Source organism: Aythya fuligula, chromosome 3 (genome assembly GCF_009819795.1).
Source record: "Aythya fuligula isolate bAytFul2 chromosome 3, bAytFul2.pri, whole genome shotgun sequence".
NCBI lineage: Eukaryota > Metazoa > Chordata > Aves > Anseriformes > Anatidae > Aythya > Aythya fuligula.
Window position 1 is genome coordinate 31,982,963 of NC_045561.1, and position 260,925 is coordinate 32,243,887.

The following is a 260,925-nucleotide window of genomic DNA, read 5'->3' on the forward strand; positions in this document are numbered from 1 at the left end:
CCCCAGGAAAACCGAAACCCATGGATTACCAACTAGGCAGAGGAGTAAAAACATGAGTTTTTAGCAAGTTTGCTTTATATGCAAGTTGCCATGATTTTCTGTGAGTAGGTACAGGAGATGGGAGTTAAGTCCTTGTAAAAAGCAGAGGGCTGTGCAGGTGGCCTTAGCCTCCCTGGTTTTGTGTAGAGTTACACATATGGAAGATGTCCCACACGTGACCTTGGGGAGCTGACAAAGAGGAACTTGTTGCCTTGGCAGAACAAATAAGCCACAGATGGAAGAACAAGTAGATAACGTCTGTCTTGACAAGAAAGCATAAAAGAGGACAAGACAGAATTAAGCCAGTGTTGAAGGTCCTTAGACTCTAAATGACTGATAAGGGAGAATAATTAAACAGGAAAGGGTAGAGAGTTGGGAACTATAAAATAATCAAACATGCTAGCTGACAGCAATCACTATAATTAATTACTTCTGCCCCAGAACAAGGGTTTTAATTTTCTGCTTTCATTTAGTCTGTTCCAATCTCCACCCTAACATTATTTTTATATGTTACACTTTTCTGTGAATATAGCAGCTGGCAAATATAACAGATGTAACTTCTATATGAAGTCGAAGAATTCTCTTACAGCTGCACAGACCAAATATTAATGCTCAGAATATCTTTAGAGAAACATAACTTTAAAAGGGTTTAATTTGTAGGAAGAAATAGAAATTTGAGATTGATGCATGCCTGCAGTCCCCCATGTGCTATAATCCAGCCTCAGATGATAGCACCGGGGTGGCAGCCAGGCCATAGCAGCATTCTTTGCAGGGAACCTGTAAATTCAGCAGCAGCTGGACTCTTCCTGTGAATTGCAAGGAAAGTTGTAGGTACAGTTTTCCATGGCCTTATAATGGATTCCCTACACAGAATGGAAGAGATCTGCGATGTCTGACCCCCTGGAATTTTTCTTCACTCCCCCTTGCCATCAGCATAAGTACTGAGATAGATGAAAGGTGTTGGAAAATAAATCCCAGCCTGTCCTCTCAGCTGCATCTATCAGGGCACTTTCAACACCATTTGGAAGATTTCATTTTAACTGACCTTCAGGCATGAATTTATTTTTGTGCTCTGGGTATTTTTAAGATGAGCCCGGAGGAACTCCAAAATATCTCCCTGATGAGAGTGGAAGAGGACGCATGCTGTTGCTGTTACCAATAGTGCTGAAGGGGCTGGAAAGTCCCGGTGTGCAGTTTTCAGCTTGAAGAGCTTTCTAAATGTGGAAGGCCTGAGCCCGTAAGTAGTCTTTGTTGCCAAAAGACTGACAGGGGACGAAAGAGATTTGTGCTTGGCATTTAGAAATCTTCCCTGTCCGGCTTTACCCAGCTGACTTCACAGAGGGGAGACAGCAGTGAGAGCCACTGTATGAGCTCTACTTGGGTAGAGTGGGGAGGCAGGGGAAGCTGCTCTGCACCTCTCTGCAGTGTTTCCTGGTGGCAGCATGTGGCTGGCCACCCATGCCACGCATTGAAAGGAGACGCAGGCCCATGAGTGCTGCATCTCTTCCGACAGCCTCTTCCCAGCAGGATTAGGCTTGGAGCAATTGCATAAGGGAGGACTACGAGACTGAATAGTCTCAAGATACTCTCCAAGTCTGACTAGTCTCAAGCTACTAAGCAGAATAAACGTACCCAAGACGCCCTTTTGGCTTATTTCTTGCAGGGCAGCAGGCAAGGAAACTGAATTAGTTTTGTACTTCAGGGACAAAGAATTGAAATGATGTTTGTCTACTGGGTAGGATCGCAGGGGGTTAAGCTTCCTTGGAGAAAGAGCAGAAGAAGAAGGAAGAAAAACTTAGCCTGCTGGGTAAAGAGGTAACTGGTAGTGGCTACAGCTTAATTACAGTGTCTGTGTATCTAATTTACTTTTCCTCCTTTTCTTTTTTTCTGAAATGTTTTTGGAGTAATCACTGCTGCTACTTGTAAACAACCATTTTATAAGGTGTGAAATTCCTATAGTGCTGTGTTTATCATGATTCACGACCTTACGCCCCAGGGGAAGGGTGTAGTCAGCTTGGCATAAGTGGTCCTGTGCCAGATGCAGGGTGGTTCACATTCAGAAATGTTATTTACAGGGATGCAAGAGGGGGGTGGGGGAAATCTGAGGATCGAGGTCCCAGATAGCCTGGAATGTGCAGGATCGGATATCTGCCTTGGAGCATTTACCCCTTAATTCATGTTTCTCAGGATGCCGGACTCTTACAGCTCATTTCTCTTCTCAATGAACATGTGCCTACATATAGCTATTTCCATTCCAGTCACAGCCCTCTTTTATGTCACTAACGACCTCGTCACATTTGACTGGTTTATTTTTACCTGATGACCAAAGCAGTGGAGGAACATGGAATATGCAGTATACAAATTCTGAAAATCAGCTTAAATGCATGCGATATCACATGGTTTCAAAAATAGCGAAGGGACTTTGCTAACATAATGATGCCTAGATGCCACAGGGTCTCCCTGGTGATGGTTCTGGTGTTAATTAGCCATTTACAGACTGAGATGATCGATTAGGGAACATATCAGTGAAATGCACCACAGCTACTAAAATTAGAAAAGAATGAATGTCAAATAGCTACAGAACGGCTTGATGAATGATTTGTAAACATTGAAGAGAAGTATGTATTTATTGTCTAAGAATCAATAATTGTCTGGGATTGGAAAGACCCAGAGTTAAAAGCTATCCAAACATCCCCATTAAATACAAATGTAATTGGAGAAATACCAGTCAGGTATTTCTTTAGGTGATGTTGGTTGCCGCTTCCAATATCAGCGTTTCTCCTAGCGCCAGTCTGATGCTCTGTAACGTTTCGTGTTCAGTTGTTTTTCTAGTCACACCAAGCTGGGGTGGACAGAAATGAAAATCGGATATTAAGAAGTTGTGACAAAACACACAAAGCAAGTCCCGTGGCAGGGGAGTAAGCTGAAAGTGGTTCTGATGTCACAGAGCTGAGGGAAGGAGGTAGAAAATTGAATTGACTTTTAAGGTGCAAAGAGAAAGATTATGGGAAATTTGAGAAAGGGACGGGAAGAAAAAGGAGAAGGATTTAAAACCAGAGAAGGGGAAAACATTATTGAAGTGGGGCTTCGGAAGGGTAAAGAAAATATTATTCTACAGAAATGTTGATCTGGCTACAGCTAGGAAGTATTTTCTTGTCATCCTGCTAACCAGGAACAAACCAGACAAGGGATGAACTTAAGGAACTCAATTTGATCCATACCTGTGTGACTGCAGCCCTTGACAACTTCGTTGCAAAGATGGGATGAAGAGGTAAGAAAGGAGAAAGTGCCTCCTGAGAGGCATGGGGGGATGAATTAATCTCTCAAGCAATTACTGTCCTGAGCAGTGGATCTGTCCATGAGCAGTGGATCTCTGTCCATGGCAGTGCTCCTATTTTGTGTTGGATTGCTGCTGCCTTCACCCTTCTGTGATTTTTGAGGATTTTAAGACAGCACCAGGGTTGAGGTGAACGTTGGATGTTTTTTTTTCCAAGCTTGTAGCTTGTTTCTTGATGCTGACCTAACAAAGATAAACCCATATAAAGCCACACCAGCAGGCCTGTGGGGAAGAAAGCCAATACCTTACTTTTTCAGCCGGACAATACTGGGGAACCCAAAAGTTTCAATTCCTTGACCATGGCCAATGTCTCTAAGATATTTTTGTGAACACTGGTGCACCATGTAGTGCAGAAGATTTCCGGGGTGTTGAGTGGTTTGTTTTTTATTTTTCTTAGGGTGTGTACGTGTGTGAAAACCAGAACTTGATGGGCGGATTATTATTACAGTTTTGTAATTTGCTTCAGTGTTTCAAGAGTGCCTGCTGTAAAGAATATAGAGAGACTTTTGTGACTAAATTTCCTCTTCTTCCTAATGGAGTAAGAATTCTAATAAGCCCAGCAGCATACACAACCCATGATTGAAAATGAAATCATTAATGACTTTTTGCCTCAATTTTGTGGTGACCAGCTATAAGACATCAAAATAGACTTGTTTTGTTTCCGCTGTATTCTCAGCACTGGCTCTCTAATAATAAATCTGTTTTCAGATGTTCAGCATGCAGAATGACAGCAGAAAAATTAGAAACTGCTGAAAACAAAATTCTGAGTAGCTTGATTTTTGGCATATTTTTCCTGTATGTTCTGCTCAAGATTTACCTGTTAAAAATCCAGTGTGGCTTTTTGGCTAAGTAGGCAAGCAGATTAAATTGTTCCTTCTTTGTTACTCTCAGTAGACTTGTGTCACGGTGTGGTTGTGCAAACATTCTCTCAGCTCGTGTTGTATGCTTCACAGGTCACTATTTTATTCATCTTCCTATTTACAGCAATGAGACTGTTTCTCAGAGAGTTAGGTACACAATTTATAGTTTAATAAAAAAAAGGCACTTAGTAAAAATAAAAAATAAAAAATCCAGACTTGTACATGCCTACAGTACAGCGCGTTCCTTCAAAAAGCATGGAATAGCCATTTCGTTAAACAAGTAATTTTGTGGCAGCAGAACTAATGAAGCCTGGTTTCCTATGGTTTTTTGTCTCATGGGTGATTGACTTTCGCTATCTAAGAGGATGTGAGCCCCAGGCAAAGCTTTTCCCATCATTGGGGTGTTTATATAAGGGTTTTCTCCCATGAGGCTTCTCTCATATCATGAACTCACAACTGCAAGTTTTCTCAGAGCCAGGGCTCTGATAGCATCTCTGCCCGTCTGTCTGTTTTCAGGGGGGTTTCAGCTATCTTTCACAATTCTACTGGTGTTAAAAAGTGGGTTGGAAATACCATTAAGAAATCATTGGAATTAATACGCAGGTGAACATACAAAGAATATCCACATAGGTTCCAGCTCTATAGGCAACTACTGACAATAACTAGGGCATTTTGGGGGTGCAGTACTGCAGTGAGTATCAGGGATTTTCCAGTTTGCCAAAGATGGGAATATTCTGCATTCGTGGAAGACCTGGTTCAAACACTTCCCTTAAGAGAAGCTAGATTTGATGGTGTGTTTCCCCATTTTCAATGTTACGTGCACCTAACAGCAGGTGGGCAAGATGTCTCCAAAATGGTGTTTGTCTCCTTTTCTTTTGATGAATCCATGAGACTGCTGCCATCAGTTGTGGTTAACTATGCTGTTTAATCCAGGTTGCATAGATTTGCACTTTAGAACACAAGATTTACATTTCAGCCCTACTATAAAAGCCTGCACTGCTAAATATTCAGCCTCTTTTTTATTTTTTTTAATTTTTTATTTTTATTTTGCACCGTTGCACACTCATGTATAATTGTGTAGGAAAATATCCAATTGAATACGAAGTATCCACTACTGTTTTCAGAAGAATGCTGTTCTTTGCAGTCCATTGTAACAACTTCTAGCACTTTGTGTATGTATTTGGATTGTTAAGGTGAAGTTGTAAAGAGATAGTCCTAGCACAGCCAGCATATAGCAATGCCTATATTAAAATCAGTGAAGTAAAACTCCAGCGTGTATCCTTTGATGCTCTGCCTCAGTGATGCAATACGAATGTACGTTTTAACAGTGCTTTTATAGTCCTTGAACTCTTGGCTATATTGAAATACAATTTTTCATCCTTGATGTTTTTGGAACATGTTGAGAGCATAATATCCATGTTTTTCATAGATCCCAGGGAGACCTCCCTCTAGCTTTTCTTTTGCCCGCTCACAGCAAACCCAGCCTTGTTTGGGTGCTGGGGAACTCTTGTGAATCATTCATCAGTGAGGTCAGAAGTGGGGATTGAGCTAGCTGTCTGTATTTTAATTAAATGAGAAACTCAGCATTCTCATTGGATTCTTACTTTTGGACCTTATTTCTTCCTAGAGCCTGAACTGCTGGAAATTTCCTGATTTTTCTTTCTTTTTTTTTTTTTTTTTTTAAATGACCTGTGTTTTTGTGGGTGGATCCACAGCAATTTTAAGAGCTGCTGGGGATGTAAGCTAAAAATCATGTCTGGTACTTCTCAGTCATCCATTTCTAAAGGCTTCAAAGAAGTATCATTAGCTCCATTTCATATGTGGGGAAACTGAGGCCCAGATGATTGAAGTGACTTGCTCCAGACCACCCAGCAAGCTAGAAAGAGGACTACAACTAGGAGCTCTGGCTTGGAAGTTGTGACAAATCCATTCAGAGACACCCTGCAGCCAGAGGAGACACATCGCATGCTAGCAGTGAACAGCAGAGATTTTAACCTTGAGAAACAACAGTTATTTAACTTCTGTAGTTCAGACAACAAACTGAGTGTCTAAAGAGCAGAAAGACCTGGTGATCTGAACCTTCTCACTTTCGGACGGCTTGCACCACTGAGCTGGCAATGAGAAGTTTGTGTCTCTGCATGAACTAGAGAGGAGGGGGTATGCCTCCATGGCTGAGTCAGTCTTCCCATGATTTCCTCTCTCAACAAAAAATAAAATAAAATAAAAAATATATTTTTAAAAAAAGAAAATCTTTGGGTACCAAATGAGATTCTGTTTTCTCCTGTATTCAGCTGTGATGGTAGCTGGATACTCAGGCTCCCATGAGAGAATTATCTTTCCTTTCTTTGTGTGCAGACACCCCATATTTCTTTAGATACCATCTGTTTTACTAGATGAGACATCTGATGTTTAATCAGAATACAAACAATCTTATTTTGTGCATGTGTGTCACAGTAGGAACCTGGCAGGACAGAACAAACTTTGAACCTCTGTTCTGGACTGCCCAAGTAGGCAGAAGTGGAGAAATACTTGTACTACCCTTCACAGTCTAGAATAAAAGCTTTTCAGCAGCCAGAGTTTGAACACATCTGATGTTTTCCTTGTTTCTCTTACAGGCTTCTTCAGATAGAGAGGGAAGCAAGCAGCAGGATAAGAGATTTGCTATGTAATCTTCTGCAAATGATGGGCAGAAACAGGCAGAAGCAGCAGTGGGGAAAGATGGGAAAATGTAGGCAGAGGAACTCAGTTCTGAAATATTTTGAAATGATCTTATTTTGCTTATGCCCTCCAGGATCTCGGTGGTACCCGTTTCATAGCACAGTCACAGCACAGGAACTGAGGGGTGAACTCCAAGCAAACAGTAAAGAAGGGGGAGATGTGGTTACATCTGTTTTAAAGGAGAGCAGTATAAACATTTCACTGAAATTTTCTTATTAGATTTTCATAACAGCAGTGAAAAGTAAGCTTGTCTAAGGACAACAACAAGCCCAACAAGAGCTTCTGCTTTAAAACAATCCCATATTCCTAAAGTTGTGTGCTAATGTTTTTGTAAGCCATCTACTGTGTGTGTGCATTTTTTCCCCCCACTAACAGCCCACACTGCAGGCTGAGATCAAGACGAGGTTTTCATTTAATTCAGAACTCTGGAATTCAGCCCACTGGAACTGGTATCTTTTGAAGCTCTAATAATTAACATGCCTGCATTCCTTAAACTGCATCACTCACCAGAATGTGCTTTCTGCAGAGCTGAATGAGGGTGAGGACGTCGTCTGGCCAGTGGGAAGAAAAGGATGGTGGCCCTTTCTGGAAGGATTCCTGCTGTGTTTGGACAGGTTGTCAGGGAGAGGATTCACCTGAGCCAGGGGTGGCCAGCAGATTTTTGGCCCCTTTGCACATATGGGAGGTTTGTAGGATGTGGATCAGTCTCTTTTTTGTTTTGTTTTTTGAACTCAGATGAGAAGCACACTCTTTCCCACCCTGCATCTCAGCTGTAGAGATGCTCTGGTTCTTTGTTAGACCAATTTGGAAGGAGATACAAGAGAAATCGGTTGATCTTTAAAACAAACAAAAAAAAACAATTATGATATGGTGGGAGGATACGACCTCTTCCAGCCCCCTTCCTCTCTCATATGAAAGGAGGGCAGTGAGGCTCTAGCAGTGGCTCAAAGACTGTCTTCTCTGAATCAGCTCCCAGATAAGTGGAAATGAGTTGGAAGTGGCAAAGGGGAATAATGTTTTCACCCATGGTATGGCTTGAAATAAGTACCTAAGATCCTCTTCTGAAGCGCCAGTGAATCCACTTGGCCTGTCAATATGACCCAGTCCTTGCTGACTTCCATTCATGTGTGAAGGTCTCTGGGTCTCTGATGTGACCATGATGCAAAGTTTGTCTCATTTGGAATTTTCTCAGGTTATGGTCTCGGGAAGTTTATTAAATCTATTCCCTGTATCAAGGAAGGATCGATTAAACCAACATCATGCCTCATAATGGTCTGTCTGCCCCGTTCTGAAATGCCACCTCTAATGACCCCTCCAGAAAAAACTATCCAGTTCTTTTTTTTTTTTCTCCTTATTTGTTAGAAGACTTCTCCAATTTCTTGTGCTGCAGTTCAGGCATATTACTTCTCATGCTGTCCACGCTGGACCTGGAAAACAGTTTGTTCCTTTCCCTTTTGCAGTGTTACACAGTGTTATCAAGTCTCCTCTCAATCCTTTTCTCTAAACAACTCCAGTTTATTCAATCTTTCCTTCTACGTCAGGTTTTCTGGACCTCTGATGAGTTTCCATAGCTCTCCTCAGGGCTATCTCCATTTGGCTCCATCTGTGAAGTGCAGTGTCCAAATGGGGCAGAGTATTTCAGCTGAGCTCTTTCCCATGCTGAGAAAGAAGCATCATCTAGCCTTTCTATATGTTTCACAGTCCTACCAGTGGCTGCTATTCCAGCACTTAGGCCAACAGCTATTCCTCAATTTAGGGGTAAATCAGAGATCTCTAGCCATTAGCCAAAGCAAAGCAGGTACTCAGACACTGCGTTTCAGCACACCCCTGGCTCTGGGTGGACTGGTGGCTAAATCCACAGAGGGCTCTTATTTAGCTCCCTTTCTTCTTTCTTTCCTCCCTGCACAGAAAGGGTGACAAGGTGTGGCTTGCCAAGGCAGACTGCCAACAACTAAAATTTCCTATACAGCTGTAGAAATAAAGAACTCTTGAGCATGCCTGGTCCCTACCACACCCTTTCCCTGGCTCTGCCTTGCCCTTTCTCGCTGAAGTACCCTTCTCTGCTGCCTACACATGCAGGGAGGCACACGGGGTTGCAGGGTACAAACCCTGCCTCTTCTTATGCTTTTTTTTTTTCTTTTTTTTCTTTTAGGTGAACAGATTCTGCAGTATCAGGTGTATGGCACGTATCATGCTGCATGGCTGGGGCCTGTCTCCGTGGTATCCTGGGCTTTTTCTAGTATTTGAGGGAGAGAAAGCGTCTGGGTTGGTTGTTCTTACTTCAGTCTCAGTTAATAGTAAAGGTGCCCCTTACATTCAGAAGGGCTGTGAGGTGCGTCCTTATTCGGACCCAAAGCTTGAGCCTGGCTTTTCTGCCCATTTTTATTTTAGCAGAGATCTGATGGTTTATTTCACTGATGTCCCTGGCAGAAGAAGGGAACAGGCAGTCCTGAAAACTACTTCAAAAGCATTAATAGTTAGATTGGGACCACGTCTCAAGCTGTGGGTGCAAGGGCACTCAATCTTTGGAGATGCTCAGCTTCCTGGAGGTCAGCAGAAGTAAAAGTCTCCAAGCTTTTCTTACCACCCTCTGGGATAAGAACCAACTGAAATCACTGAGTGACTGCCCTGGCTGCCTGCTTGTATTAAAACCAGTTGTATGAAACTGACCCATGGAGTAGAAGAAATGAAGAATTTAGTCTGAAAAGGGGTGGAGATTCATTGCATTTTGATGTGTATTTGGGGAGACTGAGCACAATCAGAAGTGATTATTTTTTTTTGTTACTGATGTTTTTATCACCCAGCACAATTGTGTATGTTGGGGAATAAGAATAATTTAATTCTAATCCAAAGCCAAATAAATGTTGCAGAATAAGAATAATTTAATTCTAATCCAAAGCCAAGCCAAATCTAATGGAGCAGGCGTTCCTAGCCGTGTGGAGAAAGGCAAGGTGTTTTTTCTTCTTACAGTAGGAAAAGTGCATTTTTTCCAGCCTTTTGTAACTCAAGAAACAGCTGGATGTATTTACACTCAAACTTTTCAATACAATCTACCTTTCAGATGAGAATAAGCAAGACAAAATTAAAGAAAATGTTTAGACAGCAGACAGAGGAAATGTTGGGGTTCACAACCATGTCTGAAGCTATTCTTGACAGGCCGTGGTTTCTGAAAATAGGATAAACTGAGAAAATGATTCAATATGATTAATACTCTGTATTATGAGAGATTGATGTTCGGTCATCAGGATTGTCTCCCTACAAACAGAGAGTAGAGAAAAGGTATTATGGTGTAGAGCAAAGAGTTTGGTTAAATTATTATATATATATATATATATATATTTTTTTTTTGCGTTCAAACTGTCACATGTTTATTTACTACAAAACATTAATTTAAAAGATGAAATTTCTTAGCAATAAGCCCCAGCCCTGCTCAAAATCACAAAGGCTGTGGCTTGGCTATACGTGCAGATGTGATGCCAGAGAGAGCCACTCTTATGCCATCTTCGCTACGAAAAAACACAGGAAGTGGTCGAATGGGTGATTTTATGAAGCGGTGACTGTCTATGCTATCAATGCTATCAGAGGCTTTAGTTACATAGCAATTGCTTGCAAATATCTGGTGATTGATGATGTAAATGTGCCATGATTTACTCTTGCTATGGGCTTCATTTAGGTACCTGCTGTCTGTCTGTGGCACCATGCACGATGTCTTTGAAAAGCAGCTTTTGTAACTGGTCTTGGCTTTAATGAAAACCAGAATCCTTTCAGGAATTGAACAATAAATTTGTTAAGCGTTTGTTTTTCTAGCTGAACTTCTAGTGACAAAATATTTAAGGCATAATATAGTACAATTGGTTTTCATCAGAGAGAGAAGATGTATGAGGTAAGGGTGTAAAGAGTACCTAATTATATCTACAAAGTTGTATTACGCAAGTAACCAATTTAAAAAAGTATATATTGGGAGATCTTTCAGTCAAAACAAATGTATTGTTTGAAGTGTTTAGTGAGTGTAAGAATCTGACTTTCCTGCTGTTGTTTTTTAAATATCTGTGGCTTGAACTTGATTTTCTAAGTTTCCATTGAGCTGTCCAAATTGGTTAGCTATTACAGCCATATTTTAAACTTTATTTTCAATTTCTCTTGCAGTCTATCTAGTATTTATCAGTTCCAGGAAAAATCTTGACATAAAGGCTGGGTCATTTTTCAATTTAATATTTTTTTTAGTGGGTTTTTCTTCCTCATAGATACAGCATTATTCTTTATTTTTTAGCTTACATCTGAGGTCTTCACTTACAATAAAAAGAGGGCAGAAACATGGCTCTGGATTTCATTCTGCCAGAACTCCGTAACAAGGTAATAAAATAAGACAAATACTGTAGTGTTGAAATTGCTGCATGAGATTTTATGGATTGCATGATAGCTGCCCAACACTTCTTAGGAAGGAGGGCTGGAGACTAGTTGCAGAACCTGCTCGCAGGACGTGGCATCCTTGCTTGAGGTATCTGGCTAAGGAGGAGGGCTCCAGGTCTTCCCCTTCATCAGTCCCCTGTGGGGACTGGTAACAGCAGCACTGGCTTTTTGGAGGCAGAGGCCATCTTTTGCATGGAATTAGCCTGCAGCCTGGATGGCACACACAGGCAGCTGCTTGGTGTGAGGTGGGTTGGGACTACAGAGATGTTTTTCTATTAAATTATAACAGTCACCTATCAATCACTGCATAGAAAATAGTTTTGTATGGAGTGAGATTCCTGAGCTCCAGTATTAGATGGCTTTCTGTCTTACAGGTAGATCTTGTCTGGTCTAGAGTGCAGATGCCTGCCAGACCTCTTCCCAGAGCTGGGATACCCACAGTGTTGCATTTGTTGATGTCAAACACTGCCACCCTTTCTTCAGTGGAGCAGTAATAGAAAATTGTCCTCAGTTTAGTTTAACAAGCTTGTTGGAATTTTATGTATTTGACACCTCTGCTCCTCTTAAAATTCAACTGCAATAGGCCATGTGCTCAGAAGTTAGTAGGGGAAGACACGTTGTGATTACACATCTTCAATATCTTAAGGAGCTAGGACAAGAATAATAATGATATTAGTTTTTTGAATAAAATATCGAGTCACATAAAGATGTTATTGAATGCAAACTCTACAGGTTTGGCAGGATCCCATTTGGAAAATGAATTATACATTATCGGAGTTAGCTGGAAAGCAAATTGTCTGCAGATTCCTTAGTAGGACAGAGCTCAATTTTCTGCTCTTCCCCCATATGAAAGACAAGTGATGAGGGAAAAAAAAATATGCATTAACTTACTTAGATTGTAGGAAGTCAAAGGGGAAATGAGCTCTGATGTTTTATTTGCTTTCAACATTATGTAACAGAATAGGTCTAATGTCAGACAGCCATGTCACAGAGAGCTGATTTGTATTCACTATTTGTAAAGTTAACTAAACACATTTTTGAGTTTAACTTGAGGATTCTACTTCTTCAAACATGAGGTAACCCTTAGTGATGCCTGCAGAGGTGTTTAGCACATGCTCTACTAGAAGTATCTGATTGCTAGGGTGAGGACCCTCATTTTCTTTGGAAAAAGATACGGGTTTTTCAGGATAAAATGCAAGTTAAGCAATTAAGAAAAAAAAACTTCATAGTATCTTACAATGAATGCATAAAAACAGGCTTACATCTGAAATAGGTAAAGTATTTAGTAATGTAAGCAGATCTTTTGGGAAAGATTATGTGGTTTTTGATTATTTTTTCAAAAAATCAGGAAAATAAAAAGTAAATCAAACACACACACACACACAAAAAGGAATGCTTCCAAAATGGTAAAATAAATTACAACAGTATATCAGATAACTTTTCGAAATGTATTAATGCCACTATGATCAGAGAACTGATTTTAAAGCAAGGAGGAATTATTAACATCAATCTCTTTCAGTTTTTGTTAGAGCACAAAGCATAGAATTTTGCCCTGCACTTTTTGCTTTGTGCCCAGAGCATTTGTGTTAGGTGTGAAAAACATTGGTATTGACACAGACTTGAAGGCATGGAGACTTTAAGGCATCCTTCCATAAGCTGTTGTAACTGTTTTATTTCCTCACAATAGAAATTTGTGTGCTTTACTGTTTGAGCTTGTCTAATTTCATCTTCCAGACGTGGGATCCTGTTATGTCATTATGCAAGGCATTAAAGCATCTGGTTTTTACAATGTGAACGCCAGTGCCTGCGCTGAGACAGGTACGTCTGCTCACTCGGATGAGGATAACGCTGTGTATGTCATGTCTCTTGAATGCATGAAGGCTTTTCCCAAAGTTAGAGAATCCCATCAAGAATGGATGCACTGGTTCAACTGTGTCATTCCAGAACCAAGAGCAGAGGCCAAGTATTGGTCTGGTTATTTCTGTCACCAGAAGCATGATCTGTCATTTCACTGAGGTCATGAAGATAATTAACTTGACTGTCTCTTCTATATCATTTTGAAAAATGCACTTGATATTTGTCATCTCCTTTCTATAGCATACAGAATCAGCATAAATATGAAAGCTTAAGTAAGCGATGTATTTTGATGAATGTTCACCACTGAGAAAGAGAGAAGGAAAAGGCAGAAAACTATTTAAGAAATTATGGTGACATTTTGATTTTTAAAGTTTAGGATAAGTATATTGGAATAAGTGAATGGTCTTCAGACACTACAATTAAAGGTTTGGGGCACGCAGAACTTACTAATATTTTCCTTGTGAAGCCTGCAATTGGTAGGTCTCAAGTACTGTCCCCTTTTAGTTCATACTATTTATGCTATAAACAGGAATATATGGTACTTTCAGATCAGTTTAAAAAAAAAAAAAAAAAAAAAGCAGATTCTGCCCTCCTAAAGGCATAGTTTCAGAGACGTTAAGTTTCTCTGAACATTAATGATGACAAACAAGCAATGTTTGCGGGATACTGATGTCTTCTGTGTTAAGGCTAGTTTCTTTTGCAAACTCTGAATCATATTATATACAGAAAGAGAAAATATTGAAGTTCTCAAAAGACAGAATATTCGATTTACATGCATCCTTTAGTCTCAACTCACTTCCTTCAAGCTCCAAAGAAGTGTCTGTATTCCTGCTTCTTTGCCTTAGATACTCTCATGAAAAGCAGTTAAACTTTACAAAACAGTTCCTGTATTTGTTTGGATTTTTCATGGATGCATTGCCTCATTTAATTTGCTCCTTGAAAATAATTTGGGAAAATATTTACAGTATAATTTGGATAAAAATATTTGTAACAGGAAAGATAGATGGCTGGGTCTGAAGGAGAAGCATTCCTGTCTGGTAACACATGTGGGATATTACCGTGTACTCAAAGCTTCAGGCTCAACCCCACAAATGGCATAAATGCTCAAGTTAGGTGCTTGGTAGCCTGGAAATACCAAAACAGAGCCCCAGAGCCCTCACTTTGCTGCCTCCCAGTCTTAAACCCATAAAGTCCCTCCTTGCTTGAGGTGCCAGGGCTTCTATTCTACAACTCCAGTTGCAACCTCAGCATGTTTCTGGCAATGCTTTGGGTGGTTCTGCAGTCCTCAGATGGACTTAAGCTCAATTAGTTAAATACATATACACACCTTTATGTGTGTATGTATATATGCATATGTCTAAGAATGAACCTACAAATGTTCTTTAGTGTGGATGTGGAGACCAGAACTCTTTCTTCCCAAATGAATGCCCTGATTGCTGCATGAGAGTAAGTTCTGTCCCAGACTTACTGTATGTGACTTGGCTTTCCTCAGGCTGAGGAAGAAACTGAGCTCACATCTGACCTCCTTGGCCAGGAGTTCCCAGCAGGAGCATGGCAGGAGGCACAGCATGGGCACTTGCATCCATGCTGGGCCTGTTTCTTTAGGTTCATGGTTAAAAACCTCTCTGGGAGCAAGAGGATGCATTGGGACACATGTCTCTGAAGAAGCTAGACCAGGTCATGCCAGGCTCGATAGTTCTCCTGACACACTTGTCCCACAGGGCAGCTCCAAATCACTGCCCAGGCCTCAGCAGCAGGTTCTCAGGACTCATTGGCTGGGATGTCCCACTGCCCTGTCTATAACATGAGGTGGTGGGCAGCAGCACTTCCTGCTTCCTTCATGCAATGAGAGCTCCTAATTTCTAAAAAGGGAGGAGCAAATTGTGCAGCATCAGCATTTGAAAGTATTTAGGGGGGAAGTGTAGTGAAAAATAGGGAAATTGTAGTGTTGTTGCATGCATGGGTTAATCTGCTTGTTTGTTTTCAATTCCTTAATCAGAAAAGAACATTTTAAAGTTGTTTATTGTTTCCAAGGCCACATTTTGTCTGGTTTTCATTGCAAGTTTGGAGAACTTCAGGTGGCAAGGTTTTCATCACACCCATGTGGACTGAAGTCAGAGTGGTTTTGTCTTCTGCAAGGTGAGTTATCACACACAGTGTAATGTAGTGGGTGATAGAAATGGGCCTGTTTACTTGGAGATCATGGCTTTGTGAGTGTGTCTGCAATGTCACACATCTGGTGTTTGTCTCTGCAATCAATTTTTCCTAGTTTTGGTCTAGCAAGTCTCCTGATAGCTATGGTAACCCCCTAATATCTGAAGCAGAGAAACAGGTAGGGTTTTCCAGTTCGCTAGAGCGGTCTCCTCTTGCCCATCTTACTGCTTCTTTTGTTGCTCCTTTAGCACAACTGCATTCATGCCAGAACAAAGTAAGAAAGCATTGAAATTTCCTAGTGCAGGCAGAGACCCACACAAAATGATTAAACTGGATTTGTCCAAGCTTTTGCCATTTCATTCTTTCTCAGATGTTTTGTAGGGAAGTTGTGCTCTGACAAACTATTGTGTTGTTTTTGTTTGTTTGCTTTTTAAGCATTAGATGTTTTATAAAGTTCATTTTGATGCTCCAGTGACTACACAGATTGCTACTATCCGTTAGTAATTGCCTGAAGGATTAGGACTAGCATTTAAAATAATGTAACTGGCATGTCTTTTTGATTATTACAGAACTGCCACATGAAGTATTATTTGGCGGCAATTTTATGATGTGCCCAAGTGGAAGAAAATGCCTATTTTATTAAAAAAGAATGCACCCAAGGACAGTGCAATGGGACCCTGATACAAATGTTTCACAATAGGACACATTCTCATGAAGTGATTTAGTGTCTCAGATGGGATTTAACTCCCAGAGAGAATTCCAGAATTGTCACTTACTGACACTGGTTTATTTTCAGTGGAGAATGCTGGCTTCTCAGAAAAGGAGGAGGGGAGGGAAGAACCATCTCATTTGTTTTATCCCTGTGTTTGATGGGTCAGGGCAAAGTTATCTGGGGGCAATTCTGCTACATTCCTTGTCAGATACTCATTCCTCAAGCGCTGAGCAGGGAATTTTATTGCTTTCACTTGGAGCAGTTAAAAATAATAAATTGTATTTGAGAATAGGAGATATATTTTATGTCTCTTGTAAAATTTGCCCTCAAAGATCTTCATTACCTGTGCAAATGCACCAGCAATCTTGTTAGCATTTAACAAACAGGAAACACGGAGAAAAAAAAAAAAAAGTTTAAAATAAATCTTTTGTGTAGTATTCCAAAGCAAATTTTAAATCTTTTTTTCCTGCTTTGCATAGGCCTAAACCAATTTCCTAGTCAGAAAATATGCTGCTTCCATTGACAGTTCTGATTACGGTGTAACTACAACTACTGAACTGTCCTGTTTGAGCTGAGTTGTCATTGCTGCATTTTGGAAAACTGAATTTGTAAGCCTGACAAGGACTGAGTGGGACTACTTGTCTACAGTAAGCACGTGTTAGCAGGGGACATAAAGCTAAATAACTCCATGAATTTTAACTGAGGCGGAATGTATATTGTGTAAGTAATAGGCAGAACACTTGTTGGAGAGCTATATTCATAAATGGGAGCTATATGAGCTCTAATTAACAAAAGGGAAAAAGCCATTTTCAGAGCTATTTTCCCATAGGAGGATTTTTTTAATGATAAAACATGTGTTATGAGTACTGTTCTTATATGTAGATGTGTCCATATATGCACATACATGGGTATAGTGCAAACTGATCCCTTTCTTCTGTTTTTAAGACGTGCCTGAGAAAAATCCAAGTTCTAATGTATAAAATATTCACAAAAATACAATGGCGAGTATTTTGTTCGCTAGCAATGGTTCTCTGTTCACTTCTCGATCAGAAATCCAACATAGAGTTAAAACGTACTTCAAAATTTTTCAGTATTTATCATGTTTTCTGAGAAGCTGTCAATGCATAATGCTCAGAAAAATCAGAGATTACATAAGTTTGCTTTCCTGCATGACAGAAAAGTCTTTTCAGGTGGATGGTCTGTTACGTCTCAGAGACCCTCAAGATTGGCAGTATCTATTTTACTGTCTTGTGTATGCCTTACTGGCACCTGGAACAATCCATTCCTTTCTTTTCAACAAATTCATGCTTAACTTTAAACATAACATGATTGTGTTTGACTTCTCTGTAGGTTCCTTACGTAGAAGGGAAGAGAGAGAGACCTGTACATCTCTGCCTTGATCCTGGAGGGTGTTTCACTTGGGCAGCTTAAAGATGCTGGGAACTCCAGTGTACAGACAGTAGGTTTTATTGATTTTGGGTTTTGGAGTAGGCAAATTTTGCTGCTCTCCAACTGCTTACATTGCATACATATTAAGCTGATTCTAGAAGGCCTATAACTTGCTCTAACAGAGTTATTGTAAGTATTGCCAATTCTGGCACTTTGTCACCTTGTACAATTTACAAAATTACAAAAAAAAAGAAAAAAGTTTTTTGTTTGTTTAAATTATGAAAGAACATTTTAATGATAAATTTTACTGTCTAACACTCCATATATGCCATTTGGGTATATGAGTTCCTTGAATGTGAGCATATACTTGAGGACTCTGATTACTCAGGAGCTGAATTGCCACAAATAGTGACTGATGCTCTCCTTTCACTGGAAATGGAATGTGACAGGACCAGTTCAATGTATATTTTGATGCAGAGCAATTGATGGACTGGAACAACTTAGTCAAGTCACAAGTAACTGCTGAGCTTGAAGGAGCAGAACAAAACAAAAGTATTTGGGAGATGCACTTCTCTGAAGAAAACACTCTGTAGTGTGTCTGTATTTAGGCAATTTCTTCTTCCTTTCCTCTTACCCTCCAGAAGGTGGTTCTGTGATAACTGAGGCATCTATTTTCTTTGTTGTCTGCTGCCTCTGCAGAGCCTTCTGAGCATCCATATCAGGCAGGTATATCTGTGTCAAGTCACAAAATGCAAGGGAGTTTAATTAGGACATGCTAAAAGTCTTAGCAGATGCCAAGCACAGACATACTCAGAATTACCAACACCTTTATTTTTATCTGACTCAGTTTGTTTTCAAGCTTGAACATGTGTGTACACCAAGATTAGAACTATTTGCATGCCAGGTTTCAGAGTTCAGTTATTTTGGGGTTAACTCCATCAAAAAAAAAAAAAAGTCTATGGCATTTGATCAGGAGATGAAGGGGGGAGGTGATTTTATTTATGGAAGAAATAAAAATTATTTTTCTATCAAATTAGTTAAAGAAAAGGCAAAACTATGCATGGAGATCAAGCACAGGAGAATCCAACTTCTGAGAGAAAGTATTCTGTCTACATTTTCTCACTTCTCCAAAGGTAAACACTAATCTTATTTCTGGGTCCATGAGTGCTGGTCCTTACAGCCATGTATGTGAGCTCTGCTGCATAATGCTGCATAAGGAAGCAGTTCAAAGGAAGTCATAGTCAAATGCACTTTGCTTTTTTTTTTTTTCTTAATACCCCATGCTTTTACAGCAAGACTTTTCCATTTCTCAACTAGATTGAAGTGCATTAGAAAAGTTTGGTTGGATATTTGATCCATACATGCAGGGTTCTTAAGGGGCATATTTGACATTACCTTGCAATTAACATCTGCTTGTGGGTTGTATGTGTGCATGTAAGAACAGGCCTTGCCATACAACTAATAACTCGCCTGATAAAACTACTGATGCCATAATCCAGGTTTATGAAGTCCGATGGGAATTAATTCTCCTTAGTGCCAGTCTCGAATTTCATAGAATCATGAAATGGTTTGGTTTGGAAAGGACCATGAAGACCATCTGGTTCCAACCCTCTTGCCTTGGGAAGGGATCCACTAGACCAAGTTGCTCAAAGCCCCATCCAGCCCAGCCTTGAACACTTCCAGGGATGGGGCATCCAGAATTTATAGCACTTCTGTGTGCAAAAGTCAGAAACAGGCAGGAACCTTCTCTGAATTCAGAGAAGTAATAAAACCACTGTCTGTGTCTGCTACTGCATTAACCAGACTGCAGTTACAGCCAAGCCCCTGTATCTTCCCCTTGGTTGGAAAGGGTCTCAGTTTATATTTGACTATTAATAACGGTGGTCCAGATGTGGCTCAGGAAATCCCTAAACTGCTGATTGTCATAAACAGGGAGGATGTTTGGGGGTGGAAGTATCACACTAATTCACACACTCTGTTCTTATATTCTTTTCCAAAGAGCCTGCCCTTATCTGCTGTTAAAGGCAGGATATTGGGCTAGATGGATCTTTGGTCTGACGCAGGACAGCAGTTCCCATGTATGTGGGGGACAGGGTGGGGGTGGCTGTGAACCCCCATCTCCCAGGGTCTGAGGATCCCAAACATGACTTTCACCTTCTGCTAAAGCATTTTGGCTGTAGTGCTTCCTCTGCCATCCGTTTTCTCAAATCCTCTTTCAGCAGTAGTGCAGCACCGGGAGGGAGAGTTGGTCCCCTTTGCAAGGGCTGTGTATTTCTGTGTGTTTATTTGTTTATTTTGGCTTGGATGGAGAGGTTTTGTTTTGTTTTGTTTTTCTTCAAGAACAGGGAATTCAGAAAAGTGACATAATTTTTAATCCTTGACAGTTTATGGGGTTTGAAAGAGATTCTGGATAACACAGAGCAATTAAGATGCCATTTTAATAGTTCTTTCAAGTGAAATCAAGTGAGTAATTAAATAAAATTGAATGAGGACCATGTCAGGCCACCCACAATCTTTCATATCCGCTACAAATAGATGAATAAGTCAGGGTGGGGGGCAAATGTTGTGTGGCTAAGTGGCCCTGTTTATGTATTACTCAGTGACTCTAGGAATGAGGTTTTCAGCTGAAAGATTTGATTTCTTTTTACAGTGTTTCCCAGCGAGAACATGCAAGTTTGGCTATTGCTATTCAAGCAGTACTAACTTTTCTATCTTTTAAAATTCTATAAAGTGGTGTTAATGTCATTATTTTGTATAGACTCTCTATGGTAGAAGTCACAGAATATAACCAAGATTTTTAACATTAAACACTGAATTTGAATTTCTGCTGCCTTGTTATGCACATGATTATGTATAGATGCGTGTTGAAAGCTCTGCTTTAGAACACAGGCATGGGGTATGGTATTATGAGTGCTTTTTATTCATTTTACAGAGAGAAAAGAAAGCAAAGTGCAGATAAAAGAAAAACAGGTGCTGTTGAGACTTCCAGTATGGTAACTAAGTAGGTATCGATGAAAAACAATATCTCTGTTATTTATCAGTTCATTTATTAGGGAAAATAAATCTTTTTTCTTTGAGCTTTTCCACTCCAGTGTGTTAAAATTTGTGCCAGGATTTCTCACTATAATTAGAAGTACTAGCTGGGAAATGTATTTCTGAAGTGTATTCTGAGTACTGGAGCTAGGATGACCAACCTTGTCTTAGATCTACGCAAAATTTTGGTAAAATATAGACTGAAAAATATTCCATTTGAAATTAAAACTGAGTTATATGTGGACATTTACGAACAGCTTTGAAAACCTAACTTTTATCTTTACTTTTCCTGAAATTTCACCTCCTGCTAAAGCATTACTTTTCCTGAACATGAGGCAGTGGTTCAATACAACAGACAAAATAATCTTATTGTGTTTTGCATCCAGATGCACAGAAAAACTCATATTGTTCCTTAAGAATTTCCTCTGTGGGATACCTTCTGGGCTCAGCAGCTCACAGAGTGGGTATCTGGTAGCACTTGCTGCTCACCCCACATGAACTTGTTTTACTTATACCTTGTCCATTTCTCAATGTGTTGCAGTCAGCTGATTGTGACTCGGTGCCTGTAGGAGCTACCCTAATACATACTTGCATTTTTCTTCCTCTCCTAAAAGATGATTCCTTGTTTTTCACTGCGAATATCTGGGACACTGCAGGCCCCCTCTGGTGGTCGGAACATCAGTACATTTCCACAGGCTTTCATTCAAAAGTCTGTTCTGCTGAGGGGCCAAAACGTGTGCTTTACACTTTGAAGTCATATGACCATAGTTAGATCATTTTTCTAAGAAAACCATTGGGATGAGCCAAAACCAGAGGAGAAATATGTGTAGGAGAGGTGTTCCAGTGTGTGTCAGGTCCCAGGAATGTGGCTGGTGACACTGTCAGGTCCACACAGAGCAGCTGCAAAACTCATGATGCTGATTCTTACTGGCTGGCTATCCTGAGGGTACAGGGACAGTGCTCGGGGTGCCAGGACCAAGCCTGCTGCTGGAGGCAGGGCAGAGCATTAGGGAGAACTAGGAAACAAAGTCTGGCTGCTCAGACAACACGTCTGCCTAATGGCACAGGCTGCTCTTTCTCCAGTCGCTGGAAACCACAGGGATGTTGGGTATGGCATACTGAGGTATAAAAAGCATGTAGAGGTTGACTTACTGTTTTTTATGGCTTCCTTCTAATTTGGTGTAGTTGGGTTCATGACAACAAAATCAGTAGGACTCTCACTCAGAGGATTATGCTATACAACTGTAATTGTAAGACAAAGACTCCCCTAAATATTTTTTCTTTTCCTCTGTTTGCGTGTGAAAAAGGCGGCATTTCCCTTTGCTGTTGTGAGGATGTTTGTTGTCCTCTCTGGCAAGTTACTGCGTCTGACATCCTGGATGTTGAGATGGTTTCTAAAATTGCTGAGAAATCCAAACAGCATCTAGAAATCATTACGGCACCTTCATAAGCAAGCATGAGTGATGTCAGCAGGAAAACAATCTAGATGGCTATCCAAAATCTGTTTTACAACCACTAGCTAGGGCTTCCCCTTCCCTTTTGAATTTGTCTGATTCTCACACATTGCACAAGCTACACTGGAATTTCTTAGGCTGTCCCCTAAGCCCTGAACTTGACTTTTTGTCTGCTGTCTCCCAGCAGCAACACATACCATCCACCACTCAGAGGATGAAAGAGGCCTGTCAACGCAACAGCTGACCGAGAAAATGAGTAATTTGCCAATGTGTTTATTTGCTGAGGGGTACTCGATCAATTCTATCAATGGTAACAAAGAGAATTTTATAGTAATGTACAATAATTCTGCTATTTTAAAACCTCACTAGCCACAATAATGGCTGATGAAGCTCTCATCATTGTTATGTGATTCTTATTAGCCTGTTATTAAGGAAGCTGAGAGATGTTTCCTAAAAATACATTTAATGTGTAAGATTTTGTAAATGCGTTGGTTTCCCAGAAATCTCTCCTTTTCTTCATCTCCCAGCAGCAATTCTGCATACCTGTGGACTGCAAAAAATGGCTCCGTGACATAATACACTTCAAAGTTTCAAACTCTGCTAGCAAGGGTCATCGTGGCCAAAGGCATCTGAAAGCTTTTTTTTCCTGCACTAAGTCTGAAGACCCTGCACAATTTGCTGGTGATGTACTCTCTTGGCAGCTCCTCACCACCTGGTGAGAAGGTAAGCTGCCAGAGTAGCTGGACTGCTTTACAGTCTAATTAATTTTGTGAATTACTGTGGCATATATAGATACTTTCAAAGTAGGAACTTTTGAATTGAGTATGAGCATTTTTACTAGTTCTTTTCAATATAGACCAAGAAAAAGAGAATTTTGGATGAGATTTCTTAGCTATTCAACTTCAGTCATTCACCATGTGAATAAGCAATACTTGCGTATGGGTTTGCTGCAGAGGAGAATGGGCTTGAGGGGGAAGAAGAGGAGTTTATAGTTGCCTCAGGAGCTTTTTTTTCCAAAGTGTCAAAGACTGGGTTACATTCAAAAAAGAGTTTGTTGACCTTAAGAGACTAGGATATTTTTCATAAGCAATCTTCGACATCTTTTTCCTTTGCTGAGTTGAACAGATATCAAAGTTCTGTTAGGCACATGCCAGTCTCTGAATGTGTCAAACCTGAAACTTGTTTTTTTCTGAACTAAACAGCCTGAATTTGTGGCGCTTCTCTTTTAGAACATTTATTTTCCAGGTGGCTAACCAGCAGTGCTAGAGCTACACAAGATGCAAGGAGCTAAGGTACAATCCCATGCCAGGACCATGTTATGTGGACTGTGTTGACCCAGCTGCTCATGGGTGAGCATGGTTATGGAAGAAAGTGAGTCAGCGGCCTCTCTCCTGTCGCAGCCTTGCCTCATCCCACACACAGTGAGCAGTGGGCCTCCTGAGGGACCAATGCCTTCTAATGATCATTCCTGACACATCCATTTCCTTGCTTTTGGTCAAACAAAGATTTTTGTACAGGGCTTATAGGATAAGGAAGATTAACACCTCTGTGTGTTAATCAGTGTGGTTTTCCTCTGAACATTTTATGATTTGTCAGCATCCTTTCTGAACTGCAGGCACTAGGCTGGGACAGTACGTTAGCAGTAATTGTTCAGGATTCACGCAGACATATGATAGCCATCCTACCTGATATACCCTTGAGTATACGCTTAGTGTGTCCAAGAGCAGCATTGTCTCATTTAGCAGTGTTTCTCACTGGGAGCTCTCCTTGACTTTTCAAGGACCTAAAGCTCATGAAAGAGAAGCCTGTTTTTTTCCTAACTGCAGTTAATGATGAAGGGAAACACAATTACACTGAGGTCTTTTTTACTGTTCTTTTTCCTGGGGACCAGCTTCATTCCTGTGCCCCAGATACAAAGACCTTAGGTATGAATTGTTAAATGGCTGAAAGGACCTATTCTCTCTCTTTGTTCAGGCAATACACAGCATATGTCAGCAAAGAATTGAAAGAATTTTGGTATGGGCATGCATTCCTCTGACCGGGTGCTTGCATGCAAGAAAATTTATAGAATTATAATAGTAAGAGCTAATATTTTGCTACTATCCTTGGCGCAAAATACCAATTAAAGTTGAGTGAGACTCCCCTGTTCATCCTGCTGTTGATACGAAGAGCAGCTCCAAAATGCTATTCTAGAAAAAGATAAAATGCTAAGAAAAATACAGTATGTAAGCAAGTTATGGACAGGTGTGTCATATATCTAAACTGCTGTGTGGGCCCCAAATTACTTTGACAGTACTTTCCTGTAGCAGGATTTGGCTAAGATCTTCCATCCTTCTTCCTCATTGCCACTGCTGGCATCTCCCCAGGCTCCTGCCAGATAAATCCAGCCCCAAACAGCAGCCTGAACACAAGAGGCTGATAAAGACATCGGGTCATAAATTAGGGACAGATGCAACTAAATGAGGAATTTTGCAGACACTTGGGTGGTGCTGGGGAAGAGGAGATAGAGGCAAACAGGAATTTTCAGTAGGAAAAGCCCAGTTTATCTGCAAGATCAGCTGAGGACAGAAAAGGAAAATGAGTTCATAGATCTAAATTAAACAAGCTAGGATCTGGGCCACAATGTAAGGATGCTCCTTCATAACAGCAATAAAATGGAGGCAAAAAAGCACGCACAGGCTTCATTTCTTCATTACAAACTTCGTAACACTCCGTACTTGGCAAGCTCCTGATTCACCCTGTGTGCCAGAGGATTTTCCTGGCTAAAGCAGTCCCTTGGCAGATGCTCCCCCACCTCAGTCCCAGAGATACCATCTCCCAAACAGCCTGTGTGGCTAAGGGGAGGCTCACTATATTATCATTATGGTATCCTGAAAAATATAGACGGGGTCAGTGGTTAGAGAAAAAATTTTGAACATCACCACACTCGCAGAAAGAGTGCTTTAATGTGTGAGGTTACTCCGAGTCAGATTTTCACTTAGACTGAGGTTAAGGAACAGGCTTACCTCAAAGCATCGATCTGTGGTACAAAGATAGGAAAACAAACCCCACTACTAAAACCACATTTGGTAAGCATCCTCTCCAGGGTCTCCATGGGCTCTCAAGGCTGCAGGCTAGTGCATACTGCCCATCCAAGCTGTGGGGTGCACCGACTGGCACTCTACAGACATCCTGTTATATGCAAAACTAGGAAGTAGGCAGAGCCACTCCCTCAGTAAGGACCGCTTTTTCCAACCAGAATGGCAGGACTGCTGTCTTCCTGCCTATCTGTCCCGTTTCTCAGGGCACTGGATTCTAACACAGTGCTAAGGGTATTATGTCATGTCTTCACCCTTCCTCCTGCCCCCTTCCCACCCCGAAGGTCACTTGGTTAATATGTCTATTGTATGCTTTAATTAGTACATTCCTGGCTGCAGGCTACCTTCTCCTCTTCCTGTCCTCTTCAAAACACAGCAGTTTATACAGTATATATTATTTTTTAAACGTTAATTGTGCAAAGACCTTTTAGGAATTGTAATGTTTAGTTTGTTATGACCTTTGCACAAGATCTGCACATGACATATACACTGCAAATGCTAGCTTACGGTGGCAGGCTGCCAAAGCTCCCTAGCATCTTATCACCTCTTTGCCCACTTCCAATTTGTTAGATTTCTGGGGAACCCTGCCACATACATAATATAAATATATACAAATGTGGCAAAACTCTATTCGTATCTGTTCCTTAACACCTATCCTGTGGTGTGCCAAGCTCAGGACTAAAAGGTTGACTTTGACTGGTGTCTAAAGGAAGCCTACAGTTGTGGCACAGCAGAGTCTGAGAATAAGGACTAGCCCAGTGAGCTGGAGGAGAGATTTCTTTTTCCTGGGAGGGCTGCTGAAGAGGGGTATGTGTACCAGAGGGAGGCAAGAAGTGCCTCTGGTGATTTTCTGCTGTTATAAACTCTGGTCTCAGAGTTTATAACACACAGGTGGGTGCCAGCTTCAGCGAGCCTGCTGACCAAGATCACTCTGCTTCAGTTATAGCACCCATGAAGAACTGAAAGACCAATGACTTATCCCTAGCCTCAGTTGGAGAGAGACAGGGAGGATCTTATCCATGAGGTGAGTAACTGTTGAGAGGCATTAATGATAAAGTAATCGTGACAACCACATAATTTCACAATGTCAACCTACGCATGCAGTGACAGAGGCAGATCTCGGAGGAGGGTAACCTCTGGCAGGGGAAAAAAGGAAAAGCAACAGTGAGCAGCTGGGAGGGTGCCCAGGAGCTTCAGTCTCTGACCCAGTTCAGCTGCGGATTCAGCAACACATCCAAGCAATGTCTCATTAACAGCTTTATAAATTTGTGCAATATCTGGGTGTTGTCTAAAGGTTTCCCTTGAGCACACCCACGTAATCTGAGCCTCAGCCAGTACGGCTATAGAATCTACAGGAAAAACTAACAATGCTTCTTTTTAAGAAACAGATATCAGCATCTGAAATAAGTCACTGTGCTTGACTTAGCCAAACCAAATTCCTCATGTCTAGAGTTTTGTCTATCTAATGATAGCAGGATTAGACACAATATGCATGAATATACTGCACGACTGTGCAAAACCAAATAGTGCCACAAAGATAATTGTGGTTTAATTAATACAGTCTGCTGCTCCATGCTCCACCAAGTTTTTGATTATTTGTCCATCTTTAAATTTTCAACAAAGCATTCCTGCACAGTCGGATGCCTTCAGGAAAAAAAAAAGAAAAAAAAAATGTATCTTGCTTTCCATTTTGGAAGTTTGACTTGTTTTCAAGCCATTTTATTCAATAAAATATTTTTTTTTTTGGTTTATTAACAACACATCTGTCATCTCCATTTTTAAAAAAACTTTTTGACATTCTAAATTTCTGTGAATTTCATTGGTGAATATGAAATATTTTTACATACAACATAAAAAAAATAAAGCAATTTGGAAAAGATGTTTTTGTTAAGGATATAAAGATGTTGCCGAAATACTAAGTTTATTTGTTAACTTTGTTCAATGATTTCAATTTCATGTCTCAAACTCCACATTTTAAAAATATGTCTCTCAACTTAAAGGTGGTGCATTTTGCCCACTCACCGCAGTTTACAATAAACTGTTTTCATGGTTATTTGGTGCAAAAGACTGAAAATAAAAACATATTGTTCTGAGCATTGTGGACAACTTTTCCAGACGGGGAAAACAGAGGTTTTTATGACTTAAGAAAGCAGAGTTCCCAGAGGGCTGGTCTGCTTTTCTTCCACTTTTCCCTTTAGGATTTTCTGAAAACGTTTCACTTACTTTTGACTCTGGAGTACATTTATAGGCTCTTATTTTTAGGGTTTTGTGTGTACCTCCCGTGTGCACGTTTCCAGCCCTGCCTTCTGCCTGCTTTCCCATGCTGACAGAGGTATCACAGCACTCTTGTTTATGTATGCTCACTCAAATATGACTGAAGATTTAAAGAGGTGGAGGTGCCTGTTTCTGTGTTGTTGGAATTTTTTGTTCTTCCCACATGCTGCTAGGCAGAAATTTGCTCTCTGCCTACAGTGGGATAGGCTGTGTCCTGTATATTCTATAGCTGTGCAGACTGAGGCTCAGATTGTGTGGGTGTGTTTAGGGAAAACCTTTAGACAGTCTCCAGGAGGAGCCTTGGTAAGGTGAGGAGCCCTCAGAGGGGCCTGCTCCTGCCCAGGGCATCCCCTTGTGCAGCAGGCGGATGGGCAGTGAAGCTGGGCTGTGACCCCCAGCTTCCTCCCCGCACACCATGTTTCTGTCCTGGCCTGTGCCCGTGTGGAGAAGAGGTCAGAAGCTTTGTGGAAACGGAAACCTCTCTGCCCGTCAGCTCCCAGGGGTATCCTCCAGCCAGCAGCCCGTGCCCTCCCTTCACTTCCCAAAGCAAAAGCAGAAGCAGCACAGCGAGGTCTGAGAGGGTGAAACATGCCTTTGTCCACTCCCTTATTATCCTGAACAGCTGGGTTGGAGCCACACAAACCCCATGGCCACAAACGGCAATATTAACTTTAAAAAGAAAATCCTATTTTTGAGTGGCCGTGCCAGCTGCTCAACAAGCCGAGCTTTCCAGCAACTCCAAATTTCTTTGTAAACAGGGAATCGTAACAAAATAGGGAACAAGAATCGAAGACTGAGATTTAAACTGGGGGTCGCCAAAATTACCTTATCAGTTGTACCTAAATTAATAATCTAATTTTGAAAAGAAATTAGAACCTAAGCAGCTGCTGGTGGCTTTCTTGAAGCTGTTTTAGAAATAGTCAGATTATGGGTTTCTGAGTATTTGCATGCAGATGCTATTAAAAAATAATAATAATAAAAATAGCCTATTCTTAGGATATACTTTTGTTCATTGTTGATTCTTTGACCTAGCAATCCAACTAGTAAGTATACAAATACTTTAAAACTTAAACCACATAAGAAGTATATTGTACTCAACAGAGGGGGACCCAGTTTACGTTTCTTGTTCAGCACAAGCCGTGAAAAGATTAGTTGCTGAGTAACTTCCCAATATTTCGTGTTCTTTTAAGCTGGTAAGCTTCGCTGTCAAACTAAACTCTTTTAATATTTGATGTCTTCTCAAAAGTGATTTTGTGTGATTTCTCTGAAGTAATAGGTTATTTAAACCTTAATTCCATGTTATTTAAACGTTTTGTTAAGCCTAAAGCTTGGTTATTTAACTGATAAATCTGTTAGTCTGCTTAAAATAATTCTCAAACATTAAAGCTTTGTTAGTAGCTTAATTCAAGAGCATTTTCTACACCTCTGTAGAGGAAATTAATACATTTTTAGCTACAGTTGCAAGGTGTTAGGAATTATGGTGGATGTACAGTCTCCAGAACTGGGTTTTTCAAATACAAAGTCCTGCATCAGCATAGCAGTTATTATTAATCCATGGGTGATGTGCCAGGAGACTTGCAGTTACATTGATATACCTGACACCCACTTGGGAAAAGCCCCGAACTTTGCTAAGATGGAAAGAAAATTCTCCCACCAAAAGCAGGGAGCACGTACAAACTGGCCATGGATAACTGGAGGCTGGAAATTAGAAGCGTGTGTCTAAGCATCGGAGCACTGAAATTCAATGGCAGCCTTACAAAGAAGTGATGGGGTGAACACTCTCCATTCTGTGAAGATGTGACATTTGCTGTCAATGCAATGATGGGGTTGCTCGTAAGAGTGGACTACTGAGCCATCTAACCCTGGGATCTGTCTTTGCAGTCTGTTCTCATGCAATGGCAGGAGCTTGGGCTCCTGTTCTGTTAAGCTTTCACTTACTCAAGCACAATAATCAGGAGAACTGCGCTATAAATCTGTGACTCTTTGCAGTGCAGGGCAGGAAGGTGGACAGCTGTTGAAAAACGTTAAGATTGCTGAACTCAGGCACACAAAATTCAGGCCCTTAAAGGAGGGAATTCCAAGCTGAAATCTGCCTGCACACCTTTAATTGACATTTTGCCTGGTGCAGGTGCACAGTGCACCTCATTTACGTTCCAGCTCCCCAGATTCACAGGACATTTAAGCAATGCCTAAGTTTTTTTGCTGAACCAAAATGAAGTGGAGAGTTTCCCCCCTCTACTTTTTCCCTGAATGCCTTTTTGCTCACCATCCTGTATGTTTCAGCAGCTCATACCCTGCTTCTTGTACAGCCTCCCTCTCCTCTCCACCTTTCCCCAGATGCAGCATCCAAACCTTTCCAAGGCCACCTGTCTCCCTTCTATTTTTTTTCTGCTTATCTTTTTAACCTGCAGCAGGTGTGCTGTGCCCCAAGACCCAGTGGGGCTGTGGCAGGAGGGTGCAGCCTGGCACCTGCTGAGCCCCATGTGCGAAGCACGACCGGCTGTACCTGTGGGATGTGTGGGAACCCTGCAGCCCTACAACTGGCTGCACGCTTGAAGTCCAATGTGGCTAATTAAGCCCTTTTCCAGCACACCAGAGGAGAAAAACAAGTAATATCCGCCAGCCTTTTGCCACCCAACCTGCAGCACGCGTTAGCAAGTCCAGCGTCGGCTTCACTTTCCTTGGCTTTTCCCCTGTGTGAAACGGGCGCAGCTGGGTCAGCATGTTGTAGTCTATAAAGGAAAAGCATTGCATAGGTGTGAGTATTATTAGCTGCTTAATAGAACTAGACAGCATTAAAAACAAACTTGAGGCAGACAGTGTGCCATGGCAGTGTCCATTTAAACTCAGCTGTAGTTATTGCTGAGAACTACTGGAGTGCAGGGAACACATAGTTGCTGTGGCATTCCCATAACTGTCAGGGCTTTCTCTCTAGCAGAGTCAAACAACAGATACCACTCTGTGGCCACAAAGATTGATTTGGTGCTCACATTTTTCAGTGTTTTGCCAAAAAAAAAAAAAAAAGATTTGGAACAGCTGAGTTGCCTTCTCCTCATCTTACAGCCCAGTAGAGAAATTTCCTGATAGACTGCTATGTCCTCTCATGCTGTGGGAGCTTTGTGGTCAGTGCAATTGCTCCACACAGGACCTTTTCATCCGTCTAGGTGACAAGGTCAGTTTTGGTCACCAGGAAAGCAGAAGGATGATTTCCTGTCAACTGATGAGCTCAGAATAAACACATCACCAAACCCATTCTGCCTTTACCAGCTCACAGAAGAGTGGCCATTTGCAGAGGGGGCTGGACTGTGGTCCCTGCAGTGATATGGGGCGTTGTGTGGTGATGCGAAAACCTGCGGGACTAAACTGGGAAAAACTTTAATGTTTTCTAAGTGAAATTCTGTGGGCTGAGGGAGCAAACAGCAGAGTGTGCAGTTATACAGCCATCCATGGTGCAGCTACGTCCAGTGCAGGGAGCTGTCTTTTAACAGGGAACATTTCCCCACCCCCCACCTTCCATTGTTACCTTTTGATACAGTCCCCCAACCCATTTTCCTGTGATTGTGTAACATCTCATAAAAGAAAGTGCTTGTTTGGCTTGGTGGTTCATAACAATGAAACTGGTTTATGCAACTTTTATTTTCTAGAGATTTTTCCTAGAGAGCCTTTGTTTGTTTGTGTTTTAGTGTTCCACCTGCAGCTTCGGCATCCACGGGCTACAGCTGCCTTCCAACTGAATTTCAGAGTTTCAGTCCCAAGTGCCATTGGGTAGGTTGTGCCTATGCTTTAATTTGAAGGTTTTTGTTGTTATTATTTTTTTAATACAGTATTATAGGTAATAGCTATATTCAGAAATAATATGCTGAATGCTTTTTCTACACTACCTAGAGAGGTAATGTTGTACCAAAAAAGCTGTACTGATTTTTCCTAAAGGAACTTGGAAACAAAACAGTATGGCCATTGTATTTCAAACATTAGGGCAATTGTTTAGTACATGTGGTGCAATCCTAAATTTCTATGTCAGAACATGGTGCCAACTCTGAGTCTCCGTGAATTATGGTACTGTAGGCATGCACATGTTTAAACAAGTGCTTTCCTATCTTCAGGTTATATAGTCGTATTTATGTATATGGTTTGGAAAAGCCAGACAATGCTCTAATGCGATAAAAGGGAACCTAAAACATATGCTCAATTTTCACACCATTGTACTTTTAAAACAAAGCAAAATCTATTGTGGGGCTTGGGTTTTTTGCTAAGTACATCGGCATTTGTTATGTATAAATACTAATAATGTTTATTCTTGTATATCATAAGAACCTTGAAGTAGAAAAAAAGAGACCTAGTAAAACAAATACAGATAAACAAAGAATAATTCATTGCCTGAAGTTAAAAGTATTTTGTGTCATAGCTTGTCTTACTACAGTATACTCATAAACCTGTGACTCTAAACATCTTTAAATTACAGGTTTAGGCAGCCAAAATATTAGTGTAACTGGTTTTGGATTCAACAGGCTACCTAGTGGCTTAACCTACTACTGAAGGTCAGGGGAATATAACTCATCCCCCACAACAGCTAGACATCACCAGCTATGCTTCTGGAGGTGTCCTGGAAAATGAAACTGTGAAAACATTCCAAGAGCTTCAGTGGGATTATTGTCTATGACAAGATCCTCTTTGACAATAGACAGACCTTGGTGCATGTAATACCCGATAAAAATCCAAGCTCCCCCTCGGGACCACTCTGCTTGTTGTGCACAGTGTTTCAAATGGATTTATAATATGCGGAATCAGCACCATCGGTGACTAAAACTAGCTCACAGCTTCTCACCCATATTCTCAGTTTAAGCATTCATTATTCTTTTAAACGTCTTATTTTCTTACTTTTAAAAAAAGTTTTCCCACGTGGCATAATACCTAGCCCTGGAAGATGCTACTCATTGTGCTGTATTTCTCTTTATGGACAAAACAGGATATCCTCTGAGATGCTATTTCTGATTTTTTTAGTCAGGAAAGTAAAAATCTATTTTCCTATAATATTTATTGGTCTTATTGGAATTACTGTATGGAAACAATGGCTGTATAGAATACTTACGACACTGTGCAAGATTAATTGATTGCAGAATCAGCGGTATGCTCAAAGAGCATTAGCTTTTCTCAAGATAAGAATATTATCACAAATTAGAAGAGGACTGTAACAGGCAGTGCTGGCCCTTGAAACCAAGCCCCACGTCCACCCCCACACCACTGCTGATTTCAGTCTAAGCCTTATGTGCTAAAGAGCTGCGGAGGATGATCACATGTGAACAACATAATTCCCTAATGCATGTGTGATCAGATAGTATAAGAAAAGAGCATCTCCCCGGCTGGAAAACATTTGGACTGGTGGCTGCTTTAGAAATAATCTATACGAGAAACCTAAAAGGTAAGCATGTTGTTTTGATTAGAGAGCCAGACCTAGGAAAACAGCAAGAGGAAAGCTAAGGCTTCATGGGAAAGTGAATAAAGAAAACTGCAGAAGGAAAGGAGGCGAAAAGTTTGGTTTGTAACTGAAGAGGGCTTTTGTTCTTGTTAGTATTAGAGGTTAGTATTCTTTTCAGCTATAAAGAATAATTTGGGTTATGCTGATCTTACATCGCTGAGACAGGGAGCTGGACAGATTCTGGAGAAGAGAAGTGTGTGACTCATGGAAAGAGTAACTAGTGAAGAACTTGCTCGACTTGAACTCTTGCTTATAGGGATTTTATTTACCCCTGGGGAAGGGTGAAATTTTCCAGTTTGGCATAGAGCTAAACTACTTTACCAGTGAGAGAGGACTCAAAAGCCTCCTTTGCTGAAAAGATAAGCTTTCATGTTACACGATAAAGGCTAACATGTAATGAAGATTATTGCACAGCAAGAGAGGAAAAGATTCCTTAAATCATGTTTCTTTTAACTGTCAAAACTAGCTAATGGAGTATTCAACATAAATGTTTTATTTAAACACAAACCATTACACATTTATTTACAGCAGCAGACACTCTTACCAAACAATTAAGAAAAATGCTCCCTGCTTTGAGGAACTGAGAATATCTAATAGCTCCTTCAAGAATATGATGCCTGTATTCTTTTCCACAAAAACGTGGGGAATTCAGTTGAAACTCTCTTTTATTTTTATTCCTAATGTTACCAGACAGGTGGACTATTATTCACAACACTTAAGGGCACTTTTTCCACTTTTACTGTGGAAACATTTGGAAAGAGCTAAATTCCAGAAAATTACTTGCTAAAGAGGTTTAGTTTATATGCAAATTCAACCTCAGCTAATCTGTACAAACATGTTTTAATAGAAAGGAAAAAAAAAAAAAAAGCAAAAAACATTTCCCAAAGGTGCTGATCAGAGCTCTTTAAAGCAGTCTAAAACATGCATAAATTAAGTGAAACTCCCCAGTTTCTCCAGAACAGGGCAGAACTTAAGCCTCAGGCACTGCCTGCTTTGGGGATCACAGAGAGAGAGAGAGAGAGATGACATGAGATTTGGATGCGGATTTGAAACAAACACTTTGAATAAATGAGTTATGGATATGGAGCTGCATTTTTTTTTTTTTTATAAACCCTACCTCAAAATATGGGGAAATATTTAAACTGCTATTGTGAATCTTTTGTTTGGAGTAACTATTTGTATAGCTTTGTAATAAGACTTTGTTCAATCTAATTGTCTTGTAAAATCACCTCGATCCTCTCTGCAATATAAACAAATCTTGAGTTCTTTCAGAAGAAAAAGCAACAACAATACTCAATTTAAAAAATGATATAACAGGTCATTGAAATTCAGTTTGTCAGCCCTATTTAGTTGAAATCTATTATAGTGACCTTAAATAATGAAACGCTGAAAACTTCAGTATTTGATGAACTGAACTGCAGAGAATCACAAGAGATTCTTGCAGACCTTGAGAATGTTATGTAGCATAGCAAGCAAAACTGGCAAATGCTCAAAAAAAAAAACCACCAGTGTTATTGCCAGTCGATGCTAAGGATTTACGTATGGTCTTTGTCCAGGTTCTCTCAACTAGTGAGGATTTCTCTCAGTTTAAATAGTTGGCAATGATAATTTCTAATGTTGATAATTGCAGTTAATTGCAGTTGCCTTTAAATCAACTCTGTTTGAAAAAAAATCCTCCAAGGTACCTTGCTGGGAATCATCAAACTTGTCATCCTGGAGAGGAATCCTAATCCTTGTCAGTCATGGGTACAGCCTTACAGAAAATGAGAGACAACACAGGTGAACTCAGCTTAGGAGTATAGGAATTGCTTGATCTCAGGTCAGAGATAGCCGTCGATGTGCTTTGAATAGGAATAGAGAAGAAGCATTTGTACAGAGGTAGATCATGTGTGTTGTTTGTTTTTTTCTTCCAATTCCATCTTTTCAGTTCAAGACTGTACATAATCTGATAGGTAAAAACTGTGGTCCTTGAAAATCCTTGACTAAAATTCAACATGATTAAAATGAGAAAAAGGGGCTACATGATCCGATACCACTTACTGCAAATGCCTGCTTTCCTGGATGACCCTATGCTGGAGAGAGAGTAGTTTGCCTCTTTACAGTCCAAGTACATGTGATTCAAACACAAATCTAACTCACAGCCAGACCTTGTAGCACTGAGGCACGTAATCAAGTTATTTCCAGATAGGAATACAGATGTGAGCAGTGAAGAGACTGTGCAGGCTGTTCCGAACTGCTGCATGTGATGTTAGATTGCCTGCATATTCCAGTGAATCAGCCCACAGACGTGTACCAGGAGTGCCTGCTTTTGCGTGCAAAAGGCTTCTAAAGAGATCTTCAGCACGCCTCCGTGGAGACATTGCCTATGCAGGACCCCCCGGGATAAGTGAGTGAGGGCATGAATGAGGGAAAGAGCAAAAGGCTGCCCCTCAGGTGGGCTCCCTTTGGCGACGAGGAGCTGCGGTTGTGTGACTCACTGGCTGGCTGTCACGGGAATGTCCGAGAGCAGGACGATGTCACGGGCACACTGCGGGTGGACCACAAGCCGAGCACTGTTCAGATTCATCTGCTACTGCTTTAGGGAATCATGGTAAATTACAACAGCGAGCTTAAAACAACTTGGCAATTATAGGGGCTTATTTTACACAGCTGTTAAGGGAGAATACAAATTAGCATTTTCATAAGCATCCTTTGTTTTGGCTCTGTGTCCTCAGCCCAACAGACTCACAAAACTGCCTCTAACCTGAGGAATGGAAAAAGGATCTCGTGACATGACAGACTCTGAGGCAGGGTAAAGCCATTGCGTGAAGTACTCTACTTCACGAGCAGGTTTCAATCCAAAGATGAGCAAAATCAGTAGGAAGTCTTTCAATTGACTGCAGCTCACTGAGATTGAAGCCTTTGGAGAAAAATGGTGTATCTATGTGCTTATGTAGCTACTCCAACCATTTGTGGGGCTGTGCACATGATTTAGGATCATAGCCCCCCTTGCTGAGAACCACTAGGCAGGTCCTTCCCCTATTCTCCTCCTGGTGTCCCAGGAAGACCACTCTGGGCCAGGGCTTCTTACTGCTGTCCCTGTGCAAAGGGACCACAGCATCATCTGAGTGACTGCTTGGTGAGCTTTGCCTTCTCTGAGAGAAAAGCCCTTGCTTAGGAATGTAGCATGAGGTACGATAAGGACAGCTCAAGTCACTGCCTTACTCTCACCTCCCCATGCCTCTGTTTTGCTCAGGATCCTGCAGGCTGTTTGGGACAGGTACAGTCCAGCTGCTCCAAAGGAGCTTGAAGTAGTCATTCACATCACCTTGATTTGCCTTGTTGCAAGCCATGTTTTAATTATCTGGTGTGGCCAGCCCTTGTCAGGCCCCTTTTTGGCTAAGCCCCTTTGTAACAAGGCCAGAATCTTCTCTAAATACAGCCAAGGCTCTGTGCCGGTCTGGCTTGCCTCTCTACACTACTTCTATGTTAAAACCAGCCTAGCTCCAGCTGTGCCTGGCATTTGTGTTTGAGCCCAGGTGTTTAGCCTCTTTTCGGGGTTTGCTTCATCCCTTCTGGCATGCCTTAGCTCTCCTGGTTGCTTCTGGTCCTTAAGCTCCCTGCAGCCCACACCAAGAAGCCTTTCCTACTATTACCCTGCAGGTCTACTTTCCTGAAACAGGTTTCCATCCCACTCAAAATGTGCACAAGCCTTGCCTGTTTCCACCTGAGGCTGTTGTTAAGCACGATGACACAGCTCAGCATGGACTCAGAGGGTAACTGAGGGTGGAGGGGACCCTTGGAGGTCCTCTGCTCCAACCTCCTGCTGAGAGCAGGGTCAGCGTCCAAGCATCCTGATGCAAAACTCAGACACGCTGCAGACTGACATTAAACACCTCTGGAGAAAAAGTGATGGAAATGAAAGCCCAGCATTTTTCTCCCTAGCTACATTAAATAAAAAAAAAAAAAAAAGCTTGTAATTTTCATTTCACCACCTTCCACCACAAACCTTGAAAGAGCAGCAGACAGAGGACCTATACACATACTCCCTGCCTCTAACATTGGTGTGGCTGGGAGCTGTTCCAAATTCATCATTAAAAGTTGTATCCTGGCTTTTTTTTTTTTTTTTTAATCCAAAGAGAATCTGCTGCTCTATGTGCCCAGCTGGTCTTTGAACAATTGTTTACCCTGACAGTCAAGCTCAGATACTAGTTGCTAGCACAGCAGTCTGAGCAGGGCTGGCATCTCTCTGTGGAGAGCAAGGCAGCAGCAGATGAGGTCCCAGGCTGCTGGGGGGAACAGAATAGGGGGACACCAAGCACAGGCAAGGGGGTAAAATGTTACCTCCTGGGTTATTAAGTGGCTGCTGTGTGGTGTTCCCATGAGCTATGGCTCCCCTTTCCATAGTCTCACATCACTTTTGTGTACTTCTCTTCCACTTACGCCAATGGTCTTGTCTGCCTGGATTACAAATAATTACAAAATCTTTAAGACGTTCTTCGAAGTTAATTCAAGTCAGGAAGGATTTTATTTTGCACAGATGCTTTTTCCTTCAGCTTTCCTACGTCCGAGCAGCACACAGTGCAGCAGTGAAAAGTCAGGATCCTCTGCTGAAGTTTATTTTCGTAGAGGTTAGTATTCTTGGCATATGACATAGCCATGCTGTGAGAGTTTTCAAATATTACTTGTAATATTTACTTTGCTTTTGTGAAGAATGTGTTAGTTTAAACATGTCTTCTCCTAAGGTAAAGTGAAATAATTAAATGTATTTTTTTTTTCATTTTTGTGCTCCTTTCCACCTAATTTCCTCTGTAGTTTATTTATTTTCAGTGTACATGGCATCATACGAAAAAATAAGTGATGGCAAAGGAATAGTATAATAAAAAGTTCAATAGATATTGTAATTGTTTTGCAGACAAGAGATATGTATTTCCTTGAGGGGGAGAATAATTGCAATGGCATATCATGGAGATTTTCATATCATAAAACAATCTTGTATTTCTAAATCAGTTATTTTATGTATGTGAGGATAACTGTGAAACTGGCAGATACCTTAGTAGAGGTTTCTGCTGGTTCAGGAAAATGGAATTCAAGACAATGCAAATCTACACAACTACTTTTACTATGACAATTATGTTAGCAACCTGAAAAGCAGACAAATTCTTTTTGCCTTTAACATTTTGTATGGCAGTCATCAGTAGTAACAAACTGGCATTAGATATTCGCCAAAATGGATCTAGCTTTCATTGTGATTTAATGAAAAAGAAAAATCAAAAAATCTCTTATGGCAATCTCTCTTGGTAGTTCAATGGGGAAAGATATGGAGAAAGATAATCACTACCTTGACTGTCATTAGTCTGTCTCCTTTTCCCACCCAGACTGGTAGCTCTGGACTATGTGCGTGCTACTCTGACTGCTTCCGACACCCAATGCGACACAGAACCCATGTTGTTCCGAGATGTGAATTCAAATAGAGAGCAAGCTGTAAGTCTCCACATAAAAGCTCGTCTGCTTCAGGAACCCATGATTCCGAATCAGGAAAGCCAGTACCATTTATCTGCTGGCATGTTTGTACAGCACCTAATGCTACAGAGCTGTAATCGCAGTGGCAGAAACGATTCACTGGGGGAGGAAAACTTCTTTCTGAGGAGGAGATGGGGAAAGTGCTACAAAAATGCACTCATGGTAGCATGGTGAAGCAAGTGGGAAGTGTAAGGGATTTTACCTAAGGTAATGTAGTGTGAGTTGCACTGAGACATGCAAAAGTTGATCGTTACAGATTCTCAGGTCACAAAGGAGGGCCACCAGCAGCAATGGCTTCAGCAAAGCCAAGCTACTCCTTTCCAAGCCTCACGCATTACTCCAGACTGAGTTCCTTGGAAGTGAACGTCAGCATCTACATGAATAGAGCACGCCGGACTTGTCTTTTTGTGCAACATGACAAATGATATTTACATGGTGGTAGCACTCAGGAACTGCAGAGGCCTCAGGATATTAGTTGCTAACCATGGGGTAATTACAGTTTCTGCCTGAAGGAACAAACAGCAGTCATGGTTAGAAGCTACAGTTCTGTACAAAATATGCTATGAAGAAATTATATTAACATTGGCGTGTTACTTTGCAAATCTACTTCATCTATGTATCTGGAGTCACATGTGCTTTATTTTAGCGACATAATAAAGGTCAATTACTTTTTTCCCCTACTCTGATGACAGTGAGACTAAGCCATTCTTGCTAGTCCTGTAGCCTGACACAGGAGGCATTGCTGACGGTTCAGCTCACTGCCTGGCCAATATTGGCATTGGGACACAGGAAGACACTGTGACACTGCCACATACAGAAGGCTGGGTGATTGGCCAACCCAATGTGTTAATGCAGCCAAACCGGGTCCCTAACACCCACACCCTCCAGAAGTGTGTGGGTGAAATAAAGTTAGAAAAAAAAAGTGGCCAAAACCAGACAAACAGACAAGAAAAGCATAGATTTCCTTGTTAGAGGAAAAAATAGAAGACAGAGTTAGATCTGCCACATAAATTTGTGAGGAATGTTTGACCTTAACCAATTAATCTCAGCTAATACTTAACATTTTTTCAAGAATGTGTTTGAACCTAGATCATTTTGTGGAAGGCATCCACCTTTGTGGATATATTTCCCTTGAGGTCCCTTACCATTTGCTGTACAGTAGCCAGTAATACACCACACTTGTCCCCTGTTTGACATGACTTAAAACCCACATTTCTTAAAAGCAACTGGCCCCTGCTGTGGAATGATGCAGTTTTTGCCCTCTGTACAACAAACCCAGCCACACAAGTAGTTGTGATCTCATTCCAGAAAACTTCCGAAGGACAGTGGCCTTGTGCAGAGCAGCAATCCTGAGCACCACATCAGCTTCTTGCTGCTTTCTCAGTCCTCACTCCACCTCTCGGGTTGCAAGGTATTTTTTGTTTCCTAAACACTGTAAAAATATTTAGCATATTTAAGTTTGACAATAATCAGCCTTCAGAAGACTGAACAGTTCAGTTGCTGAGAATGTCTTCCAAGTGATTAATGATTCTGTGATTCTAAGTTAAAAAAAAGCAGATGTATACATTTGCTAAGAGAAGAGTCAATGATCTCAACAGTTAATTTCTTAGTTATTTTCAAACTGCTTTCAGGCTTTATCTCAGTTTTTCTTTGGAACCACTGAAGTTTTAGTTCTAGTGTAACCCTCTGGGGATGTACAAGCCCCCAGCACTGGTGCCATTTTAACACTGGGTTTCAGTTCAGAGCGCTGCAGGAACAGAGGCAAAAGCCTTTACTGTCAATGTGGCTCCTTTACCCTGTGACTATAGAAAGCTCCAACTCATCTATTTAAAACATCTACTTATTTCTGAGCAGTTTTAAATAGATGCGAACTAAGGAGGAAGGGACTGCTGGCTCTTGCCTGGAATCCCGTCAATGTGGAAGCCTTCTGCTCCCCGTGCTGGTGGTGTGGCCCTGCCAGGAGCATTTAAGAGTGAAATCTCATCACTTTGGAGCTGGGGTCAGCGTCCTCAGAGCTCTGGAAAGGAGCAGAGGAGGGCCTGGGGAGGGAGATCTGACTTCCATGCTGCTGCGTTTGCGAGCTGTAAGGTTCTTTTGGGGAAGAACCTGGACATGTGAGCTCCTGAGTGTTTTAAAAGATGGAATCTTCAGGGTGTTTTATGAACTTTTAAGTTATACCGCTAAAGGGTGACATCAGTTAGGACACAGCGGAGACAAACACAGGCTGCTGTGCTCATGCATCAGCTCCAGGTGTAGGCTTTGGGTCTGCGTTTTGCTCCTCAGGCACGCGTCCCGCTCCACAAACACAGAGCCCCTGCTGCTGCCGGGCTCTGTGCCGAGATCTCCCCTCGCAGGGTTAGCGGGACGCGCTCGCCTTTAACCCCTGCCAGCACTTCCATGCCTTCTCCCCCACGAAGCCGAGCGCGAAAACCCCAAAAAGGGGTCTCGGGGGCCTCGCCCCCACACCTGCCGCCGGCGGCCATTTGGGGCCCCCCGCCGCTGGCGTAGCGCGGCCGCGGCGCCAACGCAACAGGTAGGGCGGCCCCGCTACGCCGCCTGCGTAGCGCCCGCACGGGCGGCGCCCCCCGCCCCGTTACCTGGCGCCGGCCCCCGCCCTGACGTCACGGCGGCTCCGCATTGGCTGCGCGGGGCCGGGGCCGGGGCCGGGGCCGGGGCCGCGGCGCCCCCTCCCCTCCCTTTCCCTCCCCTCCCCTCTCTCCTCCTCCCCCCCCCGGCAGCGCTCTCCCTCTCGCAGAAACTCTTAAAAAGCGTTTTTTCAGCCCGGGCCGGCTCCGAGAGCGCTCCCTGCTCGCTCCTACAGCCCCCTCCCGGCCCCACGGATATCTGCTCGACCCCCACCCTCCATCAATCCCCCCCCCTTCTTCCTCCTCCTCCTCCTTCTCCTCCTCCTCCTCTCTTCCCCCCGGCGATGCTCCGCTGCCCGGCGGGGCAGGCAGGGCGCTGAGCTCCGCCAGCGGCTCGGGGGGCGGGAGGGGGCAGCCCCGGCTGCGGGCTGGGGGCAGCGGCAGGAGGGCGGCTCTTCTACCCCCCCCCTCCTTCCCTTCCCTTCCCCTCCTTCCCCTCACCCCCTCGGGCTGCGGGGATCCGCGCAGCGGGGGGCTCGGAGCTCGTCGCCAGTGCAGAGAGAGAGAAAGAGAGAGAAGGGGAAAAAAAAAATAATAATAAAAATTAAAAAAATGGCTCGGCTCGGCTGGGGCTTCCTCCTGTGCGCCTGGGCGCTCTGCTCGCCGGCGCTCGGCGCTCCGGAGAAGGGCAGGCTGCGGAGGATCGCCTACGTGCTGCACCCCGGCCAGGCGGGCTCATCGGGCAGCCGGCACCAGCGCCCGGCCCTGCTGGGGGGCCGGCAGCAGCAGCAGCAGCAGCAGCAGCGCTCGTTTAACCTCCAGCTCCACGCCCGGTACGGCGGCGGCACCGGCAGCCTGGAGCGCAGCCGGCGGATGAGCAAGCCGCCCGTCCCGCTGCGCCTCAGCCCCGCCGGCCCTCATGGCCCCCACAGCCCCGCCGCCTCCTTCGCCAAGCCGGCCCGCTTCGGGCCGCGGCACAAAGCTCCGCCGAGCCCCCAGGCCAACAGCAGCAGCAGCAGTGCCGGCCTGCCGCTCCGCAACAAGCACCAGCTGCCGGGGTAAGGCGCTCCCCGTCGCCCTCAGCCCCCGTGCCCGTCCCTCGGGGGGCTCGCCCCTGGTGCTTTGCATCCCGCCCGCCCTCTCCCGGGGCTGGGGCTGAGGGGGGAGCCCCCGCGGACCCTCTCTCCGCTGTGCTCTCCCCGCAGGGTGAACGTGTGCGGGGGGCAGTGCTGCCACGGCTGGAGCAAGGCCACGGGCTCCCAGAGGTGCATCAAACGTGAGTAGCTTGCGATGCTCTTCCTCGGCGGCGAGCAGGGCGCTGCTCCCAAATCCCCGCTGGCTCAGCCTCTGCTGGGGGTGGGCAGCACCTCTCCTTGGCTCAAAAGGAGAAGGAGCTCGGCAGAAGGGAGTGTTTGTGAGGGAGGGGGGGAAGCCCCGAGGTGATGCTTTGGAAGGAGTTTGTGTCGAGCAGGGATGTAGCAGGGTGAATAACCCGCTGGAGAAGCCAAGGTGGGGAGCGGGGAGCTGCCATGTGCATGCGCTGCCCCATTGCATGTAGTGTCTGGGCTGCCTGCGGTTCCTGAAGCGATGAACAAGGCAAAGGAGATGATGGGCTTGCTCCCGTACGGGAGCGTGCTGCTACTGGGATGTCTCGAAACGCAACACGTGTCCATAAAACAGCCCTGCGTGGTTAGCGCTGTCATAACCAGGTTGTGCTTTCTGATGCAGAACTGGAAGGATCTCGGCTAATTTGGGCAGGGTTCAGGGCTGACTGCAAAGGGCTGAACTGGAGTTATGTTGCCATGAGGTTAGGGAAGAGCTGGAGGAGGCAGGAATGGCATCCCCCTTCAGGAAGCCCTGTTAGGTGTCAGCGAGATCCTGCAGGTCTTGGCACACTACTGTAGTTTGGCAGGACAAACCTCCGTCCCTGAGAGAGCTAAGTGTTTTCAAGATGCAAACCGTGTTTGGGGGCTTTTACAGGGGGTTTTGTCCCTGTGTGGGATTTTTCACAATAGGGAGCAATAACATTTGTAATCCTCAGAAAGGTTAAGTACCTTTGACCTGCCTGGAGCTGTTGCTGGGGGCTTTATTACAGTAGGCTGTTAAAGACAAAACTGCACAATTTCCGTGACCAACCTAAATACGTATTTAAGGTAGTCCTCAAAATTTACATTTTCAGTTTGAAGTAAATGCTGCCCTGTTAGGCTAGCCACCTCTCTTTTGCTTAATACACTTGACAAGTGCTAGAATGATTTCCGTCAGCTTACATTGCTTGGGACGTTGCTTTGAGGCTAGCTGCAGAGCTTACTGAACACCTACATTGGCTGAAAGACTAACAAAATCGGAAGAAAACAATGTAACTTTGGGATGTTCAAAGTCAAAAAGCTATTTAAACTACAATGCTATTGTAAATCAATTTTATTATTATTTTTTTTTTCTATCTTGAGTAAAAAAACAAATCTCCTGTCTTGGCTTTGACTCAATCTGTCTTCCAGTAACTTTTCTTTCTAGATAATTTCAATGCATCCTTTTAAACTTTTGCTTACAAATTAAGTAGTTTTCTTTGCTTTCTCTTGTTTAAGTTCCATGTTTTCAACTTCCCCCCATTGTTATCCAGCTGTTCTTTCTGCCTTCCTTCTTTATTCATTTCTATTTTTAGGTTCTTCAATAAGGACTAAGGCAATTGGATTTTTGTGGGATAGCTCATTTAAATCCATCAGTAACTATGGGAATTGAAGTAATTCAAGGAATAGGGCAGCAGATAAAGAGTTAAAAGAAAGCTGGGGGGATTTTCTGTTTGACCTTTGTTTCTCATATTGTGTCTCTGCTATTGGGCCCTCCTTTGCATTAAATACTTTTGCTGCCTGCTCTGATGCCTCCCAGCAGTGGTAAAACACACTTGGCTTGAATCTTCTTGGTTTTACCCCTCTTTTGGCAAGCCAAGGGAAGCACTAAATGGCCTGAAATTGTCTGTTTTGTAACTTAGGAAAACCATGAGATAGCACTGACTTGATTTAGCTGTGGAAGATTAGTCTCCCAGTCATAAAAGCCAGATACCTCCTTTTCTTGAACCTCCCGATGTTTCGTTCGGGAGAACAAAAACCCTATAACTGAGCAAATGTTAACCCCTTTGTCTCCTATGAAAATGCGTTGTTTTTTTTTATTTTTCGAAGTCTGATAGCAAACTGTCAGTTTCTGAGGAGATTGTTCCAGTTGTGGATTAATTGTGCCACAAATGCAGGCACACCTGAGCTGACTTCATGCAGAGTCAGTTTGGATCTGTCAGGGTTTATTAGCTCAGGCTCAGTATCGGTTTAATAAGCTATTTGGCCTCTAGGGCCACCTTATATTCTTTCGCATGGTGCAAAGCCTGAGCTAATAAACCCCAGACCCGTACTGGCTCTTTCCAGGGCCAGCCTCCATTTGTCTGCATCAGGCTTCCAGCCCCAGAGTGCTGAGAGCCAGCTCTGATCACGGGGCTTATTAGCTCAGGTGTGATCCCAGACGGCAGCAAGCACTGCGTGTTTCTGCTCTGCTGCACCTGTGTCAGTAAGCCTGCCTGTAACCCACGGAAATAGGGGGCGGACTGAAGAGGCATGGTCTTGCAGTCCAGGTGTCGTTCGTTTTCTCCACTCCCTTCCTCTTGCTGGAGGTGTTTGCTGGGGCTGTTTCCCCAAGCACGGAGCTGGGGCTGTGGCTGCTGTTCCCTTGGGACTCCTGTCCCAGGCTGGTGGCCACCTGGCTGCTTATAGTGGCAGCCGTATTGTGTTCCCCAGTCCTGGTATGGGAGATATTTCTGTGCAGGTCACAGGGCAGCATGGAGGAGAAACATGGACTTTTCAGGTTCTTTTTGAACTTGTAGTTTGAAGCTGAACTGTCTCCTGTGTTGACAGTCCTCATGTTGAAGTCTTGTGGTTTGTCCTCAGAAGGTGAGCTGTGTTCCCATTAGCAACCTGGTGAGAGTGCCTGCCATACCCAACTCTAGGCACATAGATTTTCTCCACTCTGTGCTTAATATTACAGTTTTACATTGTAAAGATTTATCCTGGGAACTTTTTCAAACTTGGTGTGACTTTGCTTGTGAAGAACTGCGTAATTCTAACTACAAACATAAAATCATAAAGCTCAGTCTTCAGAGTATTCAGAATTGCTTTACGCTGGGAAAATGACTTCAAGCCTTCCAAGAAGACCTTTTTGAAATGTTCAGAACATCCACCTTTGGGTAAAGATGAAGGTGGCAAAAATTCAGTCATGGCAATCAACACTTTGGAAGGTTTTAGTCATGTGAAAGGGTTTATGACTGATTGTCTTACAGCTGTAGTTATTGGAGGTTATGATCTGTGTAAGAGCAATAATAAGATACCACCAAGGCTGGAGATGCTGTGTTTTGTTAATACTTGTTGCATTACTAGAGCATTATACAGACATTAATCAGCTCTCCAACGTGGCTGTAAGGCAAGTAAAACCTAGAGTGTGGGTTCTAAATTATTTATTTCTTTTGGAGAAATTGAACCATAGGTTAAATGTGGCCTTGGACAAGTTATAACAACTGACTGGAAGACCTAAGCTGGAAATTAGGAGTTCCTGTCTCTCAACTGCATGTTTATCCTTTTCAAACCTCTTGTCTCCTATCTACTTGCTCCTAGATTTGTATTGGTTAATATTACTTGCTACAAAATATGCTCTTCTGTTTGTCTTTTTCTTAATGATTACAAAGGATTGTATTTCATGTTGGGAAGTCAAGAAAGAAATTGTCTATTTTATGCAGGACCCGATACCTCCAAAGAAGTTTTAACTGGACTGCCCCTTGTTGTAGTAGTAGACACCTTCTGAGGTCTGTAATGTTTTGTCTGGAGTATTAATGTGAAGTGTTTGTGAGCGTTCTCAATGTAATGGCACTGCCTGGAGGAGTTCTAACTTCTGCTAAAATAATGGTGCAAATTAACAAATGTTAGTGGGAAGGAAAGAGCTGGATGTTAAAGGAATGCTGAAATGTGTGAGCTCCTGTGCAGAGGAGTAAGGAAGGCTCATATCGGTGAGAAAGTGGGCTTGGCAGGGTTATGTTCAGTGTGAAGCTCATATAGGGAGAGGAATGACTGACTGCAGAGATGCAGAATCCATGTGTATCATCCTTGTCAATTAAGAAAGGAAAAAGGCTGCCATCTTTGTTAGCTGAGAGGGTTGTGTGGGGCATGCATGTGTTCTATGGATGGGCATGTGGTGAAGATTTGGGAGCTGGAGCCGGGCTAGGTTCTCTGACTGGGGCCGTGGGGTTCTTTCCTTTCCTTGTTGTGTGCCCAGACACTGTGCTAAGGTCATCAGAAAATAAGCCAAACGATCTGTTGTCTCTTTATTATTAAAAGATGATTTTGTTTATTCTCTATTCTTCTGGAAGACTTCCTGACTGAATGTTAAGTAAATGTATATAAGCAAGATATGTAGATAAGCAAGGCCTGATTTCTTTTTTGGAATAAGAAAATATACAACAATAGAGTCTCCCTTCTGCAGGAGACCAGAAAGCTGTGCCAATACTCGCTCTGAGGAAGGTCCCTTTGTTCACTTCCCAAATCTGCATGGCCTCTGCTGTGTACTGCTGTTCAGCTGTCCCGTCCCTAAAGCTTCAGAGCTATGCTTTGGGAGTTCACAAGCGACAGCTCCATCCCTCCATCAGGGTGAGGGCACATTGGCTTAGCCGCTGCTTCCAGAGGTCAGTTGTGTGGGGCCTGGCTGCAGTATGCATGAGGCCGCTTCCAGCTTGTGCTCCTGACTGTTCTTGTGGGACCTGAGGGAAAGGTTGCATGCTTAGGTCTTGTTCTGACCTAGGGCTTTGATCCACACCTGGGAACTTAGAAGCATACATGGGTCCCACACAGTTTAGAGGTAAAGCTGTGTGCCACTCAGTATTTTCATATTGGTGGCTGAGAATCTGCTGTCTTCAGCTCAGCTCTGAGAAGTGGTGGTATTCAGGAGAGCTGTACGTCTGATGACTGCAATGAGTACTTCAAATGCTTGCAGCTGTGTTTCTTGGAGGTTTTCTGGTCATAAATGGTTCCCAAGGCTTGTTCCTAATCAGTGTTGTGGCTTTGAGTTTTACCAAGTTCTGTTAATTTACATTATGTATACAAAGCCCAACTACAACGTACTCTTCCCAAATGTTTCTTCTTCACATTTGGAGATCATCATCTCAGTAAAAACAGTATCAATCTCCTTCAAGTTATGTCTAAAGTTATGTCAAAATTGAATGTTTGAATTTCAGAGAGACATAACTTCTGTGACCTCATGTGACTCACTTATGCATTAGTCTCTTATAATTTATTCTTCGATGTTGCTTTAAAAGACCCTGAAATTGAAAAAATGAAAGCCATTACTTGAGTAGCTGATTTTTTGCCTGTGCTGTGGCTACTACTATAATATGTAAATAAAACTTTTAGTTTTTGTGTAAGAGGAATAGCCTGGCTTGCGTAGCGAGTCAGCCCTCAGTGACAGTTCCACATCACTTCATTGTCACTTACTGTCCTTGGGAAGGAGGAAAGAAAGGGAGGTTCCGGATTCCTGCCATCGCTGGCCTTGTCTACGTGAGTGAGCAGCGTGGACTAATTAATGCGAGCAGATCTACAGGCTGGAACCCTTGCTTTTGATGACCCGAGGCCCATGGTATACCCGCTTCTGGATTTAGTATTTATTTTGAAGTAGGTGTAGTCTGTTCTCACGGCGTGAGTGCCGCTGTGAGGCTGAATTCCATAAGGTGCATTCTTGAAGCATTCACTCTTTTGATGTAGCTGTTTAGATATTTTTTGTCCAAGTATATTTTGTCAGGATCTAAGATACACATAGTGCCTGTGCCTTAAGAAGGCCCCACAATGTGAGTAAAACCTCAGCAAGTGTGACTGATCGGACTTGCCTCAAGAGAGGATCCTGGTGCAAGCTAAAGCCTGGTGCAGGCATGGGGCTCCCAGCCACATGCAGGAGTAGGAGAAACCCACCTACCATTTTCTACGTGACCCAGGTGTTATTTTACTGGGAGCAAAGGAGGTTATGATGATATTATGGCCTCTATCTACTTTATACAAGTACTATGTGTGTGTAGATTAAAAGGAAACCAAACCCACAACAAAAAATGCACAGAAAAAAGAGCCTTCAAAGACATTTCTGTAGGGTTTGTGCTGCCGTACTGGAGCAGACAACAGATTTGTTGACACAAACTGCTACAGCCAGCCATCAAAGAAGCAGAACATACGGTACAGCTGTAGTAAATGTGCTGATGACAAAAAGTCTTAAATGCTTTCTCTGTTAAGATATTATCAGAGGGAGCCCAGAAAACTGGTTGTGTTTCTGTTTTCCCCTCTTTCCCCCTTCAGATTTGTCAGCTGTGTTTACCTTCAGTGTGCCTGTAGTTTGGAAGCGGTGCAGAAAGCTGTGTGGGCTCTGGGTGAGCGCTCTGGTGGACACAGTGATGCTGCGGTGCTCTCCTGGCTTTGCTCAAAGCAGGGACAGCATCAGTGCTGGCAACCAAGTGATCCTTATTGTACTCACCTCACCCTCGTGTGGCACAGCCTGGAGCTGTTCCTGCCTTCAACAGCTGTGCCTCTTTTGTCCCATTTCCCAGACAGTGGCACTCGTGCTGTAGGGCTGCTCTTCCTGGCAGCAGCGTGCATCCTCCTGGGTGTCCCTCCTCTCCCATGCAGGTGGGAGCACAGCGAAACCTGTGGGATCAGCAAGCCTCCTGGACTTCAGAAAAGAGTGAATACAGCAAGCTGTAGGGTTCTGCACTCCATCAGGTCTTGGAAAGAGGTTGGGTGCAGCATCCCTCTTCCCTTCACAGGCTCCACTGTGAAGTGCTGCATCTTAGAGACTGATCCTGCCTCAAAACAGGCGCAGATCCCCTAGGAGTTAGGAGGTTGGTGGAGAAGGGTGCAGCTTACCCTCAGCTGACTCCTTGTTCAGATATCGCCTTGCCCACTGTTAGCAGACTGTGGGTGGTTAGCAGACTGCGTGGGTGTCTCTCCACGTTTGTCACTGCACACAGGAGAACAAGGATTTGGAGTTATCAAGTTGAGGTACTTATTTAAATACAGAGCTAATAGTAGTTCTGCTCAGCTGTGCTCTCTTTGTGAAAAGCAGTAATCCCTGTATCAACCCAGGGTTCTGGAGAGCTGCCCCCTGATAGAGGGGCATTGTTTTGTCCTTTATTAAGACTTTTTTTTCCCCATAATTTAAGTCAATTATTTTATTATCTCTAGATGGCAGTTTAGACCTGGATTTCTGAAGAAGCTCAACTACACAGTGAAATTGTATTGAGAATTGGTTCGGTTTACAAAAAAACTTCATTGTTCTTAACATCTTAATTACTCTGTGATGATTAATAGTCTTTTTCTCTGGTATTTCTTTTCTGTAACACTTCAGTTGTCTGAATCCTGCATCCAGTTAGAATTTTTCAATTGTTTTTTTATTGAGTTTCTGTTGGTTCATTTGAATTCCTGTGTATTTTGTACAAAGTATTTTGTAACGAATTGAATAAACAGCGTAATGAGGGAGAGGTTAAAACAATTAAAAGGATTGCGAACTGGAGCATTAACCACTCCAGCAGGCAAGAACAGCATCTAACATGTAAATTTTCTGGTTTCCCTAGCTTAGTCCACTCTGTAGTGAATTATCCTTTGCTGTTGTTGATACAGAAATTAAAGAATATATAGTATATAGCATGTGAGAAATTAAATTTTGTGCTGTCAGAATATGTATAATTCCAATCTCAAAATATTAAATATTTAAAATGATCTCCTAGATTTTTCAGTCTAACGTAATTTATAATGTATAAACCCCAGTAAACACGATGAAAATGCCAAGTACCAACTAGCAGAATGTGTTCTTATGATCAATAAAATGTGCCCTTTTTCAAAGGCCTAGCTCCAGCAATATTTGAGTATAGTTGCCATAAATTTCTGATGTATTGTAGCATTTAAAGGTCATTGTATGAAGATATATAGAAAGTAGTAGCATGATGACCACATAACATACTAGGAGAGAAACTTGATTTTTTTTTTTTTTAAAAAGCACTATGTATGCCAGAGGTGTTGTTTTTTGTTTCCCTCCTTTCACGGAGTTCATGTTTATGTAGTCATCCATGTCAATATAGGAATGCTTCAGATGTTTGAAGTGGACCAGTGAAGAATTCCTATGTGATGCATGCTTTTATTTGAAGTATATTTAGGGAAAGAATTTCTCTAAGACCATGTAGTTATGATAAGAACAAAGTTCCTGTGTAGGAAGACACAGATGGTCATAATGTTTCCTCCATTACTCATGTAGAGGTCGTGCAGGCTTTTTGAAGTTAAATAATCAGCAGAAATGGCATTAAGTAAATTTAACTTTTCATAGGATGCTCTCACAACGTGGTTGTCTCACCCTTGGTCACAAGTGCCTCTCTCTCTGTCCTCCATGACTATGTAGACGTGTTAAATGTACTTCAGCTAAAATTCAGCTGTTGAAAAGTGTTTGAAGAGAGATACTCAGATGCAGAAGTAGATCCCTGGAAAAGCACAAGATGGTGAGCACCAAATGTTCCTTCAGTTAGCTTTTGGGTTTCTAGTCTCCAGTGTTGCATCCTCAATCCTGAGTTTTGCAATGCTTACAAAGACTTAAGACTCAATGTGGTATCCAGAATAAAAGCCTACAAGTATGTGGTGAGCTAATCAGTAGGGCGACCAACAGGAAACCATTACAAACTTTGCCCTTCTCCAGGATGTCGGCACCATATTCAGATTTCTCTGAGGGAGCCAGGGAAATGCCTCTTCACATTCAGAACCCCCAGCTCGTAGCCTCTCAGGAGAGACGGGGCCCTTCCCTGCCTTTCTTTTGGTATCAGTAGGGGGGTCATCGCTCTGTCTTTCAACACAGCGGGAGCTGGAGGTGCCTTTGTACCGTGAATTTTTATTTAGGATGCTCACTCAACCAAGATGTACTTAAGTTTGGGTTTCTTGTGTGCTTGAGGAATAGTAATCTTGAATTAATGAAATGAGACGGTATTTGCTATGCCTTTAACAGCCTATTCCTATGTTGAACGTAACCAGAAAGGATTAGTAATATGTCATGGGCGGCATGGACCATGATGCATACAGAACCAGTGTTTGCAGCAATTTAAGCTGTTGGAAATTGATGCTTAAATATGTGTGGTTAAGAAGGGGAGGAAAAACAACAACCATACATTAAAATTTACATTCAAACAGAGAGGAAGGATCTACTGGATGGGCTCACTAAATGTGCAACACTGTTCATTGTAGTGTAAACATTGTATGAAATTATTAGATACACAGGAATGACCATGACAAATGTTTGTGGTCATTTAAGTACAAATCAACAGCACTTGCTTGAAAAAGGAGATCCTTAGAGGTGGAGCTGAGGCAAAAAGGTTAGATCTGCAGGAAGACTTTGGGACCATTTAAATTGTTATTGCGAGTTTCTCATTAGAAAGTACTCTTCTCTAAATTTAGTTCTCCAAATGATTAATTCTCCCAAAATTCTTATTCTTTAATTCTTGCAAATGAAGAAGATAACTAAATTGTTGTGAAATCCAAGTGATGAACATCTACATGGGAAGGCTTAATGATCTTAATCTGAGAACTGTCAGGAATTCAATATAAAAGTTTCTTCACAGCAAATGACTTGTACCTTTGTTTTGATTATCTAGAAAGGTATGAAAAAGTCTTGGATAAAATATTAGAACATACTGAAGTTTTTATACTTACTGATTTAGTATACAAAATTTTGCTTAATTTATTAAGTTTTAGAACATTCCATAGCAACATATTTTCAAGGTGTTATAAACCTCACGTTTTAGGACTTGGTCCTGCAAATATTTATGTGTTTTTAACCAAAATGACCTGAATGCATGCCCTGAAAAGTGCATACGTGTAAATCAGTACAAAATACTACATGCAGATGTGTTGGAAAGGTCTTCCAAATTTGAAGCCTCAGGGTAGTACTGTTGTTTTATGCTCGTTTTTCTCAAAGAATGCCTTAAATACGGCCATACCAGGCCTGATAGGTGCTCCTGTAGCCCAGTATGCTGTCTGTGATGGCAGCAAGCAGTAGTTCATTAGGGAAAAATGCATCAGTATTTTGGGATAATTTCACTGAAAAATGTGAGATTCAGTGTCTGGTGATTCAGGAATTTCAAAGTGATTCTAGTGATCCTAGTACCCCGGGTTAATTGCCCCCTCTCTGCCACGTGGGCCACGTTGAACCTGTGGCTAGCTGTGTCTGCATGGTGCTCTCAAGACAGAAGAGACGATGTTCACCTTTTTTGCTGTTACTTATGAGTTTGGAGCCTTTTTCCATACTTCGTTTTCTGTACCGAAGAGCTCTGGGGAACCTTGGCATGGCTCACACAAAAAAGCTGTTTCCCACCTTTGATCATCCCAGTTGCCCTTCCAACAACCTTTCCTGGGTTCTCCTGCCAGGAAATCCTTTTCAAGATGAAAGCACCAGAATGGTATGCAGCAGCCCAGGTAGGGGGAGCTATGGGTACGTGTGTACAAAGGGGCCTTATAGTGCAGTTCTATGTTGTTACTCCTGACTCCTTATCCAACAATTCTTAATGCTTGTGTTTTTTTTCATTGTGTCTGAGCAATGAGCTGATGTTTTTATGGAGCTACTGACAACGGTTCATTTGAGAGTGGTAGTGGTCTGCTTGAAGATCAGCAATTTAACAATTTAATGTGAAGTTAGGATTGCTTTTCCCCAGTGTGTTCACATTTATCTACACTGAATGTTATTTGCAATTTTACCGCCTAATTGCTTGAGGTGTAAAGTCTGCAGTTTTACACAGTTCATCTGCATCCTTATTGACTCAAACAGCTTGCTACCTGAAAAAACTCAATACAGCTCATAACTTAGGCTTGGTTTGTATTTGCATAGCACTCTGTGTTGAGGAAGAGCTGGAACGCTTTGGCCCCATCAGGGATGGACAAGCCACAGGGATGGGCAATTCTGAAATGGCCTCTGAGACTTCACATCTCTAACTCAAGTTTGGCTGTTGTAGCAACTCTGAGAACAAATGAAATGCAATGGTGTATCAAAGACAATAATGAAATGCAATGATGGATAAAAGCTTTGTTCAGAGAACAATCATAGCTCATAATAAAACCATCCATGGGGGAGCAGGATGAGTAGACTGCAACTCCGAGAGAGAACTGAGCAATCTGAAATGGGCTGGTTAAGCAACAGCAGCCTGTTAGTCACTGTTGATTGTGGTGTGCGTGACTCAGTCACGTTATGAAGGGATTTAGAACAGGGTGTCTCTGCAGGTATGAATTCCCCTTAAAAAAAAAAAAAAAAAGTCCTTGATGCGTATCTAAAAGGTGTTGTTACATGCATAAGAGTATATGCGATGTTGGACGTGTGCTGCTCTTCTGAAATGCTCTCGATCATTTTCTCTTTATCAGAAAAGATCCCTATGCAAGTCTCTTCTAGAAGTGCCATAGGGGTAACTTAAAGTAATCATTTCACTGTTGCACTGTTAACTTCACTGCTGTTTTTGCCAGGAACTTTTGGTTAGTGCTGTTTCCATCTGAAAAAGAAGGCAGAACTCCATAACTACACTCTGTGGAGAGTCGCTTGCTGATCCATGGATGTGTTCCTGTGGTGCAGCAGTTGCTGCCATGTAACCACACAATGAGAAGTCTGTTGTCCATGACCATACCATGGCAGGCAGGTGGGGCTTGCCACACTGGGAGAAGAAAAAGCAAGAATAACAAGCAGGCATTTATTAATTCTGCTGCGTATGGGTCAAACTTCCTTTATTTTTAGTAGGTACAAATTGCATGGCCTTAAAACTTCCCCCCCCCAAAAAAAACAAAACAAACAAAAAAGCAACCCTAAGAAGCCTTTTGTTCCTTCACCAAGTTACACCTATGGGAGGTGAGGCGAGGTTAGTTATGTTGCCTGTGGCCAGCTTCCTTGGCACAAGAAGTTGTGGCTGCTGAAACTAACAGGCTTAAAAAGCAGATCAGTGAATTCCTGGCAGAAAATTCTGTTGAGGGCTATTAAACACAAAAACAGTGCTCTTGCTCAGAAATTGCTGAGCCTCTCACCGAAGGCTGTAATTGTAGAAGCTTTTATTGCTTCTCACCCAGTTCTTATACCCATCCTTAAGTAGCCACCTTTACCATGGGGGAAAGAGATGAAGTACATCTTTGATCTGACTCAGTAAGGCCAGTCTCATTGCTTGCATCTTGCCAAGCTTCATTTTTGAACTTGTAGTTGTGACCACAGCATCAAGCCTTTCATCAAGCCTCATCAAAACTTTTTAACAGGGGTGTACAAGCCCATTTTTCAGTTTCAAGCCTAATTCTTCCATATTCCAGCTTTTGGAAGCTTCGCTTTATGGAAAATAATGGTGTTTTGAGTTGGATGTGCCATTATTGTTGTCTTCAAACAAAATAATTAGGTCATGCATTTGGCACATTACAGCTGTCTTGAATGTTTTTAAAAATAAACTGCTGTATTGTATCAATTAAATGTTCATTTTAATTCTTTCCTAAAATGTGATCCTCTTCTTGATTTTGTGATCTTCTGTTATACAATGTTCATGAAGAACTTTGATCAAAGGGTCAATTGTTGTGAAGAGCGAATGAATCGGTTTTCCAACCTGCTGTCACAGATCACATCGTTTGAGACAAACTGAGTCTAACATATTTTCTGGACCTGCTGATGCTTGTTTTGTTGCAATGCCAGATGTTAGAGTAATGCAGTTCGTCCTGCAGAGCCTTGTATGCTTTATATATCTAAATAAGAGAAACTTTGCTTATGTTGCTGTCAGTGAAGTAAAACTGAGTCTGCTTAATATTTTTTTTAAATTAAAAAGTAATTCCAAAACAGGTTCTACTTTCAGCTGCATAGTTTTAAACTCATTGCAACCTTTTTTTGTTCAAAGTGAACAATTAGGTTCACTTTGTAAGTGATTAAGAAGTTTTGTTAGGCTTCTGCAGCATAACTTTGGTTCCTAACCACAGTTTAAAAAAAAAAAAAAAAAAGCCCAACATTTTTCTCAGAAATGTCTTTTATGCAGTTATGAATTTTTATTTCACATGTTTTGAGAATTAGGAGATAACAGACTGGTTATTTTGTTCCACTGACACTGTCCATCGCAGACAGACTTGCAAGCTTCATCACACGTTTAATTTCAAGAAACTTGTTGAGAAGCCTGTAGGCTTTATGGATGCATGTCCATAAATCTCAAGAAATATGCTTTCAATATGAACTTTTTTCATGTTGTAAAAATTGGATTTTAAAACTAATTTTTGCAGAAACCTTTCTTTCTTTCTAAAGCACTACAGACTGTGCTCAAGCTGTTTCCCTGTGATCTCTACGCTATGCTTACAGGTGACCAGGGTGATGGGGTCACAGTTCTGGTATCAGAGTTCCTCCAAAGCCTCTTATCGTAGTGCTGTCCTCAATGAGGAATAATTCTTTATGAACACATCTCTGAGATTTGTATTACCTGGTTATTTCTGTTTGAAGATACCTATCTGTATTGTCACTATCTGGTAGCGTATTTCCCTCCAGACTGAGGAAGAGAAAGTCACATCAAAAACCTGGCAGATGAAATGACCTAAAATGTGGTGCAGGTTGTTGTTTTCACTGTACAGCTGTCAGATTTAGCAGCCTGTTTTCAGTGTTTTGCACTGCAGTAGAGAAAACAGTTGCTTTGCTAATGCAGCTATTTTCATATTACATGGAGCAGGAGATGCCACGTTTTTGTTTCCTTTTTGTCTAGGCACCAGGAGTAGCAGAGACCTGTTAGCCAGCAGCAAGATCTTGTGTGCTTTGTTCCAGTGATGAACATTTTTTTTCCTTTCAGAGCAATCCTGAAAGGGGACCTCATGCATAGTTGTGGAGGTGTGTTGGAGTGGCCTGGTTGGCCTTTAGTCATATGTAACTAGAAATACAGGTGTTCCCTTCAAAGAGCCACATTAAAAAGGGTTTTGAAGCGGTCCTGCTGAATGTCTGCTTTCTTTTTCCGTGTGTAAAAAGAAATCTTTCAAAGGGTCTTGTGTTCTTAGATCTTTGGTTATCCTGAAGTGTTTACTTTTAACACTTACCAGTATAAGGGATAAGGGAAATCCAAGGGGTGTCCAAGGATGTGTTCAGCAGTTGTGTGGTTCCAAGCCCTGGAAAGGTTGCGCTCTGGCTTCCCTAGCTTCTGTGGCTTTCTGGTGCATCGCGATGCTAGTTTGCTTTTTTTTGTTTGTTTGTTTATTTTTATTTTTTTCCCCAGGTTTTTCAGTAGTTAGCACTACTATAGTAGTTGTGGATCTTGAAAAATTCCCTTTTGCTCCACTTCTTTGGTCAGTGAAACTTCATTAGAATGGTCAGTGAAACTTCATTAGAATTTAAGGTCTCAGTCTGTTTTCCAAAGATATGATCCGTTTCAGTCATTTGTGAATTTTTACTGCTTGTAGCAAAATCTAGGTCTTGAAGGCAAGATGCAAGGAAGAGTTTGTGTATCATAACATATGCTTGTTGTAAATTCCTTCTCACGTTTACAGTGAAAATTTTCAGCCTTCTGGCAGTAAAAGGCAATACATGCTCTCCAAATAATCAGAAATATAAATAAGCAAATGACCACTTCTTGTTCCCAGGGAGATGTGCAATATGTAATCCAGCTAGTTCAGTCAAGTAGCATTCAAGAGGAGATAAATTGCTGACCAGCACATGGAAGGGAGTTTACGTGTGAGAAGCACATGGTGTAAATGAAGTTGTGTGTATGTAACTCTAGTGCCCTGTGCACAGATGGTATACATGATACATCTGTACCAGCTGATATTATCAGCTGACAAGTTGCACCAAGCTAACACAGTTCCACCCTAGCAAGTTTTTTTCAAATGTGTGCTTGTATGTTTGCTTTATATTTGTATATAAATGCATGTATAAAAACTTGATTGAAGTGCCAAGTGCTCCAGTTTGAATTTATTTGGAACAGGGCTGTGTACTTTTTTTCTAAATTACTTTGAAATTGGATATTCCTGAGTATGGTATAGTATCGTATGTTATGGCTTATGATACGGTGTTACCTATTTTAGTAAAACCTTTACCTTTTGATCTGGCATATTGTTTTGTCTATGTAAAAAGATCTGTAACAACATTAGAGGTATGCTCTGTTTGAAGGGGCAAAATGTGTTGCTCAGCAATGTATCTTCTTGGGAAAGCTTCATTGTATAGCATCTCTAAGACAAATGAAAAAATAATTTTGATATTTTAATTCAAATTGTATTTTGCTATTAAATTTAATCCTCTTGATAAGAAGATACTGTTTTTGCTATCTTAGTGTTTAACATTCTCCAAATATAATAGCATTATAAGATGAAACATCCAAAATAAATCCTGAAATGAGGCACATACCTTTGCAGTGTTATGTATACATATGATCAGCAGCTGCTTTTGCTTTTTTCATTTTGTCTGTAAGGTTTGCTTCTCAATAATTCTTGCTCATTCAGAATGGAACTGATCCTGTTTTAACTAGATCTAGGAGATGGCCGTTGCGAGGAGGCTAATTATTCAGACTCCCTCTGTAGCCAGTGGATAGAGCAACACAAACAGAGTGTAACTAATCCTGTGTGAAGCTGGGTATCTAGAAGTGAATTGTCTTTTGAAGAAACTTATCGCTCTGCACTGGCGGTACAAAAGAGCATACAGCAGCTAGTGCAAGATAATCACAAACACCTGTCTCTCGCAGCCCCTAGGTATAGCTATGTCTTTGCAGGATCAGTTTGTGTGTCTGCTTTTTCTTTTTCCTGCTTTTTTTTTTTTTTTCTTGTTATTATGGTGGTAATTTCAGAGGGAATTGCATCTTGGCTTTAGAGGGGGAAGGGTTGAATCGTTTCATGCCTCTGCAACATTTTGGTCATCTCTGATGTGACCGTAATGATTCATTCTAGGTGCATATAAGGGATCTGTGATTTTAAATAGTAGCAGAATGAATCCAATCTTGGATCTGCAGTAAACTTGTATAATCTGCCTATTTTTGTTTTCATCAGTATGCATTTTGGTTGTCATAGTATAGGGAGGGAGCATGCAGGGAAAGAGTACAGAAGACTAACAGATTTTAAAGAGTTCTGTATTTCTTGGTCTTAACTTGCACATTTCCAATTTATTTTTTTTTAACTCACCAACATTTTACTTTACTAAACTGTTCAAATGTTGTGCATGTATTATGTAGGAGAGCAGTAAAAGCCGTTCCAACTTACAAACTTTTTTGTGGAGCTTAGCAATGTTAATATTACTTCAATTAATGCTAACAATTAACACTTTTTTTTTTAATTGTGGGGTGGGCTTGCATTTCCTGTCATCCTTTTTCACAGGTACTTTTTAAAATGTCTTTTTGTAGCTAACTGTGCACCACCATGCCAAAATGGAGGGATGTGCCTGCGACCTCAGCTTTGTGTGTGCAAGCCAGGAACAAAAGGCAATTCCTGTGAGGACACGGTCATGCAAGACACATCTTCCACTGAAGGCCGGAACCCTGTTGCTCCCCCATGGCCCATTCCCCAGCAGGCTGCCCAGCAGACCTTTTCTCGAAAGGTGCAGGTCCCACCAAAGGTTGGCCCTATGACTCAGATGGCTTTCACCATCAAGCAGAAGCCTCCTGTTGGATTACCTCAGCAAATGCAACCACAGTAAGTGCTTTGTTTTTATTTTTGCTCTTCAAGAAGTCCAATATATTGGATTTATAAAATGTTGTTCCTTGCAAATGTTTTCATATAGTCACACTTGGAATCTTTCACTGATTTTTAAAGAACGTTTTATTTTAACTCGAAGACTTCTAAGTGGCTCCTTGTGAGCCAGATCTTCTCACCAGAATAGAATATCCCTTAATATCATTCCGTCATTTTTTTCCTTAGAATAAAAGTGCTATATTAATTTCACAGGAGTTATTCTTAATTTATGCTGCTGACTTATTGAGTTTAATCAACAACAAATTCCCAACACTGCATCCAACACTACATAAATGGGGAGAGTAAGATTTTGTGCGTGTGTTCTGGTTTCTCCTTTCTGCTATCAATATACTTGTGTCCCCTCCTCCCCCTTTTTTTCCTAGTAACGTTTTTAGTTTTATTACAATGGATGCTTCTGTTTGCTTGCGTTTGAGGTTTAGGACTGCAGCTGCCTGTCATAGGTAGCAAAGAAACACCCCTGTTGTTGGAGAGTTTTTCCTCTGCCTCCAGGCTTCAATGTTACTTTCATTAGTTGAAATACTTCAAATTAATCTGAAATTTCTCTAACTATAATGTTGCTTATTTTAATGTGTCTGACCATAACTTGTTCCAGGGTTGCACATAATGTGGTGGGGTGCACAGAAGCCTGGCGATCAAATTGAGTGGGCAGTTTTAAGGTGTCTGCAGCTGCTGCTGTACTTCCAGATTCAGGTGAAGTCAGGCAAAAAGTGTTGCCCTCTGAAGATGTCACTTTTGGATAGCTGTAATAAGGATATAGTCCATCTTCTAGCCTCAAGAGCAAGATTATTGAGACTGGGAGATAAACTGTTATTTCCCTTGCCCAGAATTATAAAAAGTGAAGCCAGAAGGGCAATGTGGGATTATACCAGACTGCACCTAAGTAGTTACACGTTCCTGGTAACAAAGTACATCTTGCCATACCTCTCCAAGTTGCTTCTGAGAATAGAAGTCACTGGGCACTGCCAGTGATACCTGGTGCTTTCTGGTTACCTCTATTGGGTTCCTTCCTCCAAAACACTTCTGATTCCTTCTAGTGGTGTCCTAGTTTGTCTAACTGTGAGGTCATAAGTAAAAACAGGTTCATGCATCTTGTGTAATAGGAAGAGGAACTTAAATATTTAGATTTCTGTTGGAGTTCTTAACCCCAAGCCAACAGGTTCCTTGAGAAATGTAGAAGATGAAGCAGAATGGGCTTTAAGAACAAATACACTTAAAGTCTTGAAGGACAGAGGAATTGCCACACAGTTTTTAGTATTTTGCAGTACTCTGAGCCCACAGTGAGCAGGGTTATTAGGATTAATATGAAAGGGAAATTACCAGTAAAATAACCAGATTTCTCTGCTCCCTCCCTACAGGCCAGCAGGACTACTAATCCTCAGTACCTGGCTTCTGTGCTTAGCCCCACAAAGTGTGATAGAGCGAATCATTACAGTGAGGCCAGGCAATTCCTATCTCTTCAGTTCTGATTCCTGTGGAGTATACTGTATGTCTTTCTGCCTCTTTCTTCCTTCCTCCACACAAAAGCATTCTCAAGGAGTTCTTCTTCCTATTGCAAGAAACGTTAGTTTTCCAAATTGGGTAGTAAAACTTTTTTAAGAAAAGGCTGTTCTTGCTTGGGGAAAAAAATAAATCTGTGCTTTCACCCACTCAGACTGTGCTTAGAAGGAAGGGGCTTGTGGATGGTTCCAGGGAATACTTGTTTGTTTTCCATTATTCCTGGAAAAGATGAGTTCATGGCTAAAGGGTTTGCTTCATAAGAAAAAAGACAATAAGCTGATATATTTCCATGCTACTGTGGGTTGCCAGGCTTTGATGCTCGAAGTGTTTCTAAAGGGTACTTGCAAGGGTGCCATGCTTTACCAAAGTTCATTTCTGATTGCATGAGACAATGTCCCGTATGTAGAGGAACTGACTTCAGACTGAAAAAGTCACATTGTCTACTATCCCAAGAGCCTCTGCATGCTTCCGCAAGCACTGCAAACCCAGGTGGGCTTTGTTAATATGACCCTTCTTAGCCTAAGGATTTTCTTCTAGATTTAAAGAGGCTTTTTAAGGGAAATGGGATTGTTAGTCTTTTGAAATCACATGAAGATAAATCACTTTCAGACAGCTCAATAATAGAGTGGGAGAAAGGGTAACTGAGTCTTTGTAATCATGAGAAATCCAGCTTACAGCCTTAGCAAGAGCCAGACACAGGAGCCAGGGGATGGAGAGAAAATGAGCTGTTTGACAAACCTAAGTGGTTGTATAAAACAAGAAAAAGAAGAAGGTGCATGTTTAGATGTAACTATTGAAATGAGTGCTAGCAGTAGTTCTCAATGACTACCAGGGCAATTTACAGGGCTAAAGGATTCTTGTGAGATCAGGGCTATACTATTCGTGCAGAGCAAACAGGCTAGCTCCTGTTTCAGTTCCTCCTTTGAATGTCTTGTAATCTCTGTTGTGTAAGGCTGCTCAAATCTTGTAGGAATAACTTTTTCCTGTTCCCACTCTTATAAATGTAGGAAAGGCTATGGCAGGAATGGAATTATCTACTGTTGGTGCAGTTCACGTGCTAATACAGGTGCTGCTGTTATGCTGAACTGTCAAGGACTGGTGAGAGCCAGTGCAGGACCCAACCTAGAACACCAAAATAAGCTCCTATGAGAAGCTTGTCTCTACAGTGATTCTGTTTTGCCATCCTCCATTAACTTTTATGTTTTGTTTATGAATGCAACTTTCCTGACTTCAGTCACTGAGATGTGTTCTTACGTGTTTTCGTGGGATCATGGTAGCAATGATATTTAGGGAAGTAGGAAGTTTATTTATTTCTTCCCAGAGATCTCTTTTTGAAGAACAGAGCACTAAACAGAAGGAAACCTGGAGAGGGATTCATTTCCTGGAATACCTTGGATTTAGAACACACGGACACTGTCATAGCCCGGAGCTGGGGATGGATGTTGTCAGGTACAAGGTCTCATCTTGGAAGAATGTTAGCAAAAGATGTAGATGGCTGTAATTGAAAACAAGTGGTGTCTTGGAAAAAAAAATCTGCTTCTTATTGGAACCTGGTGGTAATTCTGATCTCAGTAACAGATGTGCTTTCTGGTCCTGACTTGCTGTGATAGCTCTCCAGGAACTCCAAGTGTTCCCTTCACATCTCATTCTCTCACATGTTGGCAACAGCATAGCACCAACAGCTTGATTTTCTGCATTTACCAGCTGTGGGAGTAGAAAATAATGCTTTTTGTTCTTCTTTTGAAGTAAGCTTTCCATTACAGTTTTGAAAATGGTCACCAGAAAGTATAGCATCAACCAACCAAAGCTCAGTAATACGCTTAAATGTCACAGCAGCACACCTTCAGGCAATAGCAGCAGCTTTCAGGAGGCAATTGTCGATGAAATATGAAAGTTTGCTTTTGTACTGGGCAAAGCGAAGCTCATCAAAGGAGGAGAGGTGGATTCACAGCCTTTAGGTGGCAGAATTGGGATTACCAGTGTGTCTAATGCACCTTTCAATGCTTCCTAGGAGGTCCCCTCCAAAACTGTGTTCTTGGTCATGTTTTTACAGGCAAGCAGATCACTTGTTAATTTCAGTGAATCTAATCAACCTGTATTATTTTTTTTTCCTTCTCTTCAACAATGTACTATTTTCTTCCGATAGTTCCTTAATTCTTAGTAATTGAAAAGGGATAAATGTGAGATTAGTGTGAATTTAGATTTAAAAAAAAAAAAAACACAAACAAAACTGAGAGGAGAATTGGCCATGCTGTTGTGACCCTACTAAAATCAATGCAGCAATGAACAAATGCAGCTCGTGCAGTCTGCTGGACTCGCCTCGCTGTGTCTGTGTCTTTCTTAATTTTAGTATCCTTCTTAATTTCTTTAATTTTGAAGCTGGATATAGTACTTGAGATGCAGTCTCAAAAACACCAAATAGAAGGGAATAACAAGTCCCTTGACCTGCTGGCTATGCTGTTGCCATAACAGCCCAATATATGCTTGGTCATCTTTGCTTCAGGGGTATGCTAATGACTTGTGTTGGGCTTGTCAAACAGCACCTCAGATCCTTTTCTTTGGGGCTGCTTTTCAGTCATTTCAACACTAAGCCTGTGCTTTTGCACATGGTTGATACATTTCAGATACAGGAGTTTGTGTTTGCTTTTGAGTTTGCAAGTCCATTAATTTCTCCAACCTGTCAAAATCCTTCTGCCCTCTGGTATAACAGCCAACTCCTCCACACTGGAGTTGTCTGCATGCTTGCTGAGACTATTAATTTCCCCTAGACAAGGGGGGGAAAGAAAAGTTGAACAATATCAGTCCCAGTATTGATCTTCTCAGGAAAGTACCTAGTTACTCACTTAACCTCCTGCAAGCTGGACTTCATATGACTGATTACCATCTGTTTAGCCAGGCAGTTTTTTTTTTTTTACCTGCTTTATATTCCAGTTATCCTTGTTTCACCAATTTTTCTCCAAGAAAAAATAGTTAGAAAGTAAAACTATATATATGTATATATAAAATAAAATAAAAATCTACCATCTAACAGGAGACTGTCAAAACCCTTGCTAAAGTCTGGCTTAAAAACATCCATCACACTTCTTTCATGCACTGAGCTAGCCATCTCATCGTAGAAGTCAAAAAAAATAAAAAAATAACCCAGCAACTTTAAGCTAAAAATAGAAAGTCTGTGATGGCTTCTTAACTTCTGAAAGTTGTATTTCAGTTGTTTTTATTCTCTGTTGGTGACCCTGTTTCCCTTCAAAGCCAAGAACTTGTATGATACCCTGCCTTCTTTCTTCAGAAGAGACCATCTCTTCTCAGGGAACACGGGGAGTTGCGAGGAACTAAACTGTAATTCCAATGCTGATACCTTGGAAAATCTTTTTTTTTTTTTTTTTTTCCTTCTAGGCAAGATATTCTATATGAATATTCTTAAATCTGCTTTTTTTTTTTTTTTCCTTGGTGTAACTCGGGTTTTAATCAGTGTACTTAGGCACATGCATGTGTGTGTGTACTTAGGACTGATACACCTGAGTGCATACTTGAGGATATTGAGTGTGTATAGAAGGGCCTGAACAGATCCTTGGTTAAGAGTGAGCCAAGACTATGCTGTTTTAGGTGCAATTGCAGACTTCTACCTTTGCCTTCAGAGCCAGGCTACTAGGTTCTGCGCTCCTACAGCCCAGTCCTCTAGGATTTATTCTAAGAAAAGTATCTAAATGCTGAGATAGGATCAGCACCACGTGCTTTGCAACGTCGGGGAACTTCTGCTTCTCAGGCTTCAAAATTTAACTCCAGTGGTCGGAGGTGAGGTTTGTCCATCAGTTCCTGAGCCCTGTAAGCCGCATTGATTTTGAGAGTTGTTGTACCCTTCCTTCCCATGAGTTGAATGCACTCAACAAGGTGGCCTTCACTTTTAAATTAGCTTGTTGCTGAGTTACTATCTTCAAGTGCTACTGGAACATGTTCACATTAATGTTCACAACAGCAAAATACAGACATAACAATGTAGGCATGCTCTGTGTGTGTAGAAATCATTGCCTCTGCTTTTGGAACAGCTTTTCCAGGAAGACCATTATTTCTAAAACTATACTGATGCTTTCAGTTTAGCTGAAAACAGTAATATAAACCACCAATTCAAACATTAGTGTTTTTCAACATCTTTTCCCTAGCTGAAAAACCATGCACCTGGCCATTCAGTGTCTGCATGAAGATGCATAATAAGTGGATTTAATGAGGAGTTAAATGCTATTTGTTGCTGTGTTGCAAACTGGTGTGTGATTCTTCAGTGTGGCTTTTCCACTTCGTAATTTTTGAAATTGTGCTGCTATTATTATTTTCCATTTATTGAGGAAGTATTTCAAAAGGTGTTGGCAAACAATATTTGGTTTAATGCTTAATAGTCCCTAAAATTGTTGGAGTACTAATATATGCAGAATTTCACTTTTTTCCCGGTAGCTTGCTGGGACTAAGGTGCTTGTTTTTTAATGCATAGCATGACAGCACATTTTCAGTTCCAATAAGGAGGGTTTACTTTGTTAAATTTCAGGTTGGGATAACACTTTTGTTGTTCCAAGACAAAAGTCTTCCCAAGCATTCAAAACACCTGCTTTAAAAAAGAGTTGCTCCATTAGCAACAGTTTGTGATACCAAAACAACTCTTCAATAAATGTTATACTTGCAGGATGCTTTTTAACTTATTCAGGTAGAAGAAATGAGACGTTTTTTCCTAAAAGCAAACTGCTGCACAATGACAGTGATATAGGACATGGATGAACTAAAATCTTTATTTCAACTAGCTGTCTCACTTGGAGCATATAAGAATAATAATCTAATGGGAATCATTTTCATGTCATTTTCATTCCCTTCTCTACACAGCTGTAGGACTAGATCTCAGGAGACTGATTTGGAAAACCAATGCCTATTGTTAAAATACATCTGTACCTTTAACATCCAAAGAAAGAAAACCAAATTGAGAACAGGGTTTCTTGCTGGTCTCAGATATGATTTAACAATATTCTGTGTTGAGAAAAATGACTTTTTCTTTAGTGTTAAAATAATCAATGAACCAGGAATGTTTTCCTCTGTTTTAGGGATATTAGAGGAAAGGCTTAGTATGTTTGTAGATGTCTGCCTTTGTTCTTTGCATCAGCAATTTTGCTTAATATTTTATCTTCAGCCCTTCAAAAAATAAGCTGCAGGTATCATCTGTTATTCTTTTTTTTTTTTTTTTTTTTGGGGGGGGGTCTTGGGTATTAGTATAACTTCTGTTGTTGTCTAAACACTTAATCTGTATTGAGGATTCATTCTTAATAACCTTATTAAATAGATAACAAAGACACAAGGAACCCCTCTTCAGGGGGTTTACTTAATCTTAGCATTTTGCTTATGTAGCAGATAACTAGATGGTTCAAGAATCTTTATTCAGAGAATGGTGTGGGCTGGCCTTAGACAAAGACAGACATATTTTCAGGATTGGGCCTGTTTGATTAATGACAAATGCCTCATTGATTTCTCATCTATGAATAGTTTGCTTGGCTCATGACTTAGGATCCCCAAGAGATATATACTTCATCTCTAATAAACTCACTCTCTTCTTCAGTGCTAGGTCTGAATATTTTTCTTCACTGTGAGCCATGCATTTTCCTACTGAAAAGCAGTTTCTATTTTACCTAAGCTCCAAGAAGGTTTGGTATGCTTCGTTGGGTTAGAAACTGGCTGGATAGCCGGGCCCAAAGAGTCGTGGTGAATGGAGTCAAGTCCAGTTGGAGGCCAGTCACTAGTGGCGTCCCCCAGGGCTCGGTGCTGGGGCCGGTCCTCTTTAATATCTTCATTGATGATCTGGACGAGGGCACTGAGTGCACCCTCAGTAAGTTTGCAGATGACACCAAGCTAGGTGCGTGTATTGATCTGCTTGAGGGTAGGAAGGCTCTGCAGGAGGATCTGGATAGGCTGCACCGATGGGCTGAGGTCAACTGCATGAAGTTCAACAAGGCCAAGTGCAGGGTCCTGCACCTGGGGCGCAATAACCCCAAGCAGAGCTACAGGCTGGGAGATGAGTGGTTGGAGAGCTGCCAGGCAGAGAAGGACCTGGGAGTGATGGTGGATAGTCGGCTGAATATGAGCCAGCAGTGTGCTCAGGTGGCCAAGAAGGCCAACGGCATCCTGGCTTGTATCACGAACGGTGTGACCAGCAGGGCTAGGGAGCTGATCGTCCCCCTGTACTCAGCTCTGGTGAGGCCGCACCTCGAGTACTGTGTTCAGTTTTGGGCCCCTCGCTACAAGAAGGACATGGAGGTGCTTGAGCGGGTGCAGAGAAGGGCGGCGAAGCTGGTGAGGGGCCTGGAGAACAAGTCCTACGAGGAGCGGCTGAGGGAGCTGGGCTTGTTCAGCCTGGAGAAGAGGAGGCTCAGGGGTAACCTTATCGCTCTCTACAGGTACCTCAAAGGAGGCTGTAGCGAGGTGGGGGTTGGTCTGTTCTCCCATGTGCCTGGTGACAGGACGAGGGGGAATGGGCTTAAGTTGAGCCAGGGGAGTTTTAGGTTAGATGTTAGGAAGAACTTCTTCACTGAAAGGGTTGTGAGGCATTGGAACAGGCTGCCCAGGGAAGTGGTGGAGTCACCATCCCTGGAAGTCTTCAAAAGACGTTTAGATGTAGAGCTTAGGGATACGGTTTAGTGGGGACTGTTAGCGTTAGGTCAGAGATTGGACTTGATGATCTTGAGGTCTTTTCCAACCTAGAAATTCTGTGATTCTGTGAAATTCCTCTCAGGAATCCAAAGCTGTTGGGTTCAGTTCAGTGTGTAATCAGTTGTTAATGTGACCACTGCCACGGAGGTTTATTACTCATGTTGTCTTATGTTGAATTTTGAAGGTTACTGCTCATCAGTATATGATAAGAGATTTTTTTTGTGTGTGACTGTATTCAGGACATGAATGCAGACTACGAGGAAAGCTAGGCAGTTGGAGAAAGTGGAATTTTCTCTTACTGTTACTGTTCAAACATTGGATTTTACCAGCCAGTATTCTGCTGGAGGGAGGTCTGCAGTAAATCCTTGTTGATTGCCCACTCTAGCAAATTTTCCCTGAATTATCTCATAGGGTTTTAATGAGAAAGGTGTTGGAGTACCGGAGGGTAGACTGGTGGTTAATTTGAAGTGTCTTGTCCACATCACTATATGTGAAGACGTGATTTCTAGTGTGCTCAGAAGTTCTGTAAGCAATTGAATTGCAACTGCTTGACTTTAAGTAGCTGCCTACATTAAGCAGAGGACCTATTGCTATTCAGAAAACACCATTCTCCTAAAATACTAATGCAAATGACTGCAGGCCAGTAGTTCACCAAAGCATTGCAATTACTTAAGAGAATTTCCCTGCTTGTGAACAAAATGAGACCCACTTCTTCAGTTAATACATTGAGCTTGCAGGTTGAAGGAAATACTTTGAATAAAGCAGTCTTCGTTACAGCCCTCTTCTCCTACTGCTGCAATCTATAGCTAAAATAAATTTCCTCTATAGGAGTCTACAGAAAAAATATTTTCTTACAAGTTTTGTCTGTTGTAATATATATTTTTCCTATTTGAAGTATGCTCTAAACAGAAAACCTACTGTCCAGCAGAGGACAGTGTTCATTAGAGCCCATACCACCACAGAATGATATTAAAAGGAATTCTCTTTCAGGTTGGGTGCTATGATAAAAGATGCTTTAGACTTTTAAAGGATTTCATAAACAGCTTAAAAACAGTTCAAACAAAATCCTTCGGGTGTTTTGTGTTTTCTGTTATTAAAGAGATGAAGGAAGATGGAATGCTGTACATATTGTGTCAGAAATGAGTTTCAAAAGCAAAGTCTGTTAAAAGGAAGGATAGACAATACTAGTACATACTATTATGTTGTTGGGCAGTAGGTGGCAAGCTTTGCTTTTCCTTCTACTTGGAGTTTATTTTCGTGTTGCGGAATGCCAGAATTTTGAGAAGGGTGGTTTGAATTCACTGGAATATGTCATTTATTGGCAGCACATTTTTTGAACCATCTATGTTGTTCATTGTGTATAATTGTCTTTCTACTGAATGCTCAAGTGAATCCTCTTTTCTTCAAATGGCAGATGGACACAAATCAATACGTGAGCTCTATTGTATTCTCTTATGGCTTCAGTAGAAAGATTACTAATACCAAAATTAAAAACAAATGAGACGCGGTCACAGTCAACCCCAAATTATTTGCTTTGAATGCTTCTCCTGTTCTACTTTTATTGCAGAACACATTGCAGCTAGAGAGGACACCTTCTTTTAAAGAAAGGAGTTCCCCAAAGGGGGCTTATACTTCTATTTCTGTGAGTAATAACTGAGAAGGAAAATGAAAAGAAAACTTAATTTGCCTTTTTCCTGGTGTGTGCTGTCTGTCCCCCCTCCGTGAATTGCTGGGCTGGTGCAGCTGTCCTCAGCCTGCACTGCTAATGTGTGGGGTTAGGCTTGGGGGCAGTAAAGCAACAGCAAAGCGGCTGGCTAAAACTGAGGGTGTGCAGAAGAGGAAACGCTCAATGCTTCTCCTTAGGTACTTTCTGTTGTGGGTTGCTGTTAATATCACATCTCTGCTCAGACTTCTTGCCTAGAGCCTGACATCCCATGGATTAGCAGCCAGCTGTCTGTACCAAGGATATGGGGGCACAGCACCTTTCCTATTGTGTAGCTTCTCACAGCTGTTGTCCAGCTAAGACATCCCATGCTGCTCTCCAGAAAAGATCTTTACCTGTTAGACAAGTTAATTATCAATGAATTTTCCCACTGTGGATGAGTTGGAGTTCTTAGTGCTTTGCTATTGAAGTTTTTTAAAAGTTTATTCTGGATTAAAAAAAAAAAAAAAAGTGATATCCCTCTCATTCTTCTTCTATATTTGCTGCACATAATCATTCTTCTAAGAAAAATCATCTGTCTTGGATCTTCTTGATATCAAACTTAAACACAGTAATATAGATGGTTAATTATGTCACGCTAGAAATTACAAAACAGTAGTTTACGTTTTTTCTTAATATGTCAGGCATTCCGCACAGGGATCTCCTTATGTAAACAGAGGCTCTGTATGAGTTTACACTTTCACTGAGAGGCTTTGTGTCCTCATGTGTTCTGATGAAGATCAGAAGCATTTGAGGAGTAGTAAGGTGGAGCTGAGCAGTTAGATGAAGGCATAATTGATTTTATTTGCCACAGCAGGCCTAGGCATACGGCAAGCATCTCTGGCATCAACCAAAGTTGAAACAAAGTCTTCTGAGACCATTCTGATACTGCAGCTATTTTCACTTCTGTAGTCTTTGGCAGTGCTATTGATGTATGTGTGCTAGAACAAAAACTGGTTCAAAGGTAGTTACTCATCTCTTTCCACTGCCAGGCACTGAGTCAGCCCTCAAGAGCACCTCCATTCATCATTCTAGGGGAATGCAGTCATCGGGCTGCAGGAGCTGAAGTCACTGTTTAGCTGGGATAGCTGGTTACCACCAGGACTGGGATCATTTGTGTTGGCAGAGAGCATGGAGATGATTTTGTGATGACGGTGATATCAGTCTGAGTCCTGGTGTCTTTTTTGAGCTGCATTGGCATGGATTTCAATGCTCCTGGCTACAAGGAGTGAGAATGCTTATGAAGGTAACTTTGCAATTTCCTATCATGATCTTGAGACCTTTTTGGCTTTCTCACCACTGCAGCATAAAGACACGGGGTCTCTTTTTCAGCTTCCTGAATTAGAGAACATTACTCCAGTGAAGTAGATTCTCTGTGTGCTTCAGCTAATTGCCTTTAGTGGTTTTAGGCCTGGGGTGAGTCTGTAAGCTGGTGGGTAATTTGTAGTTATCTGTGTTGGACTGAGTATTCCTGCGGCCAGTTAGACTGTAACGGACCAAGGTCTGAAGCAGAGTAGTGGACCGTAACCTTCCCTAAGTGTTGTGTGAAAGGTAAACAGATGTGAATTTGCTAGACTAGCCATTTGATAGGTTTGCTGAGCTCACAGTGGTAGGAGAGTGCAAACTGTTTTGAGGGAAGCCTTCGGGTGTTTTGGTGGACAAAGTCCAGCCTGTTGCTCTGGCTTGTTTACAAGATCTTTTAGATCTGAACACTTATGATTTTTACCACACCTTTATCCTTTTGAAAATTCCTTCAAGGATATCTTCTTGTTTTTCTGGTGAATAGAGGCCAACATACTGTTGAAAGGTCACTCACTGCATGTGTAGAGTACATCATGTGGCCAGATGCTTTCTAGTTCCAGTCCATCAAAAGGAGTCTCTGCTGAACTCAACAACATATGTAAGCTTTCAGACAGAAAAATTTCAATCTCTGTCCACCAGAAAAACAAACATCTTGGAAGGGATTTTGAAAGGATCAAGTATCACCACCACCACACAAGACATTAATGAGTTTGAGTTGCATGGTCATACAGTTTGGATTATTACTGATCTTGAGATGGTGCAGCCTATTGGTGAGGGAACACATTGTTTTATCCAGACTTGAGCAATCATCTAGTGATGTGAAGGTCTTACAAACAGGTGTTAGAGGATGTTCAATGTTTTCATTGCAATCTTTAACAGGAAAAGAGTTCTCAGAAAGAGAATCTCATTTTGATGCAGAAGCTTAAATTATAGGGGGTGAGTGGGATCCCAAACCAGCCTTAATCTGGAGGTTTATCTGTAGTAGGAGGTTAATGTGTGTAATGGTAATAGCTAGTTGGTTTATGGCTTCACGTGGCTTCATGCCACCACCTGCCTGAGGAGAACTTCGGTGCAAAAAATGGCTGGTCAGTCCTGCTGTAATATCGAGGAAATTGTTGAATGGCTCTTGAGCTCTCCTCTACTGATACTGACTTCAGTGGGATGGAAGGATCAACTGAATGAGTTAAGGGGCATCCTCCAGCCCCTGCCTTGTTGTTCAGCCATGTTTCAGCTGAGTTAGGAAGCCAACAGAGTCAGTCTTCATTACAATAAGAGAGAAAACAGCTTGAGTCAAGATTGGTATCCATCTTGAAGAGCTCACTGTGTTTGATTTGCCTCTTCAGGCATTGTGCATGGGTTGTGACAAACAGTGTTTAAAAACATGTCCCACACCAACAGTAAGGCTAATAAAACCCTGTCAAATGCTTTTTTATAGAGTGGACGAAAGTTACTGTATTCAAAGTATATACAATAGAGAACTATTGGCTTCTGTTGTGCCTTAGTACAGCATTAGTAGATGGGTAGAATTTGGTTTAAATTTGAGAAGTTTGGGGTGAAAATTTTCAGGTTTAATGACCTCTTGGTTTTGATTGACTGTTCCATGACCAGCTCTGTACTGTGATTTGAATTGGATTGTGAGAATCCCTCATAAAGAAAGGCATAGGAACCTTTCTAAGCTTCTCTATGATGAATACAGATGGGAAGAATTGAGATTTTCTTCTCTGGCCTTTTCTCCGAATGTTCCTTTAATACATAGTTTATTGGGTTGAAAGACTTTTGGGCAGGCTTTCAGCTCATTGATTTTTTTTTTTTTTTTAATTAGCTTCAATTTTATATTCATTCTTCTTTTTTGAAACTCTGAACTGCTGTAGTGAATCTTTTGCCTTTTGTTCCCCCTTCAGCAATGTTAACTGTAAGCAAATTTTGCTCACTCTTGCAGCATCCCTTCATTGGTAACATTTGAATTGGATTCTATACACAAATTTGGCTAAACCAAGGTTTTGTTCTCTTCTGGGTTCCTGACTAGATGATCCATGAAGATGTTAATTCCATCTAAAAAAACAGTTTTTGTGCTTTTGCTTGGCTGTAACTGGAATTTCATATTATCGCTTCCTGTCTTTATAGCTTCAGTGATATGATAGCTGTTGCTGCCTTATGAAGACTGTATTAGCAGCTGCTTGCTGTGTTTCCTCCATGGGAAACTACAGTCTACAGAAATTCTCCGTTAGTGATGGATGTTTTTAATTTGCTGACCTATTCTGGGAGGCTACTCCTGGATAGGTAACATCAGTCTTACAGCTTCCACTGATTTTTCCCAAACCCCCTATTTGTTTTCCTAGGTAGTGATACTTCCTTCCTAATATGCCTATATAATGCTGGTCAGTCTTGACCACTCACTGTCTTGAACTTGTGCTGTTTCATGCAGAAGCATCGGTAATAATGGTTTGGTTGCCTGCTCTATACCTGTTTAAAACATACTGCTTGTTCTAACTCTTTTTCACTGTTACCTGTTTGACTGTTACCAACTTTTGCTTTCTTCTTTGACTACACTGACTTCATTAAAAGTACGACTGTTCACAGCTGTATACTTTCCCATTCTTCAATTTAAAAATTCCACTATAATATTCTTAGACTACGATAAGCCGTCAACCTATTAAATGTGAAATTAAGTCTGTCTCTTCTGGAGAGCTTCCTCCATTCCCATTCCTGACAAATATTGTTCATGTTTACGCCACTTAGAGCCACACAGTGAAACAAACAGTCTACATCTATGGCTCCTTAGTTTTTCATTCTGTTAGCAAAAAGTTTCAAACTTTAGGGCATAAGACACATACGTAAGACAAATTTGTTGCCTTTGTAATAATCTTCAGTGATTAAGTATCCAGAATCCCTATAAGTACTTCTAGAGTGTGACAGATCTGGGAAGTAAAAAGTTTAATTACCTACCTTTCTCTGTATGGGTTTTATACTGGGAGAGCTCTTTCCTTAGACTACTTTAATGTTTTATAGCCTGTACATGCTTCTGAAAAAAGTATCAATCAGAGGTACAAACTGTACAACTGATGAATTATCTTAATGACCTCTTTGATATGGATTCTGTTCTGGATTCTGTGTGGTGGGTGAGGGTGGTTGTAGAATTGATGCTACTGGCAAATTAATTATTACTGTGAGGCTCAGCATGTGTGCACTTCTTAACTTAAATTGTGATAATCTATTACTGCAGCAAAAGCTCAAGTGTCTCTCTTGCTTCCTGCACTAGAACCTTGAAGCTCTAAAGTGGAGGACAACTGCTGATCACAGTCCCAGCTGTGCCTCCTTATTGCTTTGAACAGCTTTTGCTTTTTGTTATCATATAATGCCTGTTTGGGAATTCCAGCTGTTGCACACATGCAGGTCCTTAACAAGGAGTCAGTCTCCCCTCATCTCCTCTTTCACTGTTCCAGAGGCTTTTTGCTGCAGGAAATGTTTTGCATCCTGAAATGTTTTTCTTCTGTTGTACACTGGAGGGCTGTATCTATCATTTTTTTTGATGGACTATTTAGAAATCCAGCAAATTGATAGATTGGATTGCCTTTTGATGTGCTTCTGGAAGTAAGATTGGAAAGATATGTAACCACACAGAGACTGAAGAGAAGGAGTTTGTATAAGGAAAAAGGTGTATAAACTTAGTATTTTTTCCTATTCATTGCCGAGTTTTGCTATTATTAAAAAAGCAAAGAGGAGGAACAGCTAATTCTGTGTGCAGTGTCCCTGTAAGGAGATTAAGGAGATCATCTGAGGCTGATTCCAGAGTAGTCAGTCTGTCATTGCTTTCTGTAATAGCTTATCTTTTGAGGAGTGGCATTTTACCCCCTTTTTTACTTCTCAGTGGAGAAGGGAGATGCACATTTTATTTATTTGTGTGGTTGTTTTGTTGGGGAGCAGGTTTTCTTTCTTGCTGCTTAGGTGATTAAATGCTGTGTCCAGTTCTGGAGCCCCCAGCACAAGAAGGATGTGGAGCTGTTAGAGCAAATCCAGAGGAGGGTGACCAAGATGATCAAGGGGCTGGAGCACCTCTCCTGCAAAGAAAGGCTGAGAGAGCTGGGGCTGTTCAGCCTACAGAAGAGAAGGCTGTGGGGTGACCTCATTGCAACATTTCAGTACTTAAAGGCATTTTGTAAAAAAAAAAAGATGGAGAGCAACTCTTTACTCAATCAGATAATGACAGGATGAGGGGGAATGGTTTTAAACTAAAAGTGGGGAGATCTAGATTAGAGGTTAGGAGGAAATTTTTCACTCAGAGGGTGGTGAGGCACTGGGACAGGTTGCCCAGAGAAGCTGTGGATTCTTCATCCTCGTGAGGTTAGATGAGGCCCTGAACAACCTCATCTAGTAGCTGGCATCCCTGCCTATGGCAGGGGGGTTAGAACTAGATGGTCTGTGAGGACCCTTCCAACCCAAACCATTCCATGACCAAGGTCTTGCAGGAAGATGATGTGTGCACTTGTTCATAATTTTCCTGACATTTCACTGTCAAGAAGTTACCAACGCTTCTTTGGAGAACCGTTTCAGGTGGACATTGCTGTTTTTTCTTGAGTGCTATGGTATTAGAGTGCTTTGAATAACTAACCTGTGGCTGCAAGTGTAGTCTTCCACCCCAGATCTGGGCCCACTGTTACAAATGCAGTTATCCCCGCAATGCTTGTGTGTTTTATGGCACAGCTCCTTTTGGAGATGTCATAGGGGTTAATCTTCAGGCTTCTGGATTCTTCTCTGGGACATGAAATGAACCAGGGTAACTATATAAATACTATCTAGCTTCTCTAAGAAGCTCTTTAACTTTACCTAAAGGTAAGATGCAGCTTGGCCTTAGATGTATGATCAGAGACCTAGAGTTCCTTTAGCTTTCACAACACCCAGGTTGCTCTGTACATGGTAAAGCCACCACCAGGATGTTGCTCTATTACCCTTCTCTGTAACTTGAACTGCACCTTCTTTTTTGTACGAGGTGCATTGTTTATTCATACTGGGATGAGGTGATGCAGCTGCTGTCTACTTAACTAGTATTTATTTATATTGTGTTGTCACTGGTGAAAATGGAAGAAGTTACTTATAAAAATGACCCTGGGGAGATCTGCTGACTAATTGTTGCTCATCTTCTCTCTTGCTTCGTGAAGTCTGTTCCTCTATTGGAGCTCTTCTTTCACTCTAACTTCTTTCTGTATTTGGCCTGTGTTATCCTTGCACTGTAATTTCTGTGTATTTCTAAAGCGTTTCACATGGCAAGACTGAAATCCTGTTTGGGTTATCTAAGGGTTATGCTATATTCAGTAGTAATCTAAAAAAGGTAAATGTTAAAATATAAGCAAACAACAGATAATATACTGCTTTTCTTTTTAAAAAGTTTAGAACAGCAGCCACTGTTAATCATCGTACTTGCTTGTAAATGCTTTCAAGTAGCTTTTTCTTAGAACACCTATTTTAGTTATTCATAGTAAACAAGGTTGTTCTAAGAAATGATCAAGCTTACAATTGTTTAAAGAGTAGCTATGGAAACTAGCTGATGATTCCCAATTTAAAAAGCATTCTTCGCTTTCATTGGCTAAGCTCCCTTCTTGAAAATGGTATGCTTCATGTGCACTCTGCAACATTTTAAATTAATTTAATTTTCTTTATATGGGCAAAATATTCATCCTTATAAAGATTACGTTAGAGTTTTAAAGCATATAGCTGCTGTGGGTTTTTTTGTTTCTTTTAATTTCAGGTATGCAATCAAAAATAATCTTTTTTTCTTTTCCAAGCTGGAAATGCTAAAATCCACTCCTTTTCAAGTTTGGCAAAAGAAAGTTTCCTTCTTGAAACAAGACCAAGTTTGCCAAGTTTTGGCTTGAGTCTTTTAAACTGAAGGATTTTCTTGAGCAACTGTTACAAAACCTGTCCTGAATGCTCTAAGAGTTGTGAACCTGGGCTTTGAGGTGCAGAGCTTAGTAGGCATAATATTCAGCTTATTAGACTACACTGCAGACAGTGCATCTCTACAGCAAATGATTACACACTGCCCTTTTATTTAGATTATGGCCACTTAAATATACTTGAATAGTCTGTCATTTTCTCTTAAAAAAAAAAAAAAAAAAAAAAAAAGATGGGGGAAGCTATCCAGTCAAAAAGAATGAAACCAAAGAGGCAATAAAAGCTGGTGATTGCCACATATTTCTGTTCAGTCTTTGGTGGCTGCACTGTTGTAGATACAAAATTCTGTGGGAACGCTTGTGAAGTGTTTCTCTTCCCACAAGTACAGTTCAAAGTCAAAGTTCCTTTTTGATGCTGAAAGGGATATGTTCTAAGTCTACATAATAGATGTCAAGTTGCTTGAGATATTGAACTCGGTGTGGCTTTATGAAGTTTGTGTCTCTTGATAATATACATAAAGTTCTGAAGTACCAGTGACTCATTTCGGAAGTAGTTCATATTCTGATTAAATGTCCTCCCAGTACATTGAGTACCATACAGACGTAGTAATCGAAAATATTTTGAAACTTTTCTATCTGTATAGAATACCCTGTCCATGTGTTTTTTTTTAATTTTTAGCTTCTTAAAATGATATTTAGCTTCTTGCTATAGAGTGCTTATTTTTAGAGGTTTTTAGCATGCTTGGCACAAGCTTTCAGAACTACTTTCAGCTGTATGTTTAAACACATGCAGTTGGTTATAGGGAGCCATAGCTGGTTTTGACCTTGTTTTTGTGCCTCAGGTATTGGTATAAAACTATTAGTTTGAGTTACGTTGAGTATTACTGTGATGTTATGTTGAAAATATATCATTTTAATTGTTGAAGTCGTTACATAGAGTTGAATTCTATAATACTCTTTTCTTCAAGTGTCAGTTCCTGGCTTTTCTATTCCTTCCTGCTTTTCTTTTTCCTGCTTTACTGGGGAAAAAACAAACCAATTTAAATCAACTGTAGTTGTCTGTACAGTCTATTTGTTATCATCTTTGTCTAAATTAATTTAGAGAGCAGGCTTGAGTTAAATAAAATCAGAGTTTGCAGGCAAACTTAAAGTCAGTTTGCTACAAAAAGTCTTCATAGAAGCTACAGTTGAGAAATCAAGGGATCAGTAGTCAGGAAAAATAGTTGTGGCTAAAAGCTCAGCCTGAACTTTTTTTTTTGAATGTTGTTTTAAAAATGTTTTTTTTTTATTATTATGCATTATTTTACAATTAATAATAAAGCACTTAAAACTGTGGCGCTACAAAGTTTCATGCAGCACACTGTAGAATGGAGAGCTGTGGGCTGTCACACAGTAAGATGCAGAGCAATGCAAAAAATTTTAAAGTTATTCTTTAAAATCTGAATATTCTTAAGATCCAACTGATTCATTTTCATTGTAGTAGGAAATTGGGCTTCTGAAATTGGGTAAGCTTTTCATGTACTTGTGGATTTTTGTCTTCGGTTTTATGAGGGAAGAGACTTGCTATAGTTTTTTACTCAACAAAGTGCCGAAGTATGCTTCTGCTGCATTGAAAGCTATGCTGAACTGGAAAAAAAGCTGCTCTTTAAGAACAGCAGTGTGTGGAAGGTGATATTTTGGTGTAAGTAGATTGCTTTAAATATGGAAAAAAAGCCTTTATACTGTAACAGTTTCTATCTACCTCTATGCAGAAGTGAGGAAAAAGCTTTTTATAAGCTAAGAAGCAGCAAGGCTGTAAGGATTATAAAAGGCCTGCCTGTCTGTTCTGCTCATAGCCATCCTTGGCCCATCATGAAAATATGCAGTGGCTCCTTTGTATGTTATTTTTCCTTTTTTTTTTTTTTTTCCTCCCAGTCTTGTCTCCCTCTCCCCATTTGTTCAGTTGTGAAGTTAGTATTGGCAATAGAGCCTCATCCTCTGCTCACTAACACTCACTACTGTCAGTTCAGCTGCCTCTCATCTTCCTGCCTAGCCTGATGTAAGCTCATGCTCATGGTGTTCCCCCCTGTCCTAGTATTGTTTCTCTCAGTGAACTGAGGTTTTGTTATCTTTTCAGAATTCTTTTGCATTCAAAGCAGATGTGTTGGTGCTCATTGTTCTGTTCTGTGAAGCCAAACCAGCTGCTCACTGAAGATACTCAGAGAATTGTAGATGCCCCATCCCTGGAGCTGTTCAAGGCCAGGCTGGATGTGGCTTTGGCCAACCTGATCTAGTGGGTGGCATCCCTGCCCATGTCAGGGGGGTTGGAATGAGATGATCTTTAAGGCCCCTTCCAACCTGAGCCATTCTATGATGCAGACATCTTGCAGGCCCTTGGTTGCAAGCACATGGCAGTCCGGGAGCTGCTCTGATGTGGCTGGCTGACAAAATTGCAGACCCAGGGCCTGCACGATGTCCATATATCCCAGATGTTCAGTCTGGTATTTGTGGGTGCTGTGCTATTCAACACCTTTCTCAAGGCTTCTCCTTCTCTCAAAGATGCAAATGAGTAAGGAAAGGAAAAAAGTACAGAGCCTCCTTCACAACTACATAAATCTCAGTTAGAAAGCTCCACACACAGACCAGGTATATATTGAATCTCAGAGTTTTGTAGGCCCTTCTTTAGAAGACCAGAGATGATTGTCTGTGGTGTGTTACAAACTAGCTGTGAGGAAAGTATTAGTTGGCCTTCAAGGAAATAGCAGCAGGAAGGAAAATCCATGTCCATTGTCCTTCTCTTCTGTTTCTTCCCAGTGATAATGACTTTTGGAGACAGATATGAGAGCTGCATGCTGGAGAAGCCAAACCTAGCAGTATTATGCAAGGATTCAGCTGATGTGGTCTATCACATGATGGCTCTATCCCAGCATGAGAAAAAATGAGTGATTGTAACACAAATGTAACATTTTCTGCAATTGGAGGCACGGGTTGAGATAGAGGATTTTCTGTGTTTACAGTGTCGCTGATCTGTGCTTCTCTCTGGTATAACGGTGGTTTCTTGCCTAAGCTCAGTGGCAAAAGGCAATGAGTGTTAAGCTTTCATGTATTTCTTGAAGTTGAACTTATTATTTTTCCACAGTGTCATGCTTCATGTCATGTATATGATATACATACTGGTGGGGGTGGGAGTAAGTGTGTGTATATATGTGTGTATGTTACCCTTAGGAGCCAAGGCTGCCCATTGTTTCACAGTAGAAATTTGCTGGCTGAAACAGAAGAGAAGTTGATTGCTGGACTAGTCCAACTTTACACATCTGCTTGGAAGGCAGGCTACAGATTTAGAAAATCCCTATGGATGATTCAGCAATTTTCCCTATCAGAACGGGAACCTATCTCAAGATGGAAGGCTGCCTGACCAGCAGGTACCAAGGAGAGATTGTAGGACTTCTGCATCCTCTAGTTAGCTGGAAGGGGTCAGATCCAGGGTCTTGCATCACTCAGACCTTTTCTCTATGTAGTGCAGAATGGAAGGTCCACCATGTACTCTTTCCTGGTTCCATTGTACATGATCTGGTGTGCTTGAGCCTAGGTCAGCAGCAAAGGGCTGAGGCATTTAAGTTACAGAATCACAGAATTGCCTAGGTTGGAAGAGACCTCAAGATCATCGAGTCCAACCTCTGACCTAACGCTAACAGTCCCCACTAAACCATATCCCTAAGCTCTACATCTAAACGTCTTTTGAAGACTTCCAGGGATGGTGACTCCACCACTTCCCTGGGCAGCCTGTTCCAATGCCTAACAACCCTTTCAGTAAAGAAGTTCTTCCTAACATCTAACCTAAAACTCCCCTGGCGCAACTTTAGCCCATTCCCCCTTGTCCTGTCACCAGGCACATGGGAGAACAGGCCAACCCCCACCTCGCTACAGCCTCCTTTGAGGTACCTGTAGAGAGCGATAAGGTTACCCCTGAGCCTCCTCTTCTCCAGGCTGAACAAGCCCAGCTCCCTCAGCCGCTCCTCGTAGGACTTGTTCTCCAGGCCCCTCACCAGCTTCGTCGCCCTTCTCTGCACCCGCTCAAGCACCTCGACGTCCTTCTTGTAGTGAGGGGCCCAAAACTGAACACAGTAAGTTAAGCACAAAGCAGCATTGAAAGAATTGGAGATGAGCAGTACCTTCTCCATCTTTTACCTTTCTTTCAAAAGTAGTACATTAAGCCCTGGTGTTCCACATTGCTATTCCTTTTCATTATTAAATGGTGTGTAAAGGTAGGTACCCACACTGTTTGTTGTTGGAGTTTCTAAAAATACCTTTGAGCAGTGAAAACTGCCAAAGGACTCTAAAAGTATTGAGAAATACCAGGCAGCTACAGGAGTGTTTCAGTGCTGGAAACAGGAAGAATGTGTTCTGCATCATCTTGATTCAAGGTGGCTAAGTGACCTAGAAACATAACTGTGAATCTGACAACACCTTGTATCCACAACTTTTTGAAATCTTTGTTTTACTAAGGTAAATTGTGATTTGCTTCATGTAGAACCAAAGGACTGCAGAGTTTCTACAGGCTGTTTGGAAGTGGTGCTAGGCACAAGCCTCAGGAAGGTCTGTTTGGCAGGAGTGCCAGTTTCCAAAAGTTCAGTGGAACAAGTTCTTCAGGGCTGCTGAAGATGTGTAATTCACAAACCAGCTGACACTACAGAATTAGATGTGATTCATGGTTTTCAACACACATGCTTTTATCAGAGTGGTCCTGAGGTGGTGCAGATTTAACCTGCTTCTATTTCTACCATGACAAATTATCTCAGCAGATTGTTTGCTGATGTATATTTTCTAGTATGTGTATGAGGTCATTTGATTTGGTTGTGCTTCAACGTATATTAACCAATACAAAAACCAGATCATTTACAGTATTTGTGTAGTTGTTTACAATATTTGTGTAGCTTCTGACAGTAGGTTGTCAGTGTCAATTGTCTGATTTGAAAATGTGTATGTATCAAGGATGTTTTTTTAGTTGTGTATAACTTTCTTTTAACATTAAAGCAACAGCAGTTTGGAATCTTGTTTTTAAATTTCCAAAAATTCTACAATAGGACTCATCCTTGTAAATGGAAATTCTGTGCTTAGATTTTATTTTTAGTTAAGCTAACAAATCCAGATACACCAGATGCTAGTTAAAAATGATACTCAAAACTGATGAGGTTGTAATTTGAATTGCACTTCTGAATTGCTTCACAACAATTTCCATAAATATTTTTTTTTTTTTTTTCCCCAGGAAATACGAGAGTATAGACAGTATGCCATAACCCCCTTTGAAAAAAAATGTATTGGGTAGTTTTAAGTATTTTTTAATTTAGTTTCACACTTCTAGATTACAGTGGATCTGTAGCAACTTTTATCGAACTCATACATATACATATGGATGGTATTGTTTAATTAACGTATTTATCTTTTAATTGTGCATGTAATTCTCTAACTAAATAGTATTTTTTTTTCCAGATACAGTCTGCTTTTTTTGGTTTGCTGAGCAGTCACTGGGTGTTTAAAGATAATTTAAATTAGTTTAATGTATTTAGGAGTTCAAGCATGTATTTCTTTGAAGTTATTAATGAGGAAAGGGAAAAAGAACTCTAGCAGACATTTCAATACTGAAGCACATAAATTAAAAGAATGTGAAGAGAAACTGCTAAACTGAGCCCCAAGGAAGTAATTTCAAACACCTTATAACCTGCCTTTTTATAGTTTAGACTTGTTGGAATGACAGTATTTAGCTTATATTTAAAAAAAGAAAAAAAATGCAATAGAGGGGGAAAAAAAGTTTAAGTACCATGAAATGTGGTTTGCCTTATGTCTCTGTATAAAATAACCTGTAAGTCAAATTTAAGCGCCCCAAAATGTATGCAGAAATAAGGCCTGGGAGCCAAAATTAAGGACTGGGATGGGATTGGAAAGAAGGCATGGACAACAACTGCAGATTTGCAAAAATTCACACTGAAAAATATTTCTTATAACTTGTAGTTCTAGGGAAAGCAAAATTTTAAATGTAGAGAAAAAGAAGCAAAGTGAATTTTTGAGGAGAAATCGGAGACATCCTTAAAAACCAGAGGAATGCCTCACAGACTTCAAATTTACCTACTGCAAATAGGAAAACAAGCTATTCCTAGACCTCTGGAATGCAGTCTGGGCTTTTGGTCACAGTATTATTTTTTTTTAAGTAGGCAAAGTGGTTTGGAATAGAAGATCAAGTTCTTCCAGACACTGTTGGTTCAGCCGTATGTCAGAAATTCTTCATAGCTGCTTTCTTGCAAGCTGAAGTGAACTGTAGCTGGGCTTCTTTTTACAATAAGGAATTAGATCATTTTCACATGCTTTGTCCGTGTTGATCATGGGCTGAAGTGAGGGATACAGTGTTAAGTTTGTTTGCATTTCACTGCATTCCAGGGTGACAAATGTGAGTTTCAGGGACTAAAACAAGGAACCAAGAGGAATCTCTACTTCTCATTTGAAGACTGGCTAAAGGCAGCTAAACGTAGCATCTACAGGTTTGAAGTCTAAAGATGCAAAGTTGTGTTTGACAACTAGCAAAGTCCTGGGATGAAATCACAGCCAGCAATGAAGTAAATGAATTTCGCTGTTGACTTTAGTGGAATCAGGGTTTTATACGAGTGTCTGGGCAACAGATCATATTAAAACCAGTTTAACTGTTTCATATTCCTTTACATGTGTATAGACCACTGTACATTGTCAAAATCTTTCACTGTTAAATACTTTGCAACATCGTACTGGGTTGTGATGTAGGTCATTATTTTACAGATACAGAAGTGGAGATGAGAAAAAATGCATACCTGTTCTAACCTTTTTATCCTAGCTTCTCTGTTTCTGGCGTAAACTGCATTTCACAGGTAGTCAGATGGCTATTAACTTAACTGTCTCATATCTCAATTTTTTCATCACTGATCTCAGCGCACAAGATAAGCTTACCATCTGCCAAATTATTTTAGAAATAAGACCAATGCATGATTATTTTGTTAATTGTAACATTAATTGGATTCACGACCAGTGTAACAGTGAGTCACTGTTCAGTTGAAATCTATGGTCAACTTTAGCCGTATAATTTTTGCTGAAAATCATGAGCCTTTCTCAGAAATATTGCTGTCTTTGTATTATTTGGTTTTGCTTTCTGAAACAAATCTAACACTGTTCTTGAGCAGTTTTTTGTACTATAAAATTAAGCAAGTATATGAGAAAAAGTCTATATTTAAATATTGTTTTCATTTTTTTATTGCTGTATGAAATGTAGTGATCTATATACATGCTGAGTTAATGTTGATGTATTAAATTTTTTTCTTCCTTTATTATCTGAAGTTAAAAGGCATATATTGTGACTTTCCTGGTTCTGGAATGCAAATCCAATAGAAATAGTCTTTAAGTGTTGCTCCTGCTAAACCTTAAAGTAAGTAGCGATGTCGGTAAAATCAGCAATATCTGGTCTTCATTATTAAATAAGCTGATAATAGATATCTGATAGATTTGGTAGATATTTTGGTGGATTTTAATTATTTGGTTTGGTATTTCTAGTAGAAAAATCAGCATGCCTTATTTATACTTCTTAATCTGTTGTCAAAGTTCTTTGTCAAGATTCTTTCTGCAGAGGAATTTTCCAGGTCATGACAGTGAATAAATCTTTATTAGTTCCTGTAGCTTTAGTCGGATAGCGCTGCTTTGGTTGGTTTAGCTCTGCTAAAGTGACCTTTCTATATCAGGGATCATGTACCAACACAAACATGATTAAAACTACCTCTTATTTGTTGTTTAAAGACACAATACCATGCAGTATCAAGCACAATTTCCCCAAATGTTATTCATCTGAAAATCCATGATAATGAAAACAGTTATACTGCATAACACACATGCACTTCTACCAACCAAAATTATATGACAATGTCAAGAAATAACTAAAATTCATTAAAAACTTTTGGAAATTGCTGTCATCTTGTCTTGTGTGAGTTTACCACCTTGATTGCTTAGAACATATATTTGTGTGATTTTTGTACTCAAACTATTTGTAGATGTGTCACAAATTTTTGGAAGCTATGTATCCCTAGAGTTAGACTTCCCAGCAAGTGTAACTGCTTGCTGTTGTCTCTCCTTTCCCTGGTTCTTACTCTAAATAGAAACATTCCATTTTTGTGATGAGTTTAAACAAAGGATAATCTTTGTTACTCAATTTTGTGGTATAAAAAAAATACACGGTCTGAGTTGTTTATCTAGTTCAGCTAAGAAAGTAGCTGTACATTTTGAAAGTTTAGATGTTAAAAATGTTCTTGGCCTAATATAAACATTACTTTTACCTCCAAAGCTTTTCATCACTTATTTTTTCACCATCACGACATACACTTTTTTTTTTTTTCCTCCTTCCTCTCTGGACTTCCCAGATGTGGCTAGCAGCATGCTGTTGTTGCATCACTTGACTTGAGGTGGCCACTCTGGAGAACTTGTACAAAGATTTTGATTCTGCTCTTCCCCCTCCTTCCTTCTCCCCGCCGTCGGCCTCTCCATCTTTAGGATTGCTAAATTCTGTGGCATAATTTAGTAAGAGCAGTCCCTGGGGAACTGCAGGGAGTGTATCCTCTGGCCAGTACAGTCTGTCAGAGCTTCTTGCTGCTGATATAATATGCCAAAAAGAGCTTCTGCTGAGAAATACACATACTGAAGCTGGAGTCTGGATTTAATCTTGAAATTTTCTAAGCTTGCCTGCCATAAAGTACTATGCATTTTTTTACTCTTTTTTTTTTTTTTCTTGTCAATTTAGAAAGCCTTCAGTAAATGTGGTTCAGATGGTTGTCGCACAATAACATCTCACTGTTCAAACACACAAAGGCAGAGTTTATTCTCATATAATGAGCACATCGTGCTTTCTGTGTATAACACTTGGGAAAAGTCAGTGTCTTACTACATCTGCTAGTAGTTGCATACATCTGAAGTCAATGTGCCTTACAGAGGGATAAAATGCTCTGACTTGCACATTTGTTGGCACATCCTTACAAGAAGAAAATTAAGGGTTATTTACATTGTTTATTATTTAGGAAACTCATTTCCTTAAGCATCAGAATTTGTGTTTTCTGCCATCTTTTCATAATAAAATTCTAGCTGTGCTCATCATCCATTTATATTTGTTTCGTCCTCAGAAGCAATTGTGATCTGTATCTTGTGATAATTCTTCCCACAAGCTGTGCAGAATGTCAATGCGATTCCTTTTTAGTCTTGTTTATTGCATTTTATTTGGAATTGAGGCTTATTTTACATCTTTATCATACCTTCTCTGAGGAATTTTATCTGTAACTGAACAGTCAGAGTCTGGCTTTCCTCTGCATGGGTTCTTCACTGCCTTTGTTTTAACTTTATTGGTATAGATGCCTTTGAAGTCCTTCCTTGTTATTTTCTCCCAACCCTTTATATATAGTAATATTTTGAGTTTTATCTTTTCATCCATTTTTGTACACTGGAAACTTTCACCACACTGATGCTGGAGACTCTTGGTTGGCTGCAGTCAATGTAAGTGTCAGTAAAGCACATGACAAGTTCTCATCGCTTCTGATGACTGTGTTTCTGATTTTCTTGATTAGTGCTCAATTTCATCTACAGTCCAGGTACCCAGACTGAGTTCTCCTCTGTCCCTGTTTAATAACTAGTAATTGCCTTGTCTTTTGTGCATTTTTCTATTTGTACATAAGTCTAATTTCTAAACAGGTAATAAACTTAAAAAGTATTTTCTGACTTTTTCTGAGAAGCTGTGTTCTCACCTGTGAGATCATATTTCTGAAATAGTTTCCTTAACATAAGCTGTAGTGACAAAACTTTGATAGCACATCTGTATCTACACAAAATCCTTATGGTAGAGTTACTTGCTCATTGCATTATTTTTTTCATAATCGTGACTCAAACTATCAGAATCTCAAGGGTAGACAGTTTTTTCTTTATTGGCGTATTTACTTTTTAGTTGTTGCATTCCTATATGACAGACTTCTGCTTAATTCAGACAAGGCCATAAGCATATTCTCAGAATCAATTTCTTTTGCTTAAATGAATGTTATATGTAAGACCAAATTAGAATTGAAGATTTTCTGAAGTACTGTAACAAAACTTCATATACTTCTCAATGACTTATTTAACTGAAATGGGGTGATACCAAACAGTGTATGTGGTGGTAGACTTCAAAAGGGCATACCATAATGTATACCCAAGAAAAAAATGTGCATCTGTTCTGTTCCATCTTTTTGCTCATTTTAAGCTTGCAACACTGTTTTATAATTTGGAGTTTCTTACTAGCCTCTTGTAAGATAAGTCTTTTAAGTCTTTTCAGATTTCAAGTAAATTATATCAACCGACTGAGCTCTTTGTCTGCTGTTTTGTTTAATATGCTAAAGAATTTGAGTAGATTAGCGATGCATGGTTTTTCTTTGCAGCAGCTGTGCTCATTTGCCTTTATCGTGTAACATCCATCGTGGGAGTTTACATTTCTATTTTTAATTGTCATTTCAGCATACTTTTCAAATATTGAAGTCTATCTGATGGGTGGGTAGATTAGAAATTGTCGCTAATTAATGCATCTTTCTCAGTAAATTTTGTTATTATCTATAATGTCAGCATAACATTCAATAACGTGCCACTAGCCTATGATAAAAGCAATTTTCCAATAGAAAATGAAATGTGGATTAGGGAAAAGAGATCATACATTCATTTAACTGAAGATTGTGTATTGAACTTGCAGCAAAGAAGCTCTCGATCTGCTTAAGGAGGTTTGCCATTAACTACTGAATTTCATGTTGAATCACTATTGCAACATAGCATTGAAGGTTACATTTTTAATGCAGATATTTGTGCAAATGCAAATCAGTACAAATCTTTTAAAATCTCAATTAATAATGAGCTTGATACCCTCCCTGACTTAAAAACTTATGTGAATGTAGTATCATCAAATTTAGTGCCCCGGGGGAAGTAAGTAAATAAATCAGCCAGAACAAGTCAGCAAGACACCTAGGCGGTGTTTTTTTCCTTTTTTTTTTTTTTTTTTTTTTTTTTTTTTTTTGTCTCCTTGGATTTTGCTGGTAAGAGATGCCTGGCAGGATGAATATATATGTATGGCTGAGAACCTGTATAAAATCATTTGGATATTGAATTACTTCATACGGAATCATGAAGAGTTTCATTGGTTAAATGTTTATGAATGTATGCATAAGATGAATCATTTGTAGCTTCTAGTTTACAATTTTGGTACATGAAGAGTGAAGTTCACAAATTGTTAGTGTGAGGCCATGTACTCACATCTATTTCTTGTTTATTTTTGTATCATAACTGATTTTTCTGAAGTTCGCACGTAGTTACCTCATGCATTGATTTCCTTTGAGGATAGTTAATACTCTGTGAAGATTTTGTAGATTTTCTAGAGTTGTATCTTGATGACACTTTGGGAAGAAGGTAGACCAAACTTCCCGTGCTCATTCTGATGAAAAAAATCTAGTAGGCAAACTTTTTTTCCTCCAATGATAAAATTAACATCTGTATAATTTAATGGCTTTTCAGGAGGATTGTTCTCCAAGTTTAGTATTTGCTTTTGTTATATGAGAACCGTTACCTGCTGTTGCATAACCTGTTTGCAAGAACAGTAGCTTCCATTGTGTTGTGTGAATATGCATATTTATTTTTATTTTGTATATGAATATTCAACCAACATTTATTTTGCTTTAAGCCCTTTTTCTGATTTTTGACACTTAGGAAACAAATCATTGCTTATGATTCTGGAAAACTCAGTATACTACCTTTGTTTAGAAACATGGAGGAATGTTTGTAAATCTACATGTTTCCGTTTATCATGTGTGCAGAAGATGTAATGGAGCAATGAAGTCATAATTTCCTAGCTTAGTTTGGAAACAGTTCATAAAGCTTTCGTTTGGCTATTATGCCAGTTCATGCTAACAAAAGTTTCTAACCTATGAGCAATTCAGGTGAGTCTCCAAATACAGAGATAGCTTTATTAGTCAACACTTAAGAGTAGGTAATCCCTGCAAGAGTCTTCAACAAGGATTTGACTGCTGAAGTTGTGTTTAACTAAGTTGAGCAAAGCTTGTAGTTACGGATGAAAATTCATGTTTTACAATGTTTGTGTGGGAATTTTTAAGTAATTGCGATTCCATGCTTACCTCTCTTTAAGTCTTGGTGTAGGTGAAGTGTCTTTATTAATCTGTAGTAAAATTTGTAGTATCGTTGTGGTCAAGTAAAATCTAGTATGTGATGTAAATAACACCTTAGCCTATTTAGTTGAGGGGGGGAGCATCCAACCAACCAGAAACTAAATAACTTGAAGATGTTATTTGAAAACAAGTTACACATATCCAAACAACGATCTCTGCAAACTTTAGCCTGGGGAGAATATTATTACAAAGACATAAAGCTAAGGCAGGTTTATAATGAAAATGCAAATGTAACCCAAGTTACTCTTGGACACGTAGTTTTCAGTGACAGCTTTTCAATGCTCAACCTATATTTTATTGACAAGATTTTGATTATACATTAGAAACAAATTTTTGTACATAAAATCAACTTTTGCAGAATCTTTGAGATGGTGAGAAGAAAAAAAAAAAGCTTGAACACTTCCTCTCTTTCATCTTTTGTGACTGGTAGTACATAGTGAAATAGGCCACACTTGATTAATGTTGGGTATGATAATGTAAAGGGCTTTGAAGAAATCCCATATGTTCATCATCAACTGGGAAGTTAAACTTTTTCTTGTATATTTAAAAAAAAAAAAAAAAAAAGGAAAAATCAGACAAGAAACCTAAGGAGGAAACAGCTGGCAAAGGTCAGGCTGAACTAGCAACTGAATTTTAATAATTTACGGGGCAGGGGGGATTTTGTTTTATTTTCATGCCTTTTAAACTGTCCTGTATATTTTCTTTATCTCATAATTTTAGAAAAATGCTAGGTTTTCTTCTCCATTTGGCTGTTCATTCTGAATTTGAGAAGAGGTAGAGAAGAAGCAATTTCTAGGTTTGTATAAAAACAGCATGCTAGCAATTCAGATATTTTTATTTTATTTTTTTTTTTTAAGCATTGCTAGCTAGGAGCCAAGAAAGGAGCATCAGACTTACAGTAAATAAAATGAAGAAAGCAGCCTGAGACAGGCTTGTCTTATTTAGTCTAGACAGTACTTTTCATGCCAAACGTTGCTGGTCTCATTTCTGCTTGCCAGAGTTACTCTGATACATAGCATTCCTGGTCTGCTTGTATCAAGCAAGAGAGCTTTCTTTTTGTATGATGGCTAGTTGTAAAAGTTTGTTCTCCTTTTGCAGTGCTGTTATTAGCGTCTTTAATTTTGTTTGTTAAAAATGTGATTAGACATTTATCTTCCTCTTGTATACTTCAGCTATGGAAAGTTTTTGTTGAGTTTATTGAAGTTAAAGTCAGTTTGGACTATCAAATTACAAACTGCTGGATAGTTTAGTGACGTAAGCCTATGTAATACGAAAATCTTGTTTAGTTTTGGCTGTTTCATGCAAAATACAAAGATTGGAGCTAACCATTGTATCTTCTTAATCTGTGTGACAGAGGGAATATTAGTACTACTTCAGTATTTTGTATTGCAATGACCAGGGGCTCAACTCAGTTGTGTAGTATTCAAGTGTGCAGTAAGCAACATGGTAAAGCTGGGAAGCATTAAAATACATTTGCTTGTGGTGGTGGTTGTTGTTAATAGATGAGAGCTATTTCTCACTTAACGTTAAGTGTAGTAGCTGTAAGTCGATGAGTATGCCTTTCATTTCTCTGTTTTAAATTATGAAAGTCTAGTGAGGAGTGGCTGTGACCTACTTTGAATATCCTCTTGTTGGTTGTAGCAATGTAGAACCACCTATTGCTGGTGGCCTTGAACCTGGAGTAGTTGTTTATTTCCTTTATTGTTTAAATCCTTCTATTGTGCTACTTTTTCTTTAATTTGGGGTATTCAAACAATGGCACAGTCAGTGCCTGGCATTCCTACTTGCTGAGCATAGCAGCAGGCTTGGATTTTGCTTTGGACCATGGGTTCCTGGTGCAGCAGATGAGCATGGATATGGTGCCTGGGCCCCCACACAAAGACAGAAGCCCTGTGAGGGGAGGGGCCCAGGCCGAGCTCCAGAATTTGTCAGAGGCTACCCATTGGGAAAGGGGAAGAAGCGTTTGTACTTGAGGCTGGGAGGAGGGTTATTTGGCAAGCTGGCACCAACAGTGATGGCATCAAATGCTTCTTCAGAGTGTTGTAGTAGAGCTGCGAATACCTTTTCTGTAATAGGTCTTGGGGTGATGTTTGTTACCCAACTAGGCCTAAAATGTTTCCTTGTGGCATCTTACATTTATATTAATCTTTTTCAGTGTTAACATTACTCGCCTTCTCTCTGAACCAACAAATCTCTCCTCTGTCTTCTGAGGTCAGAGTTGGAAGGGATAGTTCTGAAGACTTCTTTTACAGGGTGTGTGTGTGTGTGTGTATATATATATATGTGTGTGTGTGTGTGTATATATATATATATATATATATACACACACACACAAGGAACAAAATGCTCTCATTGTGTTACTGAGCCCACCAGAAATCATACTGTCTTACTTAGAAGTTCTGCAACACTGAAGGTTCCCCTCTGTGCTGGTCTAAGAAGAAAACTGGGTTGTCCACTAGCATCTGTACCCAAGCCATTAATACTAGAACCATGTGCTTGCTCTCATATGGCTCCCATGATGTAGTTGAAAAATTGTGTCCTTGATTCTAGGGGAAGATGCAGCATCACAGTTAGGTATGCAATGTCCTTTTCATTGTAAACTAACATCTTTAGGAACTAGGTCATGTTGAGAAGAATTTGAATACCAAAAGAGCAGTCAGAACACAGGGATCTCATATATACTTTGATGTTTGACCCCATCAATCTTCTACTGGAATTGCACTCAAGCAAAACTAGTTGAGCTGGTCAGATGGCTGGCAAAAACATGCTGCCAGTTAGCTTGAATCTATACTAATAGCAGATACCTAAGACTGAGTTGTTTTTAAACATGTGGAGTACTTTTATGCATACCTAAAGTCAAGATCCTTGCTAGTTATACACCAAGAAGATCAAAATTGATAGAAAATGTTCAAGAGTCTAGACAACCCTTAACTTAGGTGCAAACTTGGCTTCATCTTCTGCTTTTCAGTTTTATGCTGCAAACTGTTGTAAGCATGCACCTTAATATATGAGTAGGGGATTTACTCCTTGCTGAAACTAAGAGTACCAACTCACACATGAGACAAAGGCATTTCCTTTAAAGAACAAGAATTTCTGGAGCAGGGATTACAGCTTTCCAATGTACTTCTAAGTAAACTACTCTTTTGCAGAGCAAAGCATACTCTTCTACTGCCTTAGTATTAATTAGTTAATAATTAATATAAAATAAACCAAGGAAGAAAAATGCAGTACCTGAGAAGGAAGAAGGAGGTAACATTTTTAGATTCTGACAGTAGATCTTAGCCTCCAGTCTGTGGCATTCCCTTGGTATGGTGCATGGGCTCTTTTTTTTTTATTTCAAGTGTCACGATGGACTCTGTAGGTTGATAGGATTGGGCTACAGTGTGGCTGTTTATGTGATAAAAGGAGATTTTTTTTATGTTATAGCCTTAACAGAAGACAGACAGGCATTCAAACGGCAATGTCTGTGTACAATCAAGCAAGGAACACCATACAATGTAAAACACATATAAGTAACTTTTAACAGGTTGCTGTAATGTAGACTTTTGTAGTATGTTGACTCCTGCTGTCAAGGGGTGCTTACACATCCCATCAGAAAGATTCAGCGTAAGCCCTCTTATGTCTGGGTACAGAAAAGGATATCCTTATACACAGGCCTCAAACGAGATCTGTAGAGAAACCAGGTTGTGCAGGAAGGATTGTAGTGACTCTTCAAGGAAATTCAAGTCATTAGGTAAACAGTATTGAAGGTGTTGTCTTCAGCTTTCTCTCCAGCTGAGGTATTCTTGGTGAGAGTGTCAGCTTGTTTTGAGTTCTGAGCCTGACCTCCAACATCGCTGATGCCTCTCTTTGATCTGGTATGTAGGAAGCCTAAAGACAACGCTGAAGGTATTCTGTCTTAATTTGGGAATGGACTTTTACTGAATATAATGAGACTGTGTAAGTACTGTATTAGAAAATTTTGGTTTGGAGATAGTCTGATTTTGTTTCTGTTGCATGTGAGAGTCAGAATTTCTGTACTAACAACTGCACTTTTCTAAAGCTGATCCAACTTAATAAGAGTCTGTGTAGGACAAAACCCTATTGTCTGTCCTAACCACAAATCCACTGGTTACAGCAGTTACTAAGCATCCTCAAATAACATAACTAAGGAATCAGGCTTTGCTTTGGAGATAGGGTCTGGCTCCAGCTCCAAATGTAGGAAAACAATACTGTAGTCATCTGTCTTCTTGCTCGGCTGAAACTTCTTCAGTCTCATCACTGTGGGGAAGTGCTGCCCAGCATCTTCTATGATTTAGGGCCCATGCCTTATTCTGAGGACAGCTATTTGCCTTACAGAGCTCTGACTTTTTGAGGGATCTCTGTTAAAAAGCCTATAATTTTCCCATATTTCCACTTCTGCCGACCAAACATACTACAGACCCTCAGTGGAGAAGAGCATGAGGGATCACAGCATCCAACTCCTTGTGCCTTCAGTTCAGCAAAGGATAGTGTAATCCTATATAGCCACTGCTACTAGGTTAGTGATTGATAATATTATCTTGAGGAACATGTATCTCTGCAGTGTGATCTACACTAGCTACAACTTCTTGATGATTTGCTCTTACTAGATTTGTTAATTGAAGACCTGTTACGACTACTTGCTCAGCAGTGGCACCATGCAACCCAGTGCCCCAAACTAGTTTTCAGTTTCATTTCCTGTGACTACCAACTACGTGATTTGCTCCCTTGCTTGTTCAACGTTGGGTGGTACTGTGGAGGGTGGGAAAGACAGATTTTAGGTTAGAAAATAAATGGTTCCTACTTCTGGTAGTATATAGGTAAATAATATTGGTTTGGGGGAATAGGAGGGGGGAATTCCTACTGAAAGTTGGCAAGGTCTTGTACAGTGAGAAGCTAACAACAAAAGTAAGGAACTGGTAATGTCTATGAGAGAATCAGTGAGCTTGAAGGAATAATCTTGTTTGACAAGAAGCGGAAATAATTTTGCTATGAAGGAAAGTCGTGGTTGTAGGACATCTGTCAGAGATATTCAATAGTGTAGGCAAGGAGAAAGTGGATGGGGGAAGTAAAGTGGAGCTGGGAAACAGGGATGGACCTTCTGATGAGATGGGGGAAAAGACTGAAGTAGGGGAGGAGTAGCAGTGTTCTTATGGCTAGCTAGGTATGGTGGGGAACGGAACAAGGTTTCTGGGAACAGAGGGAAAGTCAGCTGGGCATAGGTTTTAAGTTCTGTACTTAGTGTAAAATAACATTTTTAGGAAATGGGATTAAATGCATTGCTGCTTTTCTGACCAGTCTGGAAAGCTATGTGTTTAACAAAGCTGAGCTCCAACTCATGATTTTTGAGGAAGGCTTTTTCCCATTCTTCCCTGCTTTCTGAGCTGGTACTTCTTATCAGAAAAGAGTTGATGTAATCCCTGTAGTCTCTATTAGGTTGTTAAGTATTTGTTAGCTGACACAACAATGAGAATGCTAAATGCATGGAAAATCACATGCTTAATCTGAAACTAGTAAACTTCCCAAATCATCTTTTGAGAACTTGGAGTACAGATGAATGTCTTTATTTTTTACCATTTTTTAAAAGTCTAATTTATTAATTCTTACATCATTCTGCCTCTTCTGTTTGTTTCCTAAAACAGGATGATACCCCTTTCATCTCAGACGTTGATGATGAATCTTCATCATGGCCAAACACAGGAATATGTGATCAAACCCAAATATTATCCAGTAAAAAAAGTGATTTCAGGAGAGCAATCCACTGAGGGCTCATTACCACTGAGACTGGGCCAGGATCAACTTGCATCACCTTTCCAATGTGAGTACAACCGCAGAAAGCATACTGTAAGCTTTTTTTTTTTTTTTTTTTTTTTTTAAGATCTTGAAAACTTCTGTTCATCTGAATTGCAGTAACACTTCAAAAAAAAAAAAAGTCTAAATAATTAAATGATATAATTCTCAGATTAGCAAATACACTAACATTCTCTATCCTGTTGAGACGCAAAACAGATTTCCTGTATGGGGGAAAAAATAAAAGCAACCTGATTCACTGCTGGACTGTCATGAAGCTATTTCTAGATGATAGCTTTTCCTTCAGATAAAAGACACTTTGTGAACACACTTTGTTGACGCTTGTTGAAGTAGGCATAGTTGAGAGTGTATTCAGCTTAAGATGACAGCTTCCCTTACTTCAATATGATGGATACCCTTCTAGGAAAGCTGGAGTCCAAGACTGTGGTCTTACTGGCGACTATTTTTCTCTATATTTAATTTATTATGTGTTTATTAACTTCTGCACAGTATGGAGGCTGCACTAGCATTTCTGCTTCATATTTATTAAAAAAAGGATTGTGAAGGTGCCCAGCTTGTGGCCTTGGCTCATGCTCCATTGTATGGGAAGCTTGAGGACAAGTTTTGGCTTAAAAGATGAAGAGCTTGATGAATTATGGGTTAGGTATTACAGAGCGTCTGCTGGCTTGATTTGGAGAAAAGTTCCTGCACTAAAATAATGGACTGATTAAGATGGAGAGCTAAGGTACTCACAATCTCCTGACAGACTTCTGTTACAGCTCAGAATCCTCGTGCTCTACTGAGGATTTAGGGAAGAGGGTTTTCTTTTAAGTCCATAAATACAGTTTCCTTTTCTATGTTTGCATCTCTGTATTGCCCATCTTTACGGTCTGTCCATTTATACTTGAATGTAACCCTATGCTTGCTTTTCTTAAACAGTAAATGCATCGATGGGTAAGAAGAATCTTGCCCACTGTTCTTCCCATTAGGGCCAGCCTTGGGCCTTTAGATTAACCTTTTCAGAGCAGTGAAGTATTGTGCCTGCGAAGCCTGACGTCCTTTTTTCAGAACCTTCAGAGATGTTTAATTGTATTGTCAACATCAACCAGTAGTCCATTTTGTCAAGAAGGTGCCATTGCTTTTCTTCCAGCCAGCTGTAATTTTCTAAATAAGATATTAGTGCCACTAGTATTGGATTGTGTTCTATTCTGACTCTTGCTAGCCAGTGAACATATAAATTCCAGGCTGCGTAGTTCTCCAAGTACTTGGAGTGACTGTTGCTGGTTGGACTGTGGTCAAAAAAAAGTCTTGCTTTTGCCCTTGTCCTTTCAGGCTGTTTGATTGAGTCAATCTATCATAGATATAGTCAGTTTTACTTCCAAGTACCAAACTGCCTCTAAATAGCAAATGAGTTGTGTGAGGCTTATTTTTTATGATAAAATAAGGAAATAACTATGTGCAGCTATATGACGAAGGAGCCAGTCAGGAGCTTCTAGCTTATTGGACCTCCTCTGTTAATTTCAGTACTCAGAGGAACATGACTGGGAGAAGGACAGCTAGGAGCCAAAGTTGGTGACTGCAGCTTCTGACAAAATGGCTCAGGTATCTGATAGTACAGAAAACAGTTTGAGCTGTGTGTTAGAATTCATGCCTTTATTTTCTTTTTTTTAGGGAAGAGATGAAACAGCCAGATAAGCACTCTTGGGTGATGTCACCAAGTCTTAATTGCTATCTATAAATTAAATAGGGTGCAAAACAAGTGATTTGGTTATTTTTCACCATTTCTAAGCATTTTATTTTTGAAATATTAACGCAGTGACATCTGCTCAAGGTGCACTCCATAGAACATATCTATTTTTTTCTATATGTAGCTTCAGTTGATGTTGATTTTTCTGGACCTCTGCAGGTGATTTTAATTGTGTGACCTGAAATAGACTTGAAACAGGAACAAGTGTCAGTCCTGAGATGTCTTCAGAGATTGGAGTGTTCTGGTGGAGGGAGATGAGGTGTAGGCTAATGGTACTTTGGGAGCAAAACTGCCAAATGTGAGCCAGGTGCTTCTGGACATCTTCTGATTTCACAGACTGGCAGTCGTGTTTGGATTACCTGTGACAGTGTTGCCAGACCACCATTTGGAGATACTATAGGGAAAGCATTAAAAATTAGTTGTGTTTAAGTATTTTTCAATTCAAATTCATTGAGGTCCCTCCTGGAACACTTACTTTGCTGTATTTCAACAGTTTCATTTTTCTGATGCGCAATATAGTAGACTTAAAGACAGCAGAATGGGCTGTTCTTTGTGTCGTTTAAACTGAATTCTACTGTACAATTATACATCCTATCAACGGAGCTTGAAAATTCAGTAAGCCATCAGAGTTGCAATAAGTCAAATATGATAAATCAGCCATAAATATATTATAACTTTAAAACACTTCATCTTTAGATCTGAAATACAGATACGACCTATAATTTGCCTGAATATTTGAAACCTTAGGGTTAAAAGTCCTCTATGATTCCAACAAGAACAATGACATCAGCACAGAAACTTTAGATGTAAATTCTGTTTGCAGCCTTGTAGTCTATAAACCCACAGGAAGATGATACTTTTAGTAAATCAGGTACATCTACTTCAGATGCTTTTAAAGGCACTGTTAAATAATAACCACTGGTCAACCTGAGCTGAGCATGGATCCTATAAATATTAGTGCTGGTCTCCCTAGCTTTATAGATGTAGTTAAAAAGGTCAGTTAAAGAAATTGTGTTGTTTCTAACAGTCTAAAGTGTATAAATATATGATTATAAGCAAATTCTAAACAAAATAAGAAATTTCTGAAATTCTTCTCAACACCGTTGTGAGAACTGCTTATTAGACTAGTAAGACAGTAGGCCACTCACAGCTTCACTCTGTCCACTTCTGGTGTTAAATAATTTTGTGATGTTCATTCCCAGGAAAGTTATGTTACATGCCTTTCTCTTAAATTTGAATATTTCATTATTGTCAAGTTCCTATTATTTAAGAGTGTGAATAAAAATAAGGTATCTTGGGAATACAGTGTTAGGTTTTCACTCACCGTTGAGTTATTCTTCATTTGAAATCCTTTTTTAAAACTTATTTTAATACAAGGTGAGGTAGAATTAGACAGTTGGGGAAGGCTGCTGAGAATTTGAAAAACACTGCCTATTACTACTTATGGAAGAAATCTGTGTTTTGAACTGTTCATTCCAAGTAGACAATACACATTTTTTCTACTTTGGGAATATGAACAGTGACAAAGCCAAATTTGATTCTTTTTTAATGTGTTTTGAAAAGTACAGTGAGCCTGTATGGGGGAGATTTTCATCTTAGGTGTAAACTTAGATGTTTATAAAGGATTGTGTCTGGGGAGCTTCTGCTTTTCTTAGGGTATCAAAAAACAAACAAAAAACAAACAAAAAAACAACCTGTCAGAATAGTGTTAAGCCACCTATATATGTATTTTCCTTCTGCTAAAATTAGTTCATGTTTTCTGGGTAAGGTTGGTGCATGTAGATATTCCTGCTCTGAAGAAGACTGAGGAATAACCATGGGTTGTATGGGATTCAGCAAAGGATTTTGAAAGAGCTATATGGTGTGATTGCAAAGCCATTGTCGACCGCTCCTGAGAAATTCTCTCAATGAGGCTCCAAGGCCAGGTTAGGAGGAGTATGGGAGATCAAGGAGAGCTATAATGCAGCTCTATGTTGCAGTAGAATACTCTAAAATGTCTTGGGCTTCAAGGTTCAAGAGGGTTGTGAACGATATGCTTTGTTTTCCAGCTTGAGATAGTTTTGTAGAGGCATTGTACATCTTGCCCTTTCTTCTGGAAGAAGCGGAATTTCTAAATCTGAAATCACTTGCCTGGTGTTGCTGGAGTTAGTGTTGCTTTCATGTATGTATTGCACACTTTTGCAAGCCCCCACAGGGCTCCAATTCCACACATGTAAAACGATGATGCCACCATGATGATCCCTACATTACAGGAATGTTGTGAAAATATATCAACACCTGAGGTGATCAAAAATTACACTAAAAACAGAACTTGAGAGGAAGTATAAGGCATATCCTACCCACAAATAGAACTGCATTCTGTGAAGTAAATAAAACATGTTTATATAACAACGTTATTCCGAGGATAAATATGTATTTAAGAAGGAAAATGATTCTAATCTGTCCTGTTTATTCATGAAGATGGGAAATGCCTGTGAATTTTGCAATCTTTGGATGTTAAGTTTACATGGTTAAATATGGTCAAAGACTTTTCTTTTTAGCTAGATGCAGTTTTTCTTGGTCTTCACTAAAACTCCTTATACAGTAAGGAGACGTGTCAGTGCAAGAAAAAATAAAGAATGGTTTTAGGTAAGAAAATTAAGAAGTCTGGAATTTAAGTAGCATGGCTTACATAATGTTTAGAGAGTACAGAATTATGCTTCCTACTTTGACTTAATTGTGTGAGTGTTCTGGCTTGAAATTGGTGAGTCTGCATGTATGGAAACCAGAATTTCAACAGTCTGCCTGTGATTCTGTGGGCAGCACCTAGATTTTTGTGTAAAGACGAAGCAGAAACAATCACATTGCCCAGAGAAGCTGTGGATGTCCCATCCCTGGAGGTGTTCAAGACCAGGTTGGACGACGAGGTTCTGGGCCTTGTGAGTGACAACCCTGCCCATGGGAGTAGGGTTCGAGCTAGATCATTTTTAAGGTCCCTTCCAACCCAAGCCTTTTTATGATTTTATGATATTAAAGTCACGTATCTGTTCTTAACTACTGGTGCATTGTATTGCCTCCAATTTTATATAACTTCAAATACATTCATATAGATTATATATGATTAATGGGGAAGAAAATGTTCCACCTCTTAAAATTGTGGAGAGTAGTTGTTTACAATTTTGGCATAACAATAGCTTTTCTATTATTGGAAGCATAGCACACTGATAACTTACAGAAGCTCTTTTTAAGCTTATACAGATTTTTCCCATGCTGGTTTCACTGATGACTTCATAAGCTGATTTTACAAAAACAGGTGTTGCTTTGAGATTTGAGTTTACACTATTTTTATGAAATTGTACCATTCTGACTTCGCTATGAGACACTTAAATCATAACACTATTTCCCCATCAATAAGTAAGGGTAAACAGCTGTAAAATACATAAATGTTTTACTGTTAAAGAAGTGGATTCAGAGATATGACATGTTCCATGTAAATGCATCTGTGTGATCGGATGTTCTACCATGGTTCAGTATATGTTGCTTTAGGGGAGAAGCACCATCAGTTCTTTAGAGGATCAGATTTTCTTTCCATCCTTCTTGGTATTTTTTTTGTGGAACAGCTCTACATAAACTATGAAATTCTCTCAGTGGCTTGTTTTAACTAGGGCATTGCATTTTCTGAAACTTCTGCCTACACATATGTGTGTGTATATTAGGGTTGAACTCTGGTAACTTTCCCTAAATGGAGGTTTTGAGAAAGTGGAAGGTAAGGGAGGAATGTTATGGCTATGCTGTAATTAAACAAGGTATAGCCAGCAGCATGAGGTGGGTAGAAAGAGAATAAACAGAAGACTAATAGGCAGAAGAGAAATATTTCAGTAACAGAAGAATCACAACACAGCTTATTTGAAGGGACTGTGGAATTAAATTCACTCTGGTTACTCATGGAAACTGACATTTGCGTGTGTTGCTCCTGAGGTTGTACATAATCAAATACAAATAAGGGGATGGGAATACAAATAGGGGAATGGGGTGCTGTTTAAATGTCAGGGACTTTTTTTTTCCTCACATGCAAAGCATTTTCATATGTGTGCAGAGCATCTGCTCCCCTTCAAGAGGCTGGGGGGGATTTTTCAGGGACATTTAAAAATGTTTAAGCAAAATTTTGGTGCAGTCAGCATCAGGTTCAAACAACAGTGTAGCTTTTTTGATTATAAAAGCCATGCAATCTCAGTAAAGCATAGTTTTCCTCTCTCCCATTTAAGAACATTAGGCATACTGCTATTTGAAGGCATAGCAATTCACAACAGCCTTTTAAAGTTTGTATTTGATTCCAGTGGGACTTGGAAACAAGAGGCTGAACTCCAAATATAAATTAAGTGCTTTAGCTGGGTTGACACTAATGCAGTTACCTCTGTAGACTCCAGCAGCACGTTTACTTTGCTTTTGCTTCATAAAGTAAGGTGACAAATCCTGGGAAAAAATAAATTTAACCAATAACATAGTTTATTTAGCAATTATAAAGAACTATGAAGTTTGAAATCCTTGGAAATAAAATAAAATAAATGTATAAATGTAAACTACTTATTGAAATGTACTAGAGCAGCAGCCGTTTTAACAATACTCTTTTGTGTGTGTCCATACAGGGTGCATGATTGAGGAGGCCAGTAAATCAGCATCCCCCCTCTCCAAAAAAAAAAAAAAAAAAAGTACTGTATTTTTCTGTTTGGACTCAAAAGTTTTTATGGCTCTGAGCTCACCAATAATTGAATGTCTGCATGGCAGGCAAGGGCTGCTGGTCCTTTTACAGGAATTAATTTAAATGTTACATTCACCCCCCAGAAATGGATGGACATTTATCTATGCTCTGAAATATGGAGGCCAAGACTGATAAACAGCAGTGTGGGGAAAAATGTTGGAAAAGAAGATTGGTGATCTGGCAAACTGAATTAAAATCAGTTCAAAATGTGTTATAGCTGGGGAAAAACACAGACTGAGACAAATGCTTCTCAACTGCTGTGATGAAAGAGAATTGGCTCCAAATCCAAAGATTTCTCAAGAAGAAAGACAGAAGAGACTTTCCAGAAAATTCTGTAGGGGAAAACCTCTATGACGTGTTTCAAAATTGTAACTTAGCTGGGTAATATAGACAGGTTGAACCCACACAATTAAACATTAAAAGTCCCTTAGCCAGGCTAACACCAGAGTTGTTGTGATACTACTTGGATACAAAGAACTAGTTCTGACTGTTTTAAGTAGCTAAGTCTGGTTTTACTCACAGGAGATGTGAAAGTGCTCTTGTCTGATGTCAGTGCTGTCGCCCACGCCAGAAAGAATGAACAAACCTAGACAAAAAAGTACTGTAAGAAGGCCCTTTTGCATGCAGTCAGATTTCTGAATCAGTGACATCCTTATTTCTGTGAACACATTTTTGCCCATTCTGAAAATTTAAAGAAGAAAAATCATGCAGTGCTGAGAGATGACTTTTAATGGTGATTCAGCATGCAGAGAGGGTTGTGTTCATTTATAACTTAATTCCATGACGTTATGTCCTTTATCACTGTTTACAGTTTGTTGACTTCCTTAGTGCTTTTCTGCTGCTTCCCTTCAGGAAATTGGATGTTAAATGAATATACTTAGTGAGGCAATATTCATTTAATTTTTATTTTCTATTCTTCCTGGAAATGGTATGTTACCATTTCAGAGTGTTACACCTAACATTTGATTTCTTATGTAAATGAGTCGCGTACCGTGGGAAGGGGAAATTGTATGTCCATCTCAAGAATTTATCTAATGTTTTTCAACTGAAGACTTGTAATTCTATCATAGGACAGGGTAAAGTCTGCTGTCTTAATTTTAGAAGGAGCCTATGAAATGCATAATTTCTTCTGAAGGGGATTGGGTGGTTGAGACTTCTTTAAAGAGTCCTCTTGATAAGGCAACCAGTTGTTTTATTTCTGAAATTCTGAAGTGTCAATGACAATAATGTGTGCTTATCTGTGCCCACCTGAACTGTAACGTATAGCCGTAAGGTTGCATGGGAAGATGCTGAATTCACTGTCTGAGCGTGCAGCTCCTGCAGTATTCCCTGCAGTAGCCTCCATCAGGGAAGATTGAGGTGGACAATAAGGTTGTTGCTCCTTCATTACAGCTGAGATGAATGTTGTGTAGAACGGCTTTCTGTCCTAGACATTAAGATGATTATCTGCTCCTTAATGTAGTTTGGGGGCTTTTGTTCCCATATCCCTCAAGTGAATACCCATTGGGCCCAGATACCTAAATGTATTGATATCTTGAATGGCAGTCCTCATGCTGGGTTGCTTACTGTTGATGTCTCCAGTCCCAAATGTGAAGCACAGTTGTGAACTTTGAAGCCTGAAGCTCTTGAGGAACTTGAAGTTCTGTTTCAGAAATGCTTCACTCTGAAGAAGACCAGCCTTCCGAGTGTCAGTCTCTTAATTCCCACATAGGCCTGCAGCTAGAAGCATTCATCTGCCTGCCTGTCCTTAGCAGGGCAGTCATCTAAGCCTTGTTAAAACTATTCCACTGTATTGAAGTTCTTAAGGAACACTTTGGCGTAGTCATGGTGGGGTTTGGAGCCACAGCTGTAATGAAGGTCCTCCAGTTCCTCAAAGAAAAGTGTCTAAGCCCTAAAAGGATTTCAGCTAAATACAGTCTTTTGTTCTTAGCACATCTTGTTTAATGGGTTGAGCACGTTCCTGTTCAGCATGCTGGTTAGGTTGCTTACCTATGAGATTAACTTCTCTCATCTCTTGTACACAACGCCTAGGACTGATCAGAGGCATGACTCAAGGCTAAAACTTAAGCTTTTTAGCATTACATTCCTTTGCAAATCTAGTCTGTGTAATACCTTTAAAACTAATAAACATAAACCAATAAATTTAATCAAACAAAATTGAGGCCATCCTGTCAGACATCTCAAACCACATTGCAGTCTGTTAATTTACTTGCATTGGTATGTTTTTCTGGAACATCTTAAACTATGTAAAGGGAAATGATAGATATATTTTTCACTATAAACTATTGATCAGAGATGGGTTTTTGTTTTGTTTTTGTTTAACATCATTTTAAACATGGAAAATGGATGTAAGCCAAGTTATGTTGTTTCCTGCCTGAGGATTGCATGTAGGGAGTCACTGCAGGGGGAAAAGAGACAAGGAAGAAAAAAGGTGATTCATTATACCTGCTGACAGAAATCAGATTTCCAATCCATGCATGAATCATTTGTTATGCACCAGGATAGAAGAAAAATTATTCTAATTGCTGTGAATTCCTCTGACTCCTCTGAAAAGGCAATGTCAGTGAGAGGATTTGACAACAAAGGGCTTCTGGATGGGAACATGTAAATATAGCTATGAATGTTCTTCAAAACTATCTCAGCACTTGTGCCTACATGTGCTCCTTTGATGTCTAAGTGACAGCCATCTACAGTAAAGAAAACACAATGTACCTGTGTTGTAGACATCAGAGTTTATCAGACTCTGCTGAAGTTGATGAAGAAAGTCTGCTTGAATAAGGCAAGTTTTGCTGTAGCAAATCATTTTAAGCAATGCATTGTGTACCTTTACATCTATCTTAAACCAAGGTTAAGAGAACTGAAGAATGGTTTATTTGCCTCTCCTACAATTGACCAAAAATTATTGCTGGGGCCAGAAATCATAGAATCACAGAATGAGTGGAGTTGGAAGGGACCTCTGAAGATCACCCAGTCCAACCCCCCTGCCAAACAGTATCACGTAGTGCATGTTGTGTAGGATGGCACCCAAGCAGGTTTTGAGTATCTCCAGAGAGGGAGACTCCGTAACCTCTCTGGGCACCCTGTCCCAATGCTTTGTCACCCTCACAGTAGGGAAGTGCCCCCTCATGTTAAGCCAGAACCTCCTGTGCTTCAGTTTGTGCCTGTTGCTGGGCACAGCTGAAACAAGTCCAGCTCCATCCTCTTGCCACCTTCTTCTCAGATATTTATATACATTAATGAGGTCTCCCCTCAGCCTTTTCCTTTCTGGGCTAAACAGACCCAGTTCTTTCAGCCTGTCCTTGTACAACTGGTGCTTCAGTCCTCTAAATCATCTTTGTAGCCTTCCTCTGGACTCATTACAGTAGTTCTGTGTCCCTCTTGTACTGGGGAACCCAGAACTGGTCACATACTCCATATCTATATGGACACAATATCTATATAAGTGTGTAACAGCAATGGTGACAAGATGACAATAAGAGCGGGGAGGCCACTGTTCATTTATCACCATAATAGATAGCCAGATCGCGTTTTGCTTTTTTGAATAGGCACATTGGTTTTCATAAAGGCAATAGAACTGAATATTTGAAAAGTGACAAAATATCATAAGTTCATCTGTAATGACCAATTAAATACTTGTAAGATCATACAAATATAAAATAGAGTTACAGAAATAAAGTAGAAGGAATGGTGGAATTAATTACATGTCTGTAACATGTAGCATATATATATCAATGTGTAGCTATCAAAAAAAAAAAAAAAAAAAAAAACACAGCTTGAAACACTCATTTCTTGCTCAAAGAGTGTGGCTGAGCAGGTGTGTGCAAGTACACCTCACCTCATGCAGAACTGGGAGAAGTACTGTTAGCTCTCCTAGAGAGTGGTGGATCTTGGATGAAATAAAGCTGGGTCATCTTATTTTTAGTTTCATTACCATATCTGATTACTGGCAGTGCCTGAGAAAAGAGAATCAGGTATGAAGTGTGTAATGTAATGCAACAACATTTCTGATGAGCACAGATGCACTGCCATACATAAAGGCAGATGTAAATAGAAATCGAAAATGAAGTTACCCAACAGCTGTGCCTTGTGTTTTTGAATCCATGCATTTTCCAGACTTTGGCTTGTGCAAAAAAACTTTGGCTGTTAAATAGACTAAAGCTCATATTCTGCCTGGTTTTTAGGTAGGCTCAGTTCAGCCTTGCTAACGTCACGTAGGGGAATGGTCCACATCGTGGGGATAACATCCTTTTCCAACCTGTCAGAAGAGGATTCAGGATGTCTGTGTCCCTTTGACTATCACGCAGGCTGGGGCTGAGTATGAAGGATCAATATTGCACTGTTGGGGGAGAGAAATAAGTTATACCAACATGAGCGTTTCAGTAAAGATGTATTAAGTAATCCTGCTTCACTCCTCAGCATTGATCAGAGCTCAGCTGCAACTGTGTCTAGTTTTGGACAGCTGATTTGAAGGAAGACAAGAACCAACTGAGGGAAATTAAAAGCAAAGCAAGAAAGAATGGCAAACTGCAAAATATGGCTTGTTAGACTGAAAAATGTGAGATGGTTTTGGTTTGGAGAAAATGAGACTGAGGGGGGACTCACAGTAGTAGTCTTCAAGTATGGTAAAGATCGATTTACAGAGGAATAAGGTTTTCTCAGAGTTCACCATAGATAAGACCGGGCATAATATATTTGGATTGCAACAGGGGAAATGTGGGTTAGGTATTAGGAATACTTCTTTATAATAAGAAGAGAGACCAAAGCACAGGAATGTGTTCCTTAGAGAGACTGTGGAATTTGTGTAATAGAAGGGTTTTAAGAATAGAATGGACAGAATTTTTGTGTAGCGCTGTTTTTTTTAACCTGTGAAAAGAAGGGAGAAGAGGTAGGAGAGGTTACAGGATCTGTCAGTCTCTTTTGGTCCTTTCTGTGCCTGGTAAGGGGTGTATTCCTCTCAATGTGCAATCAGAAATTTAGGGAAAATCTGCCTCTAGTCTGTATGTGGATCTAGTGTCTTTATCTCTTTTTTTTTTTTTCCTGTTGTGTTTTTTTTTTTTTTTTTTAATTTAAGTATAGGTATCTCCCAGAGTTTGGAATACCCAAGGTGTATGGTAGCTATGTTTCAGCTTGTTCGGATCTTGCAAAACTTATTTGGTTGTTGTAAACTGATGATTAGGTGATGGTAAAAAAAAAAAAAAAAAAAAAAAAAAAAACATCCTTACATATTTCAAGTAAATAAATAAATGTAAAAAGATCATTCAACAATAGTTCTGAAAGCTTATCTATTTTACTGACGTGGTTGATTTTTATACTATGTCAGCTTTCCTTTTGGCTGAACAAGCATATCTAGTAGTAAGGACTAAACCAGGTGTAGTGGTAAAATAACTGGGAGACACGTGTTTTAGGAAATAAGTAATTTCCTTTCCTTTCTTTCTTTTTATCCTGTCAGCATTTAATTAAGAAAACAAGAGAGGGGAGGGTAAGGGAGTTGGTCATCTGAGAATTCAAAACACTGAATCGATTTGCCATGTGAAAACTTACTGGCTTTGATATAAGAAGATAGATTTGCGTTCCAAGATTCTCATGCATCATGGCTATTGTTTGAAAACATATGAAACAGTATTAGATTAAACCCATCATAAATTGTTGTCTTTGGGAATAGATGAGTGCAATTTTATTTATTTATTTTTAGATAGAATCTTCAGGCTTTATGAGATGCTGTGTAAATACACATAAAAACATACTGGCTCCAGTACAGAAGAAGGTTGACACGCTGAGTTTGTGTCATTTTTGGAGTTATTAATGGAATGCCTCCAGTTTACTTAATTGTTTCCTCAGGAGATTTTTCATGGGGATATTTGTCATAACTGAAGGTATGTTAAAGCAAATAAACACCAAAACCCTCCATAATACTAAAAGTAGTTGGAAGAAATTTTTTTGCAAGGATTCTAGGAGAGTTATGTGTAAGCTCTGCCAGACGACTCTGCAGTAAAAACTACTGCTTGTGATTTTTATTGTGACTAAATGCATCCCTTTGATTAGGTTACTATGAAGCAGGAGAACATTATACCCACAATAACATATTTTTTTCAACACATTAAAATATTTTCTTCTTTTTGCCCCACTTGACCTGTGAGACAGGACAGTGTAGTCATCTTTTTAACAGAATAACAGTTCTGCTTTCACTCGTGCTGCTAGCCCATTGTCTTCCCTCAAAACAGGGACATGCCACAAATCTTCTGAGATCCACTACAGCTATTGAATACTGTCTAGTTCAATCTTTGCAGAATGCTGGAGCTGTGAGGGCAGCCATAAAACTGAGAAAAAAATGTGTTTATAGAAATTCCTCTAGAAAGAAGCTATGACTGAGCAGCCTTGCAAACAAAGGCACCCAGGAGATTCATAAGGAAACCTTCCCCTTGTATAACTCTTCCCAGGACTGGTTGCATGAGCCACTGTGGCCACCTGGACCTAAAACCTTCCAGCTGCCTCTCTTAACCCATTCACCTTTCATGCTGATGCAGAAAAAATTAGTTTGTCGTGATGGGCGGTAGGGATGGAAGGGATTCTATGAAGAAATCGTCTTGCTTATATTTTCCACTTCTCCTGCAGTTGTTGTTGTTGTTGTTAGATCATAAATTTAACTCAGCAGGAGCTTGCCATGCTTGTAATATTATATCATACTTGCAGAGATGGAAAGCAAATCATATAAAGGTGGTGCCAATTTTCAGCTAAACTCTCATCATTTTATCCAGGCATCTTTCTTTTTCAGTTGAGCCCAGAGAGTTTCACAGGTTTTGGAAATTACGGGTACATTCTTCCATTGATCTCCTTGGACAGATGTATCTAAGGGTCTTTAGGCGTGAGTGAACCTAGACCAGGAGGCAGGATGATGGTGCAGTTGGCTGATCCCTCCCATTACAAGTTTGCTGCCTGCTTCAGGGACGAAGATGAGCTACTACAAGTCAACCTGATTGTCCCATCTTTAGTAAGCCAAAAATCTGAATTTATCTCCAGTTAGTTATGCTTTTTTTTTTTTTTTTTTTTTTCCCCAGTAGCTTTTCTGTTGGCTTGGTATTTATGTCTTCTACTTGTGTTTTCTTTCATTATGGTCATTTATTTATCTGCTCTCACATTTGTGTTTTGTCAAAGTCTGGTGTTATACTTAAGAGCATAGTGAGGTGTTTCATTTCCACACATTTAAGATTGGTTTTGAAGATTTTATGATACATTTCTGTCTCTCTATATAAAAATAATGATTTCAGGTATGTTGTGGTGCTGTAGCACCATCATTTTTCTCCAGAAATGAATCTGAGATAATCTACGTTGCAGATCTGTTCATGTCAATGTCACAGTGGCATCATCAGTAAAGCTTCTGGAGTTTAAAGATGAAAATAACCTGTATGCAACCTTAAAATTGTGGTGTCCTTCTTTCTATAAACTAGCCCAAGTGCAAAAGAGGCTGAGGCTATAGCAGTAAAGGGCATTTTCTATGGGCTTTCAACGTTCACACTGCCAAACAATGTAAGAAGTATGGAAAGATATAGTTTCATGTTTGGATTAAATCTTTGCCTCTTTATAGAAGATAAAACACACACATGCATGTGCATACATACACAAAACAAATACAAACAAACAAAACAAAAATAAAAAACCCCACAGAAGTCAAGGAGATGATTCAAGGAAGTCCAAGATGCTAACCTTTCAGACTTCCTGCCGAGTGCTTCCTTTCAGGAGAAATGTCCACAGTTTCTTTTTGACTGAAATCTGCATGTGTTACGCTCACTGTGAAGGTCTCTGAGCCTTGTGCTAGGTGAGGATAGGCCTGTCTCCTGAGGTATGGCTACAGGGAACTATGAAGACAGCCTCTGTGCCTTGGATCGCCGAAGTCCTTCTCATACACTGATCAACTTTCAGCTCAGATTCCTTCTGAAATGTCTTCAGAAGAATTGAGGAAGTTAAAAGCAGCAACCTGCTAGGCAAGGAAAAATTTACATTTACATTTGTTTTTTGTAAATCTGAAAAAAAAAAAAGAAAAAAAAGAAAAAAAAGGCAGATCTAATGTCAAAAGAACCTGGCTCTTTGTTACTGATATATAGCAAGAATATCCATGAGAATTGAACTGCTTCTCTAGCAAGGGCATCACTGGATGATGATTCAAATATTTGTAGGGGCTAGGCCCTGCATCACATGGTTTTCAGGCTTCTTGCTGCCCTAAAAACCTGCATTTAAATACTGTTTCATGGATACTCTTTACCTCTGTAGATACAGGCCAGTGTTTTCAAAGGAGCAGTTCAACTGCTACTCCTATATTCTTTCTCCCAAACTTATATGCAGACATCTATTCATGAAAAATGGGTGAGAGGCAAATTTACAGTTTCCATTCAGTCTCACATTACAGCATATCTTCTAGCAAAAACTTAGGCTACAGAATTTTTCTGATAAAATGTGAACTATGTAATGAGAATTATTTTTTTAAAAAGAGTTTCTTGTTATTAGCATCATGCCTAGATTCTCCTACGGCTTTAGACTCAACAACATAATACAAAGTATTATGAAGGAGAGTTAAGTCACGGTATAATTCCAGTTATACTGGCAAAGCCAATTTTTTAGCTAGGCTGGAAAACTTGTGTGGGTCCCCCAATACAGTAGTTTTTACAGTGTAGGCAGGAATGACTTTTGACTCAACTAACCATGTTTTTTTAATTACATCACATCCTAAAGGAAAAATGTTACTAAAACATCTGAAGTATAAAAGAGAAAATGGATTGGGCTTTTCTAGGAAAACAATGTATCTAAATACATACAGATACCATATATGTGTGTATATATATGTGCATATATATATATATAAAGATGCAAATAACATACAAGCATGGTAGTATTGCTCGTGAAGCTCTGTTTGACAAAGGGAAAGCTTAGAAATTCTAGCCTCAGCAATTCACAGGGCACTAGATCTCTGTTCATTGGGAAACGTGGTAATAACTTTTATAAGAAATGCTTGGCATCCAAGATTCTGGGGTCTCTAATGAACTGAAATCACAATATTAGCCTTTAATTGAAGTATTTATTTATCTATGTGTCAGTGTTTTGCTGCTTTGAAGTATTATTAGGGAGAATAAGGTGGGAGCATCTGTCATACAGCTGCTGTTGAAATAGAGCGATGCCTTTACTGTAGACAAAACAGTTGGCACAATTGTTTTAATTTGTTTATGAAGAGCTAGAAATAAGAGGCTTCATATTCTTTTGAAGTGGGAAGTTCATCTGTATTTCTTGAGATTTAAAAAAAATATGTGTCTGGAGGGTATTCTGCAGCTAGGTTGGACGGCAGCTCTCCAGCAACTTTTTATTTCTATGACAGGAGGAGGAAGGAGATTCTTCTCTTTCTGTGCGTCATTTCTTGGGACTTTTAGGTTTGTTATGAAAGTATTTATGGACAGTTTTCACAGAGATGCTGTAATATATTTACAAGAACTTGCTAAAGTTATTAGTAAGTGTGCAGAGGGCAAAATGTTTTCTATTTAAATACTTGCAAATAGCATCTGTTCTTTCCCCTTAATTTTACTAATTAGTAGTTTTAATCTTTTTTTGGCTTCAGCTGTTAGATGTCTGTTAGGATTAAATACATCTGGTTTAAAATCAAATTCTATAACAAGTAGTAGTTCTTCTAATGAGCTTAATCGAAAATTAGTGCCTGCTCAGTCCTCATTACATTGAAGGTTTTTAAGTGACTGTAAGGAAGTATATTAATATATGTGTGTGTATATATATATGTATAGCTTTTTTAAACTTTGAGCTCAGAACTAGTATTTTCGGCTATTGATACTTCCTCACCCTTTTCTCTGCCTGAGCTATTTATTACTTAAACAAAGGCTGACAGCAAAGCTCAGTCTATAATATGTAAATCCTTGTGGAGAAACGGTGCCAAAAAACTGTGAAAAAATGGGTCCAGGCAGCTGCGTCACAAGGTTTGACCACTTCGGGCTGGGGTGCCAGGAGATTTGAGACAGATGTTTTCAGACATGCCGCATGCCTAAAACATTTCCAGGGGTCGAGCTACAAATAGTGACTTAATAAGTGCAGAAACAGGAAAAGTATGCAGGAGGACACAAGAGTTTATTCACCCCTAGGTGCACAGCCAGCCTCTTTACATTACATCTGCCTGTCAGGGTTGGCTATTTAAGCTGTCATGCCCTTGGTATTGCTCTTTGTCTGACTGTGAATAAAGTGCAGCATTGTGATTACTAATCCCACTCCAGTGACTTGACTTTAAATGTGGTTTTGGAGCGTATCCCGGAGCTCTGTTTGCTAAGCTTCCTACTCCTGTTTCAGAGACACCACTGGAGATCTATGAGAGAGAGCACTGCAGACTGCCCTCCTCCTGGAGACCTGTCGCCTTTTTTCCCCCCCCCCCGCCTTTTTTTTTTTTTTTTTTTTCAAAACTTTTTGAAGGAAATCAATGGATACCAAAGTGTTCTGTTTATTTTTCTTTTTTTCTTTGCCTCCGCTGACAGTGGGAAATCACACTGGTCGCATCAAGGTGGTCTTTACACCCAGCATCTGCAAAGTGACTTGCACCAAGGGCAACTGTCAGAACAACTGTGAGAAGGGAAATACCACCACCCTCATCAGTGAGAATGGCCATGCTGCTGACACTCTGACAGCCACTAACTTCCGAGTAGGTAAGTACCCTGAAACTGTATTTGTCCTTAGCTGTCCTCTCTTGACTAACAGAGGGAGGAGATATTTTCTTATTAATACCAGTTGTGCATCTGCTGCTCTTTGTTTGGAGGGCTGTGCTGAGAAGGAACCATTGTATGTTAGACAAGCTTTCTGGTATCCTTCTGAAATTATCCCAAAAGTTCCTTTTGTGTTACAGAAAGGAAAAAAAAAAAAAATGAAAAAAAAAAAAAATCATTTGAGTTTTCAGCTGCAGGGCTACAGTTTGCTAAGCTGACGCTTTTGGTAAAATCAGTCCCTCAGAGGTTGTGTTGCTAAATAGAGGAAATGTCAGACTCCACAAAAAGTTCTGTGTTTCCTCCTCTTGTTTGTTGAATAGGTATCAAATGCACATAAAAACTTAGCTAACACAATGAATGTCTTCAAAAAATTGTTCAAGAGTTCCTTAAGACTGCAGAAAAAATAAAAAAGAAGGTTATAATTTCTTCTTTACTGCTGGGAATAAGTCAGATTTCATATTTGCCATTTTTAAAAATTAAGCAAATATTAGGTCCAGTTATTGAAGCTAGTAATTTCTCTGTTAGTGTCTAGTCTTTCTGTTTGCTCTATAAAGACTACCAACAGTATGCCAGTCTAAACCCTGTAACTGTTTGAGTGTACTAAAACAAACCCTGAAAGCTGGGTAGATGGATTAGCATATTTTAACTGTACAATTTACGATGTTCATAGGAATTTGTGTGCAAATATTAGTCTGGTAAGCTAAATGAAATTCAGATATATGGATGCATACTTAGACACTTTATTCTTAACTGCTTGTGAAAATAATTTTATCATAATCATGAAAATATCGTAAAATATCTGCAGAAAAAATAACTTTAAAAATTAATTATTTTGCCAATATGTACTCAAAGAATGCCAGATATGAACATTGTAATTTTAGTCTCCTTCTAGTATAAACATAATGTCAGGCAGTGCTGATGCTGGCCAATACTTCCCTTTTTAAAGTGCACTATATTTCAGGCTCTGAGGGGGAAAAAAGCTATTCCAAATTATTATTCTTTTCATCCAGACAGACGATACAAAGAGCAGTTCCCTTTCTTAAGACTCCTACTAGACTAGACTGGGGATGAAAGCTCCTGAAATGAATAACACATTCCTTGATAACATCCATATTTGTAATATATAAATGTTTTGGAGTAAAAATAATAATAAAAAAAAAAATCAAAAGGGCAATAGAGCACATTTTATTTATGCTTGTTTTGATGCATTAAAGAAGAAAAGTGTTTTTTTACAAAGGAATGGTAAATGAAATACTTTAAACTTGTGTTTACTGTTAATACAGTTGTTTTATTTTTTAACCAGTGTTTTGGCAAGAACTCCAGTTGAGTAAGTTTTTGGTTTAATTTTTCAGACTTCTGTGAAAGGATAGATAGGGTTATTTCCCCTTCTTTTCTTCCTTCCCCACGCTTCATATGACCTAATTTCTTACTGAAATTATGAAATGTTGAGAACGGGCGGTCATGTAATTTGTCTGCTATGTAAATCTGTGTTGTAACACGACCTTCCCTCAAATACAAACTTGGAGAGTGGAAATTGACCTGTAAAGGCACGTTCCACACCTTCCTTCCTGGCCTCAGGCCATGCAGGTTGTGATTCACTGTGTACAATAGCCTGCTAGAAGTATTCAACAAAAACAGTTCATAATAGTGTTTGATGGAAAGTTAAGGGAGCATTATGTTTAAAAATGTGTCAAAACAAGTCATGACACATCTAGTGGCATTTTTAATCTGTCTGTATCTATCTTTCATGTAGTCTTTAAAAGACTAGAAGTATTTACCACATCTCTGAACATCATGATTTTAACAGAAAATAAATAAGAAAGAGACCTGAACTGTGACTCCAAAGCTCTTCAGTTAAAAATGCTGAGTGAACTGAACTTCTTAATATTAGAAGAGGAGAGATCCCTCTCCTCTAGGTCAAGTTCTGTCATTGGAAACAGATTTTCAGAAGCTTTTGAATCAGGGTTTAAAATGTCAATTATTGAAATTATTTTAATGTCCTTTCTTCTCCTTTCTTTTAACTAGTATCTCATTAGCTCAGACTTGTCCTGATCAAGATGTCTTGTGATACATAAAGCAGAAGTAATTTGGGTCTTATGAGATCATTTATTTTTATTATATTTTTTAACATCTGTGTTATGCTTTGTTGTGCTTTTTGCTTTCAAGACCCAGTTCTAAACTTGTTTACTTACTGTTTAACCAAAATGAATGGAAATTCTTCTTCTGAGCTTTTGACATTTTAAAAGTGCAACCATGAAAACAGAAGGTTGTGTCAGAAAATGCATACTTAAAGCAGTGAGCAGCACGGTTTCAGTAGTTCTTTTAAAGTATTTCTTCTTCCTGAACTCAGAAAAGATAAGTTCACATGCCCTATTTGGAAAACTAACTCCTATTACTAATAATAGACATCTCCTTTGAATGGGAAATTAGGAAACAGCTTTAGATAGTTAGATTGTTGTTAGGTCAAAATGCATTTCCTTACCAGGAGCAGCTCTCTAGCACAAAAGATTTAATTCAGATTCTCTGATGACAGATTGCAGTTAGCTGTCATTTTGCTTGGTTCTTAAAATTCATTTTTTCTAATAGTGAACAGAGTAAAAATTCATGTTTAGCTTTTAAACTTTCTACTGAACTTATTTTTTTTATATATATATATTTTTGAAGAGAATAAGCTGCAATGCCTGCACTAAAGCTCCTGAAGTTTTTCCATGGGTTGTTTCAGATTCTTAATGCTTGCTCAGTTGGTCATTTCAGCTGAAACGTGGTACCAGTGAAGTCAGGGCAAGGAACAAATCCTGTTTCCTGAAAATTTTACTAGATATGGATAAACCATTAAAAATAAAAACCCACAAGAAGAAACAGATTGGGGAAAATGTAGCTTTTCAGGTAGTTGAGATTTTGCCTGTTTTCATAAATAGCTCTAGCATTTCAATTGAAGGTGATGAAAACTTGGTATTTAAATAGGAAGGATCTCCTTGATTGCCAGTATGCTTCAGTGAAACAGTTTTTTCTTTTATAGTTTCATTTTGTGAATGGGCTATGTTGCACAGTTAAACTAATCAACCTCCCATATTTCATTGGCTTGGAGAATGAAAGCATTTAATCTGACTGGAAACTTCTGCTGAATAGATGATCCTCGTTATTCTATTGGATTGGTGCATGTGAAGGTTGTATGGTATTTCAGTTCCGATATATCTACAGAGGCTTGTAAAACAGGGTCGGTATATGTGCATAGGAAAGGATGCATATAGAATAACATATGAGCTTCCTGTCTCATTCACTCTTGAAGTTACTCAGTGACGTGTCCTGTTTCTCCTCAAAATGATTCCACATTCCAAAATACCCTATTTTTGAAATGAATTTTCTCTCTGTAGGGAGTGGGAGGACAGTGACTAATTTCTAGCTGTAAAATGAAGCAGTAAGAAATTAGGAAATGCCCAAGCTAATGTTCTTCATACGCTTTAATTTTTGCCGTATTGTGCATATGTATTTAATTATAGGTTTACGTACTATTTTTTTTCCACAGTATCCTTACCTCTTTCACTGCATAGGAATGACAGAACTTAGTAAGGGAAGCAGTCATTTAATACTCTACGTTTTTATTCACTGTTCATTTGCAGCTCTGTGTCTCATTTCAAACAGTTCATTTAAGTTGTTATGAATGGGAAGTTAAAAAAGAATTACATGTTATATTCAGTGGAAGTGCGTATATTTCTGCAGAAATTTTGTGTCTGAGCACTTGGCAATATTTGTGTCAAAGAGGGAAATAACAGCACTCTGCAGGTGCAAACCATGAAGAGTTCAAGATTTTTTTTCCCCAAGACCATAAAAGATGTAGAAAGATGAGGACGTTGTGGCAGAGGTGGCGATAGCACTAGTGCTCTCCCCCTCCCCTTTAGGTCACCCTTTAAGTCTCTCTCTCTCCTTTTAACATTCCCTTCCTCTCTTCTGATCCCTTTTCGTCCCTTTATAATTGTCAAGATGAAAATGTGTCTGGTCCTTTGTATTTTGGAGACACTTCAATCATAACTATTAGGACTCTCAGCATGGATCACAGCGATCTGCATCTCCTGTGCCCTATTGCAATAATGCTCGAATGATATTGACTCTCAAATTTTGTCACCTTCCCTACTAGAATTGTATATCAAAGATTTTTCCTGTTCTACTGTGTTGAATCTGTACAAATGTTTTTGAATAGTTGAGGTTGTCCAGAAGTTTCCAATTATGTACAGACAGAAACTTCCAAGAAGAAGCATAAACATTTTACTCAAATTTTATTTGGTCTACTGTTGAAAGTAATGAAAGAAAATTTGCCCAATATATTTTAAAACAATAAGTTATTTGAAGGTAGTTTGGTAAAGAAGGTCACTATGTAATTATTATTCTAAGAGGATTTCCTATCTAGGAAACACACTAGGGAGCATAATTACTCAGAATTTTAAAAAGGTAAAGCAGTTATTGTTTTATGAAAAGTTGATTGGATTTCTGAATTTATGATCATTAATTTCTATTGATTCTTTAGAAGTTAACGTGCATCTCCTTATTCAAGCACTTTTGGTCTTATAAAAAACGTTGGAAACTTCATAGTGTAAGTTAGAAAAGGTGATGCTCTGTAAGCATGCCAACAAATTATCAGCTATAGTTGGTGTATGACAGGAGATCCAAGTATGAAATGAATGGTATTTAACTTCTTTTTTTTAAGGGAATTGATTTTGAACTCAATGTTGGTGTAACCAGGTTTCATTGGTAAAAAAAAAAAAAAAAAAAAAAAAAAAAACAGGATGCAAGCTGTACTTTTTCTTGTTGCCATTTGTTGTGTAATAAAGCCGTTTCTCTGCTCAGTGTGTTACATACCAGCCTACTACATTTAACAGGTACTGTGAGGCTATGATATCTGAGGAAGATTCATCAATATTGATTGGCATTAAAAAGCGTTTATTGTAAATAATATTGGAGGGGAAAATTGATGACATGATGACATGTAAAGGCTTGTGTGCCAGGAAAGGCAGATTGAAAGACCAATGGCTTGTAGCAGCATTTGCATTGATTTGAGAGAATTTACAATCTCTTCTGACAGCTTGTGAGGTGTTCACTGTTCAATTTTCTACCTATTGTAGTTTCATGTTTATCTTACTGTTCTATTATACTGGGATTAGAGGTGCTAGAATGGCAACATTTTAGAAGAGATGCTTTTTTTTCTGTTATGAAGTGGTATCTACTATTCAGTGAACGGTGTCACCTTGGGTTGATGACCCATATCTGATCTATGAGGTTTGTCCCCCAGCAAATCACTATCCCAGTGGCTTCAGCTGAGACTTAGCAGATGTAGATGTAGCTTCTCAAATGGCGGATTTAAAATAATTGATAACAAATGTCATGCAAGGTTTTCTGAATTCCTTTTAGTAACATAGCGATGAGAATTGATTTTTTTTAAATGCTTTGGTTTTGTATTTGATTACATTCCATCAGATATCGTAATTGATGAGGAGGTCATCTCTGGAATAGGTGCTTAGCTCAAGAACGGTTCAGTAATTCACGGTCTGGTTTTGGTATTGTATTCTCCATGGGGAAGAGCGAAGTGTTACTTTGAAATTTCCTTGGTTATTGCACTTGAGCTTTCCATAATATCATGCTTTTCTGAAGTAGATATGATGTAAGAACTTAGCTATTCCCCCTGCATTATCAGTTCGTCTTGTTACTCTCTGTAGAGTGGCTACCTTGTAGCCTTATTTGGTAAAAGCTTTGTTTCTACTGTTCCTGCAATAATTATCATTTCTGGACTGTCAGGCTTTATTGTTTTATGCTCTTTTTGCTGCCAGATGAAATATTTTTTTTCTTTTAACAGACACTGGCAGACACTTGAAAAGTTCAGAATTCTTGGATAACTTGGTTTAAAGATTAGCTTTGAAATTCTCTGCAACAGTAATCGAGCAAGTTGGTCAGCCTGTCAGAGCTGCTCTTGCATTCTCTTTCAGGATCAAGACATCAGAGTTTTTATTCACTGCTTTAGCTGGTAATTTGAAATATAATCTGTATAATGACAGCCATACTTAGAATATTTATTCATGCAGCAGCATTGTAACAGCTGTAGCAAAGTGTAGCCAAGTATTTATCCTCAGACACTGGACCAAGTAGGTAAAATAGAAAGACAGACAGATAATGGTGGAACTATTTTGTGAATTGTTTACATCCTCTGCCTTATAAAAGATGCTATAAAAAAAAGGTATTTCCCAGTTTGCAGAGCCAAAGCAAAACATCTGCAAGTTGATTCTGGGAGGAACCACTTACGAGCATCAATTTAACAGGTATTAATTTTTCCAACCTCTGTTTGTTCTACAGTGTAAACTTGAGCAGACAAGAGAATGAATTCATTTACTTACATTCCAGGTAGTGTAGTGCAGGCTTGCCGAATCTGAACCACTAGTAGACTTTTAAGTTCTAGTCTGTAATGCAAAAGTACCATTGCAGTTTGGTCAGTGGGTTTTAAGGCAATTTTTGGCCACCTATGCTCAAATTACAAAGAGAAATGCTATCTCAAGGGCTTTGTTGTTGTTGATAACCACATCTGCTCAGAAGGAATGCTTTATTTCCCCCATATATTTATCAGTACTTGTCATCAACAAATAGCTCTGATATCTACCATACAGTTTACAGCATCTGTGAGCTCTTTCTTCATAATCTTAAACTAATTACTCAAATTTGATGTCTTCCCCTCTGATTCTAACAGAAGCCAGACGCTAATTTAAAGAAAATATATTGTTCAGCCAGATGATTCTAATGAGGTTGAACTTAGACAAGCCTGCTAGCAACCCGTTTCCACTCCCTTGCTCACCTTCAGGACTTCAGGCCATCACTGTGAAGCACAAGGCCATCTGCTTTCAAAGCACTCACCAAACTGTATATTATAGAGAACACAGTTTTTTGGATGTGCAGTCATAGGAAAAACCACAAATGGAAATGGTACAAAATCCACACCTGCAGCCATTCAAAAACACATGGAGTATGTTTCCCTCAAAGTTAAAGCAAAACAGAACACAAAGTTAAAACGCATAATGCTTTATTTTACTGTATATGGTTTTAATTTATAGGGATTAGTTTATGTACATCTGACTTGAAGTACTGTAAAAAGAGAACTAAGAGTGCATTTATTTGAATGATTACATTGTTGCATATCCAAATAAACACACTACCTTGTACAGCTATAATTTTGTTATTGCTAAACCAAATGTCTTTGCACATACCTCACTGAAGATCAAGTATATGCCAACTCTGGCTTAAAAAAAAAAAGAAGTTCCCTGTGAATTATGCAAGCAGAGAAGAGTCTGACAGACTTCTCTCCTGGTAAAAATGTGCTGTGTATTGTGGATGGTTTCTTGTTTTTAATCAGGTGGGTTTGTATTTAATGTGTCCTTTTGGATATGACACCATCAGAAGGAAACAAGCAGTTATCACTGCTCTTTAGTGATCACAGTCCTTCTCCATTCAGCCTCTTTCCACCATCTTTTGTGTTTGTTCTCCTCCAGATAATTCCCCTGTCTCTGCTCAGCGTAGTATAATTTACACCTACCCATTGCTACCTATAATTAGCTCTTAGGTTTGAGTAGCACTCTGCAACTGAGAGGCCTAGTTTGTAGCACAGATGCGCAGAGAGTTCTTCATCTCTCTTTGGGAACATGAAATACATCTTCACTGCGCACACGTTTAAATTCCTTGAGATTGGTATCTGTCTAAAAAAGTCTGAACTGTGCAAAGGGAACTGGGAACTTTCAGGCAGGCATTTAAAAATGTGAATCAAATTGAAGTCCATGGGAATTTCCAACTTGTTTTAAGTAAACCTCTTATGGAGTCTTAAGGTCAGGTCAATGAATAGAATGAAAATGGGTGTTTGCTTCTCACACAGGAAGGGGTTTGAGCTTCACGAAGCCCAGTCACAGAGAACATTCTCATCTGTATCTTATTCAGCCAAATATTTTGTTAATATGTCACGTTGATTATATTTTAGTTTAACTTAAAGATGATAAGCTGAACTATGAATTTAAATTTGTATTTGACATTATTCAGATACTTCAAGTTCAGGGAAACATGCAGCAACTTTTCATTTCATAATTCAGGAATTTAGGTTCTCCAACTCCTCCCTGAGAGGGATTATCTCTGTCCATAGATTGAATAGGGCAGTGGCCTCCAAACTTTTTTTTCTTTTTTGTTCTGATAGGCGTGTGCCATCAAAACTGTTGAGCATGCTTCCCCAATATACATTCTTTTTATTTATAATTTACATGCCTGTGCTACTGTACTAATATATTATGTGCATTATAAAGCACACAGAAATGGAAATTAAGAAAGTGATAAGATTTTAAAAACAGTGTTAGTTTTATCTTTATTGATGGTAGGGAAAAAGAACATTTTCTTCCAGCACCTCCATGCATTGTCTTCTATACCTTGTGGGGTTTGTGCACCCCAGTCTGGAAACCACTGTTGCAAGGAACCAAACGAGACCAGCTCTATAACACAGCTCTGGTGTTAGTCTCCTGCAGTCAGTATGTGTCCACTGTGTCTGTTTTACTTATTGGTGATTATATTAAATTCAGCCTGTTATGTCAGATGTTATATATCTAGGTGCTGAAACACCATTTTTCTATATAATTAGAAGATACTTGGGTCCAAGAATGCCTGTTGTGGCAGTTGGGGCAGAGGGATTTTTCGTACTTGCAGGCATTTTAGTGCACTCTGGATCCTTACAGTAGTGGCATGAAGCTTGGTGAGGGGGCTGCATACAGCTCAGGAGATTGAGGTGCACGTTTCATTCCTTGGGACTGTAAGTGACCAGTCAGTGCTGACTGTATTCAGGATTGTGCAGCTTGTGCAGTAATTTATACAACTCTTACATGTGGTTAAAAGAACCACAATGATAAGTGTTGACGGTAAATGGGTCTTAGTCCAACTACTTTCTCTGCAGAGCAACTTTCAGCCTTCCTACTCGTTAGCACTGCCTCTGCTCCTTTTCTCCTTCGGAACTCCAGGATTTGAGTCTCTTGCTTTTCACTGGTCTCCTATGACCTAATTTATTACTCAAGCTCTGAATAATATCCTTCCCAATATTCTCATATTGTGTCACCTCCTCAAGGTCAACTCCCTAGAAAACTTTCCAATTTTTTGTGATGTAGACAGTGCCAGAAAATCTTAGATAGTTTATGTTTTTTTAACTAGTCCAGGAAGGTCTGGATTATGAGCTATTATTTTATGTTAATGGGTATCCACTTGAAAGAGCCTATTCCTACTTTTTTCTTCTTATAAACTTTTTCACACAAAAATGAGCACTATAGTAATGTTACGGTAATTGTAGAGCAGTCTCCTGACATTAGAAATATGTTTATTTGCTTTTTAATGACTGCATTTTGTGTGGCTTTTCTTTTTTCTGTTCAAAACTTAAAGTTGTCTTGTGGTGTGGGGTGCAGTAGATCAGTGCTCCTAGACCTTTGGATTAAGGTTGGGGGTTCACCCCACTCACCAAGCTGTATGGAGTCAGGACACTGGGTCAGGACACACCTGTATGACAGATTGTCCCACCGGTGACCTGAATAGCCTTCTGGTTGAGCCTCTCTTCACAGACCAGAGTGGGAAATCTCAGGTATAAACACGCCTTACTTAGTTGGCTCAGAAAGGCACAGAAGGTCAAATGGGATGGATCTCAGCTTACATATCTATTGCTCAGTTGCCAGAAATTGTAATGAAGCCGACATCCCTGGCTAGTGTCAGCTCTACTACTTCTGTGGTCTTCGGAGCCGTTGCATAACAGAGGTGTGGCCACATAGCTTAAATGCTTCTCAGGACATTTTTCCATTCTGTCTGATAGTATCCAAGTAGCTTGATGTCTAAGAGTAGCTCCATTCTCTGCCTTGCCCTACTGTCTGTTACTTTTTTTTTTCTCCGAAAGTACAGTACATCTTTTAGAAACAGCCTAATATTCTATTATCAGAGCAGAGGATCCATTCAGTGACATCAACAGGTTGTACCAGTGCAGAAGCACTAACAGCTTAGTGCCATTATGGTGCAGTAACTCATTAATCTTGTAGTGCTTCAAGGTGGCTATGGATGCTCAGCTGGCACTAGAAGGGAAGAATGCATGCTGGTAGGATCCCTGTAGCAATGAAGATGCCTGTTAGATATCTGTCCTGTTGAAATCTTGCTCAGTTTATTGAAAACAGGTGTATTTAGATTAACTAATACACGTTATATTATTCATGCTCAGGCACACATACACTCTACAGACTAGCAAGAGCCTTAAAAGTACGGGGAACATAGGAACCATTAGTTTTCATCAGACACAGAGTATGCTAGTTTCAGTATTCTCTTTGACAATGGTAATTTATTCTGGACTGCTTAAAATGATACCCATGAAATCTTTATATTGCAACATACCATTTTGCAATATATATATATATACACATCTGTATTCTGCAGGAAAGTTTTAAGAATTATGGTTTTAAACCATGTTGCTAACTTGCTATGTTTTCAAGCCTGGCTTCACTAGAGATTTTAGTTCAGTTGCATGTCTTGAACAAAAAAGGAAAATTCATACCAGTATATTGTAGAAATCTGAAGAAATGACTAGAGTACCTCGTCTGTATCTGTTGGCATCTTTATCAAAGGTCTGATACTGGCCATTTGCAATGCATTAATTCCCGATAAACAGCAACTCATGTTTTTTCCTTAGTACCCAGATTCTAGGCATAATGTCTGTGTCATATTCAACATATCAGCATCAGTGCTAATAAAATCAATAGATTCTACAAATGTAATCAGGATAGGAGTAAGTTATCCCTTAACACTCTATCCACTTCCCTCCAAAAATAGTGTCTGAGTCATCTCAGATGTTGAAAATATTGGAAGCAGATTTAGCAAAGAGTGACTGTGAGCATCATGCATGTTAGTGAGCCAGAATCCTCCTGTCAATTATTTCTCAAGTACCATTTTTGCTATGCCCTTTTCATGTTTGGTAACCAGAACTTTAGACCATTTTCCATGACAGAGCATGCCTTTAATTTTTCTGATAGCATTTGAATAATCTAATACTATTTTCAATCCATCCTATTTCTTCCACACTGTGATAGCATTGTGGGGAGCTGTTGGTCAGATGGTGCTCATTTCAGTCACCTACACACAGGCCCCTGATGAGATTTGACATGCCTCAGGGTAGCAGACTCCTCATCCCATAATCTTGGAGGTGATACAGGTCCTATGAGAGAGTCAACTTTTGGACCCACATCAAGGGATGGTTGAACACCTGGGTGCACAACTGTTGCCTCTTGGTTTGCTTTGTGTATATATCTTCACCAAGTCACTAACATCCAGCTTTTCTGCATGAGTTTTTCATAGTACTTGGTTTAAAACTGTGGAAGACCTGTCAGTCATACAGTGAAATTATATTGTGTGTTAGTTTTAGGTTTCTTCATGATGATGATGCTCACTCAACATATGTTTATTTCTCTAAAATGTTTTGCTGCCTTGTCCTTCATGATCTACAACTCCCTCCTCAGTTTTCAGTGACAGGATCTCCTGATATGTGACAATGTAGTCTCCATTGAAGAATGACAGATAGTCCACTACTGTTATGCTTGTTATGCTTTTATAATGAAAAATGGACACACAGTGGGACTCAGCTTATAGACTTAGACAGCCTAAATGTCAGCATCCACATGTGAGGTGCATGATGAAACTTTCATTACCATCAATGGAGGTTTGGGGGCCGTTGTCAGAGAGTTTGTAAGACAGCTGGGCCAAGCATGCTCTGTGGGAGCAGCCTCTCTGGAATTCATGAGATTGTTCATGTCAGTAAGCAATCCCACAAAATAGTAGAAAGAACTAAGGCAACACCTAATGGACTCTGATCCTTGAATAGGATCTCAATGCTTTTCATTTCCAATAACGATAGCGTCCCTCCCCTTTTTTCATACATAGAAACTTCTGGTATATACCTAATTTGTTACACATACTGCACCTTGTTTAAAGTGAGTTTACACAACCACTAAGTGATGCTAATTGTTAGACAGCCATTCAGCAGCTCACAGAAAGCTCAATTACTCCTGGAGATAATGATCATCCCAGAAGCTGAGCCTGCACTTCCCAACTGAGAAAATGGATTTTAAATGGAGAGTTTGCTGTTGGGAGATAGAAATGCATAAAATGCCTGAAGATATAGGTAAATCTGATTTTGTGAAATTTTCTTCCACTTGCTTTCCTTGGTAATTGCCATGCAGTGCTGCATTAAGTAGCATCATAGATATTCCTCTAATAAGGCTTTAATACACTGCATGATTTATTAAATCTTAATGCTGATAGTGGTACATGGAGGTGTTTGGAAAGATATAGGAAAGTACAATTTAATTTAAAGAAATGTTTCTTATTTAAATATTTCTTATTTTTTTTCTGTATATTTTAAATGTATTATTGTGGATCTGTAGTAGAATTTAAAAGATCCAACCATTATAGTTCTTGGTTGTGGAACTAAGTTTTCATTGCAAGGAAAATGGAGGTTTGTCTGTGAAAGAATGTAGAAAGTTTATTTTGTAGAATGGTATGACTGCAGCCTGAAAATTGTCATGTCTGCAACAGCGACATACATGTAGTGTATCTGTAAGGTTTTTCTTCACCAATGTAAACGCTCAGCAGTTTTAAAATCTCTAGCCAAAGGCATCATGGCAGCTATTGAGCTTCCTTACTGCAATGTCTTTTTTTTTTTTTTTTTTTTTTTTTTTTTTTTTTTTTTTTTTAAGTATGTGCAATGTGGCATTTCATGGAGTAGAGAGAATGACAGAAAGAGAAGGCTGTTTGGGAGCTTGTTTATTTTATCTGTTGAGCAGACAAATCCTTCCAAAGCAAGAGCAATTCCCCAGGATCCTTGGCAGCATAATACTTTAAAATCTAAAATCATGCCTGTCCAGGCGTCTTAAGCAACTACTACTTGTTATTAGCCACTCACAGCTCTATCAACTTCACAAGACTAGACTGAAGCTAAGCACAGTGCTTTGAATTCAACCCTCAAAGATTCTGGGGTGTTTTGGAGGCAGCCTGCTGCTTTGGTCTTCCTAACAGGAAGGAATTTGGTTGCAGCTGGTTTAGAGGGAAGTAAAGACAGTTGTCCTTACTGAGTGATTCATTTTTTCTCAAGATTTCCCTATTAGTCAAGTATATCCTTTGAATCTAATGTTTGCTTACGTCTTTAATGTTAACAATCTTGAAATGTCATGTGTACTTAGCAATAAACCAATGAAAAGACCCTGCTAATTAGCTTAGCATTAATATTATTTTGTGTGAGGGGGGCATGTTAATAGTATGGGAATGGATATCATTCCTGAGCTATGTCATCATTAATAGTGCAAATGTAAGATAATAATTTTACGTGCTGAAAATAACATTTATATACAGAAAAGATTGGTTTGGGAAATGCTGAACTTCATGACTGTTCTTTGTGGCTAACTTGATTTTCTTTGAGAGACTCTTTTTTCTGAACGTGCCTGATCCAGACAGGAATAACACCACAAAGCTTGTTTATTTTGGCAATAATTTGGTTTCCTTGTCTGGATAAACTGCAGTACTTAAGACCCTATTCCCAACTGGTGCTGTGTTAGTTTCTGAAACATCCCTTTGTGATAATAGTTGAAAGATAAAAGACTGATCTACAGAGGCTGTAAATAGATTAATTCTTAAAAAGTCAGTGATCAAATTAATTCACGATAGCTGAGAACCCATCTTAATGGCTGCCTATTTTTGCTTATGCAGGTAAGTTTGAAGTAGGTTGCTGTTTTTTGTTTTTCCATCCAGTGTTGCAGATCTTAACTTTCTTTCCAGAAGAAGCTTCTGAAGTGCCTTCAGTAGTACATTCAGCTTTTTAGGTCAATTTCTGTTCTTGCATTGCAGCATTCAGAGTAAAAATTTATTTGATAAGGTTCTTATTAGAATTTTCACACATCTGTTATAATAGGCAATATGAAGATGACAGGATAAGGGAGCACATTCAATATAGTTTCTCTATCGTTATCTGGCCAAGTCTGGCGTAAAGGAACATGCTATCTTGTAACATTCCTCTTGTAAACATTTTTAGTTGATTTATTTCTCTCTCAGTAAATGTAAATGTTAAAATGCAGCAGTCACTTCAGTGAGTGCATGTAGCTTCTTGTACAAAGATTAAAAATTGATGGGATTTTACATGTGGAGGAACACATGTAACAAATTTGAATGTAGTTTGTTGACAATAATTATAACTACACAAGTTCAGAATAAGGAGAATAAAAGTCCTGGGAGTATATAAACTAGATTTTGGTGTTCTTATTCACAAATGGTATCCAGGAAGTCTGATAAAAAAAAAAAAAAAAAAAAAAAAAACAGATTGTGATATAAAGAAACTTACTTCAGCAGGGACATTCTTGGAAGTAAGCCCTCTACCTACACTACTTTATTTTCTATTAGTCCTCCTAGTTTACAATTAGTCATTGTAAACATCTTGCATGTTTAAAGCTATGCCATTTCAGGGGAATCTACATTTGTGTAAGCTTATATCTAACTAAACTACTAATGAGCTAATTCAAGTTATTTACTACAGAGATTTCTATGTGACAACTCTCATTATATTTCTTTTACTTAACTGAGGAAGCCTGCACTGTCATACTACCCACATTTCATGCACTGATTTTCCTGGAACATTCTGATTTTGAAATATGCTTTCAAAAAAGCATAACTGCATGTTATTATGCAAATTATAGTATATTAATCTACTTTATCCTTAGGTCATTGAATATAGTCTTATTTATAAACAACAAAGGGAAACAGAGGAGACCCTCAAAAACAGTTTTCATTGCCTTGTCATTGCTTGATTAATAGTGATTTCATTAAAAAGTCCTGTGACAGGGAGAATTCACCCCTCACATGACACTCATTTGTCACTTATCCTGACTCCTCTCTCAGCAGTAGCAGAAGAGTTGGGGCTCAACCCACCCATCACCAATTCTACAGGTTTGCTTATGTCCACCACCAAATCTGGTGCTGGCGTCACTATTTCAGTGAATTGTGGTGGTGCTTTACTAGGGAATTCTGGGGGGGTGTAAAGAGGCTATTCATGTGAGCAGGACATCAATTCCCCTTTTCTCAATGATGAGCGGGAAAGAGTGTTTTTCACCTGCTGCTGGATCCCCAGCCATCAGTGCTTCTTTTGTGTTGTTTTTTTTTTTTTTTAGTTTCTGCACTTAGGTCTGGAGTGATTGCACAGAACTTTATATAAGACATCAGCATCTGGACTTTTTCCTAAGCACCATGTTGCAAGAATATAATTTTATATGGTAGTGCTTCCCTTCAGTGAATATAATGACTTCTTTCCTATAAAAACTTGCTTGGAAGATCTGTGTACTAGTTCTTTTACTTTTTGTATGCTTAGTTAACATCAGGGAAGAAAGATGCATGAACTGCTGTGAGATGTGTAGTGTAATGTTGGATAGCTTTGTAGTACTCAGACAAAATTAATCTACTAATTCATGGAAATACTGTGACCTAATGAGCAGTATTAAAGTTCTCCTTGGAGAGCCTGTTGATGTAATTGAATAGTGCTTACACTTAAACAGTTGATAGCGTGTAAGTAGAAAAGACAGAGTTGAGAGGGAAAGTGAGAGAGAGACTTGCGTGTTCCCTGAAATGCATATGAAAAGGAATTTGGAAAGCTAGATGAGGAACATTTCAAAAGTTATCTTCATTTTCTTCAACACTTTGGTTACAGGAAGGGAGTTGTCATACATCCTCAGGGTTCGTTTGGGTAAGTATGGGCTATTTTCTAAGGATTAGGAGGATTTAGGTCCTTGGAATTTGTTTTGTTACACATTATTTTGATTAAACAAAAACATTCAGACTTGATTAAATTAGTTTATTTGGAGCTGTTCAAGGTCGTCTGAGTATCCTGAAAACAAATTAAGTGATGTAATTACAGTTGCAAATGGAGTATCAGTGGTTTCATAGTTTCTTTGTTCATGATTCCAGGCCCTGTTCTTGTGTTTCCAATCCATAGCCATGGCAACTTTATCAGGATTCGTGTTGCAAAGTTTCTCCTTTTTCTCTGCATCCAGCCTTTCAGAGACTCTATATGGGGCATCTCAATATGGCACCACACCAAACTCTGCCAAATGTGGGTAATCAAGGCCTTGGGATACCAGAAAAATCAAAGCTTGTTATTATCAATTAATTGCTCAAGAATGAGGAGAAAACTTAAAATGTTTGTAGCTCCTTAAACCAGTCTCCATATCTCTAGAGGGTGGGTGTTCATTTGTATAAACAAACAGTTAAATTTGTTCATTCGAAAGTTGGCAGATCCTTAATACACAGTTGATAGATTTGGCTTACAAGTGTTCACTTGTGTAAAGTGAAGAATCTGTTACCTTTCATAGGTCCATTAATGCTTATTGTTTTGTTTGTAAGATACCCACATGCGAACTGAAATTTCTTGTTGTCTTTTGCGTCTCCATGTTTTTTATCAGGCTTCAGGCAGCTATTTCACACCATTATGGATGTTGTTACCACACATACACACTTCAGAGGAGAAGAGGAGCAACCCAATGAAAATCTGGCTCCAATGGGCCTTCTGTCTGAGTGCCAGTTGTTAACATATGTGCACGAACAGCATATTCTAATGGTTTCTCCCAGCACCTGGCCTGTGTTTTGCTTAGAATGTCCTCTATGCCTGCTGGCAGTGTTGACCTGTTCTGTTTAAGTTCTTTAAGCTCAATGACTAAAAGCAAAATTTTTTTTCAGAAGTTGAGCTGTTCAAACATCCATTGGCTTTGAATCCAGTTCCTGTCTTAAGTGGTCCTTTCCCCAAGGCTCTTTGCTCTTTGTTGACCTGTGATTCCCAGAGCCTTGTCAAAGAAAAGTAGCATTTTCTCTCTCCGCCTTTTCGGAGGCTTACTCCCTTGTATCTTCCTACTCGGTATGTTTAGCACAACCCTTTGCTTTGAAGCAAAGCTTTTGGTGCCACTTTGGGAGAGGAGCACTTGGTCAGGGAGGGGTACCCAGCTGCACTGCCTTCCAAAAACCAACTGCTTTACAGGAATGGGAGCTCAGAAGAAAAAAAAAAATGGTTTTGGTGGAAATACCGAGTACATTTGTATTATTTAAAGGCTGTATTCCATGTTACCTTGTTGCCTCAGGGCTAGGAAGAGAGGGAAGAAAGTCAATGGGTTAGGCTTTTTAAAGGCTTCCTCAGTGAGACCCTTTCTGTTTGCCTCTTTTTTTTTTAACCATACTTCTTTCAAATGCCAAATTGCTATCATCAGGATGCTACTTGACACTGTTTCATTGTGCAATGTTACTTTTGCAGGAAATCCAATAGCTTTCCCTGTTTGCTTTCAGCCTTGCTCAGACAGATTTTTACAAGCAGCTGAAGGTCTTTGTGCATTGTCACCAACGTGGTAAACCTGCTCATTTGTGGCAGTTCAGGGAGAAATGATGTGTGAGTGAGAGAGAGATCTTGATTTCATTACTGGCAGGATCAAACACCTTTCTTTTTGCTCTGAAGTAATGGCTGTTCTGCAAGGCCATCTTTCATAAGCCTGGATCAACAACAGCCTTCTCCTGGAGAGGATGGTCTTCTCAAGGTGACTAGGCCTCTCACTGCCAATTTGCAGTGCTGCAGCTTGAAGTACTTTTAGTTGGTTTATATGAAATGAAAATATGAGATAAGATGATAAAAATATTAAGCGTGCATTTGCAGAATAGAACGGAAAAATATTTTTGGTTGTTTACACTTGCATGCCAACCTATCTGGCAATGAGGCATGCACGTCCCACATCTTGTCAGGGCAACCTGATGGTGCTCTGCTCCGAGCCAGTCTGGCCACTGCGTTTCTGTAGCAATTCTCCTGGGCCAAGTGAATTACACAGCTGGGTTGGAGCTCCATGGGCTGCTTTGTCTTCTTGCAACACTTAACACAGATTCTTTTTCCAATGCTGACATTTAACCATGTTAATAATGGCCATAGGCTGTGGCTGTGCAGAGACTGCACCACTTGGACTGTACTCCAAGCTCTAGGTTCCTAATTACCTTGCATTATCTCATTTTTATTGGAACTCAATATAAACTAAGCAATACCAATTCAGCAAATTGTCAGAATTACTGCAAAGTCTAGATTTTTAAAAAATATATAGTTTTATAACCAAAATCTTATCTTTAAACTGAGAACTGGTGAATAGATACTTTGTTATTTTTCTGAAAACAATGACCATAGTTTGTCTTTAATAGATGTTGCAGTATTTTTTCTGTTGCTTTTATATCATTTAATTCTTGAAAACATTGACAGCTTAGCTAGATTGTATTTGCTTATAAAGTCCCCCATCATATTTTTAGATTGTACCGAACCATGCCTATTACTATTTGTATACGAGTTAAGAAATATTTTTCATTTAATGTTGATAATTTTAATGTTTCATCTGATAATTTATATTGCTGTAAATGTGCAAGTAGTGACTAGCACAGAAGCAATAACCCTTCTCTTTATATTGGAGTTAAAGTATCTCTGAAATCACTTGAGTATAATTTTATTTTTACAGTTTTTGTAGGAATGTATTTCCTGTCTTCCTGAGGTGGTCCAAGATTTACAGAAATGGGAGGATGACTAAATAGGAATACCTGTACAAAAGCGTGAATAAGAGGCCCAGCCAGGCACAGCATTCATTTAGTGTCTTGTAACAGCATAACGAAATAAAATAGCTGGGATCTCTAAGAGAAGAATGTACTTGCTGTGTTTGTCATGGAGAGAAGATGTGAACCAGGCAGAGGTCACAAGGAGGGGAAGGGAAGTGGTTCTACCACAAGGCAATCAAAAGCGTGTGTCAGAGGGATAGTTGTTCCTCAGATGTCAGAAGAATAAAGGGCTCCGGCCCTTTTCCTTTCTTCCTCAACTGCTGTGTCAAATGTAGTTGGATAATATTAACTGTAATTACAGCTGAAGTAATTAACTAGATTTTTCTTTCTGTTTTCATTTCAGTTATTTGCCACCTTCCATGCATGAATGGAGGCCAGTGCAGTTCTAGAGATAAATGCCAGTGCCCTCCTAATTACACTGGTAAACTTTGTCAGATCCCTGTGCAGACTGCCAATACTCCAAAACTGTATCATCACCCACAACAGGTGAACAAAGCTGTAGGATCTCAAATTATCCACTCGACTCATACTTTACCACTGACAATGTCTGGACAACAAGGTGTAAAAGGTAACTTTTTTCTTGACTTTTTTTTTCATTCGGAATTGAGGTTATTTACTTTTCAATGTAGTAAAATTTAAATCTAATGTAAAACTAAATATGTAATCTATGTTTATATTTGTTATATCATTTGTTACAGTCCTTAAGTTAATTTTGTCGTCAGCTTTTCATGTAGGATGGCCATGATATGATTCAATTAAATAGAACAGTCTTTCCATGTAATGTAACAGTATCATAGAAAAAAAAAAAAAAAAAGGAGATTTTCCTACTGCTACATAAATGCTGTGAAGAAGTGTAGATGAAATGTTTTCCTCAGCCATGTTGTAGCCATGTTATAGTGTTAGTCCCTAAAGATGCCTAAAATTTTACCAACTTAAAAAAAAAAAAAAAAAAAAAGAAAAGAAAAAGAAAAAAAGAAAAAAAGAAAAAAAGAAAAAAAGTGGGGGTTGGAAAGGGAGAATAAGATAATATAGTTGTCTAAACAGTTAACAGAGCAGAAATTTATTTTTGTGGCTATTTGATTCCAGTTCAAATTATTTTAGACAAAATGGTGGACCATAAAAATATTCTTTACCCAGCAAAAACAGTCCTCTCTAATAGCCACGAAGGGCCTTACTTCTTCTGTGTCTTTTCCTTGTACATTTACCTGCAATAGAACTTAATTAGCAGAACTTAATTAATCTTCTCCCCTCAAGTATTCAACTGAGTTGCATGTTTTAAGGGCATTTTGTGCTTGCATGAAAAAGGGGTTTGAGGCTCATAAGCAGAAGTACACATTAAGTGACCAGAGGTTCTCAATCTATATAGTCAGACTTAAAACTGCAACTGTATTTAAAAACAGAAGTATATGAAAAAACATTTCCTCCCTTTTTATCTGCCAAATCCTGAATTCAAAGTTCAGTGAAGGGAGTGGTGGTTTTAGATGGTTGAGATGCTGGCAAGTGTTATAGGGGCAAACTCAGGACTTGGCAGGTATATAAAGGTGAAGGAATGAAATCTGAAGCTTTTTCTGTGTTCCAGAGAAAGATGATGGATCTGAAAAAAGACAATAAAACTTACTATATATCCAAAAATAACCCAGTAGAGTTTGAGTTTTGGAACTTTGAATGGGATTCTTTTTACAAAGTACGACCACAAATATTAATGTCACACCAGCCAATTTGGACACCCATGTTTATATAGCAGTCTTTACAATCCTATAATGTCTTTCTTTCCTATGTGAAGTTTTCATTTTCTTGTTTTCAAGAAATCAGACTCTGTGTTCTTTCAGCCTTCCCTCTAACCCCCAAATTTGGGTGTTGTCTGTATTTTTGTCACTTTGAGGCAATTTATCCAAATTCTAATGTGCAAAAAAGAAGCATCTTAAAGGTACCTGGGATCTCTTTTTTGACGTGTTTTATTACTAATTTTTCTTATGTGTTTTTATTTCAATTACTTTAGTGAAGTTCCCTCCTAACATAGTGAATATCCATGTGAAACATCCCCCTGAAGCCTCAGTTCAGATACATCAAGTTTCAAGAATTGACAGCGCATCAACAGGACAAAAACCGAAAGTACCTCAGCCAGGACATCCACAGGTCTCTTACCAAGGTCTTCCATATCAGAAGACCCAGAAAGGACATACTGCTTACACAAATCAACAACCCATTCCTCATGTGTTTCCTGTTTCAGTTAAAACTCAGCTTGGACGTTGCTTCCAGGAGACTATTGGAACACAGGTAAGAAATGTTGGCTTAGATTTTTCAGACAGGTACCTTTAAAGCAATATTATGAAAGATTGAAATAGTTTTTCACCAATCATAGGGAAAAGATGTATTTGACATTCTTTTCCAAAGAATTTTTTTTTTGAGAATGGATTTTAGAATATTTTAGCAAGTAATATCCTGCAGAGCCTTCTTTTTCTTAAAGCTAATCTCTTCATTTTCTGTCAACTTGTATCTCTGACGTTTTTATTTCAAGTATTCTAGCTATAATTTCTCTGTTTATAAGCTATTTCTCCAAATAAAAACACGACTCATGTTGTAGCTTCATCTCCTGATCAAACTACTAAGGTTACACCATCTTCCACAGCTTGGACTGTCCTTTTCTTTAATGAACATCTTTGCTTGTGTTTTTCAAAAGCCATGGGGATTTCAAGGAGTTGAAGTTTTCTCCAAAATTCCTATTCAACAACTTTGTATGTTTGACGGTATTGTAGGCTAATGGTTTGAATCCATTGAAATGTGACTACTGAATGGGGTAGAAAAATTGTGAAAGCTAACTGAGGGTTTGCTAAAGCATTAAAACCTTAGTTCATTTTAAAATAGTGTGTTCTCACCAGTGTCTTATATATGACTATTTAAAATTGTATATTCTTTCAGCTCTTGAAAACACTTTAAGTAATACAGCATTATCTTTTTTCCATATTTTCATATTTATGTAGATATACAGAGAGGGAAAATATGTATATGAATAGATTGCAAAAAAGTTAGTCAGACCCTATCATCTATTACTTTACCACCTTGCCAAAATGGAATTTTTCAGACTGAATTACATTCAATGTGTTCCTCAGTCTGAAATTTGTGGGGAGATTTCAGAAAAATCACTCATCTGTTTTGAGGGATGATACTAGAGAATGAATATGTTGTTTTACTCAGGAAAAAAAAAAAGTGACTAACGTTGAAGATTTGTATTATCTATATGATGTTAAGCAGAAGCTTAAATTCATCAGGAAGGTCAGTTAGCTTTTGGTCTTTCAAGTAGCGTGCACATAAAGTTGGCCAATTAACAAACATCTAAAAATATATCTATTTCCGATATAGTCTGCAGGAAATTGTTAGACATTGGCAGCTAAATTCTCTGATTGTCATAGCATTCGTACTAGTGACAAAATTAAACCTAGTTTCAGAAGCCATTTTTGTGGAATTAAAAATCCCAAAACCTACTGATGCAATAACATCATGTGATTTTTTAAAATAATTAATTCTGAAAAATGCTATGAAATTTAAACAACATCACACTCCCCCACCCCCCAATTTTATTTTTTTAATTTAACTTTAAAATGTTTAAATTTAAAAAATCACAGTTAAGCTAGCAAATGGAGCATTAAAGGCTATTATTCGTTAATTGTTGAATGCTTGATTTGGAATCCACAGTATTAATTTATACTGATAAGATCTTCATGCTTGTCTGTTTCAGGAATAGTAAACTTTAACATTTTCTTTGGGAACCTGATTCTGGCAAGTGTTGAAGCATATGTTTAACTGCAAGTTTATGGGTTTTACTTAAAGAAGCTGTGCCTGTGTCAAACACACTTTCTGTTTCCTACGAGTGAGAGCTCTAACAAACATGGCATTATCACGTGGAATCTTAAAATGCTGGAAATAATTTATCATACTTAGTGGTTTATTATTATTTATTCATACTTGTATTTGTGCTCATATATAGAGGAAGACAAAATTCCTTCCTCAGAATGTTAGACTTGGCAATGAGTGCTTCATTTTTTATTTCTTACTTATTACAGTGGATAAATTTAATGTCTGTTCTTTCTGCCACATGCTTGAGTGGGATATTTCAAATGTTGTATCCCAAACAATCAGTGTGCTATGCTTGCCCCTCACATTACACTGGTTTTAAAACTGAAGCCTAATCTGCAATCACTAGAAGACAGTAATGTTCTCCCTTTTTAAAGGGAGAGGAAAGGGGAGATATGTTTGTATTCATGTGTGATTCAGAATCCTACTAAAATACTTAGTATCCAATTTTTGTAATGTTTTTTTTTTTTTTTTTTTTTTTTACAGTATTGCTGAAAAACTATGCCTTTGCAGTGCTCTCAAGAAGGAGTAGTGCCTCCTAGATTAGAATAATGTATTCAATTAAAAAGAAACAAAAAACTTCATCCATTCAGCATTAGTTTTGGAGAAAAGCTTAGTAAGGTTTTTTAGAGGCCTTTGGTATTTAATTTAATAGTTCCATGTAGAGTTAGAGTTGTAGGGTGGCATTTGTAGAGCTTTTATTAAGACCTTCCCATAAATGTAGATTCAAGTGACTCATTCACCTTTCAAATTTGGAACTGAAATATGTTTTTCCTACAGTCAGGCAATGAATATTGTTTATTTGCATATTGTAAATATACCTTGAGCTGAGAAAGACACCTATTTTTCTTTAATCCTTATATAGATCTGTTCTAAAATAATTTGGTTTTCTGGTTTTTTGATATTTGCTTTGCTAAATATGAGCGTTCTCTAATTTGTTCAGACAAGCTGCTGAACTGTGCTTTCCTTATTAGCAGCAATGTGTTGCAAGTTGTTTCTGGAGTTTAGGCTGGATAATTTTGGTATCCTTACTGTTTTCAACAATCATCAGTGTTTATACATTTTTTTGCAGGGTGGGTTGTATATTTGGCTTCAGTAATGTTATATTAAATATCCTGGGACCAGAGGTGACTTTACTGTCTATAGAACAGAATGATGGAAGGATGTGTGTGTGGCCTCGTGTAGGCAAATCAACCAAGTTAATAAAGACTTGGCGGAACTTGATGTTTTTATCCTGTGTTTTTAGCCTGGACAGAACGTATCAGAATCTTTACTACTTGTGTGTACGTGTGTGTGTGTAACCTCTATCATTTTATGTTTCTCTACTTCGATTTATTTCTATTACTCTATGTTCTCTCCATCTCTTTCCTTGAATTTCTTTAAAATCAGATCATTTGTTTCTAATTGCTTTGTCTTTTTTTTTTTTTTTTTTTTTCTCACAACCTTCTGTGGAATATTTGTAGTCTCCCAACGCATTCTTCCTCACCCCACCTTAGTTAAATTCCTTTAATTTGTCTTATTCAAAAACAGTAGTCCTGTGAAAACAGTAGGGTAGTTGCTATACTCAAATCCCAGGACAGCCAGGGCGTGTTTCTGCAGTTTAGTCAGTGCATACTGTTCAGTTTAGCAGCTGGAGCCATCCTCAACCAAAGCTTGGAGGACATTATGCTACAGACAGTTGAAGAGCCCAGTCATATTCTCAAGCCTCAGTTCACTCCAAATTCAGAATACAGAAATTCTTCTAGGCCTCTTGTTTGCTCACTTGTATTATAAGTGACTAATAACCAAAGGCAATTACCATGAAAAAAGGATACTAAAAGATAAGTGAAAATATGGTAGTCTCAAAACTGAGAGGACAGAGGAAGAGAGTGAGTAAGAGGGGCTAGAGGAATGATACTTCCTATTTTAAGTAGGATAGATAAATGAACATCTATGTTTTCCTAAATACAAATACACACATGCATGTGTTGCTTGATTGTGACTGTTTTCTGGAGTGTCCTCAGCATTGGGAAATATACTGGAAAGAGGAGCTATAGAAGTAGTATTAATATTACAATTAAAAAAAAAAAAAGTGTAGGAAGAAAAAAAAATGTTCTGGATGGCTCTTTTTCTACTCAAGTAAATTCACTTATCCTGGCTGCCTCTCTTCCCTGATTGGCACACTTAACAAGTATTTACCCTCTGGGAGATGCTACAGTGATTGCTGCAGGATTGCTTGCCATGTTACGTGATAGCTTACTATGATACGTCGCATACAAAAGTAGTGCTTCATCAAATACTTTCCTAATATCAAGAAGATTTTTACAGAGTGTATCACGAACTGGTGGTTAAGCTGCAGACCAGAAACCAAGTGTTGTCTTAGAAATATAGGGAGCAAACTTTTTATACAAAACAAGATACGGTTTTTGTAACTGATGTTGGGAAAATAGAGACCTGAAGTCAGAAAACACATACAGTGGGAGCAGTAAGACAAAAATCCTGCTTCAGGTACAGAGCAATAGATTTGTAGACACCACTATATGCTACAGTGCCTTCTAAAGCTAGACATTGAGTCTAGCTTTTTTGAAAGGTCCTCTACAGCCATGTTATGTCTGTGTTTCTGAAATCCAAGGAGTTGGTTGTCTTAGAGCACTGATTCTATGAGTCCTGTTTAAAAGCAAGCAAATAAGGACAATTCATTTTTTTCTTTTCAATTCCTCCTCTTCAGCTGCTTTTCATTGTAATTCTAATAAAAATGCCTTTATTATGACACAGAGTATCTTGTTATTTCCCAAAATACTTTTACAGTGTCAGTGGTGCACCTAGTAATGATTATGGTTTAATCCCAAGTCCTGTTAAATTTACTTTTTTATTACCTTGCATTTAAATTGAGAAAAGAATGCAGATGCCTACTATCTGGCAAAATGCATATGAAGGGAATTAAACACCAGGGTTTTCTCAAAGTTGTTTGTTTTTTCCTCCCCCTCAGAACTGGTTTGGTCTCTCTTTTGCATAACTGTAAAGACCAAGGCATTTTTTGCAAAGCATCAAGGAATTGGTGAAGCTCTTTAATTTTTTCTCTCTTTAGCAGGTATTTTTTAAAAATCAGTTTTACTGAAGGAGACTTCTGGTGATCTCAGCATCTATAACTTAAAGACAAAATCAGAAAGACTTCTTATTTTAAGGAGAAACAGATTTGAAGTTGCTTACCTGTCTGGAGACAACATAGACAAAATGTCTGGAAGAGATGCTGGCTAGGAGGAAGTGTTTGCCTGTGCTTGTTCATTCCTTTTTACTGTCTCTCAGTTGTGCTGGTGCAACTGCTCAGAGTGAGTGGTTTGCTCTCTGAAATGGTCACTGTTGTAAGTTCAGTTAAAAGTGCTCTCTTCTGACCCACTTATCGGAGGTTTCTTTAATTTCAGACCAGTTCCACACCACCATGTTCAGGGGATGATATGGTCACTAGTCAGTTGTTTGCTGAGTGATGTTTTGTGTTTCCCTTGCAAAGGGCTTTGAGAGGTGGTGTACAAAAGCTCTACGCTTGTTACAGCTCCATTGAGAAGGAAGCTTGGGTTGGAGTTGTGCTGGTATTGTGATGTGTGAGGCCCCCTCCTCTCTGCTGTTAAACGTGATAGAAAATGAAATAAACCAAGTGATAGATGGCAGTCAGCAAAGTTCAGAAATTGTCGGTTGTATCATGATAAAGATTCTGACTGCAAATCATTAGGCATTTACTTATCTTGATTCACACAAGGACATATATTGACTGTGTACTTAAATTACAGAAAATACATAAAATGTTTAGGAACTGGGCTTAGATCACTGCTGATTTATTTTTTTTTTTTTTTCACAATAGGGAATATAAAACAAAGGCATTAAACTCTTGGAGTTAGAAATCAGAGCAGCAAAGTGTGTTGATAGCTCTTAATGCATAACCTAATCTATCTGTCCTACTGTATGTAATATGATCATAGTGTCTGTGGTCTGGAGGTGATGACAATAGTAATATGCCAACTGAAGTTACTCCTCGAACCATAGAGATATCCCTGATGAACTTCAGATTGAATAAAACAATTCCTATGGAGTTAAATTTATTTATTTTTTTGACAGCTGTATGAAATGAACTTCCATATTCATATTCCTAATGCAAGAACAATGATACAAGTAAAATTCTGTGCTTCATACTGGTCCTTTTCTCTTAGAGCACTTCTAAAGAACTTTTTTTTCTTTAAAATAGTCTTAAAAATACCATCTCATAAAATAAAATAACTGTCTGGAATTCCTTGAAGCTCATGGTTTGGCTTCTGAAGTTTTTAAACAAATAGACTGTCAGAAATCAGTGTGGATTCATTTACAGGATTAATGTTTCATTCACAATAGTTTCTTTGCAAAATCAATACCCTGAAATATCAGAAGATTAAAGATGTATCAGATACCAAAAACACCAAACATTGTTTTAATTACTCAAATAAAAGAAAGCTGGGTAATTTTTGCTTGCCTATGAAGAATGTTCTACTTAAGCCAAAACAAATTCTTTACCAGTTCTTTTAGAAAGTCTGGAAGTATTTAAGTTTCTCTCCTCTGGTTATGAGACAATGCCTGTTAGTGCGCCAGTGCTGCAGTGGATAATGCTCTTCATTTGTAACAACCTGTCAGTCAGCCCTGGTCACTGAGCTAATTAAGTGTGTTTGTTAATTGTTTCACTAATAGGGTTTATTAAGTTTGAGGTTTCCTGCCCTGTTTGTGGTGCCTATAGGGGAAAGAAAAAAGAAGGAACAATCCAAGGTCTGTGCCTGTTGAATAGTTTACAGAAAGTTAAACAGTGTATCCATTCACTTCTGCTATTGTGGTATGTGAAACGCAGCCTTTTGAGCTGAATCCCAGAGTCATTAACTATTAACTCAGGCAAAGCACCTATCGATTTCAGTCATAGTTAATCATGTGACGCTCCTTTCTTTATGCCTGTATTGTGGTTTTAACTAATAGCTCGTGACAGGGATTTGTAGATGGGTCACGCAGGAGTGGGGGTCCCAGGAAACCTTCTGGTCCCTCAGCCAGAGTCCTTTGCGGTTGCCCTGAGACTAATTGCCAGGCTGGGCTCTCTGCTGCACTTCAACGGGGAGCTGAATACATTCCTCCTACTGCCTTAGCAGAGGGATTTTGAGGATATAATCCTTCCTTTTCCCTGGCATCGGAAAACCTTAAATCCTGGTGGCCTTGCCCAACTCAAGGGCTGTTAGCACTGTGGAGATGGGACAGAGGCTGGACAGAAGGAACGAAGAGGTGATGTGGCTTGGGATGGCCTTTGTGCACCAGCACAGGGTCAGCCAAAATTTCAGTCTACCAGTGGGAATATTCAGTACTTCCTCCAGTTATATAAAATATTGGCATAGAAGCCCAGGCACGCATGGGGAAAATATGTGGACTCAAAACAATACTTTCAGTGTCTGTGAGTGCTTTACCCAGGAAGAACTTAGTTTTATAGCAGTACCATGTGTGCCTCACAGTGCTGCTACTGCTGAGCCACTTCCAGCACAGTTCAGCTCTTTTATAGCAATCCTTCATCGCTTCTTTGCCTTCTGGACCAATCAGAATCAGCTCAAAATTGAGATGATTTCTTGTGACAGATGTATCATTCATGAAAATCTGTTTTCTCTCTGTGAGGAGTTTTCCAGAAGCCCTCAGGAATACCAGCTGGATTAGTTTGAAATGTGTGTGGATGATGGATAGAAAATTGTAAACCTAAGCTTAGAAAATGGCATCATCTTCATGCATAGTGCAAGCTGTGTGCAAGTGTTTAGCTTCACTGCTTATTTTAAGCTCATGCTTATGTGTTGGAGTTGTGTTGAATAGTGAGACAAACTAAAAATAGCTATGGATTCCCCCAAGTGACTTTTCCAGTCACTTGTGACTCAGAGACTGGAACAGACTGTCTGAAGAACTAATGAGTTCTTCTCGGAGGTAGGAAGTGGATAAGACTTGTGAAGAGGAAAGAAATTACCTAAAAGTTTTTGAGACCTGTAGAAACAGAGCTTCAATTCATTGATGCTTAGGGGCTGAGAATGGGAGGAGCACCTTAAGAAATTGTAGCTGGCTAGGAAACAGCTTGTGCAGTGCCACGAGTGTTGGAAATATCTGAAGCATTATTAGATGTACCAGAGAAATCAGGGTTTATTAGCCATAGAAGAACTCTATTTCTGCTTGGCTTAGGACTTTGCAGAGCAGTCATTTTTTCTGATGCATAGCTCCAAAATTACACAGATCTTACACCACGAGGAGCCCCATGTGGCAGTTGCTTTTCCTTGCTGGCCAGTTTCTACAATGATCTGGACACTAACCAAATTATCATTGATTCTTCAAGCCTTAATTCACCATAGAGGCAGTGGGAGCAGCAGCTTTAATCATTGCCAGTTTTTACTAACAGGACTACAAACCACAGTTGCCAGATGACTCAGAATTTGGCATCCTTATTTTTGCTCATGGTTTTTATATGGAAATTTGAAAAAGTTATGACCACAGAGATCATGATTTTCAGTAGAGTGCAAATGCTGTAGCACCACACCTAAACTCAAAGTGGGCTTTAGGCCATCTTCCTCCTCCTTTCTTTTTTACTTTTCTATTTTTTTAAAGCTTTGCTTTATTCTCCTTTTAATTTCCTACTATTAAATGACACCTCTTCTATGAAGATACATGAAAAAAAAAAGGCTAGTTAATGATGGCATGTTGGCTCTCAGTTAGTAGAGTCTTGCCTCTACACATGCACGCTGCTGCGATGTGTCCTTGAGGCCTGTGACCTTGTGAGGAGCACTGGGTGTTAGTTATGTGCCTTGCTGCCCAAATGCTCAGTTTCTGAGATCATAAGGGGAGGTGCAGCATCAGCTTTGATTCCTCCCACTTCTTTTCAGAGCGAGAAGAGTTGTAGAACTGAGGTACAAGGCGGGGAGAGAGAGTTGAATGGAAAACAGTTTAGCTGACCCTCACAAACCACCACAGTATATGACTTTAGTCAGTGGCCTCCCCTTTGGAGAAGTGGTACCAGTTCTAGAAAAGTAGTTGAGCAGCTGTAATGATAAAATAAAATAGTCCTCCTTAGAGCATGCTCACTTGAGATGCAGGTTGAGAAACCAATGTTGTGTAAAGACGTAACGTGAATTCTGTAAGTTTTTTGAGTAGCCAACTGAAGGAGACATTATGAATACTGAGCTGAAAGATTTGGGGATTCTTGGAATTGCAGCAAGATGTAGCATAGTTCACTGTACTTCATCTAGCTAGAGTTAGTTGAAAAATCTAGTTCCTGTAAACAGCTCGTGTGCTGCAGCATACTGAAGGTGAGCAGAATTCCCTGGTCTTGCACCTTGCCTGCTTTTGCGCTAGATTGAGAGTTGCTTCTGAAACCAGAGCAGAGTGCAACTGAATGATAAGGAATGGTCAGTCGTGTGCTAATCCTGCCAGTGCCCACATCAGTGGAGAGCAAGACAGCCTAAAAGATGTGTTCAGCCAGTGCAGGCCTGGGCTTGCATCTAAAAGGTGGGCCTTGTTTAGATTCTTTACTGTTTGAACATGGCCAACTACAGTCCAGGGCAGGACTGTTTCTGACCCATTGGAACATGGGAAAATTGGACACAAGACCCTGTGCAGATGGTAGTGTGGAAAGAGACTCCTCAAGTTACACAATAAATGAGTAGTGACTTCTAACCTGTTTGGGTGCTCTGTCCTTTATACTGTCCGTGTCTCACCCTAAAATGTAGCTCAAGGCACAAGTGGTGCTATCACATATAGGGGTGATGTTCAGAGGCACACGGTAACTTTGCTAAATTGCCCTGGTGCTAAAAGGTCTATTTCATGTCTGAGGCTGGTATTCACTGGAGCAGAGGATGCTCCCGGCTGCTTCAAACATGGCGTATTTGACAAATACATGCAGCAAGGGCTAAACCGCTGCAAGTTGCATGTTTGCTTATATGGTGGTGCTTTTGATTTGTTGCCAAGATATTTCAGGGTGCGCCTGGGGAGTATCTTTGAAAAAGGGGCAGAGAAGGTGGCTGGAATGATGCCTTGCCATCCCTCCCCATGGAAAGAGGGGACCTGCTAATGAGTCAGAGTCATGGATAGAGAGAACAGTAGTCACTGTGAGGCCACACAGAGTAACTTTCTACTTTAGAAACATCACTGATCCATGGATGTCAGCACAACCAGAAAAAAATGGTGAAGGTCAGAGGAAGCTGTCAGTGACTGTGTATTCAGCACACATTCCCCTGTGGGGTGACTAGGTTATCAGCATAAGTGAAAGCAACAACAAGGCCACAGCCTGTGCTGTAGGACGAGCCAGCTGAAAGAAAGATAAGCACTTCGTTCAGAGGTTTTTCTATGTGGTCAGGAAGAAAAGTTAGATCAGGGAAGGTCTATTCACTCTGTAGTGAGGATTCACACTTCAGCACATTTGAATTATTTGCTTCGGTGCCTATTTATATCAGTATTTGCTTTGAAAGTGCACCTGTTGTGCATTTCTCTCATGCTGTGTACACTTCCATTTTATACCTAGTTCACAGGTTAAGATATACTTTATGAATGTCCGCATCACATATAGAGAAATATATTTAAACATTGTTAACCGCACAAAATGGAAAAAAAGTCGTAAAAGTCAAAAATGAAAAATTATATGCTTCCAAGTGTTAATATTCTTGTTAACAAAAAGCACGATCAGAATATTCTTAATCATTAAAAAAATATAGGCAGTATCTGCCTCAGACATGGTTACAAAATCAATTTAAATATTTGCGTGGAATACTCGGAATAACACAGATATCACTAACTTTGGCTTGAGTCACCTTACATGTTCCTTACTCCTTCATTATCTGGACAGCAGAATCTTTCATAATAATTTGGCAGTTTTCAGTAACCAGTCATAAACATTAAACATAAGTTGGCAGAAAGTTGCCTTACTAATAGATAGGAAATAACATTATAGAAATCACTCATACTTTTTGTTTATTTCTTTAAGAGAGTGATTTATTTAAGATAATTTATTTGGCTTTTGAAAAAGCATATAGAGACATTTTTATGGGGGAGAATGACATACTGTTTGTTCTCTTCTGTTTCTTTTGCCTTCTTTTCAAGTTGAAGCAGAGGAAGATGATAATGTAACCTAACCTGCTCATTCCTGTGCAGAGAGCCATTGCAATGCTTGGGCACTATTAAGTTCAGCTAAGAGCTCCAGTGAATTTTCAGTATCTCAGTTACACTGGGAAGAGGTTGACCCAGGATGACTGAAAAAGAATATACTAGAGGTGAGCATCATACAACAGCAACAGCACTAACCTGAGTATTCTTTACCTAACTATTCCAGTGTGGCAAAGCACTTCCTGGCCTTTCCAAGCAAGAAGACTGCTGTGGAACCGTGGGTACTTCCTGGGGTTTTAACAAATGCCAGAAATGTCCTAAGAAGCCATGTAAGTGTTATTTTTTTGTTATTCTCTGAACCAGTTTATAACTTCTTTTTTTTTTCTTTTTTTTTTATTGAATTTTGCTTTTTTGAAAAAAAGAAACATAGGAGAAAGAACCATGGTTTAATTAGGGGCAGGTTGCAGAAACAGGAATTCTCCTGCATGCCAGCAGAGTTACAGTATGCAGGCACTCAGTAAAGCCAGCAGAGTTAATGTGGTTGTTGTGTTTTTTTTGTTTGTTTGTTTTTTCTTGCTTCCTCCACCTCTAAGGCAGTGACGCACTGTTGCATTTTCTCAGGAACGATAATGACACTGAATCATGTTGCCTCTTCCAGCTGGATTTATTTTAATTTTTTTTCTTTTTAAGTCTGTACAGAAATGTTAAATTATAGAGGCGCCAGTTACTGCTTGGAGAGAATGTAGTGACCTCTTGAGACTGCAGATGAACTTTCAAATCTGGAGCCAAAGTTTTCCAGGCTCTAAATTGTCTGTTTTATTTATTTATTTATTTCTGTTCTGTTTTTGAAATATCTTCCTTGACAATTAGACTACTCAGAGACTTTCCTCACCAGTTTATTGTGAGTTGATATTATGTTATAATGAGAGAGAAATTTCAGATAAGTGAAGATAGTCTCTTAAACTTCTGTGAATTACATAATTATTGCACAGAAATAGTAATACTTTGCTATCATTTAATATTTTCATCACTAAATGAAAGAATAAAGAAATAAACACTGGGATCTCCATTTTGCAGATGGAGTAGGGTCCTATTTAGTGAGCCAAGAGTAGTGCAAGGAACAGTCAGCCTTATTGAGGTCTCCTAGGCCATTGTTGTTCCAACAGATAGCAATACTTCAAGTCTGTTCAGTGTTTGGTTTTTTGAAACATTATTGTTCACAGGTCTAATATAGTACATCAAATGTAATTCCAGCAGAAAATCTACTTTGGCTTCTACTTCTTTCTCTTTCCACAGGAGAGTTTGCACCAGTTTATATACTGACTCAGTCTGATCTGTTCATTTATGAAGCATTAAAATTTTGTGTTTGGGAATATGTTTATCTTCTGCTTTGCTTCCAAAAGAGAGTGTACTTAGCATCTTTGAGGGCAGTAGTTCACAGAATACTTGAGTATCTAAGTTTTAATTTCTGTAGCGCATAAATATAATTTACAAGGGACATTCCTTCTGTATTAATGTACCTCCATGAACTGGGAAATGTGCTCCGAATTTATCGTTTTCTCCAAATAAGTAGCAATTTAACTACACTTGGAAGTTTTGTTCATCAGCAGTATGTGGGTGTGCAGAATATATTGCTTAGTAGATGCAGGTGTGCCAGGAGAAAATCATGAAAGCCTCAAATGTACCAAAAACTAGTTGGAACAACTAGGAAGAAATACTTTACTCTGAGGGTGGTGAAGCACAGCCACAGGTTGCCCAGAGAAGATGTGGATGCCCCATCCCTGGAAGTGTTCAAGGCTAGGTTGGATGGGGCTTTGGGTAACCTGGTCTGGTTGGAGGTGTCCCTTCCCATGGCAGGGGGTTAGAATTAGATGGTCTTTAAGGTCCCTTCCAACCCAAGCCATTCTATGATTCCGTGAAGTAATACAAATTTTTGGTGCCTGGTTCCAAGGGAAGCCCATGTGAGGGTTCTTCATCGTTGGGTAAAATACCAGCCTTCCCCGCCTGGAATCCACTACAGGCCATGTGTTGATCAGGCAGCAACTTAATACCAATAAGCTATGTATGCTCTGTTAAGGCCAAACCAATTGGGAAATACTGGGGCAAACCATGTCTTAAATCGTAGTCCCCAGATGCTTGGTAGGGGAGTACAGAGAAATGCCTTAAACACACTTGGGATACACAGCCCTAAAACTTCTCCTGGAGGGAAGTCCACCACCCTTTCTCAGTGCACTGAGTAGAATCATTTTTTGTAAATGCTAATAAGAGGAGCACTGTCCTTTTAATATAACAGCTTAATGACTAGCACATTTGCTCAAGATGAGGCAATTCATAGTTCCTTTATCTACCCGGAGAGTTTTTCAAATCTACATTTTATAACTATGAGGAGATGCCCTAACCCATAAAATGAAGAAACAATTCTTGGAATAGGAATGGGAACCCAGTCTCTTTCCCGGTGTCATTAATTGCTAATGGTATGAGTCATGCTCACTTCTGCTTTCTGCCTCAAATAATTTGGAATTGTCTTTTGAGCGTAACTGTACAGTTTCAAGAGGAGACAAAGAATGTTGCCCTGCGCTTGTGGTTAAGGTATTCCTAGAAAGTAAGGGTTTGAGATGAAACAGGATATATTTCTCATCTTTCTAGGTGGGAGCTCTCACTGTACATTAACTTTCTCCCCTTCTTAGGGAGGAGGAGGTGTGTGTACTCTCTGTTTTCTCTGGATTAAAATACAGTGTTACCTACCACAACATTATATCAAGAATATGATTTGGTAGGGGCTTGCTTTAAGAACATTCACTGACTGTATCTGTCAGGAAGTTTTGATAGAGATATATGCAATTTCTCCATATGCATTTAATTTAGGAATGAGTTAAGCATGATACTATTCAGTCGTGCCATGACTTAGGGCAATTCTGCATAGGTGCAAATGGTGAATTTTCAGGTTTTTAGGAACTTAAGGTGATCAAATTTGGAATGTTGCAGTAGCCTATGATTTTGCAGCATCTTAGAGTTTTATAGATGTCCAGCTTGAACTTAAATCTGGATCTGAGCCTAAATGACCTTTGGGCAAATGTGCCATAAGCTTTGCATCAACATGAAAGTGTTATGCTTCTGTACAGCAAACAATTGCCAAACAAAATGTAAGTTTATGATGAGATGTAAAGAAAGTATAGAGTCCCTGCTTAAGGATTTATCTTTCATCAAGTATTCTTACTTTTTCTTCCTTCCCCACTCCCCCTCTCACCCCCCCTTTTTTTGGGGTATTAATGAGAATGTTTTAGTGGTGAAAAGAGTATGCATAGGTATAAAAGAAATTGAACAGACAGGCATGGGAGTCAAGTAAATTAATAGTGAGGTACTGGTTAAGTGGGGTCCATAGTTCCTTCTTACCAGGCAGAGTTCCTGCCATGCTAATCCTATGTCATTTTTACATACTCTGAGACTTCACTAAACCAGTACTGTCCTTTATATTGTAGATTTAGGAGGCTTCCTTTTGCTTTTATGGTTCCTAAACTTCATTTAAGTTGACCTGTTATTACAGTAATACTTAAACGGTTTGCATTTAACATGGTCACCTGGGAACTGTAGTTTAGCAAAATACTTAAGCATGTACTTCAGTCTCATTAGCAGGCACTTAACAAGTGTGGTTTCTTTACTTCTGTCTTCAACCTACTGCTGAAGGATGTACTTAACTTTGTGCCTGTCTTGTTCCCATGGACTTTTGTAGGGCTTTGTCACTTTCTGAAGATGTACTTAAGTATTTCGGGTAATAGCCACTGCTCAGTCAGGGCTTCTGTCCTGTTGCGAGGTTGAGTGCCTTGGCCTGAGACAGCTTCTGTGTCCCTCAGTGTATGGGTTAGTCAGTGTTACTGAAAAATAAAGGAAGAATTTTTGGAACAGGTCTCCACTTCCGCGGGCTTCTACAGACCTTTAAGACAAACTGTATTTCAATGGTGTGTGGGGAATGTTATGATAGTTCAGGCTTCTTGCTAGCAATTAATAAACAGGTTGAGTAAAGGGCAGGTAATCCATCCAGCTCTCACATTGATAGCTAGCCATCACTGCACAACCTCCTTACTCTTCTGTGACCTGCCGATGTTGCTGCTCTTTATACAAGGAAGAAAACAGCTGCTAGTAAGCCACTATTTCCTGTTTGGTGTGGGAGCAGGCAGATGAGTAGGGAGGGAGAGGCTGAAGTCTCTGACCTCACTCCACCATTACACTTTCTAGAGCAGGTGAGTCACCATGGAAGGGAAAATGCATTGTGGCACTGGAAAAGGCCTGGCACAGTTTATGGACTGGCCTCTACATACAACTGGAAGAGCTCTGCCCTTCCTCTCTTTTCCCTCTGCTAGACTGTGCTACAGATTACCAATCCTTCCCACAAAAATTATGGAGAAGCTGTCTCGGGTTTAGTGTGAATTGAGTAAGGTCTGCAATGGGAAGTGCAGACAAGTTAGGACATAATGCAATTATGAATCTGACCCTGCCAACATTAACATTTTGAAATGTTAAATGTTTTGACTTTTTAGGTGCAATAATAGGGCTAGTGCATTGCACTTCTGAAGATCTCATCTTAAGTTTAAACTGATTTTACTATGAACATTGTGAAAAGATTGGAGCTGCCTTGAAAATAAATGCATAGCTGCCATGTATCTGGTGGCAGAGAACATTTTCAAATTTTAATTTGTGTTTAAAAGTTTGTAGTCTGTGGAAAGATGGAAAATGGATTTGTTAAAACTGTAAGAATATTATTACTGTATTTACACCCAATGTTATTTTAGTGTTTAACCATTTTATCACATGACTTCAAGCAATCTTAAAAGAGAGCCTTTATGTTCTAATTAAGCAATTACTTGAAATTATTCACAGCAGCTGCTTAAAATAAAACTACCTCACTCGAAAAGCTGCTACTCAGGTCATCGCTTAAATTTTTCTAATGCATAGGAAAAGCTTTAAAAAAAAAGTTGGGGAAAAAAAAAACACACCTTTTTTGTTGTTATTTATCCTTATAGTACTAAGCTGCAGGAATAAGTGTGCAGTTCTAGCATCAGTTGTGAAGTGAAGCCAACGTTATCTCACTCTGTTCTAATTTGACAGTTTATATACTGTAAAGTTGGAAAATAATGCTTTTTTTTTTCTTTTTTTTTTTTTGGCCAGCTAAACATTTAAAACACTTTTAAAGGAAAACAAAAGATCTGACCAAATGTTATATGAAGAAATGTCTCTGGTGTAGCGCTCAAATTATGAAAAACTCTCTTGACTCTTTATTAAGGGCACTTTTATGATCACAGTGCTGACAGTTTTGTTCTGTATATTTAATAAAGTATTGGGCTTTGCCAAGAGGTTAGCTTTTAGTGCGTAACATACAAAGAAGTTACTGGTCTCATTTAAGATGTTAACATCTTAAATTTAAATTGTTAAATTCTTAACAATTTAAGAATCAATAAACAGCTTTCTGTAGTCTCAAAGGCAACCTTAAGTGGAGGAAAGAAACAATAAACGGAAATAAAAATCTAGTTAACTGAACACTTTCTATTTTGGCAAAATTGAGCTCAGTCTGTATTTTGCAGCACTGTAATGCCCTTGGCAGATTACACTGATCAGCCAATAAGTGACACAGTCCTCCAAAATTTGGAAACTTTGTTAGCTAAATCACAGATGTAACTTCTACTTTTTCCTTGCTTTGGAGGCTTGGTTGCTTCTGTTTCCTATGTGTTTCAAACAGTCTTAATTCATTGTGGTGGCAAAAATGATGCACAACAGTTTTGCTTGATATTGCATATATTTTTTGCTTTCCGAATCTGCTTTCAGTTTTAAAACCATTATAAATCTTCAACTTTATTTTTTCCCCAACATGGTATTTGTAGCTGGTTTGTGAAAGAAATTATTTGAGTATTTGAGAACAATTAGGATGATTTCAAGGATGTCTTCTTTTGAATCAAAAATTCAATTTTGAATGGATAACTGAAGATCTCAGTGGTATATATGCAGGAAGAGATGGAAGTAAGGTTACTAATATTTGAATTTCTTAACCTTCTATGCTTAAACATACATCACAAAAACTTACACTTTTTTTAAAGTTACATAATAATTTGTCTGTCAAGTTCTTTAGATAAGCAAATAAATCAGCGGTATTTAATATGTAATTTTTTCTTCAGCATACCATGGATACAGTCCTATGATGGAATGCCCCCAAGGCTACAAGAGAATCAATGCTACATTTTGTCAAGGTACGATAGTGTACACAATTGATCGTGTTTATTGTGAATTCCAGTTTTGTGTGATTGATTCTGTGATATTTATGATTTAGCTGAATGAATCTGGTCCACTTATCAGGGGAAAAAATGTTGAGGCTATAAATATATGTACGTATGTTTTATTTAACTCTTTCAAAATATTGGCAACTCTATAGGGTGTTTTTTGTTCTGGGGCAAAAAAACTTTTAGAACTTCTATGCATATTCTCATTATCTTTGATGTATAAAGATGACTTCATACAGATTTCCTTACATTATTTTTCAATAGGAATGCATTGTTCTGCCAGTTCTTTTGCTAAACAGTGAGCCTGGAGACTTGATTGGTTAAGTCAGATGAAACTCGCGAAAGAGAATAATTTTGATAATCATAGCATAGAGTATAGAGTATAGAGGGGATGATTATTTTGGACTTCAGAGACGAGGCACTACAGTACTGACTACAGCCCGATAATGTCACTGGCAAGTGGATGTGAAAGTCCATGTATACCTGGCTCCCGTATAAAGAGGTAAACCACAAACTTGAAGAATGTACATAGTGCAGGTGAGGGTCTATGGAGTTAGGGTGTATAGGCAGTGTTACTTCTAAGATCATGCCCTGTATCTCCTGGCTGTAAGCACAAAAGTTATCAAAGCTTCAAGGGCTGTGGGAGCTGCGTGATCATGCAGCTAAGCTGAAAAGCCCCAGGGTATTTAGATTCTCCCAGCCAGTGGTGCCTCTGCCTGATGAGGAAGCTGAACAGATGATTGTGGATGTATACTCCATGTTTCTGCATTTCTTGGAGTGTTGAATGAAGTGCAAGATCAGGATGTAGAAAGAAAGTTAAACCACTTGTCCAAAATCACTTGGCACAGCTCAAGTAAATAAGAGAAAGGAGCTCTGAGAACATGTGAGCAGTCCTGCAGCATTCTACAAGTAGTTGTGGAGGGAGAGAGAAAGAGTAATTGGCATTAAAGGATATATGTAGGCACTTTGGTGATAAAGATAATTGTATTTAATTGAAAACTCTGTTAGCATGTAGATGAGAAAATGTATGTCAGCCTGCCACAAAAATTATTTTACCAACCAAAAAAATATGGTTTGTGGATCACTAAATACAAATAAGTGTTTTGCTGCTTCCATTTCTGAGGGAGATGTGAGCTGCTGTCTGAAAGTTTCTCTGTCAGGCTTCTTAGTTTACCTAATGCTCAGCTCCCTACCTAGTGTTTTACCAGCTTGCAGACTAGGGGCATCTTGGAGGATTGTGAGAGAAAATTGGATTAGATTAAAATACTAAAAAAATAAATGGAAGAGAATGATGCGAATTGCATCTCAAGAGCTTGTTCTCTGATCTGCAGAGAGACACTGTAGCATCATCCTAATAAACAAAAGGATTGGGGAGATTTTGATGGCAATTTACTGATGAGGAGTGTGAAGTGAAAAAGTGGAGGTGAATATAAGGCATATGTGGACCACCTTTTCACATGTCAGATGAAACACAGGTGGTGCATATGTTTCAGCCATTTCAAAAGATTGTCTCATTCTGCATATTAGCTAGGCAGTTTTTCAGAATATGCAAAAGAGAGGATTTCTAACTTAGAGCCCACAAAGTGTCTGGAAAATAACATCATGCATCCCTCTGAACATGGTATGGGGGAGACAGAAGCTTTTGATATTTCCAGTAGTTGAGCACAAACCTGATGGTGTACACAACGTGTTCCTAGACAGCAGCAACCCAGCAGGCATTGAAAGGAGAGTAGGACATTCAGTTTGTTTCAAGATTCTTGTACCTAGGTGTTGGCAAATCTTATTACATGGAAACTAAGATCCCAAGTCAGGGGCTACAGATGGCTAGAAAATGGTCTGATTCCTGTGAAGGTTGCCAGAAGTAGTTTGCCAAGAAGAATATTGCCAGAAAGTTATTTCGCTGAGCAGAGGTAGGCTGACAGAAGGAGAGCATATGTTTCTGGGTAGGAGTTCAATCCTGCCATGGTAGTGTGCAGAAATAGAACAGTACCTGGTAGGCTAGGAGTCGTTTGTTGTATTGGGTTTGATAGTTTTTCCCCTGACACATTTCTATACTGCATAACTAACACTGCAAGAAACATCAGGATTTAAAGAGTTTCTTTTATTACTGCTACCATCATCTTGGAAGAGCGAGAGCTGTAGACTCTAAACGTAACTTGCAGTTGATAATGGAAGCTCATAATCTCATGTTTAATCAAAGAGAGAGAGTCAAATTATTCCACCAGGAAAAAGACTGTTGATGAAATGAAAATGTAAACAATCTCCTGCCTTTCTGGAGAGGGCAGAGCTGATAACTGCTGAAGGTTTCTCTTATGAAGACAGGCTGAGGAAGTTGGGGTTGTTCAGCCTGGAGAAGAGAAGGCTCCAGGGAGACCTTACAGCAGCTTTCCAGTACCTATAGGGGGCCTACAAGAAAGCTGGGGAGGGACTCTGTCAGAGAGTGCAGTGATAGGACAAGGGGAAATATCTTTAAAGTAACAGAGGGCAGATTTAGACAGGATATTAGGAAGAAGTGCTTTATTCTGAGGGTGGCGAGGCACAGGTTGCCCAGAGAAGCTGTGGATGCCCCATCCCTGGAGGTGTTCAAGGCAAGGCTGGATGGGGCTTTGGGCAACCTGGTCTGGTGGGAGGTGTCCCTGCCCATGACAAGGGCTTGGAATTAGATGGTCTTTAAGGTCCCTTCCAACCCAAACCATCCTGTGATTCTGTGATTCCCATATTGCCTTATTGAGGCTTAGGTGGCTTCTCAGCAATATACTCACCAACACACTACAAAAATGAGGTGCAAATAAGGATGGAACTGAGAGAAGGATTACCCATGAAGCAAAGACAGGATAAATTTAGTCCCATTGAAATATGTAATGGGATTATAATTTTCTCTCAGAGGATCACGATTTTGACCTCTGTTTGAGCAGTCATCACAAAAACTAGCTTCACATGTGAAGGAGCTGCTTGCAGGGTATATTTCAGTCCTGTAATGGCCATTAGAATGTCCTTCTCAGTGGGTGAGGCAAAAGTGTCCTATTTGTGTTTATCTGAAGCAGACTCACTTTTCTAGAAAAGGAAGGGGTTGTTAAAGAAACAGCTATCTGTATCAAAAATATGAACAAAGCAGTAGCAATAACTATGAAGAGAAAACTGTTTAAGCTGCTCAGAGGTGGGTGTTTGTATTTTTGTAATAACTGCTACAATTAAATTGGAAAGTTGTGGCGCAGCATCTCCATATGCAAGTATACATTTTAATTAGATTATTCTTTGGTGAAAGGGGGTGTGTGCTGTGCCCATGCTCAGAAAGGGTGAGCATTGCCAGACAAAATCATAAAGGCGATAAATATCTGAATCCCTGCCTGCAGCCTACTGTGTGCTCTTTTCACCTAGATATCATCCAACTTTCACTGCCTTTGAAAACTCAGGCCTAAAAGCCTAATTAACCATTTGTTCTATATTGTTTTTGCAGTCAAAAGCCTTCCTAGTTTACAAAGCCCGTGTGGTATTAGCATGATTAATAACCAGATCCTAATTTTTTTTTTTTCGTTTCAATTGAGTTAGCTAATGTGAATCATTCTTCTCTCTGATGTATATATAGGACAACAAAGAACCATCTGTGGGTATGTTAATTTGAACAGTTTAATATAATTGCTATCAAGAAAGCTTTTTCCCTCCGGTAATTATCTTTTCAATGGGATGATTTATTACATGTACACGCCTGGATGCCCTAAGGCTGTCATTAAAGACAAAACGCAGTTTATCAGGGTTGCAGCTTCTTTGTCAGAGTACATGCACAGTGCTAATTTCTGGTTCCCTGTTTAGAATTATACTTACAATTTCCTTCTTCTGCTAATGGTTTTCTTGGAAAACTAAAACAGAATGAAAAAACAGCTGGTAAAAAAAGTTTGGATTCATTTTTCAGGAAACTAACATATGCCAGTAGAGCACTTTAAAGATCTTATCTTGAAGAACTGGAAAAATACCTGAAAATTTGTTGTTTTTCAATGAAGAAGAAAGTTGTGCATTAAAGCTGTTGAGAAGTTGCCATTTGTGTAAAATTAAATGTAAATGAGCTCAAAGAGATTGGTACTTACATGTTAATGGCTCAAGTTCTGTAATTGTGTGCAGGGGGGACTTGAAGCTTTTTTCATCAGGTTTCACCATGATTTAAAATATTTTTTGAAGGTGTGTTCTGTCCGCCTATAATTGTCTAAACAATACAGTAATAAATTTACTTTTTTTCCATTTTGTAAATGTATTTTATTACTTAAAGGAGCTTACCTTCATAAAAATGCTAATTGTTGTTGCTTAGCTACTAAGTTATCAAACTTCTTTCAAGAAGGTTATTTGATGATGATCATACCGTGAAATAAATATATCTCCAGAAACTGGGCTGGGTTGCTGTTTGGACACTGATTATGTGTTTGAAAAGTGTGGCTCTGCAAATTTGCGTTCCAGTAAATTCCACACAGAAGCACAAAATGATTTGGATTGATTTCTCCTGCTGTTGCTTTGTTAGCACACAGAAATCAGTAGGTCATTTCTCAGAATAAGAAACTGTGTTGTTTTTTTTTTTTTTTTCTGTAATTTTAAAAGAATATATCGCAATAGTTTCATTAGCAACCAAACCTCATTTTTTTGGTTCTTTTCCCTCGTCTTGTTCTCACTAATCAGATTATTATTGAAACAATCAAATATAGTGGAGGCAGTAAATCCTGGTTGTTATGTATTTCTTAAAATTGAAGATTTTATAGCAGATAACAACACAGCTACAGCAGAAACAGTTGGAGTGGTATTTTCTGAGATGTAGTAGGTACAGTTGTAACTGTAAGTGAATTAAAAGATATGCCTGTGTATTGAGTCTATTTGGAGACAATTCAGTCAGATGGCACTCCCAAAGAAGCTTAAGTGCACCTACCAAAATGAGTAGTACTTCCACAAATGAGCCCTGAATTATGTATTCCACTCCTCATTTGCAATATGATATACTGTACGTATTAAAGATCTTACTACATGAAAATCTGCCTGGGCTAACATTCAATGACAGACAACCTAGTAATTTCTAATTAAGAAGTTGTCCAGTACTTTGACAAATGCTAATTGGCACATAATTGAACTAGACAGTTTGCTTTGCTAAAATGCAGCAAAGTTTCTTAAGTGTCTGAGGTTCTTTTTGAAAGGCAAGTTGCTCACTTTGCATCAAATGCAGATAAACATTTTCCATTTGGTTTTATTACTTAGTTATTTAAACAAAGTCAGTCTGCTTACCTCCTAGAGGTTTTGAAAAATACAGAAATCTGATTTCAGAGCTAAGTGCAGAGGTCCCACTTCAGAAATTTACTTTTCCACAGTGGTTAAGCCTGGAATCAGATGTGGGCTGCAGATGTTATGATTGCTTGTGTCCTCTGGCACCCAGCACTTGTGACAGAGGATATGAGAAAGCCTGCAGTACTTGTTGGCTCCTTCCTAGCCACAAGTTTGTCTGAATATTTCAATACAGCTATCAGGTCTGTGGTGGCCTAACAAGGCTTTCTGCTTTTACAAGTTCCCTTTCTCGGCCCAGTATTTATAAGAATGTTCTTGATATCATGACTGTCCTAGCTGGAGTCTGAGTCTCAGGCAAAAAAAATAAAAAATAAAAATCCAACTCAAGATCATTTGAAAAAGGTAGCACAAAATTTTTTGCTCTTCTGAAATCTCTGGCCAGTTGATCTGCCTTCTGCCAACTCCCTAACTTTGCATCTTGAAATCTTTTTTTAAATAATTTTCCTTATTCTGGATTCCATAGTACAAGAAAGAATGTATTTTAAGTTAAATGTTTACAGAAGTCTAATAGTTTGTTCAGCTTTTAAAACTCTCTGGGATTTCCTGGGTACTAGCAGAAGGAAGTACTTTTATTTTTAAACTGTGATCTGGAGTTTTGTTGCCTGCAGTGATATAGGGAAGGAACAATGGAAGCCAGTGTCTTAAAAATTGTGAACATTGTAGTTTTCTTCTATTTATGCATACAATGTGACTTTGAAAATCTGAAATTTTCATTGTGTTGTGAGGTGATTTGTTCAGGTTGTTACGTAAGTTGCCTACCAAACACGTGAAATAGAAAAAGTATTGTACAAAAACGAGATCTACTGTTTCAAAAGGGAATTTGTTTAAAGTAATACTAAATGGTTTCATAGTGTTCGTCTTGTATCTGAAAATGTTAAATACCTTTTAATTCTATATATTATAGATATTTTTAAAAGTCTAGTTGATAGCTGACACTATTGTTCCAAAGTTATCATTGCTTCTGAAAGTCGACTTCATTCTTTACATGAATGACAGCAATGATTTCTTTCAAAACAAAGACTATTTCAGTTTACGTTTGCATTATTCTAAATTTGTGCAGCGTGCTCTGATTGGTTTTTGAACTTGTAGACTGTTTTTCCTGAGTAAAAATATTTTCCTTAAAATGAATGCAGTAGATTTAAATACATACTGTTACATGATTGCTGCTTTGACCAGAACACATTAATAAATGTGCGTTTGGTTCTGGAATTTTGTTTTTAAGTTAAATGCTTAAATGTGGTTAAACGTTTCAAGCTGTGATGATTTTGATGAGCATAAATTCAGTGCATTAAGCATGGAGATGAAAGAATGAATTTCATTTTCTAGGAAAGAATGTTTCGTTCCATTATGTGTGTGACCAAATCTGAGCCTCTCCCTATCTGAACAGGGGAGAGTGGCCCTGCTCCAGGTGTCCAAACGAGCTACAAGGCTGGAGAGGGAGAAGACAGCTTTACACCACCATAGTGTTTCCTGTGATTCTGCATTAGGCCAGCTGGGCCTGGGTGGTCTGAAGAGCTGTTATAATGGTTAACACAGCCAAAAGTCAGTGAAGTCCTTTTCCTAAATACTCTTCCAGCTGGAGGCTGCCAAAGAGAAACACTAAAGGGCTGGTATTCCAACCATCAGCTCATGTATGTTGGTGTCCAGCAGAACAGCTCTGTGCTGATTAACTAAATCCCTTTGTATCATCTCTCTTGGCTATAATGGGCATCAAACTCTTTAGGTTGTGTTGAGCTGTTAACATGTTGAAGACCAGTAGGCTGTGAAGCATTTTCATATTTGCTTACAGAAAAATCTGAGTCAAGTATTTCAGTAATGGGACAACTTATAAAGGAGATTACTGTAGCTTTATGATGCACCCTGTAAATCACTCAGCGTGTCTTACAGTAGCCATGCGAAGCATATTGTTTCCGCAATAAACGACAGGTATCTTCGTGTAAGTAGGCACAGGAATGTTTCCTAGGGCTGGATGTTTACACTTGGCATAGTTTGTTATCCTTGGAATAAGGATACTCAGGCTACGTTATGGTGTCACGAATCCTGGAATATAGCTGAAATGATTCACTTCCTGAAAGTGATTGAGTTAGGCATACCATTGCTCAAGGAAAGGTAGAAGAACTTTGCATGGAGGTTTCCAGTAAAGAATCAAAGTAGTGTCAAACAACAGCTATTACAGCCCCAGATTGCTTTAGCCTACTTTAAAAACCATTTTAACAATTGGAGAATGCAAGCAGAAAATTGAAAGGTAGTACCTACTGCAGCATTTCCTCCCTTCCAGCACAGGTTTGTTCCATGCACTGACCTACAACAGAGGGGATACCCTTTTGTACACAAATACCTATACATGAGCTAGAGTAATACCTTCTGTTATAACTGCTTTGTCACTTAAAATTTAAGTACTGCAGAACAGAACTTGGTCGAATATCTAACCTCTTATCCTTTTAAAGTTTTGTTCCATGGATTTCCTTCTCAGTTGCCAGATTTCCCCAATGTGCAATGCATGTAAGAGGGCTGAATAAATAAATCATCCAATTACATACTTGAGTAAAAGAGACTGACCTTCATAATATAGACTGAGGTGTTGGAAAGCCACTGAGCTTTCGAGTGTTTAAGCAAGGAAGAACTGTTTGGAGAAAAGTAACAAACAAGGACTAAGTTATTTTTGAGCAGGTTTGGTTTTGCTTTCTTCTGGACTATTCAGTCCTTCCCTAAATCACAGTTATTGGGGAAAAAAATAGTTTGTTGTGTTACCTGCTGCCTGTATTTAGACTAATGAATTTTCATTTACTGTTGCAAAATTTACAACACATAATTCCAAATGTGTGTGATCATGGCTAAAAACAGCTCAGTTCTTTACCTGAGTGTTAGCTGTTTGTGGAACTGGATTCTGGTAATGTACTTTCAAAAAGCAGTTGTGTTTTGGAGTATTTTTAATATGAATACTTGAAGATTGACTTACCATGAACAGAAATGAAAATAAAATTTCTTCTTGAACCTTTTTAGAAATCAAGCAGAAAAAGCCATGAGTAAAGGAAATTACATTTCATTATTTTCAATCCAAGGAAATTTTCAATTTGCTATCTTATCCACACATTTTATCTTCCAGTTATTAATCAATATATGTAAAGGTTTTTGAAGATTGAACTATTTTTAGACTTGCTAAAGCTATATGTGACAATTACCATGGTTTATAAGAAGTTCAGTGTTGGTATTTGTTTATACAAGCACATGCTTTCTAAAACCATTCCCATCATCCTCCTTTACTTCTGTTTGTTGGTTGTTTTTCTTTTTTTTTTTTTCTGAAGCAATGAAGATTTCTCTCTTCAAATAAGCAGGCAAATAGTTAAGAAAAGGCTGTTTTAGCTTTTTATTTTTTTCCCCAGGAAATTCAGTAGGAAAGAAAATTAGTAATGCATTGCATTTTCTGAGAGCAGTTTCACCTGACACCCAGCAGCAGTCAGTAGATGTATAAAACTCTGTGGGAAGGTGTCAAATGCTAGCTGTCATTGAGAGAGTTTTAAGTTTTTAGTGTGGAATATTGTGGGATAAATCAGCAGTGGTCTGAGTGATGCAGTTGCCGTGTCTGGCCAGGAGCACTGCAGTGGCTCTAGAGGAGAAGAATGGTGGCTGCCCTTGCTGTATATCAAGGTGTGTGCTTAGGTGAGGGTATAGAAGGAGCTGGGACACCACAACCTAACCTTTACACTCCTACAGCACCGTTAAGACATGGGTTATGGCAAAGCATCTGTGCATTTGCATGAGAACAGAGTCACCTGCAAATACTGTGGGATGGCACATGGCTTCCACTGCCACCTCAACAGATTCAAAGCAAAGCTTTTATTTTTTGTCAAGCTTTCAGGGAGAGGGACTACTGAAGAATAACAGCAAAGGGTAACCCTGTCCTTTCAAAATGACGTTGCTTCTTTGTTGCCAATGGAGTCATACCAGTTTATACTCATTGAGCAGGGTCAAATCATTCACATTATCAAGCAGTAACTCTAACAAAATCAACACTTTATCAATTCATTAATTATAAATAACAGCACCTACTGTGAGAATTTGGGGTAGAGCCATGCCAGGTGCTGTGTGGAAAAGCTCCTTGCATAACCTTCTTTTCTATTTCACTAACAGACTTTTCACCAGAAGAACTTTGCTGCTCTGTTTTCCTTGAAAACTGAAAATTAGTATTTAGTTTGTCTTTAGAAACCTTTATTTACATATACATAGTCTTATAGTAGTGCTACAGAGCTCCTTAAAATATTTCCACTGTGTAGATGAGTTTTGATCAAATCACTTTAGAAATGTGCCATCAGTTTGTACTTGAGCACAACAAAACATTATGAATGGTATGAAAACAGTCATACCAAATGAATTTGCATTGCAACACAATATTTAAAATGAAAAATTTAAGTCCATATGCACACAAAAAAAGGAGAAGGATTAAAAAAAAATCTATTAATTTTGAACCAGATTTCTTTTCCAGCTGCCTGAACAAGTTGATTCTGATGCAATTTGCACAGCTGGGCAGGCTGGCAGGTGGTAGGAAACATTTTGGGTAGGTGACCTTTTACCACAAACTGAAGTGAAATGATAGACCATCTGGAAGGGATTTTTCTACACAAAGTTTTTAAAGACTATTCTCACCTGTTTTTATGTTTCTTTTGAAAGTTTGAAGTTTGTTACCAATTTGTGGCTTGTTTCTGTTGGATCCCTTGATTGACTTGTGAAATTCAACATAGAACACCAGCTCAGTAATTCTATGAGCTCATTTAGAAAACATGAACTTGGCAAAGAGGCACTGAAGATACACTATAATTAAGTTACACCAAGACATCAGAACATCAGAAGTTGGACAAATTTATTAAGAGTAATATCCATATCAAGAACTGTGAAAAACTGCAGAAGGAACATTCATTGGTATTTGCATACATTTTAAGCTAGTGATTGCATGTGGCAGTGCCCACATTAAATACAGAGTGGATGTGAATGGGGTCTCCATACTGTAGACAATACAAGACAATATTTTTAAATACTAGACATACAAGAACATTTCATCAAGAAAGAGTTCTAAAACAGAGATAGTAAGAGCAGCATCTGTGAATATTTTTCTATAGAACAGCTGAATCATTTGGAAAGGAAGATGATTGTGTTTTTATGAATTATAGGATGATCACCATCTATCTGCAGTTTATACACTTTAGTAAATAATGCTATGAAACCTTCACTTAGTAGGCAAAACTCCAAAACACAACTATCACAGAGTTGTGACCACAAAATGGATTTGATACATTCCAATACCAGATTTTCTCAGCAGTGATAAGAAATAGAGTTCTGAGCTTTTTTTTTTTTTTTTAAAGTCATTTCTACTTAGATGTTATTGATGATATTTAACCTCAATTTACTTTAAAATTCATAATTACAGTTTGTGTGTATAAAGACTGCAAGCTTTGTTAATAAAATTTTCATTACAAAATCCAAACAGCACAGTTTTGCCACTAGGTATTCAAGATCACTCAGCTAGTTGGTCTGTGACCTGTAACTGGAATTTACTGAAGTACGAGGCCGGATTATGTGGCCATTTCTACAGGACAGATTGTTATTTTTTTTTCATATCGTTGTATATACATGTATTCCAGTTCAGTAGCTAAGTTATTCAGAGTTTAAAAACTTCTTGAGAATTGGAAAAACACCTAATAATTATACAAAAGTAAAGGAAATGGTTCATTTGAGTAGTGCAAGTAATGTTAATATGAAAATGATATAAATTCAAGTTAGAAAGCAGTAGAAAGCAGGACTCAACTTTTTTTCCCCTCTTATCTATCTGTGTCTTTACAGGGCTTTCTTATTATTTTTACATGCCTGTGACCTCTCGGTATTCAAATAAAATTTATCCATGTATAATTGACCGAGTTCCAGATTCCTGATGCAAACATTGAGTAAAATCATCATGTAGTAAATGAAAAATGCATCATCACTGATTTTAAATATTGAAACTATGAATGTACTCATGAGAAGCCATATAATCACATTACTGAAATACACCTATAACTGTGCAGTTATACTCATAGGCAGGAAAAGAACCAAATTTTGCATAATGATAACATACAAGCAAATAGCAATGTGTATTAATGGTAAGTAACCATGTGACTAGGTCTTTCCTTGAAAATAATAACTTTAAATCTGAAATCAAATTAATATTATTTAAAATCAGTTGTCTTTTTCACTGATTTAAAACTTAAATGTCATCTTCACTAGGCAAAACATTCCTGCCAAGTCTGCATTCATAAAGTGACAAGAAAAAGCAGTATGATTTGTATGTCTTTGGGAAGATATCTTATATTTTTTCCAAGTAATAGTAGATTACTTTTACTATAAATAAAAATATATACTTAGAATTGGTAGAATGATATTGTGAGTTTTCCTTTCTTTCAGAATAAATCAATCTCTTCTAAATTGTTTTCAAGGACATAGTGCTTCATCAAAAGCAAGTAGAATTTTTCCTTTGCTTAGTTTAGTATTTGAGGACTGATCTAAAAACCCAAATTGTCAATATGTAGAAACTTCAATAGTGGATTCTGAATGTTACAGTATTTGCTTTATGTTAACTTCTAGGTATTTCATAATAATCTCTTTATGTTCATTGTTTTGTCAGACGTTTTGAAAATACAGAGTTGGCAATATGTCCATTCCTCCTGACAACTCTACAGCAGTGTCAATATGTTTCTATTTAGAAATGTTTCAATGTTTTTTGTTTGTGAACTGTTAAGATTCGTTAAATTCATTTCCTCTCAGTAGTCACAAAAAATATGGAATTGAAACAATGATGGTATTTCCTTCTGGAATCAGTTGGCACTCTATGGATTCCTTCAGTCCTATTTGAAGATTTCAGGACAAAAGAACAAACCTAGTTAGACTAATCAATTAAAGAAGCTGTCTAAAAAATGTCAAGTACATCAGAAGTCCAGCTTACTAAATCTTCTGTGTTAGTGAAATCCATAAATAAGATACTTCTGTGCTTATGTGGGACACCTTCCTGCTCAAAGATTGGATGAGTTAAAGGTAGACTGCTGCAGGAAAAGACCTTGAGAGTATTTCAGCATTTTTGTGCTCTTTTTCTTATACTGTTCTCCTTTTTCAATAGTCTACTCCCTCTGAAGTCAGAAAGTCATATAGTCTGGGAATTTCACTGAAAAATTCCTTTGTGGCAGAGCTGATCTTTTATAATTTATGTGGTTTCCATCATATTTCATCCAAATTTATAGGATATAAATTATCACTCTTTGTCACGTGTGGCTAAGTCTGTAGAGGTGAAGTTGATCCAGGTGGTATCAAGATTAGATTGGGTACAGTCGTGGAAGAGCTGAAGGATAAGATCAACACAATATTTGGAAAAAATCATAGCTGACGTGGCAACTTCAAGTCCACTGTACTGTGAGTTTAAGTTGTACAGCACTGCATGGGGACAGGTAGCTAAACTTCTGGAGGAAAATAAAGATAGTAATGTGAAAGATTCTTCAGGTTTCCAAAAGCCAACACCAGAATATCTGTTACATTTAATATATTCAATTCATTATCATCATTGAATGTGTTGAATCAGGCAGAAACCTACAATGTAGTCAGATAAAGCTGTGAAAGGTTTATAAAAACTAAGACGAAAGGTTTTATATATATATATATATATATATATATATATATGCACATACATATTCAATAAAACGATCACTAATACTTGATTTCCAAGAAGCCGGCTGAAATGTCTGACTTCTGCTTGAAGCTTGTTTGCACAGCGGTGTAGGCATTTTTCCTAGCTTAGAGTTAGGGAGAAAAGTCTTATGTAGAATTAATGTGCATAAACATTTTAAAGTAGGCCTATTTCAATGTGCTGCTGCTATTTTTTCTGAAAGATGAGACAGGATAGAGACAAATTAAGGGTTTGTGCTTTTTTACCTAGTTATTTATTTTAAGGATTTTCATTATCGGTGCAAACCTACATTGTTACTGTCTCCTGGCATAAAATCCTAGTTTGGCTGACTTGGTTACAGCTGGTATCCAGATGATTGTCAGACAGGGCCTATTCGAAGAGTAGGTGAATTATAAATACCACACCAGGTATGATTAAAGGTCTTAATCCCCGTGTGTGGAGTGTGAGGAGAACGATTCACTGGAACCCTAAAAGGGACAATGATACAGCCAGCCTAGTAACAGCAAACTTTTATCAAAAAGGTCTTTGCAGTCATTAATTATTACAAACTATTGTTCCTATCAGTACAACCCTTTTCCTTGCTCAGATCTGTGTTCTTTTACTCTGTGAAGAATTTTCTTGCTATTCAGGTGGTAAGCTTTTTAGGTCAGAGATGGTCTTTTTGTGCTCAATGGACCTTCAGGCACTACCACAATACAAATAATAAAAACTGTATTAAGTGTGTCAAGCAGTTCCATTCTATATAAAATGTACCACATCGATCTTTTAAAAAAAAAAAAAAAAAAAGTGAATATTCTTGCAAGTTGTGTTTACATCATCTGCAACCCGTGTATTGTGTGTGAGTGCCAAGGTTTTGGTAGTGGTGGGGCTGCAGGAGTGGCCTCTGTGAGCAGAGCCCAGCAGCTGCCCCGTGTCAGCTCAGAGCCAGGGTCTGGGGAGATCTGAAGATCTGGCAGGAGCTGCCACTGATAGGGGACCCGTGCTGGAGCAGTTTGCTCCTGATGGATGGACCCCAAGGTACGGAGCCATGTGGGAGAAGTTCTTGAAGAGCTGCTGCCTGTGGGCAGCCCCTGCAGGATCAATTTGGGAAGGACGGCATCCCGTGGGAGGGACCCCACGTGGAGCAGGGGAAGAGAATGAGGAGGAAGGAGGAACAGAGATAAAGCATTAATGATTGATATTAAAAAGATATATATATATATATTTGTTTCTCACTGTCCTTTCTGTTATTAAATGACAATAAATTAAATTAATCTTTCCCAAGTTGAGTCTGTTTTTCCCGTGACTGTAACTGGTGAGCGATTTCTCTGTCCTTATTTCAACCCAGGAGTTTTTTTCATTGTATTTTCTCCCCTTGTCCCACAGAGGACTGGTGTGAGAGAATGGCATGGTAGGCACCTGATGACCAGCCAAGGGTAATCCACTACATCAGGAAAAGGGAGGGGGTGGTTGATAGCATATAGTCAAAGCATTTTTTTTTTTAATTCAGAGTACTTGACAATGATATATAAAGGAAAAAGATCATATTATTTTCTCAGCAATATTTTAAAAGGTAATAAATTTTCAGTGTGGAAAAAAATGTTGCTCAATATGTTAGCTGGTAATAGTTCTCCTGCACGTGTTTGAGAAAAGGTCAGGTAACTCCTGAAGAAAGAAGAATATTGATGTGCATTTCAGTATCTGATTATTTGAAATTTTTCCACAGATATTAATGAATGTCAGTTACAAGGAGTATGCCCTAATGGTGAGTGTTTGAATACCATGGGCAGCTACAGATGTACCTGCAAAATGGGATTTGTGCCAGATCCTACCCTCTCAAGATGCATAGGTGAGTAATAGCGTCGATCAAAGATACTTAGTTGTAATCCGTATGATGAATCATATAACTGGCCCCAATTTCCAAGCTGTTCCAGTCCTTTTTGTTGCCACTGCCTCTTCATCTCAGTTTATTTGCTTTATCTAGTCAGAGTGTTCATGCTTCTTTGCTGTTTCTGTCCTGGAAGCCTTGAACTCCACCAGTTGCCATCAGGCTCCTTGCCATCTCTTCCTGTTTTTCTTCTATCAAAACCTTCAAGGCCCCATCTAGACTCATTGTACACTCTTGAGTTGTTCTCACCAGTGTGTAGTTCTCTTTCCCCAAATTTTTCTTTCCCCTCTCTGCTATTTCCTCAGCCCAAATTGCCTTTGTGGCCTACCCTCTTCTCTTCCACTTCTGCAGCTTTATCCTGGGTAGTTTCCACTGTGGTTTTATAGAAGGACAAAAGGTACCTCCCTCACATATCTTTTTCCTTCCTCACTGGCAATTCTGAAATCCCTGCCATAACAGCACCAGGAGCTATGGGACAGCCTGGACAGTATTGCCTTAGATTTATTAAGTGTATCAAAATCAGCTTGAAGCAAAGAAATGGATTGCAAAATACATTTCAAATGGTTTAAGGTCAAGTAAGTTTAAGTAAGAGAAAGAAATTCTTACAATGTTAAGTGTCAAGGAAACAGATAGGTATTGCTCTTGCCACTACTTATTGTCAATAAAATGAAATTTCTTCAAATATGAATCTCATGATATGACCAAAAGAACATGAATTTTATTAGATATCATTTTATCATTTTTGTCTGTTTTTAAAAGGAATAGATATTTTATCTTTTGTCTCAATAATCTGACATATTCTCACAGTGGGATTTTATGTGGTAGAGATAAGTAAATTTGAACAATTTCCAAGAGAAGAACCTCTGATTTCTTTATAGTATAAGATAAATGTCTGTGTTCCTGTAGCAAGACAAAATGATACAATGAAATGGTTCCATTACCATGGCACAATACCTGCTTTTAACCAGAGTTTTAGTAGGCAGTACAAAATTATATATGGACAGTGTGCCCAATGGAGCACTGTACAGAGCTCTTGGTTAGCATTGTCTGGAGCTTGAAGAAGTGCATGCTATGAGATTTAACTAGAAGTTAGCACAGACATTAGGAAGGAAAAGTAAGACAGAAGAACAATGAAAAAATACAATGTTTTTACATATCTGTAAGTCATGGGGCATAAAAAAAAAGATGAAGAAAAAGCAATGTGTATGATTCAGCAGCTGTGTAGTTTAGACATATACCGGAAGAATGCATGTGTAAGTCATGGGCCACTACAGTCTTGCCCTCTGATTTTAACCAACTCTCCAGTGGCCTTTGTTGCCCCTCTCTCATGTTTGTTTTTCCAGAGTTGCAGATATTTCTGAGAATGTACTTAAAAGCAGAGTAGCACTTGAGTTTACATACTTTGAGAAAATCTCTTGAATATCCCTGGAAGAATTATGACCCTAGTAAGACAGCACTGGAATTTCAGTGCTTGCACATAGTCTAAATTCAGCTGTTCTGGAATCAGGAAGATTGAGCATTTCATCCTTTTTGCATCCATTTCCAAGTATGCATATCTGTGTTATGCTATCAGCATCTTTCATGAAACTATGATCTTACAGCTGTTTTACTCTGTTTCAAATATTACTTTTTCCTTCTAAAGGTAGGTAGGTAATATCTGAATATTACCAGATAGTTAAAGTAAGATTAGATATCTAGATAATAAAATAATATAATAATATATACCTTTCTTTTTTTTTTTTTTTTGTAAAATTATTCCATTGTTTATTACACTATAATATAATAATAATAAATATTTTATTCATCTCCAAAAGTTGTAATCTCTTGCACTTGGCTTAGGGGAAGTGTAATCAAGCTTGGAACAAATATTTAAGAAACTTTATTTAGTTGCTTGTAGAACTGAAAAATGAAAGCCTATAAGTAAATGAATTGTAAAGATGCAGGAAACACCCTTCAGGGCGCCAGGGAGCTAGAGAAGTACTATATAGTCATGCTGACAATTAACAGATTAATGTGCTTGTGTGTTTTTCCTGCTACATTTACTCAACATTCAGCCAAGGATGATCTTTGGTGCATTTTTCTCCTGATTAAGAAGGATTAGAAATTCAGAAAGAATTAGGAGAAGGAAAAAGTTGTGAACAGCATGAATGCAAATATTTTCCTCTGTTAATCAGCTTTTACTTGGTTTGAGGTCAACTACCTCTGCAAGAAGAAAAGAAGGCCTAGAGAACAAGTGAATTTCTTCCTTTAAGTTTTTTTTGGAAGAGTATAAGTAAAAAATACATCATTTCCTAAGCTCCTTACCTATCTCTAGATTTATAAAATTGTATAACCTGAAACCATAGGTGAATTCTTCCTTTTTTCACATAATAATCTTATTCTAGAGGTTAATGGCATTCAATCGCTGAAAAAGTTTTTCATCAGTTGAAGAATTTAGCACCACTTAATTTAATCCAGAAAAAAGGAGCTGTTTTTCATTTTTCCTTTTGCACGTCATGTTGAAAATCAAATATTCTTTGTACTTTGGGGGTTAAGAGACTGTGATACCCAGGACTGTTAACTGTATGTGAATGCAGATGCATACATTAGAAAGCTGGATGGATATTAGCTTCCTAATTACATAATTCTAGTCATAGTTCATGGCCTTTGTCTCTTCCACACTAAAATAAATATGAAAAAACAAGTAAATATGTAATTGTCTCTTTTATAAAGGTATAATATCTGAGACCTAATCCTTTTGCAGACGTGTATATACATACATATACAGTTATAGCAGAATTTTCCAGAGGCTCTGTAGGTTGTCGCCACTGTATATTGCCAGTTACTGACCTTAATTGTAAGCAGTTGTACTTGTGTGCAGGTGAGGAAGCTGATTCTGGCTCTTTGTTGTGGCAGCATAGCAACTGGTGGTTTGGATTTTTTTTTTCCTTTTTTCCTTTAAAATACATTTTGATCTAGGATGGCTTGGAATCTAGGAGTGTTTGATGCCAAATAAAAATGTATTTTATAGTGTGATTATGGCTTGAGATAGGTGTTTGAAATAAAGCTTTTGTAGAGGACAATATTAATGCAGTTAACTGGTGTTGGAAATGACCAGTACCATCCTCTCTTCTCCTTTCATTGCAGCTGATAGTCCTATGGTTGCTGAAGAGAAAGGACCCTGCTACCGGTTTGTTAGTGCAGGAAAACAATGCATGCATCCTCTTTCTGTTCAGCTCAGCAAGCAGCTTTGCTGTTGCAGTGTTGGCAAAGCCTGGGGCCCACACTGTGAGAAGTGTCCCCTCCCAGGAACAGGTAAGAACTGCCCATTAAAAGTGTAAGCTCTTGCCCACCCCATGTTTGTTACACATGCTTTAAAAAAATATCCAAGAATTGATTTAAAAATAAACCAGAAGTGTTCATCAGTAAATTATGACAGTTCTACTGTCATGATTACTATGTGATAATAGAATAATAAAATGTATATTGTCTTTGTGCACAAGGATTCATAATTTTAAAAAGTGGTTAGATCAGTGGTCAAATTAATCCTTTTTAAAAGCATAATTGTTCATTGCTGATTGTAATACATATGATATCCAGCTTGTTCAGTGTTTTAACACAGGTACTTTTAATCCCCTCTTACTGAAGTTGCTGCTGCAGATGTCACTCATAATACAAATCATGCATTTCTGTGGAGTATTTTATAAAAATTCAGATTTTCAAAAGTAACTAGTTGCTTTGGGAAATCCACAGCTAATATAAGCAGCATGATGAGAGTAGTGGATGCCTTACTATTTTAAGCTGGGCATACAGAAATGGAAGTGACCAAAGTTTTTGAGCATTTTAATTGATATTTAAAGCCATTATATCCTGTGTGACTGCTAGGTTGCTAGCTCACTGATTAGGATTTTAAAATTAAAGTTCACTTTCAGGTAAATAATATTTCTATGGCTTTTTAATGCAGCAAGAACATATTCCCATCAGATGACTAGCAATTTAAATGCAGATGCTTTATGTCTATGAGAATATTGTGGGAAACTTTATGCCCAACTCCATATATACATTCTGGAGCTGAGAATATATCTTTTTTTTTTTTTTTTTTTCCAAGATGACTGCTCTCTTGTTATAAAAAAATCCACTGAATATTGTGTGCAATTGATTGTCTTAGTGATTTCTCTTAATGAAAAGACTTAAGAGAAATCTGGGAGTAGAAAATTCTGATGAGCTATGTGGGAAAAACCTTTCCCATTTCATGGCAAAATTCATGATTTAAAAACGTGTTCCTTTCTATAACAGGTTAAATTCATAATGATCTTTCAGAGTTTTCAATGAAAAATGTGTGAAAGTGGGATATTCCAGAATGGGGTAATGTATTTACTGCAGCATCCCATGTTAATTTAAGTCATTGGATGAAAGAGTCAACATCTCTCTCTCTGATAGCTTTTAAAGTAGTATGAAGTAGATCAGCTCTGAAAGACTAAGAAATTTGAGATACATACGCAGCTGTTGAGAACACTTCCGTGAGCTATCTTAGAACAAGGCTCACATTCTGCATTTGAGAGAATATGACCCACGTGAAGATTTCCTACATCCTGGGTATGCATCTGAAGGGACCAGATTTCTTACCCTCAATTGGGTGTTTTTGTGGCAAGTTTTGATATTAGCATTTTCCATTAAAAACTATTTTGTTGATCTGAATCCAGTCAATCAATTTCACCCTTCATCTTCTCTATTACTAAGGCACCATCTGAACACACTCCAAGAAGTGTAGTATCTATAGCAGAAAATCTCTAATGTATAATTCAATGACTTCATTTGTGGGGTATCTGTAGTTAGTATTTTATGGTTTTAGTTTAGACGCTAACTCGTTTTAGAACGTTGATGTGTTTTCATAGCAGAATTTGGTGAACCTACCGATGTCCCACTCTGCACATCTCTTAAGAAGCTATAAGATATCCCATTAGGCACTTGTGAGGTATTTCATCCTGACATAGCTTTACCTAGAGCAATGAGGACAATGAAGCCCTGCCCCCTCAAGAATTCTGAAGGCCCCCTGTCCATGACAGTATAGTTATTGTCTTTGATGAGAACGAAGGCTGATCTGTGTTTCTTTTTTATTCCAGACTGCAAAGACTGATGCTCATGTAGAGCAGCTACAGAAATCAGAGCAGGTGCTGCTGCCTGACTTTCATTACCTTTTAATGTAGCAGCCTTCTAAATGAGATTATTTCCCTTACAAATGAGATTATTTCCTTTCTCTTCCAGTGTTGATTTGTTTTTTTTTTTTTTTATGAACCCCATCTTGCTTTTATCCAGCTCATTAAGGTCTTTGGAAGGACTCTGTTCAGTAGAATTTGCATCAGGGCTGGTATGAGACCTCTGGTGTAGTCAAATGGGATCCTGTGAATGAATGTTGTTTCTGATTGATATTGTTCTGCTCTTCTAGTGCAGGGGTGGTGAGACTTTCTTCTTTGGTTTCTACAAAAAGGAAATGATAGAAATAGTAAATTTCATTCCTTACACAATGTAAATGATGATGACAATTTGCATATTTAAATTTGTACTTAGCAAGGATATACTGTGTGAAGAGGATTAATAAAAAAGAATTGATCTTGATAGATCATATAGAGTAAACATAACTGAACAAAGATGTTAAACTTCAGGGAAACCTTCAGGCAGAACGTGCTTTTGAGAGAATGTTCAGTCATATAGTATGCAATGCATAGTTTGTCTAAATATCTTTTATAAAAATGTGTATACAATAGCAGATGAAATTTATTAGTGGTTTTCATTATATTTTCCACTATGTCAACATATTGCACTTTTAGACTCCTAAAAGGAATATTTTCCCATCCCAAATCTAGCTGCTTTTAAGGAAATCTGCCCTGGTGGAATGGGTTATACGGTTTCTGGCCCTCACAGAAACAAGCTATATCATCACCCTGCAGTTAGAGTACAGCCACCTGTCATTGGCAAGACCCCGATTACTCAACCTGTTGCTAAAGGTACTTCTCCTCCACCTCTCCCAGCAAAGGAAGAGCCAGTGGAGGCACTGACCTTCTCACAGAAAAGTGAGCCTGAGATGGCTGTGCAAGAAGGTGAGAGTGGGAAAATTTAGTCTTTCTATATTTCTGTGCATGTGTCTTCGATGGTATGTTTCTTTGCACAGTAGCTGTGTACAACACAAAGAGGAGTCACTTCCCACAGAAGAGCAGTCCATGTCACAGAGCATATTGTGTTACATGCTGTATTTCTGAAGTTTGACGTACATGTATAGCTCCTAGCAGACGCAGAGAACACCATGGAGAGAGACAAAATGCTTTAGCCTGATTAATTTTTATGATAAGAAATAGTAAAAACTTTTATGAAGATGTTTCTGAAATACAACAAAGGGTCCAACTCAGGCTTTGATTTACTAGTATGTGGGGTTGTAGGGATGAAGGGGTTATCAGCATCTTCCTTCTACACGCTCTGTAGATTAGCACGACCTGATGTGGGTGTCCTTCACTAGCTTGTGGTCTGGTTTCATCCCTGCAGCTGTGCACTCCCTCAGCTGGACCATGCCAGATCAGCCCCCCCTATGCTGGGCTGTTTAATAATCGGTTGATTCCTCTACAGTATTTCTCCAAGGCTTCGTGTGGTTTTCTACAACCCCCTCAAAGAACTTTTAGCAGCTGCAGTTGTCCTGAGTTTAAAACAAATGCAGAAACAAAGACAAGCTGAAAGCAGGGCTATTGTAAATGCATTGCCAGTAAACTTGGCATGATCTAACTGTAGGCAAGCAGATACATGTTGTGTATGTTCCTGAAGAACCTTCAGTAATGATACTGAAATTCAAAATTCAATTTTTTTTTTTAATTTTGATACCCAAAATTCAGTAATGATACTGAATGCATAGCAAGCTGTTTCCCAGTAGTGCCTATAATACATATGTCTGGCTGTTATTAGAAAGAGTTTCAGTCAGCAGACTTCACAGAATTCTGTGCGATGTGGGTTACTTTCTTGTTAAAATTAATACTCTAGTTTGGCTTTCAAAACAAAAATAGAGCTAAACTGAATCGTGTGAGAAAATAACCCATTCAAATATACCTGTAGTCAATGCAGGTTTATATTATCTCACATAAACCTTTGAGTTTTTCTGTGTTACAAAGTGGTATGTCATTTACTAAAATATCAGTTGAGTAATTAGAAGGGTTGCCACGTTCTGGTAAATCTTAGAACACAGGGAAACTGAAGAAAAAAACTTTTAGTTTAAAAAAACAAACAACTACCTTTACAAATGCTTGCTCTACGTCAGTAATGACACTCATAAATGTTTGAATTTTATATTCCATTTTTTGATATGATAGAATTTTGAATTTTAAAAATTTTATTAGATCTAATCAGCCCCCCTGCTAATACTAAAGAAACTGAAGTGAGAAAGGGAGAAGAGAGATTTTTTTTTTCAATTTCTCTTCTGTGGAAAATGTTGATTTTTAAAAGAAAGACATTCCTACAAGATTTTACAGGAATATATAGATTTCCATCTGTAAAAGACAAATTAAAAAATGCAAACTGTGGTGGAAAATGAAAGCCTGTATGAAATTTCTACCCCTCCTTCCTGGGGGAAAAATAATAATAATTTTTGTGGGAAAAACAAAACAAAAATACTTTTTCTTGCATAAATAAAATGCAAATTTTAAGCCTTTTTTAACAATAAATAAATAATAAAAAAGGTTAATTATATACCATTAGGATATTAATTTACCTTTAACATAAATGCGGGTGATGATATTCTGTGGAAGGAATTTTAGGAGTTTAATCAGTTAGTAAGTTGTTAACCAGTGAGTTTCTTGAATTGTTTCAAAGGAAGAAGATTAGAAACCTGTAAGAAAGGTGACTATTAAAGTAAATAATGATAAGCATTGATTGGTGCATGGAATCCTAGTATGGTTTCAGGTTAGCTTTTACATTTTCGTCAGGAACACTACTTCAAGTTTACATGATTTTGGGATAAGGTCAGAATCTGAAAGCTTTCTTTGATGGCAACAACCATTTTCTGATGTGATAGTAGTTTTAAATTAAATGTGTAAATAAGTGTTATGTGAAGACTGATTAATTTTCTTTTTTCTTTCTGGTTTTAGTGGCAACTGCAGCCCCTGATCAGGTAAAACATAATGTGATATATCAAGGAATTAGACTGCAGGTCATGTGTACAAGATGTGCTTTGGTAACTCTGGAAAGGGTTTAGGGTTCATGAGCAACAAACAACTCACTGTGGACTTACAGTGAAAATCCTGAGGCAAAAAGAGTTCATGTTGTTATTATATACAAAAACAGGCAGATAGAAATTAATCTCCCTTTGGTATTCGTAAAGGATCTAGTGCTGTATTGTTCTATCCAATTCTAGAGCCTTTATTTTAAGGACGATATTTGAAATTGCAGACAGTATGAAGGGAGATCCACTGGTACTGACAGCTAGAGAAAATGAGTTGGAGTGAAACAGTATGAAGCTTTAAAGACTATTTGCAACACCTGCTTAAGAGACTCATATTAATGCCTTATTTGGTTTCCGTAGTTTTTTGGTGTATATTCACCAAAAAATATTTTGGTGTATATTCAGTGGAGAAGAGCAGGTGCTTATCTGTTTTAATTCCTCCATTCTGGAGGTTTTTGATCATCTCCATGCAAGATAACAGGATTTACTGGGAGTAACTGCAGCTGTGCTTCATTTAATTTTCCTGAAGTCTGACAAGCATCTAACGCTTATGAAAATAAGGCATTCAGTGCAATAGCTAAGAGAGAACTTTTCACAGTGTTCAAAGACTTACAGACATGTGACTATATACTTGTGTGAGCCTGTACTGCAGCTAAATACTGTTTCTAAGCAATTAAAAGACCAGACGATGGGAGAGCTATGGAGTGACAAAGCCAAGAAGCTCCATGAAATGGCTCCTTCAAATAAAATCAATGTTGAATTGTATGACATTGTTTAAAAATAGTATCCTGTGTTCTTTCATGCTTAAGTTGCTAATGATTAATGATCTCCTATATGAAACCACTCATGGGAGAATGTTAGCAGTTTTTCAAGCCAAGAGTTTGTGGGTTGTTATGATAGCCAAATTAAAACAATGCTTTCAGAATGTGAATTTCTAATTATTCTTTTAGGAATTAGTTTCACTCGATCAAGAAAAGCAAATCGTAGAGCCTGGACAGCCCCAGCTCTCTCCTGGAATTTCAACAATTAACCTGCATCCACAGTTTCCAGGTAACTTGTTCTGTCTGTTCTGACACACAGAAAGTGTTTGCAACTCTTCAAAGAGTGGAAAGATAGCAATGGTAACAGATTAATGAAAAAAATGACTGCAGTTTAATGAGCAATTTTTCCATGAGCAGAAAAAAAAAAAAAAAAAAGAAATCTGAGGTGGGAGGAATTGAGAGGTTGCCATTGGTTGGGTGACATGTAAGTCATGTAAAGCAAAGATACATTATAGACAAAAGTGATATCCTGGAGTACGTACATAAGAATTTTAATGCCAGCAGAGTTGAAGCCTTTATAACCCATTCAATAGGAAGCTTTACAAAGGTGCCTTCTTGTAGATTTATGCATAGCTTTAGATGCAGAAATGTTACTATTTTTCTTGCTTTCTTCAGCATTTCATTTTTCTCAGAAGTGGTAAAATGATGGAAAATCCAATCATACTGCTTTTTTTTCTCTACTACAGATCTAAGCAGAATAAACTAGTGAAAAGCTCCATAGTCTGGCTAGATCAGTATCATGTGTGGATGCTTTGAGCTGTTTGGTTTTGTTGTGTTTTTGTTGTTGTTGTTTGTTGTTGCTTTGTTTTTGTGTTTTTTTGGATGCAATTGATTTCCATTCCATGTCACACAGTAGTGATTGAGAAAACATCTCCTCCTCTGCCTGTTGAAGTTGCTCCTGAAGTCTCTACTTCAAGTGCAAGTCAAGTAATTGCACCTACTCAAGTTACAGGTATTGTACTTCCTTTTTAGTACTAAAATAAGTTAAAAAATGACTGTGAATTCCTGACACTGTAACTTGTTCCACATTACTTCAGAATTAGAATAGCCAAGAGAGTATTGCTGTGGACAGAAAGGAGTACTCTGTGGAAAGGTAGAAAGAGAGTACAGAAAAACACAGGAATGAGTGTACTCTTACCAGAGCCAGGACTGGACGTTCCCAGGATGTACCTGCCATTTTTGTGCCCACAAATAAATGGTAGAATCAAAAATGAGTCATTCTACCTCAGATTACCCGATTTGGAATTGAAGTCCGATAGTTGTGAATTGCAAAGACAAATATGCAGTTTTGTTATATGAATTGCAAAGACAAATATGCATAGTATTTTCAATGGTTTAAAAAGATGCACAACACTGTTTTGGTGCATTCAAAATGCCTAATTCAGAGGGCCTCTGTTTTATAACTGGAGTTTCTAGGCACTACCACAATTCAGAAAATAGCAGTAAGTTAAGACTGAACAGTCAGTGAAGTGAATGCTATCAAGCAGAACAGGTACAGTTCAGTCTCGTGGATGTAGTCTCTGCTAGAATACAGACTAGGAATGCTGTTGAAGGGGAGCGTTTCAAATAGTGACAAGACAAAAGGAACACCCTGATGCAAGCTGTGCTGTCAGAAAAGCAGTCAGCAGCAGCTAAATAGAAGAGACAGTGGATGAAGTAGCAAAGTTGACTGTTATGTTGTCCAAGGGAGCAGCGGTAAAAAATGTGAAAGACAGGGAAATGGAATAGAGGAAGATTATACTTTTTTTTTTTTTTTTTTTCCTTCATGACCACAAAGAGGCCTCTGCAGGTAGAGAATATAACAAACATTAGTTATCAGTGGAGGTGTTGAGTGATCTGGGTGAAAGAAACGCTGAAAAGCAATATCCTACTGTATTCTGAGCTACTAAATCAAGGGTTGTGGACTAAATAAATTCCAAGTCAAGACAGCAACAGCAAGACGGAGAGATTATGCCAGATTCCAGATGGGATGATGGATGATGAGTTTCACCCACAGTCTGTCTCCCTTCTAGAAAACTGTGGTAGAAGTCATTTTTGGCAGTGGCAAAGTAGGATTATAGGTGAACTAAAAGTCATGTTATTATCCCCATTTTGTCTCTTGACACAGAAAGCAGCTGTTAGAAAGCATCACAAACCATTTTGGATATCTGGAGCAGAAACTCTCACAAGTAAAGTGAATTACAAAGATCCTTTCTCTTTGAAACTGAAGAGTATTATTTCTGATGTGATTCTGCTGGAATTGAAGCAGAAGCAAGCAGACTGACTGTTCCTTCAAAATTCCAGCTTTTTCTTTCTCTCTGTACTCATTTTTTCCACACATGAAAGCTGTGTGAATGAGGGCCTTCCTTTTGAAATCTTTTGTCTTGTCTGTGCAGCTAATGCTGTCCTTCAGAGGTTCACTGCATTTTAAAATTGCAATTATGATAAGTCAGGAAAAAACTTTTTTTTTTTTTTTAAAGCAATCCACTTAAGATCTTCTGTGGAAATTCCTAGAATTTCATGTGTGACATACATGGAAGGGGGGTTATTTCTCCACAGTAAAATTACAGCTTATATAACTGTAGCATTTTTCTCATCGATTTTTTATGCCAGAAAGTGCTTGCCAGTATGAGAGATTCTGGGCTATTCAAAGAATTATGTCGTAGTTTTGTAGTTCAGTAATCTCTGTATATTTTAAGTTTCTTTTCTCACGATGCTCAACTGAGTGATCTGTGGCATAAAGTTGAAAGGCCTTCTTTCAACTTTGAAACAGCAAGTGCGTAGGAAAATTTGTACCGCCATAATCATGGCCTCCATTGTCTTTGTCTGTGCATAATTTTTTCTGCTGCTATTTTTGTCCTGTAAATTAAAGATGGTTCTATGTTTTTATATCAGTACCTTTCACAGTGCTAATTCTGGAGCACATGTGGAAAAATTGTTCCATTTCAGTCAGATATATTGCAGTACTGGTCTTCATATCTCTGTTTGCTCCAGACCTGTGAACTTTCATGCTCTGGCATTCGAGCCCATTTTAGCCCTTGAGCAGATATTTTAATATATAGGTCGTTTGAACTTCATAATCATGTGAGAGCATGCTGATCTAGTTCAGCGTGCTCCGCTGTCTCTGCATTCCTGTTTTATCTTTGTGTCTCTGTACATAGTGTTTTATCTGAGTACTAGGAGCATAGACTGTTCCTCCCCTTGTAATATACTTGCATTGGGAGTAACTGATTCCAGTTGTCTGACAGTTGGCTTAGCCCACTAAGGCTTATGGAGAATTCTGAAGCTTTTCTTCCTGTAGGATCTGATACAATCTGTAGTTATCCCTGTGATTGTATATCAGTGTTGTTCCCAGCTACCATGACATCAACATATGTGTTTACCCTCTAGACATTTTGTTATCTAGACTGCCTTGTGAAGTACTTCCATGTCCCCTTCTGCATACCCTCTCAAAGGCAAGCAGTATGTTCCAAATGGTGTACTGAACATACAAGTCCTAGAACTTGTTTTGTTTATGGGAAGCTGACAAATCTCTGCAACGCATCTGATTTGCTTGAGGAATTTGACTCCTGCCACGTCAGTAGATATTTCATATTTTGTGCGTGAGAGAAAATATTCCTCCTGAATTTTCTGCTTTAGCTCTTTGAGATCAGTGCAATGCCTGAGACTGCACCTTTTATCTCTGAGATTACCAGGGAATAAACCTAGAACTTAGTTCTTCAGGAGAATGCCTTGTGCTGTTGTGTTTTAAAGAACTCCAGTCTTTTTTGAAGGCATCCAAGTGAATAACTGGCTATTTTCAGCCCTAATTCTGTCTCTTAAGAAATGAAAGTCTCCTGTTTGCAGAGAATAAATCTTCATACAGTGTAAGTAGATTAGATTTGAGATGAGTTACAAGAGTTGCTTTTGTGACTGCCCTTGGCAAACGTTACCTAGAAGGCTGAGCCCATGATTGTGTGCTTTCCTTTGTGCCTTTCACAAATCTGTTTTACATTTTCATTTAAATGAGTTCTGTACTTTTTTACTTCAAGACTTCAGTCTTACATTTCTTCTGAGCCACTCTTTCCATTCTTGTTATGGAAATCCTGTGCTTTGTTGCCTCTTGTGTCTACACAATATTTCTGGATTTTATATTTTCTTTTAAGTCCTAAAAAAATTGTAGAGCTTGAGTCCTGTGTTGAAATTTCATTTTGCCCTTTCACATTTACAACGTATATTTGGACAATGCAGTATTTATATACTAGGAAATAATACCTATTTATTAGGAAACGAAAAGGTGGCTCATCAAACAGGTTCCATAATAATTTTTCACTCTACATTTCTATTTTTCTTATTCAAAATCAAAATATTTGTGGGTTATCTTAATAGATGCTACGTACACCTCCAATATCCTTATTGGGGGGAAAAAAAAAAAAAAAAAAAAAAAGTACATCAGGTTATTCATAGATAAAACCTATCTGAAACAAATTCATGATCCACCCTTTCCAGAAGGATTTCAAAGGTATTCATTTATCTCACCCTTAACACAGAACATGTTGTAAATATATAGTATATGATAAGTGTGCTTTGAAAGGTTTGCTTCTGGACAGTCAATACCTTGAATGGTATAATAGGAAAAGTAGTGAAAGATGCTTTAAACTAAGAATTTAGCATGGTAGAATGTTTTTAAGTTTAAAAATGCAATTGATAAATGAGAATTGTAGGTGTTTTCCCTTTATATAAGTTATCTTACTTCCCATAATAAAAGAACTGTGCTTTTTGGGTTTTGTTTTTTTTAATGTTTTTCTACATTAGCTTGACAACCACTCCCTTGTACATTCCTGTCCACAAGTGAGGTCTGTAGACAGTGCACACGGTCTACTGTGTATGAAAAGTGTACATGACTATGGTCTTTCAGGGGTGTAAACTTCATGGGATGTTGATCAACATAAAGCAGATGCAGAGTTACTGTAAGATCTATTTTGAAGCATTCTTTTAAACATTTTTGTTTCTTATTTTTTGATGTATTAAAGTTGTCTTTTCTACATACATCCATATGTCAAGAAGTAAAAATAACAGAAATGCAATTAATACTGCTGTCATAGCTGAAACTTCTCTAATTTGTGGTTCTGTGTCCAAAGGGCCTGAAAATTTCACTTGCTATAAATTTGAAAACAAAAAAGTCAATGTACTATATATACGTGAGAGCATTGCAGTGTCAGATTGGCTAGTCTCAGAATTAACACAGGTTTTGAAGTAATTGCAATGTCCAGATAAGTACTTTAAGATGCAGTATTGTATATGGTAGACATATCTACCATGCAGTTCCTTGATTTGCATTTTCAGAGTGACATTGCACGTTTTAGTAAAAATTTATCTCTTAGAAGATGGCATTCTTTCATGAAGGCACGGCCAGTTTAGATGTTTGAGTTGTACATGACATATACAGGGTCTGAATCACCCTGCTGTTGGAGGTACAGTTCTGTCCCCATGTATGAATGTATGGAAAGAACAGAGAAATTATCCTGTCCTTCTGCAAGCATTGAGCTGCCTCCTTCAATTACCTCTAGTTTGTCAATCCCATATGAAAGCTTTACTAATTAGTAATGGTCAATGAGAACTTGGAAGTCAGCACTGCTATGACTTTGCCCCTTCTGACAGTCTGCTCCCTGCTCCCTTATGGGGGGAGGAGGTTACTACACAGGTTACTACACTGTTGTGAACTAACATCAGTTGAGAAAAAATCGTAGCTTTCCATGTTCTGCTGTGTTTTGTTTCCTCAGGAAGAAGAGTGGAACTACAAATTGCTATGTTCTGTGAAGGAAATTAATTAGGTTATTATGTAATATAATAATTATTAAATAAAATAATCTGTTGTTCAGATACAGTTTCAAATGTTCAGCTAAATGACATACATGTAGTAAATGCAAGTGAGGTAAGATTTGCAAAATAAGATCCTAAATTGGGTAATATAAACTGAATATAGTTAATTGAAGTGGTTTTGAATGCCTTAATTCTGCACCTTCAGAATTAGTTTAATTTAAATGTAATCTGTTTCTAAATAGTCTGAATAAATGATTCTTCTCTACAAATTATAGCTTCTTCTTAAGAAGTTACCATTTCATGCTGCTATGTAACCTTAATTTAATTTGCAACCAAATATATTCATTACTATTCTTTGCAGCAACATACATACTTTGAGAATTTCTAAAACAACTCTAAGGACTTAGCATCCAATGCTGCCCTATCTGAATCACCTTATCATACAAAATATATGCAAGCTGTAGCTGATGTGTATTCTGTAAAAATACTCAGAAACCTACCACAGTTATTTTCATAACCTTTGCTGCAAAGATTAAATTGTATATATTTTTTATTTTAGATTGCTTTTATTTAACTTTATTTTTTTATGTACTCACTTACAGATTTTGAATGGGACATGACAATATGTCACTAGGAAAAGCCTAGATGGTTTCTGGATCTTCCAGATAAATTATCTGTTGCAGAAACACAGGATTTACAAACTTACAGTCGCTTTCAGGCCCAATTTTTACTTGGATTACAGAATATTGTGCACATAAACAACTATGTGGGAGAGTTTAATGTTAAACTTTGTTTTGTTTGCTTAGAAATCAACGAGTGCACAGTTAATCCTGATATCTGTGGAGCAGGACACTGCGTTAATTTGCCTGTGGGATACACATGCATCTGCTACGAGGGATACAAACTTAATGATCAGCAGACAAAATGCTCTGGTATGAATGGATGCTTTCAAAACTTTAAAATAGTCACATTATGAAATGTTTGAAATGTAGAGTCTGATCAGGAGGAATATGCTACAGAGCCGTCAGGAGCTGATTCCTCTACTGGATGTTTCCAAACTACACAGAAGCTCGTTTTTGTATGTCAAATAAAATTTGCCAGCTTGTCTCCGATATAGCCTTTCACCACTCAGAACTGAATGTAAATTTAATTAAAGTTGAATGAAAGCCATTCCCTTTGTGAGATGAGAGAAAAAGTGATTAGACAGACCATTTCTTCTTGGTTTTGTATTAGGTATCTAAAATTGTCAGACTGCTAGGAAGAAATACACTTCTGTTTGGAGAAAGAATGACAGAAGTTATGCCTGTTTCGGAGAACAATTTGACCAGCTACCAGCTCTGCAGCTGAACTAAATCCAGTCACTTTGTTAGGCCTTTCCTTTCAACTGCTTGCTGGAAAAAAAGAGAATACTGTAAGCATCCCAGAAGCACATTAAGAGATCTATAAGTGAGATCTTTGTCCGCTCAAAGCCCAGACGGGCTCTGAATAAGCCATTTCAGATCTGGAAGCAGCCTATCAATCCCTTTCCTTGATTCAGAGTATGCTGGTTCCTCTGTAACTTGGATCAGAAAGACTTTATATCACGTTTCAAGACTATATACTATCAACTTTTCACACTACCTAAAATTCAGTAACTTCAAATTGATGCACAGACTATCAGGTGCGACTACCATATTAAAAAAAATAATAATAATTTGCATTCATATACATAGCCAAATAGCAACTTAAAAGCCTCCTATTTCATACAAATTGTATTAATGTACTGTGCTTGCAGCTTGTGCTCAGCTTACACTCAGGGTAATGATTTGAATAGTAATCATGTCACATTCTTCAGGCCAATGCAATATTCATATAGTCTATGCCAATAAGAGCATTTTTTTCCAACCAAAACTATTTAATGCATCTTTTTTGAAGCTTTAAGGGTGAGGAGTGCATATACTTTTTCAAATAGTTAAAATAATTACAAGATCAGTCCTTTCAAAAGCATGGCACAGAATGAACAAAAAGAATCACAACTAAATATGTTATTCTACAGTCTTACATTTTTATTTCTTTTATAGATATTAATGAGTGTAATCAGACACCTCATCTCTGTTCCCTTGGACGCTGTGAAAATACAGAAGGAAGTTTCCTATGTATTTGCCAAGCTGGATTCATGGCCAGTGAAGATGGAACTGACTGCGTTGGTAATTGCTGCTCTACTTTATAAAAAAATAAAAATAGGTTTCTTGGTTCATTTTTGTATTTTTACCCAACCCTCCCCCCCCCCACCCCACTCCCACCCCCGAAGTCCCCTTTTCAGCTTTTTTCCTAAATGTCATTGGTACTGGTCTGATGTCTGGAAGTGTTTTAACTGTCTCTCACCAGGTATTGTGGAGAGGAAAGTATGTGAGTGGTTTCTCCTACTTTTCAAAACGATCATTTGTTGAAAAACAGTAATTTTTTCAGTATTGTATTTGTTTAGGAAAACTACCATTTAGCAAAAATACTTTCTGTGGTGGGAAATCCAAATATTCAGAACACTTTCAATCTCTAGCTGCTGTTACAAACCATATTTTTAAGCATAGCTGCAAACATCCATGGACTTTACATAGTAACAGAAACAGATTGAAGAAGCTATGATCTTCTTTAGGTTAGCGCTGCCTTGAGCACAGCATGCACTCAGTGGCGAGCAATGTGCTTGCAACCGCAGAGGCACTCACTGTACCTCTCTCTACAGCCTGATTGTTTCTAGACTTTATTCTCCAATCACATGGAATGGAGTAAAGATGAAACTGCTCAATAAGAAGTGCTTTAAGGCTGTGGCTTACAAACAGCTTGAAAATTTGAGCTTTTTTATTTGTTCAATTAAAGAAAAGGGTAGGGGAGATGCATTTGGTAATTTTGTGGTGGAACAGTTTCTCTTAACTTCTCTTTTTCATCTCTGCAGATTTTGATGAATGTTCAAGACCTCATACTTGTGGGGAAGGCTTCTGTATAAATACTGTTGGCTCGTATAGGTGTGAATATTGTGATAATGGCTACCAAATGAACAGGAGAGGGGAATGTGAAGGTAAGCTTGGACTCTTCACCGGTAGTAACACAGTAACGGTTGCCAAACCAAACAACTGCAATAGGAGGAGCCATTTCTTCATGATGACTGTTTTCTTATGGACTGCTGTTTCTGATCTGAGCAGTAAACTTTACACCTGTTTGTTTTTAAAGAAAGCTGGGCATTAGACATATTAAAGCTATGCCACAGTGAATTTGCATGCTTATTATTTTTCTACTTGATACATTTCTTTTAAGTAAGTTCCATCTCCATTTGCTGTTTCTTTTCAGATGGAATCTCTTGGCACAGTAGTTTTATACCTATTGTGTTCAGAGTTTCTTTCCCCATTCCACTCTGCCTATTTCCATTGATAATATCTCTATCTTAATCTTACTGTTGGATTTCTATCACATTTCTTCACTTAATTTGCCTTCAGGTCATTTAACTTCCCCACGTACAGCAGCTAAAAATGACAGAATGTTCAGAAGGATATTGGTTGTTTTATCTGCAGTGTGTCTGGGACAACAAAGTGAAGTTAAAATTTATTCATATCACAAAAAGTGCCAAATGTTACCACTGTTTGGAAAGATTAACATTGCCTGCTGTTCAAAGGAGGCTCTGCACAGAGGCTTGAGCTGCAAAGGGAGAATTCTCAGAGGGAGCAATCTTAAACAAGAAACCTTTTGAGTACTCTCCAACCTTTTCAGTTATTTGATTTCTGCAGCTGTAATTCAATTCATATTATTTAGCTTTAATCTGTTATTAATTAATTAATGATTAATTAATTAATTATGATTAATTAATTGTAATTAATTATATTAGTTACAATTAATAAAATATTAATTATAATTAATTAATTAATCTGTTATCGATCTGAATCGGAATCTGTTAACTTTATTACTATTCCCTCCTTACCTGTCCACTTTACAAAGTCTTTTGTTTCCAAAAGGATCCATTGTTTTTCCTAATAAAAATAATAAATACATAAATACATAAATAAAAAGAGCAAGCAGCAAATGATAAAATGAACTTTTCTCTTTTCCTTTTTCCCCTTTCCTCTTTCTTTTTCTTGTTTGGAAATATATACCTAGCAGATATTTCATGTTGCAGGAGATCCTATGATGTCTTACCTTTAAAACTACACGTTATTTTCCAGTGTGCCATTTTTGCCTATTTTGTTGTTCTTTTTTCATTGTCAAAAGGAATTGTGAACTAAAAACCACAGGTAGCTATTTATTTTTAAACATAGTTTTGTACATTACATGCATTTTTCTAAGGTACTTATGACAGAATAAAATTGCTAACATGTTAGGTTGCCTAACAAATGATCAATATAAAGCTGCTGTGGGTGTATTTGTTGCTCTTAGCACTGCTAAGACATTCCTCTTTCTACTCAGACTTTTTTTTTTTCTGTTTTACAAATGCTTTACAAACTCTACTCTTACAACTGCTTTTGCAAATTTTCTCTGTCAGTCAGGAATGTATTGGACTCTGAAAATCATAATATCACAGTGCATCAAATTTCTTATTAGCTTGTATTTTAAATAGTGTGGTGTAGTTCTCTATTGTTTAGCTTAAAAATATGTAATCTCTATAATCACATTTTCTGCTGAAAGTTATTTAAGGTTGCTTTGGGGAAAAACCCTCCTACACTAAATCCATCAAACCAAGGAAATGACACATTCAGGGAATCATTTCACCATGTCATTACACCTACACATTATAGTCACACTACTGACAGATTCCAAATTCCACAGATAACTCCTTTCCACCTCCTCCACACTCCAAAAACAAAGGTAAGAATCCTCCAAGCTGCACACAATATACACTGTTCATTTACATTTCCTCACCCTGTCATAATTCTGCCTTCAAGCTATATGCACACAAGCTGTGTTGTGGGCCCAGCTGGGGAGAAATAAAGACTGCATACATGTTCTTCTTGCTAAATTCATTATTCATGTAGAACAATGTTACAGGCATAGTGAAACATTATTACATACAATTAATTATTTTTACAATTAATTATTCCTGCAAAAACTTCTGGTGATTTGTTTAAGCTTTGCAGCATTTAGACTTTATTTTGACTGCAAATGCCTGTACAAAATGCATAATTCATGTTGGGTGTTTTCAAGGTGAATACAGTCCAGGCAGTTCTGAGAGCAGGTTTCAGAGGAAGGTTGTTTGTTACTTAATAAATTTTAAAAATCTCACAGCTATTTCACTGAGAAGCATTTGCAGGGCTGCATTGTAGAGGCTCAGGAGGCCCGCTGCTGTTTTTATGAGAAAGAACTCTGCTGGATTGTCATGATTCTATGCAAAAATGTGATTTGCACAGATCCAGTGTCTAGTTTGCACATGGGATGTCCAATTCTCTGAAGGTTGGAGCATTAGCCAGTTAAAGTACAAGTGTTAGGGGGCAATTTTCCCTCTGTGAAGCTTGTTCCCAAAACTAGGAGTAAATTGCTACCCTTAACACTCTCTGTGGTGGAGTAGCAAGTCCTTAACTGCTGAAGACACAACATCTAGGTGTGGAGCAGTGAAGAGATGTTAACTTAGGGAGCTGGGGTTAGAGATAACTTAGGCTCTGAATATTTCATTAGCTGCATGCACTGTGTGAAGCAAATCTTAGGTAGAAAATACTATAGTTGTTGTACCATTACAGACCATGCCATAAAATGATATTCAAGTCTGCAAGCAGGCTAGATTGAGGCTGCCCATGCAATTTTAATTCCATTATCATCTAATCAGTGGTCACTCAACAGCAGCATGTCTTTGAATGACAATTTTTGTATGCAGTCTCTTTTAGATTGAAAATATTGGATGTATTGGAATTTTCTTCAGTGCAGGATAAGAAGTTACTGGTAGATGCTCAGAGCCTGATCATGAGATATTTGAGCTTTTCAGGACCTATCTTGGTGCTTTGTCATGGGTAAACTGCAATCTCTCATGATGCAACAAGTCCCTCTGTCACCCTAAACGCTGCCAGCCTCACAGAGATGAATATGTTGCCTGTGCCTTCTTTCAGACATAATTAATTCCCTATTTCCTATAAGCAACTTGATAAAATTACTATTCACACAATTAAATTCATAGTTCCCATACTACTTTTCTGCATAACTCTAGGGGATAGGAGACTACCAAATTTCTCTTTGCATTGAGAAGCCAGTAATTTTGTTGTTACAGCAGTGCACTTACAAACACTCCTGAGACAGACAATAGGAGTTAGGTACCTGAGAACATTTCGACATGGTAGAAGGGTGACACCAACAATAGTATTTATTCCCATCTAAGCCAGAAATCTGATCTCCTGTATGCTATACTACCAAGTATGCTACCAAGGAGTGGCAGTATAACAGAAAATTCAGATTCTGTTGCATGCACTGTGGTCTAATTTATTTCTCATAGATGCCCCTTCACTGGTACAAACCTATACTAACTTGTACCTTTCTGGGTATCTTACAGAAAGTACATAACTCTTTAAATTTATGAGTATAACTTGAACTCAGTTGGCTTATTGTTTAGTGTTCTGTTACAGTTTTGACCTATATTTTCTTTTATCTTCTCGTTTGAAGACATTGATGAATGCATGACCCCAACGACTTGTCCAGATGCACAGTGTGTTAATGCTCCTGGCTCTTACCAGTGCATTCCTTGCAGAGTGGGATTCAGAGGCTGGAATGGACAGTGCCATGGTATGTTCAGTACTGTTGTATCTCTGGTTATAGTTCTTGTTCCAAGATGCTGTATTTCCTATTCCATCGATGTTAAAACATGATGATAGCACTTGTGCCATGGTTCCCCATTTCATTCAATAATAATTGAAAATAAGAGAAATTGAATTTGAAATTATTTTAAGTTCTCAGACATGGGATGAATGAGGAAATATAATTTTAGTTTTAGAACATTAAATCTAGACTGTAAATCATACAATTTTAGTTTCAAAAAATGAAATAGAAAATACAGGTCTGAAAGGAATGTATCATCAGTGAAATGCTATTAAGCCATTTTTTGGAGGTATTTTACAAATAGAAAGGTCATGAGAGTGCTAACACATCACTGTGACTGGCAGGCTTTTCAACAGGATATGGGAGTTCGCTCATAGCACTTGTTAGTAATACCTTAATTATCTGTACTTCCAGCAAATCTTGTGTTATTCAGCACATCTTTTAACAGCTTGTCTTTCTTGCTTTCGTTTATTTTTTTTAGGACAGATTTTTTCACATTGTTTTTTTTTCTATTTGTTTTTAATAGATTATTTTTTTCAAATTAATTCTTAGCTATTTGAGATAAATAGGAAAGAGTGAATTAATACACAAAAAGAAATGAAATCTTCTGCAATTTTGAGTGCTATTTCCTGTGGTACTGCCAGAAAATTGAATTTGACCTCAGTTGTGGAATATCTGTCTGTAGTGAGTACTCCTGTCTGCTCTGTGTGCATATACACATGTGCACTATAATTTGTGACAGTTGTTTGAGTAACCATGTTACTTAAACTTAGAATGATAATATCCTACATAGGTAGTCTTTTCATTATTATTGTAGTTCAGATTGGCAGTGTACTTCAACAGTTGATTTCCTAATTGCTCCCCATTGCTGTGATTTGTTTCAGCTCATGAAGCAGTCTGAGAGAATTAAAATAACACTGGGAGGTGGGCATCTACTGTGCTCCAACCACAAATGGGCTTTTGATCTTTGCAGCAAGACTAGAGCTAGGTTGCTGTGAAGCACCTGAAATACGTGTGGTGTGGCTGTCAGAACCCACCACTGTTCTAGTTGTACAGATTTCATCTTTTCAATCACTCTGTTGGCCAATAAAGGCATATTGTAGCACAGCATTTTTGTCTGAACATCCCTCTGTAACAATTTATCAGCATGCCCTAGCTGCATTATTTGGTTTTATAATCTGACTTACTGTGCAGGAAAGTATTTCTCAGGTAATTCCACAGGTTTTAATTGAGTTATATCAAGCTATAAAATGTTTAAAAGAAATTGATGTGTTTCTCTAAGCACACATTTGTTGATACGTATTGCTTTTGCTTCTTCCCACCTACCTGGATTCCTGCAGTCCTTGCAAGGAATATGGCACATTCATTCTGTTACAAACATTCAAAGATTTCCTTTTATTTATTTTTTTTAAGGTAAACTTACCTTCATTTTGTGTTCTTTTCTGATACCAATTTTGATATCTATGCCTATTTGTGAAAACAGCCTTGTTGAAAATTCCATGGTATACCTTTCACTTGGGCCATTTTTGTTAACCAAGTTAGTAGGAGTAGAATTGAGAGGCAAGAAATCATTGCTTTGCTCAGATTTACAAACAAATCTAATTCATGTAAGGGATAAGTATTTGTTACAAGATGTAGATGCTTCTTTTCCTTGTATCACTGCATATAGTTTCCCTTTGTTTTGTGGAATGTTCTAAGCCTAGACATCTCACTCACATCATTAGTGATGTGATCAGTCTTCATTTTCTGTTTATCCTAGACTTACATCATGTTGGAGATGAGCCATATGCATTTTAGAAAATGTAATGCAGACAGAGTTTGTCTTACAGCTTTCCAATATGGTATCATTTAAATACACTGCAAAGGAAAATATATGCCAAGTTATCTATGATGGGTATTTAAGTCCATTGTTCCATAAACTCAGTTGTTTCTGCTATTAGTTTAGGTCAGTTGAAGCTCTGCTGTTTTTCCCCAGGGCTGTTTTCAGTGTTTTTTACCTCAGCTCATTCCTCTGCTGGCACTTGATGCCCTAGAAAGTATAGCGTAAAAATTCTACAGGTCTTTAGTGATGTTTATATTTTAGCCTTGCAGGATTTAAATCCAGGAACATACCAACTGTCATTTAATGAAGGCAAGTCTATCACTTCAGACTTACATAGAATATATTTAACTGCAGTTTAATTAGGAGTGTCCAGTGTGAGATACATAGTGGAAGAAATTAAAATGACACCAGCACACCCTGCCTCCTTACTGTCTTGCAATTGCTGCTACTGTCCAAGATCCCATCATGTGTTTGTGTTGTGCAGGGAGTATTTGAAATAATCATTCTTAAGTTTACATACAATCCCTATTTTTTTAATTATTCTCTCTCCAAATACATACATTCTAATACAGTAATATATCATGACATATAATGAAAATAAATAGTATCTGAATTTAGAGCACACTTCTGTGTATTAATGAATAAATGGAAAAATAATAAAAAAGGCTTACAAAAATTTCTAGACCACTCCATCCTCATTGTTATTACTGTGGTGAATTTTGCAGCTACACAGTTAACTAAGAATATTCTGCTTGCAAAGTGTTAGGAATCTGGTCAAGAGGTTTCAAAATTAGTACAGAGGCCAGCAGAGCTGATCCATACACTCCTAGCCCTGCTGCAAAGAACTTGATAGAATCAGGTACAGCTCTGGACTTCACCTTAGAAGACCTAGATTCTGTTCCTGGCTTTTTTTCTGGTTTTATGGGGAAGTATATTGATCTTTTGGTCCCACCTAAAAACCAGAAATTATATACTTGAATATATACTTGAAAACTTTGTTATATATATATATATATATTATATATATATTATATTATATTATATATATATATATATATATTATATATATATTATATATATATAAACTTTGTTTTCAAGTAGCTTTGAGAAAAGCAGGTGACAAGCAATCTGTAAGAAGCAGGTTTGTTATTAGTTTGTGTGCCTAACTGCTGAGTTAGGTGCTCTGTGTTTTCCATTTTGTTCAGTGAGGTCATTTTGAAATGGTAGGAAGGAGTCTTAGAAATTAGTCTTGCAGAAGGATGGAAGTAGTATTGCCTACTGAACTGCCATAGCAGAAGACCTGCAGATCTGTGCTGTCATCAGGGTGGAGGCCACTTCGTATTCTTAGACAGCCTCTAACAAAGGGGCTTTATTGACAGAGGCAGATCATTTGAAATATGGATAATAATGGTGGTTTCATTTATGTCTGAGCATGGATGGGCTTTGTCAAAAGTCAGGTTATACAGTACCATGTGGAGAGCTATGAGTGGTAAATAAATGTAAGGAAAATACTCGCTGCAGATATTCAGAATAGCTAATAAGAGCTATGAGATGAATTAAAGGTTTTTAATCTTTCCATCTCTCCCTGTTCTGCAGCTGTCTAAATAGCTTGAGTGCCTCAATCAGTTGTTTTACTTTATGTTGACAGATTTTGTGTGCTTTGTGGTGGCAAAAGACAGTATAATTGAAAGTAATATGATTTCTGACATAAAAGCAAATAAGGTTTAATTTTTTTCTGTCTCAGTAGAGCTGAAAAAATACTTTTTTTTTTTTTTTTTTCATAGAAGCAGGGGCTTTTTTCATAGAAGCAGGGGCACCTGCTTCCTGTTAGCTATACCCTCAAATTAGTTTAGAATTCTGAATTAATTCTGCCTGGGTTTATAAGAAAGTTGTTATTTATCTGTTTTTATTGTTTGTTTGTCCTTTTCTACAAATTGCATTCAGAAGGAATACCTGGAAATGATTAAGTAGTAACACAGCAATTTTCATGTTGACTAAACGGAGTGGTCCATCTAGTTAATATTCTCCTTTCAGAGAAAGATGAAAATGCATCTGTGCAATAGTTAAAAGGGAAAACAAAAGTTCTTTTTGAATCTGCCTGTGAATAAAGGTTGGCTTGCAACTGAATTGAGAGGTTTTGCTTCTAAAACTTTAGTTATAAAGTCTTAGTTGAGTTCTTTGTTGCCTGTATAGACTAGCCTTACAAGTGATCTGCATGAAGTACAGAAATCCTCTTGAAATTCCTCATGTGTTAGCTATGTCTTTTAGAACCTGCCTCCCTTAAGTGAATTTCAAAAACATTGTCAAGTAATGTGCAACATGCGCATGTTTTGTATATGCTCTTTATCTATGCACTGGAGAACTCTTAAGTGTTGTACGTTAATTGACCTAGCTTTAAAAAACAGCAAAAATTCAACAGCAGAGAAGTGTGGTTGAGTTCAGAACTTGCTCCAAGGAGAACCTTCCTGTTCCCTCACTCCAGGTAAATGAGCAGAGGCAGCAGGTGGGAGCTGTGACGAGCAAATGTTTCAAAAGTGATTTTGGTGAGAACGGTTTCCAACACAGCCCTGCCAGCTTGAGCTGTGTTTGCATCTGGGGTTATCTGGATTGTTTCTTGCAATAGCAGAAGGATTAGTGATGATGGTTACAAGGTATTGGCAGCTGCTTGTGCTTTTGTCGTAGTTACGTATACTTCCTAAGAGTAAATCTATGCAATGCAAGAATGAGTGTGCCAGCACGTGCTGACCTCTTTTTTACTCTACTCTACTCTTTCTATCTCTTTTCTCACAGTGGTTTAAGCCATTTGGGCAAAAATGATCTTATTTAAGTAAGGATGATGTAGACACACAGTTCATAGTACAAACACTATTAAAAAAAAAAAAAAAAAAAACGAGATTTGTTAACCTGAACTACAGTACTAGGATTAAAGCATTGTTTTAGTCATGTGGGTTGTGAGTATACTTTGAGCACAGGCCAGCTCAAATTCAAATCCTTATTTCTCTTCTTTTTTTTTTTTTTTAATCAGAATTGCTGCGGGATTGACAAGGCCAAAAAGACAGGAAAGCTGGTTGTAATTATGCTTATGACAGAACTTGAATCAGTTCCCACACCCACCTGAGAGATATTTGTAACCAAGTTAATTATACATTTATGCTTTGTTTGTATTCACAGATATAAATGAATGTCAGTATGGCAATCTCTGTACACATGGACGTTGTGAAAATACTGAGGGGTCTTTCAGATGTATTTGTGGCCAAGGTTTCAAACTCTCTGCATCAGAGGATCAGTGTGAAGGTAGGAAGGAATATGATTAAAATTCTGTAAGGTTGCACTTCTAGATAACATTTCTCATCTAATAGTATTCTTCCTCGTGGAGACAACAAAAGTACAACACTGAGGCTAAATTACCAAAAATGTAAGAAGAATGTGTTTTTCTATTTTATGGCTTACATAGTCACATTATACATTTTGTGATTTGTTATAAAACATCTGGGGTTATAAAGCCAATCAACAATGTTTAGTAATATTTATGTTACTTGATTGGAATTTCTGCAAAATGCTTGACATTTCTGTCATTTTCGAGGTTTGGAGACAGTGGCTTTTGCTGTCTTAACCTTTTAGTGTGGCATTTGCATTTCTTTTCATCTTTTTTTCTTTCATGTGAGGGAGTGAAATCACAAAACCCAGGCTACGTTCTCTTGGAACTCAGTAGTGTCAGTTAAATGCTGAGCTGATGCCTGCTTTGGTATTGCTGCTTTTCAAGCAAGATACTTAGTAGAAAATGAGTGTGGTATCATATTTCTATGAACAAGTACCTGCATTGGAGATACATCTCCAGCGTGTCAGGTCCTGCATTTCTTCCACATATAAAATTCCCATCGGTACTGGTCCAGTGGAACAAAATTGGCTATGGAGCCAGAGCACAGCAATCTGAGAGAGAGCACAGAGTGCATATATGAAGTATGAGTATCTCTCTCCTCCTTGAACAGCAGGCATTAGGGACTCCTTGCAACCTGTCCACCAGAAGTGAAAATCTGGGATAATGTCTCCAAGCTGCGGAAGCACACAGAAACCTGAGTTTCTTTTCAGCTGTTTTTCTTCTTTATATTCCCTTCCCATAAGTGTCTGCATATAGCACTAAACACATTCAGCCTTCTGAGAGCTAAAATAATACAATAAAACTAAATAATCATTCGTTTAACTTTGTCAGGAAATTTGAAACAAAACATCACTGTACATTAAGTGGCTTGAGTGAGTTAAATGTGCTGTCCAGGACACAGAGCAGACCAGTCTTGGGGAAAGTATGTAGACAAAGTTTGACTGCTTCCTCTGAGCCTTTCATGGAAAAGAGCCTTTGCCAAACTGTGCTGGCATGTGCAGACAGTTCTTCTTAAAGTGCACCCTTCTAAAGTCAGGATCCGTACACGTGCCCAGATACCTCATGCAGCCCCACAGAATTCGGTGATCCTTAAATTCAAAACTTCTCTGGTCACAAGGGACCATTATTCAAGAGGTCAGACTACATAGCCATAACACAGACCAGAAAAAACTCACTGAGTAACTTTCTCCTGTTTGAATTGCAGTATATTTTCAGAACAACATGCAGCCGTGCCTAAATCCTAGAAGTGACTAACAACCTGCCATATAGATTTAATTACAGTTTCTTCACAAACTTTTTATAAGTAAGAGAGTGAAAACAGGTTTCCTAGCTCATAGAGGATGTGCTGTGTTCTGAATTCAAAGTGCTGCTCCCCTCCACTATTTTGACATTTTCATATGAAAATTTAAGTTCAGTGTTCAAGTCCATCTGGTAACCCAGGCTGACCCCGGTTTATGAGAACTGAAGCACTGAGGGATTAACAGTAGTTGTGGAAGCAAAGAGACGTTTCCCTATACTTAGAGGATTAATACTGTTACAAGGCGAGTATTTAAAGGAGAGTCAATGTACAGCTGAATAGGAGAACAGCCTGTCAGTGTGTATCTGAAAACCATACCCTGTTAAAAGCTGGTGATCCTGCTGGAAAGTATTTTGTGGGTTTTGCTGACTCACTGGAGCAGCTAGCTTGTTACCTTTGCCAGATACGGAGAAACAAAAAGAATTCACAAGCAGTGTGTCTGTCTGTGGGTACCTGTTTGTGTATTGATGGATATTGACGCTATGGGAGCGAATTGTGAATGCAGTCACCTTGAGGAAAACAGCCAATCTGCAATTTCATATATTTTTACGCATTATGTTGACTGTCTGCATTTGTTAATAAATATAAGACCAAGAGAAACAGTACTTCATATTGACACTCTCCTTCCCTGTTTTGTTCAAATACGTTTTTTGCACTATTTGCTCAGTAATCTGTATTTTCAGATGTGTTATATTATCACTGTCTTTTCTGCTACAGATATAGATGAATGCCAGCACAGATCACTTTGTGTGAATGGGCACTGCAGGAACACAGAAGGGTCTTTTAGATGTGTTTGTAACCAAGGTTACACATTATCTTCTACTGGAGATCAGTGTGAAGGTAAGCTTGTGGACTTAAGCTACTGATTCATTCTTTTTCAATAAGATCTTGTGTATTTCAGCTGTAGGCGTGAAGTCTTTTGCAACTGGGGTAGAAAGACATATTGCTCCTCTTTCTTTTGCAGAACCTTACTCTGAATTGTTTAACAGTCCCCTCCTGCACAGCCACATATTTATTGTTTCTTAGAAATAGTGCCTGTCATCTTTTCACATACAAGAAATCAGCATGTGTATTTCCCAACAGTAAGACTGAAAGAGCAGTTGACATTGTTACCCAAAACACTTAAGCTTTTCCAAATCTTGTTGCTCAAATTCTGTTGCAGAGCTCTACGTTGGTTCTGTATTACAAAAGCTTCTGCCAGCATACTCTGTTCATACGGGATCCTGCTAAGAGAAAACTTATTCAGCTGGTTTGGGGAAGCTTGAATCCCCCATGTGCACTGGCAAGAGAAAATACGCAGTATAAGATGAGCTTTGAGGGGATCTGGTGGAGCTCACAGCTTTAAGTGTCTCAGAAAGCAATCTGTGTACTGAGTTTTTAAAAACAAAAGAGGTGAAAGATCTATACCAAATTTAGGGAGAAATGCTATGTTATACTAAACAGCCACATTCTATTATCTCTCAAGTAGAACAGCTTAATGTCCAGTAATTGGCAAGCAGATACTTTTTTCTAATGAATTATTTCAAACCTGCTCCCTTTTCTCCATTGTTGTATCATATCATGTCATATAGCCTTTTGCTGCGCTACTCACAGTCAATCCTGAGCATGTGAGGTTTCTCATAAGTGAGCTCCAGAAACTATTCTACCTCAGGTGTTTCCTTATCTCCCACCCTAGAGGAAAAAACTCTCAATTAGGCTGTTACTGTAGGTGTGGTATTAGCATAAATAAACTTTCTGGTCTCTGGTGTGCTTTCTGTAGCTGCTAATACCATGGAAAAGACAGAACTCCTTACTGTTGTTCTCCCCACTGTGTGTTCTGCTGTTAGGTTATCATGCACACAGCACTCTAGGAGATAACCTAACAGGAGTGCTGCGTGCATGATCACCCTCTCACCCAGAGCAATATGTCAGGAATCCTCCTCTTCAATTGATTCAGGCAAAAGAGCAATTCCCCCAAGCTGTGACACAGTGCTGTCTTCTCAAGACAAACCTGTGATATCAGACCAGACTTTATCAGTGCTGATGGTATGGGATTGTCCACATTTAATGAGTGACAACATATCTTGAAGTACTCACCAATGAGGCAATAAGGATATCTTATAATCTCTTCGGTACTGATCTGTTTGGAGAATATAGTTACAGAAGAACTTAAGATCATCTCAGCATTCCTGGTGAATACCAGTATCACTTGCATCAGCTTCAAGAAATGTGGCTGACGATGCAAGGCACTAGAAACTTGTGTCAAAGAATTTTGTTTTTGCTTGGCTTCACATGTTCGTGAATTGTGACAGATGCGGAGATACACTGTCAAGAATCAAAGATTCTTGGTCCAATCAAGGTCAAGCCTGCCTCCTAAAGACAGAACAGACTGTGTGGTGTCATTCCTGACAGATACTCATCTCATCTCCTCTTAACAGACTTCAACAGATGAGATTCCAAATATTTCTTCAAACAGCTTGTGCTAGTACTTCGCTGTTCTTCTGTTAGACTTTCTTTATCCCTGATGTGTGATGGTTATTTTTTATTGCTTCAGTTTAATTTATGACTTTTTAGCCTGTCAGCCTTCGGCAAGAAACAGTCTTCTTTATTTCCTTTGTGCATAGCTGAGAGGGATAGGATGGGAGCGAGGGACGCATAACCATTTCAAGCATTTAAATTGCTTCAGCAAGAGGCCTTACAAACCACTAAGTCTGCAGAGAAAGATTTTGAACTAGTAAATGCTGTCAAAAGAGTGTGAGCTTGGAAAATTGTTAGTTAAACCATCTTATAGTGAGGAAGAGCAAATGAAATATAGAAATTAATGTAAATCCATCATAGTTTCCAGAACTTCTCTTCAGTCTGCTTTGGCACATTTCATACAGCCCGGGAAGTCACAGTAACTGTTGCTGCTTTCCATTACTGTGATGTGGGCTGACAGGAGAGGTCCATGCTTTACTTTATCTTCATCTCTTCCTTGTTCCAATTCAAGGGCAATTTTCAAGAAAAAACAATTTCAGAAGCTCTCAAGGCAAAAGAGGAGGAATTGGATCATACAGGGAAAACAGGTAAAGCTGTTCCCTTACCCCACAGCCTTTGTCTCATTCACAAGAGTCTGTAACAAAGTCTACAGCTGCTCCATCCAGTGACAAAGTGGTTAATTTCTGCAGAGACAATTTGTTTGCTTTAGATTTTCATAAGTATTAAAAAATCTCAACAAAATCTGTCCATATCTTGAAATAGAAGAAATTCTTCAGTACTTGCACTATATCCCTTCAATATTTTCTGAAGTACATGACATTATGGACTGCTTTTTGCACCTTGGAAACCAAGTGTGAACACACCATGCTAGTTCTGCTCTCTGTAAGAATGCTTTATCTGCTGTAAGTTCACCTCTTCTGATTTTCTTCACCTTCAGAAATATGTGTATGCGCTATCTGAACTTACATGTAGACTGTACATCTCAAAGAACTTGGGCTGTCCTAGCAGCCTTCAGAGATTTTGCTAGCCCAAATGCTCTATATGTATACCTGTGAAGGGTGATAGAAAGTACTGAACACTTCAAGAATGACTTAGTGTCTCTGCTTTTCCTCGAGATTCTTGTGCAGTAACCATAGGAGCTGTGAAGAGTTCCATCAGAGAAAGGGAGGTTTTTGTCCTATATGGAAAATAATGAATTTTGACTGAATTTGGCAGAAAACGCCTTCTTGTTGTGAGGCTTGGCATTAACTCGGCGCAGGGGAGTCGTTAATTTTTTTCTCATGCTCCCAGTCAAAATTAATTGCTGTTTTTCAAATAAACCACAATTTATTTCTCAGTTGAAAATGATTATAAAACATGTGGTTATCAAAAGGTCACAATTTTGTCAGTATTAAGTGCAGTTTTATCTGCAATAACATTCATATATGTAAGAAAGCAATCACTATTTCTTATTTTAATCAAATAGATTAAATCCCAAGGATAGTTGCACTTTGATGTACAGTGTAGGCCTTCCAGAGAGAAATGTAGAAATGAGGTCATGTCCTGTTTTTTTAATTACAATTGTTATTATTCCTGAAATGCATGAAAAGGTTGCAATTCTAGTTATATCAAATCTGTGGTTAAGAAGTCAGAATATTCCAAGGCAGTGGAAAAACTCTTTGTCAGTTTTTTCAGGAGAAACTCTGGCCCATCAAAGCAATAGACTCGACTGATTACAAGGTAGATCACTGAGGAGAAAGGCGCAAGTTACTTCTGAGATTTTTCTTCTATTTTCTGTTTGCTTTTAAAAACAGAGACCCAGTCATGAAGTACTTTGTGATCTTTAGTTGTAGTGAAACAAAACCATGTAAAATCACTGGAATGTAGGCAGTTGCTGAGTTAATTCTGTACCTGTGCTCTGTTTTCTCTCTTGGGCTGCCATTGCCTTTGAAAGGTAATGGAAAGAAAAGACTTTTGGTAAAGACAATGCCAATATCCAGTATGCCAATATGTTCTTGAAATAATTGGTTGTTTTGTATCTAGCTTCTGTCTTGAATCTTTCCCAGCTATGTGTCATGTTTACCCCATCAACGTCAAGACACTAGGGCAGTCTATAGACTGAGGACTTGGCACTGGGAATGTGGTGGATAGGCAGCTGGGAGCTGGACCCTGCATGCCCTGGCTCTTTGTCTGGATTAATGGCTTAGGTGCAGTACTACGCAAAATCAACTATTCAGCTTTGTAATGAAGCTGCTAAGCCTGCAAAATAGCTGTATTGCATCACATAAACTGCCTCTGAGAAAACAATCATTAGCACAGCTGTACACACAGTGTGGTCTGTGTGCTACAAGCCTTCTGTCCACGTGGCTCTCTTGTGAGTAGTCTCCATAGGCATGTCTTGTCTGGTGTGGCACACCAGCTATGCCTGGGCTTGCACATGCTCTAGACAACATCTGAGTCAGGTCAGTTCAGGCTCAGGGAACTTTGTGCAGTGGTCTAAACATGTCTGAAGATACATCTTTCAAAATACAAGTTTGTATCAGTAGGCATTTTTTGTGTCTTTCTTGGAAGACAAACACAGCTGGTTGGCTTTTCTTGATAATTGTACTACTGTAATGCCACAGTCACCATTATAGTAAGGTAGAGATTGATATAAAGGTCTGTTATGATATTTTTCATTAGAGTTAAAATGACACACATTCAATATGCTTGCTAAGAAGAAATGATCCACAAACTCAAATTTTAAAGCTTTCTAGAAATACAAGAAGTCTGATAATATGCTGAAAGAAATTAAGAGGACATCCTCACGTAGTTATTAGAGGACACTGTAGCTTCAAGTTGCTACATTAGTATTGAAGTATCACTTAAAAAATTCATCAGTTTTTACATCATTTGATTATTCAGTTACATTTTTATTTCAGATATTGATGAATGCCTTCAAGACAGTGATGTATGCCTTCGAGGAAACTGCATGAATACTGATGGGTCTTACAAATGCACTTGTCCAGATGGCTTCCAGCAGATAGCAAATAGGGGATGTCAAGGTATGAAATAGCTATTAAAAATGCCAGGATCATTTTTATAAGTATGCAAGTTTATAATCATAACTTGTGAAGGTCACAGATCATGATAATGAGGAGAAACTCATTTTATTTATGATTGGTAGTACTTTCTTACTCTTCTCACTTAATATCATTGTCTCTAAATATAAGTTGAGAGATTAGTTCAAGAGGCTTAAATTTCAGCCTTCATAACACGAAAGAAAATCTATGTTAGCACTCACAGAGATTCAGTACTGCATTTTCCCAAATCCTGGTAGCATTTATTTTGACAGTACCTTGTATATTTGTGAACTGATGTCATAACAAAGCATTATAGCTATTCTCAGGTCATGTTAGGTCATCTCTCTGTCATCTCTAAAACATTTTGCAGTACTTTGTGGAGAATGGGGAGGAAGAGAATGTGTTACCTGAGGCTAAGCCAACACTGCCAAATCCAGAAAAAGTACTTCCCAACTTTTGGGTCTGAAGAATCCTATCTCTGTGTTGGCACAACACCCAGGCATGCCTCAGCACTCCCTTTTACTATCCATTTTTATGAGACAAGAAATGGTCTCAGAGCTGGAAAGTGGTACCATGTTCATGCTCTAAATGATTGGAGGACCAGGAGTTTGGACTTTGCTTTGGCTCCTCTCATGCACAGTTTAGACTTGAGCTGAGAGACTACATTCCAACTAATCTTTGTTGAAGATCTTATGCAACCAACAGTAAATTCCTTGCAAAACTTCTAAGTATTACATGTGACTGCTTTCTAATGCTGAAAACATTGCATTCAACATAGAGAAGTACTGTATTAGATTTTGCTTTAGCAGATAAAGGGGAATTGACCACAAGCTATAAATCAGTGCCAGCTTTCCTACCATCTAATTCTCTTCACTCCACTATGTTAAGGAGAAGTATATAGGCTACATGAATGAATATCACAAAACTGAAAGCACTTAGGAGCCAGCTAAGGGGTAGACAAGTATTGTAAACAGAAAAATGTGAATTAATATTGGAAATCATTTCAGGTAATGCCACACTTGAGAAAAAAGACCATGAATGTTGAAAAATAAGAATTTGTTGTAGAAGGTGTGTGAAACCACTTGAACAGTAGCCAAATGAGTATCAGAACAAATGGAAGAAAGGGGGAGCTGATACAATGAATACAGACAAGTTAGAATAGCAGAGCTGGACACCATGAAAGAATATAAAGGGAGGTCTGTGACTAACAGAATTGAATATGTTTAGAGGATTATTACTGTGTAAGCTACCTGTTGTTGAGCTGTTACAAGATCTACTAGTAGAATTTTCATTAGTCAGAGAATGAAATCTTGAATATATTTTTATTGTCCTGTATTTTGGACTGGACAAAACTAGCCATATTTACATTGCAAATTATGACTGTTTTGCTTCAGTAGTTTGCTTCAAAATGCTTCACACAGCAGTGAAACAGAGACATCTTTAAATGACTGAAAGTTAATTCTTATATCAGAATTCTGTAATAGTAAGAAAAAAAAAACAGAAACATTTTTGACAGAATTTGTGTGGAGAGATTAGGGGTGTGGTAAAAGATGAAGATAATAGGCCACTAGTGCAGAGTGATCTTGAACACATTGTAAACTGGGTATGAGCAAACAATATATATTTTAATACAGCCAGTTACATGTTGAAGAAGGAATCTCAATCACATGTGTAGGATAGTGGGTTTCCTTCTGGGACACAGTGATTGAAAAGGATTTAGGGGTCAGAGATAGGTAGCTAAACATGAGCTTCCAGTGCAACCCTGTGGCCAGTAGGACTAATGCACTGTCTGGAAGATAGAAAAAGCATAATATACATAAGAAGTATGCAAGGTTTTTTTACCTCTATTTTGCACTTATGCAGCTGCTCTTGGCACATGGTTGTACTTGGACATTTAGTAGCCCAAAATTCAAAATGGATGCTGCTCAGTTGAAAAGAGTTCAGAGAGGAACTCAAAAAAGATGATGGCCTGGAAGAGAAAGGATTGAATAATTTTAAGCTGTGTATTTTGGTAAAGAAAAATTAGGGGAGATTTAATTATAGTGTTCTTACCATCAAAAGAAATCATAATTGAAAGTAGAGAACTCTTGAATTAAACTGCCAAATTTATCACAATGAGTGTCTGCAAAGTTGAATCTGGACTAAAATTTAGGCTAGAAATTAAGAACATGTATTTTGGTTAGGAGCAAAGCTGAAAAGAATCCAAAATATCATAAAGTGTGTAGTGTTCTCTTTCAGACAAATTAAACTCTATTTCCCTGACATTATTAATTTTGTTTTCCCGTCTCTTAAATGTCATTCTACCCTTGTGTAATCAGCTCTTCTGGTTTCCAGTATTTTTCTGGCAGTTTTAAAACACTGACAGCTTAGTTTCGAGAACAGTGTGCATGCTGAGAAGGTACTGTACTGCACTTGTCTTTGCTGATCTCCAAACTTACCTGTCTTGGACACCTTCAAAGAGCTTCACAGAGTATGCCATTGGTCTACAATTGCCTTGATTTCATAGAAGACTTCATATATGTAGGTGTTGTGTGAAATGCAGCACACTGACTTTTCCCTTAGCACCTTTTACAGATATTACCTTCCCCAGGCTGCATTTGTTCTTTCCACATGCACAGTGCCTTCAGGACACTGGCCTAGAAGGTTTATATACACAAGATACAATCAGTCTGCATTTAAAGAAAATTCTATAATGGCATTATGGGACTTGAAATAATAGTGCCGAAATTGTAGTTTATCTAGACTATCAAAATTATTGTCTACTTTGATGCATTTTGCATGACTCTAAAGATGGCTGGAAATTTAAGCAATAAAAGACACAGTTAAGAGTAAGAAATTCTATCTGTTACGATGGATGAAAACATCTCAAGTATTTTTTTTCTAAGTTTTTGTTTGATCTCAGCATGATACTGAAAACTTCTTAAAGGTTTCAGTAAAGCAAAATGCCACAGGTACAATTTTATTCTATTTATTTTATTTTTTACAATTCTTGTGAATGTATGTCTTGAAAAAAAAAAAGAATGAATGTATGTAATCTTTGAGTTCTGATGGCAGGTTCTGTTGGTAAGAAAACATCAATCAGAAAGAAATTCTTGGTTTTTAGATAAAAAGTAAGTTTGAAAGGCAGTATTTGGAAAATGCTTTCTAAATTCCAGAAAAAGAACAATGATTATGAACTCTTATATACCAAACTTTTGGGACCACTCCCCATAAGAAAAAAAAAAAAAAAAAAAAAAAAAAAAAAAAAAAAAAAGTAAAATGAGTATTTGGCTTTAAATTGTATAAAATCAACTTGCTGGAAAAGATGCAGCTCCAGACCTGCTGGTAATACAAACACATGGAGCCAGATGCACAAAGTTGACAAGCATACAGCAATCAAGAAGCAGTGAGAAGGAGCCATCTGAGAATTCCCCTAATGCAGAAGAAATGTTGGCTTGTGTAGAGCTTATCCTGACATCTCACAAATCATTCTCATCTGCTCATCGTCATTGCAGAGAGTGATATAGAGGGAGTATGGTAAATCAGAACATACTGATGCTTATACAGAGTTTAAAAAAGATCCCACAAGATTTGGTTACTCCTGAAAAAGAGCCTGATTTGCCTAGCTGGTAGATACAAAAGCTTCATTTAAGACTAATTGAACTAAGGCTTAATATTAAGGGAATGGTTATTTGCAAAGCTACTAATGTCTCTGTTTGCAGATATCAATGAATGTGAGAGATCTGACCTCTGTTCACCTCACGGGGAGTGTCTGAACACAGATGGGTCCTACCAGTGCATATGTGAGCAGGGCTTTTCTGTGTCTGCAGATGGCCGAACATGTGAAGGTGAGACAAGTCATAGTAATGCATGAGCTTCCCCCTGCATTCCCATTGCTTTGCTGTTACTAGTTGAGTAAGAAAGACAGTCAGTTTGGGTGTAATACTGCAAAAATAATATTAACTCATCAACCTGCCACCTAAAGGTCCCTTTTTTTTTTCCTCTTAAATGCATGGCATGATATGTTGCTGTTTGTGTCACAAGAAGTGTAACAGGAACTGTACAAAATGGGCGACACAGTAGAATTAATGTCTGTTAGAAGCTGTTTTACTTGTCTTGACTTTTAAAAAATTCGCCATCTGAACATCAGATTTTATTTTTGAAAGCAAAAGAAATTAGTGAAAAAGAAGGAATACTGGCATAACTATAGCAAATGATGACAGAGATGGCAATGATATCCTTATACTAAAATATGTGAAACCAGAGGACACCTGTAATAACATGAAAGTCTATTCAGAGGTGGAAAATTATTTCTGTCATATAGCATAGGTGAAAGAAGAAATATTTAGAAAATGCAAATAAAGTGAGGTTGGAATTTGGGCTTCTAAGAGGTTTCAGATGGGTAGTCCTTACAGCCATATGTATTTAGTGTTATTTAATTTAAAGTGTCTTACATGCATTAGAAGCAAGCCTGAGCTGCCTAAATATTCTTATTGCTGGATGTGAGACAACAGAACCTGCCTTGTCAAGACCTTGACCACCAGATGAAGCATCCATATAACAGAGCTCCAGTGAGAAATTGTAGTAAAATGCTGACAACGATAGCACTTCAGACATTTTGAAATGTCAGAAATTGAGTAAATCTTAGTAATTAGATCTTTGCAGTGATAAAGTCAGTTTACACTTTATATGCAAGCTTGCTCATACAGGTATTTTTCATTTAAGATTGTAAAAGTTGCTACAGTAATAACACTGGTGAGAAACATCAAGAAGCCTAGAATTTAGGTCCACCTAGGGTTTTTATTTGGTTATAGCATGAGAAAATATCCTGTTGCTAATGGAAAGCACACAATTGCTAGTGATGTTGCTCTCCTGCACTTGATTTAAAACAGGAGACTTGCTGTCAATGATACCAAGAAGATATGTGGCTTTATGTAGTCAGTGATGCTGACAGAAAACATAAATTCCCCTGACTGGATGAAAAATGGCTGTTCTCATGGATGAGAGGACTTTACAAGGCAAGAAGCCTTGTGGGAAAAGTAATGATATTGAAGAGGAAAAAGTTACGCTATAGTAGTTCAGCAGGATGTATGCAGAGGAGAAGACCTGGGCAGAGGTAGCTCAGTGTTAAAATCTATGGGTGATGGATCTCAAGCGTTCAAGAAGTAAGCAAGCTGTTCTGTTCCAAATTATAAGCCAGTAAATCGTCGTATAACTGGTTTTCACAAGCCAGCTCTTCTCATCAGTTCACTTAGGCCTAGTGAAAAGGTTCTTCCTCCAGTAGAGAAGATGCATGGAAACTTCTGTAGCATTTACTTCCCCTACTTTTACCAGAGGAAAAACAGCATTATTATTTCACCTGACATATAACTCGATATGTAATAAGTAACATAATAACTAAGCACATGAAATACACTATTGGCAATGGTATCACTGTTATGCTGATGTAAGAGGATGTGTGCTCTATATTTAGATGTGGTATGATATTAAACACAATATTAGTGTTTTAATTATTGTTGGTAACTAAAAAATCCTATAGATATTTTGTTGCTTATTCATCCCTAAACATTTACTTTGTATTGTGATTATGGTATGAATTGTAAGAAACATTTTCTTACTGTAATAGAAAAGCCTGGTCAAGTAGACTAGAGAGAATGAATCTGAATAGTGATTGGTGGAGGAGCCAGCATTTTATGATCCCAAGTAATGAGGACAATTCCAAGTTTTTTGGTAATGAATTGCTAAAAGCATGTTCATGGACTCTCTTGGCAGCATATATACATCTCACTCAGTCTTTAGGAAGGGTATGGTTAAATATCTTCAGTTTCTCGGCAAGAAAAGTAGTAACAGGTGTTTTGCCTCACCGTTGAACATAGTTTAAAAAAAAAAATTAAAAAGTGTAGCATGCTATTAGTAGAAACCAAACACTTTATTCCAAACCAAATTTAGAAGAAGACTTTCTAACCTTGTAAAATAAAACTCTCAGAAATTAAAAAGGCAAAACTGAACAGAAATACAGCTTAAAAAAAATAAATGTTAGCGACATCTAATTTTAGGAGATATACCAGAAATAGTGAGTCCTCTCTGTCTGGATCTCTGTCAGGTAATAAGTAGCACAGTTTCCAGGCATGGGTTACCATCACGTATGATAAAGTAGTACAAAGTTAATCTTCATTAGAATAAAAAAGCCAGTTTTATGAAGTAGAAAAGGATGAAATCATAAGATCTGTTTCTAGGATTGTGAGTAGTTTTGGAACTTTTTTAATGAAGAATAAAACAACAAGTACAAAACCAGTTGACCGTGCTTCACAAGTAATTGGTGGTGAGTATGGAATACAGATCAGACTTCATATTCAGCACTTGGAAAAGTATTTTAATAGCTTGGCGAAGCAAGGGTACTTCTAGTCTTCTGCAGCAGCAGCAATCCTTTTCTACCATGACTAGTTTCTCCATTCTGTCATTTTAATAAAAACAATTATATAGCTGAAGAAAATCATTTAAAGGGAGCACTGATGACTTCAGTGTTAGTATTTGTACTGGTGTTAGTTTCAGGAGTTAGCTTCATGCAAAAAGACAAGATGAAACAAAAGGATCAAAAACAAAAGGAATGTGTGACATTCCAGGTACTGAGAAAGGATGTGGCTCCCAGCCGCAGAAGCTACTGTTCTTTACACGAAGTTTCTCTGTGAATTTAATTCTAGTTAAGTGAGTGAGAATAACTGTTTATACCATCAGAGAAAGAACCTGAGGAAATTTTGCTGGATTCAGACGCCTTTCTGTGCCTGGGGAACAGATTTTCCGTATCTCCAGACTGTTTTTGTATGAGTTTGAATCATTTTTTTTGAAAAGTCAGAAACAACAACAACATGAAACATTTAAGAACCCCATGTGGTTCAGTTCTGGTATGGAGCTTTTATGGCAATTGGCCAAAGAAAACTGAACAGCTGCAGAGACTGTCTTCTTCCAAGGTGCAGACAAACTTTTGTTGTGGCAGTGACATTCCACTGCTGCCTGGCCCCATGTTCAGCAATTTGGCTGCACCAGGCTCTCCGAACACTCTCGGAGCACTCCCTAGCTCCCTGTTGAGCTCTCAGGGGTTCCTGTAAAGGCAGGGTCTTACCTAGTTGGCTGCAAGTCAACGGTGTTGGCAAAAACTCAGATTCAAGATTCTCTGATGCTTAGTCAATATCCTGCCCCAAGCACCTCTTCTGTCTCTGTGTCCAATCCCATCTGTCTCTCAGTTGCTCCCTCACTTTTCGTGTCTGCTGCAAGCCCCTAGCTTCACTGCTTGCCTCAAGAGGCACTCCAGAAGAACTTGTTCATCCCATCAGTGCTCTGCAACCTCTATCTCTGTTTCCTGATAGAGATGTTTTAGGACAACAGCTACTTGTTATCTGCACAGCAGCTAAAGAAATAAGAACACAAAGGGAAAAACAAGAGTTTCTTTCTTGCCAACGTCATTGCAATGTTTGAATGACCATCCAGAATCATTGTCTCTAGATGGCCAAAATCTGTATTCAAATATTCATTGCCCTGATACTCTCATAACAGTGATTTTTATGTGTCAGAAGCACAACCTTGTTCTCCTAAGCACTGTACAGAGCTGTCCTAGCAATAGTTTCTCTTCCAGACACTTTGCAATGTAAATTTTTGCAATTTTTTGCAAAATATCATGCCTGAGGTTAAATATACGTTCACCTTGTTCACATTGGCAGAAAACAACGTGGTGTTGAGCTGAATAGAAGTAAGCTTGAGTGCACACGTGTTGCCTTTCTTTAGATCTTGATGACGTTAGATCAAAGGAGTTATGATTAAACCAGGCAGCACCAAGTCATGGATTCTAAAGCAGGTCATAATTATAGAGCTGTCTTACTCGCTGTATAGACACAGGATATGTTAGTTTCATGTTTAGTTTTTTCTCCTTGCTTTGCCTCTATATAACATGAGAATTGCCGATTACAAGGTTCGTGCTTTACAGCACGATTAAAGAAACAAATGCCCTTTCCGGCTGTAAAACAGGAGTCCTTTGAGTGAGCTGTCTAGACAAGGAAAAATATTTGGTGCTTGGACCTTCTCTGTAATTTCCCAAGCACTAAAAGATCCAGTCATATTCAGACTGTGTACTTTTTAAAAACAAAACCATCTTCTATGCATATTATATACTAAATTAGGGTACTTGCTATGATCACAAATTTTGTCTCTGCAGCTTTTCCGTCAGTGACCTTAGTTTACATTTGGAGACCACGATCCATTCCCCTATTTGTTTTCTTTAATATTTAGCTATTAAATAAAAGCAAAACTGTAATTCATGTAATTCTAAAATCCCCAGTTGTCTCTTCTGTCTAGGCTTTTTACAGTGTAAATGTCCTGTGGCTCAGGAACTTCTGTTATTAAGCTATAGCTGGCCACTGAAAATACAAACACTGTATTATTGTCTGTTTTCTTAAATTCCTGGCTGTCAGTCCACCACTGCTTACTCAGTTTGAATTCCCTTCTTAACTGGGCCTTCTGAATAAGAGATACAGTATTGAGATTTTTTGCCCAGATATGTAAAACTCCAGATTGTGAGAGACTAAAAATTAATCTGCAATGTCATGCAAGTCTAATACTCAGTAGCAAAAGCGACGGATGAAAAAACCACAATGATAGCTGCTGGTGTGGTAATTTTATCTTTCTCCCAGTAACTCCATATCCATCTTTTTATAATTCTGTCATTATGGTGACTAGAAAAAGAAAGGGTATCAAATAGAATACTTAACCTTTCACATTTGACTGTTTTTAATACAGGTATATATTGTTTTCTCTTACTGCTGAATTAATTCTACTTGGGAAGGTTTGTGGTAGATTCCAAAAACTTCATTATTCACAAAGCACTCACGTTTTTATATACGGTTCCTTCAGAATAAACACAGTAGCTATTATATTCTTTGCCAAATAAAAAATAACCCTTTATAAAATTAATTCCTTTAATATTTTTCTTTGTTTAATAAATCAAGATAAAAAGATTATTGGAACTTCAGACAAAACCAACAAACCAAATATAATATTCTGCAAGTTCCATCTACAAGTACTTTTTAAAAATAATTATACTCATAAATGTCTCCTAGATTTCAGTGTATTTAGTACATGAAGTTTTTGCATTAATTTTATGTTTTAGCTGAACATTATTAACCAGTGGATCAGTTCAGTGAGAGGAGCGTTTTCCATCACTTAAACAACCTTAAGATGATATTAGATGCCTTTATGAAAAAGATGTTACGATTCCACAATTTACCTGGTTAAAAAAACATGCCAGAGGTGGTTGTTTTGTTTTGTTTTGTTTTAAATTTATTTCAGTGATCAGGCTACATTATGTGGATAGCCTCTTCTGGTCTTGAGTGTCTATATGGAGTTCTAAACCTGTCTCAACCCCAACCACAGCAAATAGGAAAGACTCTTTTTCAAGACCCCAAAAAAAGTCTCAGCCTGAGGCAGACAGAAGTGTGTTTGGATGACTTTGGGTGATTAAAGAGTGAGAGGGAAGCAAACAGGCAACCTGTTAGGAAATCTGTGAATGGTAATGCAGATAGCGTGGGGATTTGTGACCACGTGGTAATAAATGGTTAGAGACATGGCTTCAGACATGGTTAAAAAATGAAAATATCCTTACACATTGAGTGCTGCCAGGAGAAGAAGAAGGAGTTGCATCTTTGCTGACTTTTTCTAAACCTTAGACACAGCCATGAACATCTGGAGGGAGCAGGCAGCCCTACTCTTTCAGAAAGACACCAAACAGCAGTGCTGCTCACCTGTTCAAAGGTGTCCTCTCTGTGTCAGTGCAGGATTCAGTCCCATCAGCCCTTTAGTTCAGTGAGCACTTAAGGCCTTCACTGGTGAGATCTGTCACATGAAGGTCTACCCTAATGTGAAGAATTAATGACTGTGCTTGTACCCAGGTGAATCAAAAGCAGGTCACTTTCTTCACCATTTAAAATGTAATTACCCCTGAGGCACAGCACGGAATATAATTCCAAGTGAATACCATCCTTACTTTACAGTCGTAATGGTTTCTAGGAAAGAAATACAGCAATAACTTCTCTGCTTCAAACTGCATAGGAATTCAGAAGGCAGAAGGTACTAATCCTAGTACCCTGGCAGGTTCCCAGTTTTCTGAGCGAATGTTCTTCCTCCTGAAAAAAACAAACTTTAACATCTTAAACGATGATCAAGGCCTTAGGTTTAGATCTTAATTCAAGTGAAGATAAAAATAATATATTCCTCACACTTACAAAAATAAACCATGTTCTGCCACAAGCAGCTCTGCTTTGTTATGATTCTGTGATTGTAGGCTGGTGGGCAGCTGAGTCACAGAACAGACTTACACAGTGACTTTTACTTGTAAGGCCAGCAAACCACTAATGGGAACTACAAATGAAAGGATGAGTATGGAAAGCATACAAGCATTGTAGTTTGTTTGCCTACTCGAATAACATTATTCATATGTGTAAACCTAAAGGATTAAAGCCAGAATTTTTGGTCTGTAGCTACTTACCACTTACCACATGTACCATGAAATTCTCTTCTCTTTCAAGAGCCAGAATGAGATCTGTGCAAGCACTTCTAAGCACCACATAAACTCTTTTGCCCACATTCAGCACTTCTACACAAGGGATGTAACCATACTCTTAAGCACTTGTTGCGCAGGGGGTTCAGTTTCATGTACGTTGTTGACTGCGTAATGCTCCACTGGCAGAACCTGTAGGAAATTTGGAGGGAGAGAGGGTCACATTTAAATTGTCTTTTTCTGTGGCACAGCATCATGCTATGATTGGGCAGGTTGGTGAAACAGGTGGAAGGCAGTTGACAAGAATCATTGTCTGACATGAGATATTTCCTGTGAAATTAACAGTGAAACAATCATCAAAATTGTACATGATTTAAGTTGTTGGGTTTTTTTGTCTGTCCTTTGTGTGTTCCTTTCCAGTGTACAGAGAGAGATCACTGTATCTGTTTGCAAAAACAGCCCATCTGTTGTTTTTCTGCACTCTTCATGAGTATCTGCCTTTAATTGTCACATTGACATTGCCTGTCTGATGTTAAATTCTTCTTTGCAGATGTTGATGAATGTGTGAACGGCACACTGTGCGGCAGTCATGGGTTCTGTGAAAATATGGATGGCTCCTATCGCTGTCTCTGTTACCAAGGGTATCAGGATGCACAAGATGGGCAAGGTTGTACAGGTGAGTTTCTACATGTAATTTGTCACTCCTGCAAGGTTCTAGTGAGCAAAAAGCAGCTTATAAGCAAAACGCATTTCTTCACAAGAACATTTTTGGTTTTGTTCAAGTTGGGCCACTGAGCAGTGAAGTTGAGCTGTGCTTTATTCGCTGAACTCTGTGCCAGGTGGAAACTTAACTGTGTAGCCACTTAATGAAAACCTGTTATTAGGATTGAATGGAAATCAACAGCAAATAAGATGAGCCACTCATTTTCTCTCTTTAAAAAAAAAAAAAAAAAAAAAAAAAAAAAGTTACACAAGAAAACCCACTACTTCTGCATGTCAGAACCATTCGCAAACATAAATCGTAACAGATTGAATTTAATGCTTTAGCCTACTTAAATGCAACATCTGTTTAGTCTCTTAACTGAATAACCAGAAGTCTGTACTACCTCCTACAGGAAATAAAGTCTGGCATGTGGTACAGCCAGTCTGAATTAGACGGCACACCTCCCTATGCACATTGTATTTGAACACATTTTAACATTGGCTTCAAACTCCCAAGAAAGATACCTAGCACTGTGAAAAGACATAAGATTTTTGTAAATGTGCAAATAGTGCATGTTTCTTTTGTAAGTAATAGGCTTCCATATCTGTTGTTAATAGCGATGGTTGGACCTGAGAACCATCTGAGGCAGCACAAGTTTCTAACGTAAAATTAGTACCAGATCAAGGAAAGGTATTCATTAAGCAATTTCTTCAACTCAGAATCAGGATGAAACACATTTACTGGGAGCACAGGCCTACATGGTATAGTGAACAGAAAGGAGTTGGAAGTTGTACAGGAGAGTTTATATCTGTTTTCTAATATATTAAATAGTTTTATTACTATTTTTTCCTGCCATTTAGCACTTAGTTTACAACACACCAATGCATATGTGATTTTTCACAGGTGAAAACCAATTAAGCAGAAAAAAAAAAAAAGTAAATGCTGGTGTAAAATTAAATTCTGAGTCATAATCTCTCAATTTTTATTTTACTTAATACACGTGATCTCAAGAATATGGTGGGAAATTATAAACTGGTCTTATAATTTGATGCCAGTTATCCAGCAGAACAGTTTTAGGAGAAAGATAAGTATTTATAATTCCTGGCTAGGCAACATCCTTCAAAGATGACTTCTTCCTTCTTGATAGGAATCTGACAAAAAGATAAAGAAAAATCTAAATGCATTTTCTGAGCAAACTATAAATTAAATATAAAAACATACAAAAATCAACATTCAGTCATATAAATGGGTTTTAATTATTTCTGGAAAAGACGTAAAAAGGATAAAACATTGCCTCGCAACTTACACTTTGAACCCTACTCAATTAAATATATTTCTGATTTGTGATATACAAATTATAATTTTCATATTCTGGCATTAGTAAAAAGACTAAGTAGATTTTCAAAGGTAAAAAAGGTTCAAAACTTTAGCAACCTGAAATGGAGTAAAGTTAAGTCATCCCAAGAATATTTCATAACCTTTGTTTAAACAGCAGACAACTCTCCCATCAATTGAAAGCATTTTCAGGGTAATTAGCAGTTATATAGAATCCAAGTTAAAAAATATGTTTGTTTGTTTGTTTTCTTTTTCTACTTTTTTTTTTTTTTCTGTTTGTACTTGGCCAGTCAAAGTTATGAGTAGTTTGGAGCTTCTAAATGTGGGATAGAAAATTTGCACTGTTCTGCAGGGGCTATCCCAGGAATAACCTTTGTGGGTTGCAAAGCAGCCTGTGAGGACTTGCATAAAGGGAGGCATGCAGTGGAGGTGTGGGTGGAGAGTTCACTATTCAGTGAATGTTCATGAGAAAAATGGGATTTTGAGGGGAAAAAAGGGGGTTTCTCTTTTCATAGTGCAGTCTGAATCACACCAAAGCATGCTCATTTTACTCCCTGAATCTAGAAAGAAAAGAAAGTATTAAAAATGAAAACGAAACCCAAAGAAAAAGTGAGGAAAAAAGAAAGAGAGGAAGAAAGAAAGAAAGCTGGTGTTCCAGTCTACAAGCAGCACTTAATCAGCACCAATATTTTTATGAAGTGTACTGTGGCTTTCAGGTACCTGTATTTCAAAGGGCCTAACTACTTGTTTATGAATCCACTTAGGCATTAGTGAGTTTTTAATCTTTCCCCAGAGATCACATCTGTAATCTGGCAGACAATATTGGCACAGATACAGCAGATAAAAGCAAAAACTGTCAGCAGTGGGTCTGAATCGATTTACGTTTTGGCCTTTTTCCCCAGATGTGAATGAATGTGAAATGCTGAGTGGGGTATGTGGTGAAGCCCTCTGTGAAAACGTCGATGGTTCTTTCCTCTGCCTGTGTTCTGATGAAAACCAGGAGTATGATCCGATGACCGGACAGTGTCGCTTCCGTACCTCACCAGGTAAAATACCAGCAGATTTTTTTGCATGCTTGTCATGATTTCTACTGAACATGTAACCCATGCAAAGGTAAAGTTGGTGGAAATGCTCGTGTAGTGGTCTTCTCATAGCATTATGTAGTACTAATATTACTCCTCAGAAACGGTAGTTTGGAAAACCGAAAGGCAAAACAGAGTTGTCGGTCACTGTGTGTGCTCCCCCTTCCTTTTTTACTCCATCTTTTGTCCTGTTTTTCTGTAATTCACCATAAAGATTTTTTGAGGTTTCATTCAGGTGTTTTGGACATTGCAAATACCACGAGAAATACATTAATTAAAAATGAATTTAGAACTCTCAAAGTTGCCTCTAGATTTTTACACTGATCCAGTCTGGAGAGAACAAGACTATGATAAGGAGCAGCAGAGTACAAGAAATGAAGGAATTAATGCGCACAGGTTTTTTTTCCTCCCTGGAATGCAAATCTTGGTATTTTCTTAATTTGTTCTTACACTGCAGACAGATCTAGCCTCTGGAAAACTTCAGAAAAAAAACGTCTCTTCTGCCAGGATGCAGACTCTGGAGCTTAAGTAGCTGTGGCTATTTTCTCCTCTCACTTGTGGTCTTTCAACTTGTTTACAAGACTGAAACATCTGTGACCCAGTATTTAGATCATTGAATGTAGCACTGAGCAGCACTCAAGATGTTGCCTGTGAAATATCATTAACAGCTGACTGACAAACTGAAACTTTTGCAGAATCTTATGAGAATAATTTGGGCTAGCAGGAATGAAAAATAAAACTAAGATGGCTGAGGCAGAAAAGCAATGCCCGGTGGCACTGCCTCCATTCCTGTTTGCAAGTAGTGCTTGCAATGTTGCAGTACCTTTCCATCATGAAGCAGATTAGCTTAGGTGGGAACTGATGATAACTGAAGTAGTAGCATTTGCAGTTCTTCCAGAGTAACATTCTCAAGATTTGCAGATATGAAATACATCATTGTTTTGGTACTGTAAGAGGGTGGTTCTTGGGAGAATTCAGCTACTGGTTGAAACAAAACCAAAGATGAAGTTAGCAGAGCACCTGAGCGTGGTAAAAAGAAGTCAAGTTCTGGGAGCATTAAAGGGCATACCCAACTGTTACTAGCGGGAGGGAGGGGATGAAAACCTATAGTGTGGCTGATTGCACTGTGAACAGATAATTACTCTTCTGTCAGTACTAGCTCCATTTTGTTCTCATCAGCATAGCTTTGCTGCAATTGGTTTGGTAGAAGCCATTCTCCCTTCTCTGCCAGCATTCATTGGGCCCTAACACAGCATGTGCTTCAGCTTTGTCTCTTCTCTGATTAGATCATCAAGGAGGAAGATCTCACACAGGAGATTGGAAAGTATGCAAATTTGGACTCAGTGAGATATTCTTTACACCATATGCTCTTGAACAAGAATAAGGAAAAGTGACAGTACTAAGAGCTGTTACTACTTGTCTTCCAAAGTAAAAGGAGGAAAGGACTTCCATTAGTTCAAAAAACATTTGCTTTCCTGTACATCCTACAGCCTTGCTTGTTGTTTTTTTTTTATTTATTTATTTCCTCTTATAAATTGGTTTCTGCTTCTGAAGATCTCAGGGACTGAGTCAAGTGGTGACACTGCCCTGTGTTTCTCTGTATTAGATATTTCAGGAGCTGACAATTTGCTCTTCATTCTCCTACATCTGCTCATTTAACTTGTTCCTATCTCGTTCTGGGAACAAATGGGTGGCCCTTGTGCAGCTGCCAACTGAAGAAGAAATAAAAACAGTCTTTTTCTTCCCATTTGTAAGCGGGCAGAAGCTCCATGTGGTCACTGCAGGATAGGCAACAACAGCTATGTTGGTTTGCTCAACAAATCAACCCTTCCCAATTAACCAGCTGCAGCACGCTCATATAGGAATAGCTTGCTACCTTCCTGCAAATAGTGATGGAAGAGCCACACATCCTGAAGTGTTGACAAACCACATACTCAAATCATGTGCAGTGCTTTGAGAGCCCCTATAGTGCATGTGGGCATCATCTTTCAGCACTAGGTTGCATCATGCCTATTTTGAGAAAGGAGGAATTTTATCTGTTATCATGTTGCAGATATCTGTAGTTCAATGTGTTTTACTCAGCTTTTGCTTATTTCTCATTTTGCCATTTTGTGCATAAAGAAATGGCTGTGCATCTCATTCCAAGTGGAAATTGGATGCTGTTTCTAAAAATGGGTGAAAATTGTTCAAATGGTACTTTAATCTGGGAGCTTTTTTTTTTGCATGTGGTTCCTTTGTGGAATAGCGTGTTCACGTTTTTTCTTTACTTACCTCTAGGGGTCTGGGTACTTCATTCTGTTTAGATTTCACTTGACAGAAATTCATCTGTTAGCTGTGTCCTGAAGCAACCCTCTCAGTGTATGTATTGGGAAATCTACCCCATATTGTCACATACAAAGAAGAGTAATTGTGCTAGGTTTGATTGTGTAATTCCCCTCCTGTGTGCCCTGCCATTCACAAAATGTAACAAACAGTTAAGAAGGAAGAAAAGAAAAAGGAGGAAAGAACTAGTTATTGTGTTCTTCTATACCTCTATGTGCCTAAGAAAAGAAAATGCTTGTTTTGGATTACTGAGTATTCTGATTTATTCTTTAAAAAGATTTCTAAGGTCATTTATTATGAACTTGTAGCAAGTACCAAGCTGAATGCAGTTAGAGTAATAATCCTTACTAAAACTTTTAACTATTTATGAATTAGCATACGTGAAGCATATCAGCAGGAATCTGGCCTACGTACCGAAAGGTCAGTAAGCTGAGAAGGTTGGATTACAGTTTAGGCTATCAAAGGATTCCAGTGAGAGAGCTCCTCTAAGCTACTCGGGCCCACTTAGGGGCCTGCCTACAGCTAATTTAGACATTTTCTCATGGTTACGTGAAATGCAATCAGTTATTTAGGGCGAGATGGTTAATGGTATTTTACTAAGATTTATAGATGAAAATCATAGATTCCGTGTCCAAACATGGTATGAATCCTTCCTAGACTGGTTTGTATTAAAACAAAATAAATCCCCTCCAACCTAACCAACTACCACAAAAAAAAAAAAAAAAAAAAAAAAAACAAAACAACTGCTACCAATAAATCTGATCCTGAAGCTTCAACAAAGCTAGAAATTTTGTGCCTGAATACAAATTCTAACCTTCCTAAATTCTAATGTTTTAAGACTTTAAAGGAAAATCCTCATGCTTCTCTTATTTTTTTTTACGATGGTATGTGCCTGTTTTTCTAAGTTAAATCACAATCTGAGTTTGTCATGTATGAACATGGTCTTAGATAACATTTTAAACATGGAATTCCTTAATTGTGTGCATACATGTCTCTGGACATACACCACACACGTTACATGTTGTAGGTTGCAACATGTGTAGCCAGTTGAGAGATCTATAAGAGTGCACCCTGACTGTAGGCACATACCAATGTATTTTTACTGTGTTTTTTAGAATCAAGTTCAGAAAGTATGTTACTCAAGCCGTTTGCTCAGTCACCAGAGTATTTGCTGAGGTTTTAGAAGTCATAAACTTGTTATGGTGATTTTCACTTTAGAAACCACCTGACTGATTCCAACAGTGAACAAGAAGCAGTGGTACAGGGTTACAATATTTAAGGTCCCATCAGCTCTCTATATGTGGTAATTTTTGTTTGTTTGTTTGTTGTTTTGTTTTTCACAGATCACTGTGATTTAGGCCTTTACTAGGCAAATATATGATTGTGCCGAAGTCTAAGCCTATACTAATATCCTGATCATCCACTGAATCCTATGACACTAATGCACATTTTTGCATCAGTCACATTCTGAAATACATACAAAAATGTTGGATCAAAGTTATATTAAGGGATATAAATCTGTTTCTAATTAGTACTTCATAGTGCAGTCTAGCAACACCTATATAGAAACTCTCTTCTAGGCTGTTAATGTAACAGTCATATCAATAACCTGATAAAATTATGTTACTTTACCAGAGTAGAGAGAAGGGAGAGAGATTTTACATTTTCTTACAACAACAAAACACCTGAAAGAACCAATTATATGAAAAAATAAGTATCAATTTCCTATCATATTTGGTCAAAATATTTAGTAAAACTACTTTCAAAAACAACCAGTTAGCTAAATGGTTACTAGTTAATAATGTATGAAAGAAGTTATAAGCTTGTAGACACAGACTGGTCTTGGTTAAAAAAGAAATAATAAAGATTTGTGTCTCATTTGCTTTCCAAACATTCATGACGCCTGCTTGACTAACCCTCAGTCACAGCTGTGTAAACAACAGACTTTTTAAGCCGCTGAACAGATAATGGGAGGAGAAACCGACACATCATATGTAAAATGGGAATAAACAATCACACGAGGAGATTTCCCCCTTCCTCCTGAGGCAGCTTCTGCTGTTCTCTCGCTGGTAAACAGTGTGAAAATCGCCATGCTTTTTCTCCTGTTTAAGCTGTTGGCTTTGATTCAGTTAGACAGATGGCAATTGGCCAAGGAAAATGTATAATTTGGTGGCTCGAGTACCGCTCTCTCACCTTGGAATAACAGATTTAGTTCAGTTGAGTTTCTGTGACACACGATAGCCTTAACTTAGTTCCTATTGGATAGCAGCTGATACCACAAAACCACCATACTTTATGAAATTCAGCACATTATGGAAAATTGTAATTATCTGATGAGGGGAGACCACAGACTAAACTAACAGAGATGAAATAAGCACTCAGCTGGGTGTTTCCTTTAATGTACAGCTTAGTTATACTGGCAAAAGAGCAAAGGAAAATTTGCCTTGTAGGTGGCAACATTGTACTAAATTTGAATGGAGGTGTCTGCCAGCCCCTCAATCTCCAAAAACAGACACAGTCACTTTTCTGAGGAAAATAGAAATAAATCCAATTGTCTGTTTGGAATGAGAAGCCCAAAGAACTATTACACACGTTCATTCTATTAAAGTGCAATAATAGGCAATCATACTGGCATTTTTAAACCTGCTTTTCTCAAAATGAATCTAGTATTTGCATGCTCAGTAAAGTTGCCTTGCCTCATCAGCTTGGGGAAATGAGGGTGGGCAGGGATAACAGGCCTGAGGTAATGAGCTGGAGTTCATCCAATTCCTTTCGTATCTGTTGGACAATCACAATCACCACCTTCAAGTTCCCACCTCACAGCCATTATTTTTAATGTGGATGGGACTAGAGAAAAGACCAATTCTGTATCTGGCATAGAGAGCCTGAGCTTTACCTCCATGAGACAGCCAGAGGGAGGAGCAGATGCAGTGGTACTCCCAGCTAGGCTGGCCAGCCTTGAATATTTTCTTAAAAAGAGCTGCAAGGCAAAGGTGGAGTATGTGCCACAACTGTTTGGGTCTTACTGCTACTCTAGCATTTTGAAACACACTGTCACTCAGGTGTAAAATAGTTTTAATTCCCACCTGGACATGTGTTACTGTCTGCTGCTTGCTATATTGTGCAACAGGCTGAGAAGAAATGAACAAATCTCAAACGGAAAATCATACAACATGCAATAATTTGTAGTAGGTTTTTATGAAAAAAAAATTGTTAAGTGCTAGACATAAAGAATTTCCCAAAAGAAAAGGAAATGAACCAGTCACCTCAAAATTTATCTAAAGCTCCTGAACAAAGTTTTGGTTTTGATTAACAAATATAAGCAACTCTGTTACCTCATGGATGGCTTATGAAAAGTTTTTCATATTCATTAGGTTTGAATAACAATCCTATGTGATAGTTTCTACTTCTGAGCTCTTGCGGAAAACTTTTGTGGAAGTGCAAGGTTAGATTGGCAGGATTCTGCACATATAGAAGCTTTAACTATGTATTTCTTTTCCAACTCACTCCTTCATGTACTTAAGGAGCATCTTGTTTAGACAGGTCTTTGACCATTAATAGGGTTTGTTTGTTTGTTTGTTGTTTGGATCTATGGGAAAAGAGTATTTTACCTCCAGTCCTTGCATTTACCATCAGAGGACCCACTGAACTGCAAAAGGCAGAAAATACTGTTTCTTGGCTGGGTGCCTGTAAAGCCTATTTTAAAATAAAGCACAGAGTCAGTTAACTCAACATCTGCATTATATTCCTCTACTTACGATGTGTTTCACGGTTACTTTTGTGAAAATCATAAAAGACCTTGTTTTCAAGTGTGGAGTGTGCTTTCTTTCCAGTTAAATTAAAAGGAAATATTAATTCTTTTGAGAATCCATCCTTTTCAGTTTGCATCTTAGCTCCTTTATCTGTAAAATGAGGTTGTAAGGTTTGCTCACCTCTTTGAAGGGCTTCAAGATTCATACATGGAAAGCATCATGTTGGACGCGATAGTTAGGTACTTAAGCATGATAGCAGGTAGTTTCATGCATCACTTGAAAGTGGAAAAAGTGCAAATGTGAAGAGTTCCATTTTTGGTCAAGTTGGAGAATAAGTCTGGAAAAGAACTGTTATAAATTCCTATCATTCTTACTAAGAACAAAAAGTTTAAACCAAAATTTGTGCTTAACTATTTTCTTAACTAGACAATGCTGCTCTTCACTGTGGTGAACTGCAGGGGTATTATGGCTCTCCTGATTCGCCTATAAAAAGGATGTATTTCACATGTTATCTTACATAGTTATTCTCTTTTCTCTTTTAGAATTGCCAATAGAGGCCGATCAACATGAAGATGGAAAGAAGGAGTGCTACTACAATCTGAATGATGCTAATTTCTGTGACAACGTGCTTACATCTAATGTAACCAAACAGGAATGCTGCTGTACTTTGGGTGCTGGCTGGGGTGACAACTGTGAAATCTTCCCATGCCCTGTCTTTGGAACTGGTAAGAGGAAGCTGTCTATCCATTTGTAAAATTTTGAAGCATTGTGTTTATGCTTTGCCATCAGAGAAGGCTTACCCATTAAATCCCATATTTTGTAAAATATAGACATGACTTATCCGGTGGAGACTTTCACAGAGGAAAAGTCAGTAGGAATACTTCATATCTGGTGTAAATCCACTGGCTTCACTGCAGTTACCCGAGGGAGAAAAGTGCCCTGTTACTGGGCAACATTATCTCCAACTGATTTTAAACAAAGATGGATTGTCACAAAAGGCTTTTCCAGATGCTTTAGTGACATTTTAGTTAGATTTTTCCCACAAGCTGGAAAACAAAGGTAACCATTACAATGTTTTTGAGTCTGCAGTTATTCTTTGTACTGTTGTTTCTACACCACTATGAAATACTGATGTATATTATGACATTAGTTTTACATTTTGCTACTTACTGACCAATACAGTTAATCATGTTGTCTGCAGACCATTGTTTAATCTCTAAATATTAAATTAGAAAAACATAGCCATACTATAGTTGTCACAAATATTGAAAACAGTACTTGAAACATAAACAATGATGGCTGAAATTCAGTATCCAGCTGGAAGAAATCATGTAAGAGAACATGTGTAAACTTTTTGGGATTAAACACTAAAAATTACTTTTCACATATATGTATCATCTTGTTTAGTTCCTGTTGTAACTGTAGTTTAAAATCACTAAAACTGTAGTGAAATGTGTTAAGAAAAGATTCTCTCTGCTTGGCTAGGATTACTTGACTCTGTAGAGCCTCCAAGATGCTTTAATTTCCTTCTGTAATTGACACCATGTTCTCCTGTTGCAGTTAATTAGTGTTTTCCCTGTTTAAGGCCTGAAGAATGTGCAAAGGGGCTTGTATCTCAGTTGGGGTATGTCTAGATTGCAGCTTGCAGTATAGCTCAGAAAGGCCCATGCTAGCTTTAATTAAGATAATCTGGCTACTGGTATTGTTATAACTGCAGAGCACCATGAAACACAGCAGGGATTATATTCTCCTGCCACAAAGCAAAGGGAAACTAGTTTCCTTGGAGCTCTGTGATGTTTGGGTTCCCTAACTCTGCTTTTCAAAGCTACCTTTGCAAACTCAGAGGAGGGGAAAGTTGGGTGGTAAGTGGATGGTTGGACCAGATGATCTTGGAGGTCTGTTCCAACCTTTATGATTCTATGACCAACATCCCCTGTTTATCTAAAGGTGTGCATGACTGCTTGATAGATGTGAATAAGGCAAAAGATTGCCTCAGGTTTCTCAGACTACCCTGAAACACACATGTAACACATGTACACAAGTAACTTTCTGAACAGCATATGTCTTTTCTCTCCTTCTCTCCTAGCTGAATTTACTGATTTGTGTCCTGAAGGGAAAGGTTTCATTCCCTCTGGAGAATCATCTTACGGGCTTCTTGCTGAGAATTACAAAGGTCAGTACTGACTTGTATTAAGTTTAATTATTTCAGAAGTTCTGGTAGTTGATTGACTAGAAATGTGAGCCAGCAAAGTAAACATATTTATTCAAATTTTATAAGGTGATAAAACCAGCTTGTGATATGAAACATTACTGAAAATCACTGTTTGATGGACAGTTAGAATATTAATTGCACAGTCTCTGTAATATTCTGGTTTAATTTATGGTAAGTGCTACAGACCGTCAGAATAGGTGCTGATTCTGCAAACCTCAAATACTCATTTCCATATGAAAATCTATGAATGCAAATCTGTAGATAAATGAGTTGGGAGAGAGAAAGTGGTGTTAAACATTAGACCTACAAGTGAGGATGAATATAAAAACTGAAGAGAATTGTAGCAATGGCATTTTCATTACAGAACTTAATGAACAAAAGACTAGGGAAATGTGAGTGACAGAGTCTGTGGGTGCGGACAAAGGGGAGTTGGCATCACTAAGAGGAAGAGCTAGATCAGTGAAATTCCTTTTTAAGTTTGAGAAGTAGCAATCCATATAAATAATCAGTGAAATTATTTTTCCTCAGCATATGGTGTAAATACACTGCATTTATTAGCTAAAATGAAATCAACATATTGCCTTTGGGTTACATAGTAGTTACAGTATCTTAAAAAAAGTATACACATTTTATACATTTGTACCTACTAGAATCGCTGTTTTACAAATCAAAAACTTTAGTAGAAGTTACTATGTATTCACATCACATAAATATGCAGTAAAAATTGCTATTTTAAAAAGTGTAGTATTAGTAGAGGCATATTATCACGTGGTTGATAGATAAACATTTTTCAGAGTTGCTTCTGGCTAAATGACAGTCAGACCTAATTCTGAGAGATGACAAAAACTGGTAGGACTGAAAAGACTTTTTTCCTAATGATTTTTATGTGTACTTTTTTTGAAATACCCTTCCTCACTGACTAGGACACTCTTAGGTCAGTTTTCCTATCCAGTTACTGAGCTGACCATGGCTAAGTTCAGTTCTCTGCCCTACTTATATCTTTCTGTGTTATTCTCATCAACTATTTATTTACGCCTTGCCTTGCTTTTTACAAAATGAGGAAAATTCTACTTCCTTACCTTGCAGGAACTTGAAAAAGATTCTAAAGATTATAAGGCACTAATAGACAAATTCATTCAGACTCATGTGGGTGTTTAAATAGGGTGCTCATGTAAGACCTCCACTCTCTGGAGGTGTCTGTTTGTCCTCTAGCTTAGATGGGGTAAAAGAAAAAGTGTCATGGGATGACGGCAGACCTGAGATGGATGGCAGCAGGGGCGAGTGTTTGCTAGGCTGACAGTTTACATCTAGATGAGTCAGGACACTGTCACATAGCTGCTCTTGAGGGACCTAATATTCTCTGAGAGTATTTCTATTTGGGGATTATTTAAATGTGTTATTTATCTCTATAGAGATTTCTGTATAATCTTTGCAGTGGGGATTTGGGACATGCTATGTGCGCAGGTTGTCCAAATGTATCTAAGACAAAATCTGCATTGATTTTGTTGTGCTACCTCAGGGTTGATAATATCTCTAGCTGCTGTAAATACTGAAGTGTGGAAATACTGCATCTGGAAATATCTTCAACAAATCCTTGCCATAATAAGACTTTTTCTGTTTTCAATAAGTTTATTTTGTAATAACCTTAGGAACGGCACAGAGGACAGACAATAAATGGACAAGTACTTTTAGTAATTTGATACTTCTCTGTTACTCTAACTCATGTTTCTGTTGCTTTTGTCTGTAAGCTTCTGCTTGTAGGACCAACTCCTATTTTCTTATTTGACATTATCTATCAGAAGTAGAGTCAGCTAGCCTTCCTTGAATTCACTCTCAGGTTCTCCCACGTTTCCCCAGACACATACCCTTGTTCCATTGCAAAAAGACAGACATGCAGCAAATAACATTTCTATTTAATCTTTGCATTGTTCTTGCTGCTAAATGGTCAAGCGTAACAAAAAATATTTGATGTTTGAAGCCACTTAGTGGCTTAGTGACTTAGTCCCCAAAGAGGGACTATAAAGATAAATAGCTTTATAGCTCTTTCAGTTCTTCTGGGGAACTAAGCATTTGAATAGTTCACTTTTAAAACTTCTGTAGAGCTGGAAATGACAGTTTGGGGCTAAAATCTATACTGCCCCAGAGTAAATGGTGAATAGTCTATAGAAGGCTGTGGAATGAGACAGTTGGTATTGAGAGGAGAATCACACTCTGCTTTTTTTTTTTTTTTTTTTTTTGCCATTTTTAATACCAGCCTAGTTTCAGCAGAATATTCTAGCAAATAAGTCTAGCAAATGAAAGTAGGTTGGAAAAAGGAAGTGAATGGAATTCCAGCAGTAACAAATACATAAATACAAGGCTGGGAAAAAATGTGTACAACTGTGAAAAGGTATGTATGAGCTGGCATGGAGTTGATGTGAAACCTCCCTGAAAACGTTTAGCCTCATTTGAAACTGTGATAGATTGTCAGCTGTCACTTGGTGGCTCTAGTAGCTGCAGCCTTACATTTAGCAATAGACACAGTTATTCCTATGTGGTGGGAAGCCTCCATTGAACTATTTTACACAGGTCTGAAAAACAAAGTCACAAGCAGTACATATTTGAAGATTCTCCACCACGCACAGCAATTGCCAAACTGCATGGAGAGAGAAAAGCAGTCACAAAGTCCCTAAGCATAACTGCTTAGTTAGTTTTGTAGTTAGGTGATGTGATTTCACAGAATCACAGAATTTCTAGGTTGGAAGAGACCTCAAGATCATCGAGTCCAACCTCTGACCTAACGCTAATATTGGAAGATAGAGGCCCAGACATGGTCTTAATATGTTTTGCTTGGAGCTAAGAGTGATGTGGTACCAAAGGGAAGACGGGACCTGCAGGCTCTCCCACTGGCACAGGCTCTGCTCTGTCCTGTAGGCAGTTTATCTACTGTGTGTGTGCCACAAGAGTTATTCTGACAAGAGAAAGTCGTGGTCTGCCAGTTTTCCCTTTTCCATGCTGTCTGCATACCATTACCACTTCCATACCATGTTTGTTTTTTTCTGTGGATATCGGTGCTGCTGGAGCCCTCTGTTTACAGTATTGTTTGCTTAAATGAAGACATGTATAGGCTTTATTCCATCTTGCTCCTCTGCATGGCCTCATGCTAATTATGATAATGCAGCTTTTAATGTTTTCTTCACAGATGCTGATGAATGCCAGCTCTTTGGAGAAGAAATCTGTAAAAATGGCTTCTGTTTGAATACGCAGCCAGGTTATGAGTGCTACTGCAAACAGGGCACGTACTATGACCCTGTTAAGCTCCAGTGCTTTGGTAAGTTTATTTAAAGTGGTCTTGTCACTGTAATGGTATGCAGATGGGCAAAACAAGCAGATTTGTACAGCAGAATTCCCATCAGAACTGTGGTACGCCCAGTAAGGGGAGGAACACAGGGCCTCCAAACTCCTGTAGTAGCAGCTTTTAAAGAGGCACTGGGTCATTTCCCTTCCCGTCTGCTTGGCTGGGCAGCAATTCAGGCTGACATGGCAATGGCATGTAGAGCAGAGTTTGCTTTATTTGCTTCCTTTTTCAGCAAATTGTTCCCAGGAGCTTGCACCTCCAGAGCAGTCCCTTGTGCTCCCTTGAGTGCAAAGCATGGAGCTGCTACCAGCCTTTAGGCAGGCAACAGAGCGATTGGAGGTGGCTCCCTCCTTATATACATACTGCTGCTTCACTCTGCCAGTTTAGCCTTCTGTTCTTTGTACACGGGGTGAGCAGTGCAAGACAGTGTGTTGTGAGCCTACCTTACACTTGGTAAGTGTGCTGTTTTTAGTATAATACATCAAATTAACACAGGTATTTTTTTCAAGGACAGATTATTTTCCACAAGGAGTTAACATGCAATGTGAAATTACAGTTTAGGTCACTGATGAGTTCAATTTAGTCTGCATAACCTTGTACTCCATTGGTTCAGGTATTCAGCTGAAAACTGTTCATAACTGTGACCCTGGCTTTTGCTTTGTAAGCAGAAAACCACGCATAATGTGCACAATAGCATAATAAAAGGAAGTAATTTTTGCAACCACAATAATAGTTTAAGGTTATTGGGTTTAAGATTATTCTTTACAAAGGTTGGTTGGTTTTGGTTTTGTTTTCTGATTTAATTTATTTTAAGTAAAATGGTCTGCTATTCCCTTTGGACTAAATCTCTGCTTTTCTTCTCCAACCCAAACTAAGGAATAGAAGTATTGTAGCCAGATAAGTCAATCCTTTCTCCCATTGAGCTCATGAAAACTCTCAGAGATCATGCCTACCTCTAATGCCTGCTGGTACTGTCCTAAGGGGATAGGAACTTGGGAACCAGTTGCAGCTGTGCTGGATGCAGGATATGCCTGGCACTACTACCACAGCAAGCCTCCTCATCCAGATGCTCCCTAGTTTTTGAGGATTAGAGGTCAGCATCCTGCTGATCTGTCTGTCCTTCTCCATGGGCACAGGCAGGAGTTTGCTGCCAGCAATTGATATTTGTGATAATTAACAGAAGACATGTAGGGAAATCTGCTCCTAATATAAGAAAATATAAACACTGATTAACACAATGGGACTGCTTTGTGCTGGCTTTCCTTGATACATTTCCTTCCATTTTAAAGACACGGATGAATGTCAGGACCCAAACAGCTGTATTGATGGCCAGTGCATTAACACAGAAGGATCTTACAACTGTTTCTGTACACACCCAATGATTTTGGACGCAACAGAAAAGCGGTGCATCAGACCAGCAGATTCAAGTGGTATGACCCCATTATATATATTCCTGGAGTGAGTACACCTCCACGAGGTGGTGCTGACATGGCTACAGAACCCAGTAAGCTCAGACTGGGCTGTTTTGGATGAGCCTAGTCTTTTTTTCCTAAGAGGATTTTGGAAGGCAGTGCTTGAACCATCACCTGTTGATCCAGAAAGCATCATGATGTAGGATTCCACAGGGTTCCACCTTGCCAATAGAGACAGAACATTGTTGGAAGTATTAATAGAGATCAGGCTTGCGCTGGGGAGTCTTCAGTTGCTGATTCACTAGCTCTGCATCTGTCTCTTCTAGCCTTGTAGGTAAAGAGGTGTAGCCTGCCTGATGTCTCCTGGGGTTTGGCTGTGGGCTAACTCTGGAGATTCAATTCAGAGTGAGTGCATGCTTTTACCAAAGGAAGGAATAAAACCAGGAATAACAGGGTATAAAAGAAAATAGCTAAAATTATATCTGTGCTTTCAATTGATTAATATTTTATGTATATCAAGCTCATATTTTCAAGCTGTGAGCTGCAACAACACTATTTAAATAAAGTTATTTCTCGTTCTTTTAATTTCAGCAGATGTTGATTTCAGGAAAAAAAAAAAAAAAAAAAGATACATATTCTGAGAATCTTAGAAACATTTCAGAAATCCAGAGCATTTCACAGTCTGTACAGCTTAGTCTATGCCACGCTTAACTTTGGAAGAAACATTATAATGTGTTTGATAAATACTGGCATTGTATAGTCATAATCCAGACCTCTGCTACCCTCTTTGCATTTTCCTCAGATGCTTCTGTGAAAAGAAATGTGAATACGGATCAAATGCTGCTTTAGTCACTCCAAATTATAGAATTGTAATTTTGAGGAGCAATATGGTCATCCTCTTGCCCAAAACAGTGAAAGAATTACAGCACTTTTATTGTTCAGTCTTCAGTTAAACAAAGCAAGAGCAAGATTGTTCTTTGGCTTCAAATAGGATTTGAAGGAGAATGTAAGGGCCTAAAGGGTCTCCATCATGCTACACTGAGGCCAATACAGCAATGATCTTCTCACCCAGCTCAAAGCACTCAAACCTTGTATCACCACTGGCACTGTCCTCCCTACCACAGAAGAGGACACAGGCTGGTTCCTTTGCTGCCAGCAGAATTTGGAGTTGGCTGCAGGGAACCGCTGCTGCTCATCACTGTGTGTTCTGGCAAGTTGTTAGCAGAATATCTATCTACATTCTGGTAACCTTTGCACTTGCAGAACAACACACTGTAGGTTTCAATTCTCTATTTACCCATGCTCCACTGCATCTTGTTGCAGCATCATGTAAAAATGCAGTTTAAAACATTTGGCCAGACAAAACAGACTCCTGGTTTGTGACAACACTTATTTTTCATTGCATGTTGGAACAAAATCAAAACCTTTTAGATGTTTTTACAAAACAATTGTGCTGCGGTGTTTACTTCCCAAGTAGAAGATTAAGTTTTCAGTTCCTCTCTCTCTGATCAGCAGTGATCAGAGAGTGCTGGGACTGGGAATTGTTCCTACTGAGAAATTTGTCAGAACTAGTATGCCTCTGAAATATTCCAGCTTTGACAAAAATACATGTTTTTGTTCATGTTTGTAAGAATGTGACAGTAGCTCACAGCAGTATTCTGTCTCTAACAATAGCTATAAGCAGCCGATTAGGGACCAGCACAGCAGATAAATAATGCTTCCCCTCACCCTCCCCAGCACACTCCCAGCCTCCGGCTGTTTTCAGCTGAGGGGATTTCCTGAGTCTGAGGCAGTTTGTGTGCTCAGTTATTGGGAGTCTCTTCCGAGTATTTGTCCAGTCTCCTCTTGAGCCCATGTAAGATTTTTCAGCTCTGCCCCAGCAGTAACAGCTCCTTCTGTTGCCATTGCCAGCCATATAAGAAAAGCAAAATAACAATTTTTAAAGGGTTATTCCGTGGATGGAGTTTCCCAAATACCTACCTCTGTCCTAACACTGCTTTTGTAGAGCTGTGCAAAACTTCCATGAGAGCAGAGCTGAGTCAGTGTTAAGCGTTCAGCACTGACTACAGATTTAGGAAGTTTTCGTTTTTGGGTATCCAACCTAATGTGCTTTTAAATTGACCTAATATTGCCACTGAAAAATCAGAACATTTTAAGATTTTTGCAATGCTGAACACTCAAGGAATGAGTTACAAAGCATTTAGAAATGGTCATGACTTCTAAGCTTAAATTTGTATTTAATGAAATTTGTCTAGTCTTGGATTCATGAGAAGTTAAAGCTAGGTTAATCTCTAACCTCTGTTTAGAAAATGTTGTGTTAGCCAGTATCTTTTTAAATAACAGTGCTGCAAAGATAATGTGATGCTGTCTTCTCCATCAGAACAAACTGAAGAAACTGAGGTCTACCAGGATCTTTGCTGGCAGCATCTAAGCGATGATTTTGTTTGTAGTCGACCTCTGGTTGGAAAGCAGACTACGTACACTGAGTGCTGTTGCTTGTATGGTGAAGCCTGGGGCATGCAGTGCGCCTTGTGTCCTATGAAGGAGTCAGGTAAGGAAACGGACATTTCAATTCTTGGAATGAATTCTGAAATACTTCATCAGTTTAATCCCTTGAATTTATACATAGGCTAATATCATAAGAAAGAATAAAAAACCCCAAATGCTTCAAGAAGTAATGGAAATTGTGCTCACTAGTTAAGGGAAGTCATTACAGTCCAGATTTTTAAAATGTAGCTACTTTTATTTTTTGACATTTATGGGACCCAATTTTTTCAGGTGGATCTGTCAGCGATTGGCAATTAGGACCCTGGTGAAAATAAGAGGTCATTTTAAGGGTAGCACAATTCCTTACTGTGACTGACAAATTAAAAACTACCTCTGAAAATACAGACACAGTTCATATGCACACACACGCTAATAACTCAACAAGCTAAATAAACATTTCCAGTTTTTTTGCTGGCATTATACATACAGATGCATTTTCAGTGTGATGTTCTGCCAGGCTGGATGCAAATAGATACGTTTGCCTGATAAGGATTTGCTGACCTGTGGTTTAGAATCACTAAATCAAAGAAAGGGTTGTTATTATATGGTTATATGCTCAATTATTGTGAAATGTATAGACGAGCAGTTTAAGATGAGGGAAATGGAGTACCAGTAAGGACCGAATATTTTGGAGCACAAGCTGACTAACAGTCATATTTTTAGGTGATTATATTTTGTTTTAGCATTTAGAAATTAGACATTGTTCCAAGACACATCAAGTAGAAGTTGTTTCTCGTGGTGACTGCAAAAGCTAAATGGATACAGAGAGAAATGTTGTTATTGACACCTGGACTCTTTTCAGTGAGCTGCAGAAAGGAGAAGAGACCAGTTGTATGTCACTGTGCCTGAGATGATGTTTTAGTACCTTTAACAGTTTTGGTATGCAGAGTCTGGCACCATACTAACCTGTGTGGAAGCAGTGTAACTTCATCACCCATATAAACTATTTCAAGGCCTAGTTTGGATGTAGCTTTCTTACTACAGGGATGTCTTTCAGGAATACAGTTTTCTGGGTAGGAATAGCATGCTGCACTAGTAAAGCATTTTATTTTGATCATACTGGATTTTTATTTGGGCGCATGTAACCATCATGTTGTGGCTATAGCTCTACGTGTTTCACTTGTAGTGAAAACTCTGGAGTTATAACTGCATGGAGAAGCTCAGCAAAGTATTAATATGGCTGTGCTTGTGTCTTCTTGGGTTTTATGTTTTTATAATTTACTTGCAAGGTCCTTGAACCTGCTCATATATGTCTTTGCTTGTTTGAGTTTGCTTTGGAAGTACAGCAACTGAAAAAAGTCTGATTTTGATGTTGTTGGCTAGCGTAACTGGTTCACCCCTGAAAGAGACTGAAGAATAAAAACAGAATGACAATAGCTGGATTTATAAGATATGGAAATCTCTGAAATATCTTTGTCAGAACAAATCTTACAGGGGGACATTTGCAGACATGGAATTACTACACCTAACAGAATAACAATGGAAATGGAATGAAATGTTAAATATCCTGAGAGAAGTACGAGAAGCTGTTTCTAGCAGAGAGAGCTCAAGTAGATAGTAGACGTGGTTCTGAAGATTTCTAGCTAGTTAAATGAAAATTAGGATAAATCTGAAAAAGAGCAGAGGATGACTATCAGGATAGTCAAGTTCAGTCTGAACGCATTTAGGCTTGACATTAGATGGGTTTTGATCCATTCAGAATCCAAATGATTCTGGAGCAGCAGCTCTGTGACAACAGTGGGGTGCAAATCCCAACTAGCTCTATGAAGGAACGTAAGCAATTCGTTAAAAAAATGGTGTGAAGGATCATGATGAGTAACATGAAGCTAAATATCACTTGGAGGATCCTCAAAGCTGAAGAGTGTTATGTTGGGCATTAAATTCTTCATCCCCCAGACCTGATCATTTTTATGTGAAGCTTTAATGCACATTGAAAAATATCTGCTTTAAATGAAACTATAAGGCATATTTTGATTCCAGATAATTTAAGTCATTATTACAAATTGGAATATAGAGAGATAAAAAGAACAGAAACATATTGAATCTTCAGTATGTCAGAAAAAGCATGTATAAGCTTGCATTTCTTAGTATAAGTGGTGTATGCTCATGTGTCCTCTCACATGTGTGCATGTGCACACAGAAACCTGGAAACTTCTGTGTTTTCAGGACCATTAACCAAGAAATATTTGAAGCTGACTGAACTGAATAAATGATTCATTTGACATGTCTTCAGTTTGTAGCGCTTAAAGTGATATCATTGGCTCGAAAGAGTGCTTTCACACCTCCAGGCCAGCAGGTCACAGGTTCAAGTCCTGGCTGGGAAACCTGGAATTTCTCCATTTTCAAATATTTGTGTATTGTGTTGGCCAGATTTACTACCGAAGGTGTTTGCTTACTTCCCAAGTTAGGGGCATTCTGAAGATTTGTGACACATGTTAAAGAAGGTCTGAGGATGAAAAAAGTGTTATCACTGGAAGAGTTTCACCATGAAATGGGTTAGATTGTAGAAGAAATCGTTCACTGATCTGTGGTTTCTTTTTACCTTGTTTGTACTCTGTCCATGTAAGATAATTAAGATGTTGTAGTTAGAAAGATACAGATATCTTAATCTTGTGTGTGAGGATCTAGATGTTGCATTTAGAAGGAAATATAGTGCTACAGCCGTGAGTGATACATCTTCAAGTCCCTTCTAAAACAAATTAATGTTTTAATAATTTGTGTCCCAGCTTTTTTTGAATGCTCTTTCATATCTCATTACAAGATCTCAATGTCCTGTTTGAATAGTATCCAGCATAAAATGGGTGGGAAGATAAAGGGCTTATATAAGAGTTGATTCATATAAATGAAAAAGATATCCAGCCATTCAACAGCATGAAAATTGAATTTATATATTGCTTGCATTTCTGAAAACTACAAGTGGGAATTATATGTTCTGGTGCTTAATCAAAAAAATCCCCTTGAAAATAACACTAAATATGCAGAGCCTGAAACAAGAATTAGCACCAATTTAAGTATTGGAACTGAACAGCAACATCTTTCCAACAGTAAGGCCAATAAGTGTTTTGGTAACACCATCAAAGAACAAACTTAAAATGCTAGTTCAAAATCCTGATCAAAATAGTGCAAACATCAACTGTAGTGACGTGATTGAGCACATCTTACTTGTCCTAACAATTTTGCAGGGTAGGCCTTCTTGTCATTAGAAGAAAGAAGCGAGGACAGATGGATTTCAGTTACATTGGTTCTAACATTGCAATATTATGATATCATTATATTATAGATAAAGGCTTTCACGGATTATATCCAATACCTAAAAGTTAGGTACTGAGAAGTACTCTTTCTGGGATTACTGTGTTCTTAGACTGAACTTGCCCAAAGAACTTTTAGTAATTATCTTTAAAGAAATCTCTGGATTTCTTAATAACCTATTTGGGGTTTTATGTGCCCTTTGCAATCTCTAATAATTGACAGATTGAAGAAGCTTGGAAACTTGGATGTTTTTTGTTCTAGATAACGAAAGCAAAGCATCCTTTCTTCATTGCAACCATCCTCAAAAAAAATCCTGTTGGCCAACCTGCCTTCAGAAATTCTGCTTCCTTGTTCAATCTACTGTTAGCGTTGTGAGACCCAATGGTCTCCATATGGAGTCCATGCTCAAGTAACTGGCAACAGGACAGACTCCAGTGGGTTTAGCAGCTGAGTCAAAGTATCCATGCCAAAAAACAGAGCAACAGGCCAAGACTGAAAAAATATGGAATCTAGAATTAGTCCATACACATCTCATGTTAACCTGAACATGTAACACCTGCATTAAATACTTGCTGAGTCTCCCGAAGCTCCTGCAACACCCTTAGAGGAATGGATTTTACAAAAGGTTTATTGCTTCAGGGTACAGTAAATTTGAAGGGAGGAAGATACAAGTGAGAGTTAGAAAATGTTGAGTAAGGTAGTGTGCCAGGGTCAGTGTTTAATTTATGGAGACTGTCTGTTTTTATATTTGTAAAATGATCTCCAGAAACCTGTCTTGGAGTTTGTTTTTGCAGTGCAGTACCACCTTTGTTTCAGTAGATCCCGTACAATGCAAAGAAGTGGAACTACTGCCCGTGAACTAAAGATATACCAGTCTGTTAAGGGGAATGTCATCGTCTTCCCTCCCTGTAGGTAGCTGCCTGGAGAAGTTCTGGTATGGAAAAAAAAAGTGGTAGGACTGGGGTTCTGCATTTCTTACAGACATTTGAATAGCTATTTAGTGAGGATGAGGATACACTACTGCATCTATAACTAAGAACTTTGTGGTCTGATTACTAAAGTAATGTAATGGAAACATTCTTGGGCACCTGTAGAGGACACCACTGTTCAGTTTCAGTGTGTTTACTTTTTTTAACTTATACATACATTTTACTTTATGTTTTAAGTTCTAGTATTTTGTGGTTGCATGTTTTTATTAGAACCATTTTATGTTCAGACAATCTGCAGAAATGACAGCAGTACAACTCCAGTCAGTAGATGTTACAGGAGATGATACCTTCCTGGTTGAAAGTATCCATGCCCATGGCAGGAGGGTTGAAACTAGATTATCTTTAAGGTCCCTTCCAACTCAAACTATTCTCTGATTCTCTGATTCTATGTTTTCTGTGACCAGGAATCACAGAATGAACTGCTGCATACTCATGCTGCACTTAAAAGTTTCTCCTTATCTTCACCCTAGCATTTGCAGAACCCAGATCAGGAGTACTACTGAGGGTAGTGGGAAATGTGAATTGTCTGGGTTGTTACATAATGTAGGATTTCTCTTGGCCAATTTCACATTTTCTGTATACAGAAACTTGCGTGTGTGTTGGCTGTACCAGTTTCTTCTTCCATCAGAGAAGAGAAATAGGCACCCTGAGGGTTAGATTCCTCTGACCCATTGTAGACATCTACTTAAGGGTGAAATGGAGTCTAGACATAGTTGTGTCTTTCAATGGGCTAAGAAGGAGCACTGGATGATGAACTCAGGTGCAGACCCTTGGAGGTGCCTACATGTGGTGGTTGAACTTTACCTCCTTCTGGCGGAACAGATTGTTTGGGTTGCATTCTTGTTGCATGGAATTTTGTGTATCCTTTGTAAACACTGTGAGTTAGTTCTGGGCTGAGCTTCCATATTATGAGAACATGTTGTTCCCTCTGAGTTCTGGCTAATGTCACCCATGAAGATCTTGAAGTACAGGGAAAACTGATGTGTGTAAATGATGAGTTTCCATCTGTACTCTTTCACGATGGTAAAGATCAGCAGGGAGGCACTGAGCTGATTTCTGGAGACCATTGTTCATCTTTCCATTTAGGATGGCATTGTGCCTACTTCCTTTCTGGTAAGGATCCTGGACAAATGAATTACCTTTTGGGCACAGAAATAACAGCGATCGGGTCTTGAATATTTAAAGTCTTATACTCAGTTGTGCAGATTTTTGGCTGCTTTCATTTCCGTTGATGATTTTTGATGCTTTTTCTGAGGTCTAGCAGGGATACACAGAATAGCTTTGGAAGGGTTTTTCTCATGGAACCTCACATTCCAAGCACACATTTAAGTCAGCAAGGAGTCAGAAAGCCATTTTCAAAGCCATGGAAGAAACAGTTTGACTCTTACTACAACTTTTAACCATCTCCCACAAGCAATAGGAGAAAAACTTGTTTTAGGAAATTTGAGCAGCCTCAGTTGAAGAACGTAAGGTGACTTCCCAGAGGTTTTAAAATAATCAGGTTGGTACCTCCTCTACTTGTAACAAGAATTTTATATCCATTGTGAGCTTTCCTCAGCAATTTCATTTAGAGTTTCTTCATTCAAAGACACGAATATCCATCCTTTCTCATGAAAAAGTCCTGTAAGACTGGTACCCTTCCCGTTTTTTTGAGTACCAAAAGTTGTAGTATATATATGAATGCTGTCCACTACAAACCTCATCATGTTTTATAAAGGATATTGATGAAATTATCTAAATTATCAAACAGCACAGTCTAAATGTAGAGCAGAAATATTTCAGCTGTGGTTCACAGATGATGCAATCTCCTGAGAGAGCAGAAACTCAGCCTATTCAGACTGATGTCCAGAACCTCTGATTGGGAAGGGGCATATATTACATGTAATAAATGCTTTCTTGGCTTTGCCTGTCTCTCCAGTGATTTCTTACATAGCAAAACTGTTGCATTTTTAAATAATTTGAAGGAACTGCCACGGTGTTGATAGCCTTAGCTCCTTTTTTGTATGTGTGATGGTGACAGTTCTGAGGAGCTGGAACAGAAATAAAGCTTGCTTTATAGGCAGGAGGAAGGATTGGCTGTGGTGCATTTGTTTCACAGTTTTGTCAGAAAAAAAAGTTTTTTTAGTGTAATATTTCATTGCAGATGCATGAAATGCAGAATATTTTTTCCAAATAGAGAGTTTAGAATTTTTAGGCCTCCAGGTGAGAATAAGGGCCACACAGGCCTGTGCAGTTACAACAATATACAAATTAGATGCATATTTGCACGGCTGTACTTGTGCTAATAAGCACCTAAAAGCGGTCAATCCTTCCAATTTATGTTTTGTCGTCTCATCAGCCTAGCTTTCACCACCAATTATGGCTAACATCTGTGCCAGTACGCATGTGCATCTAGCTGTAATCCCATAACACACTTGTTTTATGCGTACACATCTGCCTTAGAAAATGTCCTTTACATTTTTGGAAGCCTACATCAGCTTCCTTTTATAATAACTGTCCTAAATTATGCAATAAACTATCTCAGTGCTTCATTTTCAAGTTACGAGAAAAACACCGAAACACATGGGGTAACGTAGACTAAATCATATTAAAAACAGCCTTTTTTCCTCTGTAACTGCAGTTGTATTATTACTGATCACAGCCCGAAGATGCGCTAGCAGAGAAAATGAATCCCTGTTAGAAAAAGTTATACCATTGATTGTCATTACAGAAGACACTTTATTATTTTACATGAAAGGCTATTTTGAAAGTCAACATTAATTTCTGTGGCAGCTCAAATGTTTTTGTCATTCAGGGGTAGATACAGATTTTTCCTTGCTCGCTGTCCCCTTACTGCCTTCTTGATGCACGTCTCCTCTTGTCATCTCCCCAGGGCAGCATTGGGCTGCTCTGTCATTTGTATACTTGCTGCAACTTTCCGTGCACTATTTGGGCTTTTACCCATGAATCCAGCACTCTGTTCATTTAATTCTCTTCCCTGGAAAACTGTGACCAGTGTAGCACAGTGACCCAAAATGTACTATTTTTATTTTGAGCTGTAGGAACATAGCACAGCAAGGGTAAAAGTTTAAAACAACAAAAATTATATGTACACATCTGTTTTGCCATAACTTGTTCTATCATCCAGAGGGGGAATCTAACGAGTTTGTTTTTACCAGCATCCAAGTCTCTAGCTGACCTTAGTTCAAAACACTGGCTCTCATGATTTTTCCAGAATGTGTCCCTCCCAATGCCTTTCAGTCTTTGTACTCTCCTCTCTGCCCACCCTTTTCTTTGCTGGGGAAAAAAAAAAAAAAAAAAAAAAAGAGAGAGAGAGAGAGAGAAACACAACAAGGTGGCATGTTGTTATTGGTCCTGAATTTCTTCTGCTCATGATTTCTGCTGTTGCTCTCCATGGGTTTATCTCCTGAGCACCTAGGAGCTGAATCGATGCATTATAAAAGACAAGAGATAAAGTTTACACTACATGCACAACTAAAAAGAACATAGTGTATTCAAAGACTATTATAACTTCAAAATCATCACAGTATGTATCAAAACAAGCACATAAATTATAAATAGGTAGTATAGGCATATACATTGTAAAGTGACTTCAGACTAAATGCTTTGTGAGCTTCTGTATGAAAGCTACATGTACGGATAATGTATAATTTATTAAAGGATCAGATTGCATTAACAAATAGTTAATTAAGTATAACAGGCTCCAAGAGGTTAACAGACTATTACAGTTACAACAAACGCAAAGTTTACAGTATGCACTAAAACAGCTCTTCATCATTTTGTAGCCACTAATTTACTTATAATGAGACCTAAAAATGCAGACATTCAGAATGTGACTGGCAAAAGACTGGTGTGGCAGGAAACAAGCTTCTTTTGTCAACATTTCTTTATTCTTCTTTAGATAATAAACAACATTCCGTGGGCAAACACACAAGATAAAACAGTCTTGCACAATCTTCAAATTATCCTACTGTCATGTACACGAGATCTCCAGCACTATAGATTTGCAGATGTTCTCTGACTGCTTCCTTTAGGAGGAAAATTTCCACTATTGTTTTTACGAAGAGCAAATCAAGCAGAGAGTAATCTGAAAAGCCAGTTTCCAGGTTCTGTGCAATCCTTTCCATAAGGTCACGTTCACCTGGAAGAAGTAGCGATCCCTCAGACCTACTTGCCTTGTCCTCTTGCTGTTTGCCGACTGGTTTTGTTTGGTCATTTCTTTCACACAGGCCAGTTGAATTAATATTTTGTAGTAGTGCATCTGTGAGAATGTACTTTTACACTTCTGCACAGCTTTTGACTGTGTGCGTGTCAAAATTCCTGAGCGCTCTAAGTAGCTCAACACAAAACAATGGAAGAGTCAGTCTGAGATGGTAACCTAGCTGTCCCCATATACAGATGTGATTTGGGATCAGATGAGAGGATGTAAAAATACCGGTGTTTCTGGTGCTATTAGACAGCTGCTAGAACTGTTTGTGATCATACGGTGGGAGGCTATGCATTAAGGGAGGTAGGTAATATGTGTTATAAGTTATTTTCTGATGATGGCTTTGTTTCATTTGAGTGTCTCTGTTTGCAGTGTCCTTTTTCACCAGGAAGAAGGGAGGATTGTCTAGATAGTGTATAAATATACTCTGGAGGGGCAAAACAGAGGAAATCACCTTGTACTTGGAGCAGAAGGTGGTGAGATGTACAAGGATTTCTAAGTTCTGTGGCAAGTTCATTTTGCAGACTTGGACAGGCACCCGTGACAGTTTTGCAAAATGCAGACAAGCTTTGCCCTTAGAGCACAAGGTTTTGCTCTCAAAAGAGCCAGGTTGTTGGCCACAGAATTCAAACAGACTTTTTGAGCACCTCATTCTTTTTGGTACAAAATGAAACCATCCCAGGTGAAGGAGATACGTACGACCTGTGAAAACAAAAAAACAATGCTGGGCAGCAAGTGGGGCTGTCCTCTGGACTGTCTAGAGGCAGTCTGGATTTATCCGACTATTTGCTGTCTGGGACAGTTCAACACAGCATGAGGTTTCTGGCTCTGTAACCATCTGCAATTCTTGGATTTTGTATCTGCTTAGGGCTTTTTTTCCTCTCTCTCTTTTGGTGGTTTTCTTTCCCGTCCTTGCTCTGCCTGATTCTCAGAACACCAGGCAGTCTTCACAGAATCAGATGCTAAGTAGTCTGTAGCAAGTGTAAAGAAGCACCTGGATTGCTGTATTTTCATAAAGTTTCTATTTTCAGATAAATTGCCTTGTATATTCTTTAGTAAATGGTAATGGATTTAAAAAAAAATCAAGCTCTGTACACCAACATTTCAGACATGGGCTCTGACACCTCAAGTGAAGATTTTGGTACATTTTAACTTGTGTAGTCTAGAGCTATAGGGGAGAGGCAGAAAATCAGAGTGTAACTATTTCATCTGTGCTTTTCCCCTTGCCTTGACGAGTTTGCAGCCAAGGAGACTTTGAACAGCATTAACACTTAAGCCTGCGGTTTGAAGAAACAGTTTGCAGAGGAGCATGTGCTGTTTTGGAAGGGGTTTTATTGTGTGATTTCTTCAGGTTGGCTGGCTGTGCCAGAAATACGGCCCCACCTGCTCCAGTTTGCTTCCTTTAGGGTGGCTTCTGCCAGCACCCACTATGGTATCTGGGAGCTTTTATTATACCAGTGAGGGCTGTAACCGTAGCTAGGTGCACTGGCAGTGGGATACACAGCATCCCTCTGCTCAAGGCAAGAGCAGACCAGAAGAACATGACCCATAACTTTTGGTACGGTTATTGACTCAAACCTATCCCTGGTGTTATCCCTATTATGACTTAATAGTCTGTATTTGGCTCGTTACATTTTAATGACATCCTTCTTAAAGAGAGACTGCTTTGTGGAAATTGCAGATTTATGGTGTTTCTAGGAAGATAAGTTTATTTCCAGCTAATACGAGCCACAACACACTGGGACTAATGCAATGCAGCCTGTGTTACAAGTGTGATTAGTTTTATATCCTATTTTCTTTCTCCCCTCAGAGGATTATGCCCAGCTGTGCAACATTCCTGTTCCAGGATCTCGACGTCCATATGGACAAGATGCTTTGGTTGACTTCGAGGAGCACTACACTCCAGAAACTAATCCATACTTTGTTGAAGACCGTAAGCAAGTTTCTCTGTTATGTAAAATACTTGAATTGATGGTTGTAACTTGGATTATTTCCCTGTAGCTGGCTTCATTCTTCTGTTTGCTTCTGAGTAATGTGGCCTATTTATGTTTTAGTTATTCCTATGACATTAGCTTTCGGTCAGGTGTTCTGGTTCAAGAGCCAGTGTTGTATAAGAGTCCAGTTGGGCTCGGAGTACAACGTTAATTTTTAATACAGTGGAATAGTTTGTGCCAAGTGTACTAAATTTATATTTACCAACAGATTTACAGCTGAAGGTCAAAAGGATTGCCAGTTTTCCTTCTCACAAATTAATTTTCCGTTGGAGCATGGGACAGATTTCTTTGGAGTACATTAAGTTGAACAGACAAAAACAAAAAGGGGAAGAAAAAAAAGGAAAAAAAAACCCTCCCTCCATCTCTGTGCCAGTTTTCCATGATTTTCCAGCAGAATTTATATGGGAGAAATAGAGAGTATGCAAGTTGTTCTCGCTCAGCAGAGAAACTACAGAACAAAGTATGACTGGAGAGTATGCGTGTATATAGTCTTCAGGCTGGAAGGGTCTGCCAGGCAGAGTGTGGGAGTCGTGTACAGCATCTCAGGTGTTCTTCAGGAATATCAGGGTTCTTATGGATCCAGCCCAGCTCACTGTTGAGGCTCGAGGGAGAGGAATCCTTGCAAATCTCAGTACCTTCCTCAAAATCAGTCATGCTGTGCACATCCAACTTATTCCATCACAGCTTCAGAGAAGAAAAGTGGGGGTATCAGAAGGAACTGGTAACTTTTAGTGCTTTACACATGTGGCCGACAAGTTACCACTACAATCTTTCCCAAAGGGCTTCTCCTGTACAAGGAGACATTTACAAAGTAAAGGTAAGAGATCAAAACAGGAGGAGGATTATGGCACACTACTGGAAGAGTGACAAGTATTTCTTGCACACATTGCACCTTTATACAAAGCTATACAGGTCATAATAATGAGCTCATTTCTATTTGGCATCTAAATGACCTTTCAGCTCTACACAGAATTGTAAAATGTCTTATTGCTTTATATCCAGATGATATTAATTAAACAGCCCTGAGTGTTGATATCTAATTAAAATGTCACACGGATGAAAATTACCAAGCATAATGAAAAGCCCAGATAGATGACTGGGTAAGCAATGTGACAGATAATACACTGAGTGGTAAACAAGTTATTTACAAGTAAGTTATAAGCAATGGTGAATAGATACAGTAAAATAATACAGTTTTGAATCCACAGTTGAGTCTTCTGTGCTAAGGAGGTAAGAGCTCACATCTCTTGCTCCCACCCTATCACTGAAACAAATATGGTGGCGAGTAAATGCATAAGAAACTCCCAAACACATAGCTGTGTGATTGTCCTCATCAGAGGCATGTTACCTGACAGATACAATTTGATCGTGTATTTATCATCAAAGACTTCATGGCCATGATCCTGCTTCAGTCTGTACAAGGAATATAACAATACTTGCCCAACCCATGAGAGGGCCGTGCATGTCAATGTATTTGTCAGCTGCGTGCAATCAATTTCTACAGAACCAAATATGCATTATTAGAATTGCAACATGTACCACATTCAGCTTTTTTAAAGAAAAACTTTTGTACAACTAGAACTTGCTCTATGTGATAGATATTTTAGATATGACTATGTACATGCATATATATACATGTATGTACATATATGTACATATACTGTGTATGTAAAATAGGTATTGAGAGGACCTTTCCCTTTCTTGGCAGTTTGTTTTTTAAATTAGCAAAGGTCTTTGCTTTAAGGGACCCTCATGAGCCATCTGCAAGCTCTATTAGAGGACTGAAAACATAATGAAAAATGGACAAATTTCTTACTACTCTGTAACCATACATCTTGACAACCTGGTCAACACCCTCAGTACTACTGCAATGAAATGCAATTGTTGACCAGATTATCAGGATGTCAATCATGACAGATTGTCATGGAAAAGATTGTAATGTTTCCCACTAAATGTGCACTTGTATACATGCTATGTATGGTACACATTCTTGAAATGTGGCTTAAGTCAGCAAGTGCTTCTTATGTCACATATCTGCTCAGTGTCTCCAGAATTTATTAAGTGCATCACTTAAGCCCCACCATGGTAGAGCAAGTCCGGGCTGGATGACAAGTTATGTAGCCAAAGAAGGTGGGGTAGTGGATACAACTGTATGGAAGTTAAACAGAGGATGATACAGAAAGGGCAGGGTAGGAACAGCAAAGAAAGAGAAAAGAGGGACTAAAGAAAGACAGGGTGACAGGGTAGAGGAAATATAAAAAGACAGGAGAGCAAGCTAAGGGAAAGGGAAAAATTTATATTCCTAGGTAGCTTTGCAATTGTAACATATAAATAGGTAAACACATTTTAGATAAGCCAATGATTTGTTTGTGGAATTACTGCATTAGTCATATGTTATGGGGCAGATGGGGAGATGTATCCTACTCAATTCTACTCCAGCTCCAATTTCCCCTCCACTTATATGTATTCATTATGCTGATAAACCAACAGACTCTCAAGGGCTCTGCACTTTTTCCTCAAAAGTCTTTTGGATGTGATGGGCTGCCATCTGCAGTCCTGTTACATCACTGCTCAGTGGCTGGGAAGCTAGCTGAAAAACTTGTGCAGAACTAAGAGGAGCAATTCAGTCCTACAGATATTCTCTGAATGTGTAAAAATGTCACATAATTTTTAAATACATATCCCTCTTTATACACAAATCCAGAACTGTCAAATAAATAATAAAATAGGGAGCCTTTGAATAATTACTACTGAGAATTATGACATGGAACGATCAGTAAATTATAAGTGTTTGTACTGGCACTAATGAGTGAAGTACCAGCCAAAGGGTTATTAAAGCAGTATCTAATGTCTTCTTACTTTCCATAAAGCAGTTGAGACTGAATTTTTTAAGATGTATTTCTTGTAGATAAATCAGAGTGTATCTCTTCCCCCATACACAGACATCTCACTTTTGTAGAATATCATTTTAAAATACTTTTGCCCCAAACAGCACTACTGCTGTTTACCCTTTTTTTACATAAGGGTTGATATGCTTAAAAATTAAAATAAAATGTGCTGTTTAGAATTTAAAAAAAAAAAAAGATTTATTCTTTAAAAAAATGCAAAGTGTGCAGTGTCATTTATTTTAAAAAAAAAATCACATTTTTAACACAAAAATGTAGAGTTTACAAAGTTAGACAGTTTTCATCTTGCAACATATCTCAGTGCTTTTGTAGTGCATTTAAAACTCCAGATGGTGCAGATCTGCTAAAGTTGACCTACGTTCTGCAAAGTCACATTTCAGTAAACCTCTGAGGGAATTTCAGGGTCTCACTATACATTTGGGTATATATATTCAGCAACCCTTGTAACTTATTTGTTTGTAATTCTTTCTTCACTCAGGTTTCCTGAACAGCTTTGAGGAGTTACAAGCAGAGGAATGTGGTATTCTGAATGGATGTGAAAATGGCCGATGTGTAAGAGTCCAGGAAGGCTACACCTGTGACTGCTTTGATGGTTATCACCTGGACATGGCCAAAATGACTTGTGTTGGTGAGGAGACGTGTTTACTTCTTACTCTTCTGCTAGCCTGTCAGTTTAGCCACTTGGCTTAAGGAGGGGCAAAAAAAAAAAAAAAAGAGGTTACAGATGATCTGAATCCTATTACAGTTGCCAAATTTATATCTGATTTATTGCAAAGGCTAGTAAATATTGTTGCAGAAATAACTATGGTGATGTTCCTCAGTGCATTACAGCTCTGTTCAGCTGAGAACCTAGAAATGAACAGACACACCATTGCGCAATGAAGCTTAAAACTTGTATCAATAATGTCACACTGTAACATGAGCAAAGCTTTTTGAAAGGGTTTAGTGAACTGAGAGGATGGATCTGGATCCAGATTGGAAGAGTAATTTTAGGAGCAGATTTTTAGAACAGTTGGGCCACCTAAATATTCAGATATCCACTTGGTGGGGCTTGGCCCCCTAATTCTTACTGATTTAATTAGTGAAGAAGCCAGACTATCCTCTCACCTTCAAACTAATACATCTGCACAAGAGCTAATCAGAACATCTAGAGACTATATCAGCAATTAAAATAATGAAATACACAGAAGGCAAGTGGCAGGGCAAAGACAAAGCAGAACAACCAACATCCCTCAGTGTAGAGCCTTGTATAGACTGCACGTGCGTATTTCAGTTTAAGGTGTCCGTACTAACCTTGCCTAGCACTACACTTCATAACCCATGGCTGCAGTCTCCTAGCTGTATCATGGAAAGCTACCTGCATGCCTTGTAATCTTTAGGACTCTACAACAAGCTGGTATCCCTAGCTGTGCAGTATTGAGTATAGGTAGTTTGCTGTTTATAAATGTTTAGTTGGCAACACCAAGAAAGCCTAAAATACTTGATTTTTTTCATAAAGATATTATATTAAGAACTGGCAGAACCTCTCTTATAAGCCACTTCTAAGCCGTCAGATAAAAACCTGTAAGTGGTTATTAAATTTTTGTTTAGTAGCTTAAGAGGAGTTTGGACTTGGTGATCTAACAGGTTAATGCTTTTTAAGGCACTATTGATTTGCCACAATAACTTCGTCTTCCCAATAAAATATTTATCTGTCACAGCTTTGGAACTGCCCTAATTCCACCTTATCTGAACTGAATATATTCAGTGTATTCCTACAGTATGTTCTACTCCTGACAACGCTGAAAACAAATGAGTTTTATCTACATGTGTTTTGGTGTTCCCTTTTTGCAGATGTGAATGAGTGCAATGAGCTGAACAACAGGATGTCTCTCTGCAAGAATGCCAAATGCATTAACACAGAAGGTTCGTACAAGTGTTTGTGTCTCCCCGGGTACGTACCTTCAGACAAGCCAAACTACTGCACACCACTGAACTCAGAACTAGACAGTGAACTGGAGTAGAGGAAAATCTCCATATCCTAAGCCCATATACTCTGCACTGTATAAAGAAAAGGAAGAAAAGTATTTAACTTGAGAAGAGAAGGCACCAGAGTAGTGAACATAAGGGGAAAAACACATTAAAATGTGTCAAAGGTGAGACATGATGGGCTGATTGTATGTCAGCTTCACTGAAGTGACAGACCAAATGGACACATTACTCTGTATGAAAGAAACAATCAAGTATATAGTGTGTTCATAAGAAAAAAAAAAAAACCATTGAAAATAAGCAAAAACAGTGCTGTTATTTTAAACAGAAGAGCTTTGGTTTTCTGTTTTTGTTTTGTTTTGTTTTTGTTTTTTGTTTTTGTTTTTTTGTTTTGTTTTACTATTGCTTGATTAATTTGGCATTTAAATAGTGATGGAAATATTTTATATTACTACGTCATTTTTTGATTGTTCAGTTCCTTGCCTACTGTTTCTTTTCAGACCTTTTTTCTGATCAGTACAAATTATTTGATACAGATATTCTTAGGATATTTTATAAGAACTGTTACACAGGGTAATGCTCCTCCTACTCTGGAACATTGGTCAGTGACGTTTTTAATTTGCTAGTTGTCTGCCCTGTGGAGCAGGCACCATTTGTTTTCAAATGTTTATATACCTTGGCGAAAAGTCTTTGTATTCATTTTGTATTCTGTATGGTTGTTACTGCACTTAAAGTCTCTAGAACCTTTCTTGCCAAGTTCAAAGCTGCTAGTGGACAACGTTGGATTCCTTTTGTACATTAAAACAAAAGATTTTAGCTCACGTCTGTATTGTAATGTGTAAATTGAACACAAGAGAGATCTTGTATGATTACCCTAACATATTAAAGCTGTATATTAAAACTCAATAAAATCACCTTTTTTTAGAAAAAGCTATTTACTAATTGTAGGCTTTTTTTTTTTTTTTTTTTTTAACTTTATTGATATTTATGTTACAAGAATGTAACCCTAGGGTGTTTACAGTACTAGAATTAATTTACATTACAACAGTTATACAGAGTTGTCTGGCTGGTTTTTCCTTCTCATGCTGTTTTAATAAGACCAGAAACTGAATTAGTTGATGCCTAATCTTAGGCTTCCAGGGGGAAGATTTCAAACACAGACCCACAGAAACTGTTTGACTTGGAAGTTGAATTCCATGGAATTTTTCTTCTTGCCTGGTTTAGGCATGTTTCCCACTAAATCTGCGAATCATGCTCTTCAGTATGATGGCCTGGTTTTCAGAAATAGTAAAGAAAAGGGGGCGAATTTCCTTTTCTTAATGAACTGTACCTTCCCATAAACTCCATTTCTCAGTGGAAGGAGAGAAAGAGATTACGAGACTGACAGATATTTCACTTCGACCTCCTCCAGAATGAGTTTACTTTGGAAATCCTGAAACAGGTCCTTTTGATATTTTCCAAATGAAACATTTTTGTTGTGTCTTTGAGACCTGCCCTGCATTAAGAGGAAAAGCATAAAATGAGACTTTAAAAAATAGGTCAAATTGGGTCCAATTGTCTGAAAATTTTTATTTCTAATTTCACACACACACACAAAAAGGAATACTTGTTTTGGTTCTGACTATTTTCCAATATTTAGGTCAGTCGGAACCAAAAATCCTCTAAACTGTATTCTTTGAAGTACTGAGCACTTGGTAGATCTCATTAAGACCTGTGTTCCTGTTAACTGTGGCAGCAAGTGTCCTTCTCAGGGCCCCTCCTCTGTACGTGCTGAAATTTGACGCAAGGACTAGTGAAGATACTGTACATTTAAAGTTCAATTGTATGTTAAAATTCAAGAACATTTTCTGAATAAAAATGTCGTGGGAGAAATCTTCAAGGAATAGACTTTTTGCAAGGTACTCTACATGCTTGACTTTTCTGAAATTAAGCAGGAGAGGGATGGATGGCCAGTCTCTCTTCTCAGTCAGAAGAGGTAAGAGGTACAAACACTACAGCTTGTCTATAATTGAAAACCAAACCAAAACAAAAAAACTACTTCTTGCTTCCCTGATGTGATTGAGAAAAAAGATGGAAGTCTGGTCTTACTAGGGAATTCCATAACTGCAGGGCTCTTAGTTGTCCTATTTAAGGTTAATTATCCTATGGTTTTAGAAAAAAACTTTCACTGGTGAAGCCACAGGAAAGGGAGCATTATCATCATTCTAACTGAACTTGGATTCTGCAGTTACATCTCCTCCCCACACCAACATTGCACATTCTTTTCCTTCCAGTATGTAGTTCTGAAGACTAAGCAGATCTGCCTCCAAGGTCACCAGAACCTTCCTTTGGTTAAAAGGATTTTTTTTTTTTTTCCTCCTCTTTTTTTTTTTTTTTTTTTTTTTTTTTTTTTTTTTGTTGAAAATACACATTGCCTCAGGAAGGCAAGAAATGCCTGAATCATATGGAGAACTTGCAGAAACTGAAAGCACCGAATGCACAGTGACAGCAGAAAACTGTACTTCTGAGAACAGAGTTCCTCCTTCATCTGTGGAAAAGCTACCTGCTTCTGAAGATCTGTAGCTTTTCCTCAAACTTTTATAAGCTTCCCATCGTCGCTGTGTTCTGGAATGGTGCTGCAAAGGGCTAGGTACTTTTACATTGGGTTATTTTTTCGTAGTTTGAAGTCCTTGCAAAAAGGAGTTCATGAAAGGTGTTGTTATCCTGAATTGAAGGGGAACTCTGTTCTGCGTTCAGCTGTCATGAGCATTCACGGACGAGCCAGCGCTCCCCACTCTCCCTCCTCTGGATGACCTCTTCCTGCTTCAACAATGACACAGCTGCCATGGCTTATGCCCCAAAGCTGCTGTCCCAAAGCTGCCATGGCAGTCAGCACCACAGCCTGAGGTTTTCTACATCTCAGGACTGTTCTAGTCCTCCCCCAGCTAGCAAATTTGGATGGCAGTGAGTCCCCACTTTTCCTGAGCGTACAGCAGTATGACAGCTGAGGAAATTACAATCAAAATGCAGTACCCTTAGAAGACTTTGCTGGGGGACAAACACTGTGCTGAATGTGTAATTCTGAGCCACAAGACTGACTCCTTGCTGATTTATAACATCTTTTTAAAACAACAAGTTTAGAATACCCTGGGAGTTTGCCATTCTCAGACAATGAACACTCCAACTCACTTTCAGTTATTTCAGACAAAAAAAAAAAAAAAAAAAAAAAAGACAAACTCAAGCTGTTCTGTGAGCAACAACACTAAAACAAAGCCTGCTTTCCTACAACCTTTCCCCATAGCTCTCTCCTGAGCAGACCAACTCCAGACCCAGCTCCTTGCACCTCTCCCACTCAGCAGGTGTACGTGGTTGAAATCAGTCTTGGGGTTAAAAGCCACCGGCAGGCTCAGGCAGATGCACACAATGGCTCTGGATCCAAACAAACAAACAGAGCAGCCAACCCAAGCCTAAATGGCCTCTTGGCGTATCAGTTTCAGTCACCAGAAATCCATGGAAGAGGTTCTGGTGTGATCCTGCCACCGTCCATCTCCCCTGCCTGAATCAAGGGGCAACAGCTGACCCAAACCCAGCCTGAAGCTTGAAATCAATCTGGTTAAGCTGCCCTGTCCTCATCACAGCCACACTGGTCTATTAGACACTTTATAAGCAAACAATGTACTTTGTGCATGCTTCTGTCTCCCTTTTGCCTCTTCTTACCTTCGATATGCCTTAAGGCACATACAAAGAGGGAGCCAAAAGCAGCCTAAATTCCATTTAGATCCCAGTGCTCAGTATTTCAGGTTGACTGGTTCCAGGCTTTCAGAAATGCCTTAAAGGAAACACAATTGAGGGAATTAAGTGAAATTCAGCCCATCTGAACTCAGGCTGGAGCCCACCTACTTTGCCCCAGTGTAGCAGGGCTGGTTCTGTCACTTCACCTGAAAAGCTGCAGGGCTCAGAATACAATTTCAATTCATAGTTAAACAAACATTTTCTTAACATCATTAAGATGAGGGATTGGACACCACGGATATAGCCATTTACTTGTTACAAGACCTCTGGTTTAGGTGAGAACCCTAAAAATACAGAAACCACCAAATACAATCCCGTGATTCAAGTTTCTGAGTGCGGCAGAGTCTGGAACCGATTACAGTTTATACCAAATGGCACCAATACTTTTTACATCCATATGGACCCTTTCAAATATATACATATTAGTCTTTTCTTCAGCCAGCTGTACCCTTGCTACAAAAGCGGTGTTACGGGATTGCTGACGTGGTAGAACTGAATCCTGCTGGTTCCATTATAATGGGAGTGTGCTAAGGAGAACAAAGCTACCCCAGCACTGAAGTGACACATGCATTTGGGTTAGAAAGACATTTGATATCAATAGATACTTTCATGTCAGGATGCTATTCAGTGAAAAATTAGCCAACATTAAAACTGTATTCAAAGGGAGCACTAACATTCCTCGGGAAAAGCACTGTCACAGCAGGACAGACTGTTTGAATCCAAGAGACAAAATTGGCAGTCATGAAAATATTCAGCTGGTCAGCAGCAACTGACATAAATAAATTCCTGCCTAAGACAAGTCCTAAAACACTAAGGGCTCCAACACGGTTGTCATGAGCTATTAGCTCACAGTGATCCAGTTTCGGGGCCCTCGCTGCCCCGAGTGATGTCCACATGGCAGCAGAGGGCCTCCTGGCTCTGGCACACTCAGAAAGCAAGGTGACGGGCCCCATTACAGCATGCCATGGGCCAGACCTGGCCAGCAGCTGAACCACAGCACATTCCTTCAAAGTACACAGTGAACTTAAAAACCCCACTGCTGCCTCTAGAAGAGACTGCAGCATTGTTCTTTAATAACGCCACCCACTTTGAAGAGCGGTTTGTTCTTGCTGGGGACTCTAACACCAAGCAGGCCAAGGGAGCTATTAAGGAGCCATTCAAGCGAAGAAAAGAGGTTAATTGCTGCATGTCACAGAGGCGACTGCTCACGTCTGAACTCATTATGCGGTGTTTAGGTAGCTTTTTCTATCGGAAGGTCTGACATTTACCTAGGAAAGCTAAGTGACGTGTCCAAAAGAGAAGCAGAAAATGTAAGGGTGAGCAAATGAGGAAAACCAGCTGTTTGCTGAAGATGATTCCCATCGAGGGATGATGTCAGCTTGTGAGAGGGCAACAGCAGTCTTCTGGGAAATGCCAAGGGCTGAGCTACAGCCACTGCATTGGCCTGTAGGGATGGCCTCACAGCAGGAGACCCAGAAAACCTGGAGCCTCCTGGGCCACCACCTCTGTTGCTGGCAAAGGCCATTCTTGTGCTCTTCTGCTCTTCTCCCACTGACGCTGCAGGGCTGGGAAGACACCTCTGCACCTCAGCAGCTGTGCAACCTCACCAGAGTTTTAAGTTTGCCCTGCCCAAGCAGGAGACTGCAGGAGCTGCAGAGGTCTCTTCTGAACTACAGCTTTCCATGACAAGAGGCTGTGACCTGAGGCATAAGTCAGGGAGCTTGACAGAGGGGACATGACCCCCCCCTTCCCCTTCCCCTTCCCCTTCCCATTCCCCTTCTTCTTCCATACTTGAGCAAGTGCCAGGAGTGTGCCTTTCACTTTGGAGAAAACAAACCCGAGTCTTCTTGCCTTTAACCAGCATGTTCCTGAGGAGTTAAGTGCCAGCCTCAGGTAGAGGACAAGTTCTGCAGTGGCATTTTTGTCCTGACAAAAGACACGCAGGAGGGAGGAAATTGGGAGATTTTTATTTCTTTCTATGCTGACTTTCCCTTCCCCTCAGGTCATGCTTCTCCACACGCTGCTTTCCATTAGCTCTAAACCAAGGGGGATGGAGAGGACACTGCTAGCCAGCATGGAAAATTTCTACGTGACAATTTCAGCATCACCTCCAATCCCTATCTAGTCGTGCTGCCAGCATCCATTCTGGGCTGGATTTTCCAAAGCACTCCGTACTGATTTAGTTTTCCTCCCACCGAAACCTGTGGCACCTCCATGGATTCCAGTGGCAGCAGAGCAAAGTCTGTGCCAAACTCTTTTGAAAAATCCCACCATGTGTGTTTGATGAGGAATGTCTCTGGCAGGAAAGTTTCGAGTACGGCTAAGCAGGTTTTTTATTTCCTCCACATTAAAAGCTTCATTTCTGCCACTTCTCATCCAGGAGGTAACTGCCCTGAAGGGTGCATGGGACCTGTTATGAGGTCCCCAGCAGAAGGTAGTCTGTTTCCAGCTACAAGTTAATTTAACTTTGGTCCCTGTCACTTTGCAAGTGGGCACCATTCTCCAGATCTACACGTGCCCGCCCCTGCTGCGGGCAGCCATTCAGCTCGGCTCCAGCCACCAAGGCATTTCCCCTTTTCTGTCCCATTTGCTATCCTTTTCCAGGATCAGTCCTCTCTGCAGTCCTGCTTCTGCTTTTTTCCCTCTGGCACTCTCTGTCATTTGCTCGTGACCAAACCTCAGCCTCCCACGCACGGATTCCTCCCTGCTCATTGGTCTTGGCCTCCACAAAGTCACTTTCAGTCTCTAAGTACTGGTGTGGCATGCGGTGAAACTGATAGCTGCTATCCGGTACTTAGAAAAACCTTCCGCCAAAGTAAATCCATCACATCCGTCACAAATATCGCATGATCTCACAGCATCCTCTTACCTCACAGAAACCCAAGACACCACCACCAAGTCAACTTTGTATTCACCCCAAAACTACCCAGAGGGATGCAACATGCACGTTTTCCTTCTTTTACCATGACCACTGAACTTCAGGCATGCTTTTAGCAATGCATGTATTCTTCTCTGACCTACAGCACCAACAAACTGAGCTGAATAGCAAACATGGAATAAGGAAGTTTCAAAAATAAAACAAGAAAGGAACGGGAAATCCTTTGATTTGCACAACAGTGAGCTGAATGAACATGAAATTTTCATTCACGTTCACTCATGCCTAGATGTCATTTTTCCAAACAGTAGAGACGTGTAGAGAAAAAAAAAAAAAAAAAAAAAAAAAAAAAAAAAAAAAAAGAGAGAGAGAGAGAGAAATATTATTTTTAAATTCCCTTAAGCTGAAAAGAAAAATAGTTACTACATTAACTATATTACTCATTGCAGTGCTAGCTTATGTCAGTACACTGAATATAAAACAAAGCAGATTGATGGGGAGCTTTTAAGGGTTTCAGTATTGAAGGAAACAATACATAGTACATCCAGACATATATATTAATTTAACATCTGGTAATAGTTCTGGTATTGGGTTATTCCACCAGAAGGCAGCAATAACTGTTTTCAGCCAAGCTGGCCCTTACTTCATCCCATAAAACTTGGTTTATGTTTGAGTGTTAGCTAAAAACATTACATCTACCACATACTAGACTAAAACAAAACATTTGCAAACATGCACCACAAGGAAGATAGGCTAAAATCTAACACTGTATGTATTTTCCCTATTTAAATACCTAACCCAAAACTGCTCCAAGATACCCGATGGCATACAGGGCTCAAGCATGAGGACCTTGAGGTAGGGCTCCTTGCATAGGGGCTCACCAGCCTCCAGAGCAGACCAAACAAAAGGCTGCAGCAGCTCTCTCTCACTAATCCCTTCTACTTTTAATTTTTCTGTTTCAGTTCTTTGTCATTTCCACTGCCATCCCTACTCTTTATTCTTCTGTATAACTGTAATCGACAGTATCTGTTACTCTATTAACATTTTCCCATCTAATTTCAGGGAGTAACTGTGCTCACTATATAGAAAGAAAAACACACATTTTTCGAACACTTCAAAATTTCAAAAACTAAAACAATTCAAATCTATGAGGAATAAATTGCTTAAAACATTTTGAAAGGGATCTAGCAGTATTGGAACAATTTGCTAATATAAATTTCTTCTGTGTTTCAAAACAAGTAGTATCTCACTGAAACCTTCCAATTCCCTGGTTGGCAATATGAAACATGAATTAAGACATACCTGTAATTAAAGGACAAATAGTAAGGGTCAGAGCAAAATATTTAAACTCTGAGTTTTGGTGTTTAAGTTATCTTTACATAAAGCATTTTACTGTAGTACCATAAATGGGATAAAGTGTCAGCAGCTTGTAAAAATGACTGATTTTATAGTAATAAAATAGATATTAATAAAAGTTCACAGAATTCTCCTATTGCAAAACTAGCAAAAGATCTGAATACAGCACCAGCTGTTCAACAACTGGTCAGAAATATAGGGAACTATGATAAGAACCTGGAGATACGTGAGGAGAGACTAAACCCCTATGATTCATTTGGGCTGAAAAACTGCAGAAAAGAGGAGAGCTACGAGGAAGCTTTGGCATTCACAGGTTTTAAGAGCAAAGGTACTTCTGCCTTTGTCACTAGAGGTCAGCACAGCATCTGAAGTGCCACATTGCTCACGTTTGGGGAATGATGATAAAATCTGCAGCTCTGAGAGGGAAACTGTGTCTCAAGAAGGAGCTCCAGGAAGACACTGTCTGTGTGTCCGCACTGGGAGTTCGGAGCAAACTGCGAACATGAAGCTTCAGACGCAGAACACAGCTGATGGCAGCAACTGAAGAGCCTGGACTCAAAACCAGGATAAAAGCATGTGAGAAGTTTAAAGGTTCCAGCAGAGCAATTAGCGTCTAACCATGGCTATTTTTAAAACATCCATTAGCCTAAGGTAAAAGCTGTCACCTAAGAAGCCCAGCTGACTGGCGGTCTGAGGACTCCTCCTGATGGATGAGAAATAAACTATTTAATCTCCCTGCACAACAAAATTCCTACCCCAGCCTGTCAGCAGCTGGTCTAGCTCATGTAAAGCTAGCTCATACAGGCAGGTCAAGCTGATAGACAAAGCATTAACTGCACTGGAGCAATTCCTAGGAATGCAGAGGGGGAAAAAAAAATAACACAGGCAGACACTGATCTGCCCAGCACAACACAGCAGTTATCCACCACAAAATCCTTGCCCCTTTGAAGTCACTGGAGAAATCTTACAGGCAGGGAGTGTGACTGTGCACTGCTGTTCCTGTCCTTGGGGTCTCAAGGGTCCCACTGCTGCCAGCCAGGAGGTGATACGCCACCACAGCACCTGACAGGAACCACGAAGGAACCGCTCTTCCTCTTCCTTTTAGCATGACTAGATGATGGGGACTGCACCAGTCAGCTGCTCTCAAGACAGGTGCAGGCAACAGAGATTTGGCACTGAAGAGATGTCACCTTGGGGCTCGACAAACCCCCTCCGAGAGCCTGTGCTAAGAAGAGGTCCCTGTCTCGATGTGATTTATGGTGTTTGACTTACTGCTCCAGCAGACGAGCACGTTTGCCAATAAGGCCCAGACTCCAGCAGAGAGGTGTTGCTGTAGCTATGCCTCAAAAGGCCATTTAGGACTGCCCTACCTCAAACGGCAGCAAAGGGGGTTGTACTGCAATGCCTTTCATAGGCTGGCACAATGGTGCTCAGCACAGCTGAACCTATTTATTTCCTCTGCCTGGCACCAATAGGAAGGCAAACACCTTGAAATCTAGATAAGTTTGGTCAGCAAATGGAAGTCCTTTGAATAGTGGCAAAGGAAGCAAGAGGAAAATAAACTGACACAAATGGTAAGGAACTCATCTTGCTCAATGAATTAAAGCCAGGGGAAACTAATGCACATGAAAACCTAACTCTGCCAGCCTAAGAGCAAAGCAGGTAATCCTTAGCCATTGAATAATACTTTTCTTTCTCAATCTACACCTGGCTACAAGGGGGAAACACAATGGTGTGACCCAGCAGCTGGCTGCCAGGAAAAGGTAACAGAATGCTGTGGGGAAGTCTTTTTGCCACAGATCCATCACCTGCAAAATGCATTCTTGCTCTTTTATTAGTACATTATTCACAAAGGTGGAAGCACTTTGTCACTGCTACATGTTTTCTCAATTTTTCCTTGGAAATTTCAATTTTAAATTGCACACATTCAAATAAATACAAGGGTAGAAAAGTGGGCCTTTGTGATCCAACAGGCTGTAGTCCAGGACTATAATGCTTGAGGTCTTCTATCCATCCTTAATGCCTTTGAGTCACAGTGCACAGGAGTCAGAATTGGGCACCTTGTTGTGCCAGGTGCTGTGAAAAAGGCTTTCTGTCAGTTGATGTATAAACTAAGAGAATAAGATGGCTATGGATGGGAGAAGTATAAAAGCAAATGATGAGGTAACACCAATAATGCTGATGGCAGCTGCCCACCCTGTATCAACAAGGGATGCAGTCAGGAAGGGGGGCTTCTGACACGTCATCCTGAGCACCCACCTGCAAAGATACGCAGCACTGGCTTTCAGAAGAATTTGTTGGAGGTAATTTCTGACAGTGCAGGACCCTGATGAACTTTTTTGCAGCCCCTTTTACCTCCCTGTAACAACCACCACCTCCTGCCCTGCTGCAGCACTGCTGACATTTCCAGAGGGTGGTGGGATAAAGGAGTTTTGCACAATAGGATTGCAGTGCTGCAGTTGTTTGGAGTAGCTTTATGCAAGTGAGAGAGGAAGCATGAGGGTGCTTGCAGGAAAATTTTACAGGTGGGAACATGAAATGAAATTGTGAGCAGGCTGGAAGCAAAGATCAACTCTGCTAGAGTAAATTAAGCATACATTAAACAAGACAGTGGTAGAATGCAAAGAACCTTGAATACAAAGATGTGACTGAAAAGGGAACAGGAGACAAAGAAAAGAAAGGAAAAGAAAGGAAAATGATGAAAAGTAGGAACAACTAACAGAATAAGCTTTCCAGATAAATGTATTACTTCCTGTGAGGCCTTTGGCAAGCTATTCTATTTCCTCACCAATAACATGGAGATAATGTTTCTGCTGTCACCATCTCCCTGAAAGCTTTAAAGTCCCGGTTATTTGAACAGAAATCTCTCACAGGGAAGAGATGGGATGTTCATAAGGTTTAGGTCTTGATAACTTCAATATTTCCTAAATAAAGCTTTAACTTTAATCTTTGCTATTATACTGCCATCATGCTTTTTGTTCAAGACACAGAGAAAAAAGTATACATGTTTTGGAAAGCAAGGAGGTAAAAAATAAATTAGTCTTCTCCTCATGTTCTCCCCTCATAACCATACGACCCTTCTAAAACACACACACACATAGCTTATAGCACGATGGATTACAGACAGCAGCTGTGCTAACCTCATGAGGCCACAAACACAGGGCAGACGGCGAGCACCTTATCTTCTACGTGTATGTCAACTCACAGCTTGAGTCTGACCTGCAGCTTTCCCCAACTTCTTTTTTAAGATCACAATGAACTGTTCTTCAGCTTGCCCCACAGCTGGAAGCAGCAGGACTGTCAGGATATTTTTATGTTTTGATGGCTTGCTTGAATGGTGGAGGGGAGGAAAAAAATAAGCTTTCTATAGACTGAACACAAGCTATAATTAGAAAGGCCTTTAAATGCACAGATCCTCAGCTGCTATAAACTGTCACAGATCCATGAAAACCAATTGGCCAGATTCCCCAGACAGTTCAAATCAGCGTTGCTCCACTGAAGTTGATGAAGCCACACCAATTTGTACAAGACAGGGATCTGGCCCACAGCCTGCACTGCAGTCCAGAAAGACCATCTGTGTTTAACAGGATCAGAAATCAAAAGAAAGGTCTGGGACCTTATAGTTTACTCAATATTTCTAAGACAATACAACTCCGTGGTGTTAAATCAGGTAGACTAAACATGGGCTGTAAAAGACAAAAACCTGTTTCTTTCTCGCTATAGCCTGACCAGGGAAAGTTAAGTAATTTCTTGCAGCATCGTCCATTAGGTGATGAAACGTGCAGACAAAAAGATGACAACTGAGGACAGAAGAAGGACAGAAGCAATACTATAAAGAATTCAAGCTATTTTGTGAATTATAGACATGACAAACTAGATTGTGCTGCCATGCTCTCGCTGGGCTGGGCTTTATGTCAAACCTATTCCCACTGATGTCAGTGGAAAGAGTGGTGTAACACAATGCTGCTCAGCAGCACAAGGGAGGGGCAGCAGAAAAGCAGAGGAGAAGGTTCAGATATTTCAGCTTTTTGTTTTGGAAGCTGTTCTGATAAGCTCCCATACTCAATTTCATGGCAATTTGGATGCCATTGTTACCATTCTGGTTGTGAAAAGCCAGGTGGGGAGCTAAACTGACAGTAATCAGCACTAGACTGGAAGCTATTGAAGCATCTTGTGGCTCATTGGCAGAAATAAAAATGATCTATGCAAAGCCCCTTTGAGGTGTCTTGCAAAAAACAGTGGTTTTGTCATTGTGCCATAGGCTCTCTCACTATTTTTACCTTCTGTAATGAAGAATTTATGTCAGGAACAAGCTGACTCTGCACCCAGGAACTCACTGAAAATAAAAGAGTTTGCTTACATCCTTAACACATGCATGTATTTTCAGTGCATAGAGTGTAAATGAGCTGTGAAGACAAGAGGCTTTGAGTTCAGGGGACCAAAAACCCCGCAGTGTATTGAGGTATAGACACCACAGTGTTGTTCCTCACTTGCTCTTGCAGACACTGTTGTCCTACAGTCTGGTGTCCTACTAGTCTTAAAAAAGACTAGTAAAATGCATATTTCAGAGACATTTTAATTTGACCTTAGAAGCATTTGCCTTCAGCAACTCTTTCTCACCCAGGTTTTAGCTGTCTTGTCACTCCATCAATTACCTGACACCCAAAGGAAACTCTAAAGCAGAAACTCTGAAGACCTCTCAAGGCAGGCTCTCACCTCAGGACTGCAAAGTGGGAGTGAGAAAATTTGGCCACTGAGTAAGAATTTCTTCCAGTGTGCGAAGTTACTGGAGAGAACTGCTCCCACCTTTCATTCTGTTTTTAATGCTTTTGAGATGTTTGGACTGACATGGAGAAAAAGTCCATGTGCTTGAAAGAAAGCCCCCCCCCAAAAAAACTGGTGCAAGCAGGATCCTGCAGCTGGGCGCTGGGCTGACACAGAGGTGGCAGCTATTCTAGACGGAGGCTCTCCAGGGCTCTGGCAGTGCCTGGCACTGGTGGCACTGAGGTGCACAGCAGACACGTGATGCAAATTCACGTCTGTAACCACTAGCAACTCACTGAGCAGATTTAAGATTTAAACTACATTTGAATAAAGGTATGCATGAGTGAAATACTGCTAAGCGGCTTTGCGTTTCAGTGCTGTCATACTGGGGAGATCAACGTTTCAGAAGCAGGGTCAGTTAGGCCTCTGGCACAGCAGTTACGTAATAAACTCAGTCAATTTTGCACATTGCTAGTTCTTCAGCCTTGGTCTGAGGTTTGAAAGAGGCAGAAAGACTGCAGCTTGCCTGCAGTCACCTCCACGACAAACCCTTCACTGCTAAACCTACTTCTGTGCTTACGTTAAAGTCAGTATTTGATGCACTGTGTGCTATGAAGAGTTATATTCATCTTTGTCAGTTTTGTAGTACAAGATCTGCAAAGAAGGACATCTTCCTAAGACTTTAATCCTGTATGCTAATAATTAATATTAACAAAAGCAAAAAACACCATAAATATTTTAACTTTCAGGCCCTTCTATAAATTAAATTACTGTTTTGAGAGGGTGATATTCTTTTTTACTTACAGAATCCTATTTTCATTTCACTTTATATAAAAGTTCTTTCAAGGAAAACGTTGACTTAAGTCAACATTAATTTGCAAGAAATCAACAAAAATGTTTATTCATCCACTACTTGTTTCTTCTTTTTATAGAAATAATGACATTCTTGTCATGAGAAACAGGATCTCTAGGAAGTTCTCAACACGGCAGGCACTTTTCTGAAGATGCTCTTGATTTTTATCTGAACTGCATTGGTGTCATTCTGTTTACCTAAAAGTACCCACAGATTTGCAAATTCATTCATAAAGCACCATACCAGTAATGATTATTACCTACCTATTATGTATGAAGAAGGCTTAATATTTCCCAGGTTCCTCAAATGCCCACAGGTCTTTAACTCCCATCACTTACAGCAAGACTTGTGTGTGTGTATTTCACACACCAACCTTACACAGAAAAAAAAATACTCTTACAAAAAGCAACATCTCTCTTTTAAGTCTCTACCTTTCTACTAGGGTAATCACCAATTCCAAAACATGCATCATGATCTTAACTATCTTCAGGAAGCACGCTGCTGTGCTAACATGAAATCACCACTGTAAAGACCAGCAGAAAGCCTTTCTTACAGCAAATTCCCTAGTTTATATAGATTGAAGGGAATGTGTGTACCTCAGATAGCAGAAAAAGTGGCAATGGGGGAAACAGATAAAGAGACAGGTAAGTATAGTTTTGTATAATCATCTGAATTGAGCATAACGTGAAAATGGTTTTTTGTTTGTTTGTTTGTTATTGTGTTGTTGTTTTTTTTTAAACTTGACAGAGCCTTGGAAACAGTATGTATATTTAAAACCATTAAACTGAAAATAATTAACATTGAAAACTTGCTGATCAGAGAACTGATCCAAAGCCCTAAAAATCATTCCTTGTCTCAAATTAATTCAGAAAGTGTATCTGAGGATTCTAACACAGTTAATAAGAGAGATGTAGTTGCATAGCCTTCCTCACTGAATATAGGCACAACTTCCCAACCCGTAAACACCTTCAGTTTGCTCAGACACTCCCCATCTCCTAGCCTTTGGCTTGAGGCTACCAGGTAAATTTCTCTGAGGAAGAAAATTACTCGGATGAGAATTACTCGGGTTTGCAGACTTTAAGCACCAGTCTTAAGCATGCAAAATTTGCACCTCCTATTGTACCACATCCTGCCATCCTAAAACACATCAGCCACCTTCCTAAGTCAAGGGAGATCTTTTTTCTAACTCTCCAGTCTCACACAATTTCAAACATTTGATCAAAATTAAATGCTTAAGGGAAATAATTAATCAAGAAAATAGGGTCAAAAGGCCTCATGTTACAGTGTGTCCACTTTTTTTAGAGTGCAAAAGATGAGGACATCCAAGCATGTTTTTGGAACAAGTGTTTTCATCAACTAAGGGAACTGTGCCTGCAGAGCAATCTTTATCAAATTCTTCTTCTTATACTGGGGGGCGGGTGGGGAAAAAAAAAAAAAAAAAAAAAAAAAAAAAAAAAAAACTAAGATCTTTCCTTTGTTTAAGTGCATTTCCTGCCTTCCTTACTGCTATAGACTGTGTTGTGGCAGGCCTATTTATAGTCCAAAGAAAGGAAAAAGCACCACTGGAGGCAGGAAAACTAAGTTGGGAAAGAATAGAAGGAAGTGTGGCTGCCATTTAGCCAAACAATCTAGAACTAATTGAGCTCAAAAGAGCCCCAGCCTCAGTGAAGCTGCTGGGAGTGAACAGAGCACAGCCCTGCTCCTCGCCAGGACCCTGCCAAGGCTGAGTGTCAGCGTGGTGCATGGGACAAACAACCTCAGCATCTGTGGCAAAAGAAGAGCTGCTTGAAAAAGGAGCGTGCTGAAGGCTAGACACCTGTCAAATTCAGGTAAGTGTCTCCTGCTGGCATTTCTGCTCACTGTGTTGTCCGTCTTTGGATGTGGCCAGACTAGCAAATGAAAACAGAGTCCAGGCAAAGGAACTGGATCTGATTTTTAGATAAAGGTTTGGCAGGATGTCTAACTTTTAGATAAAGAACTCTGAATTCAATTACAGATTCCTCAGACCTTTCCTTAAGCCAAAGAGGCCTTTGCCATATACTCACAAGATAATTTTGATATTTTAATCACCTGTGTCTTCCTCATTTTATAATCTGCAATTAAGTACTAGAGAATCTTGGTGGAAATGGTATGCCCCAAAGAAAAGTCATGAAGTCAATTATGCATTAGGTCTAATATATAAATTTAGAGACAGGGAGAGGGAGGGAGAAATATATGTAATGTATATTTACACAAGATATGTTAATTTAGATTATATAAACATAAGAAATGAATATGATTTATAATTAAAATGTGAAAATTTATTCTCATACCCATAAGGTATATTGAAGATAGGAACTTTGCCAAAATTAGGGCACCTGAAAGTTTCTATAGTCTTAGATTTTATTATGGCAGGTAATTACATGTGTGAATGCATAAAAATATGCTATATGTACATATACATATCTATTATTCATTATGGTTTTGTTTTGCAGTACCATGTAGTTACAACTCTGAGTTCTAATTTAAACTGACAGCAAAATGGGAGTGGAATTTTTAATCTTCTTATCTTCATATACTATACACAGAGACACACTATTATGACTTCATATATTAAAAAAAAAAAAAAAAATCAATTTTAAGACTACAGAGCATATCAATGAATCACAATTGAATTAGCATCACCTGGACAGTCTTTTAATAGGGCAAGAGGAAAAGTTATTTTAAGATTGTTTGTTTTCTTCAATTTCAAATGAGTCCTTTGCTCTTCTAACAAAGGAAATGTTGTGAGAAAGGAGGAGGGTAGATGCTGCAGAACACTAGATTCGGGATTTCATGAAGTGATTTTCATCTTCTTTGAACTAGTTATGAGAATAACCTGTGCTAACACATTACCCCTATACTCATGCTATTCAGATTATTCATTTGTTATTGAGACGTTGCTTAGGATTAGTGACTCATTGTAAAAAGCTGCTGGTGAGTTAAAGGAAGTGTGGTGTGTTGTTATTCTACTGTATCCCTGTAGGATGCTATTATGTTTAGAGTCTGTTATTGTGAAGATAGCAAGGCAGGATGTCATCCATGTAGGTGAAAAGCTGCTATAGGGCAATTGTAAACAGCAGCAGTCAGCTGAAAATTGGATCCAGGGAGGAGCCAAGCAGCAATTCCAGTGAAACAGATGTTAGATAATGCTCATAGAAAGGATCAGGCTTTTCTTTGTCTGACTTCAAAGTACTCAATTACTTACAGTAATTCTTATTTTCAAGAGGTTATAAGCCTGGTCTTGAGAAGAATGAAACATCTGTAATGGGAATAAAAAGAGCATCTGCAGATATTTACAAGAGAAAGCTCTTTCGACTACAATTTGAGCTACTAGCGTGGCATGCTCTCATTCAGGTAATGTTCCTTGATTTCAATTTCCATTAGAGATTTTCCCACAAAAAGACAAAGCAGAAACTAAAAACATCTATAATCTGAATTTTAAGGGGCTTTAATTAAAATAAAAACTACAAGATTAAGCTGTGAAACCACTTTTATAGCAGTCAAGTGTGATTACTCTGTGGACACCCTGTATTTCTCAGCTTTCCAGGAAAGCTCAGATTGACTTAAAGAAAAATCATAGGACTTAAAAAATAATGCACTTTGAGTAGCAGATAAACCATGACATACATCGTTTGGGTTTAGCAGGATTTGTTACGCCTCATGCAGTTGTTCCAGTGTAAGTATCTTAATTTCTTCCTAAACCCCTATTCCACCACACCAGATGCTCTTACAAGGGAGCTCTGTGCTCCAAGTCATAGGGAAGTCCACTAACATTACAGGGAAAAAACAGCAGATGTAGAAGTACTGGTGTGTCTGTCTGGGGGCAGTGGAAGCAAGATTTTTTGAAGACACATGTACAGTCTACAGTACAGTCTCACTCAACAAGCAGAAACAGGGAAGAGGGAACATAAAAAGAAACTCATTACATGCATTAAGACATATTAAGAAATCAGAATTAAATACTGGACAGCATCAAGATAGCTCTACAAAGAGAAGCAGCTGCACAGCAGAAATGTCACTGCTCAAAAATAATTTCACTGATAATCCCTGGAAAAACAGTTTATGACTATGTGCTGAATAACATCCTGACTTGTGCAAATGTTTATACAGGTGCTTAAATTTAAGCATATGAGTAGACCCATTGATTTCAAGCAAAACTATTTCAACAGGATGATAAAATTTAAAGCTAGGCAGAGTCATTAGATCATCCAGTCTAACTTCAAACACGGCACACTAATTTTACCATTCCTCTTGTACCAAACCCAAAAACTTGCCTCCTTACAACAGAACATATGGATATAGTATGCTCAAGATAAAAGTTGAAGGAGCAAACCATGCAAATGGAGACTCACTATGGTGAGAATTGTTCAAGTAAATGCAAATCCCTTAGCTCAAATGAGAGTTAAAGGGTGCACAGGCTTTGTACCAGCTTACTGCACAAGGGTGAAGGTCAATGTGTGTATGGAAGACAGTTTCTCCCTGAAGGGATATATTCTGTGCCCCATCAGGAAAAGCTATTAACTTCACTTTGCTTGCTTTCCTACTCTCTTAGCGGACTTAAGAAGTATTGTTGCATAAGCAACAGGATGAATGAAAAAGCTGTTTCACCAGTCAATCTTCATGCCAAACTGCAGCTATCTTTTTGTCTTATGTTCTCCCATTTGCCACACAGCCATGTGCAAATAGTGCTACAAGATAAAGGGGTCACTGTTCAAAAGCAGATGAAATGTAGCAGCAGTAACCAAATGGAGAAATTCTTCAAAAATGAAATTATCAAATCTCTTATTATCAGAAACCTAAATACACATACACAATGTAAAAAGACTTATTTGAACCAAAGACAAGAAAAAGAGAGAAACTTGACCTGGGACTTCCTTTACAAGGATCATTGAGAGTGGATTTATATTCCATGAACACACAACAGCATAGCAAAGTTGTGGGAGGACACAACACCCAGTCACAACCAAAAGTAATGCAAGAGGAAACAAGATAGACTGCCGTGCATATAACTACCACCTTGCCCACAATTAATATTCTGTTGCCAGGATTCAGACCCTTTGACCACAGAGGATCTCCAGCACTGCAGCAGAACAGAGAAGCTGGAATGCACAGCCTCCAGGGCTACTTTGAAAATGGAGCTAGGGAAAATGGGACAGCCTGCACTTTATGCAACTAAGAGCATAAAAACCCCTGAAGTTCTTATACATCCCAAATTATTGTATTACTAGAACACCTAGAACAAAGCAGAACTCTGCTATACAACATAGTATTACTGATGCTTGTTCATAGCAAAATCGAATGTAAAACACCACAAGATGCACTGGCTAACGACTACTCCAAATAGCTTGCAAATTCAGTAACCATGTAGGCATCCTCTATGTCTTGGGTTAGCACAAAAAAAGACATGCTGGCTGTGAGAAGTATTCTTGTTTTTATCTTCTTCCTATTTCCATTGACTTTCAGGATTGGCAACCTCACTGTTAATTAGCACAGACCTTCCTGGGAACCACAGGGGTACCATGTGGGGAGAAGAAATCTG

General features: G+C 38.8%; 1 protein-coding gene across 5 annotated transcripts; it reads left to right on the top strand.

The window, feature by feature from the left end:
- The first annotated feature begins 42,095 nt into the window (after positions 1–42,095).
- On the top strand, positions 42,096–242,033 carry LTBP1 (latent transforming growth factor beta binding protein 1). Of its 5 annotated transcripts, none has more exons than XM_032185001.1 (32): positions 42,096–42,153; positions 58,261–58,549; positions 93,537–93,712; positions 110,684–110,851; positions 129,927–130,151; positions 131,583–131,860; positions 142,758–142,860; positions 148,696–148,767; positions 163,518–163,640; positions 166,806–166,973; positions 169,523–169,756; positions 171,782–171,804; positions 172,806–172,905; positions 173,533–173,628; positions 179,264–179,389; positions 180,518–180,643; positions 181,387–181,509; positions 185,061–185,180; positions 190,207–190,329; positions 192,429–192,551; positions 197,069–197,191; positions 200,911–201,036; positions 208,282–208,407; positions 210,672–210,815; positions 217,468–217,650; positions 219,012–219,098; positions 222,319–222,447; positions 223,764–223,904; positions 226,267–226,437; positions 236,689–236,811; positions 240,257–240,406; positions 241,612–242,033. In XM_032185001.1, the coding sequence occupies exons 2-32, from the start codon at positions 58,293–58,295 to the stop codon at positions 241,779–241,781; spliced, it is 4,437 nt and encodes a 1,478-aa protein (XP_032040892.1). In that variant the 5' UTR covers positions 42,096–42,153; positions 58,261–58,292; the 3' UTR covers positions 241,782–242,033. The 5 variants fall into 5 exon arrangements, with proteins under 5 accessions (XP_032040892.1, XP_032040894.1, XP_032040893.1 ...); XM_032185003.1 differs by having other exon boundaries at positions 169,688–169,756; positions 173,530–173,628; XM_032185002.1 differs by lacking the exon at positions 223,764–223,904 and having other exon boundaries at positions 173,530–173,628.
- Positions 242,034–260,925: the final 18,892 nt, after the last annotated feature.

Coding starts and splice junctions, on each gene's coding strand:
- LTBP1 (XM_032185001.1), top strand. CDS start 58,293: ATGTGCCTGCGACCTCAGCTTTGTGTGTGCAAGCCAGGAACAAAAGGC. Junction 208,408..210,671: donor AGATGGGCAAGGTTGTACAG/GTGAGTTTCTAC, acceptor CTTTTTCCCCAG/ATGTGAATGAATGTGAAATG. Junction 219,099..222,318: donor TCTTGCTGAGAATTACAAAG/GTCAGTACTGAC, acceptor TTTTCTTCACAG/ATGCTGATGAATGCCAGCTC.